The sequence below is a fragment of the Sorex araneus genome, chromosome 5 (genome assembly GCF_027595985.1).
Source record: "Sorex araneus isolate mSorAra2 chromosome 5, mSorAra2.pri, whole genome shotgun sequence".
In the NCBI taxonomy this organism is placed as follows: Eukaryota; Metazoa; Chordata; class Mammalia; order Eulipotyphla; family Soricidae; genus Sorex; species Sorex araneus.
In genome coordinates this window covers 198988471-199276828 of record NC_073306.1, presented here as the reverse complement: position 1 = coordinate 199276828, position 288358 = coordinate 198988471, and the positions used below count along the sequence as shown (strand labels likewise).

The window sequence follows — 288358 nt, the reverse complement described above, 5'->3', positions numbered from 1 at the left end:
TGTCCAATACATTAGTTATTTTGAGTTCTAATTTACATTATTTATTTTCATTTCGAATTTCAATAAAGTTAACAGTTAGCTTAGAAAACAGTAGCAGGGCTGGAGAGATAGTACAGCAGGTAAGGTGCTTGCCTTGAATGAACCCAACCTTGATTTGAATCACCAGCACCACAATGATCCCCTGAGCCTTGCCAAGAGAAAGTCCTGAGCATAATCACACGTGACCCCCAAATTCAACCCACTCCCCAAAGAAAAAAGTAGCATTCATTTTGAATTTATAGGTAATCCCATATATTATTTGGAGGGTGTGGTTGCATGAATCCTCAGAATCGGGTGGAACACAACACAATGTTCTTGATGACCTTGATGCACGCGTGAGGAATGGGAGAAAGGAATGCCATGTACTCTCTGCTTTTCTCTTCCCATTAAAGAGGCAGTGTTGAAGGAAATCCTTCAAAAACAAGGGGTCATCACACCACGTGGAAATGTGTTTTGAACTTTTGCATAGAGCCCTTCTACCTGCCGACAATAGTTCAGTCTGGGTAATAGTCACCATGGGGTTTTTTTTTTGCTTTTTTTGCGGGGAGAGGGCTACACCCAGTGTTGCTCAGGGGTTACTCCTGGCTCAACACTGAGGAATTACTCCTGAAAGTGCTCTGGGGACCATATGGAATGCTGGGAGTTGAACCCAGGTTGGCCACATGCAAGGCAAATGCACTACCCACTGTGCTATTGCTCCGGCCCTTCACCATGGTTTCTAAAGCAATTTTTGTACAATTACTTGAAAGTAGAGGTCATCAGAATCCATAAGGTACATTGAAGACAAGGTCGGCAAAACCCTCCACGATATTGAGGCTAATGGTATCTTCGAAGATGACACATCACTGACCAACCAAGTGGAAATAGAGATATAGAAGTGGGACTATATTAAACTAAGAAGCTTCTGCACCGCAAAGGATACAGTGTACAAAATACAAAGACAATATACAGAATGGGAAAGAATATTCACCCAATACCATCTGATAAGGGGTTGATATCAAGGATATACAAGGCACTGGTTGGAATCTGCAAGAAGAAAACATCCAACCCCATAAAAAAATGGGGCAATGAAATGAATAGAAACTTTCTCAAGGAAGAAATACAAATGGCAAAAAGGCACATGAAAAAATTCTCTCTTCATCACTAATCATCAGGGAGACGCAGATCCAAAAAACTATGAGATACCACCTTACACCACAGAGAATGGCACACATCCAAAAGAACAAAAGCAACTGCTGTTGTCGTGGATGTGGGGAGAAAGGGACCCTTCTACTGGTGGGACCCACTGCTGGTGGGAATGCCAACTAGTTCAGCCCTTTTGGAAACAGTAGGGATGCTTCTCAAAAAATTAGAAATTGGGCTCCCATTTGACCCAGCAATACCGCTCTGGGAATATATCCCCAAGAGGCAAAAATGTATAATCAAAATGACATCTGCACTCATATGTTTATCGTAGCACTGTTTATAATAGCCAAATCTGGTTAAAACTCCAGTGCCCAAGAACAGATGACTGGTTAAAGAAGCTTTGGTACATCTACACAATAGAATACTATGCAGCTGTTAGAAAAAATGAAGTCAGAGAGACAGACATAGAAATATTGCACTCATCTGTGGAATACAAAGTAACAGAATGGGAGACTAGCACCCAAAAATAGTAGAGATGAGTACCAGGAGGTTTTCTCCATGGCTTGGAAGCTGGCCTCACATGCCGGAGGAAAAGGCAGCTCAGATAGGGAAGGGAACAGCAGGTAAATTGTGGTTGGAAGACCCGAGTGGGATGGGAGATTCGCACTGAAAGTAGGCTATAGATCAAACATGATGGCCACTAAATACCTCCATTGCAAACCACAACACCCAAAGGAGAGAGAGAACAAAAGGAAATGCCCTGCCACAGAGGTGGGGTGGGGAGGGGGTTGATGCTGGGATCATGGGGGGTGGGGGGTGGAGAGGTATTCGAGCATTGTATGACTGAAACACAAGCATGAAAATTTGTAAGTCTGTAACTGTACCTCACAGTGATTCACTAATAATAATTTTTTTAAAAAAGAAAGTAGAAAAAAATAATAAAATAAAATAAAATAAATAAAAAAGAAAGTAGAGGTCATTGAGCAATTTAATTAGTAGAAAATGCACCACAATAGTGATTAAAGCCTCAAGAATGATAGGCAAAAATCTAATGGAATTTTATTCTTCAGGAAGATAAGAGAGAAATGGAAAATTTTAATGCTGCATTAGTGATGGAATGGAATGTTTTCATAAGTCTTATGCAAGAGAGTTAAGACTGAAAAACATCGGGGCTGGAGTGATAGCATAGCGCGTAGGGCATTTGCCTTGCATGCAGCCAACCTGAGTTCAATTCCCAGCATCTCATATGGTCCCCCGAGCACCACCAGGAGTAATTCCTGAGTACATGAGCCAGGAGTAACCCCTGTGCATCGCCTGGTGTGGCCCAAAAAGAAAAAAAAAAGAATGAAAAACATTACCTATGCAAAGTAGTCCAGACACCTGGAAGAGACAAAGGTAATATGTCCAAAATATTCAAACTGTTATCAAAGATTGTGTGTAGAAGAACAGAGAGTGCAGTGATGTTTGGACAACACCTGGGCTGGGGGCATCAACACCCTCGCCAGCACCACAATTGAAAATGCATGTACCTTTGACTTCTCCAAATTGGAAAGGTTTTTTTACCAATAATACAAACAGTCCATCAACACAAATTTTGTATTGTACATATACATATACCATGCACTCTATTCTAGTAATCAAGTAAGCTGAGTAAAGAAAATGTCACTCAGAAAATCCTTAGTGACTCACTGTAAAGTTCTTCCTCCTTGTCCTCTTCACTGGGAGTCGGCCAAGGTAGAGGAAAAGAAGAGCTTGGAAAATTTTTAAGTAGAACCTATTAAGTCAAACCCAAGCTCTTCAAGGTTTGACTGTAGTTAGAGGGAATAAATTGTTTCTCACTTTCAGAGGAAGGAACTCTCCTCTTAGTCAAGTCACCCTGAGTTTTATTACACTGGCACAACTTATCTCGTGTGTATATTTTCAGTAAGACTTCATATTTTAAAAAAAAGTACCGTGGGTCCATAACTATGTTCCAAACATACTGTGTTGTGGAAATTACATGGTATTTTTCCTCTCTTTTACCATGTTCTTTGATCTTCAAAGAAAATTGGTACTGAGAAAAGAGAAGTAACATGTTATTACCAGATCAAGAATGATGGTCTACTTAATACCTGTATTGCAAACCATAACACCCAAGAGGAGAGAGAGAGAGTAAAAGGGAATATGCCTCCCACAGAGGCTGGGTGTGGGAGGTGTGGAGTGGCTGGAGGGATAATGGGAACATCGGTAGTGGAGAATGGGCACTGGTGGAGGAATAGGTATGATGGGACCATTGTATGACTGAAATATAATCACGAAAGTGTTTTGGTCTGTTATTGTATTTCGTGGTGTTTCATTAAAAAAATTTTTAAAAACTCATAAAATGTTTTAAAAAGTGGCCAATTAGAGGCCAGTAAAAAAATTCAAAAATTCTTTGAACATGAAATCAAACATTAGGATAATCAATAACAGTATTTTATTATTGCAATACAAATTCATGTGTATTTTTGTGCTAGCATTTTACATAAAAACATAGAGTACTTCAACATAAAGCACAAAAAATTATGACTATTCAGATATCAACAACAGTGCTGAATGATGCACCTGTTTTTGCAACTGAATTTATTATATATAAATATTCATTCAACAAATATTTGTTAAACATCAAAAACCTTAAGAGATAGTAAATAGTAAGCATGCAGGTAAGTCTCCCTTTCATGCAGCCAAGCCAGATTCAATTCCGGGTACCCCACAGGTCCCCTGAGTCTGCCAGGAGTGATCCCTGAGTGCAGAGCCAGGAAAAAGCTTTGAGAATCACTGGATATTCCCTCCCCGCCAAAAAATGTCAAAATTTCTACTGAAAAAGACTGAAGTATCAGAATTCAGGGCCATTTAAGATTTTAACTCAATTTAATATTCTGCGACTTTCAGTCGTCTCGTCTTTTACAATTACCTGTGGCGTCTGCAGTTTCTGCTCACGGTCTGGTTTCTGGCAAAGCCCTGACTCTTGCATTTTATTTAGCCGCCCGCTCTTCTTCGGAACCAGAGGAACCTGGTTGCGTTTCATCACCTGGAGCACATCAGAGCTTGTTTCATTCCGATAGTCAACGTCAAACTGTTTCAGGATGAACTCTTCATCGATGCTCAAACTTCCCTAGAAGAAAATCACATTTCACATTTCACCATCATTTCGATAGTCAGGAGCAGATAGTGAAATGCTCCTCACTCTCTTCTTTAATCTACGAGAGTCACTTGGCCTTGGCTAGCGAAAAAGTAGTTTGAAGGTGAGGCGGCCATCTGCAGCCATTGGGCGGGGGGAGAAATATTTGGTTCCAGAGGATTTTGTTAGTGCACTAAGAGGCAATGTAAGAACCTGCAAAAAGCAGTGAGAACTGGAGGAAAATCAGGGGGTGAGTAAAATATATTAAACAATGATGTGTAATCATTCATTCATTCATTCATTCATTCATTCATTTCTTTCCAAACTGCTCATTTAGGGTCAGTATCAGGAGCAGTCTCTGGTGTTGCTGTCAGTTCCTCCAGGGAGTCCTACCTGATTTCCAGCCCCCTACAGCAGCACCTAATTAAGCAGACCCAACCCTCCCCTCAGGGAGACTCTCCCAATGTCACCCACACCACCAGTCCCAATGCACACCGTAGAATAGCACTAAAGTGACAGTCACACCTGTGCCAGCAGGTCTGCCTGGCTTGCTGGGACAAACACCAGTTTCCTCAGAATTGATCAAGAGGGCTGGAGAGATAGGACAGGGGGAAGGACATTTGCCTTGCATGCCACCGGCCTGGGTTCAATCCTGGCATCACATATGGTCCCCAGAGCCTGGCAGGAATGATCCCTGAGCACAGACAAGTGTGGCCCCAAAACAACAACAAAAGTCAGAAGCCACAGGAGTCCATAACCTACTCACACCTAGATAACACTGTCCTCAATGACGGACATTGTACATGGGAGGCCATGGCTCCAGGGGTCATCAAGATTTATAACATCTCTCATGAACACCCCAGAAAGGAAACTATAGGTGAATTCTATAGGATTAGCATTACAATAATTGTAGAGACAGCAGCAACCATTGCCTCAATTGCCCCTGGGATAGATTTGCCTACCACAAGGCCAGGAGGCCATCCTCCAACTCCTACTCTCTGGAACATGGCCCTTGATTAAGGGGCACTTGAGAGTTCGCTGGCAAATGCAGTTACAGATAAACTACCTCAGTCTTGATTATCTATTGGCCTCAGAAGGGGTCTGTGCAGTCACTACTAAAGCTTGTCCAGACATCAGTTATTCAGGCCTAGATAAACGAATAAGCAAATTCCGTGCAAGTGGATGATAGGTATAGGCGATGGATCTAAGTTAGGGCAATGAGTCTTAAGTTCTGAAATTTTCTCTGTTAGAAAAAGAGTTGATATTTTCCTACTTAGGTTGCCACTTGCCAGAAAGTTAAGGTTGAAATTTGAGATAATACTTTTGACAACATTTGGAATACAGCTAGAAAATGGAGAGAGAGAGAGAAGAAAGAGAGAGAGAGAGAGAGAGAGAGAGAAAGAGAGAGAGAGAGAGGGAGAGAGAGAGAGAGAGAGAACACTGAAAAGCATTTTGCGCCAAGATCCAGCTGTGTGTAAAACTCCTACTACATCTGAATGGTTCTTTTCTCCCTTAATTCAATCTGACTTACGTTCCAGTTACTTGCCAAGGAAATACTAAAGAACACACTGGCTAAAATTGACTGGTGTTTCAAAAATGAGGAAGGGCGATGACTAAAAACTGAAAAAGGTTTTACTTTGAAAAAAGCAGCAGCCATCACCTAGACATCTATCAGGAGCTCAGAGAAAGGAATGGTTAACAAAATAGGAAGGAAGGCAAGGAGCAACCTTGATAACGGAACCAAAAAGTGTTGATGTCAGAAATACTTTTCTTTAATAGTTGAGTTTTAGGCATATAATATTTCAACACCAATTCCAATACCAGTGTAAACTTCCCTTTCCCAATGTTCACATTCTCCGTTCCCCCAGCCCACCCTGCTCCCTGCTTGCCATCCTAACTGGCACATGACAAAGTTCAGTGGTTGCAACTTAGATCTCATGTTTTCAGTGTTGCTGAGTCTGTGCTTTGGATATATGACTCTACCCCTCTCCCACTATACTTTTTTCCAGTATAACTGGAAAAAAAACATTTTGTGAAGTTTATAATCAAGCATAGCTGCCCAATAAACAGAACTGAGAAAAATGAATTACAGGAGTGAGGGCTGTTACGTCACTGAAATGCAAAATAAAACCAGGAAACAGCAGGGTGAGAGCATGAGATGTTGGTGGAAGGGCACAAACTTTCCCCACTCCTAAGGTGCATCAGTGTGATCTAATCCTCAGCAGGGTGACTAGCTCACAGTATGGCGCTTGGGGCTGAAGGAATGGTCCCATGGTTGAACGTGCCCGCAAGGCAGGTATGTGAGAAGGTGGATTTGATCCCTCGTGCTGTCCCCAAATACAGTCCCAGCAGGTCTGCTGTCTGGAAGCCCAGCACTGCAACAAAGTGCGCAGTCTTAGATGCACAGCTGAGTGTGTGCGGCCACCACAATTAAAGTGTGCAAGCCCTGGAGAGCCCGGGACTGTTGAGCACCAGAGCCAAGTGTGAACCCCAATAAACACTACGAAGTTTGCAAACCCCACAACCAAGTATACAACCCCCGGTCATTGCAACAATAACAAAGGGACAGAAAGAGGAAAAAATCATGCGTTGTAGTTATAAATGGATGTTATTAAGAGTGTATCTTAATAGTCTACATACCACTAAACACACATGCACACACAGACACACACACAGTAATTATGTGAGGTGAAGGCTATGTGTCAGCTTACCCAATTATGGTCATAATTTTGTAATATGTATGAAATCATTATGCTGCACATCATAAACTTACACAATGTTATACATAATTACATCTCAATATAGCTGGACAAAATGGTCACAGAAACTGAAACAACAAGCAATGATGTGAGATATAAACCAAAAAGATTCAAATTGGCTGCATGATTGCTAACTTTTGGGATGCTTCACCTACAGGAAAATTTCTATATTAGATAGTAAGAGCTATCAAGATTCCTTTAGGACTTTGATGAATTGACTTCAATGTATATCTAAACACATTTATTTTACTTTGGTAGATAATAAAAGAAATTTTGGTTTTGACTTTTAAAAGTAGATTGTAGGCCTGGACAGAAAGTTCGGGGATTTAGGCACTTGCCTTGTCCACAGCAAACCCTGTTTAATCTCAGGCACTACATGGGATCCCCAAGCACTTCCAGGAGTGATTCCCTAAGCACAGAGCCAGGAATAAGTCCTGAGCATCTCTGGATGTGGCTCAAAAATAAAAATAATAATATAGTAATAATAGGTTATGATATTACTCTGACTTACAAAAGTCCTGGCCCAGTTGCAAAAGTCACTGACTTCTTTGCACACACTTTCCGGAAGGAGCGGCCTATCCTCATGGTGTGAATCCATTTCACTTGTCTTCTCTTTGTAAAGCCATGGGTTTGAATGTGACTCTGACGTCTCCTTGGTGCTTCAGATAATAAGATCATCAAAGAATTCCAGTATGAGGTACTACAAATCCAAGTGGGTTTCAAACAGCATTTTGAGAAAAGAAAATCAAAATACTTCAAGCTCACAGAAATTATATTTTAATGTTTCAAAGGTCACATTCTCAAGGACCATAGCAATAACACAGCAGGTAGAGAGTGCTTGCCTTGCCCATGGCCAACCTGGGTTCAATAACCAGCACCCCATATGGTCCCCTGAGCCCAATCAAGAGTGATCCTTGAGCACAGAGCCAGGAGATAGCCCTGGACATCGCTGAGTATGGCCCCCAAATGATCACATTCCTATTATAATAATCAATATAGTATATAGTGATTTGTCATAATAATTAAAATTTACATGGTGTTTTATAACTATAAGTTAAATTATAAGCAATATCATCAAATATTTACAATATTTACAAAGTGCCAGTGACCATGTTTGAAGCTTACCAAAGCCTCAAATCATCTTGACATAAAGGAAAATTCCTTGGGCTGGAGTAGTAGTATAGGGGTTAAGGTACTTTGAATTCCTAGCACTGCGTATGGTCCCCTGAGCATCAGCAGGAGTGAGCACAGAGCCAGGAGTAAAAAGCCCTGAATAGAAAGAAGAGAGAAAGAGTCATAGGAGAGGGGGAGGAAGAGAGAGAGGGAGAGGAAGAGAGAGAGAGGAAGAGAGAGAGAGTGGGGAAGAGAGGGAGAGGGAAAGAGAGGGTGAGAGAGGGAGGGAGAGGAGAGAGAGAGAGAGAGAGAGAGAGAGAGAGAGAGAGAGAGAGAAGAATCCTTCACATGTCTCACTCTCATCCCTAAAATCCAGCCCAAGAGTAAGAGTAAGTCTGGTAGATTAAATTCTATCTACTTCAATAGACTTTTGCAAAAGACTACTTGCTGATGGCTTTTTATCTTCTCTTATGGCCCCTGACCTAGAACCATTAATCTGTTCTCTACATCTCGGACAGAATAATCAATTCATAATGTAATAAGTTAGGACTTGTAAGAATGTCTTAAAATATTAAACATTATTGATAAGCATTAATAGTTATCTTAAATTTAATAATATTTGTTTACTTAATTAATATTTAATTCAGTGGGTTTCATAGCTTTACAAAGTTGTGCGATCATTAGTACTATTTAGATCTGGGGATAAGAGAGATAGTAGCGGGTAGGACACTTGCTTTGCACATGCCTGATCTGGGTTCAATCCCCAGAATCCCATATGGTGACTAAGCACTTCCAGGAGTGATCCCTGAGCTCAAAGCCAGGAGTAAGACCTGCACAGCCAGGCATAACCCAGAAACAAAAACAATTTTTAAAAAAATCTGTAACATTGGGGCTCGAGCCATAGCACAGCGGGTAGGGCGTTTGCCTTACACGCGGTCGACATGGGTTTGATTCCCAGCATCCTATATGGTCCCCTGAGCACCGCCAGGGTTAATTCCTGAGTGCAGAGCCAGGAGTAACCCCTGTGTATCGCCGGGTATGACCCAAAAAGAAAAAAAAAATCTGTAACATCTTCATCCCTTTCAAAAAAAAAAAAAGCCCCACTAATAGTCATTTCTCTTTCCTTTCCCCCACTAAAAACCACTAATCTCAGGGGCTGGAGTGATAGCACAGCGCATAGGGCATTTGCCTTGCACACAGCTGACCCGGGTTCGATTCCCAGCATCCCATATGGTCCCCTGAGCACTGCCAGGAGTAATTCCTGAGTGCACGAGCCAGTAATAACTCCTGTGCATCACCAAGTGTGACCCAAAAAGAAAAAAAAACACTAATCTACTTTCTAGCTGCACGGCTTTGCCTGTTGAGGACATTCTATCCAGGTGAAGCCACATAACACACAGTTGTTGGTGCTGGCTTCTCTCACTCAGCATCTTTCAAGATTCACATATGTTGTGGGATGTGTATCTTTAGCTTATTCCTTGTTGTGGATGACTCACACTCCTGTGTGTGGATCGGCCACATTGCATCTATCCCTCATCCGCTGACGAACATTTGGGTTGGTGATGCTTTTTGGCTATTATGAATAAGACTGCCATGAACTTTCAGGTACATATTTTTTCATTTAATAGTTTCTTATTACTCTTCCAATAGAGAGCTAAGTTTTACTTTTGTTCCAAAGCTTCTGCATGGCCTTGCCCTTGTCTGTCTCTTAGATTCTTTGGGGACCACCACCCTCTCCCACTATCTGAGTTCCAGCCATAGGACCCTCCTCACAGTTCCATAAACTTGTTGCTTCCTCTTGCCCATAGGACCTTGTACACATCAACCTAGTTGACTGCAATGTTTTCTCTCTCCCCTCACGGCCCTTATGTTTCAACATCTATGTCCCTTCTTTGGGACACGCTCCCAAAGACTGTAACCAAGCGATGATACACTGAATAGATAGTGTCTGCCTTGCACATGCTGATTGGGTTCATTACCCAGCACCCCATATTGTCCCTCAACTATCTCCAGGAGTGATACCTGAGTATAGAGCCAGGAATAAGCCCTGAGAACCACCAAGTGTAATGCCCCAAACAGACTGGGGTAGGGAAAGAAATCAGATTTCAATCTTGCAACCGTTGGAACTTATGAATTTCCTTGTAATAAAATGAAAGAGCAAAATTAAATGATTGCTGCCTAGTAGGTTGAGAGGTTGAGGTCAGATATAAATAAAAGTGATGTTTTATAAGCATATGGCTTTGTGACCTCAGACTTATACTATCATATTTAGTGTCCCCTTCCATACCCGTCACAATGACCCTGAAGACAAGGTTCCTAACCTATTTCCACTGTGGCCTCAGAAGCTAGTACTATACATGCCCCATGATAGAAGTTCAATTCGTCCAGCTGACTTTTTTTTCACAAAGAGAGCTAGCAAGTGGTTCACCAAGGGTCAGCACTTCAAAGATGCTCACAGGGTCACAATAGTCCACACTTGATTCACACAACAGTCTACAGTGTGGATTTATCAATAATCCACAATGATCTGCACAATCATCTCCATCCATAAGCAGTCATCCTCAGGGGAACCCCTACATGCACCATGCAATACTCTCCCTCCTCCTCATGCAATAATCTCCTCCTGACTTGAAAAAATAATATGAAAAGCAAAGATAATAGATAAAATATCACCTTTATGTCTGACAGCTGCCATGTTGGAGCACACAGATTCAGGTCCAAGAGAACTTGTAACTCAAACCCAGAAATTCGACTGCTCCCCAAGCTCCAGCTAGAGCAAGCTGGACTCCTCTCAAAAGGGGAGGAGCAAGGACTCCAGAGTGTCCCTTGGGTCATCTTGCTTCCCAGTGGAAGGGCAGTGATGAGTATGCAGTTTTACTCTCCCTAACTGCATAGGGGGCATACTGAGGTGCCAGCCATGGTGATATCATTTGATCCCAAAGGTCAAACGCATATCACAGCTATAATTTGCCAGATAAACTCACATCCTATTCACACTTTAAATGAAATACTAGTGAACTGAGAATACAAAAGCATGAGAGAAAAGAGAAATGTTTCTATGAAAATGAAGCTAAGTAGGGGTGGGGGGAAATAAAAGCAAATGAGGTACTTTGGAAACGTTAAGTGAAAATGCCACTACTAGTGTGGTTTATGCAGGGCTGGGTGGGTGGAGTCTGGAGTCTCCAAGCAGCAGAATTTGGAGAGCTTGAAGAAGCAGAACCCTCTCCCCTACCAAAGTAAACAGACAAGTATTTGAGCATCAGCTTTTACAATTCCTTAAGAGGATCTTATTTGTTGTCATTCAACCAATTACTTGCAGTAATCATATTAAACTAAGGCTCCAGCTAGCTTAAAGCCGTTATGGGTCAATAATTTGGGTCTTTTGTTCCTCTTTTCAAGCACCCCTTCTAGAGTTCTAGAAACACAGCGTCTTTACTCCATTGATTTACTTAACAAAAATTACTTGAACCATTTGTTACAAGGGTCAAGTAATGTTGGGTCAAGTAATTTACATACATTTATGAAATAAATAAATACTACTCTGCTACTCAGGGGCGCAGAGTGATAATATGGCAGGCAGGGCATTTGCCTTGTATGCAGCCAAACCAGGTTTGATCCCAGCATCCCATATAGTTCCCCGAGCAGCACCAGGAGTGAGACCTGAGCAAGTAGTAAGTCCTGAGCACTGTTGGGTGTGACCCAAGGACAAAACAAACAAAAATACTACTTGGCACATGTCTTTCTCTCTTGCCCAACTTAGGTACCTTTGCTTCTTCGAATCATCCTAAAGATGAGGATCTTAGAGATAGCAACTTCTAGAATGTTTCCTTAGATGACAGGAATTGAGTGAGGAGTAATGAACAAATACTTACTGTTCAGGATAGACAAGCGTAGAATCTTGTTTTAAAAGCATTGTGGGCTCCTTCCTTCTTTTGCTGATGTCTTGACAAGATGCCCACATGGACTCCAATTTCCTGTCTGGATCCAGAACTTGCAGCACCTTTAACAAGAGCTACAGACAGAGGGGAAAGAAGTGTGTAGAAAGTGAGAAGGAGGAAGTCTTAGCACAGACCTACAGTCCCCTGACTTCTCCTTGCCATCTGGCCAAGGCTGTTCATCAGTATCTGTGCAAGGACTGGACTGGGTGCTGTGAATAACCACCATCACCTGCACATCAGTGCAGGGACCCCAGCTCCACCTCTCCTGATGGGGAGGAATGTGTCTCTGGTGAGCCCCATCCCCAGTGCCCCACTTCAGCTCTGCTAGAGAGTCTGAGCTGTCTGGCTGCTACCATCCGTTCTTCCTGCTATTGCAGAACCATCTTCCTCCACCCTTGGGACTCAGTGTAAACTGCCCAATCCCTCCTTTCTCCACAAACAGGTCAGGCTGTGTCAATTAGAACCACAGTGAACTTATAACAAGAATAGGCTGTGGACCTTAGTTGGACCCTAGGAAACGGGCCAGGGAGTTTTGCTGGAAGTATGCAGAAAGAGTGAGTCTCCTTCTGAACGTGACTCCAGAGCTGCCGAAAACCATTAAGTGCCAGGAACAGAAACCCTGTGTCGTGAGCTGGGAAGTACAGTATTTCCACATATAGGCCCTGGGCCCTGTTCTCTGCAACCGAAAATTTAAAGATACTGAAAAAAAAAAAAAAAGGCCCTGCCTCAGAAAGTAGCCCACACGCTTGGTAGGCATGGAAATAAGGTCCATATTCCCACCTGTCACCTAAGGGTATAGGAAAACATGGTGGAAAATAATTGTTTAGAGATTTTCATTGTCCTTTCTATAGAGTTCTATGGTCTTCTTTGCCACTGATGATTCATTCATCCCCTCCTCACAAATGTTTGTTCTGATGTTTGGTTTGATTTCTTTGTTTTGTTTTGTTTTGTTTTGCCAGACTCTCTTCAAAAAATATACATGCACAATGAAAAAAATACATGTTCATTACAATAGCCAGGATATGAAGGCATCCAAATGTCCAGTCACAAATGAATGGAAAAAGAAGTTGTGGTATATAGACACAGTGGAGTACTATACAGCTGTAGTGCTCATGCATTTCACTGCAACACAGATGGAACTAGAGGGCATCCTGGCAAGCAAAGGAGTCAGAGGGAGAAGAACAAATATTAGATGATCTCTGTCTTCTGTGCAACAGGAGTGACCAAAAAGGCTGTACCAAGCAATGACAAACCCTTGGCCTTACACTGTAAAACTGATCACCCAGCAGAAGAGTGGCAAAGAGAGGTGCAGGGAATGAAGTTCAGCCTGGGGGTGACAGAGGGACAGTGGTGGAGAGTCCTGGGCACTTTGGTGGTAACTTTGTACATCGATGCCAAAGCTTTAACACTCTTAGGAACATGTTACCTAAATTATAATAAAACTATCAAATGGAACTTGAAATTTTTTAAATAAAATAAACCATTTGTGGGGCTGGAGCAATAGCACAGCGGGTAGGGTGTTTGCCTTGCATGCAGCCGACCCAGGTTCGATTCCCAGCATCCCATATGGTCCCCTGAGCACTGCCAAGGGTAATTCCTGAGTGCAGAGCCACGAGTCATCCCTGTGCATTGCCGGGTGTGACCCGAAAAAATAAAATAAAATAAAATAAAATAAAATAAACCATTTGTTTCGTAGGAAACAAGTGGCATGTACGTTGCCGCCAAATTTCGGAAGGGGTGGGGCAGATAAAGAAGGGCTGTGCCACACCCCCATTCACGTCCGGAGAATTCCTCCCCCCCCCCCCCCGCCCCCCGACAGATCTCTCCTGCAGGAACTCCCGAGCACTGGGGAGAGCCCTTCGGATCCCTAGCAGACCCTTCCCCACCGAGGCCAGCTCACCTGTGCAGGCAGGCCTTCTTCCTCCTCGAGGCAGCGCGCCCAGGGCTGCAGGCTCAGCAGCCCTTGCACGCTCTGGGCTGGCGCCAGCCTGGGAAACGCCGCTGCCGCCGGGGGCTGCGCCTTCTGCCTCTTCTTCCGGGCGGGCTGGGGCGCTCCGTGATGAATCTGGGGGAGGAAGCCCTGCCCCAGCCCTGGACCCGGCGGGGGGCAGCCTTGCCTGAAGCCCTCGGGTCCCTCGGTCACAAAGACCCAGCGGCGGCTGTTGAGGGGGGCCGGGCGCTTCCTGCCCCCGCGCCAGGTGGGGTCGGTGCGAGGCGCGCTCTCCCGGTACCTGGAAGACACCCGGGCTGCGGCGGGCGCCTAGGGCGTTATGGGGCTGTCTCTGTCTCTTGGGGGCCATGGAGGGGTGCAGGGGTTCAGGTGGAGGTCCCCGTTTGTGCCCGTTATCTGCAGTCTCTGATACGCTTGCTCCCGGCAAATACCCTTATAGCTCCCCATTCTTCTTGGCCCTTGCCCTGCGATGTTTTCATCAACTGTATGTTACCTTTCCTTTTTAAAAAATAATTTATATGTTTTTAAAATTTTGACCTTCAGCCTTGGGCAGTGCTCTAGGCTTATTCCTGGTTCTGTGCTCAGAGGTCCCTCCCGACAGCGTTCAGGGCTCAGCCCCAGGTGGGCTGCACGCAGGGCCAGAGCCTTCCCTGCTCTTGTCTCTCAGCCCTTCCTGCGCTGGATGTGGAACGTTAAACGCGGTGCAGTTATGGCAAGAGTGGGGACAGCGAACACCAGGCCCTCTGGAAAGACTTGAAGGTTGAGGAGGTGACAGCAGAGACAGACGGGTGTTTAACCCGGTTATCCCCATCTCTTACTGGAACAGACCAGCCACAACGGCCCCGCCTACCTTGAGACCGGAGTCCCTTAGCCCTGCCCCACACCATCAAGTTCTAACTTAATTTCCTGTTAAGGTCTGACCTTAACATACCCCAGCCTGAGTCTGATGGGCTTGGGAGGGATGAAAGACCCACCACCTCAAGCTCCTGGCACCTGGATAAAACTCTTTTTCTTCTGCCTCTTTTCCTTCCTTCCCTCCTTCCTTCCTTCCTTTCTTCCTTCCTTCCTTCCTTCCTTCCTTCCTTCCTTCCTTTTTTCCTTCCTTCCTTCCTTCCTTCCTTCCCTCCCTCCTCCCTCCCTCTTTCTTTCTTTCTTTCTTTCTTTCTTTCTTTCTTTCTTTCTTTCTTTCTTTCTTTCTTTCTTTCTTTCTTTCTTTCTTTCTTTCTTCCTTCTTTCCTTCCTTCCTTTCTCTCCCTTCCTTCCTTCCTTCCTTCCTTCCTTCCTTCCTTCCTTCCTTCCTTCCTTCCTTCCTTCCTTCCTTCCTTCCTTCCTTTTGCATCAGGCTTTGTCTTTAAGAAATTGACCTCTGAGTGGCAAGCACATTTGGGTCCAGGAATAGGTCCTTCTCCTAGTTTCTTTACTCTCTTACTCCACATCCCTCCCGCATGGCTCTCCCTTGTACAGGTAAAAGCCCCTTGAGGAGTTGGAGGCACAGCCTTGGCTTATGCACGCCCTCATGATATCCTTGGAGGCATGCTTGCCTTGCATAGTGGCATGCTTAGTGAGCGCAATATATTAAAGATGCACCATTCTCCACGTGTAAATCTAATCCATTATTACCCATGGGTGCCAATACTGCTCATCTTTCTAGCTTCTCTGACACTCTCCTATATCATGGAAAGGAACCCAGGGGGGTGTGGTGGGAAGAAGCTGCTGCAAATGACATGTCACTTCTCAGTGGCACAATCATCCAGGCTCCTAGTCTTTCCTTCCTAGGGTTAAAGGTTGCAAATGGATGACATGAACTGCCTGAGGTCTATAAATCTGGTATTTGGTCATCTTTGTGGTTTAAGAGAAAGAATCACAATAATTTATAAATCTTGAGAATGTTCTAATGGGCACTTTTCTCAGTGTTTTACATGTATTAACTTACTTAAATTGGGCTGGATCAATAGCACTGCGGGTAGGGCATTTGCTTTGAATGCGGCCAACCCAGGTTTGATTCCTCCATCCCTCTAGAGAGCCGGCAAGCTACCCACCTTGCAGAGCCTAGCAAGCTACCCGTGGCGTATTTGATATGCCCAAAACAGTAACAACAAGTCTCATAATGGAGACATTACTGGTGCCCACTCGAGCGAATCAACGAGCAATGGAATGACAGTAACAGTGATATAAAAACCCTATGAAGTGTAGATAGTGTTCTTATTCCCACCTACAGAGAGAATAGACATTGGTGGAGGGATGTGAAGACATGGTTTTGCAATAGTGTCCCAACAACACCCTGAAACTAGTATTATTAGAAGTCATGTTGCTTAAGTAAGAGTTTAAAGAATAAATAGAATAAATAGAAGAATAAATAGAAGACCCAGATTTCCATTATATGAGGGGGGGGAAAGTGGGGGAAAATTGAGGCACAAAGAATTTAGGAAAAAAAGATCCCAAGCAAAAATGTTATCGAGCTGGGATTTCCACAGTAGTGTAGCTCCAGAGAACGTGCTCCGCCGTGCTGGAGTTCTGAGAGTTTGAAAAGTTCACATAAAGAATCTGGAACAAAACCAGGAGCTCTGAGAACAGAGCACAGCACCCACATTTCCGTCCAGCTCCACCTGGTATAACAGCAGCCCTCTTTATTTACTCCCTCCCTTTTTGGGTTTGTTTTCTTAATTTTTTATTTTTTTAATTTGTTTTTTTCTCCCCCCACTTTTTTAATTTTTCTACAACATTGCGATTTAGGCAGTCCTATGTTCTCTTGGCCACAGACTCTTTCTCCCTGCCACCCTTCTGTCCTTCTTTATCTCTTGCCACACCCAGAGGTTCCTAGTGCTTATCCAGACTCTGTGCTCACGGGTCACTCTTGGTAATGTCGGGGGGGGGGGGGGGGGGGGCGGTCGGGACAATATGTGAGGCCGTGTGCAAGGTGAGTACCTTACTCCCAGTAGTATCTCTCTCTCTGGCCCCACTTATCTTTATTTTTCTAGGGTCCTCATAGAACGGCGCTGGGGCTGCTCCTGGAGGTTCGAATGGGGCAGTGCTCAAGGGCCAGCACAGGTCCAGGGCCACCAGGGCTACATCTGGCGCTTCTCAGGGGACCACGCAGTTGGAAAATGAACTCAGTGCTCTCAAACGTACTAGACATGTGATCTGTCATTGAGTTAGACTTTGTTCCCATTTCTACGAATTCTAGAAACTTCTCACTGAGTCTTTGTGTGTGACTTTTGTGAAAAGGTAAGGTGAGAGAAGGTAAGGTAGGGTAAGGTGAAACGACGATGGGTTTATCCCAAGTTGCTCTTTGCAATTAATAAACTACTTGTGTGTGTGTTGGGGGGGGGCAAGATCCCCCTGTCCCCCACCCCCCAAGAATCCTTTGCCTTGAGGAGCGTCCCGGGCTGTTTGGGGGGGGGGGGTTATTATTAGTATTACAATCAAATTGGTGCCGCGATCTTGAGAAGGAAGGGCGGGCGGGGCTGCACCCCGCAGCCACAGGCCACCCTCACCCCAGGGACAGCGTCCGCCGCTCACCTGCAGCTCATGCCGCGCGGCTCCCGGTGCTCCCGGCTCGCCCGCCGCTGCCTGGGCGCTCTGCTCCGGGACGCCAGGGTCGCTAGGACACCGCGCGCCGCCCGCTGCCCAGACCCGCCCCAAAGTGCAGGGCAGCCCCGCACGGTCCCACTTCTCCCCGGGAACCCGAGGCCCGGCGGTCCCCGGTGTCCCCCACCCCCACCCAGCTGTTCTCCGAAGGTCATGGGCGAGCACGCTGGCGGAGTAAGGGAAGGGTCGGGTCTGGCCTTCATTTGGTTCGCGGTCTGCGCGCTGGAATTTACTCTAGGCTGGGTCGTGCCCTTTTGTTACCACCCACTGCAGGGGGGAAAGAAGTTTGATGAAGCAGAGAGGCTAGAAGCAGGAGAAATAGCAAGAAGGAGCGGGAAAGAGCGGAGGGAAGCGGTGGGAAGGGTTTCTGGAGGCGTCGGAGCTCGCAGGTCACAGGGTTATTTGGGCCCTGAGCTGGGAGGCTGCCGCACCCGCCCCGCCCCGTGCAGTGTTTTGTTGCAAGGTTCTTTTTGTTGCACTTGAGTGAGGCTGATTAAAAAGTTAAACCTTCGCTCCAAAGCAAATGGCAGAGAAGTATTTTCCAGCAGAGCCTGTCCCCAGATTATTACGATTGCGAAACTGGATTTAGCATGCTTGGTGGGATAAACTTCGTAATTGAAAATTGATTCAACTCCAAACTCTCCAAGAATCAATCAGCTTCACCTTTAGGGGTCTATTAAATATCTGGATAGTCGTGAACTATCCCTGTCCGGAACTATTTCTGCACTGTCACTTGCATTGTCACATGTTCTTTCCTGCACGTGGTGAAGATCCCTGGAGTTTCTCTGCGCGCCTCGTGTCCTGCCGCTGCTGCTTCTCTCTCCAGGATGGTTGGTTCCTTACGCTCCTTTAAACTCCATTGGCTTACAACTTTGCCGAGTGGGGGTGGGGTGGAGAGATTGTAATATCTGCCTACAAGTTTTTTTTTAACTTATTTTTTATTTCATTTTTTAAAATTTTATTCTTTTATTGAATCACCATGTGGAAAGTTACAAAGCTTTCAGGTTTAAGTCTCAGTTATACAATGCTCAAACACCCATCCCTTCACCAGTGCATATATTCCACCATGCCTACAAGTTTTTTGCCTGTTCAAAAAAGACAATGGATGGACAGTCCTTAACATAGAGCTGTCAGTTAAGAATCCTGCATCAACAGGTGAGTAGTATTTCTTCGTAGCCATAAATTGGGGTGTGTAGTTTTTGCCCTGCCTGCTTTGCTGCGGTTGTTATAGGATTCCACTAAAAAGAAAGAAAAAAATGTGAAGACTATACTTTCAGGGATCATTTCTATAGTCCGTTACTAGAGGAGTTTCTCTGATCGTGTGGAGCACCCGAACCTACCAAACAGTCTCTGGAGGAGCCGAAGCACCCTCTTTGGAGTGGGAGCTGGTTCCAGGGGTTGCTTTTGCAACTGCCTTTTACCACTAGTGATGTTTCTTCTCCCCTTGGAAGAGTGTAGGAGAGGATGCAGTCTGAGTGGTTTTCTGGAGAGGAAAGAAGGTAGGGAGGGAGGAAAGAAGAAAGGAAGAAGAAAGGGAGGGTGGAAGAGATGTAAATGAGCCCCATTCATTATTTTCATCATCTTTGATATTAGTTGTTTTTATCATCTTTTTTGATTACTAAGTCAAGTTTTGATTACCTTGTCATTGTCACTGTCACTGTCACTGTCATCCCGTTGTTCATTGATTTGCTCGAGCCGCCACCAGTAATGTTTCCATTGTGAGACTTCTTGTTACTGTTTTTGGCGTATTGAATATGCCACAGGTAGCTTGCCAGGCTCTGCCCTGTGGGCGGGATGCTCTCTACCGAGAGCTTGCGGGGCTCTCCGAGAGGGATGGAGGAATCGGATCCGGGTCAGCCACATGCAAGGCAAATGCCCTACACGCTGTGTTATCGCTCCAGTCCATGATTACCTCAGGGAAACCAATTTTCCTTCATAGGATGGAGGGAAGGATGCTGTGTGGTCATCTTTCTCCTAGTACCCTGCCTGGCACACAGTAAGTACTCATTCAGCAAATATTGTCAGTTATGGCTAGGTTAAGCACTGCATATGCACTGGGAAATAAAACAGATTTGGCCCTTCTCACTTTGGTGCTTAGTTTCTAGTATTCATGCATAAATAGTATTTTCATGACTTCCAGATCTTCACAATTGATAAATGCCCCCTGTATTTTTTTTTACTGCAGAGTCAAAATCTTGTATATTGTAGGAGACAACTCTTATTCTTTTTATTTCACCACATTTATTAATCATCATGAATTATTTTGGATTCCCCCTTCCCTCTCTATCCCCCACACCCACTGCTCCTAGGGGTGTCTATCTTTCTTCCTTTTTTAAAGCCCAACTCTCTCTCAGGCACCAGAGTATGACATCAAATTCTAGCCCATGAGCCTGGCTCCTACTACAGTAAGTAATTCTGGCAGTTTTGACTTAATAGGAGCTTCCTGCTTTGCTATCTCTCTTATACCTCATGCCCCCTTGTGTGTGTGTGTGTGTGTGTGTGTGTGTGTGTGTGTGTGTGTGTTTCTTTTTGGGTCATACCCAGCAATGCTCAGGAATTCCTCCTGGCTCTGCACTCAGGAACTACTCCTGGCATTGCTCAGGGGACCCTATGGGATAATGAGGATCAAACCTGGGTTGTCTGCATGCAAGGCAAATGCTCTCCCTGCTGTCCTATCACTCTAGCTCCTCATGCCCACTTTTGGGTACTCAACTATTGTCACATCTCAACCTATTCCTGGCATTAAGCTCCCTCCATTTTACATGCTTATGGTTCCTATTGTTGTTCTGCTCAAATACTGAAAAATGTTAATTATAGACCAGCATTTCCACTGGGGGTATAGAGTCCATAGGAATCTTCACCCATAAGAGAAGATGTATGAGGATGATTGTCACATCATTAATAGTATTGGTGACATGAGGGCACAGTGCGTTGTCATTTCTGCAATTTGGGTAAACAAAATAGATGGACAGTTGGCATCAGTTAGATGCAATAATCCAGATACACAACAACATGATTAGATTAGATTTTTTTTTTTTTGAGAAATGTTGCAAGGGGCAGGGGGCGGAGGTGCACACACCTCGTCATGCTCAGGACTTACTCCTGGCTCTGCAATTGGAATCACTTCTGCTGGTCTTGGGGGACCATACTGCGTGCCACAGCTCAAACCCAGGTATGCTGTTTGCAAGAGAACCCGCCACCCGCTGTACTATCTCTCTGACCCCATGATTACATTTTTAAACGAGTGAAGAAGGAACAAAAGGAGATTTTTACCACAGGATAATTTATATACATTTAAATTATATCTTTAAAGACCTGAAATATATATTTTTATGAGAAGAAATAAGAGAGAAGGATTATTTCAAACACATCAAAATGCTTGCCTGCAGAGAGGATGGAGGAATAGGTAATGAATAGGATAGAAAAAATGCATGCATGAATGATAAGAGGGGCGTGCTGACACTTTATTGATAATGAAACTTCACAGGTTAAAGAATAAGATTAACCAATGTGCTATGTGTTAAACTGAAAAAAACAAAAGTTGCCAATTTGGCAGTGAAACATAATTTCAGGAAACACTTTGTATGGATTGTGAAATACTATTAGCAACACTTGCTCCAAAACCAAGTTAATTTACGATAATAAGAACAAAAACACAGGACAGATGGCAAAGCAAAGAGCCAGAGCTAGTGGCAAGTACTGGATAAATCAGAGACTTTATAAAAATTCTTTGCTAGTTTTATGTGAGTCTAGATTGAAGATGCCATGCCAGGGCTACAATTTGCCGTGGATGCACTCAGGTATGAGCAGAGATTATGATTTGGAGTCTCAAGGTCATATCATAATTTGGTGTTAGCAAAAAAATCCTGCTTTTTACTTCAAGTGTCAACTATGGTTTATAAGTGTGAAATGCTTTCCCAAGGTATTTTTGCTTTCTCGGATGATGGTTTATGTATACACTAAAAGTCTGGAAGTACATGCGACCATGCTGCTCCTACCTTCCTGCCCTCTGCTCTCTACCTCTCTCTCTCTCTCTCTCTCACACACACAAACACACACACACACACACATAATTCTGCCAGGTGAGTCTGCATCTGAGGCCTCACTGGAGTATGGCTCTGCAAGATTCACTCTATGGCCTCCTATTTTTAAAAAAAGTCAGGAATGGCAAAAATGACCAAAATTCTCATAGAAAAAAATGGTAGCAAATGGCTTTGCATCAGTCAGTTCTCTATAGATCAGTAGACTGAACTTTTTTATCACAAGGAAGGGATGGATGGATGGATGGATGGATGGATGGATGGATGGATGGATGGATGGATGGATGGATGGATGGAAATCAAAATCCAACCTTCAGCTGCTAGCTGGAAACATACTTCAACTCTCTTGATAAGCACAGACTCAGTGTGAAAGGATGAAAAGCAGGCAAATGGTAGAAATTTTTGAAAGTATGAAGAGTCATACTTGCATCAGACCAAATAGTAACTAGCTAAAGAAAGTAATAAGTAGTAAAAGGGGACAATCAAGAAACTGGTTAAAGACAGATCAAAAGGACTTAACTCTTTTCAACATATATGCACCAAATGAAGGGGTAGCAAAGCTTATAAAGAAACTTCTAAAGGGACCACTGTGACAGTGATAGTTGGAAATGATCACTCTGAGCAAGATTGAGTGCTGAAATTAGGTAAAAGAATAATGTGATTGTGTAATCACCAGATTACTAAGAAATCCTACGTCTCTCTCTCTCTCTCTCTCTCTCTCTCTCTCTCTCTCTCTCTCTCTCTCTCTCTCTCTCTCTCTCTCTCTCTCTCTCTCTCTCTCTCTTTCTCTTGCTGCCTGCTCAAGCCCCTCCCCAACCCTGGGCAGCCAATGCCATGGGAGGCCAAAGGAAGAAAGGAGAGCCAGGCTGGTTGGTGATCAGTTGCCCTTTATTCCATTCTCCCCACGCGCCTGTTCCAATCTCACTAAGCCCCTCATTCCTGTCTCCTCGTGTCTCCCTTTCTCGTCTCTCCGCACTCTGACTCGCTGCCTTGGTCTCTCTCTCTAGTCTCTCTCCATCTCCCTCGCATTGGGGGTGGCAACCAGATACCCAGGTCAAGTAGCACAATCAACATAGCAAAGCCCTTCCTGATCGCAGACCAGACTCAAGAGCAAAATGCCACTTAGGGGGTTTTCTCCTTTCCTTAGTTCAATAACTTAATTAACACTTTAATTAACATCTCAATTCTACTTCTTAATATTAGTTATTTTGTATGGACACAGTAAGAGATACATTAAGCTTGTAGGGTGGCTCTCCTGGGGACATCTTGCTATAGGTCTCAGACTACAGTGCTCAGGCCAGATTAATCTTTCCTAACCCTAGCAAGGTCCTAATCTAGTTGCTACTTCTTTTTGGATCATGACAGAATTTGTCAGTGACCATGCTCTTAACTTATTCTCCATGCTAGACCACACATTGGGACTCAATTTGAGAGTCCATAAAGTCACCAGAAATAGAAAGTATCTTTTCATACCACGATGCTATGGAGGTACAAAATTGCATTTGGAAATTGAGTAACATACTGTTAAACAGCTGGCTCAAAGAGGAAATCAAAGAGGAAATAGATTCTTCAAAATGAGAATGAAGAAACAAACTCTCAAAAGGTAAAGGACAAAAAAAGCAGTACCATGGAGAGAGTTTATAGCACAGCCTGTGTTCATAGCACAGCCTCAGAAACAAGGAAAAGCTGGAATAAATAACCTAACCTCACAGCTTGAGAAACTAGAAACAGAGGCAGAACTTTTCAGGGTATAGATATGAGTTGTTTTTGATAATTGATTCTTCTGGCAAAAATTATAAAAACAAAAAATAAAAAGTGGGAGTATCTCAAATTAAAAATATCTTACCTGGGACAAGGAGCAATAATACAGCAGATAGGGCATTTGCCTTGCATGTGGCAGGCCCAGGTTCAATCCCCGGCATCCCATACATTCTCCCGAGCACCACCAGGAGTGATTTCTGAGTGCAGAGCCATGAGTAACCCTTGAGCAACACAACACTGAGTGTGATCCAAAAAGCAAAAAAAAAAAAAAAAAAAGGTTTTACCTGGCAGAAGAAACTCAGGATAAAATAGACACCCTACTAAATGAGAAAAAATATTTTTGCACAATGCATCAGATAAAGGGCTAATATTCAAGATACATGAAGCACTAACAAAAGTCAACATCAATAATTAAAAAAGAACAAGCCCATCCAAAAATGGGGTGAGGAGAAATAAAGCAATTTCCCCAAAGAGGGCATAGAAATGGCCAGTAGGCATATGGAAAAAATGCTCATTTTCACTTATTATCAGAGATTCCTAACCTAAGAGCTCACATCAGTGAAAATGATATATGTGAAAAAAATAGAATAGCCTGAATTGATGGGGATGTGGTGAAAAAGGAACCCTCACTCATTATTGGGGGGATTGCAATATGGTTTAGCCTCTATGGAAAACAGTGCAGAGATTCCTCAAAGTAAGAATAATTTTCATAGGACCCATGATTCCACTTCTTGGCATTCACCCCCATACACAAAAACACTCATTCACAAAGACAAATGCGTACGTATGTTTATTGCAGCACTTTGCACAATAGTTATATGGAAATAATCCAAATGCCCACTGCCAGATGAATTAATAGAGAATTTGTAGTATATGTACCCAATAGAATACTACGCAACTGCAAGAAAAGAAATCTTGCCATCTTTGTTACTTGCATGAACTGGAGGGCAGCATGGAAGCAAAATTAGTCAGAGAGAGAAGGACAAATACTGGATGACCTCACTCATCTGTGTGATATATAGAGAAGCAAAACAAACATAGATAGTAACAAAGGATGACAAATCCTTGACCCTAGATTACAAAACTGAGATTACCTAACAGGACAAGAGAGGCGTGAGGTAAAAGGAAGAGGTTGACTGGAAGTAACTTAAGGTCTTTTAAAAAAAAAAAAAAGACATTAGAAACAAGGTGCATTTACAATGTCTTCTGGAGGACTTAAAATGTCAGCATTGTAATGAGATTAAAACATGACAGTAATCGATGGCAACAGGTTTTTAATATCTACTTCCTGTCTTGTTTGTGGGCAACACCAAGCAATGCTCAGGGGTTAGTTCTGGCTCTGCACTCAGCAATTACTCCTGGCAATGCTCAGAAGACTATCTGGATGCTGAGGAGTGAACACGGGTTGGCCTATGCACGGCAACACCCCACCCACTAGACTATCTATCACTTTGGCTCCTCACCTGAGAATGTTTTATACAAATCTAGTTTTTTTATTTACATAAAATAGAGACACAAATCAAACATTTACTGCAAATAAATCGCAGAGAAGTTTCTTTTTTATTTTTGTTTGGGGGCCAAACCCAGATGTGCTCAGGGCTTATTCCTAACTCTGTATTCAGGGTTCTCTCCTGACAGGATCAGGGGATCGTATAAGGTTCTGGGGATCAAACCCAGATCAGCCTCCTGCAAGGCAAGCACCCTATCATTGTACTATTGCTCCAGCCTCACAGAGAAATTTATTTCGAAGCCATTCTTTTTTAGTTGTGTGATTCCTTATGGGGTCACAACCCAAAGTATAAAAAGCTAGTATTTAAAGGACATTATGGATAGTACTTCGGGATTATCCTACTTCCCCACATGTAGCAACCACTCATTTGCGGGAAATGGCTGCACCCAACTCTAAATACTGGACTCTGATCAATATAAACAATTAAGATCCAATTCCACCCATGACTCTTCAGGTTTGGGCAATAAGCCGAACCAGGTCCATTGATGCACGGCATTCCTTAGGGATCCAGCTCAGACTGGTTCAGGGTTCAATATAAATTCAATAACTGAGGGGAAATAAATTCTCAATGATATTTATCATTACAATATATAATTGTTTTTGGGTGAGGGGTTCTGGTGGTCCTAGTGATACTCTGCCAACAGGATCAAAGTTCAGTATGAGGGCCAGAGAAGGCAGGTCCCCTCAAGTTGGGTCCAGGCCACGCCACAATGCTTGCAGGCCTCTAGGACTGCATCCAGCCGCGGTCAGCATACCACTTGGGGCGAGGAATGGAACTAGGGTCAGCTGCATGCAAGGCATGTGTCCTTACTGTATATCGTCTGACTGTTTCCATAATTAGTGTTTGGGTGGCAGGGGTTGGGCTACACCTGGCTGTGCTCAGGGCTCATACCTGGCTCAGGTCTCAGGGATCACTACTGGAAGTGCCTGGGAGACCAGATACAGCACCTGAGATCTAACCAGGGTCAGCCACATGCAAGGCAAGCGTGTTATTCCATGTGGTATCTCTCTGGCCCACCCATATTAATTTTTAAACTCACCAAAAAGTATTTGAGGTGGTTCCCTTTGCCACTGAATCAGAGTTATTTTATTTCTCTCAAATCATTTACCAATTTCCTCCTTACAAGGAGCTCTACATGTTGCTTTAATTTGTGTTCAGTCTCTGTGAAGTTTGGTGGACAGAAGCCAAATTCATCCATGGCACAAACTCCTGGGTTTGTCCTTAAAATAGATTTTACTTTCATTTATACTGATAATATGCAGCAGGAGATGGGGCAGGTCTGCATTGGAAGGAATTAAACTTCCTCAGTGAGACATTTCTTCCCTGTTCTTCAAACAAAGCCAGGTCAATTTTTACCTAAATAGAAGTCCTTCATGCCATGACATGTTCTGATCTGCGTCTTTTCACATGCCATCTTTGATCACTTCATTCGTTACATGACAAAGACAACAGGAAAAAGTTCTACACTAGTCAAGTCATAAGACATCTTAATTACTACAAAAACAAAGAAACCTGCTTCATGGTGCTTAACCTGGAGTGAGTCATTTAATATCTATTTTTATTGTTTTCCTTTCAAATTCTAATAATTAAGCTGTGGTGAAACCTGAACAGCCAGTATGACAGGTTTCTATTGCCTTGAGATGATGAATTAAAATGTTCTCCTGTCTCACTAAAGCATTTTATATGTGAACAAAGTTCAAACTGATCATTCGATTTTCTTCCTGTGTGAGAGCGTCTTCAATGTGCGTGAGTATGAACATTGGACTGGATCACCCAGAGTTGAGTCCTGGCCTTTGCTATTTACTAGCTGTTGAAACCTTCCGAAAGTCACCTAACCCGTCTGTGATTCAGTATCCTCATCTATAAAAACAAGACTATTTATAACACCTATCCATTAGGTTTTGTGAGGCTCAAATGAGTTATCATAGGAAAAGTGATTAGAAAAGAATGTAGTTCAATCCCCAGGTACCACATTTGGTCCCCCAAGCATCACCAGAAGTGATCCTGGAGTGCAGAGTCACGAGTAACCAGGGAGCATCACTGGGTGTGACCCCAAAACAAAACAAAAAAAAAAACCCCACTCCTTCCAGAGATTACTCAAAAGAAAGGAAAACATAGAAAGTACGGAGCACTGGCCCTAATCTACAAAAAGACTACCCTCCTACTATAAAGACATACAAAGGAAGCACCAGAAGACTCATATCACGTTGTTCAAATGAAACTCTAGGAGTGATAAGAGAATGATAATGCACATTATAGGCACTGAATGAGGCCAGAGCGATAGCACAGTGGGTAGGGCATTTGCCTTGCACGTGGTCAACCTGGGTTCGATTCCTCCGTCCCTCTCGGCGAGGCCGGCAAGCTACTGAGAGTATCCCACCCGCATGGCAGAGCCTGACAAGCTACCTGTGGCGTATTTGATATGCCAAAAACAGTAACAACAAGTGTCACAATGGAGATGTTACTGGTGCCAGCTCGAGCGAATCGATGAGCAACAGGATGACAGTGCTACAGTGCAGTGCAGGAACTGAATGAAAAGAACCTCCATCCAAGAGCTCTTTAATCCTCCAATGTTACCACTTAGATTTGAGGAAGTGATAAAATAATTTTCAGAAAAACAACGGCTAAGGAGGTTCATTGCATCTAACCAAGCTCTGCAAAAGAAACTGAATAAACTTGTACCCAAAGCAAATGACAAGACCCAAGCTCTCAGAGAAAAATGGCAGCACATTCGTCACATCAATAACTGCCCTAAATGCTAATGGACTGAACTCTTCTGGGAAAAGGCACAGAAGTGGCTGGATATATCAAGAAACAAAATCCAGTCTTCTGCCACTAACAATAGACACACCTAAACTCTCCTGATAAATGCAGTGAAATGCTTAGAAACAATTACACAGGCGAGTGGCGCCATTTCTTAGCAAGGCTTTGCCCAGCTTTTTTTTTATGGCCGTGATAGCCATTATCAAGGTTTCTGTTGTCTTCCCCTGGCCTGTTCTTTGGTGTGGCTGCTCACTTTAGTTTCAGGGCCTGCAACACTAACCCTAACCCTAACCTTTGGCACTCAGGCACGGTTCTGGACATTCCAGCAACAGATTTACCAGGATTGCATTTAGCACTGGGCGGGACTGGGATTGAACTCACAGACTCAGAGCTGCAAGGCAGGCCACACCCCACAGCCCTAGACTCCATTATATTTTCGATTTTTTTATTAAAAAAAAAGCAACAACAGAGAGAGGCTAGAGCTATAGTACAGCGGATAGGGCGTTTGCCTTGCACTCACCTGGGTTCTATTCCCAGCATCCCATATGGTCCCTCGAGCAGGAGTAATTCCTGCCAGGAGTAATTCCTGAGTGCATGAGCCAGGAATAACCCCTGTGCATCACTGGGTGTGATCCAAAAGGCCAAAAAAAAAAATCACAGAGAAATTCCTGCACTGTGGTGGTGGGTGTTTTGGTGTAGTGACTAATGCTACAGGTCTATCATTCCTAGTAGCATTGAATGTTCCTATCAATACTACCGTAAAAAATACTTCAGATTTTTTTTTAAAAAACAGCCAGCAGGTGCCAGGGAGATAATTTCACTGGTAAAGCACCTCACATGTGCAAGGCCTTTGGTTTGATCCCAAGACCTGCTAGGTGTGGTCTGGTGGTCTTGCGCAACCCCAAGCTGAGCACTGCTGATAGTGGCCCCTGGAGCACCACTGTGTGTGGCCCCTACTTAAAAACAAACAAAAGAAAGCCCCATCCCCCTTTCACACTCCTGCACCTTTTTTCGAACCCCTGTCCTATCAGGTGACTCTACGTCTAGTTTCTACTGGCTTCTTCTCATTTAGTTTTGTCCACTCATCACTTTTTTTTTTTTTATCTTTTATTGCACACAGGGATAAAACCATTAGAATATTCGTCTTTTACTCTATTTCAATTAGATTACTCCCCTTGAACTCCTTCCATTTTGCTGAAAACGATGAAATCTCTTTTTTTTTACAGCTGAACAGTATTTCAGTGTGTGTGTGTGTGTGTGTGTGTGTGTGTGTTTGCGTGTCTCACACAAAGATGTGATTCAAAGAGTCGTCACGGTTTATAGGCTTACTTAAATTAACAAGGAGTTATTTTTTTTAATCAGTAACTGTGTTTGCTTCTTCTCTTTAGTTTGCTTTGTTTGGGGGCCACCCCCGGCAGTGCTTAGGGGACTCCAAGCTCTGTGTTCAGGGGTAAGTCTTATGGTGCCTGGGGAACCGGGCAGTGCTGAAGTTCAAAGCTAGAGTTCTTGCATTGTGTCCGCTCCTTCTTAAGAGGCCATTACTGCTGAATGACCGCTGATGAACAGAGGGTACAGATTCTACGGTAATCGCCCCCTCCCCTTAGACTGCACATTCTCTCCCTCTTTCCTGCTCACTCCCCCCCCTCCGGCCTTTACCACCTGCTGTCTCCTTGCTCTTCCCGCTTTTGAGGCCCACTCTTGTCTCTAAAACTATCTTGTCAAATTAACCATTTGGAGGGCCAGAGAAATAGTATAGGGGATAAGGCCTTTGCCTTGCTTGAGGATGATTTCCTATGCCACAAATGGGCCCCTGAGAAAGTCAGGAGGGACCCCTGAGCACAGAACTAGAAGTAGCCCCTGAGTGCCACTGTGTGTGACCCAAAGAAAGTAATTTAAAAAATTCTTCCTCTGGGGGCTGGAGCGATAGCACAGCGGGTAGGGCGCCTTGCACGCGGCTGACCCGGGTTCGAATCCCAGCATCCCATATGGTCCCCTGAGCACCGCCAGGGGTGATTCCTGAGTGCATGAGCCAGGAGTGACCCCTGTGCATCGCCGGGTGTGACCCAAAAAGCAAAAAAAAAAAAATTCTTCCTCTGCCTCTGAAATGCATTTAAATCTTTTACAACATCACATAAATCGTGGACCCACAGACAAGTTTGTAACTTATGGCACCTGCCTTGCACGAATTGGATCCCTGGCACCCCCTCATGCACTGAGGTCAGGCCGGATGGCGCCATGGTCTGAGCCTGGTACCTGTGCCAGCTGATAGCCATATACTGCCAGCTTCTCCTGTCCATGTATGGGCCAGGCATGGGCAAGCCCTGCAACTTGCCCATACATGAGTCCTCGAGCAAGGAGGTGGGGCTGTCGACACGCATGGTCCCCCCACAAGCTCTATAAGTAGAGTGTGTGAGCATATCAGTGCCAGGAGCGGATCACCCAGCGGACACCGAGGTTAAGTGTGCCCACTTCATAGTATGACTCCCCCGTCTGCAACAGCGGCAAAGGGAAACAAGTGGGAGAGAACGGCTAAAGGAGTATTGCTTGTTTGTTTTTATTTGTGAAGCGTCTCTCTCAGGAGCTGGCAGTCATCTCTTTGATGTGCAATCGCCAACAAAGATCCTGTCCCTTCATCCTGATCTCTGTAAGGCAGGGGGAGCAGGTGGCTGGCTACAGATGCACAACTACCTCGTGACAGACACAGGCAAAATTTTTGTCGAGATAAACGTGATGATTAACACAGATGGCCACCAATCACCAAGAGAATTTAGGATGCAGTGTGTGTGTGACAAATGGTGCAACAAAGTCCTCTTACTGGAAGACTGGTAGTGGTTTATTCTGAGAGCACAGAAGGGAGAGGTTGTATCTGCCTGTGGAGGTTAAAAGGTGAGATTATTTCTGCCTTAGAAAGCTCTAGCAGATTGCCCATGACGCAGGCCACATTCTGCTTAAATGACTTATTCAATCATAAGACCATTAAAAGAAGGAGAGGAAGAAGGAAACCATTTTTTTTTCTTTCTCTTCTTCTGTGTCAAAATTTTCTGGGTTGACAGATTTTTTTAATATATTTTTTATTATTTAAAATAAGCCACCTGCCGGCGTCAGATAATCTCCTCACTGGCTACCATCCAGAAGCAGACGGCTACCATTGGCTGCTTCTTCCAGAAGGGAGCATAAAATGAGACCCCCATAGCCATGTCATGGGACTCCATGCCAGGCTGTTTTCACTCGGGGCACCCCAGAGGGGGGTGGGTGAGAGCCCTCCCTGCCCTAAGGGACCCAACTGCTGCCATGCTCCAGGCTGCTTCTCACACACTTGGGCCGAGCTCCACATACGAGTGAACATATTCCTGGACTGCATGGCCGCTTTCACGGCCATGGGAAACATCATAAGGGCCCGTGACACATCATAAGGGCCTGCGACACGTCATAAGACACTCCCTACTCGTTTTTCATACCTCAGGGAGAGACTGGCAAGCTATCAAGGATATCCCGCCCGCATGGATGACAGTGATACAGTGATTTTTTGTTTTTTATTAACCACGATTTGCATACTAATCATAGTTGGCAGGAGCTGTACCCATCCTGCATTTTGAGCATTGCTGCAAACTCCTGAGCTTTTGCTGAGCATGAAAAGTTAACAATTTCCTGAGACCACAGATTCTTGCTCCATGCCTTAGGCTTATGGGAAACTAAATAGGAAACTAAGGTAATAAATGGGCAAGACGTCAGAAAATGATCATATAGATAACCTCAAAAACCCGGAACTATTCAGGTAACATTATAAAATTTTCCCATTGTCTGTAGCATTCTCATCAATTGATAAGCAACACTGAGACCCAGTTTTCCTATTAAACACACACACACACACACACACACACACACACACACACACACAGAGCTCTGACTGGGGAGTTTCTTTCTTGCTTTCAATAAACTTATCTTTCTCTCCAACTCTGAATCTGAGCACTTTGCTATTCACTAGTTTTATTTTTAAAATATTGAAGACTCTGGCAACCATGAATGAATGCCGACATCCACCATCAGTGCTCCTGCATCACTGCTTCACTGGACTGTCTGCCCAGTGGATAGACCAAATATTGAGTACACTCAGCGGAGTACTGCTCAACTACAGAAAAGAACACAGCATTGATATGAACATTTGTGTACAAAGATTTGTTTGAGTACCTGTTCCAGTCCCTTGGGTATATACCTAGGAGTAGAATGTCTGCAACATATAGTAAGTCCACTTTATAACGTCTCAAGGAGTCATAATTGGTAGCTTTCTCTCCACTGGTTTAATTAGAAATTTTTTTTAAAAGCCGTGTTCAACATAGCTTCCAATGTAGTTGAAGCAATTATTGGTTATGAATATTCTGAAGCATTCATTGTTGAAGCTAAAATGGAGTATTCCTTGTTTATTAGAGAACTAGAAAAGTTTCTAAACTAATATTTGTTGAATTTACTGTATATCAGTCTTCTCTGAAGTTGGCTTTGCACAGGAGGCTTCTGGGTAGTAATTTCGCAGAGGTTCAGAAACTATGTTCAGTGTAGTGGTTAGGAGTTCTTCCTGTGGGTAGTAGGTTACATGTACATTGCAGGGTTGCTTTGTGCTTGTTTGTTTGTTTCAGTATCAATAAGTCTTTATTTACCCATTGTGTTTTCCCAGTGGAAAGAGAAGGAATGGGAAAGGGTCCAGCATGTATGCAACAAAATAATAGCAAACTGGAAAGGAAATATCCAATACAGCAAAATCAGTTATGAAATAAACATTACCATCAATGGACTCATAAAACCTGGAGGTAGGGTGAGGTGAGGAGATCAGATCTAGTTTAATTATTAGTCTTATTTTTACTGCCTTAACCACTACCATTTCCTTATTCCTGCCTATTCCTAACCAAATCCAAGCCCCAAAGATGATACTAACTTTCTTCATTTCCCATCACCCCTTCCTTTCTCGTGACCCAAGATAGACACTGAGCAAATTTAACTTTCCCATTAAAAATGACTTTTTACCCTTAAATTTTTATTTATTTTTTAATTTATTTTATTTTATTTTATTTTTGCTTTTTGGGTCACACCTGGCGATGCACAGGGGTTACTCCTGGCTCTGCACTCAGGAATTACCCCTGGCCATGCTCAGGGGACCATATGGGATGCTGGGATTTGAACCCGGGTCGGCCGCGTGCAAGGCAAATGCCCTACCCGCTGTGCTATCTCTCCAGCCCCTACCCTTAAATTTTAAAAAAAATCATCAAACAATAACTGTAAAGGCTTGTGTTGCTGATTTCACACTGAGCAGGAACCAGACAGCCCGAAATTTCACAATATATTGACTTGACCACTGAGTTGCACACTTTGCTGCAGTTTGCAACTGCCTGACACTCAAACAAAATGCATTTGTTTCTAGGAAGTTCCTCAAACAACTTCAACTGAGAATAGATTAGAATGCTTTTCATACTAGAGCATGTATTGGAAATCACAGCTGCAGCCCTGGAGGCTAAGGAGAACCTGAAGTTTATCCATGGTTGGTCATACTAGTCCAACCAGCCCAGCAGGGCAAAAGTATTCTCTCTCAGTTAACGCCAACACACCATCCCTCTGGCTACCCATGTCACTGAGAATGTTGGTACTGCCACAGTATTTTCCATCAACTGTCACTATTTCCCCTTTTCTCTCAGTCAGCAGGTGGGAAGTCCTAATCAGTTAAGTGGCTAACAGTTAAAATCCTGAAGTGTTGGGTGGACTCAAGTGTGTGTCCTAGCTTTGATTCATACTGGCCATGTAACTTCAGTCTGCTTTGTCAACCTTGTTGTGCCTCAGTTTCTTCATCTTTAAAATAAGCAACAGAGTATCTACTTCCACAGAGTAATGGCAATGCTAATGAAATCATGTAAGTCCTCTGCCCAGCACAGAGCTTGGCACATATAAGCAGCAAGCAATAGTGTTGACATACTAACCATTTTTACACAGTTTCTTATCTCTTCTCCTTTGCCGACTCCCCCCACACCTATATTCTACAGAAGATCTATGCTTCTGGTGCCAGGGGAGGGGAAAGAATAGGCAAATAGGTTATTCCTTCCCGGGGCTAGGAAGATCACTCGAGGGGCTACTGGACATACTTTGCATGCAAGAGCCTATAGTGCAGCATAGACCTAGACCCTGAGCTATACCCCTATATATAGTACTCCTAAGCACTATTCTGTGTGGCACTAAAGCAAAACAATACAAACTGCTTGCTTTATTATACACATATAGGTTTTAAATATTCATCCTTAGAGGACCAGAAGGAACAGAGCCTTTTGAGTATGGCACTCAAAAGTGCATATGGTTATTCTCTACTAGATTAAGAAAGGTTAAAGACATGTAGTAATTCATCATCACAGATTGACTTATTGGTTTATCTTCTGATAATTTTATTTGCCATTCCTTTAAGTTTTATTGAGCCAAGTAATATGAAATAAATTGTTATAAGCCTGCCAAGAGGGTAAACTGCGGTGGGAGGAGGGAGGGAACCTGGGAATATTGGTGGAGGGAAAGAGACATTGACGGTGGGACTGGTGTTGGAATATTGTTATGTCTGAAACAACTCTATTATGAACAACTTTATAAGTCACAGTGTCTCAATAAACATTCCTGAAAAGAAAAAAAAGTAGCCTGAAGAAAAGGATTTTTGTCTTAAGAACATCAAACAAAATAAAACCAATACCATGAGTTTTTAGAAACCTACAATCTCTCAACATTGAATCAAGAGAAAATGTAAAAAAAAATAAGTTAATTAACAAGCAGAGAAATTGAAATAGTAATCAAAAGCCTCCCTAACATGGGGATTGAAATATTGAAATTGAAATAGCTCAGGAGGTAAAGCACTTGTCTTGCCTCTAGCTGACACTGCTTCAATCTCGGTACTGCGTATGGAGTAACCCCTGAGCACAGAACCAGAAATAACCCCAGAGCACCCCAAATGTGACTCAAAAAAATAAAACAAACAAAATAAATTAGAATGTTTCCCAACAGGGCCAAAACAATAGTGCAGCAGGTAGGGCGCTTGGCTTGGGTTCAATCGCTGGCACCCCATATTGTCCCCTGAGCCCACTAGGAGTGATCCTCAGGCACAGAGCCAGAAGTAAGCCCTGAGCACCACCAGGTGTGGCAAAAAAAAAAATCAAGGCCCAAAACAAAACCAAAACAACACAACACAAAATAAAATGTTCCTCAATAGCAAAAGCTTAGGTATAGATGTTTTTACCAGTGAGTTCTATCAAACATTAAAGGTGACTGGTTACCTATATATTTTTTTTCTTTTTGGGTGACAACTAACAATGCATAGTGGTTACTCCTGGCTCATGCACCCAGGAATTACTCCTGTAGGTGCTTGTGGGACCATATGAGATGCTGGGAATCAAATTCAGGTCAGCTGCATGCAAGGCAAATGCCCTACGCGCTGTGCTATTGTTCCAGTCCCTATCTATACTTTTCAAGCTCTTTCAAAACACTGAAGAAGACAGCATCTTTCAGTTTCTATGAAACCAATGTTATTCTGGTACTAAAATTGGACAAAACCATCACACTCAAAATTGGTTTACAATAGCTAACATCATACTCAACCATGAAAACCTGAAAACTTTTCCCCTAAGATCAGAGGTATGTGTGTGTGAGTGTGTGTGTGTGTGCATATGTGTGTGTCTGTGAGTGTGTGTGTGTGTGTGTGTGTGTGAAGGGGTCTGGTTTGAGCCATACCAGGCAGTGCTTCAAGCTTACTCCTGGCTCTGCACGCAAGAATCACACCTGGTGGGCTTGAGGAACCATCTGGGATGCTGGGATCACACCCAGGCCAGCTGCATGCAAGGCAAGTGCCCTACCCGCTGTACTATGGCTCTGGCCCAGCTGTTGAACTTCTATATGCAAACAATAAACTAGAAATAAATGAACTGAGAAAATAATCCCATTTATAATTGCATCCAAAAAAAGATAAGCAATTAAGAATTAAGGTGAAAGATTTATATATTGAAAACTATAAATGAGGGGCCAGAGATGAGGAGCACTGGAGATAAGGCACTTGCCTTGTGTGTGGCCAAGTCTGGCTCAAATTCCTCTGCACATGGTCCCCCAAACACCAACAGGAGTGATACTTGAGCACCAGCAGGAATGAAAATTAAAAAGGAAAAAAATAAGCATGTCAGTCACTTTTAAGAGAAACAGAAGACAATACATGGAAATAGAAAGATGTCTATATTCATAAACTGAAATAATAAGCTTTTAAAATGACTATCATTTATGTATATTATATAGACTCAATATAATTCCTATCCAAATTCCAATAATGCTCTTAAAGGAAATAGAACAAACAATACTAAATATTTGTATGGAACCATAAAATTTCTTGAATAGCCAAACATTTAAAAATTTAAAAATAACAGGGAGGGAAAGTCAGCAACATCATGATGCCTAGATTTTATATTTATATAAAATATAGTATATTCACATAAAATATATAGTATATTTTATAATATAATTTATATTTTATATTATATCATATTTTATAGATTTTATATTTATATAGCAATTATTTATTTATTTTATTTTATTTTGGGGGGTCATACCTAGTGATCCACTCAGGAATTACCCCTGGCTATGCTCAGGGGACCATATGGGGTGCTGGGAATCGAACTCAGGTTAGCTGCATGCAAGGCAAACACCCTACCCGCTGTGCTATTGCTCCAGCCCCAGCAATTATTTATTGCTTTATACTTAAAATTAAGTATTATGTTTTAAGTCATTGTCATCCTGATTGCTCATTGATTTGTTCGAGTGGGCACCAGTAACGTCTCTCATTGAGAGACTTATTGTTACTGTTTTTGGCATTTTAAATATATAGCAATAAAACTACTGTGTTTTTAGAATAAAAGTAGACATTCAGACTAGTGTAATATAGCCCAGAAACATCCATCAGATTATCAGGGCAGTTAATTTATACAGGAGTCCAGTACATAGAATGGAGAAAGGAAAATCTTTTCAACAGTGCTGGGAAAACTGGGTAGTCACAGCGAAAAGTGAAATTGGACCACTAATTCATACTATACGCAGAAGTTAAATCAAATGGGTTAAGGACTTAGATGTTAAACTTGAATCCATACAATACATTGGATAACAGAAAAACAATCTAGGATATTGACTTCAGTGATATCTCTGGTGATTCAATTGGCAAGGAAAAATTTTTTTTTTAAGTAAACAATTGGGTGGGGCTGGAGCAATAGCACAGCCGGTAGGGCGTTTGCGAGGCCTACCCGGGTTCGATTCCCAGCATCCCGTATGGTCCCCTGAGCACCGTCAGGAGTAACTCCTGAGTGTAGAGTCAGGAGTAACCCCTGTGCATTGCCAGGTGTGACCCAAAAAGCAAAAAAATAAAAATAAATAAAAATAAAATAAAATAAAGTAAACAATTGGGGGCTGGAGTACAGTGCCACTTGCCTTGCACGTGGCCCACCCAGGCTTAATCTCCGGCACCAACATGTGAGGTCCCAAGAACCATCAGGAGTGAGCACAGGGTCAAGAGTAAGCCCTGAGCTGGATGTGGCCCAAAACAAATTAAAAAAAAAGTGGGGGGTTAAATAAAACTGAAAAAGGTTCTGCACAGCAATAGTAATAATAATAACAACAATAATAATAATAATAACTGATTAAAAAAGATATCCTAGTGGTTGAGAGAAAATATGAAAATATGTACAACCTCACACAGCTGACAAAGGGCTCCTATCTAAGATCTATAAATAGCTCACAAAACTAAAAATGAAATGACTCTATAAACAAATAGAGAGGAGCCAGAGTGTACAGAAGGTCAGGTGCCCGGCTTACACGCCACAGTCAAGGTCATTCCCTGGCACCACAGATGGTTACCAACCACTTTCAGGGCATGCTTCCTGAGCACAGAGCCAGGAGTAGCTCCTTAGCACCACAGGGTGTTGCTCAAAAACAAACAAAGGGGGAGAAGAATTGGATGAATACTTCTCCCCAAAGACAAAAAAACAGGCAACCAACCAAAAACAAATGTTCATCAATGATTATCAAAGAAAAGCAAATGAGAACAAAGAGACATCCACGCAGTGAGAAAGCCCATATCAACAGACCAGGAACAAGCAGGGCCAGAGTGGCTGTGGAGAAAAAAAAGCCCTCACTCGATGTTGACGGACTATTGTGTTGTTCAGTCTGTGGAAAACGGTATGGAAATCTCTCAAGAAATTAAAACTAGAGAGAACAAAAGGGAATTCCCTGGCACATGGCAGGGTGGGGTGGGGGGGAGATGGGATTGGGGGGGGTGGGTGGGAGGGATGCTGGGTTTATTGGTGGTGGAGAATGGGCACTGGTGAAGGAATGGGTTCTCCAACATTGTATGAGGGAAACATGAGCACGAAAATGTATAAATCTGTAACTGTACCCTCACGGTGATTCACTAATTAAAAAATAAATAAATTTAAAAAAAAAGAAAAAAATTAAAACTAGAACAACAGAGAGGGGCTGAAAAGGAACAGTTCTGTGACTGTACCTGTAGGATGAACACAGAGTACACAAGAAAAATGAACGGAGCGCCGAGTCCCACAAGGGGTCTTGCCAAGAAAATTCACTGGAGACCACAGCATAAGGCCAACCCTGTAATGGTCCTCTGGGAACACCACTCCACGACCACCACCACCACCATCACCAGGAGTCATCCCTGAGCACAGAGCCAGGAGTAAGTCCTGAGCACCTTGAAGTATGACCCCAAATTAAAAAAGGAAATAAATAGAAAATAAATAGCATATCAAGTCACTTGGGTGTGATGGTACATCTTACAGACCACTAATAAGACAGGCGGAGTTATCATGGTACAGGCAAGCGAACTCTGGTGGAAGGTGTCTGCTGCAATGCTTCATGCATGAAACCCTATCACGGTCAGTATTGTAAATCACGGTGCCTCAAATAAAAGTTAAAGAAGAAAGCAAGCAAGCCGAGGTTTAGAATTATGTGGAACTGGGCCTAATAACAAGTGAAGAAGGCTGAGGGCCACTTCCATTTATTTTTAGGCAACTTGAACTTAAAATAAGGGTCAAGTTTGGGGCTCAAATGATAGCACATAAGCCTTGCATGGATAAGGCACTAGTTTCACCCCCAAGCACCACAGGGGATGAGCCCATAACAACAGCCAATTGACCAGAAGGATGGTGTTTAGTTATCTTCCATGATATAAAATGATGATATAAGATGGTAGCTTAAATCATAGTTATTTGTTCACAACTCTCTTCGGGGCAGGGGGACTCAGGGACAGTGTGTCATCTCCATGGCATATGGCTATAGTTGTCTAGAGATAGGGTGGGCGCTAGTTGCTCCTTCTGATGCGTTCTAAACTGACTTGCAAGGTCTCTCCATGTGGCTTCCGTCACCCTACGGTTAAATTGAACCTTCTCTGGAATATGTGCACTGGTGAAGGGATGGGTGTTCGAGCATTGTATAACTGAGACTTAAACGTGAAAACTTTGTAAATTTCCACATGGTGATTCAATAAAATAAAAAATATATGTAAATTAAAAACAAAACAAAACAAACAAACAAAAAAAATAAATAAATTGAACCTTCTCAGGGTGGTGCTTGAATCCTAAGGAGACAACGGAAGGAGCGGCCAGGCCTTGCAGCCTAGACCAGAGCTGTGTAGAATCAGTTCTGTGCCATTCTTCAGAGGAAGCAGCAGGGCACAAGCCAGCCCAGATTTAAGGAGAGGGAATAAACCACCTGCCATGGAGAACAGCAGGACCACTACGAAGAAAGGAAGAGTTGCTGACAGTCTCCACGGGAGACTGCGGGCCACACACCCTACAAGTAAGACGTGTGGGGTTCTTTTAAACATTTACACTTAGCATCTTAACACTTTCTGCATAAACGTGCACACAGCTCTAGGAGGAAGCTCCTTTGAGTTTAACACCTATATTCTAAATTGGGGGTGCGGCTGATTGCTCATTCCTATCTTTTGAGTCTTCAAAGGAAGTTCTTTCTGTTTTCCAAGTCCTGGAGAATTGTGTAACTTGAAACAGGCACCAACAGTCATTCATTCGTAAGGGCACTTGTTCTTCTCATGAAGGAAGTTCTTTCTCTTTCTGATTCCTGGATTATTGTGCAATTTGCAAAAGGCAACAACAGTTACTCATTTAGAAGGGCACTTGCAGATAAAGCATTTTGAGTTTAGGCACAGAGAGGTACAAACCACCTGGAAAATTCTTGATCGTCTCTCTGCCAGGAGGTTCCCTTCTGATCCAACTGCAGCAGCAGAAATTTGATTCCATGCCACACGCTCATAGATACACACAGACACATGGACACATGTACACACGGACACACACACACAAACATAGATTAATAATAATGATCAGAAGAGCTGACATGTCTTATACATGAGAAGTGAAGAGGAGATCCCATGGGCCTTGGAAAACCTGTGTAAGAATTTGGGCACTCTTAGAAAAAATGCCTTATCCGCGGCTGGCGGGGGATCGAGGGCGGGGAAGTACCGGTCTCCGCCCACATCGGACACTTAGAGTGCAGCCACGTGGGCTTTCCCATTTCTCCGCGCCCGCACCCCCAGAATGACTGACGAAGAGGAGGAAGCTGCTTGGGACACCAGCAGCCCACCAGCAACCTGCAGTATGTGACTTGAGAGTTTCCGCCAGGTCCCCCGAGCGGGGGACCGGCGTTTCTCTTTTTTTTTTTCTTTAATCTCTCTCTCTTTCCCTCAACTTCTGGGCACAGCACAGCATCTACCCCACTTCTCTGAGCACAAAATGGAGAGACGCACCCAAACGCGCGGCGCGGCTGGCGGGGGATCGAGGGCGGGGAAGTACCAGTCTCTGCCCACATCGGACACTTAAAGAGAGTGCAGCCACGTGGGCTTTCCCATTTCTCCGCGCCCGCACCCCCAGAATGACTGATGAAGAGGAGGAAGCTGCTTGGGACACCAGCAGCCCACCAGCAACCTGCAGTATGTGACTTGAGAGTTTCCGCCAGGTCCCCCGTGCAGAAATCTCTCTCTCTCTCCTTCAACTTTTTCCCTGGACTTTAGACAGAAACCCAAAACCGCGCGGCCGCGCGACCTAATGTCATCTTAGTATTAGCAATATGTAATGGTTCCTTCTTAATGGGTCGGACTTTTGTGGGTGATCCTAACAAGAATAGTAAGTATTTTGTTGAAATATTGAAGGCAATCAAAATGGTAGCCATCTCTCTAGACTGAACTAAGCTATATCCCCACGCCGGCTGAGAAGAAATATCCTTCTTTCTCGGGAAGAAACGTGGTGTGGTGTCAAACATAGTGTGATGTCCATTAAGCAAACAGACCTGGTGGCGTGGGAATGGGAAATAAGGGGAAAAATTAGGTACATGGACCAGCGGGACGCTGGTGGTATCTCGAGCCGGAGCCGATATCAGCGCAAGACCTTTGGTTCCAGAAACTGCTTGCAGACACTCTACTAGACTATCAACTAAGCCAGAGCCCCACGCCGGCTGATGACGGGAAATAACCATCCTCTTCGGTTTTTTTCCCTTTGTCAGACAGCGTGGCGATTACTAAACAGGCGTGAACTCGGTGGCGCGGGGCAAGGGGGAAAAAGAAAAGTTATGTAACAAACAGCAGGACTTAATATCTCTATATTCTTAGTAATGGAGAACTATCAAATGCCTCATTGGCAATAGGACTGTCTTTTTCTTTTGGGGGGGAAACCCCAGCAACGGTAGTGAGTTGTGAGTTGAAACATGGAATGTAATCGAGATAAGCGCGAATGAAGTGAAACTTATCACGTACAAGGGTGGGGACTAGGGAGGTGGGAGGGGGCGGCAGATATACTGGGGGGGTTGGTGATGGAAGATGGGCACTGGTGAAGGGAAGGGTGTTTGAATATTGTATAACTGACATAATCCTGAGAACTTTGTAACCCTCCACTTGGTGATTCAATAAAAAAAAAAAAAGAAAAGAAAAAATGCCTTATCACTAGTTGTGAGGGGCAGGATAACATGGGAGTGAACCAAGATGGCCAGGCCACATGATAAAATGCACCCACGCTTTATAAAACACTGCAGGATCACAGACTGATATCTGGGGAGCAGGAGGTTTGTTTTTTCAGCAGTCTATATTCTGTATTTCTGAGATTTATGGAGACTAGCTTCTCTTCTTCTGTAACTAGGCCCTTTTCACAATCTCTCGGCATTTTCATTTTTGAAATGCTAGACTGGTCAGCTGTGCTAAGAGGAACCAAGAAAGAAGGTTTTGTCCAGCTTGGACCGGAGCCTTAAAGGGGAAATGACTCTCACCAAGCCTTGGACAAAGTGGAAGCCAGGGAGGTGTTGACCATTGAGAGCACCTCAAGGGAAGGTAAACTGAGGGCAATTGGATTGAAAACCCTTGTTCAGAAACTTCCCGACACCAAGATGGCTGTATCGAATCTGGAATCATCCCTCCCACCCCCAGAGTCTGTTATAGCCCTGGTGACCCAGAGGGGAGGCCAGAAGGGGGCATGATCACTGGGTCAGGGGAGAGCCTGGGATGGGTGGGCACGGTAGGAGTGGGCACAGAGCTGGAGCGTGCTGTCAAGGACAGACCCTGAAGGGAGAAGTCTGGTTGAGTCTTGCCAGGGGTACAGGTTGGATTCAAGCATGAATCTCTAGGTGCAAATCCTCAGGCTGGCAGGCTCCCAGTCAATGACGGAGCACCCGCAGACTGCGGAGGCCCGCGGGCAAGGCTAGGAAGGGGCCCGCCAAGAAAATCGGAGACACAGAGTGGAGTTAAAGCAACTAATGGGTTATAAACTAGACCCCTGGGTCCCTGTCAGGACCTGAGGCGAGGAGAAGCCGCCCCGTGTCGGGAGGACTGGGGACCACCCGGGCTCCCTGGCCATGAGACTCAAGACTTGAACCCTGCAGACCACAGGCCTGCTCTTGGAAGCCGTTGGTAGCTGTGGCGGGTACAACTGGGAGTAGGAAACCGCCGTGACTGCCAGTGTCCTGGACTCGGCTGTGCCCTCGCAATCTGCCCCAGTTATCGGAAACACGCTCCTCCGAAACTCAGCCTCTTCGACAGTAACAGTCCTTTATCTCCGGCTCAGGTAAGGCGAGTCAGGGGCTGCTCTTCGTGTATGTCTGGGCTCGTGGCTCAGCCGGCTGGGCGAGGGGAAGGGAGGCGGGTGCTGGCAGGAAACCCCTCTTCCTGCAGCCTAGGGGCTTCTCTTGGTGGGGTTCTCTCCTGCGTTCTCTCCAGCACAATGCTCTTAGCGCAGCTGAACTTGGCGAGGGGCCCTTGGGAGCCATCATTTCTAGAGACTCTGCAGAAGTTGCGAGGCGTTTTCTGATCTGACCGAAAGTTCCAGAACATGGGGATTTTTCCCTCCTGTTCAACTGGTTTCACAAACCACTTAGTCCACCCCAACTTTGGGATCAGATGCAGACCCCTCCTCGCAACAGGAGGCTCAGAGAGGTTGTTGCCATTTTGAATTCTTCACACCAGTGAAGTCTGCGCCCTGGGTCCCACTGCGGCAGCTGGGAGACAGCGATGCACAGCGATGCAGAAAGAACACGGGCCACGGAGGCCTCCAGGCTTGGATTCTGGCCCGGACAGGACCCAGCACTTAGCAACTGGTTGCGTGGTTCCATCCTTTAACAATCAGAGCCACAATCTCCACGTGTGGAAAATGGAAATCAGACACCAGTGGACAAGAAAGTGTATTTCTCAGACCTTCCAGGGTCATGCATTACCCACCACCTGCCCCTCCCAGTAGCTGAAATGAAATCCAGCCTCCAGCATCATCCCCAGCCTGACAGGGTGGTCAGCTTCCTAGGGCCGGTTTCCTAGGGCTACACCAGCCCCCCACTGAGAACGAGAGGCCTTTCCTGGGACATACAGGACTTCCAGGAGTGGTAAATTCGGCTCCTAAGGACTCCCCTCCCCTCCACCCCGCAGTCTTGCCGACATTGTTTCCAGCTGTAGTATAAGATGTTGCCTGCAGGGCTTGAGAGAACCCAGAGGCCAAGACACTTGCACTGAGCCAGGTTTGAACCCCAGCCCTGCTGGGAGTCAGCCTTGAGCTCAGAGCTAAAAGCCGTGAGCACTGACATATGAGGACCCCCCCCAAAATAAAAAGAGTTCCTTCTAACCAACCTGTCTTCCTTGTCTCTGTTCTTTACGGAGAAGGTAACTGAAGATTCCCTGAACCTCTTGTCCAGTACTCTTGTCTGGCACTATCAGGGGGAGATGGGAGGGGGCGGCAGACACACAGACGCTGACTTTACAAGGCTGCGCGGCTATGTGTAAGCGCCTGGTCAGGGCCCGGTGCACAGCTGACGGCATCCTTTAACTAGTGCGTAAGAATCCCTGTCTCACCGGACAAGATCTGAGTGCTAAAAGTAGGTAAATAACTTTTCATTATCAATATTGCAAACCACAATACCGAGACAGTGGGGAAGGGGAGGGGAGGGGAGGGGAGGGGAGGGGAGGGGAGGGGAGGGGAGGGGAGGGGAGGGGAGGAGGGGAGGGGAGGGGAGGGGAGGGGAGGGGAGGGGAGGGGAGGGGAGGGGAGGGGAGGGGAGGGGAGGGGAGGGGAGGGGAGGGGAGGGGAGAGTGGAGGGGAGGAGAAAAGCAAGAGCCTTTTGGGATAAGATGCCAAAGAGGCAGGCAGGGGGTGGGGAGTGCGGGGTGATGGGAGGGACCTGGAGACACTGACGCTGGGAAATGTACACTGGCGGAGGGATGGGAGTTGGAACACTGTCGGACTGAAACCTAATCATGAACAGCTTTGTAAGGGTCTATCTCACAGTGATTCAATAAAGTAAAAAAAAAAAAAATCCTGTCTCTTGCAGGCTTTTAGCTGGTGCCTCCAAGTCAAAGATGAACAAAGCAGATTCAAAACAAAACAGGCGAAAAAGAGCTGTTGACTGACTACCCAGCTGAGGGCAAGTGCCTCAGCAGTGTGACCCCAAAGGCAGCTGCACCCCTTCCCCCGCCACCGCCCACCCCCCCCCCCCCCGCAGACGTCAGCCAGGAGGGCGATAAATCCAAAGGGCCGTCCTCTCCGGACAGCCTGGCTCTCGCAACCCCCATCTGCACCCCCTTCCCGACCAAAGATGCAAAGATGCCTCCTCGCTCCTTTGCACCCCCCTCCCCGTCCCCCCGCCAAGGCCCAGCTGGAGAGCGCGGGGTCCCGGGTCGCTGGAGCCAGCGGAATCTGCTCGCGGTTACAGCGCCCGGCGGTGGCTTCCGCGGCGCCCTCCCACCCCCGGGCCGGGATCCCCCAGCCCCGGCAGGCCCGGGACGGCCGCGGATTCCCGGAGGTCAGCGGCGCTCGGGAGCCGCCCCGGGGACGGGCCTCGGCTCGCGGGGCCGAATCGCGGCGGGCGCCGCCGGCACATGACCGCGGGCTCGGCCCCCGCCCCGCCCGCCCGCCTCCCGGGGCTGCGGCGAGCGTGCCCGGCCCGCGCCCCCGCGCCCGCGCCCGCGCCCCGCACCCGGTCCCCGCGCCCCGCGCGATCGCCCCGCGTCCCGCAACCGGTCTCGAGCCTGCGCCCCGCGCCCCCCGATCGCCCCGCGCTCCCCGATCGCCCGCGCACAGCCGCGCGCTCCGCCGCGCCCCCTCCCCCGTTCCCCCGCGCCCGGTCCCCGCGGCCCGCGTCGCCAAGGCTCGTGAGCGGCGTGCAGGATGGGCAGGTGCTGCTACTACACCGTGGGGACGCTGGCCCTGCTGCTGCTGGTGACCAGCGTCACGCTGCTGGTGGCCCGGGTGTTCCAGAAGGCCGTGGACCAGACGATAGAGAAGGTTAGAGGGGGCGCGTGTTGTGGGAGGCGCGGGGGGCCCTGCCAGACCACCTTCACCCCCCCCACACACACACACGTCCTGCACCCGGGCACGGCCGCCGCCTTTCTCGCTTTCTCGGGCTCAGTGGGTCACTAAGTACAAACGCAGGACTGTTCCCTTTAATCGCGACCCGTCAGCCTCTGCGTTTGGAATTTCTTTTCTTCTGCACAAGAAATCTTCTTTCTTTTTCCCTTGTTTGTTTGTTTTCCTATTTGCATCCCTCCCCACCTCCTTCCACCGAATCTCTGTGGGGTTCAAACTCATTTCCCTTCCCCCTCATGAAAACTGCATGAAAGTGAAAGAATCTGCAGAGAGGGCGGCTTTCCTGGCCGCTGCCTGCAGCTTCGAAGCGGTGGGTGCAGACTTGTGGTGTGTTGCGGGCTGCGAGGGAGGGAGGGCACACAGGGAGGCACCCCAGAGTCAGCCTAGGCGCCCACCTGGCAGCTGGTGCCAGCCGTGTGAGTGGCTTGGTCGCGCCTTCCACGCCACGGCCCAAAGCTTTGGGCACAAATGCCCGTAGGTTCTTAAAAGAAGCCGAACCTGCTTCTTCTGTTAGACCCAAGATTTCCTTTCGAAGATTTCCCATTCTTGGACTAAGCCCGGCATCCTTCCTTTTCCTCTTTCATTCAATTGTGCCAGTCTGTGTGAAAAGGGGAACAAGAGATGACAGGATCACTCTTTCCTCTAAAAATTGGGGAACAAGAGAGAGTGACAGGATCCCTTTTTCCCTCTAATAATAATGATGATGATTACCAGAGCAGCCTTTCTTGTTTGCTCGCCTGAGCCGGCGTTTCCCTCCTCCCACCCATTAGCTCTCAATCTTGGGTAGATAACAAAGCCTGGACCCCATCCAGTTTGGTCGCTCTCTGTCTGTTCAGTGAATTCTTTCTCCGGGTGCAAACAGACATACTCCTTTAACAGAGGTTCCTCAAAGTCACTCAAGTTACTCCGTTAGTGTGACTTATAAAAAAGGACTGTGGCCAATGGACATAATTTAATATTTTTTGAAGTCCTTGTTACCCAGGGAAGACAAAACCCACTGCGGGCATTTCCCAAAAGGAAAAAAAAAATTACCTGAAAAAAAAAAAATTACCTGAATCTTCCCCAAGCCTGTCCTGCAAATCCTCGGTGAGAAGGATAACAAGTGCTCGCGTTGGTGCTGGGGGAAGCAAACCAGGCCAATCGGGACATGAGTTTCTTCAGGGGTGGCTTTGGAAGCGTTTACAGGAGCACCCTCTGAGCTGGCCTTCCCGAGGCCTCCCACATGTCCGGCCCGCAGATGCTCCGTGGGGTGCATCTGTGTTTGGGTCAGGGACACGGGCCGGGGACATGAAACAAGGCCATGAACACAAGCACAGTTTGGCTGGGGCTAAACTTTGCCTTGCTGCTTGTTGGCTTTTTCCTGTGAATTGCTTCATGAGGAGCAGACTCTGCTCCAGCTGATTCGTCATCACGCAGGGAAGGGCCCTTCACTGCCCGGCCCGTTAAGGAACACTGTGCTCTATTGTATGTGAAGCTAAGTGACAGAACCGGCTTCAGTGGGCAGCTGTGGGAACACAAGACACCCGTTACCGTTCTCTCCTGGATCGTGTGTAGGACACTGGCATGTGATAGTGGGCAGGAGTTAGGACTTTGCCGGTCAACTCTCCCGGCCGGGAATCCTGGCTTCTTCTCGTCCTACCGGCTGACCTTTGGCTCCTTGTGTAATCATCTTTGGAGTCTCAGTTCCCTGTTGTGGAATGGGCATAATTACACAAGGGAAACGTCTTATATGAACCATTAGGGTAAGTAAGTATAGTGCTCGGGGGATATATAGTTAGTCCTTCATAAAGTTCATTGCTTCCTTGTTATTAAAAGTCACGTAGTAAGCCAAGAAAAATGACATGATATTTGAAGTCAGCCACTCTGTCTAACTCCCAACCTTGAATTAGTTAGGAGCTTTTTGACTTGGGGTAAGTTACTTCACTTCTCTGAGCCTCGTTTTCATTATGCAGTGAAGTAAGAATGTTAGCGCTCTTGGCACAGAGATGCGGTTGTCCACAGAGCTTAACATGTGCCCCTCGCTGCTATATGTCCTTCCACAGCCGTGTGCCTACTTCTATATCCAAGATTTTTTTTTCTACGGAAGGACTGCCCCACCTTGTCTAACCTTCAGGTCCCACGATACCTGGCATAGAACCACAGGGCATCAGGCAGTGAATGGGGGGTTGCTTATAGCCATCATCATGGTTTTCATTATTGTTGTTCAGTTTATAACTAGACATTAATATCGTTGTGGCAGAATCCACTCTAATAGTTCCAGTTCTTAGTTCTTTCATTAAAAGATTGTCCATGCCCGGATCTCCATCGTCTATATCAAAAAGAAAAGACAGGAAAGATATAACATTGAAATAAGGAAATTTGACTATTTGGGAGCTGATCAATAAAACAATTCCTACCTGAAAAAAATTTACCTCTGTAAGTGAGAGTTTTCCTTGAGGCCCGAGTTGATTGAAGGGATTTATTTGGGCTGTGTGTAGAAAGAAGCAAGACCCTGTGATTCCTTTCTTGGCCTCTGATAACTGCAAGCATTGGGCAAGTACCTTAAGAATCTAAACTGGGGTGGGGGGGGGCACAGAGAGATAGTAGAGCTTAAGGCATTTGCCTTGTACATGGCTGACTCTGATTTGATCCCAGTACCACTGATGGTCCCCTGAGCACCCTCTGGTGTGGTTCACAAACAAAAGTCTAAATTGTGGGACCTGAGAGACAATACAGGGGTTAAGGCGCTTGCCTTGCCTGCTGCTGATCCCAGGAACATCCATGGCACCATCCATGGTCTTCCACATCCTCAGCTCTTTTTTTTTTTTAATTAGTGAATCACCGGGGGGGGGGGGGTGGCGACTTACTTACATACTTACAAACATTTGTGTTTGCGTTTCAGTCATACAGTGATCCATTACCCATCCCTCCACCAGTGCCCATTCTCTACCACCAAGGATCTCAGTATCCCTCCCATGCCCCCACCCTCCCCCTCACCACTCTGCCTCTGTGGCAGGGCATTCCCTTTTGTTCTCTCTCTCCTTTTGGGTATTGTGGTTTGCAATAGAGGTATTGAGTGGCCGTCGTATTCGGTCTATCATCTATTTTTGGTAGCTCCCAACCCAAGCAGGTCCTCCCAGCACCCTTTACTTGGTGTTCCTTACTTGGTGTTCCTTCTCTGAGTTGCCTTTTCCTCCAGCATGTAAGGTCAGCTTCCAAGCCGTAGGGCACACCTCCTTGTCCTTATCTCTACTATCCTTGGGTGTTAGTCTCCTATTCTATTACTTTATATTCCACAGAGGAGTGCAATCTTTCTATGTCTGTCCCTTTCTTTCTGACTCATTTCCTTTAACATGATACTTTCCATGTTGATCCACTTATATGTAAATTTCGTGACTTCATCTTTTCTAGCTGCATAGTATTCCATTATGTAGATGTACCAGAGTTTCTTTAACCAGTCATCTGTTCTTGGGCACTCAGGTTGGTTTTTTTTTCTTCAGATTTTGGCTATTGTAAATAGTGCAGCAATGAACATACCGGTGCAGATGTCATTTCATATTTTGCCTCTCTGGGGTATATTCCCAGAAGTGGTATTCTCAGCCCATTTTGGATGTTCTCTCCTCCCTGAAAAAGAAACCAAGTTGCTTTTGCCTCAGTAGTCTCATGTCCTCCCTCCCAGTCTCAGCACAACCACTTCCTCCCAAGGAGGTACTGCGTAGAGTTTTGACTCCCTGCAGACAGTTTTGCAGAGACTCAGCCACAATCTTTCCTTGCTAGAGCCTGGGAGGATGAGAGTTTTATTCTCTGTTTAATTTGGTGACCCATCAGGTGATCCCAATCCCTAACATAATCCCCGTACACAACAGGTATATAATAAATGCCCATAGCCGCACTGTTGGCCTTGAGTTGAAAGAGTAGTTTGTGAGAATCGGCTGAACTACGTTGAATTTCCTGTTTTTCAGGAAGAAAAATCACTAATACATTCTTTTAACTTAATACATATTTGAACATCGGCTCAGAACAAGCTCTAAAAACCTCTTTTTGAATATGGGGGCAATAAGAATACCTGACTGTCACAAGACTAAAATTACGGGGCTGGAGAGAGCTCAGTGGGCTGAGGAATTGCTTTGCATGAGGGACATTCAGGTTCAATTCCTGATGCCATTGGTTCCTTCAACACAACCAGGAGTAGCCCCTTCTCGCCCCAGGTACGACCCCCAGACCAATAGTGATAGAATGAAATTAGAGGGCCAGAGTTGGTTAGGCGTTTGCCTTGCATCCAGCGACCAGGGTTTGACTTACTAACACTCTGACCACCTCCCAGAACCAGGAATGTGGAGTTGGCCAAAGTCAGGGTTCGCTGGGAAGAGATGGGTTGGCGGGGAACTGGGGAGGGGGAGCAGAACCTCACAGTTTGCCTCCTGTGCACTAGAAGGCCCTTAGTATCAGCCTGGAAATGGGATGGGGTGAGAGATCCCACCCTCTGACCTTGAGTACCAAGGTAGCCTTTTTTGGTGGGTGGGGTCACAGGTGGGACAAACAGGGTATGGCCAAAGGTACTTTGGAGCTGTCCTACTGGTGTCTCAAGATTATATTATATCTAATATAATATAATAATATAAAGATTATATTATATCTAATATAATCACCATATATTTAGTCAAAAACACTGTCTGGTGAGTACGTGGTAGTTTTTCTGTTGTCTGCAGTGCGGCAATTGAACCCGGGGCCTCACATGTACTTGACACATAGACAGGATTGCTGAGCCACACCCGGCCACCGTGGGCCTGTCTGCTTCCTAAAAGTCAGCATCTTCCTGGTTGTTTATGTAAAGTCAATCTGCTCTATAACCTTAGAGACAACTTTTCGTACTCTTCTCAGAATTATGCAGATCTTGCATCTTCAAATCAGAAAAACACCGTCCGTATCAATGAATCTATGTTATTTTGCCATCAAGATAAGTGAGATGGTTGTGTTGAAAACTCATTGACATTTAAAATCAAATGTCAATAAGTGGGCTGATGCAGAGGTCGAAATAGGGTCAGTCATGCAGGCTGCATCTCTTACCTCACTTTTCCCCGTGGACAGGCCTGGTTGATTCACACTGGTCTGGGGTCATTATTTGCTCCCTTTTTCCTCCCAAGAGATTTGTGGTTTGGATCCTAAATTTAAATATGCTCCCACATACCACACTGTTCCCTGTCTCTCGGCATCACAACGGAGCTGTGCTCACTTGTGAGTGGGGGCCTGCTCCAGCCAGCTGGAGAAAGGAGTTTTCGTTCTGTGAAGATGGCAGAGGAAGGAGAGGAAGACAAGAACCTCAGCAAAGTCCAGGCTCCCGGGGACTAAAGCTGGGAGGTCAGCAGCATTTTCCCCACCAGCCAACTTCCTCAGCTTCCTGTTTATTCCCCTGCAGAGTCCCAGCCCAGCTCTTTGGGACCCTCCCGCTGCTAGGCCTTCTGGGAACTTGCTTTTCTGCCTAGTTTCTCTTTAACAGATTATTCCCGCATCCTGGGATTGGCTCTGCGGAAACAGAAACCATGGAGCAGTAAACAGAGGCAGTCTCCAGGGGAGATTCCTTCGCTCCAGAGCACAGCCACCCAACTCCCAGCAGGCTTTGATAAATGTAACCTTGTGGCGTCAACGTCATATTATGTTTCTTTCAACATCTTGCTAATTCATGTTGCGCCCCAGTGCCTTCCTTATTAGTGGTTTAGACAATGAAACAAACCAGTAGTTTGCAAAGTTGTCCCTAGACTCTGGGGACTATCAAAATCACTTATGGAGATTAACAAAAAGAAAGCAGAGACTTCGGGAGCTCTGCCGAATCAGGCAAGATCCTTAGGAACGGCCCTCGGAGTAAAGAGCTCACCCGAGAGCTCACGGCAGGGTTGCGTGGCGTGTGAACCACCCACAGCTCCACTGCTTGAGATGGCAGAGCTTGGGTTTGGGAAAGATTTGTATTTTAGTCTTCTGTTTTGTTCATTTTTCTGGTATGAGAGGAAGTGTATGCCATTATAAAAGAAAATTCGTATAGCAAATGAATAAAACAAAGATAAGTACTAACAACCTATTATTGAATACCCTACCTTTTTCTTTATGCATAGATAGATGCATTTTGCTCTGTGTTGTATGTGTGTGTGTGTGTGTGTGTGTGTGTGTGTGTGTGTGTGTGTGTTTGGGGCGGGGGAGGGTGCTTGTGACTTTCCACCGACTCTTTGCTCAGAGATCACTCCTAGCAGTGCTTGGGGAACTGGACCATGTGTAGTGCCATGAATTGAACCGGGGCCAGCCATGTGTAAGGCAGGGCTTAACCTCTGTATTTCATCTCCAGTCCAGTAATGCATTTTGAAAAGTAACACATATACTTTACAAAAAGGGGTGTGCTTCTATTTCCACTCTATCTTTCACTTTATTGAGGCATAATTGACGTGTAAAGGAGAAGCTGATTATAGTAAATGATATTACTAAAAATAACTGTTAGTCTGTGAGTTGACAGGGATGGAAAAATGGGTGTGTGGGGAGTTGAGAGGAAGTTTCTTTTTTTTCCTAAATAATACTTTATTCAAATATAGGATTCTATTCTCCTAGACTCATAGATAAATTTTTTTTCTAAATATTAAAAAGAAACTGTTGAATTCAAAATATTATCGACGGATCTACTATGCTTTAAGAGACTGGAATGTTGTAAAATGATCTGTCACCAAAACAGAGTTAGATTTATTAGGATCCATTTTTAAATGAGGGATTTAGGGATTGAGGATACATTTTCAAATGAGGTTTTAATATTTGGTTTTGTCAGGTACAGTCTGCTTTAGTTGGCTTTGATTTGAGTCTTTCTAAAAGTAAGCATTTTACTTTTATTTAAATTTTTTGTTACAAGTTATTTTTAAATTGAATCACAGTGAGATACACAGTTACAAAGTGATTCATGATTGGACTTCAGCCATATAACGTTCAAACACCTGTTCCTTCACCAATGTACATTTCCCACCACCAATGTCCCCAGTTTCACTTCACCCCATCCCCATCTCTATGGCAGGTGCTTCTCTCTCTCTCTCTCTCTCTCTCTCTCTCTCTCTCTCTCTCTCTCTCCCTCCCTCCCTTCCTCTCTCCCTCCCTCCCTACTTTTGAGCATTATTGTTTGCGATACAGGTACTAAAACATTACCATGTATATCCCTTTTAACTCCATTCAACACAGTTCTTGTCCAGAGTGATCATTTCCAGCTATTATTGTCATACTGGTCCCTTGAGAGGAAGATTCCTGATTTTTGCCTCTCTGTTGAATAAAGCACAGGACACCATTCTGTCAGACCACAGCAAGAGCTCAGTGAAGCCATCTGGCCTGCCAGACACTTGCTTGTTTCCCAGGGCAGAATCAGCAGGTGGGATCATAAGATCATTAATGAAAACAGAGGACACTGGCCAAGTGTCTAGGCGTTTAGGACGTGTCTTCAAGATACATGTTACATATGTACCATGCCTTAATAAAGGCTCCACTTTCATCAAAGCTCGTGACTAAACAAATGCACTTGCAGAAAATAAAGGCAATTTTGGGTATTTACACCCTATCTCTGAAAGCATTTTTAGGTATATGTTTTGGCAGTCATTTATTTAGCAAATATGTGCTGAAAGTTCACAATCTCTGCAGAAGTGCACTGAGAATTACGGATACAGTCATCAATATGTACCATCTCTGACAGGATTTATCATTACCTTCAAGGTTTTTTCCCCCCTAGTCACTTTTACATTCTGTGAAATTATTCAGATCTTAATTGAGAGCCCCAAAGAACTTGTTCCTTTAAGTTATATCTACTGTATCACTGTATCACTGTCATCCTGTTGATCATCGATTTGCTCGAGCGGGCGCCAGTAATGTCTCCATTTGTCCTAGCTCTGAGATTTTAGCAGCCTCTTTTTTTTACTCATTCTTCCCAGTGGTGCCGCATATATTTTCTAATTTTATAATATTAGCGGGCCATGAGCAGTTGAGGCTCAACCGTGCCTGAGCCGGGGCTGATTCTTCTTACCACGTGGTTCCAGAGTTGTAGGCATGAAGGTCTCTGAGCATCACTGGGGTGGCCGAGGTAATGCTGGCACTGCAGGGCCTGAATAGTACATCCTCAGGCCTGTGCGTGAGCAGCATCCTGGTTGGTTCACAGTTACTGGTGGGGCCTGGAGCCTATTTGAGAGGCTTAAACCCCCAAACCCAGGTTGTGAAAACAAACAAAAAACACAATATTAGTAAATAAAATAAACTTTTAGAATTGATATATTTCTTTAAGTACAAGACAACCCTAGCACATAGGCCAGGAGTTGTCCAAGCAAATGACATTGTATATCTTCTAGAAAACTCCATTCTGCACCTAAGAGAAGATGAGAGTTAAGGGACAGAAGGAAAGAAGTTTGAACTTGCGTGCTGCTTGACAGGGTCTTGGGGACCCGCAGGGATTCTCAGACCATACTTTGCTGCTTTAATTTTCATTTCATTTTCTTGAGCTTCACAATATTTTTTTTGTCTGTTTTGTTTTGGGGGCCACACCCGGAAATGCTCAGAGCTTACTCCTGGCTCTGCACTCAGGAGTCACTCCTGGCAGTGCTTGGGAGACCATCTGGGATGCTGGGGAACGAACCCAGACTAGCTGTGTGCAAGGCAAGCTTCTTACTATCATTTTACTATCCGGTACTAGCTTTTCAGCCTGGAATGTCAGAATCATTTTGAGGAATTCTTGTTATGTTTCTGCAAGGCCAACTTCAAAATCATCTTATTCATGTTTTCAGACCACTGGGATTTTATTTAGTGTGTTAAATGGTTTCGTGTCCTTTTAATTTCCCCATCAGCCTGTGTTAGAGCGTAGTTTGGCTGGCAGTGTGATGCTGACTCAGCAAATCTCTTGTCCTGTGTGCTAATCAAACTAGATTAGAACTGAGCATCTCCATATTGAATAAGTCTGTAATTTCCCTTAGATTTCGCTCTTCTAGATATTCTCAATCCCAATAAATTTCATGTAATAAGGCCTCTTACTAAGATATGTTTTATTTTGTCATGGACAGGTAATTATTCTGTCATAATTACCTTATATCACTTCTTCATATTACTAGTTATGTGTAACTAGCTATCATTACTAGTTATGTTACATACAACTAGTTAATTACTAGTTATATGTAACTAGTTATTAACTTGTACTAGTTATATGTACAAGTTACACAAAATAGATAGTCAATGTCGATTTCCTGGATGAATGGGTGGATGAGTCGATGATAATTTATAACGTCAGGTATATTTGGTTTACATATCATTGTCCCTATTATTACTATTAGGTTTTTTTTTGCATTTTTATTCTTCTTTAGGCCAGTGGTCATGGTTATCTCACCTATGCTTTATAATTTTAAAATCTGGGGACTTTTTCCCAGTAACCCACATTTCCATCTTGAAACATGTGAATGCCCACAGTGTGGGTCCCTGCATGGATATTTCTTGTGTGGCGCTGAGCACAGTCAAGCTGCTCTTCAGTCGGGGGCTCCTTCCCGGCCACCATCCTTCACACCGCATTGACTTCCTGACCCCGTGTACAAGTGAACATTGCCCTGGTTCTCCAGCTTTCTTTGTTGTTGTTCTTAGAGTTGAGAAGTATCTGTCGGTATCTCACCCTCTTTACCAAGAGGAGGCAAGTGAATGGTACCCAAGAAAGTCACGTGTCAGACAAGAATGGGAGAGGAGGGGAAGTAAATTCTGTCACCAGGGATGTGCTTCAGCAGAAGAGCTCCTGCCTTGAATTTAGAGAGCCTGGTTCGATGCCTGGCTCCCCAAACTGGCAGTGACTACTAGCGCTCTAATTTGACATGCAGACCAGCATACACACTCATGACTCACTGCTCTTGTTCACTTTACCCATCTGGCCCCTTTAACATTCGAGTTTTATACCTGTTGTAGAGAGAGTGGAATAGTGTCAGTAGTGTACTCGCACCTGCAGTTCCCACACTCGAGATGTTTACTTTTAAAACTGTGCTAAAAGTGAAGAGTAATGGGAGGAATAGGACACACAGATATAGTTGATGAAAACATCGCTTAATTTATCTGTCAGAGATAAAAGCACAACCCAAACAGGTTGTAAAACAGCAAGACTGGTTCCACCAGGTACACACAGAACTGGGCATTGTTTTCTTGGCCAATCTTATTTATTCACATCTTAAAATCTCTCATCCACTCCCTCGGCCCTGGCCCACACACACTTTCTTTCTACCCACTTTTATCCGATCCTCCTGACTCTGTTTCCATCTGGTGGTCCTACCCTTGCTTTCACATTGCCAACTGCCTGGCACTGAGGGTGGTCTGTGTTAGGAGATTTTTGTGGGGACAGCTCTTCACCATAGGGCTCTGCATATCATTCATAGCGTAACAATTCAAGCTGACACATGAACTAGCGTTTCAACCGCAACTGTCAGTTCTAATTAGCTGAAATCATTGCAAGTAAAGTAAAATGAACCTAACAGTAATGATGCTTAAAAGAAAGTGCATTTGTTCCTCGATTAGAATAAAGTCTGAAAATAAAGATATGATACTTTTGTTTGGGGACAGGGATTTGGTTTGGGTCACACCTGGCTGTGCTCACATCTTACTCCTGGTTCTGTGCTCAGAGATTGCTCTTGCCAGGTTCAGGGACTATGTGCATGGCCTGTGCCAGGCAAACATCCCAACCTCTGTACTATCTCTCCAGCCCCTAAAGGTCAATCTTAATGGTAGCTCACTACTTGTACCTCAGAAGAGAATTTATTTTCCTCCCATTTTTAATTGAGGTACCATGATTTATAATACTGCTGATAATAGTTTGATGCTTTCATTGTTCAGATATCACACCTACCACCAGAGTGATCACTTTCTTCTACCAATGTTCCAAAGACCCCTCCCGGCCACCCCTTCCCATTCTCAGGTAAACTGAGTTGTCCAGAGTATTTGTAAAAGTCTTGTAGTATTCAAATTCCTTAAATAACTGCAAGTTGAGTTGGCTTAGAGGAAGAAATGTTTTAAAACATAACCAACTGGCCAGAAATGTGGCTCAGCTGTTGATTGTATGCCTCTGTGTGAAGCCTGTGTTCAATGCTTGGCACCACACACACACACACACACACACATACACACACACACACACACACGAAAAGGCAGGCCAGTTGGTGTTTTGCTGTTGGAGAGTTTTAAATCAAGTGCTCTGACAATCACCTACAACATGTTAATTAGGTCAGGTTCTCAGTGTCAGTCTTCATTATCTCAGTGAATTTATACTGAGTAAGTGTTAACAAAGATGCTGAAGTCATTTCATTAAGCAGTGCTCTCCTGAGGCTTACCTTGAGTGTCTTACTTCCTACCAGTGTTTCTATGCAAGCCGATGCATCCCTGAGTCTATGGTGATCCTTTGGAAACGGCTTACCCTGGGAGAGCAAGTCAAGCCGTCTGGGAAGATCTGCTATACCCCCTTGGGTGTGCGGATCTACATCTGTAGCACATCACGTGCATCTCAGCAGAAGTGGCCAGTTCAGCCTGGACCCTGGAACCACTGGCGTTGCTCGTGCACACAGTGTCTGCCAGGAAATGGCGGTGGATGGCAGGCTAGGTGTGATCAAGGCAGGCTTAGCACAGCAGATCAGGAACTTGGGCTTCATCCCGTGAGCAGAGGGGAGGGTGGCTGCTCCCGCTTTTCTCTGGGATGAATTCTACCAGGTCTAACACATCACTGCTCACTGTCGGTTTTGTGTTTTTGGAAAAACTTCTTCTTGTGAACACTGTGCCTGTTGGGCATGTTGAAAGCTCTCCGATATACACGTTGGCGGATACACAGGAAAGTGCCTTAGTCCCAATTTAGTTGCTTTGGCTGTCGAAGCGCAGATTCACCGCATACCTCAGTAATCTGATGTTTTTCTTGGGGGTGGTGCCGCCATAGGATGCCTGGGAAAATTCAGTGTGTTCTGCTTGGCTGAAATCAATCAGCAGAATCCAGCAGCACTTTTGCAGGATGGGCTTTGGCGATGACTCAGGGGTCTGCAGTACACGCTTTATTTACATGGGTGCTCCCAGCTCAGTGCCCAGCACGCCATATGGCCTGCCAGCACCTCCCAACGCCAAGACAGAAACACCCCAATTATGCTGTAAAACAGACAGAGGGCCTTGTGTTGAATGTTACTTTAGTGTCATTTGAAAATTATTCAGCTGCTTACGGGGCTGGTCGCGTGGCTGACTCCACCACAGCAAAATCCTTAGTAAAGGGATCAGTCGTCGCGAGTCTGGCCATGGCTATGCTGTGCGAAGGGCTTCTTGTGCCCGGAGAAGCCAGCCCTTGCTTTAGCAGAGACCATGGCTTCCTGTGAGCAACTTCTCTTAATGCTTGGCATTGAGGTCGTCACAGTTTCTGTGTCCTTCAGGGCAAAAACAGGCTCCTGAGAGGGTAGCGGGCTGAGGGTCTGGGCAGCAAGCAGAACCGGAAGGTCAGCACTGTCCTCTCTGGACCAACGGGCGGGTGTGGTGTAGTCTTGGAGCTAAGGGGCCGAGCAGCCTCCTCGAAGTGCCAGAGCTCTGACTGCGTTTTCCTCACGTCTCCGTGTGTTGGTGGCCGCTGATGCCTCAGCAGTTCCATGGCCACCCTCCTCCATCACCCCCAGAGGAAGCCCAGCCCCCACCCCCCAAGGATGGAGGGCTGTGTGATGGCTTCTGCAGTTCCCTATCTCTCTGGGGTTGGCTACCACAGCCCTTGGATACTGAAGTTAACATCTGAACTTCGAGATGCAGTGGCTAATGCTTTGACCTGCTGTTAAACACATAGTGTTTCACTGCGAGTCCCACACACACACATTTCCAGTTTGCTTCCGGTATCAGGTGTAACACAGTTACTCTGAGCTTTCTCGAGGACAGTTTTACTTGAGTTATTTGAAGTTTATTTGTCTGGGGTCTCCGAGCTGTGCTCAGAGACCTGGGGGCTCCTTGCTGATTCCCAGGCACCTGGTCTGGGTTCAATGTGAGGCTCTGAGGGTGTGGCACTGTTTGGGCCTGCGGTGCCAAGAACTGCCCAGATCCCCATGATCCTCTGGGGAACTATGTAGTGCCAGAGGTTGAGCTGGCGTTGTCTGCATGCAAGGCGGGTACCTCAACCCTTATACTATCTCTTCAGGTTTGAATTATTTAAGCTTCAGCTGTGGACATTACACTTCTCCCCTCAGGCTTTCTGTCTGCCTCTTGTAAGAATTATCTCTTCAGCCTTGAATTAATTTAAGCTTCAGCTGTGGACATTACACTTCACCCCTCAGGCCTTCCGTCTGCCTCTCCTAAGAATTAAACCACTTGTGATGCAGTCTTTGCAATATTGGGGGCACACTCGCGTGGCCTCTGTGTGTGTGTGTGTTTTGTTTTTGCAGTGCCAGGAACCACATCCAGGGCCTCTCAATGCTGCCCGGTGTTTGTCCTTGTTGATCTGTCCAGGGGGTCCAGTTGGGTGGCAGCTGCTGGAGTGCCCGAGCCTGGGCTTTGCAAACTCAGCCGACTGACCTCGGTCAGATTTGACTTGGCTTCCTGGTCCTGTGAGCTTCTGAAAAGCCAGTGCCACCAGCGTCTTCTCTGCAAGATGCGAATCCTTCCTCGCCTTGCAGGGTGAGCGTCAGGATCAGAGATGATGTGTGTAGAGCTCCTGGCATAGCCCTTGACTCCTGGCCCCTTCACCGCAGGTAATAGCCGCTGTGGTAGTACCGAGATGGTCCTTCTCTGAGTTAAGTAATAGTACTAAGATGGTCCTTCTTTGAGTTAAGTGATAGTACTGAGATGGTCCTTCTCTGAGTTAAACACCAGGGGAAGGAGATGCAAATAAAGAAGCTATTGGTTTAGACATGTTGGCAGCTGTGTTATAAACATCCCTCTGTTCTCATTTCCCACTATTTAGTGTGTATAGTGCACACACACACACACACACACTGCTGTGGGATGGGAGAGATAAAATATATTAAAGTGATGAAGGCAGGGTTGGCATGGAATGAAAGGTGATGTGAGGCCCTGGGTGAGTGGCGGCAGGGAGGAGGTGATGGGCGGGAGGGTGGAGGCAGACCAAGGAGGAACAGACTCTGCTCGTGGCAGATCCGCTGTCTGTGTGGCTGGCCAGCCTCCAAGGGTTCTTTCATTGTTTGGGTTTTCATCCGCTGTGCTTCGTGGCAGACTCCAGCCTACTCATTGTTTACTTCGATCCTGAAACTTGGGAGAGTAAATTCCAGTCCAACTGTTAAAACCCCTTTTATCCCCCCTCCGGAAAGGATTTTGCCTTCCTGCTAGCTGGCAGCACTTTATTTGTCTTTGGAACTTGGGTGCCTCTTTGCTGGAGGCCAACCAGGGGAGAGAAATCAGGCATCTGAACATTTGTTCTGCACACTCCCTGCCCTTTGGGGGTTCTTCATTCTTGGGGTTTGTATGTCTACAGTAAGATTTTCATGACTTTCATAAGTGGGTTTGCAGTTCCTTTCTCACTGTCAAATTCTCCCCACACTATGATGCTTGTTAGAAAATGTCAGCAAGAAATACAGAGTGCTAAGTCCACTCTCTGATCATAATGGGAAAGAAAGGATGTAAAGTGTGTGTGTGTGTGTGTGTGTGTGTGTGTGTGTGTGTGTTAGAATTAGGTGAAGGGTGAAGCTGATAGGGTATCAGAAGGACAGGAAAAAAAGACTCTGAATGCACTGGTTCTCTCCAAAGCCACTTTTTGTCTTACAATCTATAGAATCCTATAGAATCTATTGATAATATTTGCGAGAAGTTGAGTTTCTGTCTTAGATGGCCACTTCAAAAAACAAATAAATAAGAGAACAATTTTATTTGCTAGTTTTCAGAATGCATTCATCCCTATTATAGAAAATTCAAATGATGGGGTTGGAGAGAGAGTCCAGAGGTCAGGCACATGTCCTGCACGCAGCCAACCCTGGTTCAATCCCTGGCAGTGCCTTATGGTTCTGTGAGAGTCACCAGGAATGGCTGCTGAGCACAGAGTCAGGAGTAAGCCCTGAGCACTGCCAGGTGTGCCCCAAGTCCACCCCTAGCCCTCCCCGAAATCCAAGTGCTGCAGAAAAACATACAATAAAGAATAGAAGATATTTCATAATCCTGTTCCACAGGCAGATTTAGGGTGGAGGTTTGGACATTTTGAGGGTAACTGAAAGCTGGAACAAAATGTCTATGGACCATATTTGGCAGGGTCCCTCTCAGTGATGCACAGCTCGGCAGTGCGGGCCTGGTGGGTTGGCGCCCAACGGTGCGGGGGGACCACCAGTGCCACACCTGGTGATGCTGGCAGGTGTTGTATGTGGTGCCCGGATCAAACTCAGAGCCTCACACATGTTAGACATATATTCTGCCACTTGGGCTGTCTGCCCCGCACCTAAAAAAATGATTATTTAAAAATTATATATGTTTTATCTCTAATATTTCGGGGGTTTCTTTTTCTTTTTTATGGTACCTAAGCAGTGCTAAGGAACCCTGGGAGAGGTCTTGGTGATCCTCAGTCAAACGAATCCGGTGGTTCAGTGGCCAGGCCTGGCAGAGTTGGGGGCACCGAGTGCCCGAAGAGCAGGTGATACACACCCCTGACCTCTAAACTATCTCTCCACACCTAAACTTTTCATTTTATCTCCTAGTCTAATCCCCACGAGCACATATTTTACAGGTTTTGCTTTTCATGTTTAACATAGATCATAAACATGCTTCTTACTTCTACATAGCTTTGATCCTTTAAATGGACGCTTTGGACTCCAACCAGTGACTCATCCTAATTCACTGTTTTTCTTCCTGTTTGGGGGTTTTACTCTTTCCTTGCTCCCACCCTGATACTGTCTGGCAGAATCTGGTGACTTGGGTACATGGAGCTGATTCTTATGCAGTTCGTGACCAATGGTCAGTAGACACAGACTACAGGCTGATGGCACTGTAGCCCTTTTTTTTTTCTTTTTATCGATTCACTGTGAGATACAGTTACAAAACTCTCATGTTTGAGATTCGGTCATTCAATGATCAATCACCCATCCCTTCACCAGTGCACATTTTCCACCATCAAAATCCTCAGTATTCTCCCTGCCCCCTGCCTTCCCCTGCCTGTATGGCAGACAATTTCCACAATACTCTCTCTTTAGTATGATTACATTCATTATTTCAACACTAGTTCCACCACCACTCAAACCTGCCGAAAAAGCAATGCTAGACAATTTGTTTTGTGTTGCTTGTTATGGATATAATGTCGTGTGGCTGTGAGAGTGGCCGTGCACTTTAGGAGTTCTAAAATTTTAATAATTAGGGTCTGGAGAGATCTTTGCAGTGAGTTGCTCAGTTCTGAGATTTGTGTGTGTGTGTGTGTGTGTGTGTGTATCATGGCCGTGTAGAAGCTTAATAAGTAGCCGGGGGCTGTTTGTGGACATCTCAGAGTCCCATCGGGGTGGGGGGAAGGAGAAGGGCCGGCTCCTCCCCTGCCCCGTGAGGCCTGGTGTTTGCCGCTTCTGCTCCTGCCTACCTGGACTTTTTGTTGGGTTCTAGAAGATGGCGGCCACCGGGATTCCTAGGGGACAGGCAGAGGGACAGCACTGCTCCCGTCTGGAGTGGCCTGGCCAACGTGACCTATTGCAAAGTCTGGAGGCATCTCTGCAGCGAGCTTCTCGGTTCTGAGATTTCTGTGTGTGTCTCTCTGTAGACAGTTTCATTCAGGATCAACAGTGACTATCAGGGGCAAGCGGAATGCAATACGTACAGGACGAGGGCAGGTGATAAGTGGGAGGTGAAAAGCTTGATTAGTGGTTACATGGGGAAGATTGATATAAGCAGAAATAAAATGGTTTATATAGATTCCATCACTATTGCCAGTCAGTTATTTGTCTAGATTCCATTATTGCCAATCAGTTGTTTGTCTAGATTCTGTAGGTGTTAACAGACCATGTTCCAAACCTGGCCACCGGTGATTGGCAATCATTGATGTATCCTGGAAATGTCAGCCCCCCCACCGCCCCCTGACCCTGGCTCCCCTTGTCATCCCCTGTCTGGATCCTGGGAACATTCTCGCAGTTCAAATGGTCCAGTTGGTTTCGGAGCTTTGCCCTCAGGAACTCCCACATGCCAAAATGGGATTCTATGTAAAGGCTGAAAGAGAAAATTATGATGAAAGACTCCCAAACACTTTTTCTTTCTCTGCTGGAAGGTTTATAATTTGCTGGATTGTCTTTATTTCAGAAGACTCACAGAAGGAAAATGATTCCCTTTTTTTCCCTGCAGCTCGAGATCCTCTCGTGCCTAAAATGAAGGTGGTTTGGCTCTACAAGTGTGAGATAATGTGTGGAGAGTAGATTCCGTGTCTGACCGTGTCTTGGGCAAGCCGGAGGTGGCTTTGAGTCCTATCTAAGTCATGTGGAGAAGGTGTCGTTTGTTTTGTTTTGTTTATAGGAAGGCATTTTCTGAACACAAAAGGGACTGTGGTTCTTGGCTGTTTTCCAGGTGAAGGGGCTCTGGTAAAATTTGCCGTTTCCCACAGCAGACGTGCAGAGTTAGTCCTGATTCTCAATGTTCTTTTGTAGTTCATCAACCTGCCATGGCTCAGTGTTGGATAGCAGATAAAAGCTCACTCCTATGGCCCCCACCTGCTCCTGTTGACTGTAAAACTTAGTCACATGACACTTTCACCATTGTATCTTTCCTTGTTTCACTTTCTACTTCCACTAATCTTTCTGAGTAGGCAGTTCCACAGCAGCCATGGGGTGAAGGGCTCCTGTCTGGATCATGTGTGCTGGTGTCGGTCCATAGTGTGAAAAGATTGAAAGTCACTAGTGTCGACCATTGCTTCCCAAAGTGAGTGATAAGTCATGTGTTATTACAGGCTGTTACAGTGATGGTTTCTAAGCTTCTACTGAAGCTTCGACTTCCCTCAGACCTCAGTGTGACTGAAATAACCAGTGAACACCTGCATCACCCCAAACTCTTCAGAAACCCCACTTGGGTTCCTCCCTAGACAGCTGTCATGTGGCTTTGCGTTTACCCCTCCGCTCTTCCTCAGTTTCAAATTGAGTTCTTCTCTCCAAACTTGACAAAGTTTATCTCCAAAATTGATTGTGTAGGTTACCTGGTTCTATTTGCAGGTAGCACAAATATTTCTCCAGGAACTGCGTTGGCTTAGACAAGGGAGCAGGAGACAGGCCCTCCTCCTTTTTGGTAGATCAGCTCTTCTGTTTTGAGAAAACAACAATGAATTTGATCTGTGAGCCCTGTCGAGTAACTAGACTTTCCTTTTCCTTTTAAGTCGCTGCTTTTCCAAGCTTCAAGGTCAACTTCAATTTTGGATGTTTTCTGTCCTGACCCCCAAGAAATTTCCCATTACAAAGTCCAAAGATAGGGGTGATCCATATGGTTGAAGGGATATGCAGGCCTTCATGGCGAGGTGATAATTATTGGCCTGCCCTTTTCTGGAAATTAAATCAACAACGCTTGGTGTTCAGGCCAGCAGTGCCTGGTGCTTCTGGGATCACGAGGTGCCACTTCCTAGCCCCCTTTACCCCTGATTTTGGCCTCTATGAGAAAATAATTTGGGGGCTGCGGATATAGTAGATAAAATGCTTGCTCAGTATGCAGCCAGCCTCAGTTCTATCCCAAAACTACAAACAGTACCCTGAGCACCACCAATCAGGAGCACAGAGCCGGGAGTAGCCTCTCAGCCCCTTTGGCCCAGAGGCCAAAACCCCAGTCCTCTCCAAAAAAAAAGGTTTTTTGGGGCTGGAGCAATAGCACAGCAGGTAGGGCATTTACCTTGCATGCAGCTGACCCAGGTTTGATTCCCAGCACCCCATATGATCCCCTGAGCACTGCCAGGGGTAATTCCTGAGTGCAGAACCAGGAGTAACCCCTGTGCATCGCTAGGTGTGACCCAAAAAGCAAAAAAAAAAAAAAAAAAGAATAAGGAAAGGTTTTTTCATTTATTTATTTATTTATAATGTAGGAGCACTGCTGTTTATTCAGCCATTGATTAAGCTGATTGAATTGCGCGTGAATTCCACAGGTTTTTCTTTTTAAAGGAATAAAAATCCTCATTTCCATTTTTTTTTGTCTTGTTTTGTGGCCATACATGTTGATTGGTGCTCAAGACTTACTCCTGGCTCTGTGCTCAGGGATCACTCCTGGTGCTGTTCTGGGGACCACACATGATGCTGCGGCTCGAACCCAGGCCAACCACACTCAAGACAAGTGCTTTACCCACCCTACTATCTCTCCAGCCTAGAAATCCTTGAACTCTTAGAAATCCTAGAAATCCTTTTATGAAATCAGACCACCTTTAATATATTTTTTGAGACTTCAAGGTCTTCTGGAAAACAAATGGTTATTTACAGATTGAGATCTGGTTAACAGATTCATCTTAGAGAAGTCAAGTTCACATCCTGAGCTGTTTCTCGGTGCTCGATGGCCACTGGCTGGCAGAGAGACCATCACAGAGCTTGTATAACCGAAGTGTATAATCTCTCTCCACCCATTTGATTAGAAGGCTGCAGGCCAGGCAGGTAAATAAGCCGCCATACTTGAAGCTGGTGGTCAGCAGCCGTGACGCTACCCCGGCCCCCAGGCCTCTGCTCACCTCCCGGCAGCCCAGCACTTCCCGGTCGGCAGGTCTCTCCCTAGAGTGGCCCATGCCTCTCGCCACAAGCCCAGATATGATGAAGGACTGGGGAGCTCTTCCAACACTGTCAGTCCAGGAGGATTGGTCCACAGTTGGCAGCTGGGTTAGGGAAGGAACCACCACGACAAAGAGAGTTGGAAATGACAAGAACTGCGTGCTCGTGCTAAAAGGTCAGGGAACAAACAGGATAACCTCTCAGTTTCTGTATTGCAAACCATAATGCCCCAAAGGGGAGACAGAGAGATAAGAGACAGGGACAGAGAGAGACAGAGACAGAGACGCAGAGAGAGAGAGAGAGAGACAGAGACAGAGATGGAGAGGAGACAGAGAGACAGAGACAGAGAGAAAGAGAGAGGGAGAGAGAGGGAGAGAGAGAGAAGTGCCTGCCATAGAGGCAGGCTGGAGGTGGGGGGTGAAGGGAGGGAAACTTGGGTGGTTGCTGGTGGGAAATGTACACAGGTAAAGGAACAGGTGTTGGAACATTATTGACTGAAATGCTAGCATGAACAGCTTTGTAACTGTATATCTCACTGTGATTCAACAACAACAACAGCAACAACAACAAATTTTTTGGGAAAAAAACAACAACACCCAAACTCTCAGAAAGCCAGGCGGGCAGAGATGAGATGAGTCCGGCCCGGGGCTGGCTCTGAAGGCTGGGGAAGGAGGCTGTGGTCGGGTCTGGAAAGTCTGCATCTCTCCAGTCTGCCCTTAGCCTGGTCCGTCCATGAGGATAAGATCAGGAGTGTGCTAGTGGGGTGTCACCAGAATAGAAATGTGGTCACTGGCTGCTCTGAGCGATGCTGAGTCCTCAGGACCCCCGAGCCGTGGCAGCGCCAGTTCCAGGTATCTGCTTTGCCATGGCCTGCGGCCTTCAGCATGGACTCCTTTCAGAGCCGCTTTCTTTCCTCCCCCCGCAGATTCTTGGAATATTTTCAGTTTGATAACAGGATAACGGAGCTTCCTCTCTAAGCCCTGGGGTACTGCTGTGGCCACGCCGGGGGCCTGGACGCCTGAGTTTGTCCAGCTGATGCGCTTGTCTAGACCCACTGGAGCCGGGATTTCCAATCTGCTCTGCAGTCGGTCCCTTTGCCCACTCAGCTTCACTGTCAGAGAGGGACAGATGATGACGGGGAATTTTCTTTAGCTTTTGAATGTGGGAATGTGTCAGATCCAGTGTTGGAATACAGCTCCAAACATTTTAGGTTTGACATTGGTGTGTCCATTCTCCCTGGCCGCAGGGACTTTAGGTTTACTGAGCAATACCCATCACAGTGCTCCTGAGACACTCCCATTCCTCAGTTTATTGGAATACAGCTCTAAACATTTTAGGTTTAACATTGGTATGTCCTTTCTCCCTTGCCGCAGGGAGCTTAGGTGTATTGGATTACACCCATCACAGTGCTCCTGAGGCACTCCCATTCCTCTGTATTTATCTGTAACCTCTTTCTTTGTGCTCTGCTTCCCCATTGGTCAATCTCCTAATCAGTTAACTTGTAAGGTCAGATCCTTCTAAGGACACTGCATTTGTATTCGTAAGTGAAATATTGCTTTTCTCTTCTCCTTATGTCCTTTCTATACTTACTTTAGAGCAATGTCCTTTTTGTATAGATATAGGAGACAGTTAATGCTATGCTTTTGTAAGTTGGCAGTTAATTGACTCTGAATAACAATTCATTCCTGGGCATCTGTGTTCTCAACTTAAGCCTCAGTTGCCCTGAGTTCTTAGCACCCCCAAAGCAGGGTCCCGACAAGGGACTGGATGGACCCAGGGCAAGCTGTGAGCTACCCTGACATCGAATTGGGCCTGGCCAAGCGCCATAATACTTAACTATAAGTTAAGAGCATATCATGGACAAATTCTGTCATGATCCAAAGAGTAACAACTGGATTAGGACCCTGTAAAATTTAGGAAAGACTAATCTGGCCTGAGTACTGTAGCCCGAGATCTATAGTGAGATGTCTCCAGGAAAGCTATCCTATAAGCTTAATGTGTCTCTTACTGTGTCCATACAAAATTACTAATATTATTAAGGAGCAGAATTAAGATGAATGTTTATATAGTTGTTGAACTAAGGAAAGGAGAAACGCACCCATAAATGGTATTCTGCCCTTATGCGGGCCATCTTGCTGGATGATAATTTGTCCTAGGAGAAGCTTCCCCTGATGGAAGGACTTTACATCTGTTGATTGTCTGACCACACCTATGTGTAATTGCTCCCCAATCCCTCATGATTTGAGATATAACTAAGGCGGGAAGAGTGGGGAGGGAGTGGGATCAGGAAGAATCAAGGAGAATCGGGGAGAGAAAGATAGAGGAGAATCAGAGGAGGATGGAAATGAGATTGGAACAAAGTGCAACTGATACCAACCAGCCTGACCCTCATTTCCTCTTTTGTCCACCCATTGCCTTGGCCATCCCGAGTGAGGGAAGTGGCCTGAGACCACCAAACACAGGTGGCAAGAGAGAGCTTCAGGTTTCGTATTCATGTTTTGAATACACACCCAGCACTGCTGGGGTAGGGGCTACTCCCTGCTCTGTGCTCAGGGCTTGCTTCCGTAGTGCTGGGGATGGAGTCCGTGGGACGGCCAGTGGCTCAGAGCAAGAGGGATAATCTTTGTGCCGTCTCTCTCATCCCAGTGGAGACATTTTCTTGCAATCTAGTTCTCATCGCTTCACTGGTGGCCCAACACTCATTATCTTGGTAGATCTCGTTGTCTTGAAAAAAAAAAATTCTCGGGGCTGGAGCAATAGGACAGTGGAGAGGGCATTTGCCTTGCACGCGACCGACCCAGGTTTGATATCTGGCATCCCATTTGGTCCCCTGAGTACTGCAGGAGTAATTCCTGAGTAACCACTGAGCACTGCCCAGTGTGACCCAAAAAGCCCAATATATATATATGTATATATATATATATATATATATATATTCATTCTCAGTGTTAAGTTTTTCTTTTTAATACACGATGAGCAGCATTGGAAAGTGCAGCGTCTCATCAAGACTCTGCATCAGGGATCCTGCATTTTCCCAGCACAGAGGTCATCGCTGTTCACTTTTTGTTTGTTCCATCTGAGCCTTGCCCTTGTTTGTGTATTACTTATAATACAGTTTCCCTCCATTAAGAAGTTGTGGACTTTGGAAGTTACTCGACCATCAGTTTCTGCTAGTGACGCAGGGTGCCCTGTCAATCAGGCCTCTGTTGCAATGCTGGGCGACAACAGCCCCTGCAGCTCAGCCACTTGAACGGGGCTGTTCATGTCACACTGGAGGTGTCCGGGCGACTGCGGAGTCAGCAAGGCTGGCTTGGTTGAACTGGCCTGTTGAACGAGCTTCATGCCTGGATCGTGTGTCACCAGTGGAGGGCCTTTGTGAAAGGGTCACCAGCTGTCGGGGTGTGATTTTTCTCTTGGCACAGTGTGGCTGGTGGAGGCAAATGCCTCTTAGGGTCTTTGCTCCAAATCGGAGCCTTGCGTTTCACCTTTAATCCGCTGATCACCCCAAGTCACTAAAGCCAGGAGGAGGGGGACATGCTGATCTTAGGGGAGCCGTGCTGGGTCGGTTTGCTGAGCTGCCACGACAGACACTCAGACTGGGGGATGTGTCATCTCAGGCTTTTGAGGAGAGAAGTCTGAGATCTGTCAGCAAGGCCAGTTTCTTTCAGGGACGCTGGTCTTTCCTCCTAGCTGGCCGGCATCTTGCTGTGCGTTTACATCAGGGTTCCTGTGTGTGTATCTGTGTCCTGATGTTATGTGACCGTCAGCTATATTGGAGCACAGCCCACTCTAATGACCTCATTTCTCTAAGCATCCTAATGATACATGCACATCTCTAATACAGACCACAAATGACACCGTCTTCAAATAAAATCACATTCTGAAAGACTAGGGTTAAGACTTAAATATATGAATGGATGCGAGGCGTAATTTGACTGGTCACACAGAGTCCAGGCAGGGAGTGAAGGGGGATCGTGGGCAGAGAGCATCACCTAACTGGAGCCTCCTCATCTTTCGAGCTGGACTAAGTACCTGCTTTGGGGGTTGTGGAGAAGATGCCCAAGAAGCACCCGTGATGCGTGTGGAGGTGGGCAGGGCTGGGACTGTCTCTCCTTCAACTGGAAGGACCCAAGTGAGCCTGTTGGGGGCCTCTCTTCCTGTCTTCTCTCCCGTGCGACTGCTGGGAGTGCAGCATTCTCAACAGCCACCAGTGGGTCAGTAGGGCCCTTTGGGTGCTTAAGCCACGGCCTTGGTTGTTCTCTGTCTCCACGCCTGACCCGCGGCTGTGGGAACATCCTGTAAGTGACCGAAGACTTTGGCATGAACAGGGCTGTGTGCTTCCTGCTGCCTAGTGCCCTGCTCTCAGCAAACTGTAAGCCAGTGCCCAGGAAAAGGACCATCAGGCTGGGCACTGGGAGTGGGGGCCATTCTGTCCTTTCCCTCCAGTGCTGAGCCTCACACAGCGACTTCTCCCCGTGCCTTTTCCCTAGGACATCGTGTTAAGGAACGGCTCCGAGGCCTTCGACTCCTGGAAGAAGCCCCCCATCCCCGTGTACTCTCAGTTCTATTTCTTCAACGTCACCAATCCAGAGGAGATCCTCCAAGGGGAGAGACCCGTCTTAGAAGAAGTGGGACCATACACTTACAGGTACATCCCAGCCGCCTCCTCCCTGCCCCGCCAGGAATGCCCAAGGACCCCTCTGCACCCGAGCATCGCCAAGTGCTCCGGAGAGGGAGGGCCCGGGCTTTGTTTACGACCGTCTGAAATGCTGCCGAGGGTTGGCACACGCACGTGATTCCCCGACAAAGGCCGGCTCTGTGCGCGTGTTTGGAAGCGCAGCTGCGTGCATGAAGCCACGGAGAGCCGCTCTCACCCCTGCTCTTTGCAGAACCACCCTGGTGCGCTGGAAAGAGCACAGTGGGGAAGGGGCGTGTCTTGCTTGTAGCTGACCCGGGTTCGATCCCAGCACCACACATGGTCGCCCAAGCACTGCCAGGGGTACTTCCTGAGCACAGAGCGAGGAGTAGCCCTGAGTACCACCAGGGATAGACCCCAAACCACGATAGTAGTAGTAGTAATACTGTATTTTAAGAAAAGACCTTGGTTTTCTTCAGTGTCTTTAGGGCCTTTCCCTGTTTTCTAACGCTTCTGCCTTGTTCTACATGAGTTTCTAGGATGCTCTGTTTCTGCTCCACCCTCCCGGGTGCCAAAGCTAACCAAATTGCAGGGAGGATTCCTATCTGGGGCCGTGATCGCCAGCTCCAAACACTCAGGGCTTACAAGAACAACTCGGGTCACCGGTTAATGCTAGAGGGAGGCTCAGCCGCACGCACCACAGACTCTTCTCTGCTCCGAAGCCACGGTTGTTCCATTTCTGTTGCAATCCACAGCACACACACATGAGTTGATGGCCAGGGCATTGCTCCCCTGCAGAACTTCCTGTCCCACTTCCACAGGAATCCCCCTTCCCTCCAGCACTCTTTCCTGTCAAGCTGCACTTTACCAAAGGAGACTTGGGGGGTGGGCCGGAAAAAGGGGATACGGGCACACACACAACAGTGCTCAGGAACTGCACCTGGCTCTGTACTCAGAGGTCACTCCCAGCAGTGACCTGGTGTGTGTGGGGGGGGGTCTCCTCTGGTGCTGGGGGTGGAGCTCAAGCCTCCTGCATCCTGCATCCAAAGTTTGTGCTCCAGTGGGTCGAGCTATTTTTTCTGGCTCCTCTCCTCGCCACACTCGAAAAACAAAATAGAGATCGTTCTTCCTAACAGCCAAATGGTCCGACTGGCTCGCTAGTCTCTTGTTGATTGCCCAAGAGATGGTTGCTGGCTGAGTCATTCTGAGTCAGCACTGAGCTGGGTCTGGAGCCCAGCAGCACCGTCTCTGGGTTCCGGGGGGCCCAGTCACATTACTGCTGAGTGAGGCACAAATGTCTTCTCCTTGGAGATGCGTTAGGAGTCACACGCGCCACAGACTCTTCTCTGCTTCAGTGCCAGTTATTTCACTTATGTTGCAATCCACAGCAAACACGCACGAGCTTGTCTGGACTTCTGCGTGAAGTTTCAACCCGCCCCCCCACAGTAATTCACTGGGAGTAGCATTTGCAGTCATAAATAATAAATACATTTACTCCCGTTCAGGGCTGGAGCCGGGCTGGAGCGATAGCACAGCGGTAGGGCGTTCACCTTTCACTCGGCCGACCCGTGTTCGATTCCTCCACCCCTCTCGGAGAGCTCCACAAGCTACTGAGAGTATCGAGCCCGCAAGGCAGAGCCTGGCAAGCTCCCCGTGGCGTATTGGATATGCCAAAAACAGTAACAATAAGTCTCACAATGAGAGCTGTTACTGGTACCCGCTCAAACAAATCGATGAGCAACGGGATCACAGTGACAGTGACAGTGACAGTGAAGGGCTGTAGCGATAGCACAGCAGGTAGGACGTTTGCCTTGCATGCGGCCGACTCGGGTTTGATTCCTCCATCCCTCTTGGACAGCCCGGCAAGCTACCGAGAGTATCCTGCCCACATAGCAGAGCCTGGCAAGCTACCCATGGCGCATTCGATATGCCAAAAACAGTAACAAGTCTCACAATGGAGACGTTACTGGTGCCCACTAGAGCAACTCAATGAATAACGGGATGACAGTGCTACAGTGCTACTCCCATTAAACAGCGTGGTATTAAATCAGAGAGCCACCATGCATTTGTGCTGTGTCCTTGAATTTCATTAGATAAAACGCCCACCACACCACCACATTCGCCCAGGCACTGCCTCATTTCTGCCTGTTATTTGCCACCTGGGTTTTTGCTTAGTGACCTCGTGGCTGTAAATGTGGGTCTCATACTTGATGTTCCATGGTTTCTACCAGCTCTTGGAAGTAGTTTTTAATTTTGTACTGTTTCTTCTTTCTCCTTAGAAACCAGTTTGTGCAACCAGTTTCACTTCACTTTCAATACAAAACAGCTAAAGATTTATTTGCTGAGTTTACAGTATTCCATTAACTGTCTCTGATTTGGGTTTCTTGGATTTGCTGTCTGGGTTTTGTAAATTTTTGTTGTTTTGTGTTTTACTTTTTTGAATGATATATCACTGCTTTGGCAGTAAGAGGACAAAATGTGAGGGATATATTTCAGATATTTTTAGATTATTCATTGACCATTATGAAATAGTTATGTAATATTGTGTATAGCGCTACCTTTATAAGATGGAAAATATGCTTGTATTACAAAATAATATACATAAGCACAAAAGATAGTTTTGACAGTGCCCTAAATTAAGATAGAGAAAACTACTATTCTCTATAACTTCATGGTCTCAAAAGTAAACAATGCTAATGTTTAAAGAAGGTCTGTCTTGGGGGAGGCCAGAACAATAATACAGCAAGCAGGGCGGTTTGCCTTGCGCGTGGCCTACCTGGGTCTAATCCCTGGCATCCCATATGGTCCCCAAGCACAGCCAGGAGTAATTCCTGAATGCAGAGCCAGGAGCAACTCCTGAATATCGGTGGGTATGACCCAAAAAGCAAAAAAAGAGAAACAAAGAATGTATTTTTTCATTTGTTTTTCCATGTCTGTACTTCACTTTTATATGGATATATTACAATATATACATATGTTATGCCTATTCATAATATGAATATTTTATTTACTAAATATTTCCTCAGGTGGGATTTCCCCGTATTATATCTTAGTCTATATACAACCCCATGCCAAGGATAATAATAGTCATATGCACTAGAAGAATGTGTCACCACGCTTCACTTACCCAGTCCATGCTTGAACAAGTCGGTCACTCCTTTTCATCCATTACCCCGGGGCTGGAACTTCTTTTCGTGTTCGTCAACCAACAGTGTTTCCACGCCCTTAGCTCTGCCCTGTTGGCCAGCCCGCCTCCTGGTCTGTCCTGCTCTGGAAACGGTGTTTGCTCCTGCTCGGACGGGTGGTGCGTGCCAGTTCATGTTCTGACTGGGTTTGGTTCCACAGCAAGCCGGGAGGGGAGGCACTTTGGCATCTCCCTTTTATAGGCCAGGGGGCTGTGGTGCCGAAGCAGGAGGGTCTTCTCCTTAGTCGCAGGCTGGTCTCTGAGGAGGCTGGGATTGAGCACTGAGCCTCCGCTGGGCTCTCAGCCGGACACGGCAGTTTCCCAGAAAACAGCCTGGGAGGAACGAAAGGGCCCCAGTGCCTGCAAGCGAAAGGTTGTGGTAGTTTGGCATGGAACGAGGTTTCCCAGCAGTTCCCAGCCATGAATGTTGCACAGATGCTAATTTTCCAGCGAACTAAACGGATTCCTCTTGGTTTCCTTTGCTCAGTTTATTGTTTGCTTTCTGAGATGGTGAGAGTTTAAATTTTCTTTTTTGTAGTGCAAAAAATCTCTCTCTCCTTTTCTCTCTTTCTCTCTCCCTCTCCCCTTTATATTTCTCTCCCTTTCTCTCTCTCCCTCTCTCCCTCTCTTCCTTTCCCCTTTCTCTTTATCCCTCTTTCTCCCTCTCTCCCTTTCCTCCCTTTCCTCTTTTTCTCACCCCCTTTCTCTCCCTCTCTCTCCCTCTCTCTCTCCCCCTTTCCCTCCTCTCTCCCTCTCTCTCCTTCTTGTTTCTTCTCTCTCCCTCACTTTCTCCTTCTCGCTTCTTCTCTCTCTCCCTCTCCCTCCTCTCTCTCTCTCCCTCTCCCTCCTCTCTCTCCTTTTCGCGCCTTCTCTCTCCCTCTCTCTCCTTCTCTCTCTCCCTCTCCCTCCTCTCTCTCTCCCTTTCTCTCCTCTTTCTCCCTCTCCCTCCTCTCTCTCTTCCTCTTTCTCTCTCTCTCTCCCCCCCCACCGTCTTCTTCCTCTCCCTCTCTCTCTCCTAGTCTCCTAACTCCTTTCTCCTCTCTCTCTCTCCCCTGGCCACTGTTGCTGCCGCACTGGCCAGCATTCACACAACCCTTTCTTGCGTGCTCACGAGCACTTGGCCGCAGTGCCCTGGGGACCCCCTGCACGCAGCTGCCAGGGATTCCAAACAACAGAGGCACCGTGAGCATTGCCGGGGGAGGCAGGCACCTCTGGCCACTGAACTTCCTTGGGCCCCAAGAACGTACCTGAAAAACAACTTTATTTAATGAAGCACCTCCTAAGCTAACCACAAATGTTCATACGTGATTATGAGTAGTAGTCACCTGGCAGGGCCGTCACTGTCATTAGCAACCTGCAGTCTGATCTCCTGATGTCCAGAAGAGTTTCTTGGCATTAACAGAGAGCCAGGCATTTACCCGAGACATTCACCCCAGGGCACTTTCACATGCAGCTTCGTAATGTAATGAGCTGTGTCATAATGCACCTTGTTAACTGAACATCTGCCTTTCATGGTGGCTTTTTTTTTTTTAACTCCCTTTCTCTGGAAGTTTCTCTGGCCTTTGGATCCCATGGTTATGATCTTTCTTGCTCTCTCTTTCTCTTCTCTCTCTCTCTCAATCTCTCTCTCTCTCTCTCTCTCTGGATTTTTGGGTCACACCCAGCAGTGATGCTCAAGGGTTACTCCTGGCAGTTCAGTGGACAACATGGGATGCCGAGGATCAAACCCCGGTTGACCGCATGCAAGGCAAACACCCTGCCTGCTGTACTTCTGCTCCTACACCTGCCCCCTGTTTAACTGGTTTTATTTTTATTTATTTATTTGGGGGAGGGAGGCCACACTGGCTGACACTTAGGGCTTACTCCTGACTGTACACTCAGAAATCACTCTCTGGCACTGCTTGGGGGACCATATGGGATGCCTCGGTTCCAACCCGGGTTGACAGCATGCAAGCCAAGAGCCACACCCACCCGCTGCGCTATCGCTCCGGCCCCTCCTCTTTGCTCTCTTGCTCTCAGCAGGACTCACCAGAAATTTCCTTGGTGTAGTTGCTCAACCCGCCCTTGTGTTGTAACCTTCCCCAGTGATGGAATGCTGGGCAGGGGTGACGTCTGGGGTCCCTCCAAGGCTACGTGTATTGAGAAGGAGGCCCTTTGCCATCCCCCCAGTTGGCACTTCAGCTTCTCAAGCAGACAGCGTTTCTCACAGCCCCGATACGGTCAGCCCTGCCTTGGTGAAGTCTCCCCGGCCCAGCCTCAGTGACTGGTGGCCAAGGACCGCCCGTTGTTTTGCTGAGTTACCTGACGTGGTCCCTGGGCTCCTTCCTGTCAGGGGAGAATTACTTTTATGGTTTGGGAAACCTTAACTTTGAGAAACCAGGCTAAGCTCCAAGGCCTGAAGTTCTTCTGTGTGCCATTTCCCTTTGAAAACACGAGGTCCTTTACAGGGGAAGTGATAAGGAAAACATTCGAAACGTCATCTCTGCGATCAGTCCTGATAAGTAAACACAGGTGCAGAGGGCTCAGGGCTGGGCATTTGCTCCAGGCCCCAGGTTCATGACCTGGGCTCCTTAGGAAACAAGAAAAGCCTTAGCAAGGATTATTGATTTTTGTCACTTGTCAGAAAACTTGCCAGAGCTGAATTCGAACTTCCAGCTCTTGACTCCCTAGCTGGTTTTCCTTGAGTGCAAATTAGTGTCCCTTTTTCCTCTTTGAGTGGTTAGCTTAGCCAGCAAGGGGTGGTGTGTGTTGGGGGGGTGTCCTGGGACCCCATTATTGGAGAAGTTATCCTCTTCATCTCACGGACAGGGCTCCCTCTCTGCAGCCCGAACCTTGGCCGAGGCGGGGATTCAGCTTTCGCATTTCCCTTCCAGTTGTTCCAAAGCTCTTGGAGTCAGTTTTTCATAGACTCAGTAAACTGTGGGTGTAAGACCGGATGATTGGGTCCCAACACTTCCTGGCTAGCCTTGGGTCATTCCATGAACTACATTTTCTCACCTGTCAGACAGCTGGGTTATGATTTTCTAAAATGAGGTATCTTTGGTTGCCAGCTAGACGAACTCTCTGGCTAACATAAGTGAAAAAGGAAATTTATGAGCCTTGCACGCAGCCGATCCTGGTTAGACCCCCGCATCGCATACGGTTCCTTCAAGTGCCACCAGAACTGATTCATGAGTGCGGAGTCAGGAGTAAACCTTGAACATAGCTGGATGTGGAAAAAAAATGGGAGAGGGGCTTATTTGAAAAGGACGAAATGGATGAATGACAGAGGTCTGCAGTGTAGGAATCTTCCCAGGAAATGCTTATGTCGGGAGGAAGCCAGTCTTCCTACTGTGTTTTTCGTCAGGAAGTTCTGTATCCACCCAGGACTCAGAAGCCGAGGAAAAGGAATTGGCAGGCTGAGGTCTGCCCAGTGCAAGAAAGGAAGGAAGTCGTGCCAGCGAGACTGCAAATGCTGGATTCCTCTAATTCGCTGTTCCCTGAGGTGCCCCGGGCCCTCTCCCAAAGCCCAGCCCTGGCACCAGACACAGCTGCCAGTTCTCCTAACATTTGGGTGCCACCAGCAACCCAGACAGTGTGTCAGAAAAGGGCAAACTCTCTGACGAACTGCACCTTGACCACTCATTCTGATCAATGCATTCTGAACTGAGTCCACGTGAGAAAGAATGACCGTGGAACGCACCTTGGGCTCTAACTGCAAGAATCGAGAAACTTGAAACTATTGGAGCGGGTGAAAGAAACTCAAGAGAGGGTTCACTGACTACTTCTCTGGTCCTGGTGACCCTCACAGTTGTATTTCCCCGGGTGTGAGGACAGAGATCAGTAGCTACAGTTTTTGAGTTGACTCTTGGGTCTCATTTTCCCCTCACTTTATAGATCTAGTGTTGTGTGTGTGTGTGTGTGTGTGTGAGTGTGAGTGTGTGCATGTGTGTGTGTTACACATGCTAGGCCAGTGCGTACTCCTGACCCACATTTCCAGCCTTAATAACCAATTTTTTGTTATTATATGGTTATTATATATGTTATATTATGGTTATTATATATATGTGGTTCCTAAAAAATTGAATATATATATTCTGAATATATATATATATATTCTTTCTATGCAATGACAATAGTGAAAGGATTTGTTGTTGTTTTTTTTTTTTTTTGCTTTTTGGGTCACACCTGGCGATGCACAGGGGTTACTCCTGGCTCTGCACTCAGGAATTACTCCTGGCGGTGCTCGGAGGACCATATGGGATGCTGGGATTTGAACCCGGGTTGGCCGCATGCAAGGCAAATGCCCTCCCCGCTGTGCTATCGCTCCAGCCCCAGGATTTGTTTTTGTTTTTTTTAAAAAAAAATGATGTTGAAAGATGGGCTGGAGCAAGTAGTACAGCAGGGTGGGCTCTTGCCTTGCATTTGTCCAACCCGGGTTTGATACCTGGCATCCCATATGGCCCCCTGAGCACCACCAAGAGTAATTCCTAAGTGCAGAGCCAGGAGTAACCCCTGAACATCACTGGGTCTGGCCCCCAAAAGATAAATTAATTAATTAAAAATTGATGTTGAATGAAAAGAAGAGAGCTTATTAAATGATGCCTATTTTCAAACAAATTCTTTTCTTTATTTAGTGAACTCAGAGACAAAGCTGATATTCAGTTTGGAGACAATGGAACAACAATATCTGCTGTGAGCAACAAAGCCTATGTTTTTGAGAGAAACCAATCTGTTGGAGACCCTCAAACTGATTTAATTAGAACATTAAATATTCCCGCTGTGGTAAGTGGACATTTTAAGTATCACTACTTGGATTTTAGGAGACTCAGTTAAGATTATTATGGCTTTATATTCAAGAGCTATGAAATTATGTCAAGGATATGCATTGAGAGTAAAAGGAATACATTTCTTTCCTTTCCCCTCTTTAAAAGTAATTTTAGGGGGCTGGAGCGATAGCACAGTGGGTAGGGCATTTGCCTTGCACGCGGCCCACCCGGGTTCAACTCCCAGCATCCCATATGGTCCCCTGAGCACTTCCAGGAGTAATTCCTGAGTGCAGAGCCAGGAGTGACCTTTGTGCATTGCTGGGTGTGACCCAAAAAGCAAAAAAAAAAAAAAAAAAAAAAAAAAGGTCATTTAAGATTTTTTTCACCTCTGAAAAAGGATTTTAAAGTATTTTCATGTGATGACAACAATGCAAATTTTAGAACTCATTTTTCCCAATTTCTTGCTTTGTGATCATGACTAGCATATATGTGAACAGTTTTAGCTACCCCTAGTAATTTGAGGGGTAGCTAATATTTTTTAAAATATGTATTTCTTTGTTTGGGTTCAGACACTGAAGGGATGGAATTTGAAAGCTTCTTTCTCATTTAGATTTCTGCCTTGGATTGAAAAGTTTTCAAAATGTCGATTGGCCTTACCCTTCTTTTTCCTGGGAGCTGAGTGGCCTGGTCATTGTAGCCTAGTGTGGTGTCAGTGGGGTCCATATATATAATGTATATAATGGGATCTGCATATGATGCAGTTCCATCTAAGAGCAACACTTCTGAAACCCTGCAGACTTCACTATTTTCTCCAGTCGGCCTTCTCTGGGGCCCCACCCTAACTCCTATATTTGTTTGATGGTTGGCCCACGATGGAGCATTAGGTCCCCAATCTGGTCCTTACAAAGCCCAGCCTTGGCCCTTTTAAGAAGAAGGTGGTGCTACCTTGTGGCCAAAGCTGTTGGTGCAGTTCCAAGGCTTCCACCCCCTCCCTCCAGTGATGCACGTATAACTCAGGGTGCTTGGGAATGCTAAGCTCTCACTTGTTGCGTGTGGTCCTGAGCAGGGACAGGACTGAGGGTCTCTTTCTTGCACGTGCAGCCAGAGCAGAGTTCCCTGGCTTATCTTTCCTCCACATCATTTTCATATTGACCTTTAAGTGCCCGATGCCCCGTGCTAAGTACAGAGTGGTAGGCGAGATAGGAGTCGCGCTGCTCCTGCCTGAGTCTGCCGTTGCTCCTCAGACAGCCATGCAATGGACCCAGAACCACGTCCTCCGCAAGATGATCGAGGCGCTGCTGAAGGCCTACCAGCAGAAGATGTTCGTGACACACACGGTCCACGAGCTGCTCTGGGGTTATAAGGATGAGATCTTGTCCCTGATCAACGTCTTCGAACCCGACATCCCTCCCTATTTTGGCCTGTTCTACGGGGTAAGTTGGTCTTTTCAGACTCTCTGGATTCATCCAACAGTGTATTCTCAAGCAGATTTCATCTTTATTTGGATTTCTCCCAGGAAAAAGGCCAAGTTGCCGAGTCCTCAGTGATTTGGACGCTACATCTGATCGGGCACAGGGAAGCCTGTGGCTCGTGATATCAAACTTGGGCTTGGTCCTCACTCCTGAGCTGTCTGCCTGAGTCCTGTGCAAAAGTTTTAGGCCAGTTCCAAGAATATTTTAATAGGGGCTGGAGCGATAGCACAGCTGGTTAGGCGTTTGCTTTGCACGCAGCCACCCCGGGTTCGATTCCCAGCATCCCATATGGTCCCCCGAGCACCGCCAGGAGTAATTCCTGAGTGTAGAGCCAGGAGTAACACCTATGCATTGCCAGGTGTGACCCAAAAAGAAAAAAAAGAATAGTTTAATTACCTAATATTGCTAATTCCAGTAATGTTTTATGATAGAAGAGGTAGGATTTATGTTGTCTTAAGTATAACTCTGAAAGAATATTCAATTGTAGAAATCTTAATTGAGAATGGGACTATATTCAAACCACTTTTTTCTAGAGTAACTATTGGGTGCTACTCTGGATAATTGGATGCTGATTTTGGAGCTTGGTTTTATTAGTTTTTAATTACAGAGATTTAGTTTAGGTTGCCATAAGAGTCACCATTATATTAGTATAATGTAAATTTTAAAGTATACATTTCAATGATTCTTACTCTTTTCATAAGGATAATCACTATTACTATCTAATCCAAATCATCTCCCTCATTCAATAAAATCCAACAAAGGGCCAGGGATGTAGCTTAGCAGTATAGCATTTGCTTTGCATTTGTAAGGCCCTGAGTTCAATCTCAGCACCATGAAAACAAACTAACCCCCCCACATACCTTTTCAGAGTCATTTCTGTTCCATTCCTACTACCAGCCCCTGATAAACACTAACTTACTCATAACTCTATGGATTTGCCTGCTCTGGTCATTTATTGGAATCATATGATTTGGAATCATAAAATGATTTGGAATCATAAAATGATTTGGAATCATAAAATGTATCTGAATTTTTTATTTTAGTGTGATGTTTACAAGTTTAATCCTTGTCATGGAGTATATTAATTTTTTCATTTCCTTTCTGTGGCAGAGTAATATTCCATTGTCTGTATACACCATTTTTTTTTTCATTCGTTAGTTTGGGGACATTGGTTACTTTTACCTTCTGGCTACTGTGAACAATGCTGCTGTGAACACTTGAAACAAGTTTTTGTCTGAACATTGGATATATACCTTGAAGTAAAATTAAAATTCTCTTGGCTATCTACATAGAAGTAGAACTTAGGGGTCATATGATAATTCTACTTTTAACTTGATGATGAGTTACCTAAATATTTTCTCCAGTGACTGCATTATTTAATATTCCCAGCAGCAGTGTATGCAGATTTTGATTTCTTTATATCCTTTCTGATCTTTTTAAAAATTTTATTTTAAGCATTGTGGCTTACAAAACTGTTATTGGTGTGGTTTCATACATACACAAAACTTCCAGCATCTCACCCTGCACATATCAGATTGTTTGCTACCCTCCACCGTTGTCCCAGTGTCCCCACACGCCCCCCCTCCTTTTTCACTCCCATCTGTATCCTGTTATCAGCTTCCTCTTGAAGACCCATTCTCAGTTTCTGTTGCCTTTGGGCATTAGGTATTCCCCTACTATATTTCTTTATGTCCCACATATGAAAAATCTTTCTGCATCTGTCCCTCTCCTAACTTCGTTCAGCATAATACTCTTCATTTCCTTTGTAATTATTATTTTATTTTTTTGAATTTTGGGTCATTCTCAGTGATGCTCAGGGGTTATTTCTGGCTCTGAATTCAGGAATGACTCTGGTGGTGCTGCGGGGACCATATGGGATGCTAGGGATCGAACCCGTGCAGCCCGGTCGACCATGTGCAAGGCAAACACCCTACCCGCTGTACTATCACTTTGGCCCTTCCTTTATAATTTTTATTGCCATCCTAATTGGTGTGAAGTTGTATGTATCTTACTGTGGTTTTAGTTTGCGTTTTCTTAATTGATTAATGCTGTTGAGTTTCTTATCTTTCCTGGCCATCTGAGTATTTTTCTAAAGTCTCTTCATATATTTGAATATCTCTTCAAAATCTTTGGCCTATTATATAATTGGGTTCGTGCTTTTTAAAATCATAAAGCAATATGGTATTTAACAAAGTAGCCACTATCCCCTCATTCTTATTCACTCTCTTTAAATCATGCAAATATCTATTAGTAATGAGTATTCACTTTGGCGGCACATAGAATGAGTGCTTTTTCATAGTTAGAAATGAGCAGTTTCATAAAAGGGAAATTTGTTAGTTATTATACCAGTTAGGGCTCTTCAGAGAGCACAGTTATTGCAATATCTCTATTTGTCAAGATACTTCTCTTAAAGAACTGGTTTTCTAGTTGTGGAGGCTGACCAGGGACAAGTGGGAAATATGTAACACAGGCTGACTTGCTGGAAACTTGGCTAATGTTTGTTACATTCTTCGAGAGAATTCCATTTTCTCCAGGAAATCTTGGATTTGGCTCCCCCCCTCCTTTATTCTGGGGCATTGGGGGTTACCCCAATGGTGCCCAGGCCTGGACCACTCCCAGAGATCCTTGGCCTGGCAGTGGGGGGCTGGCAGTTTGGGGCTATGTTAAGTGGTGGGTGCTGGTGTGCAGCCAGCAGTGCTAGGGATGGAACTCGGGACCTCGTGCGTTCCTTGTGCATCCTAGGCATGCGCTCCACACCTGGGCCATGTCTTCCTCCACTCCCCATTTCTCTTTTTAAGCTTTCAATTGATAGGATGAGCTTGCTTCATTATAGTGAGCATTCACCTGTTTGGGGTGCTAAAGGGGGCTTCACCCAGCTCTTCTGGGCCTATGCAATGCTGGGTACAGACCCTGGGCTCCCCCATGCAGCCCCTGGAGGGCGATCTCCCCGCTTAACAGTGCACCCATCATAAACGCAGTCACATGCGCAGAATATAGCCACACTGAGACTTTTGTTCTACGAAAACAGTTGGGCCCCCAGAGCCCGACGAAGGTGACATGCAAAATTAACCAGTTGCTTGAAAGGATCATATTTATCTTTTCAGAAAAATGGAACAAATGATGGAGACTACGTTTTTCTCACTGGAGAGGACAGTTATCTTAACTTTACAAAGATTGTGCAATGGAAAGGAAAAACGTAAGTCAGAAGATTTACCAGTGGAATTCTTTTTCAATTTTCATTTAAATGGAATGTCCGCTTTGGCATTATTTTCAGAAAATTTTCTTTTCTTTTCTTTTTTTTTTTTTACTTGAAGGGCCACGACTTACAGTACTGTTCACGACAGGGTTTCATACATTATAAGACATTTCGGACACTGCACCCTCCACTCCTCTCTGCCTTCCTCCACTGTCTCCAGTTCCCTTCCCAACTCCCCACTGCTTCTTACACTCTTGGTAAACTTAGTTCTGTACATCAGTTCATAGGTTTTGTGGTCTCTGACCATTCATTACTCCCTTCCTGTGTTTCTTTACGCCCCAGAGGTGGGAGAGAGATTATCTATGCTTTCTTCTCACTGACCTTACTCAGCGTAATACTTGAGTAATACTTCCGTCCACGACATAGCAGCAAATTGCACGGTTTTATTTAAAAAATGTTTTAACCCTGTCAGTTTTTGAATGAGGAATCTATACATAGACATGATTCCTTATAAATATAAGTTCTTACCCTTCTAAATTTGTGAATCAGAACTTAGTAATTAATACCTTAAAATTAAACATTTATGATGTGTGCATTTATCATGCCCAGGCATGAATGGAAATCCAGGGAAAACTTTTACTCTTCCACCTATTATTCATTGTGGCCACAACACAAATACTTTTCAAATCACTAATTGTCATTTAAAGGCAAAAAGTGATTCTCTGTTCAGATGGTTGTGGGGTTTTAGTTTTTTCTATCTTTTTCTTTTTCTTTTCTTTTTTTTGGAGGGGGCACACCCAGCAATGCTCAGGGGTTACTCCTGGCTCTGCAGTCAAGAGTCACTCCCATATGGGGGGGCCATATGGGATGCTGGGGATCAAACTCAGGTCGGCTGCATGCAAGGTAAGCACCCTACCTGCTGCTGTGAAATCTCTTCAGCCCCGTTGTGTTTTTCTTTAAAGATAAAACACATTTAGGTCCAGAATTGCAACAGTTTTAAAAATGCAGATCCAGAGAGATGGTTCATCACGCTGGAATGCAGGAAGCCCGGGTTCAATTCCTAGCACCACATACTGTCTCTTGAACATATAAAAATTTTAACGTTTATACTCTGTAAACAAACCAGTATTATCCATTTAAAAATACGTTTTATTTTAATATTTATAGTTCATAAGCAAGCTAAATCCAAAAGGGAGCTAAGGCAATAAGGCTGTATATAAAGTCACTATATGCCTGTCATCTCGTTGTTTGTTGATTCACTCGAGCGGGCAACAGTAGCGTCTCTATTCCTCCCAGTCCTGAAATTGTAGCAACCTCTCCTTACTCGTCTTTCCCAACAATTGGAGGCTCTTTTATGGTCAGGGGAATGAGACCTATCGTTACTTTTTTGGCATTCAAATATGCCATGGGTAGCTTGCCAGGCTCTGCTGTGTGGGCGGGATACTCTCAGCTTGCTGGGCTCTCTGAGAGGTATGTGTATATATGTATATGAACATATATATGTGTATATGTATATATATACATACATATGTATACATATATGTATTACTCTCTATGATTTGTTGCCTACTGTCTGAACTCCATCAAATGTGGTATGGTAATTATGGAAAATGGGTAGGAAGCATCTTATAATGTGTCCCATGTGGTCCGGAAAGTGGCCTGGAGTGTGGTGGCAGTTGGGTAGTGGAGGTCAGCTGCCGGGGTTGGGTCCCTTGGGGTGGGGAGGGTTCTTACCCATCCTCCTCTGGGGTCCCCCGAGTGAAAACAGCTGGCGTGGAGTCCATATAAAGTAGAATAGGCTTTTTGTTTTGTTTTGTTTTGTTTTCAAGCCACACCTCAGTTATTACTCCTGGCTCTGTGCTCAGGGATCACTCTTGGCAAAGCTCAGGGGATCATATGGGATGCTGGGGATTAAATTTGGGTCAGCCACGTGCAAAGCAAGCACGCTACTTGCTGTGCTATCAACTCCGGCACTAGAATGGCTTTCTTTTTTCTTAAGTCCAAAAAATTAGAAAAATTTTAGAAAAGCAGTGCTAATTCTTCAGGAAAATTGCTGAGATGAGTTCTCTTCTTTTTTTTTTTTTTTGGATTATACTTGATTTATTCAACCCAACTTAGTGTATCAATAAAATTTTCTCTCACATTAGGCAAAATTACTATAGGTGTTGGATGAGCACTGTCAAATACATTACAGACTAACTGAAAGGTCATAAAACAAAGAGTAATCACAATTGCTTGGCATTTAGATGAAAATGCTCTAAGTAGAAGAGTTTATGAAATAGATATAATCCCAAAGTGATGACTCTGACAGATATTTCCATAAACCTAAAAGCCGCCAATTGCAACTCTCTTGTTCATGGAAAGAAAAACTGAAATGTTAAAAGAATGAATTGAGGAGTTCTCTTTCACCCATGTTTGTAAAACATAACTGACAAGTTTCACAACTCATTTATGTACGTGTGTGTGTGTGTGTGTGTGTGTGTGTGTGTGTGTCCACCTTCTGGGAAGAATTAGAAAAGATTCTAACTCTTATCAAGAACTAGAGCAAGAATTCAAGAGGCTGAGCCCATGCTCTGACTGCAAGAAGCCAAAGAGTTTCATCCTCAACACTGCATATTCTCCCAGGTACCACTGGAAGTCCTCTGAACACAGACCCAGGGGCGGCCCTGAGTACTGCTGGGTGTGATGAGTTCTCTTCTTGAACATTAAATTTACTTTTAAACTTTCCAGAGATAGAGACAAATCATTAACATAGTATATGGTAGATGCTGTGTATTGTCTTCACAACTTTTCTGTTACTCTAAAACTATTATTGAATAATAATAAATTTATGTGCATGCCTTAAAGCACCTATACCCATGTATGTAAACAATCATTTGAGACTGGAGAAATAGTACAGTGGGTAGGGGCTTGCCTTGCATGCAGCCAACTTGAGTTCAGTTCCCAGCACTGCATACAGTTTCCCAAGCACCACCAGATCTGTGAGCACAGAGCTAGGAGTAAGTCCTGAGCATTGCAGTTTTCCTCCTGCCACCCCCGCAGCCTGGCTCTATGGCAGACACTTCCCCTCCCTGCCCCTCTCTCTCTCTCTCTCTCTCTCTCTCTCTCTCTCTCTCTCTCTCGCTTTGCCCCCTGCCCCCCCCCTTTTAGACATTGTGGTTTATAGTACAGGTACTGAAAGGTTATCATGTATATCCTTGTCTCCTTTCTTACTCAGAGTGATCATTTCCAACTATCACTGTCATAACGGTCTCTCTGCCCTAACTTCACTCCTTCCCCTCCCAACACACACACACACCACACACACACACACACACACACACACACACACACACTTGTGACAAGTTTACAAGCTTCCAACCATAGACCAGTCCTCCTGGTTCTTGTTTCTACTCTTCTTGGTATTGGTCTCATACTATGTTTTCATTCCGCAAATGAGTGCAATCGACCTGTGTCTGTCCCTCTCCCTCTATTTCAGTTTAGTCTATATAATACTCTCTGTGTCCATCCATGTGCAAGCAAATTTCATGACTTCATTTTTCCTGATGACTGTATAGTATTCCACTGTATAGATAGATGTACCATAGTTTCTTTATCCTGTCACCTGTTCTTGGGTACTTCAATTGTTTCCAGAGTCTGGCTATTGTGAACAGTGCTGCAATGAACGTAGGAGTGCAGATGACTTTTCTTTATTGTGTGTTGGGGCCCCTAGGGTATATTCCCAGGACTGTACTACTGGGTCATATGGAAGCTCAATTTATAGTTTTTTGTGGAATGCCCAAAATCTCCATTCTCACCAGCAATGACTGAGTCCCTTTCTCACTGTATCTGCACCAGCACTGGTTGTTCTTGTTGTTTTTCAAATGTGCCAGTCTCTGTGGCATGAGATGGTATCTCTTGGCTGTGCTCAGGGGACCATATGGAGTGCTGGGGATCAAGCACGGGCCAGCTGCATGCAAGGCAAACACCCTAACAGCTGTACTCCGGTATCACTCCAGCCCTCTTTCTTTATAAACAACAATTTCCCCTTTTTTCCTAAGCATTGTACTGTCTCATTCATCTCTTTGAAAATACTGGACATATATAAAGTATTGCACTGTTCGATTTAAATTAATAACCCAAATGAACTCGTCTCTTCATCGCCCCTTTCATCGCCTGTCTCGTAACCTGTTTCCTTTCTTTGAAAACCAGATGCTGATGTGCAGAATTGTGTCCTGTGTCTGCCCTCTCCCTGCACCTTCTGGAGCATGCTTTCGTGCTTGATTTATCTTGCCATCCCCCTTCTCCCACGCCTGGTGGTGTTCAGTTGCTCACTGTTTTTCTGCCTTGGGGTCTGTGATGTCCAGGATGGAGCTCGGGTTCCCTCATGCAAAGCTCCAGGCTTTTGAGTCGTCTCCTCCTCCTCCTGTGTCTGAGACAACAGACACACCCATGAGCCCTGTCTGGCCTTCCTTGGACAGAGAATCCCTTTCCTCCTCCGCCCCTGTTCCTAGCCTTGGTGCTCCCTTGATCTCTCTTAAGCTCTGGAGTGGGACTTCAATGGCCCTGATTCCTCCTCCACAGCCACACGGGGCCTTAGCGTTAGCCTGACCAACCATGTAGTATTTATTGTTTCATTGTATAAGAAAATATTTGTGTGGATCTCCTAAATGGTGTGGGGTGTGTGTGTGTGTGTGTGTGTGTGTGTGTGTGTAGGGGTGTTGATCAGTTGTGTGTATGGGCATGTATTTATTGAATTATTTTTTGTTTGGGGGCCACCCCAGCTGTACTCTGGGCTTTTTCCTGGCTCAGTGCTCAAACAAGCTCCCTATCCGCTTTATTATCTTTCTGCCCCCCTCCATGCAAATGTTTTATCAATTATGCATGCACATGTGTGCGTGTGCATGTGTGTATGTGTGTGTGTGTGTGTGTGTGTGTGTTTCAATTCTGCTGTGTTTTACCTGGAAGAGACCCTCAATGAATGAACTTCGAGGTCCATCTTGATCAGAAGTTAGGAGAATGACTAATTATTACCCCCATTTTTTTTTGCATTTTTGTCCCATTATTGAAAAAAAATTAATTTTTAAGAGAGTTCCTATCGACATTATGCTTATAGTGAATATTAAGTTGATGCAATATTACACCCTCTTGTAACTCAGGAGAATTCCTCTATTAATTTTGGAGCAGAGGACTGGCCTAAGGGCAGACAGAGTTCATGTTTTCTCAGGACTATTAACCAGCCAGCCGGGTCTCTCCAGAGATCCCTGTCAGCAGCTGACTGTGATCAAGGCTGTTGTTAATGCTGAGTTGGAGCCTTGTTTTAAGAAAATGGCTCTTTCTAAAGTATCTTTTCCGAAGAACATGACACTTGACTACCGCCTCTGTTAGAATTGAGTCAGGAACCAGATGCCTTTCCCCTCTTTCACCTCTGGATCAGTTCTGAACCAACAGCATCCTGTGTCTCTGTGTTTGGAAAGATTCTGGGTGCTAAAGAGCTACCTGTGTAGAGTCCTACCATTGGAAAGAAAAAGAAAGTCATATTTCATCACCTTGACTCTTGTGCTGATCCAATATAGGTCACTCGACTGGTGGACCACAGACAGATGCAACATGATCAATGGGACGGACGGGGACTCTTTCCACCCATTAGTAACCCAAAATGAAACCCTCTATGTCTTCCCATCTGACTTTTGCAGGTAAGAAATTAAAAAATATAAACGATATATATATAATTATTTTGCAGTTAAGAAATTTTAATAGATATATATGTGTATGTGTATATATATATATATGTATATGCTCATACACACACACATATAAAATCTCCCGAGGTGAGGACTCTGGATCAAGTGGAAGAGCACAGTCTCCGGCCCATCAAGTGCTAGAGCACACGCCAAGCATGTGTGTGGCCCTGAGTCCAGTCCCCTGGCGTTACACAGCTCCCTGGACCCACTGACTAGGTTGGACCTGCTGGTCCCTGAGCATTGCTGGGAGTGGTTCCCTCCGTGTCCCCAGCTCTGCCGTGTGTGACCCTATTTAAAGAAAAAATTTTAAAACTGTAATGCTGAATAATGAAGTTATAGAAAGAGATCCATGTGCGCTTGTTAGATAATATCTCCAATAGCACAGATGCAATACTATTTGATTGTTTATGAGTATGGACTAAGGAAAAGCATAAAGACCTGCCTGAGAATAAGCTCCACCTTCCGAATAGGGGTTACTTGAGGACACAGAGTAAGACTAGAATCAAGCAGGCCATACAGAGAGCTTCAGCCTTGTCCATATGATAGTTTTTTTTATCTGAATGGTATGTGTTATCACATGCATTTATTGTCATATTTTCTGCATTTCTCTGTATGTCTAAAGTTTTGCATTTGAGAATGCCCTGGGGTGGGATGTACGGTGGAAGGGAGCACCCATGTAATTCATAGCCCACAGTTGTGCAGTGGATCCCACTTCAGGTTCAGAGAGGAAAGAGCAAGACCCCAAAAGGAGGGGCTTCAAAGGCACAACTGAAGGATCAGTTCGGATAGTACAGGTGAAAGTTCTTTGTGCATTATGCAGGGGCTGTGCAGAAGTGAAGGTGGGTAACAAAGATAAGTAATAGGGGCCACTGATGTAAGGACCAGAGACAGAGTCATGTACACTCTGTTGAAGTAAATAGATGGTTCAGTGTTCCTGCTTGTTCCTTTACCTGTTTTCAGCACGCAGTTCCTATCCACAGTGATGATTTCCAACTACCTTTGTCATAGTGGTCCCTTCTCCATCCCAATTGCCTTCTCCCCAGGCACTTGAGGGGGCTTCCAATCATAGACTAATCCTCTTTGTCCTTGTTTCTACTGTCCTTGGGTATTAGTCTCATATACTATAAAATGTTTGTATCTATTCATGTAGCATCTCTGCTCCTCACTTATCCTGTCATTCAGGTTGTACCTAAGAGCTGCTGATGATGGAATCAAGGCAGGTGGCACCACCTGGAGCCAGCTCTGACCTTTGACTCTTGCTTCCCAACAGGTCCGTGTATATAACGTTCAGTAACTACCAGAGTGTGCAAGGGCTGCCTGCCTATAGATTTACGTTGCCTGCAGAAATCCTGGCCAATACCTCAGACAACGCCGGCTTCTGTATTCCTGAGGGAAACTGCCTGGGCCCAGGCGTTTTGAATGTCAGCATCTGCAAGAACGGTAAGAACTCAGAGGGCGGGCCTGGTGGCTGGCGTTCCCAAGGTAGGGTTGGTTTTCTGCGATAAACAGCCTGCTCAGCATAATAGACAGAGCGTTACGGATGCTTTATAACCTGGTTATAGAATGATTTCTCTTTTTTTTTTTCCAAGTCTGACATTTCTATAAAGCTTTTTATTGCTGGAATAAATCACCTTGTTTTTCTGGGAAATAGTTTAGAAGTCCTAATAGTAAGAAGAGCTGCCGTTTTCTCGAGTAACTGCATTATGTGCAGTTAGTACATGGAACCATGAACTGTCTTTATATTTAAAACAATACTTGGTAAGAAAGTATGTAAAAAACTAAAGCACGCCAAGGGGCATGTGCACTCGCAGGCTCTCCGGGTGGCTGTGTCTCACCACCCTCGTTCGGTGCTCTGGAACCGCTGTGTATGGGCTGGATCGGGATGGCCGTTGGTCAAAGACAGGCGTAGGAAGAACGAGGACCAAGTTGGTTGCTGATTAGTTACCGTTTATTCAATCTTCCATCTTTCTCATCTCCCGCACTTCCAGCTCCATCCTCTCTCTGGATCTACTCCAGCCTCTCTTCCTTCTCTCTCCCACCTTGCCCTCTAGCCTATACCCAGCCAGGTAGCAAAATTAACATAAGAAAGCCCTTCCTGAGGGCAGGGCATTCCAAAGCCCTTCCTGACTCTTAAGGTTTTTTGCCTTTCCTTAGTCCAAACACTTATTAACATCTTAATACTAGTTATTTTTGTATGGACATAGCAAGAGATACATTGAAGTTTGCAAGGCAGCTCTCCTGGCAACATCTTGCCACAGGCTCAGACCACAGCACTCAGGCCAGATTAATCACTCCTCACCCTAGCAGGGTCCAAATCTAGTTATCACTGTTTGGATCATGACAACATTTGTCCATGATCAAGCTCTTAACTTATAGTTAAGCATTAGGCACTTTGGCCAGGCCCATCTCGATGCCAGGGTAGCACACAACTCACCGCTTGCCCTGGGTCCCTCTCGTCCCTCGTCGGGACCCTGCTTTGGGGGGTGCTAGGAAATAAGGGCAGCTGAGGCTTAGTTCGAGAGAACAGATGCCCAGAAGGAAAATATCACGTAGAGTCAAATGACTCCCAGGTAGCATTTGCTAAGTCTTCCTGTGTCCATACAAAAAGGACATTGCTCTGAATAAACTATGCAAAGGACTCAAGGAGAAGAGAAAAACAATATTTACAAGTCAACAGAACACTAAGAAAGAAGCTACAAATAAACAAAGATGAATGGGAGCACTGTAAAGGGAGTAACTCAATAAACCTAAGCTACCTGAGGCTATGTAATCCTACAAAAGTAGAGACCTCTGTCATAGAAAGTACATAGCTGAGGCAGAAAGATAGTTCAGTGAGTAGGGAGCTTTCCTTGCACGCAGCTGACCTGGGTTCAATTCCCGATTCAACTCCTGCCACCACATATGGTCCCCAGAGTCCCGCCAGGAGTGATCCCTGAGCACAAGACGGGAGTAAACCCTGAGCACTGTTGGATGTGGCAAAAGAGAGGAAGGAAGAAAATGGAATTGGGGGGAGGGAAGAAGGGGAGGTGAGGAGAGGAGGGAAGGAAGAATGATGTATATCTAGAAAGATTCTCCATGATTTCAAAGCGGAACTCATTTAATACATTTTGTTTAGTGGAAGGGTGGGGTTTCCCAAGCAGTGCTCAAGGGGCCTGGGTCCTAGTGACACTCAGCCAGTGGGGCTGATAGTTCAGTGACCAGGCTGGGACCCAGAGGTGCCGGGGGTGCCGGGAGCCACCCAGCCCTCAGGGGCCCCAGGAAGCACACCTTCGGGGACCAGGCCATGCTGGGGTTTGAACTCAGGGCCTTGCACATGCAAGGCAAGTGCTCCCGGCCCCAGAGCTATGTCCTTGCCCTGTGTAATTCAATACACATATTTGATTTTTTTTTTTTTTTTGCTTTTTGGGTCACACCTGGCGATGCACAGGGGTTACTCCTGGCTCTGCACTCAGGAATTACCCCTGGCTGTGCTCAGGGGACCATATGGGATGCTGGGATTAGAACCCGGGTCGGCCGAGTGCAAGGCAAACGCCCCACCCGCTGTGCTATCTCTCCAGCCCCTTCAATACACATATTTGAAACATTTTCTTGTTCTGATTTGATGTTGGCCGTGAATTTATCAGCTATCACATGGCTTTTGATGGTGCCACAGACAGTCCCACTTTGTTGTGGCAGGGGTCTCCCTTAGGGCTCGGGGGACCGTACTTGGCAATGTTGGGTGTTTCCAGGGCTCAAACCCAAGTGCTTTCAGATGAGGCCGCCCTCATTTGGTTAGCGTTCTGCCTCCAGCACCCGGTAGCTGAGTATCGGGGTTAAGGCAGCTTCTTGGAACCTCAGTTTCCTCAAATGACTTCCTGGAGCTGCTGGCATCATTGTATGTGTTTGCCGGGGATGTGGCTGAGGTGGCCCAGCCCTTGTCGTACCTGTGGGAAGCCCTGGGCTCGGTCCAGGTACCCCTCACCCTCCCCTCTTTCGGCACCATAGGGTGTGGGATGGGATGGCCCCTGCAGGAGTAACAGAAACAAAGCATGAGAAATCAGGCTGCGACTTGAATATATATGGTGAATAAAATCTAATGCGGGGTCAACAAGATGCCAGAAAATGAAGTGTAAGTCCCAAACGTGCAGACGTGCAGGGGAATTTTCGCCTGCTCACTCCACTAACCCCTACCACCAGTTTACTTTTTTCTTTTTTCTTTCTTTCTTTTTTTCTTTTTTTCTTTTTTTCTTTCTTTCTTTCTTTCTTTCTTTCTTTCTTTCTTTCTTTCTTTCTTTCTTTCTTTCTTTCTTTCTTTCTTTCTTTCTTTCTTTCTTTCTTTCTTTTTTTTTTTTTTTTGCCTTTTGGGTACACTTGATGATGCTCAGGGCTTACTCCTGACTTTGCACTCAGGAATCACTCCTGGTGGTGCTCAGGGGACTGTATGGGATGGCCACATGCAAGGCAAATGCCCTACCCGCTGTACTATTGCTCCAACCCCTAGCTTTTTATTTTTACTTATTTATTTATTTTTTAAATAATGTAGGAGTACTGCTATTTATTCAGCCATTGAATAAGCTGATTGAATTGGGCATGAACTCCACATTACTTTTTTTTATTCTATTCTGATTGTTAACATTATTTTATTATTTTATTATTTCCCCCTTTATTTTGATTCACTGTGAGATACAGCTACAAACTTTAATGTTTGAGCTTCAGTCATATAATCATCAAACACCCATCCATTCACCAGTGCACACTTCCTACCACCAAGATCCCCAGTATTCCCCCACCCCCACCCCCGTTCCAACCCTTCCCCTGCTTGCATGGCAGACAATTTCCCCCACACTCTCTCTCTACTTTGGTTACATTTGATATTTCAACACCAGTCTCACCACCACTCAAACCTGCCGAAAAGGCAATGCTAGACGATTTGTTTTGTATTTGCTTGTTATGGATAGAATATAATACCCAGGAAATTCTGTGTCATTTTCTTCTGGGAGCTTTAGTTTATAGTTTCTGGGTCTTGGCCATTGATGAGATTACATGGTGCCAGGGGAAGTTTGTGGGTGTGACTGCCAAGCTTCTGGAAAAGTCGGGACCTTGGGGGAGGAGGCCCAGTCCCAATCCATGCGGGCTTGGAGATCTCAGTCATGGGTTCCCGCATATCTGGATTTTCCTGCTCTCTGTTAAGGTTCATCCTGTCTTGGGTGAGGCTCGTCTGAGCATGTGGAGAGTGGCCTTGGGCATGGTGGTGGTTGGGTTCTGGAGGTTTTTGGCTTACAGGGTTCTACTTGGGGCAGGGAGGGAAACTCATTCCACCCCCCTCTGAGGAGCTCCAGTGAAGATAGCCTGGCACAGGGTCAGGACATTCTGTGGTGCTGTCTTGTGGGAGCTTTAGTTTATAATCTCTGGGTCTTGGCCATTGATGAGATTACATGGCACCAGGGGCAATCTGTGGATGTGACTGCTAAGCTACTGGAAAACTGGGGGACCTGGGGGAGGAGGCCGAGTCCTGATCCAAGCGAGCCTGGAGCTCTCAGTCATGGGTTCCCACCTACCTCTGCACTATAGGCCTTAAATGCATTGTTTGATCTCTTTCGAGATTTATGGGTCCCTGAAATAGGCCATTAAGTGAGCTTATATAGCTGAGCCAGAGGTGGTTTGTGGGTGTGTCTCCCACATACCTAACTTTTGGCTGTTTAATTTCTTGGTAAACTTGGCCCCAAGTTGTTGGGGTCTAGCCAAAGGCATAGCAGCAATTTTGGGGTATCTGGAAGTCTGAAGGAACCATCAGGCTGCTGATGCACTTGCCCCACAGGTACAGGTTGACCTGCTGGCGGCACTATACCCCCTTGGTTTTTTTTTTTTTTAAGTTTTTTTTTTCTTTTCTTTTTGGGTCACACCCGGCGATGCACAGGGGTTACTCCTTGCTCTGCACTCAGAAATTACCCCTGGAGGTGCTCAGGGGACCATATGGGGTGCTGGGAATCGAACCTGGGTCGGCCGCGTGCAAGGCAAACGCCCTACCCGCTGTGCTATTGCTCCAGCCCCTTGGTTGTTTTTTTTTAAGCAACATAGTTTCATTGATCAAAACTTATGTAGAAAGATGAGAGTTGGGGCGAAGGGGAGGAATCTTGTCCAACAGTGGACACCAGCTTGAAAGAGCAAGTGAACAAAGAGAGACAGAGAGGGCCACACTCGCGGGCGAGCATGAGCTTGAGGAACGAGCCACTTTTCTTGTAGCCTTTACCCCCCTTCGTACTTCTTTCTCTTTCTTTCTTCCTTTTTTTCTCTTGTTTTGTAGTGCTTGGAATGAAATGCAGGGTCTCACTCATACAAGGCATACAGGCTGCATCCCCAACCCCTTGTTTAAGGAACTTTGAGTTTCTCTTGGGTTTTATTTTATTTTATTTTTGGAGGAGAAGCCACACCCAGTGGTGCTCAGGCTTGGGGGGATGATATGGGATGCCAGGAATTAAACCCAGGTCAGCCAAGTGCAAGGCAAGTGCCTACCTGCTGTACTGTCACTCCAGCCCTTTGTCTTGGACTTTAATCCTATAATATATTTCTTTTTTTCCTTAAAATCCAGGTGCACCTATCGTTATGTCTTTGCCACACTTTTATCAGGCAGATGAGAAGTTTGTTTCTGCTATAGAAGGCATGCACCCGAATAAGGATGACCATGAGACTTTTGTGGACATTAATCCAGTGAGTATACACGTCTTCCTAGTAAAAGCACTTGTGTTCTCTTCTTTTCTTTCTTAAGTGTGTTTTGGACTAGGGCAATTGCACAGTGGGTAGGGCATTTGCCTTGCATGCGGCCGACCCGGATTCAATTCCTCCGCCCCTCTCAGAGAGCCCGGCAAGCTGCCGAGAGTATCCTGCCTGCACAGCAGAGCCTGGCAAGCTACCCATGGTGTACTCGATATGCTAAAAACAGTAACAACAAGTCTCACAATGGAGACGTTACTGGTGCCCACTCGAGCAAACTGATGAACAATAGGACGACAGTGTGACAGGGTGAACATTGGTTTGAAATAATATGAATGTTTTATTCCTTAGTATGACCATACCACACCCACCACCAAAATGCCAACATTCCTCCATAACAGCCATCAGACCCTTTATTCTTTCTACACCATATTTATCAGTGTGGTCCTTGAAACTTTAAGACGTGAATTGTTTTTGTTTCATAAGCGTATGTAAGCAGGGAAAATTCGTCTCTGTGCATAATCTTAGTGCCCTGCGATTAGAAAGCTGAATTTTGTAGATATTGTATGCAGTCATATACTGTGCTGGAACCAAAAGCCACAGTGCCAGTTCCTCTGGGGTGAGTGGAATGAATCCATCACCTGGTCAGCATCCATGCATTACTCCTCCTGGACAAAGATCCACAGGCGTGGAGACATCCCTCTGCTCACTCACCACCAGGAATATTAGGGTTGAATTTTAAATGTATTTTTTAGCTTCATTCATAAATATGCAACTGCTGGTGTACTGCAGTATGACCCCAGACACTGCAGTGACAATGACGAAAGAATGGAAAAGGAAGGAAAAATTAAAATAATAGATGAATAAAATATAAGTAATTTCCTCTTAAAAAAAAATCTATTCCATGGTCTACACACTAGGGCTCCAGAGTCTGTGATTTTCATCTGTGCCCCAGATGGGAACCAGTCCTCAGGGGAAGATGCAGGCGCTTTGCCCGGGCCTCCCTGTGCTCCTGTTCTAAACACCTTTCGTCACCTCTGACCACTGTCCTCATTGTCGCTTTTGGATATCCAGGCTGCTGGTTCTCCCTCCTGCTGGGTCTCTCAGAGTGATAACTTTGCCCTTCAAAGTAATACCATCCCGGGGACTTGTTAGGAGTGCCCAGGCTCCGGCCCCTCCCCAGACCTAACGAATCAAATCTGCAGAATTGATCTGAGAACTCACAGGCATGTGAAAATCTGAGGAACCTTAGTCTGCCAGAGAAACCTGATGCCATCCACAGTTCTCCTGTCCTGGGGTCCAGTTTCCCTTGCATCACTTGGCGGATCAAGAAAGGAACCAGGGTAAGGGTATCAGTAGCTGATACCCTGCTATCAGCCGTACAGAAGTGGTGCGCTAGCCACAACACATCTGCCTTCAGCTGCAGTAACTGCTAATGCTCTTCTCCCGCCTCTTCCACTTGCAGTTGACTGGAATTATCCTCAGAGCAGCCAAGCGGTTCCAGATCAATGTTTATGTGAAAAAATTAGACGAATTTATGTAAGTGATGCTTTTTTTCTGTAGAGGGAGAGGGAGTTGGGCTCCATGTGCTTTGGGGAGGGTTGATCTTTCAGAGACACGATCCACACTCAGATGTTTTTGAACATTCAGATGTTCGGGGCTGAGGCGTGAGTGGGATTTCCATAGGCTGCCTTGGTCTTGGAATTTCCTGATGCTCTTCAGACACTGACTTGTCTATGGATGAGGCGTTGTTTGCAGAACACTATGTAAGGGCGAAACTGAAGTCAGGTAGGCCTCAGGTTAAGTTTCTGGAACAGTTTCAGTTTCCCAGAAATCAAACAATGTGTAACTTGCCAACCTGAACCCACTTGAAAAATTCCTGGGCCCAGCAAGTGGGCTCAATCAATTACAATGTGCCAGAACCCATAGAGAATGTACCCAGCAACCACAGGCCTATCAGAGTCCAACACACAGCCTAGACGCTTGCCAAACATTCTTATTTGGTCACTAGGATTTTCCCGAAACAATAAGGCATGCACTGCTCATGTAATCAAACTCTGTGTAAACTGCTTGCACTTGCAGGTCGGGGTCACCACCAAGAGACCATGATTTAGTTGACCCCAGTTAACTGGAATAAAACCTCTTTTGCCTTTGCATTGATTTGTGTGTGCCTCGGTCCGTCTCTTCACTTGAGAATCCGTATACCCAGGTATAGCAACTAAATACATTCCAATTTATTTAGACTTCACAATAACCATATATTACGTCCATTTCCGTGGATGAGAAACTGGAGGCACAGAAAGGTTAATAACTTTTTAGAACTCACACAGCTTGTCGGACTGCAGAGTCTGCTCTCAATGGTTGCACTATTTCTTCCCATGACCTGATAGATTTTCATTCCTTTTTTTCCCCACTGCTCTACAGAGCCGGCCACAGTTCTTCCTTGGACAGTTAACATGGTCTTCTGAGTCCGGGACCTTCACAAAGCACTACCTAATTAAGAGTTCATTTTCAGTGGGTTTTTTTTAGATATAAGAAAATACCTTTTAAAAAAAAAGAAAAATAAAATTGGGGCTGGAGTGGTAGTACATCAGATAGGGCACTTGTCTTGCATGTGGCCAACCCTGGTTTGATCCCCGGCATCTCATATGGCGCCTGAGCCCCACCAGGAATAATTCCTGAGAGCAGAGTCAGGGGTAACCTCTGAGAACTGCCAGGTGTGGCCCCCAAACAAGCAGACTGAAAAAGAAGACATTTCGTCACCCAGGTATGGATGGCTGAGGCAGTCTCACTCACTAGTAAAGATTTAGCACTCAGGAGGCCAAGTGGAATTCCAGTGCTGCCTCCGTCGCTTTTCCTACTGAAAAGTAGGAAACATTGCTTGGGGCCATAGTTTCCTCATCTTTGACCTGGGACGTCTGTGAGGATCAGAGCAGATAATGTCCCCATCACCAGAGCTGGGCACATGCAAATGCTCAATAAATAATAGTCAAAAATAGTGTTGGGCTTGTGTGAAGACACTGTTGGCTGGTTTTCAAGGCATTCTAAGAAATTGCAGCTTTGTACTGCAATGCTACTCTCTCGTGATTTTGGAGAGAACAGTAATCAATTTTGATGAGTTTGCTTTTTGACATCTTATATTTGGAGACGGGGTATACCCCTCCCCCCAGTGCTCAGGGACTACTCCTGACTCCGTTACTTGGGGGTCACTTCTGGTGGTGCTCTCATGGAACGCATGTGCTCCAATCTTCTTAGCTGTCTCTCTCCAGCCCCTGACGCCTTGTACTTGGAGTAAAGAAAAAAATCTTGGGAAGGACAGAAAGATCGTACATGGGATAAGGTGCTTGCCTTGCATGTATCTGACCTGTTTGATCCCTGACATACCATATGGTCCCTTACGCCTGGCCAAGAGTGATCCCTGAGGGATTGCCCCATATCTGGAAGACTGCTTCATGAGTAGAGGGGAGAAGACAGATAGAATAGAGAAGGGATCACTAAGAAAAGGATGGCTGGAGGAACCAGTTGGGATGGAAGATGCATGCCGAAAGTAGATAAGGACCAAACATGATGACCTCTCAGTGTCTGTGTTGCAAGCCAAAAGTAGAGAGAGTATGGGGAATAGTCTGCCATGGAGGCAGGGGGAGGGTGGGAAAGGGGGGGTATACCTGGGATATTGGTGGTGGGGAATGTGCATTAGTAAGGGATGGGTGTTTGATCATTGTGAGATTGCAACCCAAACATGAAAGCTTGTACCTATCTCACGGTGATTCAATAAAATTTAAAATTTTTTTTAAAAAAGATGATCCCTGAGCACAGAGCCAAGAGTTAGCTCTGAGAACTACTGGGAGTGAAGGGGGGAGGCGCAAACCCCAAATAAATAAATATCTTAAGGCTGGGGGTGTAGCTCAGTCAGGGAGAACCTGCCTTCCATGTGTGATCCCCTGAGTTCTGTCTCTGGCCCATATACATACATGAAACAAAATAACGACGACAACAACAAAACCCTCAAAAACTTAACATAGGGACTGGAGAAATAGCACGGCAGGTAGGGCGTTTGCCTTGCACACAGCCAACCCGGGTTTGATTCCCAGCATCCCATATGGTCCCTGAGCACTACCAGGAGTAATTCCTGAGTGCATGAGCCAGGAGTAACCCCTGTGCATCGCCAGGTGTGACCCAAAAAGCAAAACTAAAACAAACAAAAAAAACAACATAAATGTTCACAGTTTGGAGTTGTTAGACTGACAGTTTGGAAACTAACTGGGGATTTCAGTGTGTTTGCGTGGAGTTTTCTGTGTTTTGCCTCGCCAGACCAACGTGCCATCATAACAAAGGTGTCTCTAAGACAGTCTGTGTTTTTATTTGCAGTGAGACGGGCAATATTAGAAGCATGGTTTTCCCTGTGATGTACATCAATGAGGTGAGTGCCAGCAGCAGCAGCAGGGCTGTCTCATCCATGCTCTCCACTGAGTTGGTGCCAGTGCTAAGATGTGTGATGAAAAAAGAGGAGAGAGGAGTTTGAAAAGAGGACTGTAACTTCCTGGTTGTCCTCTGAAATGCTCAGTTTACATAAAAGCCACGTGTGTCTGGGATTTGAACATGATAGAGACTTTCTCAGGCAGGGGGACTAGCTGACAGGACTGGAGCATATGTTTTGCACACAGAAGCCCTGGGCTCAATTCCTAGCACCATACAGTCACCTGAGCACCTCCAACAGTGACCTCTGACCTCTGAGCTAAGAGTGGTTCCTGAGCATTGCCAGGTTGGCCCGAAAACCAAACCATAAGAAAAAAAGAGGGAGGGAGGGAGGGAAGGAAGGAAGAAAGGAAGGAAGGGAGGGAGGGGAGGAGGGAGGAAGGAAGGAAGGGAGGGAGGGAGGGAGGGAGGGAGGGAGGGAGGAAGGAAGGAAGGAAGGAAGGAAGGAAGGAAGGAAGGAAGGAAGGAAGGAAGGAAGGAAGGAAGGAAAGGAGGGAGGAAGGAAGGAAGGAAGGAAGGAAGGAAGGAAGGAAGGAAGGAAGGAAGGAAGGAAGGAAGGAAGGAAGGAAGGAAGGGAGGGAGGAAGGAAGGGAGGGAGGGAGGAAGGAAGGGAGGGAGGAAGGAAGGAAGGAAGGAAGGAAGGAAGGAAGGAAGGAAGGAAGGAAGGAAGGAAGGAAGGAAGGAAGGAAGGAAGGGAGGAAGGAAAGGAGGGAGGGAGGGAGGAGGGAGGGAGGGAGGGAGGAAGGAAGGAAGGAAGGAAGGAAGGAAGGAAGGAAAGAAGGAAGGAAGGAAGGAAGGAAGGAAGGAAGGAAGGAAGGAAGGAAGGAAGAAAGGAAGGAAGGAAGGAAGGAAGGAAGGAAGGAAGGAAGGAAGGAAGGAAGGAAGGAAGGAAGGAAGGAAGGAAGAAAACGTATTTCCTAGGGTTAGAGAGTACAGGGTCGGGGCACATTCCCTGCACACCCTTTGCTGGGTTCAGACTAGCACCCTCAGGCCCTCGCTCTGAAGCACAGCTGAGTGTTGGCCTCCGCCCCTCTGAGTACTGCTGGAATGTCCCGTCCAACACCCTCACTGCCCCCCCCCAATTTTTTTTTTCTCAAGGACTTATTTGGATGAAAGCCTTGGGTGAGCTGGCTTTGTAAAAAACAATAAGGTATGTAAGGCAGTGATTAAATAAAGCATAATACATGCCCGTGACTTTTAGTGACACGTAGCGGTTGTTGTCTTCGCCATACAATAGTTTCTTCTCCTTTCTGGTGGATAAACTTATCCGTGATTACAGGAAACAGATCCTATCTTATTTCAAACAGAAGGGGTTTTCCTGAAGAATATGTTTTCACAGTATACTCACAGAAATTTTATTTCTGAATTTAGACTTGAGGTCTTGTTAATAGAAGCACATTCTAAAGCCCAGAAAACACCTGAGAACCCTGTGATACATGTTTTTTCATTTATGGCTTATGCTGTTTTTGGAGTTAAGATCTCTGGACACTATATTATGACAATTTAAGATGGTGGTACCTTTGCTCTGTTAAAAGAAAATAGTATGCCAATTAAAAAAAATTAAGAATACTTCATTTCAGAATATTTTCTGAGTTATCTCTGCACTCTGGAATTCTGGTTAGTCTCAAGACTTCCTGAATACTTTTCTCTGCAGATTTCTGGTCCTGAAAGATTAATTCAGATTAGTAAAGAGCTAATTAAGAGGAACTGGAGTGATAGTGCAGTGGGTAAGGCATTTTCTTTATATGCAACTAACCTGGGTTCAGTCCCTGACAATCCATAGATCCCCTGAGCCCGAAAGGAATGATCTCTGAGCACAAAGCCAGGTGTAAGCCCTCAGCATAGCCAACTGTGGCCCAAACCCTTCGCTCCCCCAAAAGAGCTAATTAAGGTAGGAAAAAAAAAACTTTTCCATACCTCGTTGTTGGGGTGTTTTATTCATGTTTCTTTCAAGAAACCAGCATTAACTGAGCACTTACTATGTGCAGGTCTGCAATACCTAGGGTTGAAGAACCTGAGATGAGAATCTCGCCTTTAGGGACCTCACACTCATGAGCAGTCCAGAAGGTAAACAGACAGTAATGGTGCAGAGTGCTAAGATAGTCTGATGGGAGCACAGGAAAAAGATCTTTCAAGCCCTGAAGTGACCAGAACAAAGTACTGGGAGAAAAGCTGTGTTGAGTCAGATTTGAAGGATGACTTGAAATTTCCCAAACAAAGTTATTGTCTCAAAACAAAAGATACTGTCTCGATATTTCTGAACACCTTTTCTCTCCTTCCCCCCCTCACTTATTTGGAAAGTAAAATATGTCTTCAGGTCAAAAGGAAGGATGTTATTAAATAAAAGATGCCCAGTGTCCCTCTAAAGGAGTTTTTAGTACCTGATTTTGCTAACCAGATGATATACCCGAATGGGGTTTATTATTTGTACAACAACAACAATGAAACAGTCTCATACCTGAATATTTTGTAACCCAGGGATACAATTTTTCCCCCTCCCAGAGTGTTCTGATTGATGAAGAGATTGCAAGCCGCCTGAAGTCTGTGATTAACACCACTTCCATCATCACCAACATACCTTACATCGTCATGGCGCTCGGCGTCCTCTTTGGCTTGATCTTCACCTGGCTCGCGTGCAAGGGACAGGGATCCATGGATGAGGTGAAGCGTCTCTCTTCCTCAGTCACTTTGCCTGAGGCAACCAGCTGTGCTTTCTAGAAGGGTCATCAGCCCATCCTGATGGGGTGGGAGTGGGGGTTTGAGACTGATAATAGCAATTTTATGGTTTTATTACATCTGGATAGAGTGAGAATCAAGGGAATCTATTGATGAAGAAAAAGCGATAGAATAATCTGGTCTGGTCTTGAGGGTGCTCTCGGTGAGAATGGATCTGATTAAATGCTTTCTGCCTTTAAGTACAGTAACCCTAACACAGAGGAAGAATAGAACTTCAGGAGTTTAGTGTTACACTGCCTAGTTCAAATCCCTGTTTTGCTGCTTGGTAACTGTGTGAGCCTGAAAATAGTCTCCATTTCATTATCTTAAAAATAGAATAATAATAGCAACTCCTGGGAACAAAGAGATAGTACAGGCTCTTGCCTTGTATGCAGCTGACCCCGGTTTGATCCCCGGCACTCCATATGGTCCCCTAGTCACCGCCAGGAATGATTGAGATCATAGCAACTCCTTTGGGATTTTTTTTTTTGCTTTTTGGGTCACACCCAGCGATGCTCAGGGGTTACTCCTGGTTTTGCACTCAGGAATTGCTCCTGGCAGTGCTTGGGGGACCATATGGGATGCCGGGGATCGAACCCGGGTCGGCCGCGTGCAAGGCAAACGCCCTACCCGCTGTGCTATCGCTCCGGCCCTGGGATTTTTTTATAAGGCTTAAATGACTTAATAGCATAAAGCACTAACCAGTGTCACCCTTCAGTAAGCGCTCAACAAACATTAGTTCTGTGATAAAACAGTTCCAAGATTACAGTGCAAGGTAGCCAAAGACCTACACGGTCAGAATCCCTGAGAGTAGCCAAAGAGATAATATAGGGTTACGGTGCTTGCCTTGCATGCAGATGAACTCGCTTACCAACACCCTATATGGTCCCCTGAGCACAATCAGGAGTATGCCTTAGTGCAGAGCCAGGACTAGCCCTGAGCATCTCGGGATGTGGCCCACCTCTGCATCCCCCCAACCTACCTCCTCCAAGAAGCTCTGGTAGAGCAGAAGAAATCTACCATTGAAACATCAGAAAACATTACATTAAGGTGACAAGGCAGGGAAGTACCTTCTTGGAGACTGTTATTAGGATAAACATGCAGACTGACCTCCCTGAGTGACAAGCTGGCTGATCCAGGAGTCTCACTAGTCCCGATGAGCCTTTCTGCAGAAGCCTTTCAGAACTCCCAGAAGCTTCTGTTATTTTTTGTTTGTTTTTTTTTTTTTTTTTGCAACAAAGGCTTGTTTTCTTTCCTGGCTGCTTCAACATGTTGTCTCAGACAACCAGGAATCCCTCCTTTCCACCTTAACATGTCTTAACCCACGCCCATCATGTAAGCATAAATTAGCTGAAAAGTAACTCTTCAGCCGTTTTTCTTGGGGTCTTCTAATCTGACATCATAGAGCCACTGAGGTTTCTATAAGCATGGAGGAGAGCACATAGAAATGTTTCGACAGCCTCTTACAATGATTCATCTTTGTGCATTCAACGAGAAAACTGTTATTGAGCACCTGCCTGGTAGCTTTGCCGCCAGGAAGGAGGCAGATTCAGAAGCGTGTGAGAATTCCAGTGCAGGCCCACACAGAGGAAGGCACTCTTAGGGGGCCAGTGGGGGTAGGGAAGGTGATCAGAGCAGCCGTTCTCAAGGTCAGGGCTGAGTCTGTAAGGGCAAGCAGATGACCACCAAGAGGAAGGAGGCGCGTGGCGTCACAGACGGAGGCCTTCCTGTCACACTCTCCACTCCTCCACCTCTTCGTATCTGGAAGCTCTCTGACTTCCTCTGCACTCTTTTCTGATCCCCAGGGAACGGCAGACGAAAGGGCGCCCCTCATACGAGCCTAACCAGGGCCTGAGCTGCTGAAGGAACCTCACGAGCTGTCCTGCTCTGCATCGTGACGGGGAGGAGCCATCCAGTCCGACAGGCCTGCCACCTGCCGTGGAAAGGAGTGAGAAGACGGTGCTTGCTAGGACAAGAGCGTTCCGGCCAGAGGTTAAAGAACAGACTGATGCGATTGGCCAAAGGCCTCACAGAATCCCATGGCCCCTGACAAGTTGTCTCATATCTCATGTGTTGGACAAGTATTTAATAAACTCCTAGATTTTTTTTTTGTTGTTGTTGATGGGAACTGGAAACCCCAGAATTTCCTGAGCACTGTTGTGGTTCTAATGTCTCTGCATCACTTGTTCATGTAGCCTCGCACAGTACGCCTCATTCACCAAATGCTGTGCCCTCCCCACGCACACAACCACTCTATGTTGTATCTCATTCGTTTCTCCCATACACACTCCACCAGAGTTCGGAGCCCAGGGTAAAATGGCAGCCTTATTTGATATATTGTTCCCATGCTTCTAGCTTCCTTTTTGAAAAGTTCATTTGCATTTCATGCTAAACTTCAGTTCATAATTACTCTGAGGAAATAATCAGGTGATCTGACCTCTTGTCACCTGGGTAGGAATTAGCTGGGTGAAGTATGTGGTTGGGTGGAGCCCATGAACCAATAGGTTAAACCTGAGGGTGATTGTACTTTTTTGACTTGAGAATATTTAAATAATGGTCAGGACAAATGCAGATGCTAACATAGAGTGGAACTAACTGCTCTTGTGAATAGTAACTGTTGTTTTTGGGGGGGCGGGGGGAGGTGGGGATTGGAGGAATTTTTGGTCAAAGCTACATTTGGAAAGGTTTGTCTGGGATAATGTCCTCAGTAACTGATTTTTTTCTGCCTTAAAAAATATACACACGTGTATTAATTACAATGCTATGGAGTGATTATTTGTAAGAATTATTTACAAATATGAAAAGAACATCTGTCTACAGCCTGTGGTTTCTGTACGTTTCAGGAAGTCTGACTGCATTAAAGTGTTCTGGGGCAGTTGTCCCTTGGTATGTTTGTCATTGTTTTTGTAAGTTCTTCTTTCCTCACATTTAGTTCAGTGTTTGGTGGCTCAGTGTCACTCCTAAGTGTAGAAGAATGTACCCTGCTCTTCCTGTGATGATCATTGCGGCCAGAATGAAGTTTCTGAAAATATGCATAGAAAGTGCTTTAAGGAAAAGCTCTGCTTCAATCTCTTTACAAGGCCTCTGGTTTTCAGTGCGACCTAACCCATCATGTCACAGACTTCAAGCATATTTAAGGGCATTTTCTTTGTCAAAGTTCAGTTATTCAGTTTTTCACTGAGAAACCTATGCAGTTATCTGACAAAGTATTCATGGATCAACAACTATATCATTTTTAAAAATTGAATTTTGGGGGTGCCAGAGCAAGCTAAATTTCAGTGTAAGCAAGTGGAAAATAAAAAAAGGCTTTTCACTCATGTAGCTTCTAATTTCTACGAGATAACAAATGAGTTTATTTGACTCAGTTGCCCCAATTTTATCTTTCTCTACAAGAAAGCCACAAAAGCATTATGTGTTTTCCTTCCTAAAGAGGGAGTTAATTTAACTCTCAACTTATATAAAAATTAAGATAGAACTGGCCAGAATGTAACTCAGTAGTAGTGTATTTGTCTTACACGTATGAGGCCTGGGGTTTGAACCCCCACCCCCACACCCCTCCTAATAAGTTAAAACCAATAGACTGATTCCCAAATCACCAAAAGATGAAAACTAAATTTAAAATGATTTTCAAAATATTCAACAATGCCAAATATATTGACTTTTAAAAAATTACTTGAATTTATTCTTCTATGCATACTTTCATCCCTACTGATAAACTGATAAAGTTAATGCATAGTCATTGAGTTCATGCTTTTGCCATTTGTGAAAAAGAATTTGTTTAATGTTATGATAGCGTTCATTAATGAGACTCCCCCTTTAGATTGAATCTTGCATAAGCAAAGAGATCAAAAACATGCTATTTCCATGTTTGAATGATTCTCAGAAATTATTTGGCTTTAAAATCTGATGTTTCCCTTCTGAAATATCTATGACAAACTCATAAAGTATAATCAAATTCATATGCTACTATAGATTAGTTATGCCAGATAGATGTGACTATTTGGTATTAGGTTGAAAATAAAGTATTCCCCCTGTTTATTTATATATTTTTTGGAGCCAGTATACTAGATCTTTGAGATTGCGAGCATTGTCAATCATAGAATATGGGTGACCTGTGTAGTGAGTGCACACCTTAGGGGGAATGAAGTGAAAGACAAGGTACTTGCCTCAGAGAAATATGGGAGTTGAGCACAAGACAGGAAATGGGCTTTGTGCCTTTTGCCACTCAACTTCTATTTCCTTGTGTTCTAGGACAAGTGCTAATCCACTAATGGTCAAGTGGATTAAGTACTACACTAGCCCCTATTGGGGTTTCTACATAAGCCACACTAATTTTTTACCTAAATTGCTTAAGATAACACGTTCTGCAAAAGTTTGCCTAGACACTTGGCTCTCTGGGAATTATTGTGGAAATGAATGTTTGTATATTAAAGAGAATACCAACCAGAATGCTCATTATATAGTTTATGCAGTTGGTTCATTTCAAGTGATTCCCGTTACATGTATTTCTACCCTTTGCAAAAGTTTTTGGTAATAAAACAAAAAAAATGTTTATATGAATTTGTACTGGAGATCATATGTCATTAGATGTCCAGCTGTTGGTGAAGTTTCATTTGAAAGATGTCTTTTGTCCTCTGGACAGATTCAAGTATGAGTTATACCCCTTGAGCCACTTCCTGCCCCAGCCTAGCTGTTTCAGCTACGGGCAATGTGGTAAGTTAACATCTAATAGGTCTCACAGAGCTTTTCTGCCCCAGGACACGCCCTGAGCCCTGGAAGGCATGGGCATGGGTGGGGATTAATGCACCCAGATATTGATACACGAGCAAAACAGGTAGGCGTCAGCTAATGGAGGGACAGTTCTCAAGCTGTCTTACGGTTCCTAAGGCAAGAGAGTACACAATAGAAACTGCTGCCTACAATGGTTTCTTCACTCCCTGCCCTGTCTCACCCTCTCCTCACCTCTTCTTCTTTCTAATATCCTTGCTTAAAAACACACTTATTTAGGTTTTCAAAATAAAGGTAAACTGAATTGCAGGCACATCTACCCTAAGAGACAGATGAATCCGAGAGCCATTTGAGAAGCACTGGACATTAGGGCAGAGGATTGCATTTGGGCAAAAATTATTAATCTAGACATTTAGATTAAAAGCTTGCCCATCCTCATGTAATTGCACCTCTTTTGGTTTTCTCTTCGGCTAATACAGAAGAAATGATTTATTATACACAGGTTATGTTCAATAAGAGCTGAGAACATAAGTAGTAGTGTTCTGTTGTAGCATTATCCACTGACACAGCGGAAGGTGAAGATTTGGTTGCTTTCCTACCTCCCTTATACATGCGTTTTTTTCCACCCATCTTTAAACATTGTTATAGTATCATTTTGGCTGGTCAGAACATAAGTCACAGGCCCAGAGCAGAGGACCAAAAGGGACTAGAATGAGGAAAGAGAAAATGGTAAAAGATGACCCGGGTCCAATGAAACAAATTCTAGAGTTCAGCATGCAGTTCTACCAGTGCCCAGTGTCCTTTGACATTTATTTCTGTTCCTGTGACTAAGACTTTAGCCTCATCTTTGCTTCAACGTGTGAGTTCACTTTCTCCCATTGGCTCTCATTTGGAAGATGGCACTGAGCCAGGCATTATTACACCTAATTCAGTTTTCCCAAACTGTCTCCCAAAGCTCATTCTAGGGTGCGTGCCAAGGGGTGAGCTGGGAGTTGTTGATGCTCTTCTGATAGTCCTAGAATGCTCTTTGTTCCAGTGGAGTGTCTCTTTCTAGGGCATCCAGTTATGTTCTGGACCAGGAATTCTGCGTCTAAATTCCGCATCAAATTTCTAGGCGCTCAGATGGGTCTTTTGTCTCAAACATCTCACATCCAATTGTGATAGTTTTCTTCAAGGTAATATTACCATGCTCCTCTATTTCTTGGTCTGCAACATAACTTTGGGCAAACAGCTTGGCACCTATAATTAAACAATCTTCACTTGGTTCATCAGCGCCAACTCCTAGTTCTGTGCTCACCTTAGAACCAAGAGTTTGGCTGAGACCCGGAGCATAAAGAAATGGTTGGAATCCTGCCTTTTACCTAGCAAAAACGAATTGGCTAAAATCATTATCTTTCAGTTCATCCCAAACGCCACCTACTTCCTTACTGTCTAGCCCTCTACTCATCCTTGAAAGCCAGGTTCAAACATCACTTTGTTTGTTCGACTGCTCAGGATTCACTCAGTGCTCAGGACTTACTCCTGGCTCTGCTCCAGGGGGCCAAATGGGGGTGCAGAGGATCGAATCCTGGCAGGCTACACCTTCTAACCCTTCAGCCCTCAAACACCACTTAAAAACAAAACTGAGTGTCAAAAGCAGGTAGAGGATGTTCTTGATAGCCGTTCAGTATCAAGATTGCAAACCACAATGCCCCAAAGGAGAGAGACAGAGACAGAGACAGAGACGTAAAGCCCCTGCTGGCAGGGGGCTGGGGGTGATGGGAGGGAACCTGGGACACGGGTGCTGGGAAACGTACACTGGTGGAGGGATGGATATTGGAACACTGTAGGTCTGAAATCTAATCATGAACAGCTTTGTCCGGGTCTATGCCACCATGATTCAATAAAAAGTTTTAAAAAGTGAATAAAAATTAAAGCGCCCTGGCTTACAAAGTTCCTGACACTGGGTTTCAGGCATAGCGTTATCCCACAACAATGCCTCCAGCAGCGTCAACTTCCTCCACCCGAGTCCCCAGATTCCCTCCCCAGCCCGCGCCTTCCAGAGCTGCCCGGGCTGCCCGGGGCCCGCGAGACCGCACGCACTTCCGGCCACTTGTGACGCTCCCGCCACGCGCAGCCGCGACGGCCCCGGAAACGAACCGGCCGTGGGGGGGCGGTCCCTTTCCCGCGCCCCGCCCCCCGCCAAGTCCTTCCGGCGTCGGGGCGAGCGCGGTGCGGCCGGAAGGGAAGCGGAACGCTGGGAGCCGGGGGCGGTCCCCGCGCCGGAATCAAAAGCGCGCGCACAGCGGCGCTCCGCGGGACCCTCACGCCTCGGCTCCCCGCCCCCCACGCAGGGGTCCCCGCGACATGGCTTTCAACTTCGGGGCGCCGTCGGGCACGTCGGGCACCGCTGCAGCCACGGCGGCCCCCGCGGGTGAGTGTTGCGGCCCGACGCGTCTCGCGGGGACTCGGGGGGAGGCGGCCGCGGCCCATCGCGGGGGGCTTCGGGCCGTCGGGGCGGCGCCGGGCGGGGCGGGGTCGGGCCTCGCGCCGCGGGGAAAGAGGGGGCGGGACGGGGCCCGGCGGTGACCCCCCCCCCGAGTCCCTGACCCCCACCTGCTCCTCGTAGCCGAAGCCCGGGGTCCCGCCCGAGAGACCCCGCGGCTCTCCTCACCCCCCTCTCGCCGTCTCCCCCCCACCCCCGTTCTTCGCCTTCTTTTTACTCATTTTCGTTTGTTTCTTTGCCTGCACGCCTCCCAGGATTTGGTGGGCTGGAGACTGCCAACTCCACCGCCAGCGGGTTTAATTTTGGGGGCTTCGGCCTCACGGCCAACCCCGCGGTGAACTTTAACCTGGGCGGTTTCGGTGTTTCCACCACCTCGGCGACGCCGTTCAATTTTGGTAACAGTCTGGCGAGTGCAGGTAGATGACAGCGGGGCGTCGTGTGTCCGTGTCGTGCGCGCGCCGGAGTCCAAGAATGGGCCGGGGTCTCCGGGGTCGGGGGCACGGCAGGGAAAATAGAACATCCGATCCCCGAGGGTCGGCTCGGAACCGTTTGTCCCGAGTTCTGAGAGTCTTCAAAAAGAGATTGGACACTGGAGGGGGGGTCCCCGCAGCCCCCTGCTTGGCTCCTGGGAGAGAGCAGAGCCGATGCTCTCCCCCGCCCCACCACGTGGCCCCCCAAACAGAGACATAAACATAAGAAAGATGTGGCTCCTAGGGAGGGGGAAGTCTGGCCAAGGTAAAAGATGTTACCTTGTTAAATTTGCACTTAGGGAGCAGGATATCTTGTCCAAGGGATCAGAAAAACAATTTGGATTGGGTTTTTCAATTTTGGGTGGAGTATGTGGTTTTCCAAGGTATCAGCTCGGCACTCAGGCCCATGTTCCCTGGGATTCTTGGACTCCTGCAGTCATTTTCCATATGTCCAGCATCTTTCATTGGAATTTCATCCAACTGTCCTTGTGGTTCCCGAGAGGGAACAAGTCTTATACGAACAGCAGTTAACTTCGTTGTTTCAAAACATGAATAATAGTAGTGATGTTAATGATCGGTGGTTAGGATACATTTCTATAAAACACGTGATTATAGAATCCAAGAATCCTCAATTTTTGCTCCATTTTTAAGAAATGACTGGAGACTTGTCAGGTAACATTGAGTTCTATAAAAGTCTACATATGTTTCATTCAGAAAGGTAATTATAAAGATTTGGTGTCTGTATGGACTGTTTGAACGTCACATTGGAAAGTTTGCAAAACAAACTACAATGTTTCTATTCAAAAATAGGCCTCTGTACTTTAAGCACAGACTCTTAGAGTCTTGGTTTTGGCTGCTCGTATATGAATTTATTCTTCATATTCTGACATAACACCACCTATATGCCCATGCCAATTATATGCATTTGGTAAACATTTAGTTCCTAAAATTTATTTGAAAAGTCTGCTAACTTTGTGCAGTCATTTGTTATTGCAATGCAGATATCACCGTAGTGTCTGAGTTGACGGGCCAAAGAGATAGTACAGCGGGTAAGGCACTTACCTTGCTGTGGCCACCCCATATTGATTCCCGCATCCGTATGGTGGGCCCCCTGAGCACCACCAGGACTGATTCCTGATTGTAGAGCCTGGGCAAGGTGTGATTCCCTTGCCCCCTCAAAAAAAGAAAAAAAAACCCTCCAAGCATTTTTGAATAATACAAGAAAAATACAAGGATAAAACGATATCATCACTAAGGTATTTTAAGTGTGATCCCATATCATTTGCTATGTTTACTTTACCCTGTTTGCTTAAAATTGGCATTGGGTAAAACAGAAACATTTTGAAATTTGTGTTTCCTAATCAAGCCACCCAACTCATAATTCAGTAACAAATAAACCTAGTTGTATTTGCTTGATGTCATGTTTATTTGGAGTTAAGAGTTTTAAGTTTCGTGTTTTGATAACATAACTTTTAACAACTGTATAGATAATAAGCCTTCAGGAAAGTGCTGATAGAAATTCTCTTTTATTTTTTATTTTGTACTCTTGCAGATCCACTGTTAATAAACTTTTTTCTTTACGGAGATTGATGAAATATGGCAGTGTTTTTGTCATGTCTATTTAGAATATATCTTTTTCTATAAAGTGAGTAAACTAATAACTAGTATTTTAGGGGTTTTATCAAAATGTTTACAGCTTTCAGTACTCTTAGAATTTTCAGGTAAATAGAGATTTTGCTGTGTCTGCATATCAGCATGCAGTTTATTGAGTAATTTTCCAATTCAGAATTACATGATGAATATTTATGGGTTGTTTTTCTCTTCTTATATCTTTTATAATTCTGATGTATCTCTTTCTCATGTCAGAAATAAGAGATTAAAATTAAATTCCCAGAAAATCTCATAACTCAGAGAGCTCTAATGGTTCAAATACATACCGTAATGTCTTTTGGCATCACATTGGTATTCCGGTAAAGACTGGCAATGGGGAAAAACCCACAAGGGGTTAGATGGGAGAACACTTCATTTATGTATCAAGTTAGAAATAGTTAAGGTGATTCAATTGCTAGACTTAACCTAAAAATGAATTTGGTTTCTGAGTTGCCAGACTGGGGAGGTTTGTGTGCCTGTGCTTTTGCCCTTGTTACTTTCCTTTATCTTCCTTCAAGAAATACATTTCTTATTATATTTCCTTGGAAAGTGGCTTAGTCTTTTATGTGTGTTTTGTTTGGCCTCCTACGTTTCTTCTTCTTCAAGACCAAGCAACTTTCAGGGGCCAGAGGAATAGTATAGTGGGTGGGCTACTTGCCTTGCACTTGGCTAGCCAGTGTTTGATCCCAAGCACCCCATGTAATCCGCCAGTTCACCTGGTGGTCCCAGAGTGCAGAGCCAGAAGTAAGACCTTAGCAGTGCTGGGTGGGCCAAAAAAACAACAAAGAAATTTAGGGTAAAGTTGATTTGTTATTTCACTGAAGTCAGAATTGTACACTTCCTGCATAATCTACCATTTTAAAGCCTTTTGAATTAATTGGAAAAAGAGGAGTTAGGATTTTAAAATCTATTAATTTCACATAGAAAAGCTAGATTCTCTACTGGTGGGGGCGGGTGGACCACCAAAATTAGTAATAAGTTACAATTTTGAGCAGTTATGTTGGAATGTAGGATCTACTGTCATTTTTGAAAAAAATCCATGATAAACAATTCTCCATATTCATTAATATTCTGCCTAAAATTTTGTACACACGAGTTTGTGTCCTATTCTAAAAGTACAAATAGTTGTGTGGAGTTTGTAGAACAGAGCAGTAAGCGTAACATGTTTTCTCAGCTGTAACTGTTAATCACATCTTTAGTTGAAGGGGGTATAGAATTGTATTGTGATATTTTTTCTTTAAATACTTAGACTTATTTCTTGCAACGTGTTCATTTCTTAGTACAGTTTTAAAGTGATGTACAGAGAGAAAAAATAGGTTAATGTATTTTGCCTTCTAATGTAACAATTATTTATTCTGGTCTTTTTTAATTAGGTGGGTTTGGAGGATTTGGGACAACAACAACAGCAACAGGTTCTGCATTCAGTTTCACTGCTCCAACTAACACAGGGAGCACTGGTAAGAGGATATATAGACATTTGTAGGTATAAATGAGTTGAAAATCAATTTTATTTTAACCTAAGCAATTCTAATGTTTTATTCAAAGGATTGTTCGGTGGTACTCAAAACAAAGGTTTTGGATTTGGTACTGGCTTTGGCTCAACAACAGGAACTAGTACTGGTTTAGGTACTGGCTTGGGAACTGCACTGGGATTTGGAGGATTAAATACACAGCCGCAACAGCAGCAAACCAGTAAGTATGAAAGATTCTCACTTTGAAATTAAAAAACCAATAATTAGCATTACAGTTCAAAACACCTGATTATCGTTTAAAAACTATAAATTCATAAAGTTCCAAGGACTACTTCTCATTTTCTGTATAATAGCAATGGGAGGGGAATGGCATGATTAGAATTATGTTTTTGTGTTTAGTATTAAATTTTTGTTGACACTGCTATAAATAAGTTAACTGTAGATAGTGGCACAAAAGTATAGTCATCTAGTTCAATACAAGGCAGAAAACCTCTTGTAACCGCTGCCCATAGACAGAATAGGGCCCTGGCTAGTGACTTCAGAAGTCCGTTCCACTCCTAGTCACTTCCTCATGGCAGATCTCTAGTCCTCTCTCTCAGGAAGATCTCCTCCTTTTCTTGATACTATCACTCAAGTGTTTAAACAATATTGTTTTGTCTGTCTTTTAAATGTTTTTTATGACTTTTAAATTTTATACTGTTTATTAAAGAAAATTGCATCATTTGACTGTAGAGTTTTTCTGCTAGGACTTGATTGCATTCTTGGTATAGTTTAATTATTCTTTGATTCTCTATTTCCTGTGAATTGAACCATCTGTAAGGGGCCTATTTAGTCGATGACTCAGTTTTTTGTTTGCAAGTTTGTAGGTAATAGGTAATAGGGTTTGTTTATTTATTTATTTATTTATTTATTTATTTATTTATTTTTAAATCTTATTGTGTGGTTTTTGTAGCAGCCATTGGTGATTTCAGGGATTGCACAATGGTGTTATTTCAACTCCACAATTCCTTTGCTATTTATTTGCTAACTAAACCACTATAAAACTTGGGTTATTTCTCTTTAATAGTTTTCAAAATAGTTAGTTCCCTATTATTATTCTAAAGTGATATTTTTTTAAAATGTCATAACTCATTTAAAACGATTTGATATTTTTTAATCCTTTGCAGTTAATGTTCTTATGATGCTGAAATTCTCTGGCCAGTATATTTCCCAGGTCCTTTTGATACAGGCATAGAATTATAGGTTTGAGTTTTTGTCTTTTAAAAATTGGTCTTCTTTTTTTTTCTCTCTTTCTTTTTTTTTTTTGAGTGGGGAGTGGGGTGTGCCCTGCCCTGCTCTACTCAGGACTTAGTCCCAGTGGGGCGTCAGGGACCACACTGGGGATTAAGCCTGGGTTGCAGCATGCCAGGCAAGTGCCTAAACTGTTGTACTATGTCTGTGGCATTAGCATTATTCTCTTACTGGCACGTAGGGCAGTGTGCCCCAAGGTAACCTTGTATGGATCAATTCTCAAAAGAACCCTATGCAATGGTACTGTTAGACGTTTCACTTTCACTGGGGGGGCAGAAACTGAGAGGTTATGACTTGATCCATATACTTCTTAAGAACTGCCACAAAAATAACAAGTTCCTTAACTTAACCATCTAAATTTTTTTTTCAGTTTCTGTAGTCACCTGCCTCTTAATTGTGTGATTTTTTTCTTCTTTAGGTCACTTGATTGGCTAAAGTTCATCCCACCCAGTGGCTGAAAATTCATAATAAAATGAATTTAATTTTCTAATCAGTAGTGTGGAGATAATAATATCAGAACTATTCTAATGTTCCATTTTTCTTTTCTGTTATTCTGCAGAAATAGAAAGTTTGATGGAAGTCTGGTAGCTGTGGAAAAGTAAAGGGATTTTTGTTCTTGTTTTTTGAAATTGTCTTCCTAATGTCAGGTTTTGAGTTGGGTATATTTTATTAGGAAATACGAGAGTGTGAATCTGGTGCCATTCTAAATAAGACAATCTCATTCTCACATGTTGCAGCCATTTATTAACTGTCAGGTTAAGAAGGTTGCCGACCAATCTGCTCATAGTTCACAAGAAGAACAGTAAACATCCAAGTTGATGGAATAATAAGCATCAATTGTGTGTTTTCATACTTGCAGGCATTTTGTAATGTATGTGCTATACATAATATGATCTAATATGTGACTATAATAAAGTAGATCATATATGGGAGCAGTGGAATGCAGAGGAAGCTCAAAATTTTGAAGGAATTAGAATTGAAAATCAGAAAACATTTTTTGCAATAAGGGAAGAGTTTTGGTGAAGCAAATATTGATACAGTACATATGGATTGATACTGACTTGTTCTTTCTGGCTTATTTTGTATTCCTCAGTCTAGAAATAGAACAGCAATAGAAGTTGTTTAAAGAACAATTCTGCAACTTAACAAACTTCACTTTTCCACATTTTTTTTTTCCTTTGATGGTTTTTAGTGAACAAAACATTCGCTTTTTCCTGGTAATGGAGTTGTGTTAAGGTGGCGTTATTAGAAATGCAAATTTAATATTACGAGGCTTTTTATTAGTTTTCTTTTGCTGCCATAACCCAGTATCAAATACATACTGGTTTAAAACAATAAACATTTGGAAGTTCAAAAATGGTTTCTCTGAACTAAAATCAAGGTGTTGGCAGGGACTGCTACTCCTCGAGGCTCTCGAGACTGTTTCACTGCATTTTTCCAAATTTTGTCTCAGTATTTCTTGACTAGTTGACCTTCCTCTTAGCCTCAGTGCCAGTCACTTAGCATCTTCAAATCTCATCTTAAGTCTGCTTTGCTCTTTCCTATTAAGGGCCTTGAGGATTATGTGGCGATCACCCAGTCATGCCAGGCCTCTTCACTTAAATACACCCACAGAGTCCCCTTTGCAGTGTCAAAGGACATCTTTACAGGCTCTGGGAGTAGGAAGGAGACATCCTGGGCATGGGTCACTATTTCTGCCTACCATACCTAGAATCTGAATTAATTTTTTTGAATACTAATTTTGGGGTACATTTTAAGCATTAGGTGGTCTCTTCAGCCAGCCAGCACAAGCGCCTACACAGTCCAACCAGCTGATTAACACTGCAAGTGCTCTTTCTGCCCCAACGATATTGGGAGATGAGAGAGATGCTATTTTGGCAAAATGGAATCAACTACAGGCCTTTTGGGGAACAGGAAAAGGATTTTTCAACTATAGCATTCCACCGGTGGAATTCACACAAGAAAATCCCTTTTGCCGATTTAAGGTATTAATACTGCTTTTGATCTTCATTTGAAGAATGTAAGAGAAAATAGGCTATTTGGATTAAAATGATGCCAAGAAAGCAATTGCTTAGAATTTCGTTACATCTTGAGTGTGATACGTTATACTTTTGTTTCAGAAGTATAGAAATTATAAAAATGGTTTCTTACACATATATGTTGAAAGTCACCAGAATATGATTAAAGCCCAAGGTAATTTACAACTAAAGGAAGGAAAATGTTAATAGAAGGGATTTGACTGACTAAAGAAGCAATTCATGCTCAAATTGAGTGGTATTCTAACATTTGTCAGGAAAGTACTCCCTAGTCTAATAGTAGTATATACTGTTTAGCATGTGTAATTCTTTTGTTATCATGAAAGTGATTCCAAAGCATTAAAACAGTAGTTTTGTTTTTACACCTACAAAACAAACTTGTTTGAACTAGACTCCTCAGAGATTCTGTTTGCCAACTCATGGGAGTATATAGGTCAGTTTGACAGTGAAATTTTCGTGACAAATTAATGTTTAGCAGTACAATTTATAATACAGTCCCTTTTGGGTTTTGTTGGCCTCTGTCAGACTCGGAAATGTAATCAGTGTGCTCTGTTTGGAGATGCAAGGTTGGGTGAGGGTTAGATTCTACCTATATTAGCCTCTCTGTTCCATTCCTCTAATAAAAAATACAAATGTTTTGAGTATAAGTAGATGAAATGTTAAGACTTTGGTAATGAAGATTACCTTAGTAGCATAGGTTGAACAGAACAGTTTCATTTTGATGGGGAGAGAGGGGGGGCTCCCCTCCCTGTGCGGTGCTCAGGGGACCTAGGGGCCATTGCTGGCGACACTTTGCTCAGCCGTGCACTTGAGCTGATAGCCATCGTCATCGAACCATTCCCAGAGGGTTCCGTGCTGTAGACCAGCCAGTACTGGAATGCTCCTGGCCAACTCCAGTGCTGTTTGGGCCTGGCGGCGCTGGTGCCACCAGGGCCATAGACAGCAGTTCTGGGAGAGAGGGAGATGCAGTACCAGAGCTTGAAGGCGCTGTCACATGCCAGGTGCACATGCAGGCATAGGTTAAATCAAGAAAAAACTTTAAAATATTTTCAGTTATGTGTAAGTGAAAAGAGGGTAAAAATGCTCTTAAAAAAAGTTTTGTCAGAGTGATAACACAGCAGATAGGGCCTTTGCCTTGCACATGGCCGACCCAGGTTCGATTCCTAGCATCCCATATGGTCCCCCGAGCACTGCCAGGAGTAATTCCTGAGTGCAAAGCCAAGAGTAACCCCTGTGCATCACCAGGTGTGACCCAAAAAGCAAATAAAAAAAGCTTTCTCATATATAAGTAAATAAAAGCAAACCTATTAAGTAAAGTTTCATGTTACATGAAACTGTAAAATATGTAGGTATTTTTAATAGTATTTGTAATTTGGTAGAACTATTATTGTACTCCAGAAGTATTCCTAATTCATTTCTTTATCTAAAATAGTTTTAAATTTTATGTCTGTTATATAATAAAGACTTTGATTCTGTACTATTTGCAGTGATTTATAATCAGTGTTCAGAAATATATACCCAATGAGAATGGATATCAGAGTTTTTCAGATGAGAAAGTTATTTTGTTCAAGGGGAAATTCAGGTTTTGCCATTCTTGGATAAAGGTGTTATTGATAACATTGTGTCCTCCAAAGGTACACAGTGGTAGGAAGCTTCATTACCAGATATTAAGCTATTTTCTCTATTTTAACAGTCGATAAATGTTAAAAGGCTGATTTAAGATCTATACAGGGGCAAGAGAGATTGTACAGCAGGTAAGGCGAGATAGTACAATGGGTAAGGCTTTTGCCTTCCATGCAGCTAAACTGGGTTTGATGCCTGGCACCTCATATAGTCCATATAGTCCCCTGAGCACTGCCTGGGGTGATCCCTGAGTGCAGAGGCAGGAATAAACCCAGAGCACCACCAGGTATGGCTTCAGAGCAAAACAAAACAAAAGACCTATACCTATTTTTTATATTCTTTATTATTTTGTTCCACAGGCAGTAGGTTATAGTTGTATGCCCAATAATAAAGATGAAGATGGGCTTGTGGTTCTAGTTTTCAACAAAAAGGAAACAGATATTCGAAGCCAGCAACAGCATTTGGTAGAATCATTGCATAAAATATTGGGAGCAAATCAAACCCTCACTGTAAATGTAGAGGGCATTAAAACGTTGCCAGATGACCAGTAAGTATACATTATACTGTTTCGTTGCTCGAGTCCATGACGTAATCAACAGTGTTCTTGTTATTAATGTAGAAATTAGATCTCAGAGCAGAATGCTGTTTCTCAGTAATTGTTCAGTTTCTACAGAAACATTTGTTTAAATCAAAGAAAAATGATTTTTTAAAATTTTGAGCTTCTGAGATACTAATTTTAGAGTTTTTCATTTATAAATAGAAAAAATCATGGTTATGTGCAAATCAAGGACCACAAACACATTACTGGGAAGTTTCAGCTGGTTATTCTTGCTGTTCATTCATCTGTGATCAGTTTCCCTGTCCTGTAAATAATTTTTAGATATATTGGAAAGGTTTAGATTATTTTGAGTTAGAAGAGTTATTAACAAGACATAATTACCGAAGTCAGAATTCTTGGTCTTAATTGCAATGATACAGCCTATAAGCTGCAGAAGATCTTCCAGAATACTTCTCAATTCCAGAAGAATAAGTAATTACATAATTCTTTGCACCTAAGTAAACCTTTTACAAATATTTTTATGTCTTATTTTAACTTTATTTGAATTTACAAATGAATCTAAGATTTTTGAAAAATTAAGAACAAATATTTTCCATTTTAACTTCCCTTAAATGTAAGGGAGGTAGTATGTAGCTACCTCCCTTATAAAATGACCTACCTCCCTGTTGTATTTGTGAGTAGGAGTTAGTGTACTCCATATTTTGGAACTTGGTTTTTCTCCTCCCCCTAACCTCACAATCTTCCCAGGACAGAAGTTGTCATTTATGTTGTTGAGCGGTCTCCAAATGGTACATCAAGAAGAGTTCCTGCAACGACGTTATATGCGCATTTTGAACAAGCCAATATCAAAACACAATTGCAGCACCTTGGCGTAACCCTTTCTATGACTAGAACAGAACTGTCTCCTACACAGATTAAACAGCTTCTACAGAATCCTCCTGCTGGTATGTTCCTGGAATCAAACATTTGTGAAAATAATGTATTTAGAAATACTTGTCGGCCCCATTTGGGAAAGGGTTGGTTACTAATGCTAAAGCATAGCCAATTTATTGTGTTTATTTTGATGCATCGTTTTAAACATTTTTATTCACTTATACATTTAATTATGTATCTTACACTTTTTTTTTTTTTTTGCTTTTTGGGTCACACCCAGCGATGCTCAGGGGTTATTCCTAGCTCATGCACTTAGAAATTACTCCTGGCATGCTCAGGGGATTATATGGCATGCTGGGAATCGAACCCAGGTCAACCGCGCCAAGGCAAACACTCTACACACTGTGCTATCGGTTTAGCCCCCTGTATCTTTTAAATTAGAATGCTGTATCATTCTAATACTAGTTTATGTGCTACTGAAGCAAGTACTTCTGCTGTGATTTTTAACATATATAGGTATATGTGTATATATATATATATATATATATATATATATGGGCTTTTTAAAAAAGGATTGTGTGTTGCACATTTTCTGTATCTTGACTTTTCACTTAGTTTTTCATAGTTCTTCCCATTTCAGTACATTTTAGGCCACAACTGGTGGTGCTCAGGACTTCATCTCGACTCTGCTCTAAGGGATCAGCCCTGGGTTGGGTGTGTGCAAGGCAAGTACCTTGCCTGCTGTACCATCTATCCAGCCCCAAATCTTACCCTTTTAAGACATCGTGAAATACTTCTAGTTGTTTGCAGGTTTTGTTGGTAGAGGATTCTCAGCCCGCTGGGCTAGTGGTTCAATACAAGGCTCCTGTGGTGGCGGGGATTAGCTGGACCCACTCTCGAGTCGGTATTGAGAGACCCCAGGGTTACAGCTAGTGATGCTTGGGGGTGCCCAGGATGAACCAGGGTCAGCCAGATGCAAGACGTGCATCTTGACCCTGTGGTATCTCTCCAGCCATTTAGTCTTTAATTTTGCCATTCTGGTGGCAGAGAATTTTCATTTGTGTTTCCCTGATTACTATCGTGTATGTGCTTATCGACATGATTTGTTCCTGTGAAACACCCGTGTCGTGTTTGCTTACTTCCTGTTATATTTTGTCTTTTGATGTGTGTGCCACATGCAGCAGTGCTCAGGGGGCTGCTTCCCGCCCTGTGTTCAGGTGTCACTGTTTTTTAATGGTGCAGTACTTTTCCACTGAGTGTATATGCTGGGGATTACTCAGTCGTTTGTTGTTCAAAGTTTTAAATTTTAGTATTTGGGGGGGGGTTGGAGCCACATTGGTGCTCAAGGCCTACTCCTGGCTCTGTGCTCAGGGATCACGCATATTGGTGTTCAGAGAAGCAATATGGGGAGCCAAGGACCAAACCTGGGTTGGCCCCATGTAAGGAAAGCTCCCTACCCACTTCAGATTAAGACTCAACACATTTTTTAATATGTTCGCATTTGACAGTAGCTTTTGGGGTTTGTCTTTTTTTTTTAATGTATAAAACTGTATCTCACCGTGAGATACAGTTACAGACTTACAAACTTTTGTGCTTACTTTTCAGCCATAGGGGCTTTATGTCCTATTTTAGCCTTTACTCATGCAGATATTATCAAAATGGAAAATAGTTCCCTTTAGAAAAAAGGTGGCTTTTTTTTTTTTTTAATTCTAGGTGTTGATCCTATTATCTGGGAACAAGCTAAGGTGGATAACCCTGATTCTGAAAAGTAAGTGAATCTTCATCTTTCATTTAAGATCTAGTATTTTCTACTACAGAAATAAAGAAATGCACTATAGCACTGTAGCACTGTCGTCCCATTGCTCATCGATTTGCTTGAGCGGGCACCAATAACATCTCCATTGTGAGACTTATTACTGTTTTTGGCATATCGAATACGCCTCAGGTAGCTTGCCGGGCTCTCCAGCAGGACAGAGGAATCAAATCTGGGTTGGCTGCATGCAAGGCAGATGCCCTACCTGCTGTGCTATCGCTCCAGTCCAAAGAAATGGCAAGCTGATGTAATTCATATATTTGAGTTGTTTAATTTTCATTTCAACAACTATAACACAGCAGTATCAGTTATATTGTTTTGCACTTAAAAATGGAATTTTCAACTGGACTGTATTTCCTTATTTGTAAAATAGGTAATCAGGTAAGGGGTGAGAGTATGGGTGTGGGTGGTATAAAGGGGGGAGTGTTTCACCTCTGGTGATGCTCAGGGGTAAGTTAATGCCTCCTCGGCATTAAGAAAGCACTCCTGGTGCTGCTTGGGAGGACCGTCTGAGATCTGAGCATCTAACCTGGGCTGGCCACGTGCAAGGCAAGCACCCTACCCTCTGTACTATTGCACCAGCCCCGGGTCACTTTTAGTCATTGATGTGTTTCAGAACCTTAGAAATTTAATGTGAATATGAATGTTGTTGTGAAGACATTATTATGTAACACTCAAAGGTCTGAAAATTGACCTCCTGGGTTTCTTCAGGTTAATTCCTGTGCCAATGGTGGGTTTCAAAGAACTGCTCCGAAGACTGAAGGTTCAAGATCAGATGACTAAGCAGCATCAGACCAGATTGGATGTAAATATCAGATGCTTTTTCAGATTTTGCTAGCTTTGAAAGTAGGGTAATTTTGACTTCTTAGAAGCTGTTAGGAAGTGTTTATTTTGGAAGAGCTTAGGAACTATTCATCTTTGAAGGTTTTGTAGAATTGACTGGTGAGCCTATCTGAACCCTGGCTTTGTTCTTGAAGAGATTTTTAATTAGATTTCTAATTTTCATACTTATGACGGAACTCCAGATTTTTTGCTTCCTCCTATGCAGTCTTTTTTTTTTTTTTTTTTTTTGCTTTTTGGGTCACACCCAGCAATGCTCAGGGGTTACTCCTGGCTTTGCACTCAGGAATTACTCCTGGCAGTGCTTGGGGGACCATATGGGATGCCGGGGATCGAACCTGGGTCGGCCGCGTGCATGGCAAACGCCCTACCCGCTGTGCTATCGCTCCGGCCCCCCTCCTATGCAGTCTTAGAGGAGTTTATGTGATTCTAAAAATGTGTCCATGTTTTTCTTGTTTCTCCAACTTAATGGCATGTTTAAGCCTTTCATTAGCTTGGAAGGCTTTTTCCCCAGCTGTGTGCCTGTGTTTATCTTTTAAGTTGCGGCAGGTTGTTTCCTAATCCTCTGGACTTTCTGCCTTTTATAGGAGAATTAAGTCCTTTGACACATTGACATGTTGATGAATTGGGGGGTTGCTTTCTCCTGGCATTTAGGAGACCCTCTGCTTTGGTGGGGGGGGGAATATGAAATCTGTGTCTCCTTTAAACCAGACCCTGAGGCAGTGCTCTTTGGCCCTGAGCTTGTTTGCGGTGTGTTCGGAAGCACTGACTCCCGGAGGCGATGGCTCTTTTCTACAGTGGGGCGCCATGTGGGGTAGTGCTCAGTCGCTCTTAAGTGCTGTTCCTATTCTGCTAGAGCACTCAGAGAACTGTTTCTGTTCAGTTATTTTGGCCCACCCCCTTTGAGCCTGATAGAAAAAAGAGTTTTGTCTTTTTACCCGTTCAGCCATCCTATGCCTTTTAATTAGTAAATTAAGACTATTAACATTACAATTTTTAAAAAATTATTTACTTAAATATTTCCCTTTTTAAAAAAGTATTTGGGGACAGGGACCACACCCTGCAGTGCTCAAGGGTTACTCTTGGCTCTGTGCTGAGGAATCTGTCCTGACGGCGCTCAGGGAACCATATAGGATGCCGGAGATTGAACCCAGGTCAGCTGCGTGCAAGGCAAGCACCCTACCCACTGTATAATCTCTCCAGTCCCTTAAATGGTATTTTAAAAGAATATTTAGAACTATAATGTGAAGAAGCACAAATATATATTTAAAGGTAGTTTATGCTTTGAAAAATGAAGCTCAGATTCAAGTATACTTTGCAAATAAAAACAATTGATAAATGTATCTATACATGATTTACCATAATTTTTAAAAAACAGATTATATCTGAAGATATTAGTGAATTACAGAAGAATCAAACTACAACCATGGCCAAAATTGCACAATACAAGCGGAAACTCATGGATCTTTCCCATAGAACTTTACAGGTAATTTTTCCCCCCTCAACATTTGTGGCAGTATAAGTATGTGTAATAGAAGTGCTAAATAGGACTTTTTGTAATAGAAGAAAAAGGAGAGACTTCAGTAATTTGAAATTAAACGTGCCCATTTCAGTTGAACCTAGAAGTTAGAAGAGAGGTTTCACAGGATTGGGTGCAAGTAGCACTGTCTATTTGCTCGATCGGGCACCAGTAACATCTCCATTGTGAGACTTGTTGTTACTGTTTTTGGCATATCAAGTACACCACTAGTAGCTTGTCAGGCTCTGCCGTGCGGGCGGGGTACTCTTGGTAGCTTGCCACGCTCTCTGAGAGGGATGGAGGAACTGAACCCGGGTCGGCTGCGTGCAACACCCTACCCGCTGTGTTATCTCTGGCCTAAAAAGTCTTTTAAAATATAAATACAAAAAATATTTTGGCCCAAAGTAAAAACATTCAGAGTTGTCACTGAACAGCCAGAGATGTCACTCATTGTTTGAATGCTTGCCTTGGGTGTGTTGGAGACTTTGGGTTCAATTCCTGGTATGACAAAAAATGGGGTAAAAAGTTAAATTTTTCTAAAAAGATGCATATATTTATATTATATACATATATACACTTATCTAAAAGACTTATGGGATAGTATGGAAGTTAAAGGACTTGCTTTAAAAATGTAATAATAAATTCACTGCACAAAAAATAAACTAACTGATGATAAGTTTGATCGGCATTCAGCATTGTGTTGTTCTGGAGGTTTTTATGAGATAAAACATGATTTGTACCAATAAAAATATAGAGTTAATGGGTAAGATGATTTACTGTCATCCCGTTGCTCATCGATTTGTTCAAGCGGGCACCAGTACCATCTCTCACTGTGAGACTTATTGTTACTGGTTTTTGGCATATCGAATACACCACGGGTAGCTTGCCAGGCTCTGCCGTGCGGGTGCGATACTCTCAGTAGCTGCCAGGCTCTCCGAGAGGGGCGGAGGAATCGAAAATGGGAAATGGGTCGGCCAAGTGAAAGGCAAACGCCCTACTGCTGAAATCAGTGTGTTTTTATACTGTAAATTAAAATGGGAAAATGTCTTATATTGACGATGATGACAGGATTGTAAAATACTTAGGAATAAATGTGTGAGGAAAGTACAAACTAATCAGTGAGGGGATGAAAAAAGATGTGTAACGCAAATGGAACCAAAAGAGCCCTCATCACCACACTGTGTTAGACAAAACAGACTTTAAATCTAAGTATTAAAGACAGTATGCTACTGAACAATAGCAATGAAGACTTCTTAAAAATGAAAATGATAGCTTGAGAATAAAAATTGAATCATGCCAGTTAATGGAAAGTAGCTAAAAACAGAGGGAAGTTACAATGATAAATGTGTAAATATGGCTCACGGAATAAGAAAAATTTAAATTTTACACCTACAGAAACTAGAAAGAGAAGAACGATTTTATTAATATTGTTGGAATTTCATTGTTTAGGTTCTGATCAAACAAGAAATTCAGAGAAAGAGTGGATATGCCATCCAAGCTGATGAAGAACAGTTGCGAGTTCAGTTAGATACAATTCAGTGTGAACTAAATGCCCCTACTCAGTTTAAGGTAAGACTAGAAGATTCTTCATTTGTAGAAGACTATGAGGCAAGAACCAGCTATCTCTGCATAAAAATGTCACGTGGCCTTCAAAAAAGAGAATTTTGTATATTTAATAAAAATAATTACCTTTCATCAGAATTCCCTAGAAAAGGCTTTCAAGAACAGACTTTTTAATCATGTTTTCATTAATGTTTCCCTATACTGAAATTATACTATATAAGTATACATATACTTATATACACTATATATATACTTATATATATACTTATATATACTATATAAGTATAACTAGTATATTGTTTTATACTAAGGGAAAATTACTCATCCTGTTAAATGAAGATATTTCATTTTAGAAGTTATTATTAGCAGTTGTAATTTGACTCAGTCTTATTTTTAGGGCCGACTAAATGAACTGATGTCCCAAATTAGGATGCAGAATCACTTTGGAGCAGTTAAATCTGAAGAAAAATATTACATAGATTCAGATCTGTTAAGAGAAATTAAGCAGGTAAGTCTTCTTTTTTAGAAGTTGATTTTCCAAAGGCCGAGTGCACCACTTCACATTTATTTAGGATGGTTGTCCCGCCCCAACCCCACCCAAAACACAAAGAACAAGCTCTTGAGGGTGGGAAAAATTGATTAGGTAGGACTGGTAGGTAGCATGTTTTTGAGTGGGGGCCACAGGGTGGCCTGCTGCCTCTGCAGTTGCTTGTTTCCCCGTGCAGGTCTGCCTCTTGGCTCCCGAATCCCCCCTGATGTATTATAAGAGTTTGTCAGTGTTGCCATGTTGTTGGGGAGCAGCTCAGGGGTGCTCAGTTCCAGCTCTGCACTCGGGGATCACTCCTGGCGGGCTCTGGGAACTATTTGTTGTGCTGGGGACTGAATCTGGTTTGATTGTGTTGAGGCACGTGCCTTACCTGATGGACTACCTTTCCTGCGCAGGCCTTGAGTATTTTAAATAGTGATTAATCTCATTAGCAAATAACTTCTGTGCCTTAATATGGATCTATCCATTGTACACAACTAAAAACCAGTTTCAGTGTTTAGATTTTGGGGAAATATATGTACTATTTTAATTGTAAATACTTTGAATAAAATATTAAATAAAATGAATAATGGGAATAATAAAAGCAGTTTCTAAAATACTAAATTAAGGATTTTGTTTTGATAATCAATATGGTTCATCACCAAATGTATAATCCTGAGCAAGTTACTTAACCTGTGTCTGTTTATTTTCAGAGATAATAACATCCTAAAGGGTCTCAGAAGGATTTAAAATGAGTTTAAGACTGGGAATATAGTCCAAAAGATTGGAGTGCATCCTTTGCATATGGGAGCCCCTTATTTAATCCCTGGCACCACATGATCCATTCCCAGGCACTACTGGGAGCAACCTCCAAGCACCTGGCATTCCCACCCCAGTAATAGTAAAGTAAATTTTAAAGTTACTTAATTTCCTACCCAGTAACTTTGTAACTTTTTTTTCTTTTTGGGTCCCACCTAGCGATGCTCAGGGGTTGCTCAGGGGTTACTCCTGCCTACGTACTTAGGAATTACTCCTAGCAGTGCTTGGGTGACCATATGGGATGCCGGGGATTGAACTTGGATCGGCCGTGTGCAAGACAAACACCCTCCCCGCTGTACTATCACTCCGGGACCCCACCCCACCCCCATTAACTTCTTAAAGCTTCCTTAAGATTAGGGCTGGACTAAAGAATATTAGCCACTATAGTTAATGTGCTATACATTTTATATTTCGAAACATAAAAATGTCTTAGTTTTAGAAAAGCTTTAGAATTAATTTTTGTGGGGGCGGGGGCTTTTTGGGTCATACCAGTGATGCTCAGGGGTTACTCCTGGCTCTGCACTTAGGAATTATTCATGGCGGTGCTCTGGAGACCATATGGGATGCTGGGGATGAACCCAGGTTGGCCGAGCGCAAGGCAAGCGTCCTACCAACTGTACTATCACTCTGGCCCCCAGAATGGTTATTTTGCTAGTAATTAATATTTGAATACTTCCTTTGCTTTCTTGCTGGGGAGCATCTGCCCATTGGTGCCAGGGTTCACACCTGGGCTCTGGTGTGCAGAGCGTGTGCCCAGCCTGGAGATTTCTCCGAGTCTGCATGCTCGTTTAACATCGTGCTTTTTCTAAAATGAGGTTGAGGGTACTGTTCATTACATACTTGATTTCATTGCTCTCTATTGTATGTATCTTACAAATCATTAATAAGAGGGAAAGCTACCGTACGCTTAAGTATATATAAGCATTATATTCAGAGCGGCTGCCATGTGTTGTTGCTAGTAAGGTAAAACAATTTCTCCTGCAAAAGCTTGCTTTTTAATAGAACATCATTTTCTCTTGTTCTAGCATTTGAAACAACAACAGGAAGGCCTTAGCCACTTGATTAGCATCATAAAAGATGATTTGGAAGACATAAAGTTGGTTGAACATGGATTGAATGAGACTATCCACAGCAGAGGTGGTCTCTTTAGTTGACAGTTAACTGTCAAGGGTTAGTTTGTGAGATGTATCGTCATCAGGCCTTCTTGAAGAATGAAACTGAAGATGAAGAATGAAACATGGAGGAGAAAGAATCCTCCTAGTTTGGGTTTTGGAATGGTACTGACTAGTTGTTCTTCAAATCTGAAATGATGTAAGTCACTTTGCAGCTCTTCAAAAATAGCCTTTGAAAGATACCTGAAGTTCTTTTTTAAGGAGAAGTACATAATTACCAAAAATTCGTACTATTGGCATATTATTGTACATTTCCACAATAGCACTGTTAACAGTAATCAGTGCTTAATTGAGCCTGTGCTCTGTTTTCCACAAGTATTTATGTCTGCTTTGCACATAATGAAATAAACTGATTACTTGGCTATTAGAGAAATTTGTACTTCAAAATGTAAATGATACATCAGTTTGTATTATTTGTGAATTACTTTGCAGGAGTAAAGAAAATCCAAGTGTATTTAATGATTAATGTGGTTTTCTTTTCATTATACAAAGACTTGAAAATATATTTTTATATTGTTTTACTTATTTGGAATTTACAGAACATAAGCCAATTGGGCATAACAAAATCACACTTTATCATTCTCGCAACTTTTTTAAAAACCTTTTTATTTTAAGGAGATGAAAATTTATAAATAAATTCCTGATTATAAGTACTTTCATATCATTCTGTCTTGTGCTTTATTTGATTTTGGGAGACTAATCATGTCCACACAAGTTTTAAATCATGATCACAGTTAAAGAATTTCAGATCCTTTAAGTTTTCTCTCCTAAGAAATACAACAATACTGATTATGTTTTGAAGGTGTGAGAAATAAAACTGGAGATATCTTCTAGGATGGAGAATAATTCCCAGATATATAATGTAATATATTATTAGAAAATAATATAAAGTTTTTGACAAAAAATAATAGTTTTTGAGAAAACTTTCTAGTCACCATAATGTAAACCATTCGGGGTTATATACCTGGGCTGTATCATACTGGCCCTTCTTGGAATGCTTGGACTTTTTTCAATAGTGTTAATCTAAAGAGTGTTAAAAGTTAATCTTAATCACTGTTCTATTTTTCCCAAGTGAGTTAGTAAGAATTTGCTGCTGCTGCTTCTACCAAGGTTATTTCACATAAAATTGTTACACTGTACCCCATTTTCATATTTTTCTGCCTTCTTATTGCTGCAAGGGCTGGAGCGATAGCACAGCAGCAGGGCATTTGCCTTGCATGCGGCGGACCTGGGTTCAATTCCTCCGCCCCTCTCAGAGAGCCCGGCAAGCTACCAAGAGTATCTCGCCTCCACAGCAGAGCCCGGCAAGCTACCTGTGGCATATCTGATATGCCAAAAACAGTAACAATTCTCACGATGGAGACGTTACTGGTGCCTGCTCGAGCAAATTGATGAGCAACGGGGTGACAGTGATTATTGCTACAATTCTAACGGTGCTGGCAGAGGACTTTAATCCATGTTTTCCTTGGCCCAGAAGATAGGCACTTTTGCCATATCCTTCCAAGTGCAGAAGAATTTTCTATTCATCTGCACTTCATTCCCTGTCCCCTTACAGTAGAGTTGATCTGGTGAGGACCCAATGACCTGCTTTATTTGGTGTGTTTATCATTAATCATGTATATGATGCTTCTTCAGTGTTTAATATTCCATGTTCTATCATTGTAAAGTCCCTAATTCCAGGTGATAGTATCCCTAGAAGGGCTTGGAGTCTGCCTTTTTTTTCTTTTCTTCGTAGAAAGATACAACTTCTAGATTTCTGTCCTACTACTGACTGCATATTTAAATCTGATTTGAGGTCCTAGTTCATGATCCTTGTTCATGTAGCCTATTTGATATCTAGCTAGGGTCAGAACCGTGTGTTTCAAGAAAGTGATAACCAAGTTCTAGATTTGGGCAGATAAAAAACAAAATTTTGGCATCAGGACCAAAATTGTGTTCTCCAGCACAATTTCCCAGAAATTATCTTAAATTAGTGGTTCCTGAGGATAGTCCACTCAAAATTCCAAATGTGAAAAAGAGCTTGGGGGTAGAATTAAAAGGAATAAAACCCCCATTTTAGATTTATGCACATTTTCTATAATTTTGAAAGTGGTCTAAATCCTTTGTAAACAATGGCAAAGTATATGAAGTCTTGTTTACAAAACCCCGTGCCTAAATTGTTTGCTTATTGCTGACTTTTTGTTAGTACACATATTCAGGTTACCACTCCTGAGTTAAGGTAAGATTCAAATATGTATATGAATCATCTGGTGGTTTGTTAGGTTCACAGAATTGAGAAAAGATGTTGAGGGGTGACACTATTTGAACTCGGCAAAAGCCTTCAAAGATGACTAGTCTTCTAATTCAAGAATTCAAGTTAACCGATGATCTGAAATGAATCTGAAATTATATTTAATAAGCTTTAAATACATTTAATATTTATTGAATTCAATCAGAAGTATACAGTTCTTTGCAATCTTAAGATTAATACAGAAATAAGTGAAAAATCTATGACATCTGAACCAACTTTTTGAATTTTAAAAATGAATAACAAGTACACGGTTCTTTTTTTCATCAAGTGACTTTGGCCAACAAGTGAAGAACACTCCTCTGGTAATTTTCTGTGGGATCCCTGTATTGCATTTGAGGCAATAAAGAATGTCAGACTATAGAGCAACAGAAAGACTTAGAGCAGAAGCACCGGTTAAAAGGATGACCATCCCAAGTGATGGAAGGAGCGTTTCGCTAGAGGATGCTGAAGGATGGGTTTTGGGACCTGGTACAGGAACTGGAGCTGGAGCTGGAGCTGGAATGAGAACATAGACATACGGTATCTTTAGTACTTGTACCACAGATCTTGAGTAAAGAGAACTTTAACACACATGCTTCCTGATATCTAATACAGATTTTGGGGGTCATTTTCACTGGAGTTTCTTTGTAATTTTCTTTTTACACTTTTTTTGTGTATGCAAGGTCAAGTTTAATTCTATATAGCTATCAATAACCCCTGCACAGGGTAAAAAGAGAATAAAGGCATCGTCTTGACATTGCCTTTAACTCATGAAACTGATAGTTTGGGTGTTTGTTTAAATTATACTAAAAGTTGACTGGGAGTACAAAATGGGATCTCCGTTTGGATTTCATGAACCAAGCAGAATAGCCAGTAAACTTTATGTATGCCTTCAACTCATCTATATACTTTAATTATAGACATAGTTTTACTTATACAGATGAAGAAATGGACAGGAGATACATTCATGCATTAGTTTGTAATTTTAGAACTGATTTTCAAGGGGACACAGTTCCTCCCAATGAGGCTTCTCCAGAAACTACTCAGGCTGGCTTTATGTATGTGGTCACGGGTAAAGGTAGATTAAACTTAATCTTGCAGCCCATTTCCACACTAACTTCAAATGTGGCAATACTTGAGCATAATAAAATTAGCCTGCTTGTAATGCTCAACCCAGAATCTAAATTCATTTTTCTAAAAGTAATTTTAATAGTTTCAGTAACCATCAGTTTCTATCCAGTATCCACTGTATATCATCACTTAAAACCGGATAGTTCATTAAGACACTTTCTTAACTCTTAACCTCAAATCCAAATTTATCTGTATAAATGCAATCTATTATGTCTTCTAGCATAAGCATGTACACACTGGAATGTATGTCATTTTTGTGGATTCAGGTATGTCTACCTGAATTTTATTTTAGGGCAATAAAATCTTTATAAAAATAATTGCCACAAAATAAGGAATAAAGTTAATAAGACTGATCAATATATATAGTTGTAAAGCAGCCTTGCCATTATAGCCTTGGGATCCCAGAATATTCCAAGGGAAGACAAGTGAAAATCATAAAAGAGGACCACTGTATGAGTCTAGGGACCAACTAGTAGGACAGGGGCACAGGAAGTTGGAATAGGGCTAGAGTCAAAAAAAGTTGAGAAAGAATTGTAAAGAATTGTTTTGGAATCAGTCCAGCTGCCCCTACATACAAGAATTTTGTTTAATATTATAAGCTTAATACAAGTCAAAATTTCTCACTTTTTCTATAGAAGGAAGAAACTAAGATGTGACTTTGGTTGATACTCTAAAATAGAAACATTTAGAGTTCAATAGTATATCTATTGGTCAAAAAGAAAAATTGAATCAACTGGTTAAGTTTGGTGACCCCGAAGAGTCTGAGAGATAAGGTATTAGACTCCGAGGTACAGGTAGAATTGGGAGAAGAGTTTCCTTTTTACTCACCTGTGCTCTTTGATTTCCTGTGTATTTTACCATATCAAAGTTTTCATCAAAAGATTAAATTTTTTTGTTTACACGAAAGTACTTTTTCTACATATACTCGGATTCCCCAAGGCAGAACCCTCAGACCTTTCTACCGTCCCACCAGGCAGGCAGGTATGATGATCCATATCACGTAATATAACAACACTTGGAAAACACCATATTCTATTTGTTGGAGTTTATGGACCAGCTTTCTAGCATGCTTACTAGGTAATGAAAAAGGTTCTGAATTGTTCACTCCTAAAAGGGAAGTTTTCAGTAATTTGCTCCAATGAATACAATCTCCAAATTGGAATCAAGTGATAAAAAAATCAAGTACTATAAAAATAGAATTTTGAAAATATTTAAAAAATCAAATTATTTCAGAATTCATTCTTAAAATTTTTGCTATATTTCCTTCCATCCTTTTGCTTCTGTCCATATACAGAGTACTGTAGCAGCTGGCTGCTTTAATTGTTCTAGCTATCTGAACTCTCACAGTGCCAATTCAAGCCAGACTTCGCCTTCTCACTGCGTCTGTGCGATTGCCACTTGGTTCCTGTGATTCTTGATGCTGAGATGTCAGCCAAAGCTGACAGTTTTCACATGGAACTGAGGCTTCTGTTGAGTACTTGTATCTGTAAAATCTGGAAGAGGCTGAACAAGGCCCCAGCTGCCTTGCACTTCACCATTCTGCCTGCTAACTCAACCTCTCCCAACACAGTGAACACAAGGGATTGAAAGGCACTTTAACTATACTCTCTCATCGATAAATCTGGCAAGCTAGCTGTCAGGCAAATACATAAGAATAATTGGTCCTTGAAGATAATGTCAGTGCCACCTCATAGTTGGCACAGACAGTAAACAGAAAGCTGTCCTACCAGATCTTGGAGTGGGCTCATGGTTCTTCACACCTGAAACAAACCAATATTGGTCAGTCAGTGTTCAGTGCTAACGGTCCTTCTCTTATCTCACATCTCCAACCCTTAAGGGAAAAAGGAAGCTCAACAACAAAAACACCTTTCACTGGCTGAGTGAGCAAAGCCCAAATCCTAGGCCTGAGCTTCAAGAACTTCCATCATTTAGCTGTTGTTTCCTACGATCTTATCTTTTATATGGCGGTCCTGGTACATCAGTTTTTAATGGAAGTCAAATGCAGTAGTTAAGACTGCTCGGTTTAGCGTTCTAGTCACAGCTACTAGTTCTGAGTGGATGAGTGGACAGGCTACTTAAACCTTCCATTTTATTGTTTATGAAAAACTGTAAGTTTATAATAAGGCAATGCACAATAAAAGTACCAGTTACTATTGTGAGGAACGGGAGCCAGAGCATGGCATCAGTCCTCTGTGCTGGCTCCAGCTCCATGCCCTGTAACAGTCTTAGACTTGTGATGTTACTTCTCCTAACTAAGCTAAGGGAGTAAGTAAAAGACCACTTACCAGGTAAGAGAGTGGACTCCTGGCTTTCCATTTCTAAAGATGAGAATACGAATTATTTCATGAAGAAAGCAATTAACAGAAATTGTATTTACACTTATATTTGGCTACTTAGGGCAGAAAACTCTAAGAGCCTTAAGATAAGCTTAAGAGCTTCACTGACTTATTTTGAGAACCAGGCCATTCACCTGGAATCTTTCCAAGTAAGCGAAAAACCATGTTAGTTTGTAAGGGAGGGGCTTTGAGGAGGGCTTCCAAGCAGTACCCAGGGGAGAATCCTGATGACGCAGCCCACCAGATCAGTGCTGTTCAGTGCTTGCGTCTGGTAATGCAGAGCTGGGGGCCACCAGGACTACCCTTTGATGATAGTTAAGGGGAGGGGGATTGAACTGGCATTGTAAAAATTTTCTTTTCTTTTTGGTTCAATCCAATGATGCTCAGGGGTTACTTCTGGCTCTGCACTCAAGAATTACTCCAGGGGCTGGAGCGATAGCACAGCGGGTAGGGCGTTTGCCTTGCACGCGGCCGACCCAGGTTTGATCCCCGGCATCCCATATGGTCCCCCAAGCACCGCCAGGAGTAATTCCTGAGTGCAAAGCCAGGAGTAACCCCTGAGCATCGCTGGGTGTGACCCAAAAAGCAAAAAAAAAAAAAAATTGGGGGCTGGAGTGATAGCACAGTGGACAGCGGGTAGGGTGTTTGCCTTGCATGAGGCCAAACCGGGTTCGATTCCCAGCATCCCATATGGTTCCCCGAGCACCGCAAGGGGTAATTACTGAGTGCATGAGCCAGGAGTAACCCCTGTGCATCGCCGGGTGTGACCCCAAAAGCAAAAAAAAAATAAAATTAATAAAGTAAATTGTGTAAAAAAAAAAAAAAATTACTCCAGGCGGTGCTCGGGACCAAGTGGAGTGCTGGGGATCAAACAACCACCCAGCTGTACTATCATCCCAGCCCCAAGGTGGTGGGGATGTAGTTTTGGTCCTCAGATATACAAGGCATGCACCCCTGACTCCTAAGCTAGCTCCCTACTCAAATTATTTTGGTTTTTAGATTCAGTCCAAAGACTATGACCCACATATGTAATGATAGATTTTTAAAGATCAAGGTTTTTTATATATATAATAATGTGATAATATTTTAAAAATTATTTTAAAAACTTCATTTCAGAACCACTCACTCTGTACGTTTTTGGTTTATTTCACTTCTATCTCTGTTTACATACATGCATATTAATCAAGGAAACATTCTATGTTTTTAAACCAAGTTGATACATTCTATATATTGTGGGGTTTTTTATCCTGTTTTCACTTGCCATTGTATTTTAAATACTTTGTCATACCTTTAAATATTTTAATGTGGTTTTTAGAGTAAATATTAAAAAGTATCAAAAAAATATATATGTAAAGTGATTTCTAAGTTGTTATTAGATGCTTCATCATATGGACATAACCTATTTACCAATACCCAACTGGTGGACACTAAGGTTATTTATAAATTTTTGTTGCCATTTAACTTGTAAACATTTCTCTTCATGAAATCTTCATGTTTAGCATACTCCCTTAGGACAAATACCTAAAAGTACTAGAAATGAGTTCAAGATACAGACTGCTTTTGGTGGGGTCCCCTGCACCTGGCAGGAGGCGGCTTCGTATGTTCGGGAATCAAACACGGGCTTTACGCAAGCAGACACATTCTGAGATCTCGACAGGCTAATAATACCTACTATCAAGTTGCTTTCCAGGAAAACTGCTCCCATGTAGATAATACCTGGTATTATATAATTTCACAAGTAATTTATGTTTCTATCCAAATATCCTTGAGGATCTCTGAATAATATCAAAAACTTGAGGACATTTGGGTAATTTTTTTATAATAACTAAAATATTTGGGATGAGCTGTACTTTGGAATGCACAATGTACAATCAATTGGATATAGTAAATAATATGTTAGCTTGTTGGAGGCAGAAATACAAAACAAGGGCTGGAATGATAGTACAGCGGGTAGGGCGTTTGCCTTGCACGTGGCCGACCCAGGTTCGATTCCCAGCATCCCATACGGTCCCCTGAGCACCGCCAGGAGTAATTCCTGAGTACAAAGCCAGGAGTAACCCCTGTGCATCGCCAGGTGTGACCCAAAAAAGCAAAAAAACAAAACCAAAAATTCATTATATTTTTAAATGCCAGTTTTTTATATGCTTGTCCAATACTCCAGATCACAAGAGCCTAAGGAATACTCATGCCTCCCTTTATCCATGTAATAGCCAGCAAGAAGCAAAGAATAAAATCGTCTCCAGAACTGCTTTCTCAGCTGTCTCCCTGCTCTGCTGGGATGAACTAAAAGTTGCTAGGTGACAGAGAGACTGCTATGTCATCATTTGGAAGAACCCCGTCTGAAACTTACGAGGGTCTCAGACACGGACTAGAACATCAGGGCACCCTCTCATCTTCCCACTGTTCCTTACCATGCCACACTGACCTGCCACTAACTCGAGGAGAATTTTTTAGGGATGTGAGCACCCAGAACTTTTAAAATGTCTTACCAGGTTCTTCAAGGGTCTGACTTTTCTCAACTACGGTACAAAACAGGACAAACAAAATGTTAGAACAAAATAACGTGGAGTTACTACAGTTATAGCAAACTTTTACAGGTGATAGATCATTATAAGAACCACTTAACATGTTCAGTAATCCAATGAGATATTTAGTAAGTCAGAGTTTAACTACACCATGAACAGGTAGACTAGAATCTTTATCTGGTCCCCTTATTTTAAGGGAAAATGTCACATGTAGCTAGTATCCAAGGGATCCCAATGAGTTACAAAAATGTTTGCCTTGAAAAGTTAGCTGTGAAAGGGCAAATACAACATGAAATCTAACAATAGTAAAACATGTTGCTGACTGATTCCTGCATACTTAAGGCCAGGTATCTTTTTCTCTTCTATAATGAAAAACATTGCCAAATGGAACAAAACACATAATAAACATTTTTCTTTTTTGGGACCACACAGCAGTACTCAGGGGCCACTCTTGGCTTGAGGCTCTAGTGTCACTCCCAGGAGTGCTCAGGGAACGAGGTTCTGGGGATCAAACCCAGGGCTCCCACATGTAAGGCATAGGATCAGCCCACTGAACTATCAGCCCCATAATACAAAATTTAAATGAAAAAAGGTGACTGGGTCACATCACTGTAAATTGGAAACTAAGGAAGGGTAGATGCTAATCACCCAGATATTTGAGTTAAATGATACCAAATATCAGGATATTTGAGAGATGCAAATGACTAACTTTTCTACTTTCATCTGTATATTTGGTGTCATACAGGCTAATCTCACAGATCAAAATCAGAAACATTAGGGAACCCCAGCCCTGGTCAAGAGAGAATAAGTTCTCTTCAAGTCTTACTAACTTGATTCCTTGATATGTTTCCATATTGTTTAGCTCTCCAGAAAGACAATTCTTTCTGCTGGAGGGAGGGAAACAGGAAAGAGCTACTACACATCTATGTATGTATGGTTTTAAAAAATGATTTGTGCACACTTACCAGGGCTGAATATATAGATGGTTTGCAAATACTCTAAAATACAAACACGTTTTCATTACATATGATTATGTTCAGACATGCATGTCAGGATCAATCTCTCTTAAAATGTTTATTAAAATCTGTCTGATTAAGATATACATATTTGTGCATAAACATTAGAAATAAAATTATATTATTAAAACTTCATTGTGTAAGAATTCATTAGAAAACAGCCAGGACAACTAGAAATGGATCCTCTTCTGTTTTGCTTTGGGGCCACACCCAGTGGTGCTCAGGGCCTACTTCTGCTTCTGCACTCAGGGATCCCTCCTGGCATGCTCAGGGGATCATATGTGGTGCTGGAAAATACACCATGTTGGCCACGTGCACGGCAAGTGTCTTAACCCCTCGAATTATCTTTCTGGCCCCATGGATACTTTTATTTTCATTTGTTTGCTTGTTTTTGTTTTGGGGTCACACCTGGCAATACTCAGGCGTAACTTCTGCTCTGCACTCAGGAACTGCTCCTGGTGAGACTCGGATGATACGGGGTGCTGGGACCAAACCCAGGGCAGCCGCATGCACTGCCGTGCACTAGACTATGTGTGCAGCTCCTGGATTTCAGTTTTAAGCGTTGAAATAGGCAATCTTCAAGAGGATCTACTAGAGCATGTAGAAGCCCATGACATTTTTCTGCCAACCATGGTTCAAAGCCATCCCACCGGATAATCTGTTCCCGCATTTTCCTGAGTTTGTTAACCTTCCCAGATCTTTCCCGGAGTCCCCTCTAAAGGATTGTTTTTCTGTTACATTCTCGTTTTTCCCCTGGAAGTGAAGGCAGACTCCATTCTGTCTCCCCATCTGAGCCACGTTCATTGTATTTCTTCATTTGTCTGCCAAATGCTACTTCCTCTGACACCAAACAGGAATATGAGTGTGGGTCTGCGCAGATGCATTGTGCAGGAGCTGCCCTGTCAGTAAGTCTTGCACACACAAAGCAATGCAGACTTGGGGCTGGAGAGATAGCACAGCGGGTAGGGCGTTTGCCTTGCACGAGGCCGACCCGGGTTCAAATCCCAGCATCCCATATGGTCCCCTGAGCACGGCCAGGGGTGATTCCTGAGTGCAGAGCCAGGAGTAACCCCTGTGCATCGCCAGGTGTGACCCAAAAAGCAAAAAAAAAAAAAAAAGCAATGCAGACTTGGAGAGAGCAGAGGGGAGTGTGGCCAAGCAAGCCACAGAGACTTCAGGGCGCTCCCCCTGCAAATGCTGGAGCACAGCTCAATGGAGCACAGTATAGGAAAACGCTTCTGACCCACATCTAAGAAATAACACAAATAAAATGTTCATTTCAGAGACAATACTTTAAAGCACAGCTTACCTGCATTCTCAGCACAATCTGTACTTTTTAGTCCTGAAATAAAGATAAAAGTTTTATCAGACAATCTCCCCCAGTAAGGTCATGAAACTAGTCTATGACTATTGGTAATCTCAGTTTCTGGCCTCGGATCCACGGTTTAGTGCAATGCAAACTTCAGAGCATGCAGGATTTTGTAATCTTAGTACTGTCACCAAAAGCAGTAAAGCCTTTGGTAAATACTGAATCTTTCTGAATTTCAGTCTCTTTCGCTATCTTTATACTGGATAATTGCTTCATGAGCTTCCAAAGAGTCTAGTGTCTGTTTAGCTCACAAAAGGTAAAACAACAACAACAAAACAAAAAAAAAATACTATGGTTGATTAATCCTCTTCTCTAAATACTGAAAGGTCTTGGGGCTGGAGCGATAGCATAGCGGGTAGGGCGTTTGCCTTGCACGCGGCCGACCCAGGCTCAAATCCCAGCATCCCATATGGTCCCCCGAGCACCGCCAGGAGTAATTCCTGAGTGCAAAGCCAGGAGTAACCCCTGTGCATCGCCAGGTGTGACCCAAAAACCAGTAAAATAAATAAATAAATAAATAAATAAATACTGAAAGGTCTCAAAAATAAATGTATCTGCTCTGGCTACTGATTAAACTGCTTAACGGCCATGATCCCTGAGACACACGAACGAATCTCAGAAACCAGCGGCTTTTGGCAGAAATGCGTCCGGACTCGGCATGAGTTTACTGGCGCCAAGCCACCCCAGGTGGTAAAATGTGCCGTCCCTCCTCCTATTCCCCCTGGCGGCTCAGTGGCCGCCATCTCCGACAGACATGCGGGGCCTCACAGGATGGGGGTGGAACCGGCCCTTGTCCTCCCCCGCCCCAGCAAGACCCCTGTCGCCATCCACAAATGGCCCCTCTGGCTACTGATTAAGCTGCTTAATGGCCATGATCCCAGAGACACACAAATGAATCTTGGAACTCAGCAACTTTTGGGAGAAATCCCTCTAGATTTAATTATTAGTATTTTAGAATTCCAAAAACGCGTGGCTGCGACGACGTCATATGCTATTCATAATCAGCAATAGAAAACAAATTGTCTAATGTTGCCTTTTTGGCAGGTCTGAGTGTTGGGGGAAAATCCCAAATAATAATGGTGTGTCTGGTGTCGAAATACTGAATGTAATCAAAGTAGAGAGAGAGTAATGTGGAAATCATCTGCCACACAGGTAGGGGGAGGGTGTGGGATGGGGGGTAGACTGGGGTTCTGAGGTGTGGAAAATGTGCACTGGTGAAGAGACGGGTATTTCATCATTGTATGACCGAGACTTAAACCCAAAAGCTTTCTAACTTCTCACGGTGATTCAATAAATAAATTTATAAAAGAAAGAAAAATAAATGCATCCCTTTACTCTGAGAATTACTTTCCATCAAAAAAATCTCAGTAAGTTCTTCGAATTTTGTAATGAATAAAAATCTTTCACATTTTATAATATTGGTCTGTCCCCAAACAGTCATTTGCATGTAAGGAAATTCATTATTTTGGGAGACTAGGAACATGGCATCTCGCAGTACTATTTTTGGCAGGGTGTGTGTGTGTGTGTGTGTGTGTGTGTGTGTGTGTGTGTGTAGGTTTGGTTTGAGCCACACCAAGCAGAGTTTAGGGCTTACTCCTGGCTCTGTGCTCAGGGGTCACTCCTGGCAGTTCCGTGGGGACCATGTGCAGTGCTGGGGATCTCACCAGGGTCAGTACAGATAGGGCAGGCACCTTTTAATCTCGTGTAATCTCTCTGACCCTTAACCAAGTTCTTTGGGGGGCTCTCCTGAAGGGCTGGAAGCTCAGTGCAAGGCCCCAGGATGTGGTGCTGCGGGGACCCTGAGGTGTTGCAGTTCCCAGGCCACACTGGCAGTGCTCAGGGACCTCCAGGGCTGAACCCAGGGATGCTTCAGGGATCATGTGTGCCAGGGCTGGACTGGGGCTGCTGAATGTAAGACAATCGTCTTCCTCCCTGTATTCTCTCTCCAGCCTGGAACACGTCCTTTGGCTGGTGAGGTCCTAAAAAAAGTCATCAGTGTTGAAGTGATTACATGAAACTTGAAAAAGAATTTGGCAGAGCAGTAAGCGAAGTCTGAGGGAAAAGTATCTAGACTGGGTGCCAGGATGTGTCCTGGAGGCTTCCACAGTGACACCTGGGCTTCTAATGTCCTGGTGCCATCTGCACGCTGAGACTGCCCACTGGCCTAATCTGCAAACGAAGTTCCTGAGAAGGTGGGGGGTCCTGAGCGGTCCCTTCACGTGAGAGGTGTGCCTTTCTGTAATTTCACACCTCCCCGCTGTCTGAGCTTGAACCAAGAATGCAAGGCCTGAGTCTAGTTTCTCTTCCTGCAGGAAACGTTACAGATCTACTGAGAGTCCGGATGGTTGGTTCAGTTAAAATCCTGCATTTAGACTAGACTAGAAATTTTATTATTTGCTTGTCATTTTTAATTTTTTTGTTTGGTTTGGGGGGCAATGTTCAGGCATTACGCCTGGCTATGTACTCAGAGATCACTCCTGGCAAGGCTTGGGGGACCAAATGGGGTGCTGGGGATCAAACCTGTGCCAGCAGCGAGCAAGGCAAGTACCTACCCACTGTACTATCTCTCCGGCCCCAGTAACCTGCCATTTTTGATAAACTGTTCCATGAACTTTAAGCCTGCCTTGTCAGCCTATTTCTTGTATGTATAATTGTAAGGAACTATATATATTTCCAACTTGTTTTACAATTGTAATTATTTTATAAAATTGTAAACACATAAAATTTAATTCTATAAAAATTATAAAACATAATTTTATAATTATATATTTATGACTGTAAGGAATTTTATATATTAAGTTGATTCTGTTTTGGTGACTGACTTGACTGCTAGGTTTGAGTAAGTTATGGCAGTGAATAGCTGTCTCCTTTTCTGTGCACATGAAACAAGAGTCTGAACCGTCCAAACAGGGCTCAGAGATGACTGTCACTCACTTCCATGTCCGTGTCAGATCATACTGCTGACTGAGTCCAGACCAGAGCACAGAAGCCTATTTTCAGGGATGGTTACAGAGTGCCCACCTGGAACAAATGAGCTCTCAGAGCTAGGGATAGGGACTCATAAACAATTACTCTGAAAGCAAGAAGCAAGAGCTGCTCAGTACGCCTGAGTGAAGATCTCTGCGGTAAAACAACAAAACAAAGCCCTGGGCTTGAGGGCTCTTCCTTTCTAACAGCGCTTTTCTGTCAGTGAACCTAGATATTCCCCACCCTCGTGACTATACTATGGAAAGCACAACACAAAAACAGAGGCTACTCCCAGCGTGGGCCCTTGGAGCCACTCATGGTGGTGTCCAGGGGACCACGCAATGCCAGGGATCAAACGCCAGCTTCCAAGATATGAAGCACGGGCCCGTGGCTTTGAGCCAGCTCCTAGCCCTCCATGGGGTAATCTTTTATTTGGTTTCATTTCATTTGGGGGCCACACCTGGAAGTGCTCGGGGACTACTCCCAGCTCTGTGCTTGGGAGTTGCTCCTGCCAGTGCTCTGGGGTCCATGTCATGGCCAGAATCAAACCCAGGCCCCCTCCACGCAAACCATACACTCAGTCCATTGAACAATTTCTCTAACCCAGGGGTAATTTTTAAAGAAAAGGAATATATCCTGCTCATACAGCTGATATCCACCTTCATTAAGTTGTCTAGGGAAGCACTATAGAATCTTAAGCTGCGGAATTTTTTTCATAGTGTTTTGTTACTCAGTTCATCCTGCTTTCTTTAACTACTATGAATTGCATTATCTAACAAGACACACGTATTCTGTTTGCATTTTAAAGTATTTTTATAAATCTCACAGTACAATTTTATTTTTAAAGTCATAGCAAGTTTTGGGCGATAATACAGGATGGTGGTAAGTACAGTAAAAATACTCTTGTTTCTTCTCTTTTGGAACTACTATGTCTTTGAGTTCAGAGGCATAGTTACATCCTGTCAAAATGGGACAGGTTCTGACGCTATTCTACTTGCTCAAGTTTTTAAATCCCGAGAAGGATCCTTCAGTTGCCTATTTGGCCTTTCAGTCCCACTAGTGATCTCTAGATGGCAGCAGAGGACACTAGACTACAGTTTAAAATTCAATTCCGGTCCATCAAGCACAGAGGCTGTCCAGTCCAGTGAGCCTCTCTCTATGCATGCCGGCCTGCCTCCTCCCTCCTCTGCTCCCCCCTCCCTTCTTTCCTTCTGTACCCCCTACAAGCAGGGCTCTGAGGCTCCACCTGAAGCTGTTTGGCGGACCATGAGGTGTAGGGAGGAACCTGGACCTCCTTCACGCAAAGCAGGTGCTCCAGCCCTTTAAGCCATTTTCCTGGCCCTGCAGAGGGCACTGAAAACGCTTTCCCCATGAAGGCCTGAGGCTTCAGCCCCTGTCTTCTCCACAACTTCCACCAGCGAAAAAGAAAACTAAACTACAAATCTCCCTTTATTCAGTCTTTCAGTAGAATTCAAGGCGGGGAACACACTAGCACCAGGGCAGCATCAACTATTCTCTATCAATGCAAGCTCAGGGCTGTGCGTTAGTCCTCAACAGCTCAGGTACAAGGAAACAAGGTCATACGTTGACTAAGATGAGATACTGGCTCCCATTATGGGGGAGTTGTATCTTTGTATCTGCTCCAAGCTTACCTACATTTCTAAGGTGGAACATCAAACACTAAGACACTAAATCAAAACTAAATTATACTCAACCCCTCTAGGGTGAAAAGGACATAAAGGCCAGAGAGACTGTTCAAAAGGAAGGAGCAGAGCTGGGCTGGAGTCTCAGTATAGCAAGTAGGGTGCCTGCCTTGCACACAGCCAGCCTGGATTTGATCCCCGGTACCCCATTCGATTCCTTGAGCCTGACCAGTGATCCCTGAGTGCAAAGCCAGAAGTAAGCCCTGAGCACTGCTGGGTGTGCCTCCCTCCAAAAAGGCAGGAATGCATGCTTTGCATGTGGGAAGCCCAGGTTTGAACCCCGGGATCCTAAGGTCTCTTGAGTACCATAGGGAATGAGTATCTCTTGAGCACCACCAGATGTGGCCCCCAAATCAAAAAAATAACAGTTTTTGCTACACTGAGAAGGGGGAAGTATATTACTATTGAGGCACAAGGTAAAGGTTATCAGGTATTTTTGATTTACTGAACTAACGGGCTGGCGCCATAGCACAGCGGTAGGGCATTCGCCTTTCATGAGGCCGACCCGTGTTCGATTCCTCCGCCCCTCTCGGAGAGCCCGGCAAGCTACCAAGAGTATCGTGCCCGCATGGCAGAGCCTGGCAAGCTACCCATGGCGTATTGGATATGCCAAAAACAATAACAGTAAGTCTCACAATAAGAGACGGTACTGGTGCCCGCTCGAACAAATCGATGAGCAACGGGATGACAGTGACAGTGACCTAACAGCCATTTCCTTTGGTTACGGATGACCTGGTAAATGATACGCAATCAGAAAAGTGTGAGGGGATCCTGGGACAGCTTTTGCTTTCCTGATTAATCAGGCTAATACAGTTTCTATCCCTAATCTCCCCCTCCCTTTGAAAAATAGGGGTGACTCCCCAGCAGTGCTCGGGGGGCCTGGGTCCACTTTCGGTGATGACTTGTACCACGATAGGGGCCTGACGGTTCAGTGTTGGGCCCAGTTGTGCTTGGTGGTATCCCCCTTTTTTTGTCTTCAACATGGATTGATGTTTACAGCTGCAAGAGGCATAATGCAAGCTCCAATCGATAAACCAACATAAGAATGGTGGTTTCTATATCTCTATATCCCTGGTATTGCAAATGTGTGTAAGCCCTGCTTTCTGCAACCAAGTGTGCAAGCCCTAGTAGACTGCCGCCAAAAGCACGAACACCACAATCAAGTGTGTGAGCACTGCAACAAAGAGTACAACCCTTGCACACTTCAACAAGTGTGATCTCTGACATTGCAGCAGCAGCAACAAATATCTCATAAACTCACATCACCTGACCACCAGAGAATGCCAGATCACTTGATTTTTTTTTTTTTTTGCTTTTGGGTCACACCTGGCGATGCACAGGGGTTACTCCTGGCTCTGCACTCAGGAATTACTCCTGGCAGTGCTCAAGGGACCATATGGGATGCTGGGAATCGAACCCAGGTCGGCCGCATGCAAGGCAAACGCCCTACCTGCTGTGCTATCGCTCCAGCCCCAGATCACTTGATTTTTGAGAGAAAGTGATCAAATTCCATGGGGTTAGAAAAACTTGTGAGGGAAGTCAGAGTTTCAGTTCTAATTAAGGCAGTGTGGAGATACATGGAGTATAAACTTCAACCAAATAAGTGTGGGAGGGCAGGGGGCAGGACTGTGAGGGCTCTGGGACTCCAGCAATCTTCTTCAGAGCGTAGGAGAAGGCCCATAGAGCTTCCCCAAAGACACTAAATTCCAGTTGTCTTAACAGGCAGTCTGGCAGGCTGAGCCTTTTGTCACTGTTCTTGGAAAATCAAAATAATTCAACACAAGAGGTCCCAAACTAAAGCGGTTTCATTAATTTATTTCTAGGGGGCCAGAGTTACAGTACAGTGGGCAGGATGCTTGTCCTACATGAGGCCAAGCCAGGTTCGATCCCCAGACCCCCGGATGGTCCCCTGAACACTGCCAGGGGAATCCCTAAGAAAAGGGATTGTTTTTCCGCCCACTCGAAAAACAAAATGAAACTATTCATTTTTGAGGCCAGCACAGTTCAGGGGAAGAACACCTGCTTACCATGTAAGAGGTCTTGAGTTTGACCCTCAGCATGATGGGAAGGGGCAGAATATAGGTTAGAGGACTGAAGATTTTTTCAAAATTCATTCTGTTATAGACAAGAATCCCTGTCATCTGAAAATGTTCTGACACGTAGGACGGGCAGTACATGGAGCTCTTGACTGGATTTCCAGCTTATTTCCATTTTCAACTTTCTCTTTCTTTTTGCCAAGGGTTTAGTCAGTACTCATTAATTGGCATGATAGATCCTCAGACCAAGGGTTGGCGTCTATGGCATCACTGGACCAAACAACTTCTGCGTCATGAAACTTTTCAAGAAGTTCCAAAAGCATGACAGTAACGAAGCAACAATCTGCCACCCCAAATTAACCTTGGGTAAAAGGTAACTTTCACAGAAAGGTCCCCGAAGGTATAAGGTAGTTGACCTTTATAGGAACATTTTTCCCAACCAGATCAACTTGTTCTATTCCATCCTCCACCCCCATTCAGCAGGAAATGGTCAGATCCGAGTCGGCATTCCAGATCTAAAAGGAAAAACTGGTAGGATGGAGAACTGAAAGAACTAGCATGAAAGTGAAATAGCACAAAGAAAAAACCTCACTTTAATCTAGAGTCCCCAGAAACAAAAGAGATAAAAGCTGGGATATTCCAGCAGGAAACAGCCAGTTTTGACTCAATTTCCCAACTTCCATAGAAATGGAAATAAGAACTGACAGGGGGGACCAACACTAGCCACAGAACACTATTATGCACTATTATTATTGTTCTTTATATTATTATTATTATTATTATTATTATTATTGGAGTGATAGCACAGCAGGTAGGGCGTTTGCCTTGCATGCGGCCAACCCAGGTTAGATTCCTCCGTCCCTCTCAAAATCCCGGCAAGCTACTGACAGTATCCCACCCACACGGCAGAGCCTGGCAAGCTACCTGTGGCATATTTGATATGCCAAAAACAGTAACAACGAGTCGCACAATGGAGACGTTACTGGCGCCTGCTCGAGCAATTCAATGAACAACGGGATGACAGTGCTATAATGCTAGCTAATATAACACTATAATTATACTGTTCTTTACTCCAAAGCCTAAGGCAGAGTCTTCCTCATTTTGTCCTTCCCCAAAAGTCTAACACTGACTTTAGGTTTGCAGATAAGACAGAGAGTGCCTCAGAGAATCAGCCCCTGGGAATTTTATTGTTCACTACATTTGCAGACCATCCTTTCTAAAAAATTCTCTGTTCATTCTCTACAGAAACCACTTCTGTGATCAAGTAGACAAACGGCTACTTTGAGAACATGAGCCAGTTATCTTCCAATCTGCCAGCTTGTTGCCAATAAAGCAACAATGGTTCTTTCTCAATCAATTAAAAAAAAAAAGGAAATGTATGAGCAGCAGTTCTTCATCAAAGAGATGGAAGCTCTAAAAATAATTCTAAACAAAGATGCTAGATATGAAACATTAAAACTTTCATGAAAAGCTAGAAAGTAGGCTTTTCCTTAAGAGGAAAGAGTCCGTGAAATAAAAGTGAAAACTTCAGTAAAGATTCAAATAGAAGGAGACAATAACAGGATTCTGAAATAAGCGATAAAGACATGACAATCACTAGATTCCAATAGAAGAGGAAACATAAGACTAATGAATATACCAGAAAATGAAGGGAAATGTTTTCCCTTCATGATTTCACTTCATTTTCCCTTCAAAGTAAGGGAAAAGAGAAGGGAACAAAAAGCCTATTCAGAGAAAGAATAGCTGAGAACTTATCAAACTTAAGAAGAAACCAACCACAAAAATTCAGGGAAGCTGAGAGAACACCCACATTTCTAAGTGAGAAAAATAAAACACACCAAGAAGCATTATTGTTAAATTATCAAAAGAAAAGAGATGAAAGACTGCTAGAAAAAAAAAAAGACGAGGGCCAGAGCGATAGCATAGCAGATAGGGCGTTTGCCTTGCATGAAGCTAACCTGGTTCATACATATATATATATATATATGATAAATGTATATCATATATATGATAAATGTATATCATATATATGATAAATGTATATCATATACATGATACAAAGGTTATTATTAAGTCTTTTTTTAATAAACATTTTATTCAGCATTTATATTTTAGATTGAATATATTCAACTTACATAAGAATTTTAATATTCTAGAAATTTACAAGATTAATTATAACTAAGAAATTTGGTAGAAATTCCAACTGGCTTGGTGAGCACTTAATTTTCTGAACAGAAATTCATTAATTTACTAGAGAAAAGTCTTTGGATGAAAGGTACAGATGTTTGGGCTACTTAGGCAGATTCTGGGTGAGTCCCAGCCCTGGTTCCCTATATTATTAAGTCTTTTAACATGTCTAATTAACATGTTTTAATTGAAAAATTAAAAACTATCAGCAATATCATTCCAACATGATAGTTTCTCCCCTGATTAACAGAAGTTAGTTGGGGTTTAACACCACCACAAATGCACTACAAAAAATGCTGAAGTGAGTATTTGTACACTTGAAGCTTTTAAAAACTGAATCTTCTGATCAAGAAAAAAAAACTTTATCAAGGCAATAAAAAGTAAGAGAGAGAGAAACATAAAAATAAAATGATACATTAAAACAATGATAGTAAAATGGAGAAAGAAAGAAAATAACAATCAGTTTAGTAAAAGGATGACAATCAGTATCAGCACAGTAAAGATGGTGTTAGGTATAGAAAGACAAATACAATCCTTATGGTGACCACAAAACAAAACCAGAGTATCTTAGAAAAAAAATAAGAAAATAAGAGTGTCAATGACCAAGGTCAATCATCCAATTGAAAAGGCAGACAGAAATTCCAGGATCATAAAGCAACCATAAAATAAAGGATACGATGGCAATAATTCAATCCCATGTAGCAATAATCACCCTATATGCAAATGATCTGGACACATGCATCAATGACATAAAAATGCAAGATCCATCTGTAATTGTTACCAAAAATGATCAGACCTAAAGACAAGCAAGCACTGGGGCCAAAGCAATAGTATAGTGCGTGGGGCATTCGCCTTGCACATGGTCGACCCAGGCTTGATCCCCAGTGCCCTATATGGTCCCCAAGCACCACCACGAGTGACAGCACCACGAGGAGTGATCCTCAAGTACAGAGTCAGGAGTAAGCCGTGAGCACTGACAGGTGTGGCCCAAAAAAACAAAACAAAAAAAAAAGAATTATTTTTTACATAAATAAAGACAGACAAGCATAGATTCATGGTGAGAGGTTGAAGGAATTTCAAGCGCCACTATTCTCCCATCTGATAAAATACTTTCAGCCATAGAAGGTTGAGAAGACAAAGACAGATACTGTAGAGTGATCAGGGAACACGCCAACAGGCAGGGATGGCCGTGGTGCTGGAGGCCCCGACACCACTGGGGTGGCCCTGGGAAACAGCCAGAAATGAAGAGTCCACGGCACTGTCTCCCCACGCCCCGCCACTGAATTGCCAGTCAAACTGGCCAAGAATCTCTGGGAGAGCCCCCAAGCCCTTTGCAAATTAAGTCTAAAAATACTGTAAAATAATCCCACTCGGCCAAGTGGGATTCACCCCAGGGATGAAGCAAGATGGATTCAATATATGCAACTAAATTAATGTAATACATCACAAAAGGAATTATAAAAATTACATACACTGTAGCACTGTCACACTGTCATCCCGTTGCTCATCAATTTGCCCTAACGGGCACCAGTAACATCTCCATTGTGAGACTTGTTGCTACTGTTTTTGGCATATCAAATATACCACGGTAGCTAGCCAAGCTCTGCCGCGTGGGCGGGATACTCTAAGTAGCTTGCTGGGCTCTCTGAGAGGGATGAAGGAATCGAACCCCGGGTCGGCCAGGTGCAAAGCCCTACCCGCTGTGCTATCGCTCCAGTCCAAACGAAACCATTACACAATCAAAAAGGAATACTGGCAACTTAGGGAAGATATGTACACGCTATATACCACAAAAGGGTTACGATCCAAGATATATAAAAAACGTATACATATTACGAAAAACAGACAATTTTTAAATGAGCATAATATTATGGGCAGGAGTGATAGCACAGTGGGTAGGTCATTTGTCTTCCAGGTGGCAGACCTGGATTCTATCCCAACATCCCCTATGGTCCCCCATCCCTCCAGGAGTGATCCCTAAGTGCAGAGCCAGGAACAAGCCCTGAGCCCAGCTGGTGTGACACCAACCACTCAAATAAATGAACAAATAAAAAGAACACGAACATAATATCTAGGCAGACTCTTCTCCAAAGAAGGCATACACATACATGTCTGAGAGGCAAGGGCACTATTTTCAACTCCACTTATGATTAGAGATGCATATAAAAATAACAAAAAGGCAATGCCTCAGACCATGAAAACATACTGGCGAGGAAGTAGAGAAAATGCACCTTTGGTTCAGTGTTCATGGGAATGTGAATTGGTAGAGCCTCTAAATATAAACAGTTATTACTAAAAAACTAAAAATAGAAATGACTCAGCAGTACCACTCCTAACATAATCCCAAGGAATAAGGAAACACTAATTTGTAAAGATATGTGCATTTCTATATTCAGAGAGGCCTATTCACAATAAAACAACATAAAAAACATCAAAACAACCTAAATGCCCATCCATGAATAACTGAATAAAGAAGTTGTAGTTTATCTACTCAATGGATTACTATCAGCAATGGAAATAGATGAAATCATGCCTTTTGCAGTAACATGAATGTAGCCAGACATGACTTGTTAAGCAAAATAAGACAGAAAGTAAAAGATAGGTACCTGATGTTTTCTCTCACATGTGAAATAGAAAAGACCAAGGCAAACAAACTCAACAAATCTCAACAAAAATATAGTCCTGGACTTTGCGGAAAAAATGTGATTACCAGAGGGGAGAAGATGGTGGGGTGGTGGGGAAGAGGGAAGGTGGCGGAATGACGGATGAGGTCAATCTGATGATCACAATTTCATCCTACCCCAGAAATGTATGCTGTATTACAAAATAATGGTAAAGCAATAACATTTTAATTTTAAAAATTAAATGGATACCACTGAGGAGTAGAAATTAAGGGTGAAGGAATGTGAGGTACGGTAGGAAAAAATAACAGCCTATTTTTCCCTTAAGTCACTAATTAGAGTTTTGCTAGGCTCTTTTTTATTATATTCTATGTACTATTTAGCAATGAACTTGGTCTCTCTCCACTACTAGATACTAGTACAACTAGGGATGGTTTGCCAAAAATTCTTCCAAACATTGCCAAATGACAATGTAGGAGAAAATTATCGCTGGTTGAAAACCACTGCCTTATAATACTATTTTTTAAACTTGGATTAATACTGAAAATCTATTCTTTGCAGAAAATTAAATTATAAAAACATTAAATTATTTGAAGAGAGCTTGACTGGATATCACCAAGGTCATTTTCTCCTTCCAAACACCTCTACCTCTCTCTGTCCTTTTTGACCTCTCCCCCGACCCACCCCTTTCCACCCGCCCAGACTAGCACTCACAGAGGATAACACTTACCACCTAGAAATGCACACTCGTAATGGCTGCAGGTCTTGTTGGTGCTATGAAGAATAAGGTTACTGCCAGCTCCATCCTGTGACACATGAAAAACCTCATTCGGAGATATTAAGAAAACTTTTTCACCGTCTCCAAGAAATCTTTTAACATCGATGCCAAAGCAGGTGTAGATGGTTAACAAAGTGTCTTCGTCGTTGGTGACTTCTGGTTTGGTTGACTGCACCATGGTGACGTGGTTAAATCTGGCTTGGTCTGGCCCTCCAAATGCAAAGGAAATCTGGCTTATGTTGTACACCACATTTTTGTAAGTTTCCTTACAAGGTCTTCTCAGCAACTGCAGGGCTTTTGTCAAATAAAAATGGAAAGCTTTGAACTGGAAGTCATAGATATAATCTTTTCGAGATTTGCCAGCCATCTTCACAGCTTCATTAAACTGGTGATAAAAGTCACTCTGCTTTTGAGCTTCAGAAATATAAGCCATCAGGGCGATTCCGTGGTTATCTTTGAAAGTCAGAGGGAAAAACTTCTGACTCTTGCGGACTTCCCATTTGGTCTTGGCATTTTCCCACACATCCTTCAAGAGCTGCTGGTTGTTTTTTTCCTCCTCCAGCAGCTGGGGAATAAATTTGTTTTCCATCCTGTCAGCACATTTCAGGTACTGATCATCAAAAACATTCTCAGCCATGTCTAGTACTTCAGATTTTACCTTCAAGGAAAAAAAAAAAGAAAGATTTCAGCACAGAAAACAAAAGATCCACAGCAAAAAAAAAAATACTTAAAAAAGAGAACTTTAATTAAAAAATCCCCAAAACCAAACTTAAAAGGGAGCTTGTCAGGGAGACAAGGGGAACCCATGAACTCTGGTGGAGGGACGGAGACACTGGTGGTGGGATTGATGCTGACTGGAGCACAGTATGTCAAAACCCAACTATGAATAACTGCAAATCATGGGGCTTTAATAATTTTTTAAAGGTTTATAAAATAAAACATTCCAAAGAGAAAACTTTCAGTGCCTATTATTTCTCTCATATTATTTTCCCCTCTCCTCTCATGCCCTGCCATGAAGCTCTTGCTTACCGTCAACCCTGGGTATGTTTTGGTTTTTGCCCACACCTGGCTGTACTCAGTGCTTACTTTCAATAAATGCATAAAGGCAAATTACCCTTTTCTCCATATCCCTTCCTTTGTCCAGGAAATTAAGTAATTGCTGCATCTTCAGAACGAGCAATGACACAGATCTAAAAATCAGAGCGCTCCAAAAAATAGGCTGTTTCTTTCTCTAGAACCACAAGCTCAAGAATACTATTAACTTGTGATTGCCAATAATTATCCTTTTAAGTCCCACAGAGAATCCTGAATGAAAGTAAAGTCAACAAAGAGAGGTATGCAAGGTTGAGAGGTGGAGATAGAAGACAGGGTCTCCTAACATTAATTTAAGTTCCTGGGTCTAGCTGAACCTGAAGACTGAGTTTTAATCATTAGAATCAATACATTTTATTTACTTGAGCTACTGAGTTATGTTTATTCCATATATAACTAAAAAGGCCTAAAAGATTTTTAAACAATACACATAAAATGATGGTATATAATAACCCTAACTTGAAGCCACACATATCTATTTGGATTCAAATTGCATATCTAGCAACAGATATGAGATAGATAGATAGATAGATAGATAGATAGATAGATAGATAGATAGATAGACAGATAGTAACTGATTTCCCCTTTGTGGAACCCTTTATGGTACACTTTATTTTCAGCGTCATTTCAAAGAAGCTAAGGGAGAGAGAGTGTTTATCTGGTATTGGGACCTGAAATCAGGCAGTTGTTCTCCCGCATTTATTTTCTTAAAATGTTCTATTTGCAATGGTGAAGATAATTCTATGTAAGTAGCTCTTTTAAAACAGTTAAATTCAGGGCCAGAGTGATAGTACAGTGGGTAGGGCATTTGCCTCACATGTGGCCAACCCAAGTTTGATCCCCGGCATCCCATATGCTCCCCCACAGAACCAGGAGTAACCCCTAAGCATTGCTGGGTGTGACCCAAAAAGCAATACATACACATATAAATAAACAGTTAAATTCTGGGCTGGAGAGACAGTACTGCAGAGGGGGCACTTGCATTGTACACAGCCAACCTGGGTTCTATCCCTGGCATCCCATATGGCCCCCCCAACACCACCAGAAGTTACTCCTGAGCATCGCCAGGTGTGGCGTCCAACAAACAAAAACAGCTAAATTCTGTATTTCTAATAATCCTTATGAAAGTCTGGTAAAATTTTCATAAGTTTTGCAAATGAAAGAACTGTGTTAGTGTCAGGAACTTGCTTTGCTAAGCAGCCGCACATTACTCTGCCCAGGAACTCGCTGAGACCCTCCTGCTCCAGCTTTGTAGGTCAGATTCTTAAAGGAGATGGTATATATATTTGAGCATCAGCAGACTGGACCACTTCCATTTCCTCGCAAAGAAATACACTTCCCTCTGAAGCACAGAATGTACCAGAGTGCACCCTGGGCACTGATGCCTGATATATCTTCAAGACTTCACAGAGTATAAAACCTGATTCCCTAAAACTACCTCCCACATTCCTCACACCATGTAAGAGTGGATCCAATAGGTCCCTGTCTCCCCCCCTTTCTCTCTAACCAATCTTCAACATGTCTAATTTTAGTTGTAAAGTCTTTCTGGTTCCAGGCCACAGATGACTGTGTGTCTGGTACAATGAGTGCTCTGAGCAGTGACAAATCTCATAAATGCCACCACCATTCAGAAATAACTAAATGGATATTAGGAGACAGCTACAAAAAGGAGCAGACATGCTGACAAGTATTTCTCCTCTGATTTATCAATTAAAACAAAAACCTATACTGATAAAATTCAACTACCAATCAGTTATTACCAAAAAAAGTAGAAATGTTCTGAAGATTACAAAAATAAAGTTTAAATAAACTCTGACTCATTCACAGAACAAACATATTAAAACTATGTTGTGAAACACTATTAAACACACTAGTCAAAAACTATAATGAGCCATTACTGGAACATGATAAATGAGGAAAAGGGAAATAATATGTGTTAGAAAAAGCATAAAGAAATTGAACCCTATGCATCACCAGTGGGACTCTAAAACTATGCGGTCACTATGGAAAACAATTTAGAATTTCTCCAAAGTAGCAAGCAAAAGAGTTCATCTAAGATCCAGCAATTCTACTCCTAGAGAGTTAGGTACCTAAGAGAACAGAAAAATATGTTCACATAAAAACTTAGACCACTCCTCATTTATCAGAGCCAAAAAGTGGAAACCACCAGGTATCCATCAACTAATGAGCAGATAAACAAAATATGGTACAACTACACAAAATATTGCTCATCTTATTAGCTGGAGAGATAGTACAGTGGAAAAGGTACTTGCCTTGAATGAAACTGACCCCAATTTGATCCCTGGAACCAACTACTGGTCTCTGAGTACCACCAGGAATGATCCCTGAGTGCAGAGCCAGGAGTAAGCCCTCTAAACACAGCTGCATGTGACCGAAAATAATAATAGTAATAGTAATAATAATAGATAAATAGGTACTAACATAAACTCTAACATGTAAAGAAATATAAAAAGTCAAAAAGATAGATGTCAAATGATTACATATTCAGATGAAATGTTCAGAACAGATTAATCCACAGAGAGAGAAAGTAGATTAGTGGTAGCTTGGAGATGCAAAGAAGTGGAAGTTGGACTCACTGCTAATAGGTATAGTGATTCTTTTTGGGGTGATGAGAATGTTTTGTAATTAGACAGTGATGATAGTTGCATCACATAGTAAATACACGAAAAAACAATGAGCTATGTCCTTAAAATATGAATTTCCTATTAAAAATAAATCATAGCGCAAAGACAGCACAGGGTCACAGTAACAAGCTTCGCCTACATAGGACCTTTCAATCCCCAGCATTGCAAGGTCCCCAGAGCACTCTGGATGGAGCCCTGGTGGGCCCTAGCCCCATGAGAGTGGCTGTGGTACTCTGCAGTACTACAGGGCCAGAGCAGCACCACAGCTTCAGGCCTGAGCACTGAACCACGGGTCTGGTTGGCCGAGTGGCTCCCAGGCCCTGAGCACTGCTCTGGGGCCACCTTCCACCTGTCTAGCAAAGAGAAATATCACAGTAGTACAGACAACAGAATTGGAATGTGAAAATGGCCACAATTTTCAGAACTGAATATATCTTAAAGAATGAATTTCAAATTAGTGGACAGTTACTCAGTACTAGGTGATAGCTAACAAAGTGAGAGAGAAACAGGAATGAAGATATCTGGCTCAGTATTTACATTATTGAATATTAAATGTTATGAAATATTAAACTATGGTAAATGAAATTATAGAAGTTCTATCAGAATAAAAATAGTTAACATGAAGAAATGATCACTATGCTGCTTAATTTTTTAAAAAAGCTCATTATTGTTTATTATTAGGACTGGAGTGATAGCACAGCGGGTAGGGCAACTGCCTTGCATGTGGTCATCCCGGGTTCGATTCCTCCGTCCCTCTTGGAGAGCCTGGCAAGCTACTGAGAGTATCCGCCCACATGACAGAGCCTGGCAAGCTACCTGTGGTGTGTTCGATATGCCAAAAACAGTAACAAGTCTCACAGTGGAGACATTACTGGTGCCCGCTCGAGCAAATCGAGCAAATCGATGAACAACGGGATGACAGTGCTACAGTGCTATTAGGAAAATTCAAATCAAGATGATAATAAGATACATCTCACCCCAGTGACAATGACACAAAGCAACAATACTGGGAACAATCTGTGTTAATGAGGATGTGGTGCAAAGGAACTCTCGCCCACTTTTAGTGGGAATGTTGTCAGGTTCAACTCCTGTGGAAAACAGTATGGAGAGTTCTCAGTAAACTAAGAACTGAACTGCCATTGGACGCAGCAATTCCATTTCTGGTCTCTACCCCCAGGGCAAGAAAACATTCATTCAAAAGGACAGATGCACACTGTTATGCACTGCAGCACAGAGTACAACAACTATATATGGGCTCAACCGAGGTGTCCAACAAACAGATCAATGGAATCAGTGGATCATAAAGATGTGGTGAGATACATATACATATATATATATACATATATAGAGAGAATACTGCACAACTATAAAGAATGATGAAATCATGCAATTCACTGCAATTTGGATGGAACGAGAAGATACGTTAAGCCAGAAGAAGGAGGAACAAAGATGACCTCGCTTATCTGTGGTGTATAGAATTACTGGACAAGAGAACTCAATGTAGTTAAGAGGAGATGACTAAATCAACCTTGACCCTAAAGTAAAGAGGGGAGAAGAACAGAGAAGGAAAGAAATTGAAGGAAAGGAAGAGATATACGGAAAATAAAGGCAGACGGATCAAGAACTTAGATACACTGGTGGTACAGAGAAGTGGTATTGCTGTAGTTCAAACCAGAGTCAAACAACAAAAGCAGGACATCCAAAACACAGTAACCAAACTTTAAAATGCACCTGAGCAATAGTACAGAGGGTAGAGTGCCTGCCTTGCAGGTGGCTGATGTGGGTTCAATCCCTAGTCCATATGGTCCCCTGAGCCCTGCTAGAAGTGATCCCTGAGCGATGAGCCAGGAATAAACCCTGGTCATCGCTAAGTGTGATCCCAAAACAAAAAACAACGAAAATGTGCCTGTCAAAAGACAGGCTTGAGGGGGCGGCAGCGGGGCAGTGAGAGGGAATCTGGGTCACTACTGGAGGCAAGCTGACTGGCTGTGTGACTGATGCTGGAATATAGTGTGCCTAAAACTAAACCATGAATAACTTTGTAAATCACAGTGTCTTAATTAAAAAAAAAAAAAGCCATGGTGCCTACCAGGGCGAATTGTGACCTATCAGGCATTTGCTTAATGAAAACCAAAACAGTCGGGTCAGATGACGGAGTAACCGCCATGGGCCGGAAGTCAATTCAGAGCAATGATTCATTCACCACGGCACAACACAACACACTTTTGCACAGTGAAGAGCTGCGCAGTACAGAAAAATGAACAACCAGTGGTCAGTGCTCTAACAGACCAGTGGTCAGACTCTAACAGCCAGTGGTCAGTGCTCTAACAGGCCAGTGGTCAGACCTCTAAAAGACCAGTGGTCAGACCTCTAACAGACCAGTGGTCAGACCTCTAAGAGGCCAATGGTCAGACCTCTAACAGGCCAGTGGTCAGACCTCTAAGAGGCCAATGGTCAGACCTCTAATAGGCCAGTGGTCAGTGCTCTAACAGACCAGTGGTCAGACCTCTAACAGACCAGTGGTCAGTGCTCTGATTCTGGGGGCAACCTTTCCTCTTCTGGTGGCCGAAGATAGAATCCTCTCACATTCTATTAACATGGTATGGGACACTGCTTTTGAATAAAGAATAAACAGAGAGTTCTCCGTCCCCCCCACACCCACCCAACTCCCTCACACAGAGACACTTAAATCCCCTGCTTCGGGAAAGAAGCTGTTGAAGAGCATCACTAAGACAAGGTGCCCTTCTATTACAACACCTCCCAAGACACTATTTTAAAAATCATTCCACTTATTGGGGAAAAAAAAAAACATTCAAGATTTGGTGAGAATTTGGATTTTTAACTTAAAAGGTGATCTCTCAACGTCATTCCCCAAATGAAATGGCAGCAAATATTTGTTTACCACCAAAGTAAAATATCTTGGACACTCACATCTCAATAAAAAAATGTATCATGGGGCTGGAGTGATAGCATAGCGGGTAGGGCGTTTGCCTTGCATGCGGCCGACCCGGGTTCAAATCCCAGCATCCCATATGGTCCCCTGAGCACCGCCAGGAGTAATTCCTGAATGCAGAGCCAGGAGTAAGTGCATCGCCAGGTGTGACCCAAAAACCAAAAAAAAAAAAAAGTATCAAAGATTTATATTCACTTGGAAGTGTCTTGACCTATATCCAAGAGGTCTATGTGACAAACTGTATAGTTGACAGCTTTTATTGGCTTATAAATTCTTACTAAGTCATGAATCAGATATGGCTTCTGAGTCCATATTTGCAATGAACTCTCTTTAAGCCTCACTTTCCATGCCTATTGAATGGAGCTTTCGGGTGGGTAATGTTCTCATATCTGAATTTGAACTTATCACTCAGAGAACTGCCTAATAAGCCACACTCCAGCTAAGGCCAAATGAAAATTTAAAAAAAAAATTTTTTTAAACACTGCAAGTATCATTTTACTTGGATAAAACACATATTTTCAGAATATTTAATGACAAACACTTGTGGTATAGTGTTAACTTAAAAAGCAAGGGAATTATATGGACAGAATATCCATTTTTGTAAATTAGATACACATGCACAAAAACAATTGAGAGTGAACTATAGCAACTGAATAAGTCGTTCTTAAGGAATGTAAACTGTAAATATATTTCACTTATTTCAATTACTTATTACAATTTCACACAAAATTATAAATCTGTTTTACTTTCCTATTTTTTCCTTTATTTTAATTTTTCAATTTCTACAATTAGCATGTATCAAATGAAAAAAAAGTTACTTGGGGAAACCTCATTTACCTAGTATCTCTCAGCTCTTGTTTTCAACATCAACCCACATAAATGCAGTATTCTACCAAAGTTCTCATTCCAAAGACCACATACTTCCCATTCTCAACATTACCTGGAAAATGTCCACTAGAATCAGAGCTGCCAGCAGCATGATGACCATTTCAAAATGTCCTGTTTTCATTTTTCTCGTCTAAATTGAAAAGAAAGAAATTCCAATTGATTATATTTTTTAAAAGATTTTTATAGGAGCATGATGATAAAATCTGTCCGGTACTTTTTCTCCCCAGAAATTCTGTATCTCCTATCCCAGGCCCAAAGGTAGTCATACTTCACCCTCTTAATCACCCCTCAGCATACATAGAGAAAATAACAGTCAAACTAAAATACAACAATGTCAAGTTGGTCTTCAAGCTCCCCGGTCCAAGAGTTGTCCAGGATCACTGTCTAGGCACACTGTCCACTCTTCTATCCCCTTTGCCAACTGAGTCATGCCCATTTGGGGAAGATGGAGGAGAAGATAAGGTCAGCAGTGGTTACAAACCAAAAGTTTAACCAAGGTTTTTTTTTTTAAAAAAAAAAAATCACGTTCAAGAGAAGCCCAACAGTGAAACAAGTGTCTTGCATAACTTTTTGAAGGCAACAAGAGAATAAGAAGGAACTTGGTAGGCAGCAGTTCTCATAAGATTATACAACTCGACTGGCTAAATGCCCATTATTCATCCCAATGTTTACAACAATGAAAGGGGTAAACAAGAGGGTCAGAGATCCATAAGGGCTGAAGTCATTCCAGAGCCTAATTAATCAAATTAGCTAATTAATCAAATTAAATGTTGGTCAATCAAGTTCTTTCCCCTTAATAAGATAAACAAAACAAAACACAAAAACAAAGTTGACATTCCTGAATTTTAGTCATTCAGACCATATTCTGGCATCCGAAAATGAAGAAGAACAGCTTAAGAGAAAAGAGAGAGTCTTTACTTTCATACCAGAGTCCTTTCTTTATTCAGAAGTCTTTCTTCCACTGAAGATATTAAAGTAAAGCACACAAATGCCACTTTTATGTAAAACTTCCCTTTCCGGAAAAGTTTAGCACTTGACAAACTGTCACATGCAGTATATGCCGAGCAAGCTGGGAAATAGATTTTTCTGTTTATTTTTTTATTATCAAGTCTTCGCTCTCCTAGTCTTAGGTAGTATAAATGTTTACCTGGTTTGTTTTTCCTGTGGAGGCTTAAGATGCTGGGTCCCAAAGCGACTGTCCGCTCTCAGCAGCGGTAAGCCCGTGTTCAGGATGGGAGCTTGTTGACAGTGAGAGCTGAGAAGGGAATGCTTTTCTTTTTATAAACACCCCCAGCAGTAGCTTGGCAATGGCACATTACCCCATTTGTGTTCTGCTATTTATATCTGGCCCCCACACTACCCCTTGGAATCACTGTTGTTAACACATTAAATCTCCAAGAGGCTTGTAAAGCCAGAGCAATGCCCTCTCACCACACAGCGTGTTTCGTTCTGGGGCCTTAGTTCTGGGCCTCTCAGGGAGTAATCACTTCCCATTTCTCACCCTTTGACTCTGAGATGTCAAACTAAAGCGTGGACTTTACTCTTGCTGGATAGTTCACATGACTGAAGAACCTGTATTAACTGCTGGCAACAGGGATGGCTATCACCTTTCATTCAGCCAGTGTGCTGCATTTCAGGAACTATGCCAGGTACTGGGATACACAAGCAAATATAAAAAGTACTGAAAAGGCACAACCTGGTAAAAGATATGAATATGCAGGCTTAACCATGTGACATGTTAAATATATGTCAAATATATAGAGATAAGTGAAAACAAGAGGAAAGAATTTGGTAATACTTGCAACCATAGTTTTCCTTTGAGTAGGCTACGTAAGTCAAAATACATAAATAGAATGTATTAGTAGCAATAGCGCTAACAGCACAAACAAAAAGTATCCAAATATCCATCAACAGTAGAAAAGATAACTTGTGCTATGTTTACAGAAGATTTTGTATAACAGTGAAAATGAACAAGCCTTAACTATATATATTTATCTCACAACTTTTGAGCAGAAGAAACAACATGCATATACTACACAATTTAATTCATGTCGAGTATATATAAGTCAAACTGCCGTAAGTCTAAACCTGAGTTAGACATCCAACCAGTGTTAATCTAAGTGGTAGGTAATAATTTAGATGAGATACAAAAGGGAACATCTGGGATGCCAAAGTTCTGGTTTCTACTCTAGGTGTCAACTACAATAATATATTCGATTGTGAAAACTCACCAAACTCTACACTTACGTATATTTTTCTGTGTATATGCATACACACATACTACTCAGTATAAATTATCATGAATTATCACCACTCTTACTAAACCCATCTCTACTCTTAAAACTTTTCTAAAACTCTTAACTTCTTCCTACTTCATTAGTTAAGTAAACTAAATACAACAAAAAGACTCCTAGCAAAATTATCCTTTTAGTTGCTTTGTTTTTGTTTGGGAGTCACACCAGGTGGTGCTCAGGGATCACATCTAGTGGAGCTTCGGGAACCACAAAAACTGCTGGGAAGTGAACCTGGCTTGTCCATGTACAAGGGAAGCACCTTACCCATTGTCCTATCACTCTGGCCCCTGCAAATGTAATTTGTAGTTTAAAATTACAGTGTAATTTAAAAATAATGGAGTTTGTTTAAGTAAGGAAGAGAGAGATTTTAGTATTTGGGGGGCCTTGTGCCTACACAAAACCTTTAAGTCTTTCACATGGAGAATACAATGACTGTGATAGTAACTATGGTTCTCCTGCACATAGGCACCCCAACTTACTGGACTCAACTGCATGTCACACAAAGGACTGAGTCTACCCTAAGCAACAAAAACACTGTGTGAGGTTCAACGCAGATCTTCTTCATCCCCAATATTTTTTTGCTCCATTCATGTTTTTTCCTATCTCCAAGTTCTTTTTTTTTAGGCTGGGAAGATAGTTCAAAGGGCTGCAGCACATGCTTGCACATGGAGCCCTGGATTCAATCCCGGAACCAAATGACCCCCTCAACACTGCCAGGAGTGCACTTTGAGCACTGCTTGTGAGAAAGAGCACTGCTCTTTGTTTCACTGTTTAATTCAACAAGTATTTGAGTATTTCCAAAGTCCCAGGCACAGTCTTAAATACTAGGGATTCACCAGTGAACAGAAAAGTTTACAAAATAGCCCTTGAGAAGTTTACATTCTTGTATGAGGAGACAATTAAAATAATAATTAAAACAAGTAAGTTATTGATGAAGATGTGGTGTTAGAGTGGTCAGAGAGAAACCATAAAAGGTGACTGTGGCTAGATGGGAAGAGTAGTAGGAAAGGGCAGAGCCGTAGGTGATACCACCAGTGAGATAAAGAGTGATGGGAGGTGGAGAAATCCATGTAGGTCAATTTAAGAATGTTCAGTAAAGTAAGAGAAAGAAAGCAAGTCACCAGGGTAGGACAGAGGTATATATGACCAGAGGATCACCCAGGTTACTTAGTCGGTAGGTCTGTAGAGAGGAAATTTGAAGACCAGTGTACAGGCTATTACAATACAAGCAGAGATTGTGGCAGGTGCAAGCAAGATGATAGTAGCAAAGGCAGTGAGGTGTAATGTATATGTGTGTGCTAGAAACAATTGTTTGAGCTTATTAAAAATCCTACCTTGGAAAATTAAGAGCAATATTTGCAGATATAAAGAAAAGCATTTGCAGTTCTAAAAAGCTATTATATTTTCCAAAATGCAATAATGAAAAATAAATGATTACCAATATATTATGAAAGTAAATGTACTGAAAATAAAGATATATTTAATACTGATGCAATATGTATCACTGTATCAGTCATCCCGTTGTTCATCGATTTACTTGAGTGGGCACCAGTAACGTCTCTATTATACTCAGCCCTGAGATCTTAGCAGCCTCTCCTTACTCATCTTTCCCAATGATTGGAGGCTCTTTCAGGGTCAGGGGAATGAGACCTATAGTTACTGTTTTTGGCATATCACATACGCCATGGGTAGCTTGCCAGGCTCTGCTGTGCAGGTGGTATATTCTTAGTAGCTTGCCAGGCTCTCCCAGAGGTATGTATATATCTGTTACTGTATTCTAGATATGAATATGCCACGGGGAGCTTGCCAGGCTCTCCCAAGTGGGCAACAGACTCTCGGTAGCTTCTCAGGTTTCTCCAAGAGGGAGAACTAGGCTATTAGAGTATGGCACTGGGTTTAATAAGCATCGCAGCCACACGCTTCCAGGAGCTTGGTTTTATAGTCTCTGGATGTTGGCCATTGATGGGATTACACAGCGACAGGACAGTCTCTGGGTGTGACTGCCTAGCTACTGGAAAATGGGGGATCTGGGTGTAAGAGGCCCAGTCCCAATCCAAGCAACCTTGGAGATCTCAGCCCCGGGTCCCACACACCTGGGTTCCTCTGCCAGCTCCCCCATGTATGAGGCTCGTCTGAACAAGTGGAGAGTGTCCCTGAGCATGGCCATGGCTGGGTTCTGGAGGTCCTCAATTGTCGAGGCTCTGCTGGGAGGTGGGGGGGAGCAACCCATTCTTTCCGAGGGGACCCAGTGAAGACAGCCAGGTGCAATATGATGGACTGAAAATATGAATGTGGGTTTCCAGATAAAGAGAGGCATAATGCATAATACCAGGACTTTTTGTTTGAGTAACTAGAAGGATGAAGCTGCACAATGATTAAAATGGTGATATCCAGGTAACAAGTCTCCTGGAAGTCAAGTGAATAGAGCATTTCCAGGAGAAAGGAAAGATCAAAAGTGCCTAATGCTTTTGATAGTTTAATGACCACTACATTTAGAAACACAATGGATACTGACAGCCTTGATAAAAAAAAAAAATTTGGCGGAACAAGGCGTGAAGAATCCTGGTTGGAATGATCTATGAGAACGGAGAGAAAAGGAATAAAGAAAGCCAATGACTCAAGTGTTTCCAGGAATATTTCTGTAAAGAAGTAAAAAAAAACAGTCAGATTGGGAAATAAGAAGAGGGGTCAAAGGAAGATGTTTTTTTAAAAATGGAAAAAATACTTAGATAATTATATGATAGAAGGGGTAAATGTTGATAACATAAGAGAAAATCAATGGATCAATGTCTGAGTAGGGAAAAGAGTTAGATCTAGCATCTGAGTAGATAAGGAGCCCTTAGATAAGAGAGAAAACATTCACTGAATATGAACAAGAGGGAAGGTATAATACAGTGACAAATGTTATAAAGTGGTAGTTATGATAGAATCTTTTTGATTGTTTTCTTTTTTCAAAAGAATAAGCAAAAGATAATGACAGAGAACTGATGAGACATGAAATTATATAAATCAACTAGAAAACCAGCAGAATAAATGAATCATGATTGCTAGCATGATTGATCATAGTATCAAGGGCCCCCTTGAATTTAAAACATAACCACTTAAGGGCAGGAGAGATATTACAGCAGGTAAGTGCTTGCCTTGTATGGAGTCAACCTGGTCATCCTTGGCACATGTATGAACCACCAGGAGTGTTCCCTGAGCACACAACCAGAAAGAAGCCTTGGGCACAGCTAGATGTGGCCCAAAGCGAACCCTACCCCTCAACTCCATGTACCCAAATCAAAGGACTGAACCAAGCAGCAACTTTTCCAAGGAAGTACACATAAAAATCCCCACACTAGGGACAAAATATAAATGATGAAATGATGAAACAATTAGAGAAAAAATGTTCAATTATTAATTATTGGCCGTCAATGAAACCTACTACATACCTGTTGAAAAGTCTAGATTTGAAACAACAATATCAAATGCTGCAGAGCAAATAAAATACACACACTGCTAATGAGAAAGCAAAATGGTAGAACCAACATTTGAAAATAGTTTGTATTCTTAATAAAGTGCATATGTGTTTAAAATAAGATCCTGTGTTCCTATCCTTATTTATCCAAGAGTAATCAAAGCACATGCTCACACACACTCAAAATTTCACAGAAGTTTGAATCTTAATAGTTAATAGAGGGGCTGGAGCAATAGCACAGTGGGTAGGGCATTTGCCTTGCATGCGGCCAACCCAGATTCGATTCCCAGCATTCCATATGGTCTCCTAGGCACTGCCAGGGGTAATTTCTGAGTGCAGAGTCGGGAGTCACCCCTGTGTATCACCGGGTGTGACCCAGAAAGAAAAAAAATAGTTAATAGAAGAAAAAAAACCAGAATGTCCATCAACTGGCACATAGGAGAAACCAAATGGGATGCTAATAGCTAATCTGCAACAAATAGAAATTTTCTCAAAATGATAAACATAGTTATTATTTGAACCCAAAATTCCATTCCTAGGTATAAAGCCAAATTAAAACATACCCACACGAATTCCTGTGTGTAACTTCATAACAGTATGGCAGGCCTAAAACTATTATAGAGATGGTTGTGTAATTCTTAAAATCATTAGACTATAGTTTAAATTGATAAATTATATGGTATCCAAGTTACATTTTGAAATTTACTGTTGCTCCCAAAAGTGATGAGCGGGACAGGGACCAAACCAGATGATACTCGGCAACCTGACTGCAGCTCAGTGCTAACTCCTAAGGATGCAGTGCTGCTCGGGCCCCTTGGTGCTGCAGACCACCAGGGTCACCCTGGCAGCGTTCAGGACTGCAATCAGTGATGCCCAGGTGGCCCCATGTGATGTCAGAGATGGAATCGGGGCTGGGCATATGCAAGGTTTGAACCTTAACCCCTGCACCGCACCTTCCTGGCCAATTATTTGCATTTTAAGAAACTAATTTTTAAGTTTTGGTTTTTGTTTTCTGGGCATGCCAGTGGTGCTCAGAGGTTATTCCTGGCTCTGAGCTCAGGGATCATTCCTGGCAAGGCTCGGGGACCATATAAAGTGCCATGGGTTGAACCCAGGTCAGCCAAGTGCAAGGCAAGTGAAACCTTGGGTTTATGTTTTATGTTGCTGTTTTCTTTCTTTGTTTTTTAAAATAGGGACTTCCCTAGTGGAGCTCAGAGGGCACAGGGTGTTTGGCAGTGCACGCCTGAGGGTTGTATGGTTGGGCCTGGTGGAGCTGGGGGCCATTTGGGTCACCCCCAGAGGTATTTAGGGTTATGTAGTACCTGAGATCAAACGAAGGGTATCACATATATTCAGCCAACCAAGCTATCTTCCTTATGAATCTCAAAAGCAATTATACTAAGAAGTTAGTCACAAAAAATTATGTACAATATATTTTAAAATTTCCGTTTTATCACTTACAGAACCTTCTTGGGTTTTCTTTGCTTATATTTTGTTTCTGGCAGGGGCAGTGCTCAGTGGCCACTAGGGCACACCTCGGGGAGAAGGGCATGTGGAGTCGGACTCAAACTCAGGACCTTATATATGTCAAGCATGTGCTCTACTTCGTGAACTAGCCCCTAGTCCTGTGCAATAATATACATGTGACTTTGTAGAAAAGACAAAACTATAGTGACAGAAAGAAACTCCATAATTATCAGGCCTTGGGCAATGGGGGAATATAAAAGGATATAAAGAATCCAGGTATGTAAAAGGATATAAAACATTTTTGCTGGAGTGATGGAATATCTTATACCAAGACAGTTTTGGCCATGATTTACATTTGTCAAAAGAAATTAGACATTTAAAACTGATAAATTTTATTTATATAAATTATCCCTAAATATAGCTGATTTTTTAAAATAACAAATAATTATCGACATTTTCATTAACTGTCTTCATATATATGTCCCAATTTGAAAGTGACTACATTAAAGCACTTTGATGCAATGGTCTGTGAAAAATGCTATAAAAGACTTCAGAAATTGAAAGGAGCTTGAGATTGTGATGAGGTAATACAAGTACCTTGAAGACTGAGGGCCAAAGCAGAAGGTTATAGTGATCAATGCGAACCACCACTATTCTAAGTCTGATCAGACACTCAGTGAAGGCCGGTAGCCACTAGAGGTCAGTACGAGAGCATGATACCGCGCCACCAAGGGCAGGATTTAGATTTAGATTAGATTTAGAAAAGTGAGAAGGGGACAGGAGAATTTTGTATTTGCTAAACCCAAAGCAAACAAACAAAAAGCACAAACTCTTTCAACACAGAAGAAATTAAATTAAAGAAATATATGCAGTCCAACCAGAGGCATCATACTATTTTTAAGCCAACTCCCTCGCATTTGCAACAAAATGCAGCATTTTTCTTTTTTCTTTGTGTGTGTTTCTTCAAATGAAACAAAAGGCAGCATTATTCTAGGCATTAAGTTATATCAGCAAACAAAGCTTGTTGCCTCAGGAGACATATATCTAGTAAGAAAGAGAGGAAGAGAAAAACTCCACTGATAATGAAAATAACTACTAGCACTCATACAGTGAAAAGAAATGGAGTAAGGTGGAGTAAGGCTGACCTGAAGTGTAAGAGTAGATATTTAGGGGCAGATCTTAGTAGTAAATTGTTTAGTCAAGAAAGGCATAGAGAGGGTGATATCTGAGCGAACACTGGAGGGAGGTGAGAGAGTCAGATGAGCAACTATCCACAGGAAAGCGTTCCTAATGGAGAGAATAGCTAGAACTGCACTGCTCAATGGACCTCTGGGCTCAATTAAAATGTGACTAGTGACTACCAAAATGAATTTAAACATATTTTACTTTAGCTTAAATTTAATATTTAATTATTTATTTGAAAATGTATATTTTGATTAACCCAGGCATTATGAATTTATTTCAACTATAAATTATATAAAATAGAACTATAGGGGCTGGAGCAATAGCACAGCGGGTAGGGCGTTTGCCTTGCACGCGGCCAACCTGGGTTCGAACCCAGCATCCCATATGGTCCCCCGAGCACCGCCAGGAGTAATTTCTGAGTGCATGAACCAGGAGTAACCCCTGTGTTTCGCCGGGTGTGACCCAAAAAATACCAAAAAAAAAAAAGAACTATAGATTAAGTAACTGATTAAAATTTAGCATCCAAATATGTTCTGAGTATAAAATACAGATTTAAAACACACAGAGAATATAAAGTAAAACATCCGATTTTAATATATTAATACTTTCAGTTTCTTCTTGTCCTTTTTAAAATGTGACTACCAGAAAATTGTTAATTACACACATAACTTGCTTTATGTTATTGAACAGCACCGAGCTAGAACAAGGAACCTTCATGGCTAATGGTCAAAGACGAATGAAGAATCTAAGTAGAAGGTGAAATGAGAGAGGTAAAGGGTATCTGTCACATAGATCCTCATATAACATTCAAATCTTTATGTGATAACAAAAACAATAATAAAAATCATAAGATGGGAGGTAGAATTAACACATGAATCCACAATATTTCTTGTCAAAAATTTCTAGAAAGCCATTTGGTTATATATTGGTGCTCCTATTACGCCTCTATACTCTACATTCTATGAAGCATAACAGTGGTTAAGCGATTACAGTTAAAGCAAATTGAGGTTTAAATCTTTGGCAGTGCACAGGGCCAGAATAATGGCTGTATTTTTTATCTGTATCTTCACCCATGTAATACAAAATTGACTAATACAGAATCTGGAAGGAAGACAAAACCGCTTTCAAATGGGATACAAAGAAAGACTTCATTCACTTATCAACTATAAGATATTCAAAATTTCATGGGAACCTGTGGACAGAAGACATAAAACAAGGATAAGCAGGATCTGATTTATTGATTGGAAAGGTCCTAGTGAAAATTATGTCTTCTTAAGAAGGGGAAAAGGAGTAAACTTTTAGTCCTATACATTTTTTTTTTGTTCAGGTGCAGGGGTAAGGGGTATGGGTGGGGGTCCCAAACCCCGGGATCTGGAAGTTTCTCTTGGTGATACAGAGCCTGGCTAGACACAGTGGAGCTTCGGGTCTCATTGGCAGAGCCCAGGAGTTCATACGGTACCCAGGAGCAAACAAGCGGCCTTGCACAAACCACTCATGAGTTCCGGCCCACTGAGCTATCTCCTTGGCCCCCACACTTTTTTCCCTTAAAATGCATAAAACACTATGTTAAGCATATTACATAGCATGAAGAATAACCAAAAATGTGTGTGCCTTGGGTACTGGTAATGTTTCATTCGAGGGCAGCTATTCTTTTCCCAGAGCTAGAAAACCCCATGAAGTATTATTGTTGGAGCATCATTCCCTTAGAACTGAAGATGGTTTAATTCTTTTTAATAGAAGTTCACTCCCTTGTGCAACAGGAAATATTAGCTTTCTTTTTTTAAAAAAAAGGGAAGCAAACTAAAAATGTTTGTAAATGAGAAAAGTAAGTGATTACATGAACTGGTCTAAGTCAATTTCTTCTATGTACCATTATTCCTACCAATTCCTCTTTCAAAGTAGTTGGTTTTTTTGTAAGTTTCTGCCTCTTTGGAATTCAAATATCAAATAATAATGTTTTCTTAAAAGATTGAAGCATGAAAAGGTTACCATTAAACTGCCCCAGAAACAGTTATTTAATATTGCCCTCATGGTATCCAGAAAAAAAGTGAATAAAATTTCATGAAGTTTTATGGAGGCCCAACTTGTATGGATCACAATCCTTAATGTTTTGGCCTTCTTCTCATTCTCTATTTAAACCAACGCTTACCAAGTCTCTAATGTATCAGATACTATGACTGGTGTCTAAAACACAAATTTATTTTCAACTTCTCGGTCCTTAAGGAATTTACAATTTATGGGAATGTATCCCATATCAACAAAACTTACAATATGCTAGTTAAGTGCTCCATTAGAAATATAAACAGGTCCACAAAAGGAGGTTTCAGCTTGGGATGGAAGAGGGGCTGAAAGCAAGGGGAAATCTAATTGAACAATGGCAATAAAATGGGAAGCAAGAAGACAGCATTGTTGGCAGATATTAAAATATATATTAAAAAACCACTGATGATATAAAGGGTAGCGTGGATTTGTTTTTCTATTCATTTTTTTTGTTATTGAATCACCGTGAGAACAGTTACAAAGCTTTCAGGTTTAAGTCTTAGTCATACAATGATCAAACACCCATCCCTTCACCAGTGCACGTGTTCTAGGTCTGATTGTTGGGAAAATATTCCAAATAATAAAAGTGGGTTTTCTGTCGAAAATTGAATGTAATCAGGGTAGTGTGGATTTTTTTTAAAGTCCAGGATATACAGTGTAATCACACAATACTATATATTAAGGAGCAGAGAGGTTTAAGGCTGGGAAGAACAGTAGGGTTCAAGATCATTTTTTAAAAAGCCTCATAATGCTTTGAATCTGAGACTTTGCTGAAATGGCATTTTAAAAAAACATAAAATAGGGTAGAAACACAACACAAAGTTTCAGATTGTTCCTATTCCTCCATAGAACAAGATGAATTAGCAGGAAGTTTTAACTAAAGGTAAAAAGATGTGTTCATAGATTATTTGAGAAGCCCAGGTAAGAAGTGGTAGGAGCCTGCTGATATCTGAGTGACAAAACCTAGAATCAAAAAGATTTGGTAACAAAATATATGGGGTTGGGTGAAAAAGAGTGGTAGATCAGGAGAAAAGAAGGCATTTAAGCTGATTTCCAGATTTCTGACTCAGGCATTTGAAAGGAAGAAAGCAGTTACAAATCAACATAAGGAGGATCAGTTTTGGAAGTTTCCAATAAGTATAATAATACACTAAAAGTTCCTACTAATTATCATAAAGGGGCCAGAGTGATGGTACAGTGAATATGGCGTTTGCCTTGCATGTGACCAACCCAGGTTGGATCCCACATGGTCCCCTAAGCCCGCCAGCAGTAATTCCTAAGTGCAGAGTCAGAAGTAATCCTTGAGCATCGTCAGGTATGGCCCCCAAACCAAAAGATTTTTAAAATCATAAAGAAAATATACAGTAGGTAGCTGAATTTATAGTTCAGAGATTAATATGAGATTAAAAATAAATATCCAAATTTGAGATTCATTAACTTTCTACTGTTTCTGTAACAAGTTATTATACATATTTGCTTGAAATAACACCAAAGATTCCACAAACTAAAATCAAATTGTTGGTTGCATTTATGCCTGTGTATAAATAGGTAGGAAATTCCTGTTCTCACCTTTTAAATAAGCAAATTGGGGTTTTTATGCCCAGGATGACAAAAAGACAGAAATGAATGTCTCTAAACATATGAGTCACCACTGATTGATTTCTAGCATCATGTTACTGAGACAGTAACAATTAATATAGGCATTTAATCAGCTTTTTACTTCACTCAAAGATAGAATTGAGTGAAGATAGAATATTCCTCAGATCAATTTATTCCTTGCAGAACTCTCTATCCCTGGCAGTTATAGAAAGGCCAAGTTCAGAGCTTACATTATAAGGTAACTAAATGCATGGAATTTATTCAAACTTCCAAGATCCCATTGTCAATACTCCATACATGATTCTCTTTCTTCAAAGAATACAGTTGTCAATGCAAAAGCTATCAAGTTCTTTCAATAAGAGGTCTCAATACAAAAATTTAAATTCATACTAGTCAAAAAATTCATGAGAACTTCTTGACTAAATTCTAAATGAAATATTAGTCTGCCCAGTCACATTCTACAGACCACAACTGGTAGCTGCATCGAGCAGCCAAAGTATTATATTCATAAGGCATTCCCCCTGGAACAACCAGGTATTGTTCCAAATTTTCAACACATCTGCTATCTACAACAGTCAGCATGCCAGGTGGTTTTTGAAACAAAAGAGAAAAGCAACACCAAAATACCGTCTTAAATACATTTTAAATATTATGAATATTATGAACTTCATAACAACATTTTATCATAAATTATTTTAATTATAAAATTTATCAACAGGGGTTACCTCAGCAAAGGACAGGCTGATTTTGGTGTAATTAAACCACTTGTATATATAGCACAGTGAAGCCAATATGAAATAATAGACTTCTGGATCTAGAATGCCTGAACTCATATCCCAGTTCTGTCATGGATCTAGCAAAGGGACGGCATAAACCACGAGATGTGGACTTGTTCCCATCTCTATGTATTCAGTTTCCTCTTCTGGTAAGTAGGGGTAATACTACTTCCCATAAAAGGCTGTTCAGAGAAGTCAGAGAACTAATAGATGCATCATAAGGTACATACCAAACACTATATATTAGAGACAATTATTCTTTAACTCTTTCAAGTCAATTTTAGACTTTCATTTTGTTCGGGGGTTATAGTGGCAGTGCTCAAAGGTTACTCCTGGCTCCACGCTGGGGGATAACAGGTCCTGGGGGTGCTTAGGGACGCTGCCCCTCTGCAAGCAAAATTACTAAGGCTCACTGAGCTCTCTCCAGCATTCAATTTTATTTTATTTTTATTTTTTAACCACACCTAGCTATGTTCAGGGCTTATCCCTGACTCTGCACTCAGGGATCATTTCTTTCGGGCTCGGGGCCATATGAGGTGAGAGGGATCAATCAAACTGATCCCTCAAAAGTGAAAAGCAAGAGTCCTCCTATCCACTGTACTCTCTCCAGCACCTCAATTTCTGTGCTTTATTTCACTCACTTCTCTTTCCCTAATGGTGATGTGTTACCAGAGTCAATTACTAAGAACAGGACATGAACACTGGCAATTTTGTTAAATACAGACTTTATTCTCTAATATACTTTTTCTAGGATCTATGGAGGAACCATGCTGCATTATCAATTATTTCTCCTTAGTCTCCTCCAATTTCAGCTCTTCCTGGCAAATACAGACTTGTCAAAATTATATTAAATAAATATTACTAATAAATGACATCAACACTATGAACTCCTTCGAGTGACACAATGAAAAAGACAACAGTATTTTGTAACTTTTTACCAAAAAATGCACGGACACATTTTTTTTTCTTTTTGGGTCGCACCCGGCGATGCACAGGGATTACTCCTGGCTCTGCACTCGGGAACTACTCCTGTGGGTGCTCGGGGGACCATATGGGATGCTGGGAATCAAACCTGGATCATCTTCGTACAAGGCAAACGCCCTACCTGCCGTGCTATCACTCCAGCCCTGCACAGACACACTTTAATTTTGAGAAAATGTTAGTTATACCTCAATTTTTAGTATAGCTGTATAAAATAAGGGCTGAGACTCCTAAATTTGTCACAGTTTATATCCATTTAAATCTTAAGAGTAAATTATATAAAATGGGCTGGAGTGATAGCACAGCAGGTAGGGCGTTGGCCTTGCACGCAGCCGACCCGGGTTCGAATCCCAGCATCCCATATGGTCCCCTGAGCACCGCCAGGAGTAATTCCTGAGTGTAGAACCAGGAGCAACCCCTGTGCATTGCCGGGTGTGACCCAAAAAGCAAAAAAAAAAAAAAGAGTAAATTATATTTTAACGAGTACTTGCAATTCATGATAAGATCCGAACTTCAACTTCTTTTCATTCAAATTACGAGGTAGCTACTCACTTCCAGCAGAACCAAATTTAGATGTTCATTTAAGGAATCATTTTCTTCCAAAATGACTTTTTCCATGACATCCAGAGCCTCTATTTAAATTACTCTGTGAGGTAACTATTTTAGCAGAATAGCCTAGATCTCTAATTATCGTAATATATATATTGGTTTTCTGTGGGCAAATGTACTATTGTTCTCAACCAGGGATGTCAGGAATATAACCTCTCTGATTCACTCTGTACCCAGTCTGATGGGCTCTTTCTCTTTCATGATCTCACAAAATATCTCAGGTTCCCCCACTGTGCATGGTGATTCTCCGTAATTCCCAGGATTGAACACCCTTACTCTAAAACTGCTTCTCTTTCCTCTGTTCCTTTTAGATTACAAGCCATTTCTATTTCTCAAGTCTATTTCTGGAGCCTTCAGTTTTGTCAACATGTTTACATCTTTTTCTTATCTTCCGGACTCAGCTCTGGACACCACATTTTTTGGATTTGGGAAAGACTCCAAAGAAGTAAATCTCCTTCCACAAGATTTTTTTTTTTCTTTTTGGATCACACCCGGCTATGCACAGGGGTTACTCCTGGTGGTGCTCAGGGGACCATATGGGATGCTGGGATTCGAACCCGCGTCGGCCACGTGCAAGGCAAATGCCCCACCCGCTATGCTATCACTCCAGCCCCTCCTTCCACAAGTTTAACTCTTACACAACTCCATGCTGAGCTAACCCCTGGCATTATTCCAAATGTTAAACTCAAACTTCAAGAATTCTACAAGGGAAGAAGCCTGGGGTAAGATCAGAAGTAGCCACTAGAGTTTCTAGAATCCAAAAAGAGAATGTAGGCTAGAAAGAAAAGAGAAATGCACTGTAATGAAGGGGTGGGAGTCAGGGAGAAGCACTCTCACTAATTTCCTCACGCCCTCCTTACTGGCCTTGATACTTCTGCCTCCTTCCCCATCTTCTGCCACTCGGAGAAGGACCGCCCACCATCTGGTATGTATTTACAGGGACAGGATCTGACATTGGGGAGACAAGCTGTAGTGATATCAGTGACTGCCTCAAGGCAGAGTTTCTATCAAACCTCAGCAGTTCTAAATTTTCTAAGGGTTATTACCATTGGTTGAAAGAGAGAAGAGAGCACAAACATTACTAACAAAAGATAAAACTCAAGAAGTTTCACAATAATCATTTTCCAAGTTCTGTATGAAATATCAAGATCTCCTAACTGCTTTCACCAGGATTCACCTCTATTCCTGATTCTTCCATACTTAGTCACCCAACAGGCATTCATCTGCGCTTCCTATTTTCCAGAGAGGCGTGGGTCTGGGAGTTATGGTCAGACCTTGGAGGTTACCCTTTACCCTATAAATCACAACTCCAGGTACATTTTTATGGTGCCATATCTCAATTCTGAAGTGACTTAACTGTGATGAAGACGAATGACATGATCTCCAGATTACATAATCCACACATAATTAATGTTCACGATCTTCTAGATTATGTACTCTAGGAGTCTTTGAAGAAGAGTTACATAAACTCTGGAAGCCTCGGTTTGATCTTTAGAAAGAGGATAGTGAAATATAGAGAAATAGTGAAATATAGAGAAATAGAAATATAGAGAAATAGTTAGGATTAGCGAGACCTCTGTACAATCCTCACAGAAGGCAGGCACCCTCCATTAGATGGCGGGCATTATGATCCTTCACCACATACTCTGCCCCCAGCTGGCCTAGATGCAAGGTGAAAGGCAGGAAACCAGAGCTGAGGAACTAGCCTCCCACTGTTCATCCATTCATGCTTTGAAGATAACAGAAGGGCCAGAGCCATAGTACTGCGGTTCCTTGCCTTGCAAGTGGCCAACCCGGGTTTTATCCCCGAGGGCACCACCTAGCGGTTGAACCCTACCAGGAGTGATCCCTCAGAAAGCCTGGAGGAAGACCCGAGCACCACAGGGTGTAACTTCCCCCAGGAAAAAAAAAAAAAAACAGGAGAGCAAGACATATTTTTAAAAAACGAGCTGGCATGGGTATGCTTCTAAGGTGGAACCAAGAAGGAAGGTCAGAAATAGGAAAATAAGAATGATTTTATGTCAAAAAGAGAAAACATTCAGCATAACATAAAAATTAAAAATTATATATTATCTATGAGCTGGAGTGATAGCACAGCGGGTAGGGCGTTTGCCTTGCACACGGCTGGCCCATGTTTGATTCCTCCGTCCCTCTCGAAGAGCCCGGCAAGCTACCGAGGGTATCCTGCCCGCACGGCAGAGGCTGGCAAGCTATGCGTGGCGTATTTGGTATGCCAAAAACAGTAATAACAAGTCTCACAATAGAGACGTTACTGGCACCCGCTCGAGCAAATTGATGAACAATAGGACTACAGTGCTACAAGTATTGGCTTATTACTTTATTAGTAATAAAATAAGATGTATTAATAACCAAAAAGTCCTTCCAGTTTATTTTTCCACTCCTGAATCGCTTACAAAAACATGATATTTCTTTTCGTTAAATGTTTAAAATTTTGTTTTAGGCACCAGGATTTACTGTACTGCTAATGACAAGGTTTCAAGCATACAATGTCACCAAGCCCACACCCCCCAGCAGAGTGCGCCCACCTCCCCGTGCCCCATCCTGGTAAGCTCAGTTCTGCAGACAAGTTCTTAGACCCTGTTGCCTCTGACCACTTGCTATTTCCTTACTATGTTTTGTTTTGTCTTTTTCTTTCTGGATCACATCCAGCGATGCACAGGGGTTACTCCTGGCTCACGCACTCAGGAATTACTCCTGGCAGTGTTCGGGGGACCATATGGGATGCTGGGAATCAAACCCAGGTCGGCCATGTGCAAAGCAAACGCCTACCCGCTGTGCTCCAGCCCCCTTACTATGTTTTTTCATAACCCCAAATGAGAGAAAAAATCTGTGCCTTTTCCTCTTCTCTGGCTTACTTCACTCAGCATGCTACTCTCCAAATCCCTTAGTTTTAGTCGTAAATAAAAATGTTCTATTTCACAACAAACCATCAAACTAGCCAAGTTATGTGGACCAAGTTCTCCTTATAAATGGCCATTTTACTCATCCTACTAAATTACAAAGAAACCCAAGCAGCTTCCTACCTTATACACATAGCTCCTCTGCTATTCCCACGCAGGACTCCTCTCTCCTGGCAAAATCCTTCTGTGCATTACTCTTTCCAACTAATCCTGAAATAACCGAGATTTCCCTTCTCCCGCTTCTCTGAGGAGAGGAGGTAATAACCTAGCAATAAATGAAACTTCTGCACTATGTCCCTCTACTGAATCAAGCTTCCGACAATTAATTGGTTGTCAAGTGGCTCGCTGCTAACCTCTGCTGCTTCCAGCCGCTAACAATAGGCATACTGTTTCCCGTGGAAAATTAACATGAAAATCCGCAGAAAACGGCAGTTGTCCATTGCAGTCATTTTCCAGGCAGCCACGTTAAGACCATGCACAGAACTGCTTTTGTTGTGAGAAAAATTAATTCTCGGAAGTTTATGGTGATGTAGAAACTGTTTTAGACAACCCACTGCTGTTGGCTTCAATACCAGCAAATAGCAGCAAACATTCTGTGAAGTATAGAGGACACGGAAAAGAAGGTTTATTTATCAGTGAGGTAACAGAACCTGATTGTTTCTTCTGGGTTCTAAATTTTTATACAAGATTATAGATTTTTGCCTGAAAATCTAAAATAAGTTAATTTTCAAACCCAATTTCTCTTTTCACTTCTAAATTATTGGGGGGGGGGAAATCAAAATCAAGTGGCTTCTCTGACATTTTAAAATTACACTCTAATAAAGTTATGCTCTAATAAAAGCAACTCAGGAAACTCAATAGCAGAAAACCAAACAATTTAATTTTAAAATTGTTTTATGCAGAGAAGAAACAAGATGACCACAGGCACATGAGAAGATATTCACCATTACTAAACAACAGGGAAATGTAAATAAAAAACCACAATTCTGGTACCTGTCAGAATGACAATTATCAAAAAGGCAAGAGATAACTGCTCGAGAGAGGCTGCGGGAGAAAGGCAATCCCTGTGCAGTGCTGGAACTGTTAGCTGGTACAGCCACTATTGAAAGTAGTAGACTGGTTCCTCAAAAAATTTAAAAATAGAGGGGGCTGGAGCGATAGCACAGCGGATAGGGCGTTTGCCTTGCACGCGGCCGACCAGGGTTCGATTCCCAGCATCCCATATGGTCCACCAGCACTGCCAGGAGTAATTCCTGAGTGTAGAGTCAGGAGTAAGCCCTGTGCATCGCTGGCTGTGACCCGAAAAGCAAAAAAGAAAAAAAAATTTTAAAAATAGAGCTACCTACCAGATGACCCATCAATCCCTCTCCTTAGTTGTAAAGAAAATGAAAATACTAACTCCAAAAGACATGTGAGAAAGACTCACAAATAAATCTCAGAAGAGATCAACAAGCTGCAGAGATGCCTCTGGACCCTCAAGTCACAAGCCAGTTAAAAATTTAACACCAGGTTTATCACTTTATTTACGATTTTAGAATTCCTGGAATGACACCTCATACTCTATAGCACTGATGTACCACATTGACTAGGATGTAAAGTCGAAGGCAACTGTCCTTGATTAAAAAAAAAAATCAAGGTTTAGCACACCAAGATCAACCTGTAACAACATGTTAGTAATCTTTTATACAAGGACATAATAGTTCCGGGGTGAGATACAATAGTCTTCACACACTTTCTTCTAAAAAACCCTTTTTTGATATTTTTAGAGAGTTATACATAATAAGTAATACAAAATAAATTATTTAGGGCCTGCTATTGGGACAGGCTTGGGTGGTGGCTGGGAAAATTCAAAATAATGGTGGTGGATAAGGTGTAATAGTGGCTGGTCCTTTCACCAGTCCAATGTCCCCAGTTTCCCTCCTGAGCCCCCCCTTAAAAACTTTGTATGATGAAGCTACTAAAATCGTGGCTCACAATTATAGTTCCAGTGGATAAAGCTAAACAAGAAAATAAATGCTACTAATTCAAGAGAAGAACACTGCATTGAAGAACGGCTTCAGGAACATCTCAAAACTTCAAGAAAGCGAAGGACACAGGAGATGAGAGGGAAAGTCATTGCATTCGGGAGAAATCACTATGTAAAGAGAAAGAAAAGGGATCTCTCAAGCTCACCGCATAAAGGAACGATCCACGAGATCATTACTCCCTGCATGAAACAGGGCATGGATCTTGGGCACTTTGGCAGTTGTGAGGTGAGGTACATGGCACACCAGGACCATAAATGTCAACACTATTGTAAACACACTACCTTCACATAATGAAAATTTAAAAAATTACTCCCTCCTTTTTAGAAAGAATTTACCCAGAATTGGTCATAGTCTTAAAGAAACACCCAAAGATCTATAGAGCCAGCAGAAATCAGCCAGTCTGTCTTCTACCAAAAAAGTTAGAAAGCTGCAAAATTTGCAGGACACAGAAGGATCTTGGGTTTTGTCCACTTCTCTATCTTAAATACTCAAAAGTGTTTCTGGCATGTAACAGAAACCTAAAACCAATATTTGAAAAAATTAAAATAAAACCAATATTTGTTAAAGGAATGCACTTTCTAGAAAAGGGAGTGGCATTTTCCTGTAAACTTTAGGGCAGAGATATGGGAGGAAGAGACAACAAAAAAGCCAGAGTGTTAAGGAGAGATCATCTAGATTAGCACCTTCGATTTGGTTCAAGAAAATGAGCTAGAAAGTTAAACACAAAATCAGTCCCTCTCCTATCACTGCATTGTTTTGCATATATTATCTGAGGAAGTGAAAAACCACATTCAAGTTCTTCAAAACTCGAACTGCAACTGAACTCCGAGGACAGGCAGCCGCACCTGCAGACAGTGGTTAGGGAAAGGACCCTCCCAGGGCCCGGGGAAGCAGCAGCAGCGCCCACCCAGGTCCCAGGGGAGGCTGCCTCAGAGAGGAAGAAGGATTCCCCCTCCCTCTGCTTCTCCCTTACTTTCTCCTAGAATTCTTTTTAAAATACACCTTTAATCTTGGGCCACAGTGAGTGGTGTGTGTTCATGGGATCATATGTGGTTCCAGGGATTGAAGGCTGGTTGGGCACATGCAAAGCAACCACCTTATCCACGGCACTATGTCTGGTGTAGCCTTTCAGTTGTGGTGTTCACAAAGGTTGATACTCCTTTTGGGGATGCTTTTACACTCCTGGTTATGGTGTAGCTGGAAAACATTTGTGGCACCAGCAGTAGTAGGCAGGAGAGCAACCAGGGTCATGCTTGCCACACGTGGGGGCACCAAGAATTTGAACTCATGACCATACACTTGCCAGGCAAGCACTCTAAATCATGCTACTCTTTAGGCCAGAATCCATCCTATTGATGACCTTGTTTTATTATGTTATTACTTAAAGGTAGCACTGTAGCACTGTCTCACCCAGGGCAGCCAGATGATGAGTGATGCCCACCACCCACCCCAAAAGAGCCCCAGCAACTAAAAACCTCCAGAACTCAATTGCCATCATGCTCACAGCCAATCTCCACAGGCTCAGAAATCAATGAGTGAATCTACTACTTTAAAAAAAAAAAAAAGGTATGCAGGACTTGTGGCCGAAATCTCCAGCCTCGCACAGTCAGGAATGGGCGACCTCCCACTTTCTCTCTGTGCTTCTGGTGGCCTGGCAGTCATGCCCATGAACTGCCTCTGGTGCCATTTAAGCTCATTATTGGTCATGATCCAGAGACTCACAAAGAAACCTTGGAAGAGGAAGAGAGCAACACGCCACAGAGATGTCTCCAGACCCCAAAGTAACCATCCAGTTAAAAATTTAATTCTAGAAGTATTATCCCATTTAAAATCTTAGAATTCCATTCACGGCCATGCAACATCTCATACTCTATACAAGGGCTTAATGGCTCCAGGGTGATACAACAATCCTCACACACTTTTCTCTAGAGAAACTTTTTTGGATCATATTTAGTGGATAATTCATAACAAGCAATACAAAATAGATTATTGTGTTATGCTTTGGGGCAGGCTTTGGGGATCAGGGAGGAATAACTCAAAATATAGTGGTGGGAAGGTATAATGGTGGGATTGATGTCAGAATATTGAAGGTAATCAATTATTGTGAACAACTTTATAAAAATAAAATAAAACTTAAAAAAAGAAAAAGAAGTGATCTCTGAGCACAGAGCCAGGAGTAAAATCTGAGCACTTCCATGTGTGCCCCCACAAATAAAAAATACATAAGGATTTGTTATATCAAAGAAAATTTCCCTTTTTCTTTACTTGTTTCCCTTGGAAAAATAAATTGTAAATCACATTTTTAAATAAACTAATGGCATAGAAAGATATTCCAGCTACTTTGAAAATAATTAAAATAAAAACTAAGAGGCTTTAAAGATGAGAATTGCTATTAAAACTTTAAGATGTGGGGACATTCTTCAAAGAAATGGATCAAGCAATCCTAAAATTCATATGGAATAACAAACGTCCAAGGATAGCTAAAACAATTCTTGGGAAAAAGACAATGGGAGGCATCACCCTCCCCAACCTCAAACTTTACTACAAAGCAGTAACAATTAAAACAGCATGGTACTGGAACAAAGGCAGAGCTGTAGACCAATGGAACAGGGTGGAATATCCCTACACACAACACCAAATGTATGATCATCTAATCTTTGATAAGGGAGCAAGAGATGTGAAGTGGAGCAAGGAAAGCCTCTTTAACAAATGGTGCTGGCACAACTGGACAACCACATGCAAAAAAATGGGTTTAGACCTTGACCTGACACCATGCACAAAAGTCAGATCAAAATGGATCAAAGACCTCAACATTAGACCACAAACCATAAGGTACATTGAAGACAAGGTCGGCAAAACCCTCCACGATATTGAAGATAAAGGTATCTTCAAAGGTGACACGGAACTAAGCAATCTAGTAAAAATAGAGATCAACAAATGGGACTACATTAAACTAAAAAGCTTCTGCACCGCAAAAGATACAGTGACCAGAATACAAAGACTATCCACAGAATGGGAAAGGATATTTACACAATACCCATCAGATAAGGGGTTGATATCAATGGTATATAAAGCACTGGTTGAACTCTACAAGAAGAAAACATCCAACCCCATCAAAAAATGGGGCGAAGAAATGAACAGAAACTTTACCAAGGAAGAAATACGAATGGCCAAGAGGCACATGAAAAAGTGCTCTACATCACTAATCATCAGAGAGATGCAGATCAAAACAACCATGAGATACCACCTCACACCACAGAGACTAGCACACATCCAAAAGAACAAAAGCAACCGCTGTTGGAGAGGATGTGGGGAGAAAGGGACCCTTCTTCACTGCTGGTGGGAATGCCGACTGGTTCAGCCCTTCTGGAAAACAATTTGGACGATTCTCAAAAAATTAGATATTGAATTCCCATTTGACCCAGCAATACCACTGCTGGGAATATATCCCAGAGAGGCAAAAAAGTACAATCGAAACAACATCTGCACATGTATGTTCATCGCAGCACTGTTTACAATAGCCAGAATCTGGAAAAAACCCGAATGCCCCAGAACAGATGACTGGTTGAGGAAACTTTGGTACATCTATACAATGGAATACTATGCAGCTGTTAGAAAAAAGGAGGTCAAGAATTTTGTAGTTAAGTGGATGGGCATGAAAAGTTTCATGCTGAGTGAAATGAGTCAGAAAGAGAGAGACAGACATAGAAAGATTGCACTCATCTATGGTATATAGAATAACAGAGTGGGAGACTAACACCCAAGAACTGTAGAAATAAGTACCAGGAGGTTGACTCCATGGCTTCGAGGCTGGCCTCATGTTCTGGGGAAAGGGCAACTCAGAGAAGCGATCACCAACTATATTGTAGTCGAAGGCCATGTGGGGGAAGGGAGTTGCGGGCTGAATGAGGGCTAGAGACTGAGCACAGCGGCCACTCAACACCTTTATTGCGGGCCGTAGAAGCTAAATAGAGAGAGAGAACAGAAGGGAATGCCCTGCCACAGTGGCAGGGTGGGGTGGGGGGGAGATGGGATTGGGGAGGGTGGGACGGATGCTGGGTTTACGGGTGGTGGAGAATGGGCACTGGTGAAGGGATGGGTTCCCGAACTTTGTATGAGGGAAGTATAAGCACAAAAGTGTATAAATCTGTAACTGTACCCTCACGGTGATTCTCTAATTAAAAATAAATAAATTAAAAAAAAAACTTTAAGATGTGGGGCGGTCAGAGCAATAGTATAGTGGATATACTATACTATAAAACACTTGCACACAGCCAGCCTGGGTCCAATTCCCTGAGCACTGCCAGAAGTGATCCCTGAGCATATAACCAGAAGTAAGCCCTGAGCACAGCCATAAATAAAAACTTTACGATGTGGGATTTCCCTAAATAAATATATGATTTCAGAACTAAATACAGTGATAAATCTCAAGAGAAGTTTAAAAATGTAAGACAATTACCTGTAAGTAATAAACTAGCTATAATCCCAGACTATGCCAAAAGAAAAATAGGAAAAGTTATAAAGAAAGCTATGGCAATTTTATTTATAATAATTTATCATCTTATATAAAGAGAAATCAGAATATACTATATATTGCTGATGCAAATTGTTGGAAATATTTAGGTAAAAAAATTTTGAGGGAGCAGAGGAATGGTAAAGTGATTAAGGTACTTGCTTTGTGCCTGGCTGACCTAGGTTTTGTGCATGAAGCCACCCCAAATTCATCCCAGGCATTCCTAAAGTCCCCTGAGCCTTGCCAGGAGTGCTACTACATGCAAGGCCAGAGTATGCCCTCAGTACCAACAGGTGGAGTTCAAAAAGTAAAAAACAAACAAAAAAACTCTCTTGGATATGAATTTTTAAAGTTTCTACAAGTGACACATCTAAAACAAACAGATTTAGAAGGAATAAGAGAAAAAGGTAGGGCCCGAGCAATAGCATATCGAGGAGGGTGTTTGCCTTGCACAGGGCTGACCCAGGCTCGATCCCTGGCATCCCATATTGTTCCCCGAACACTGCCAGGAGTAATTCCTGAGTGCAGAGCCAGGAGTAATGCCTAAGCATTGCCAGGTATGACCACCCCTCCACCCCCTGCCAAAAAAAAAGAGAAAAGGTAAAGGAACATAAAAAGGAAACTGGTGATATCCAAGTAAAATTCAAGAAGTGAAAAATCACCAAGAAAAGAGGATTGTTTTGTTTTTTGAACCACACCTAGCTGTGCTCAGGGCTTACTCCAGGCTCTGTACTCAGGCATCACTCCTGGCAGTGCTCATGTGACTATACGTGGTGCCAGGGATTGAATCCTGGTCAAGCGAGTGCAGGGCAAACCCTCATTTATGTACTATTTCTCTAGTCTCAAAAGAATATATTTTTTAAATACACAACTCATACTTTATTGTGACACAGAATCACTGTCATCCCATTGTTCGTCGATTTACTCGAGCAGGCACCAGTAACGTCTCTATTCCTCCCAGCCCTGAGATTTTAGCAGCCTCTCCTTAAATAAAGTATGAGTATATACTATGTCTAAATGCTGATATAAATATATATATCTATTATAAGGTAAAATGGTCAAACATACAAAAGAAAATGGATGTACATTTAGGAATACATTTTTTGTTAAATGTGCAATTATAGTTGGTAGAGTATTAATAAGATTAAATAAAGATTATTTGAAGTCAATAATACAGGCTTTATAGTTGATAAGAGCTTAAACTTAAAAGCAAAAGGAAGGTGACCATAAAAAAAAACATTTAAAGAAAATCAACAATTAAATGCATTTCAAGGAAATGCTACATAGGTGTGTCATGTCCAGTCTTATATCTAGGATTTACTCTATACAAAGTGCTTTCACTTTCATATACTTTCAGCACTTTAACAAAAGGAAAGGGACAATTATAATTAGATTAGAACAGAAGAGAAACTACTGGAAGCAAGAGTATGACTCAAGGAGGGAAATTCCTACTGCCATAAATGGATTGTTGGAATATTCAATACCCTATATATATTGGATATATATATTCAAGAAGAGTGCTTTCTTTCAAGAAGACTCACAAAGCTGAAGAAGCAGCAACGGCAGCAATAGATAAAATGAATAAGGGCATGATTATAGTCTTAGCTGTGATAATCTGCACTACGTTTGTTCAAGGTATAAGATATATTTTATGTCTCAATCTCCATGTTCCTTTTCTAATGTTTCAAATGTTTTTGCTTCTAATGCATATCTTAAAAGACATTTAAAACTTTTATTTAACCTTACTCATTGGAAGTTGCTATAGCAGTGGTAGAAAATGTTGGAAATGTTTAAGAAAATAGAGATAGTTATCACAACTACAGATAATAAACTTCATGAAATTTTTATGTCACAAAATATGACAAGAGTCTTTAACAATCACTTAAATGTCTGTTACAGAAATTTAACTTGAAGTCATTTTATTAATTTTCTGGTAATTGTTCAGTATACGTGCAAGAGGAAAGTAACTACTTCAATAAGCTTCTTTGATGTTTTCTTTTATTATTTAGTGCTTTGCTAAGAAATCTGAAAAATAGTAGCATCTAACTTAAGCTCCTTTCTCAGGAAAAGCAGTGTCAAGTTTCAACTGATAGATTACTACCTTTATCCAATGAAAACTTGCCTTACATTCTTCATCAGGATTATGAACCACTATTGCAATCAGATACATTAGTAAACGATGTTACCATCTGTTCTAGGATTCCCTATGTTCAAAAGAAGACGCTGTCATTGCATAGACACTGTAAAAGCAGTGAAAGTGACAGACATTGAGAAAATCTCTATAATACAACCAAGTATCAACTGTGACAAAATAGAAATGATGTAAGTTATATTCACTATACATGACAGTGGTGGAGGCTTTCATATCTGTTTTGCTTGTGTTTTTCCATCTGAAATTTGAAACTGTTGGATCTTTTCTTAACAGTATCACTCTGAAAGCACCTAGAAGACAGCGATGTCTAAATCCCAGATCAAAGCAAGCAAAAGCTATAATCAAGGCAAGTTACCCGACTTACTTTCAATTCCTCATCTGTTTAATTCAAAATAGAGCTTTTTAAAAGGTGACAATGACAGAAAAATTCTGTTCCTGTGAAAACTGTTTTTCATAAAACATATTTTAACAGGGTCATAATTAGCTTCTCTTTCCTACTATATGTCTTTACATGTAAACTAAATCACTGGGAAACAAAAAAAGCCGAAGTCTATAGAATTCTCATTTTTCTCATTACAGAGCATTGAAAGAATGAGAAATATCAAAATGCACAAATGAAGATTTGAAAACCTACAAGTTTGACTGTTACTACGAAGATACGAATTCTGCAATTGGAGGGACTGGAGCGATAGCACAGAGGGCAGGGCGCTTGCCTTGCACGCGGCCGACCCGGGTTCGATTCCAGCATCCCATATGGTCCTCTGAGCACTGCCAGGGGTAATTCCTGAGTGCAGAGCCAGGAGTGACCCCTGTGCATCGCTGGGTGTGACCAAAAAAGAAAAAAAAATAATTCTGCAATTGGAAACTCTCTTGCTTGCAATATATGTTCATGCATATCTATCTAGTGGCGAACTTTCTAGGTGATTTGATGCTCATAACTATTCTGCTATAAAATATAAAAATAAAAATGTTTTTAAAAATCCTATCTCTTGTTATAATTACATTTGAACTATATTCCATAATACAATCTATACTTACAACAGAGAAGACAGCTTTTCATGCAAATCAACATTTCTTTTCCCCCCAAATAACATAACATATAAATATCAAAGAACTTTTTTGTTCTCATATACCATTTTGTCTTAGGCTGCAATTCATGAAAAGCACTTAAAAATTTAAAGCTAACAAACTTATCAAAGTACAAATATTTTATAACTAAAGTAGTAGCAGTCTTAATTTCAATTTTTAACAACGTGGTTAATTTTTTTCACTGACCTGAAGAAATTTGAAGAAATTAAGTCGTGTATGTATACTTAATTGCTTTTTTATTTCACCTACTCATCTAGCTGTATTATCTTAAATCATTTAAAATATAAAATATTTTGTCTACCCAAGAAAAATGTTTAAAATTTTTATAAAGTGCATCTTTGAAAATTACCTTTACTTTCTGTGATTCTTTTTCTTAGAAAGCACATAATCTAATAATTTTTTTTTTGCTTTTTGGGTCACACCCAGCGATGCACAGGGGTTACTCCTGACTCTGCACTCAGGAGTTACTCCTGACGGTGCTCAGGGGACCATATGGGATGCTGGGAATCGAACCCGGGTCGGCCACGTGCAAGGCAAACGCCCTACTTGCTGTGCTATTGCTCCATCCCCCCAATCTAAAATTTTTTTATTAGTTTATTTTTAATTAGAGAGTCATCGTGAGGGTACAGTTACAGATCCATACATCTTTGTGCTCATGCTTCCCCCATACAAAGTTCGATAACCCATCCCTTCACCAGTGCCCATTCTCCACCACCCATAAACCCAACATCCCTCCCCCCCTCCCCAGTCCCGTCTCCCCCCACCCCACCCTGACACTATGGCAGGGAATTCCCTTTTGTTCTCTCTCTCTGATTAGGTGTTTTGGTTTGCAATAAAGATGTTGAGTGGCCATTGTGTTCAGTCTCTAGTCTGTATTCCGCCCGCCTCACCCTTCCCCCACATGACCTCCAACCACATTTTACTTGGTGGTCCCTTCCCTGAGTTACCCAGAATGAGAGACCAGCCTCCAAGCCATGGAAACAATCTCCTGGTACTTATTTCTACTATTCTTGGGCGTTAGTCTTATAGTCTATTATTCTATATTCCACAGATGAGTGCAATCTTTCTATGTCTGTCTCTCTCTTTCTGACTCATTTCACTTAGCATGATACTTTCCATGTTGATCCACTTATATGCAAACGTCATGACCTCATTTTTTCTAACAGCTGCATAGTATTCCATTGTATAGATGTACCAGAGTTTCTTCAACCAGTCATCTGTTCTAGGGCACTCGGGTTTTTTCCAGATTCTGGCTCCAATCTAAAATTTTTAAAGTTATGACTAAACTACAAAATTTAAGGATACCTAAGACAGTTTTACTTTGGAAAGAATCAAAATCACTTTCTCCTGATAAACTTCCACAATCATTCTTAGTTTTAAGAAACTTAAGATATCTTTGGGCTGGAGCACAGTGGGTAGGATGTTTGCCTTGCATGCGGTCCACCCAGTTTGATTCCTTCGCCCCTCTCTGAGAGCCCGGCAAGCTACTAAGAGTATCCCGCCCGCATGGCAGAGCCTGGCAAACTACCCGTGGCGTTTTCAATATGCAAAAAAACAGTAACAAGTCTCACAATGAACACGTTACTGGTGCCCGCTCGAGCAAATCAATGAGCAACGGGATGACAGTGATACAGTGAAAGTATCTTTAATATTCTTGCCTACGATTTAAGAAACTTCCAGGTACTTGACACCTGACAAAAGTTATTTAGCAATATATTTTCATGGTACCTTTTAAGGAAGCACTCCCCTCCGTACTTTATGAGCAAACCCTATAAATGCCTGTCTTTGTGATAGGCTCACCAAAATGAGGAAGTCTTAGTAGGAAGATCTTCTCTGGCAGCCGGAACAAAGTCTAAGAAGTTGTGGTGTAGATGCACAATGGAATGATACTCAGCTTTAAGAAAGGCTGACTAGTACCCTTCCCTACAACTTGAATAGACCTAGATGATGATATGTGAGGCAAAATAAGTTCTAGAAGGACAAACGCTGGATGGTCTCTCTAATATATAGTAATATAGTATATAAGGAAAAAAGAAAGGGACTAGATAGTGTCCAATGAAAACAAATTCTTGGACTGACAACCGAATTAGTATCACCTAGAGGGATGTGGGGAGGATTAGGCAGATCAGAAGTGATGTGAGAGAGCCTGTGAGATGTTCAGACTACTGATGTCGTGGTGCTTTAGGGGAAAATCTTGGTGTCTCGCTGGGTCCGGGTGGTTTGCCTTCCTACATACCCTCCACCTGCCTTCTTCCTCCCTCTTCTGGCAGGATGAGGCGCACAAGCCTGCGTGAAGGTGTACCTCCTGGCAACTATGGAAACTACGGCTATGGTAATAGTGGGTATGGTGCCTGTGAAGAAGAAAATGACAGACTCACTGAAAGTCTGAGAAACAACGTCACTGCTATAAAAATCCCTTTCCATTGAAATAGGCCATGAAGTTAAACCTCAAAATAAATTACTAGCTGATATGGATTCACAATTTGATTCCACAACTGAAAATTTTATCCATGGTTTCTCCCCTGCAAGATATGAGCTTTTTTGTTAAACTACTAAAAACACCATTTAGACTTGTTTAAGGGCCTCTTTAATTTTGTCTCATTTTAGAACAACCTAAAAAAGGTGAATGATTAAAGTATCATAAAGCATATTTGAAGAAAACTGAGGATTACAGAGCAAGTAAGAGACAGAGTTCTATGTGATATCTCTAGATTCTTAAGTCAGTCTCATTAAAGCATCAACTGTGAAGAAAATAAACTGCTGCATAATCTACAGTGAGTCCAGACTTTAGTCTCAGACCTCCCAAGAGTGATGACTGTAAGGGTTTACTACTTACTTGGCCCTCAGCTCAGGCTGGCCATGAATGATGAGATGCATGATTAATTCTATTGTATATTACCAGTATTACAGACTCAGCAAGATAAAAGAAAATTGGCCTGGGAGTATAGAAACTGAGTCAAACCTGTGGAAGGGAAGTTCAATCCTCCTCTTCCATATGTTTCCAGGAGTATGGTACATAAATTGAGGGGATTCCCAAATTATAGAATGCTCAACTGCTCCTCACAATTTAGAAAATTTCCTCTAAGTAACTAGGTTTCCCGGAAAACATTTGTTTCTGGGTCTGCAACAAGTCTGTTAGGACAGATTGTGTCTTTTGGCTTGAAGCCATAATTACAGGCTTAAAAAGAACCCAACATTTGAAACTGAAAGTAGGATGTTTCCCTAACTCATTTTCTTTTCCTTATAAAGCTGTTCATGATTAGGTTTCAATCAGTGTTCAAAATACCCACCCCTCCACCAGTGTACATTTCCCAGAACCAGTATGCCCAGTTTCTCTCCCATCCCCCACCCCCACCCAACACCACCCCAGTCTCTCTCTCTCTCTCTTTCTCTCTCTCTCTCTCTCTCTCTCTCTCTCTCTCTCTCTCTCTCTCTCACACACACACACACACACACACACACACACTTACACACACACACACACACACACACACTTTTGGACATTGTGGTTTGCAAGAGAGATGCGGAAAGCTTATCAGGAATATCCCTTTACATACTTTTAGCACTCAGTTCTTGTCCAACATGATCATTTCCAATTACTATTGTCATACTGTTGTCCCCTTCTCTATCTACCCTCCGCCCCAAACACACTTGTGGTTGATTCTAACCATTGACGAGTCCTCCTAGCCCCTGTTTTCCCTGACCATGGATATTAATCTTTTAATATTTTATGTGCCACAAATGAATGAAGTCATTCTGTATGACCATTTCCTCTGCCTCATTTCACTCAACATGATACTCTCCATGTCCATCCATTTTTAGGCAAATTTCACGACTTCATTTTTCCTAATAGCTGCATAATATTCCATTGCGTAGATGTGCCATCATTTCTTCAGCCAGTTATCTGTTCTCAGGCACTCAGGTTGCTTCCAGACTTGGCTATTGTGAATAGTGCTGCAATGAATATAGGAGTGCACAAGGCGTTTCTGTTGTGTGCTTTGGGGACCCCAGGGTATATTCCCAGAAGTGGTGTTTCTGGGTCAAATGGGAGCTCAATTTCTAGTTTTCTGAGGAATGTTCATATTGTTCCCCCAAAGGGCTGGACCAGTCAGCATTCCCACCAGCAATGAAGGAGAGTCCCTTTCTCCCCGTATCCTGGCCAGCACTCTTGTTCTTATGGATGTGTGCTAGTCTGTGTCATGTAATGTTATATCACTGTTTTGATTTGCATACCTGATGAAAGTGATGAAGGGCATTTTTTCATGTGCCTTTTGGCCATTTGAATTTCTTCTTTGAGAAAGTTTCTGTTCATTTTATTGTTCCATTTTCTGATGGGGTTGGATTTTTTTTTTTCTTGTAGCATTCAACCAGTGCCTTGTATATCTTTGATATTAACCCCTTATCAGAAGGGTATTGGGTGAATAAACCTTCTCGTTCCATAGGCTGTCTTTGTATCTTGGTCACTATTTCTTTTGAAATGAAGAAGCTCCTTAGTTTAAAGGAGTCCCATTTGTTTATCTTTGCTTCCACTTGCTTGCTGTGGCATTTTATCTTTAAAGATATCTTTAGGTTCAATATTGTGGAGGGTTTTGCCGGCTTTTCTTCGATGTACTTATGGACTCTGGTCTGATGTTGAGGTCTTTAATCCATGCTGATCTGACTTTTGTGCATGGTATTAAATAGAGGTCTGAGCCTAATTTTTTGCATATAGCTATCCAGTTTTGCCAGCACCACTTCCAACCTCATTTTCTTTCTTTTTAAATTTAAATTTTATCTTTATAAAGTAGTTTACAATATTTTATTACATTTAATATTCAAACACCAATCCCACCACCATATTTCAAATGTTTCCATCCCGAACCCCAACCTCTGCCCCCAAAGCAGACCGAAATAATTTATTTTGTATTGTTTGTTATAAATAATCCTCTAAAAATGATCCAAATAAGGTTTCTCAGAGGAAAGTGTGTGAAGATTGTTGTGTTTCACCCAGGAGGCATTAAGCCCTTCTATAAGAGATTACTAATATGTTGTTAAAGATTGAGCCTTGTGCGCTTTTATATATATATATATATATATATATATATATATATGTATACATATCACTGTATTACTGTCATCCCATTGTTCATCAATTTGCTCGAGTGGGCACCAGTAACATCTCCATTTGTCCTAGCCCTGAGATTTCAGCAGCCTCTCTTTAATCGTCTTTCCCAACGGTGCCACATTGGAGGCTCTTTCAGGGTCAGCGGAATGAGACCATTATTGTTACTGTTTGGGGCATATCGAATACGCCACAGGGAGCTTGCCAGGCTCTGCCATGTGGGCAGGATACTCTCGGTAGTATGCCAGGTTCTCCTAAAGGGAGAACTAGACAATAAGAGGAGCATTGTTTTAGTCTCTGGATCTTGGCCGTTGGTGGGGTTACATGGCAGGGGGCAGTTTGTGGGTGTGACTCCCTCCTACTGGAAAATGGGAGATCTGGGTGTAGGAGGCCCAGTCCTGAAGCAAGCAGGCTTGGAGATCTCAGCCCCGGGTCCCGCATACCTGGGTTCCTCTGCCAGTTCCTTCATGCATGAGGCTCGCTCAAGCGTGTGGAGAGTGGCCTTAAGCATGGCTACGGCTAGGTTCCAGAGGTCTTCAGCTGCTGGGGCTCTGCACGGGGCAGAGAGGGAAACTTAACCCGCCCCCTCCGAGGGGCCCCAGTAAAGACAGCCAGGCTTGGGACAGGAGACATTTATATATATAGATAGATAGATAGATATAGATATATATAAATACATATATGTATATATATTTATATATATGTAAAAATATATTTCCCCCTAAGATTGGTTGCCTTCTACTTTAAACTCCATAAAATGTTCTGCATTACTCTTGGAATATTAGTGGTGTTAAGTATGAGATGTTCGGGAATAGATCCACTCACGGATGAAGCTCGGCCCGAGCATGTGGAGAGACCTTCGTGAATGTGAACACAGCAGGGTTGAGTTCTGGAGGCTTTTGGCTGCTGGGGTGGCTCCGTTGGGGCCTGACCCACCCCCCTTGATGCTCTAAGGCAGAGGCAAGCTTGATCGCTGACACCCAAGACCCTGTTTCCCAGGGCTCAAGCCATCAGCCGCCGGCAAATCAAGGCCAATCAACCTATGTTATTTTTAGAAATGTCAGGTTGCCCTAGCAAAAGCCTGGTTCCCATAGAAGTTGGGACCCTACAGGCCCATAGACCTCTAGTGGTCAAGGGGTCGTGCAGGGAGAAACCCAAAAGTCTACCTACAGTACTATTTCTCCAGTCTCATAATTTTTAGCATTTTTCTAGGCCAAAAACAGCTACAGGAGGGATTCTTCATGTTACTTAAGAAGAAAGCCTCTTTGCTATGTGAAATTCTACTGGATCAGTCTCTGACTCATTTCTTCTCCTTCGATCTTTTAGCTCTACACAGCTAAATCCACTAAATTTCCCTTTTCCAAAAGTTTAGCTATGTCTTGGCCTTGCAACAAACTAAACTGGGATCCAGAACTCATTTTCTGCCTGCTCCAAGTATCAATGACTCACTCATTGTTCTGATGACAGATTTCTGCTCTTAAGGTTTCAAGTCATGTATATGTCCAGTCTGTAGATACAGGCCAAGTTTTATTATGCTGAGTTTGGGCTAATAGAGCTATGCATCCATTCAAGACGCCATCTTATTTTTATTCAGGAATTGAGAATTGACTGTAATACATGAAACTTGTTCACTAACATAAACACCAGAAACCAGACATCCTAATGAGAAATATTTTTCCTGGAATTGTTTTATTGAAGGCTATTTGCTTATTCTGATCATGTTATTATGATCAAAGCATTTCTGGAATTGTTTTAAACTTGCAAGTTCCATATTTGTGACATTTTCAAGAAGATTAAATCTATTACCTTATATATACAATATTTGATCAAAGGGCAGTGCCTGGCTAAATTTTTCAAAGTTTCAAAAGTTTTCCAAAGTTTTCTACAAAAGATGAAAAATTGGGGCTGGAGCGACAGTACAGCAGGTAGGGCATTTGCCTTGCACACGGCTGACCCGGGTTTGATTCCCAGCATCCCGTATGGTCCCCCGAGCAACATCAGGAGTAATTCCTGAGTACATGAGTCAGTAATAACTCCTGTGCAGCATCGCTGGGGGGTGTGACCCCCCAAAAAAAGAGATGAAAAATTGCTATATCTAAGGATATATATTTTTTAATTATCTAGCCTCTAAAAATAAGTACAAAAGTTTCTCACTGTATCACTGTCATCCCGTTGTTCGTCGATTTACTCAAGCGGGCACCAGTAACGTCTCTATTCCTCGCAACCCTGAGATTTCAGCAGCTTCTCCTTACTTGTCTTTCCCAACGACTGAAGGCTCTTTCAGGGTCAGGGGAATGAGACCTATCATTACTGTTTTTTTGCATATTGAATACACCACGGGTAGCTTGCCCATGCGGGCGGGATACTCTTGGTAGCTTGCTGGGCTCTCCGAGAGGTATGATTGTTGCCTACTGTCTGAACTCCATCAAATATGGTGTGGTAATATGGAAATGTCTTATAATGTGTCGTGCGGCCTCTTTGCAGCTGCATGGTTTGGAAGGTGGCCTGGAGCCTGGAAAGTGGCCTGGGGCATGGCGGTAGTTGGATAGTAGAGGTTGACTGCCGGAGCTGGGTCCCTTGGGGTGGGGAGGGTTCTCACCCAACCCCTCTGGAGTGCCCCGAGTGAAAACAGCCTGGCCCGGAATCCCCCAAAAGTTTAAAGTGTTGAAAAATAGCATCTTAGTTGGAAAAATGGAGAAACAGATCTATGTAATCCAACACCATAATCTAACATTTAAGATTATTCTTCATACATGAAATGAAGCTAACAACTTTCCTATCTTCCTATAGGATTAAAATAAGAAAATAAGTGATATTTCTGAAACACAGAAAATAGATAAATGCAAGACACTCCCTATTCATGTCTTATGGCAGCAAATTTAAATGATTAAAATAATAAGGCATATTCATTTTAAAATCTGTATTAGAGCTTTTTACTTGAGAATAAGCTGTTTTTATTTTGCAGGAGGTGAGATATTATTGCCAAAGTTCCATTCTAAAAGTCTACTTCAAAATACATTACAGTTCGATTTTTCAAGAAATAGCCCAAGTTTTGGAAAGTGAAACCTAATTCATATTTATCGAATAAGGGGCAGGAGGAAGGAGGAGGGAAATTCCTTGGTTCGGAAGCCACAGTAAATACAAATACTTTCATTTTGAAATATGTGACTTCCCCAAGAACAGCGGGTTTTGTTGACTCAACTGTAATGCTACCCAATCAGAGATAGAGAAGGAACACACCTTTGCAAATAAATGCTGCATCCTAGCTCCAAGCTTTCTGAGACGCTCCTCAACTGCCTAGATATTCTGAATCTACTACGGAGGAACCTCCAGCAGCAGCACCATGAACCAAAGAACTGTTTTTATTTTATGCCTTATCTTAATGGCTCTGAATGGGCATCAAGGTAAGAAGAATTGATGGGATATTTAATTTTTTAAATAAGAAAAAGAATTGACTATTAATAAGCAAAAATTAATGTGGTCCTAAGTTTCCAGCAAAAGAAGCAATTGAAATAAGAGAGAGAAGAAAGGTGGGAGTGGAAAAGGAAGCAGAAAGAAAGACAGAAAATATGAGATAAAAAGGAGATATAGGATGAGGCAGAGATTTCCTTGATTCATTTAATTAATCACATACACTGTATTCATGGGTATGACATCAAGTTGCGTTTTTAATTGATTAGATAATCAACCTATCAATCAAGGTTATGTTATTATGGCTTTCTCAGATTAAATGGCTAATTTACAGGATACCACAAGTTCTGCTATTACACTACGCAGCTCTGCTACAGTACCCAATCTACATAAATGCCTAAAACTAACCCCCTCACCCTCGCTCTATATTTTCTTCACAGGAGTACCTCTCTCTAAAACTATACGCTGTATGTGTATCAAGACGAGTAATCAAACTGTGAACCCAAGGTCTTTAGAAAAACTTGAAGTGATTCCTGCAAGCCCGTTTTGCCCACGGGTTGAGATAATGTGAGTAAACTCTATTTGATAATCATCTCCATCCCTGCTTGTAGTCATGTAGTAAGTGATCACAAAAGACAATGTTTTACAATGATTCTATGGCTTCTGCAAAGAGAAACATCAGAGTGAATCTTAAAAATCTGACTTAAAAATTGTATAACCCATTGGTTTTATCGGCCCAACACTGTTTAAGTACCTTCACTTTTCTACTTCTGTAGTGCCGTCATGAAACAGAATGGAGAGAAAAGATGCCTGGATCCAAAATCTAAGAACATCAAGAAGTTGTTGAAAGAATTAGGGAAGAGAAGGTAGGTTTACTGTTGCTTTCAGAAGAACTTCTCTTTTTAAAATGTCAATCTTAGGAAGTGAGAAACATTTGCATCATGTTTTCTGGTGAGACCCTTCATTAAGTTATCACTATGCCCTTCCTAGATCCATTTCTTTAAGTAATCAGATGGCATCTGTGTAGTATCAATAGTCAACCTAGTTACTTATCTCAAGTGTAAATTAGTGTCTTAACTCTGAGGCTGAGCTACAACTATTTAAGCAAAGCTGAAAATTTCTCCCACGCTTTTTTGGGCCTTAGGAAAAGCAGTCCCTGTATCACAATAATCGTGTAGCAGCAGAAAAGCTATGCACATTCTTCATGGGAGGAGTTGGAGGATATCTATGAACTTAAGAGTTCCAAGGGGAACCCAGAGCATAGCCAGAGTTGAGAGTCTCACACTTTACAATACTTTTATCTTCTCACAGGTCTAAAAGAACTCATTGAATGCAGAGAGAAGCACATATCGCTGCTCCAACAAGATGAACCAGAAAGAGGCTGCCTCTAACATTATTTGCCTAGATACAATATACAGCAAATGCTAACTGTCCCTGGGTCATAGTTCTCCTAAAACATGACCAACCATAGTTACCCATTAGCTGCTACCACTGCTGCAGAGAGGCAAATGGTAATTACCTGAGCTGCTCAGTGGTAATTCACTAGTAATTTAACCAATAATGGTATATAAATAATTCCAAATGTTTCTTGTATATATATATGTGTCAGAAAATGTATATACAAATGTGTATTTTTTAATAACAGCTGTAAAAGAAATCTTAGGTGTATGTTTCTAATGTTTGTTTGTTTTGTATTTATGAACTACACATGAACAAGCAATGGAAGAAATTTTTTAATCTTTGTGTTTTGTAAGACAAATAAGCTGGGTTTCTAAAATGTGCCCCCTAAAAAATATTAAGATAGCTGTTGAGAAAACAAAATAAAGTACTTATAAAAGAATATGAAGTGTCTAGTGGATCATTTGATGAAGCAATTATTTTACATAAAAAGATTAATGAATGCAGAGCCTTGGGATGAGCAGAGGGCAAATAAGTTCCAGAATACTCCTTCCAGTTGTGATCTCCAGAAAGGAGACATAAATTCTCACAAGACTGAATCTTCATGTAACAGAGCTTTGGCCTGCGTTTCAGACTCATCGTCAACTTTCTATCTTTCTATGAAATATCTCTACCTGTATATCCCTGAGGAGATTTCAACCTTTTATTTTCTTTTTGGGTCATACCCGGCAATGCTCAGGGGTTGCCCCGGGCTCTGCACTCAGGAATTACTCCTGGTGGTGCTTGGGGGACCATATGGAATGCCGGGGATCGAACCCAGGTTGGCAGTGTGCAAGGCAAATGCCCTACCCACTGTCCTATCGCCCCCGTTTAAATTTATATATATGTATAGTTTATATGTTTATATAAACAAACTATAGCTTTGGGGCCACACCTGACAATGTTCAAGGATTACTCCTGGCTCTGAACTCAGGAATCACTCCTGGCAGTGCTCAGGGACCAGGTGGGACACAAAGGGTCAAACCCAGGTCGACCCTGTGCAAAGGCCTTACCCACTGTACTACCTCTCCAGCCCCAAACTCCAAAATACCTTAATTTAATTCCCCCTCCCTTAGATTTATTTGTTATACTCTATAGTAGGGCATTTGCCTTGCATGCAGCCAACCCGGGTTCGATTCCTTCATCCCTCTCGGAGAGCAGGCAAGCTACTGAGAGAATCCTGCCCACACGGCAGAGCCTGGCAAGCTCCCCATGGCATATTCGATATGCCAAAAACAGTAACAACAAGTCTCACAATGGAGACGTTACTGGTGCCTGCTCAAGCAAATGGATGAACAACAGGATGACAACGCTACAGTGCTATTCTATTCTATGTTCTAGGTTCACTAATCACTGTCATCCTGGTGCTCATCGATTTGCTCGAGCGGGCACCAATAATGTCTCCATTGTGAGACTTGTTACTGTTTTTGGCATATCGAATACGCCTCGGGTAGCTTGCCGGGCTCTCCAAGAGGGGCGGAGGAATTGAACCCGGTTCAGCCGCGCGCAAGGCCAACGCCCTATCCGCTGCGCTATCACACTAGCCAATGTTCTAGGTTAACAGAAACACTGTTCACTTCTTCCCAAACCAGAAATCTGGCAGTAATTCTATTTTCCTTCTTCCTCACCTCCCATATTCAAATAGACACGAAGATATTTGCAGTGCATTTAGTTAACAAATTATTAGTTTCTAGACTAAGGTATCTAAAAAAGTAAAGGATACTACCTGTGTAACAACCCAGAGAGGCAACAGTAGCCTTGGATGCAATTGCAGCCTACTTTATTTGCTTAAAGAGGTGCATTTCCTGGGGCAGGGGTGGGGAAAGCAGAAAGGAAGACTAACTGAATTTGTGAAGTTTTTTTCTGAAAACAGATGGGAGGCCAAAAAAGTCTGGAAACCTCTGATCTAGAATAATATACATATGTGTGTATGTATATATATGTATACATATATATGCATTTATATGTGAATATACATATGTATTCCATGAATAAAAAAGAAAAATGTAGACATGTAGCATAGAGAAGTAATTGAAAACTAGGAAGCAGGAGCCATGAAGAAAGCTCAGAGTTCCACAGCACATGCTCTGCACCTCAAGGTCTAGATTCGATCTCTGGTACTAAATGGTTGCCTGAGCACCAACAAGAGTGAACCCAAAGTACCAAGCCAGGAGGAGCCCTCGGGGACTCCTACATGTATCCCCACCAATGGGAAACAGAAGTCAATAGGAATTTCAAAGAACTAAGTACAGTTCTTTAACATAAAAGATAACTTCAACCTTAGTAGCACTGCAGCACTGAAGCACTGTTGTCCCGTTGTTTATCAATTTGCTTGAGCGGGCACCAGTAAAGTCTCCATTGTGAGACTTTTTGTTACTGTTTTTGGCATACCAAATACGCCATGGGGAGCTTGCCAGGCTCTGCCGTGTGGGCGAGATACTCTTGGTAGCTTGCCAGTTCTCCGAGAGGGATAGAGGAATCGAACCCAGGTCAGCTGCGTGCAAGGCAAACACCCTACCCGCTGTGCTACCACTCCAGTCCAACCTCATTAGTAATCAAAGAAATTTACATTTACATCATTCTAAGATATCAGTTCATATACCAGACTGGTAAACTTCTTAAAGTTGGTTAACGCCAGGTGAGCAGTGAGGAATATCCTCCACTTGAGTGAAAACGAAAAGCTGTATGGACTTTGGAAACCATTTTGCATTTGTTAATGATGGCTTCACATTTACATAATTTCAACACCACACCCATCACCGGTACATTCACCTACCTCTCCCAATGCCCCCCTCCTTTTCAGGTGCCCCCTCCCCCCACAAACTCAGTTGTTCGAATTAATTCTGTTATGCTCCCTTTGGCCTTTTTTTTGCTACCTTTCTGTGTATCTTTTTAATTACACATTAGATCTCTCCCTCATATGAGAGAGATCATTCTATATCTGACCCTTTCCTTCTCACTGACTTCATTCAACATGATATGCCTTAGTTTCCCCATGATGTGGCAAATTATGATTTTGTTCCTTCTTAGAGCTGCATAGTATTCCATTGTGTATATAAATACCTCAACTCTTGATCCATTTATACATAGCTGAACATTTGGGGTGCTTCCATATCTTGGCTATTGTACTAAATACAGAATAAAGCAGCAACAGCAAACTTCCAGAAAATGCTGCTAATATAAAATTATTAGCAGGACTTAATTAATCAGTGGTTATGGGAGTTTGGGAAAGGAAGGATTAGAGAAGGATGATCTAAAAGTACAGAAATAAGGTAAGTATTAGGAACACAATGTCAAACATGAAGACTGAAGCTACAATGCTGTATGATATGCAGAAATATTGCCTAAAGAATGAATCTTAACAATTTTCATTATAAGGTGATTTTTTTTCCTTTTTCCTTTCCTCCTTTATTTTATTTTTGTTGTATCTATTTGGATAGATAGTAGCTATTGTGTAATCATTTAACAACAAAACTATATCAAACCATCATTGTGTCTTGAAGTTACACAGTAATATATGTCAATTATTTCTCAGTAAAAGTGAACTAAAAAAAGTCAAAACAAAAAAGTTGATTGAAATACTATATATAGATAATAATTGTTAATTCTTTATTACCCAAGTTTTCTACTAACATTTTTAATAAAAAATTAAGCAGGTGGGAACTAATTTCTAAAGACATTAGGGGCTGGAGCAATAGCACAGTGGGTAGGACATTTGCCTTGCACACGGCCGACCCCGGTTCGATTCCCAGCATCCCATATGGTCCCCTGAGCACCGCCAGGAGTAATTCCTGAGTGCAGAGCCAGGAGTAACCCCTGTGCATCGCCAGGTGTGACCCAAAAAGCAAAAATAAATAAATAAATAAATAAAAGACATTAGTGATAAGGATTAATTTCAAAATGCTAGGATTTATGTTCTTAATAATCTACATAAATAAATCAAAAACAAGATAGAACGATAGAGTCATATACATAACTAAATTTCTTTCTCCACGTGAGGTTAAAACTTAATGACTCATGTTGAAAATAATTATATTATTAGTGGATATATTTCAGGTCACCAGCTAATAAACATTGCACTACATTAGTTTTCCTGCTAACCCTCTTGCTTGCACCATTTATTTTCCACACAACAGTCAAATTGACACTTTTAAAACATAAATGAGACTGTGATTCTTCCCTCTCTTATCTTTGCAATGATATCTCCTCACACTTTAAATGAAGTCCAAAACCTTCATTTATCTGGCAGAATTTAGATAACTCTCCCACCTCATTCTTACCATTCTTCTCCTTTGCATTTATACTCTTACCACACTAACAGCTTTCTGCTTTCTCAAGCAAGTAAACATTCCTATTACTGCATTCAGAACCTTTTTAGAGAAGAATTTATCTAATTTTCTACTTAAAACTGCACCATCTCTATCCTTATCTCTTCACCCTCTTATAACTTTGATTACAGACTACATCACTAGCTGTAAATCTATTTGCTTATTCTCTATACCAACAAAGTCTGATTATCACAGGAACTTTACCTGTCCTTTTTACCATAGTATCCTTGGTACCTAAATGTAGTAATAATAAATTTTTATATTATAAATAATGACTTGTTCACTGAATGAATGAGCTACTGACTTTACCACAACTAGAATATTTTGTAAAACGGTGTTCCATCCAAGTACAGAATAACTTACCAAAGACCTTAGTTCTTAAATATTACAAAATACACCTGGTAATAAAGAGGACTTTACTATTTTTGTTGGGTCACCAGAAAAGCACAGAAAGTTGGGGCTGGAGCAATAGCACAGCGGGTATGGCGTTTGCCTTGCACACGGCCAACCCGGGTTCGATTCCCAGCATCCCATATGGTCCCCTGAGCACCGCTAGGGGTGATTCCTGAGCAGAACTAGGAGTGACCCCTGTGCATTGCCAGGTGTGACCCAAAACGAAAAAAAAAAAAAAGAAAAAGAAAGAAAGCATGAGGACCTTCTCTAATTCAATATTTACATTGCCAGGGTGTTATAAGACTATAATATTCCCTAAATGGTTAGAAAACAAAAGTTTTACTAGTAATTATATGACTTAAAAAAAATTTTTTTTTTTTTTGCTTTTTGGGTCACACCCGACGATGCGCAGGGGTTGCTCCTGACTCTGCACTCAGGAATTACACCTGGCGGTGCTCAGGGAACCATATGGGATGCTGGGAATTGAACCTGGGTTGGCCAACTGCAAGGCAAATGCCCAACCCCCTGTGCTATTGCTCCAGCCCCTTGCTTTTTTTTCTTTTAAAAAATAAAATTTCTTTTAAATATAAATGTAATGCTCTAATAGCAATAGCAATTAGAAGAAGAAATTTTTATTTCCAGGATTTCATTCTTAGAGATAACTCTTTTAAAAAAAATAATAATGGGATTTCTTTTTATTTGTGAATGATAAATATGTTGTTTCCAAGTTACTGCAACATTTTCCCAGATATTAGGATCTATTTAGATCCAGAATAGCATAGCAATTTCACTTCCAAGGCAAGGGAAGAAGAAAAGTTCCCTCAGTTAACTTTAGAATAGGAGCAGGAGAGAAAAGAAAAAGTAATTTTAAAAATTTAACATCAATTTGAGTCCAAAGATAGCTGAGAAGCTTTTCCATTGCCAAGTTTTCCAAAGTAGATTTTTATCTCGAGGTTTGTAGTTTTTGTGGCTCAATGACTTCTCTAAAATGATAAGCAAAATATACCTATTTACAAATATACCTGTATCCATAACTTTCATCATATTTTCAGTTTGACAGCTTTCACATAATTAAAATATATGAATCTCCTCTAATTCATCAGGCTCTGAAGAGACCATATCAGTTTGCAGAGCGCACACTTCAAGCCACAGAACACAATCCTTGTCTGATATTCTTACACACAGTACCAGAAATACACAGCAACATAGGGAAACTATTTAAGAAACCTTGAAGCTTTAAAGGAGATATTATTAGTTCTACTCCAATTTCAAGGCTTATATTTCAATGCTTGCTCCTGGCTCTGTTCTCAGAGATCACCCCTGGAAGTGCAATCAGTTGTGGGATGGATCTAACTGAGCTTGGCACGTGCAAAGCAAGTGCTTTATCTCTGTATCTCTTTAACTCGCCAGACCCATGGCTGGAATGCCATTTTAATAGGGCATAAGCAATCACACAACAGAAACAGCTAAGAGGAGGGGATGTGTACAGTGGATAAACATGGGTCACTCGTTACTGCAAAGGAGTTGCCAGGGTTGTCATCCTGAAAGTGGAAGTTGCTACTGGACTCTTGAAAACTATAAATAAAAGAGCTGTAACACTGAAGACAGTGGTGTGGTCCGCGTGCTATTTTTATTCCCCATCCCCATCTCTACCCGACCCAAGGCACCATCCCCAGAAGTCATCTGCATTGTAATGTATTTGGCAACTTCAAAGAACTTGGACTGGCATATGCAAGGCAAGTAGGTGCAAAGCAAGTGTATCATCGACTGAGCAGACTGCAGCAAACATCAGAACAACTGCCTAAGTTGAACAGAAAAAAAAGTTCCTCTCCGGAGGCCGAACTGGTTTTCGTTTATCTGGTGACCATCAAATTTCCAGGGCCAGGTCCCTAATCCCATGTCATACCTGGACATGAGAAAAACCAAGACCTTCCTAAAGTTCAGCATATCTTCTGGAAAGAGCTACAGGATTGATGATTTCCTTGTTTTTACACCCTTACTTTATATCTGTCTCTTGATCCACATCTAGTAATTCAATATCTTAAAGGACCCAAGCATACACTCTTGAGGATGTCATTTATGCCATTCAGGGGACAAAACCTACATATTAGTCCAAGACAGTTCAGGTATTAACCACAAGGTTATAACACTCCCTTCAGTCTATGAATCTAGGCTGAAGGGTTGTATTCACAGGGAGGCTGCTCTTTGCAGACAAAGTGGCACTCACTAAATAGAAAACAGAACATGAATTTTAAACTCAGTAACTGTCATTAAGGTCGATTCTGTTTCCCCATCAGCTTCCATTAGTCCATCCCAAAAAGTGTATCCTCTGTTAGAAATACCAACAAAGGAACTAGAGAGATAGGACGGCAGGTAAGGCGCTTGCCTCACACATAGCAACTGAGGTTCCGACTTCAGCACCACCTATCCAGTCTCCCAAGCATTTCCAAGAGTGATACTTGGGCAGGAGGAAGCTCTGAGGACCTCCAAGTGTGGCCCCCAAACAAAAAATTCCATATTTTTACATATCTCTAGTATTTGACACTAAATGGGTCATATTATATTACTACCAATAATAAAGGGTTTTAAGGACATGAGTTTTTCCCTTTGTCAAGTCCCATAATCAATTTTTACGTATTTTTTTCTATTTTAAACATTAAAATATCTCCCCTTTTCATAATCAAATTTCTTCAACTTAGCAGCTTTCTCAAGATTACAAGTCATCGGACTATAAGCTGACTTGCCAAGCCGAAGAGAAACAGTCACGGAGCAAAAATGTGGTGTTACTGCCAGCACGCGGCCACAGCTGTCCTTGAGAGGATGTCCCGACCTTCCCTCTGAGGACAGCGGAGTCAGAGAGCTCATCTTCCCATTTTACAGGCGAAATACAAAGCCGGTGGCAAGACTTTAAGGAGGACCGTCTTGCATCACCTTGTCCCCCGCGATGCAGACAAGCTATGACACCTCTCCTCTCACATCTGCTCCCAGACCGGTCCCCAAACTGTGGTGGCTTTGAAAGAAGGAAAAAAGGAGAGACACGGGGACAAGAAAACTCAGAACGCTGCGCGGGGAATTCTCGGGCTTTCGAGAAAGGCGCCGTTTTCAAGGCAACGTCCTATACCAATGGGCGGGGGAGGGAAAGTGCTGAAGAGGAGACAAAGTCCGCCCCGGGGGAACTGAAAGCAGCCCCCGGGTGTCCTGAGCTTCCTCCCTCGCGGGGGCGGGAGCGTCTGAGCCTCGCGAAGGCGGCGGCCAGATGTGTGAACCTTGAACCCTGGTCTGCCCGCGGGGCGTTACATCACCCTCGGCGGCTCCCCGGAGACACGGGCCGGGAATTTTTCCAGGCCACCGGCCCCGGGCACGCCGTGCGGATTGCGACAGGCCCTCCCTTGGCGCGGCTCCCCGGGGCCGCAGGTCGCCTCAGCGCCTTTCTCTTTCTCCTAAACGCCCCGTCTGGCCAGAAACGCCCGGCCGGCCGGGGAGGCGTCTCTGCTCTGGCCTTTGGCCCATCCGGGGCACGTTTCCTCTGGGCGTTTGCTGCCAAGTTCCAACGGGAGGCGCGGGGGCGGGGGCGGGGGAGGGGAGGTGAGGGGGGGGGACACGGGGCTTCCCCCTCGTCAGCCCCGACGGGCGGGCGCCGGGCCGCGGCCTACGCGGCCCAACGTGCTCCTCCGAGGCGCTTCAGGTGGTGCTTCAGGTGGCGCCGTCGACGGGGCGTCCCGGGCGACACCGGAAACGGGCCACAAGAGAGGGGCCCTCAGCGACCGTGGGTCCAACGGCCACTGTCCCCGCCGTCGCCCCGCCCCGCCCCCCACCCCGACCCCGTACCCAGTCGAAGGACCGTCCCAAGCGTCGCCGTGCGGCCTCCACCCCGGCCACCCGCCCCTGACGCCCGAGTTCTCCCAGGAGTCACCGTTGTGGGGACAACTAAGAAAGAGGGAAATAAAAAACGGCTTAGGCGCTCCGAGTCCCCCAGGCAGCGCGGTCCCCCGGGTCCCCGGCTGCCCAGAGAGAGTCCCCGGACGGGGCGGCCCCGCTACCTTTCCCCTCGACGCGGCTCCGGCGGGACGGGCGCAGACGGCAGGTTCACGCAGCAGCTCCGCGAGCAGCAGTGGCAGCAGCCTCCCCCCGCCGCTGAAGGTTCTGGAAGGCGCTGGCCAGACATGCGCAGTGCACGCCGGCTGCAGCGGGCCCCCTGGGAGCTCCCTGGTGTGCGTCCCGCGAAGCCCAGGCCGGGAGCTGGCCCGGAACCATCGGAGTGGCTGGGACCGTGCCCGACCCCCCAACCCGGGCCAGGGCCTCCACCGGCCTCCACCTGCTGCAGGGGGGAAGCAAATATTAATAGACCATGGTCGCGCGTGTCCGCTGGCTGAAGACAGGTGTGCAGTACCGTGAAACCTCATGCTAGGGGGACACCCGGCCGAGTTTGAGCATCAGGGAAGGTAGATGACCAGGCAGCCGGGACAGGCGGTGGTGGCACGGCGTTCCTTGCAGGCTGGGAGAGAGAGAGCATGAGTGCCAAGGGGCGGAGTGCTGTCCCTTTGAGAAGCTGAAGGACGGTGATGGGGCACAGTTGGCAAGAAGAGCATGGAAAGAGGGCAAAGGCAGAGTGTCTGGCCTTGGCGGCTGCTGCTGCTGCTGCTCCTCCTCCTCCCGCCTGCTCCTCCTTTTCCTTTCTCCTTTTTTAATTTTCAGGTGGAGGGTGCTGGAATGGCAGTAGTAGGGGCCACGTCCTGCAGTGCTCAGGGCTTACTCCTGGCTCTGCTCTCAGGGATCACTCCTGGTAGGTCTCTAGGGACCATAGGTGATGCCTGGGATCAAACCGGTGTCAGCTGGGTGCAAGGCAAGAGCCTCACCCGATGCACTCTCTCTCTGTCCTGGGTCTTGGTTTTTATCCCAAGAACTTGTCGTCCTCCTCTCTGTGCTGTAATAGTTACAAACCTGGTGTCGCTCTGCAAATGACAATGCATTGGGTCATTAATTTTAAGGAAATTTGGTGAGGTCAGTAACAGTTTTCTCAGATGCAGAATCTCGGGTTTACAGAACTTAAGTATTTTCCCTCACAATCAGTAGGAGAGTCAGAACCTAAAACAGCGCCAACCTATTTGTGGCCATAGTCCTTACAAAACCCAATGGGCTGGGGGTATGATGCCGCCAACAGGTCAACCTGTGCCTACAGGGTGAGTGCATCAGCAGTGTGATGGTGACTTCAGGCTTCCTGACACCTGAAAATTGCCACTGTGCTTTGGCCGGACCCCAACAACTTGGGACCAAGTTTACCAAGAAATTAAACAGCCAAAAGTTAGGTATGTGGGAGCCATGACCACAAACCACCTCCAGCTCAGCTATACACGCTCATTTATTGGCCTTATTTCAGAGACCCATAGATAAATCTCGAAAGAGATCAAAAGCTGCAGTTAAGCAGTTAAGCTCAGACCCGAACATGGCTGAGCAGACTGGGATAAATTGGAGGGGTCAGGTTGGCCTGTGCCTGCCCAAGCAGAGCCCCCCACAGTTGCTTGCTTCCACAGTCCAAAATCGCAGTCATATCCCCTGACTCCACCGTCTCAGGATAGACCTCACCAAGATATAATCTGCTGAAAATTCGGGTATGCGGGTTTTGTGACGAAAATCTCTAGGCTTTCACAGAGTTGGGGTGGGCTACCTCCCCCCACTTCTCAATACACATGGAAGCACTGGCAATCACCCCCATGAACCAACTCCAGCGCCACTCTGTAAACTCTATTACTGGCCTTGCTTCAGAGACCCATAAATAAATCTCGAGAGAGATCAAAAGCCATAGACACACCAGCGAGTCCCAGAAGACACCACAGTGCCAGAGATCTCTCCGGGCCCCATACCAAGCCAATTTCACCAGGGCACCCCAGATGGAGCAGGTGCAATCTCCCCACCTACTCCAGATGGAATCCTGGCGAACAAGAGCTTCCACAAGCAAAGTCCAGATATGCGGGGTCCAGGACAAAATCTCCATGCCACATGGTGACAGAAGTGCTGGACTGTCCCTCCCTGGCTCCCTACCCACTCGTCAGCCTGGCTGTCATGCCCACAATGTGCCTCCGGGCGCCATCTTAGCGCACCATCAGCCCTGGTCCAGAGATGCTCAATTGAATCCCAAAATGGATTAGTGCCCTAGAGAAGTGTCTCTGGAACCCAACCATCTACAATCTAGGATTCCAGAAGCACACGGCTGCGGCACCCATGATATTCAAAATGAGCAAGGGACAATAAATGATCTAGCATTTGCCCCTGACAGGCAGGCTTGAATGGTGGTGGGAAAATTCAAGCAAAACATAATGCCCAAAAGTAGAGAGAGATTATTGGGGAAATTGTCTGCCATGGATGCAGGGTGAGGACTGGGATGGGGAGGGGGGAACACAGATAAACTGGGGACACTGGTGGTGGTAAGTGTGAACTGGTGGAGGGATGGGTGTTCGATCATGGTATGGCTGAATCTGAACATGAAAGCTTTGTAACTGTATCTTGCGGTGATTCATTAAAAAAAAAATGGGTAAGCTGTGTCAAATATCACAAGTTCTCCCCTTTCCCGCCAGCATGCATTCTCAAGCATTGAGGATGTGAGGGACAGACAGGTCTCAAAAGGGCAAAGATGCTTCTTCAGAGGCTAAAAAGATCTGAATTATTATATTCATTAGTGACCCACCAGATCAATCCCAATCCCTATACCCCGCTTCGGTTCAAGAGATGAACCTAGGGACTTACACAGGTAAGGCATGTGTGAGCCTCATTCCTAGTTTCTTTTCATGGAAACTTAAATTTAGATCTAATTTAATTTAAATTTAATTCAAGTTATATCAGGAAAGACTTAAAAAATAGCTTTTTTAAAAAATTGAGAAATATTATCGTACAGTAATTGAAATGTTGGCATTTTACTGATCAACTAGAAGAAAAAAAGATTGTATTTTTAATTTCCTCTACTGTAAAAAACTTCTGGCAGGGGGCGACCAGGGGAGAGCCTGGCAGCTCTCCCAGTCGACCACCCCCGGGTTCGAGGGGGATCGGTCCCGGGACGGCGGAGGAAACGAGGGCCAAGCCGGTTGGTTGATCAGTTGCCATTTATTCCATTCTCTCCACGCGCCTGTTCCAATGTCTCTGAGCGCCCCATTTCTTCTCTCTCCTTTCTCCCCCAGCAATCTTCCTTCCTAGCTCCTCACTCCTCCATCCCGCTCTGCATTCTCCTCCTCTTCACTAGTCTCTCCCCGTACTTGTCTCTCTCCACCTTGCCCTCTGGGCTACACACAGTCTGGTAGCACAATCAACATAAGAAAGCCCTTCCTGAGGGCCCACCAGGTTCAAAGGAGACACCACCACTGAAGGTATTTTTCTCCTTGCCAAAATGAGTCCAAAAACTCATTAACATCTTAATACTAGTTATTTTTTTATGGACACAGTAAGAGATACATTGAGGCTGGCAGGGCAGCTCTCCTGGGAACATCTTGCAGACTCAGACTATATCGCTCAGGCCAGATTAATCATTCCTAATCCTAGCAGGGTCCAAATCTAGTTATTACTATTTGGATCATGACAGCATTTGTCCATGATCAAGCTCTTAACTTATAGTTAAGCATTAGGCACTTTGGCCAGGCCCATCTCAAAGCCAGGGTAGCACATAACTCACCGCTTGCTTTGGGTCCGTCCCGCCCTCATCGGGACCCTGCTTTTGGGGGTGCTAGGAAGTAAGGGCAGCTGAGGCTTAGGTCGAGAAAGAACAGATGCCCAGGAAAAAAAGAATATGTAGAGTCAAAGGACTGCCAGGTTACAAAGCATAGCATTTGCTACATCTTCCTGTGCCCATACAAAAGGACATGGCTCTGAATAAACTATGCAAAGGACTCAAGGGGAAGAGAAAAACAATCAAGTCAACAAAACACTAAGAAGGATGTTACAAATAAAGAAGAAAGTTCCCAATAAACCTAAACTACTGAGGCTATGTTATCCTACACTCTACAACTAGATGTCACCCGGTGGATAAATTTTGGTCATGGAAAATAATGAATACAACTTAAAAGTTGCACCTAAAAATAAAAGATATGACCCCTTTTGTCTTCCAGTTATCCAGTTCTTGGGAAATAAACATGGGAGCAATCCCACTTGGTCACATGTATAAGAGCAGCAACCTAGACTTGGTGGTAGAACTTCAATAATCTAATTACATGTAATTGATTCCTAAATCTTTTAAAAGTTACTATTGTAGTAAAAAAAAAAAGCACCCAAATAGCATCAAATTTCCCATATTAGTTATTTCTGAAAATGCAATTTAATAGTGTTAAGTATATTTTACATTGCAGTACAACAGATCTCTCAAAATTTTTCATCTTGCAACACTAAAACTATACTCATTAAAGATAAATTTCAGGGACTGGACAGATGTTATAGAAGTTAAGGTGCTTATCTTGCACACAGTCAATCCCAGTTGATCTCTAGCTAATTGATCTCTAGCACCACATATGGTTCCTTTGATCACAACAAGGAGTGACCCCTGAGTTCAGATCCAAGAGCTAGCCCGATCTGGGTGTGCTAAAACCTAAACCTTAAAAAAAAAACTGAAAACCTAAAACTTGTCTCCCCCCCGAAAAAAGTAATCACCTTCACTTCCCCACTTTCTTTCAGACCATATCAACCAACTTTCTCTCTTTATAACATTTAATTTCAAATAATTCAGATAAATATTTGTTCTTTTGTGAATGACTTAGCTTAGTCTAATATCCTTAAGAGTAATTCATCTTGTAGCACATGACAGGGCCACCTTTAAAAAAATTTATATACCACATTTACATGTTATATTTATATATCATAGTTTTGTTATTTGTTCATATGTCAATGAATATTTGAAAAGCTTCACCTGAATATGCTATATGTATTAAGGACATTAGAAAAGTCTGCTATATATCCAAATTTTAATAATTTCCATTTACAAATCACATCTCCAGGGGCCAGAGTGATAGTACAGTGGGTAGGGCATTTGCCTAGCCTGTGACTGACCCAGGTTCAATCCCCGGCATCCCATTTTGTTCCCAGTGCAATACCAGGAGTGATTCCTGAGTTCAGAGCTAGGAATAACCCCTAAGTATTGCTGGGTGTGACCCAAAAACAAACAAAAGATAAAAAATAAAAGTCACATCTCCAATTCTTGTTTTATGATTCATTATAAAGTCTATTATTTATCAAGGTGAGCAGTTGTTATTGTGTTCAAAGCTGCCTGTGTGATAGTTTCACAACCCTTACTATAATCCACCCACTTATGTGAAAAAGAAATAAAGTATACAAAAATTCCCTTGGATCTGAGAGTAGGGATTCCCCTAGCACAATTAAATTTGTAGTGTGTTTAGCTAGGTCAGCCAATTATAGTTGAGGAAGGAAATGGATTTCCTAAATAAATATGAGTCCCAAAAGCATGTTCTTTAAAGAAATTCTCAGGCTTGAAGATTAAGAGAGAAACAACTCAAGAAAACCCCATTCTGTCACCATGAAGAGAAGTGGTTCACTCCTTTTGGGTATTATCATCCTGACTGTGGTTAGTGTTCGAGGTAAGTGATTCTATATTATGTGAGGTAAGTAAGTAAATTCAGAAATATTAGCTATATATCTCTATAAAAATCTCCTATTTTTCCAATACAGATTATTTCTTTGCATGTCTCCGAAAGTAAAAGATTTTTATTGATGTAGTCAGTTATCCAAAATTTATAGCTTTTGACTTGCCAATGACCTGCCAAGTCAAACACAGTCTTTACCATCTAAGTGAGTGCATACCTGGCATGTAGTAAGTGTTCAATAAATGTCTGTTGTACTGGTTAACAATGAGATGAAAGACTTTGTCTCCCAAATTATTTTTGTCACGTTTTTATTTCTTGTTAGGTATGTGAGTAGCCAATTGAGGTTTCAATACTTAGATTTTACTTAACTTGTCTACTACTTGCTTTTATTATCTTAAACAAGTTAGCATACTTTTCTAAACTTTCCTCTTCTGTAAGATGGAAGTATTATAACTACATTTTTTCACAATGCGTAACATACAGTAAGCACTGAAAAAGATATGCTGAACTAATGAAAGAATTAAGGAATGAAGAGAATACATTTTAAGGAGTCTTAAGAAGTGTGAAGCAGTTTTAAGCTCAAATGAGGATGGTGTTAATAATTGGTGATATGAAGAACTCTGTTGTTATAGGTAGAGTTTTCTATACAAACTAACACCTGCTCTATTCCACTAAGATCAGAAAATTAATGTCTTTGAAATCTGTCTAAGAAATTGTGGTCTGCATAGAACATATGTAGTGGGTTTCTGTGTGTCTCATCTGCAATAAGCACTTATTAAATACTGTGAAAACATCTTTTCGTAAGCTTATCAGATATCGTTACTAAGAGTATTTTAGACTCATGGAAGCCTGAGCTAGAAGCTTGCCCTCTACTTACTGAATGATTTGTTCTTTCTTAAGAACTTCTCTGAACTTTAACTATTTTATCTAGAAAAGGAAGATAAGACCCACCTCAAAGGTGTGTGGTTATGATTAGATACAATAAATAATCATGGGGTGAGAGAATGCACAGTTAAGGTGCTTGCCTTGTTTCCCACAGATCCCCAGTTCAATCCCTAGTGCCACATATAGTCCCCACGTACTCCCAGGGGTCATTCCTGAGTCAGGAATAGCCCCTGAGTACTTCCTTGTGTGACCCCCAAAAATCTAATAAAAAATATATACAAAAATAATAAAAAATAGTAATAATCATGATTATGTCAAATGCATCATTTGGATGGAGCACCTAACTGAAACATTGCCATAAACTAATGTGCTCTACCTCTTCTCTTTCCCGTAGGAACCCCTTTGATGAGGTCTGAACGCTGTTCCTGCATCAACACCAGTTCAAAAACTATGAAAATCAGCTCCATAAAGAGCCTTGAAACATTCGACCCATCTTCTTTTTGTGATAAAACAGAAATCATGTAAGTAAAACGTCATTTACCATGCATGTGCCATATGGGAAGGAACATTATCATTTGTAGGAAATTGCCTTACAAGAACTTGCCCTTACAGATATTTCAAGATGCAGCTTGTTAGATCCTTCATAAATCCACGCTGTTTCTTTCTTTTCATAAATCAAACAAACAACAAACTTCTAAAATGGGATTAGGAAGCAGACATGACATATTTCCACAAGTAATACTTATTCATTGTAAAAAGTCCTTAATGCAAATAACTCAAAGGAGCATAAATATAACCTATAATGCTACCATCCAGAGATTAAATATTGTTTTTAGGAGGAGTCTTTGCCAGTAATACTCTGGGTCCAGCAGGACCATATCTAGCAGCAGTGGGAATCATAGTGTTTTGGAAAGTGAATTTGGAGCCTCATGCATCCATGACGCCTTTATCTCCACTACCAGTGAAGAATATTGTTAAACTTTTGGTGTGTGGTCCCCCACAAACCGAAAGTTGTGTGAACTCCCTCATTTGCTTAGTGTATACCTTAAACACATAAAATATATGCATGTGTATTTATGTAATTTATATACATAAAAATAAAATTATATAATATACATATTTTATAATCAAAATTTTCATTAGTACCACATAAGACAGAATTTTCCTATGATAAAATAATTCCTTATAAAGTCATTTTAATGGCCAAATTGATCATTAAAATATATGTAAAAAAATAAATAATAAAAGAAAATATATGTGAGAATATATGTATATATATATATTCACCATAACCTGTATATGTGAGAATACTTAAATGTAGATTATTTCCTCTTTTCTTTGCTTTGAAATAAAATTATTGTATGGCAATATTGTCTATAATAATTTCCTATTAATCATATATTTATAAAGATCAGAACAGATTTTTAAAAAATGTTTTAGTTTTTGACCTCACAATAAGGAGTGCTATACATAAGATGGTTGCTTTTCTTATGAGATAATATCAGAGCATTTTGGCTTTCTATTTAAGTCATTCTTAGGAAACTGTAATCGTAAAACTTCAACCAACCTGTTAATCTTGCTTAATAAAAGCTTTTTATTATGTTTTAAGCCATTTCACTTGAAAACTTAACAAAATTTATGCCAATTTTCATTGTTTCTGCATTAAAAATGAGATCTATATGCTGTTTCTTCATTTAAATAGTCATTTTCATATAGTTATTAAGTGAAAACAACAAATTTAAGAATAAATTTAAGGCTCTCCAGTTACATATAACTCATGGATTTAAAATTTTTAGGATTGGGGCTGGAGCAATAGTACTGCAGATAGGATATTCGCCTTGCATGCTTTTGACCAGGATCCTAATTCCAGTATCCCATAGAGTCCCTGAGCACTGCCAGGAGTGATTCCTGAATGCAGAGCCAGGAGTAAATCCTGAGTACCATCAGGTATGGCGTGAAAAAACAAAACAAAATAAAAAATCACCCAAATCATAGAGTTATGAGCTATTGTCAAAATTTATTCAAGTTCCTTTACTCACTTAGAAAATGTGCACTTAGAAAATGTGTACGCAGAAAGAGTGAAGATGTCAGATACTCACAGCCATGGTACATATCCATTAAAACTGGGTAGGTGAATTCTGGAGCAATATGAAGCATTTAAATGATAAATGATAAAAAGAAAAAAATTACTATTTTCTTGGCAGTGTGGTAATGAAGAATGGAAGTGAAACATGCCTGAACCCAGATTCAGCGAAAGTGAAGAAATTGATTAAACAGTGGGAGAAAAAGGTTGGTGAAGGAAAAAGTAATTTTGTCTTATTTTAGAAATTCACTCTAAAAGACAAAAAAAATCTATATTAGCTAAGAATATCTTTTGTATATTATTGTGTTCTTATTTTGTTTCTCAAGCAATGTCAGCACCTTGAGGTACAATTGTATCCTTACATGTAGGATCACTTCTGGGTGTCCTACACTAGAATGTGCTCTGTAAAGGTAGGGAGCCTTTCTTGCTCAGTGCAATAAGCATGCATTTAAAGTAGACAGAATGACAGACAGTGAGGTTAGAAAGGTAACAAGATTGTCCCTTCCTTCTAAAGCAAATATGTCATCAAGTAATAAGGGCACAATGTCAGAAATATAAAATGAAGATAGGCACAAGAATCCTGAAGATTACAGAAGGAGGGATTAAATTCTCTGTCAAGAAGCATAGCTGAGGTAATTTATCATTTAATTTGGATCTTAAAAAGTACGTAGTTCACCAGGAAGATAAAAACCGTATGAAGAAAAATTAGAATCTAGAGAGTTTGCTGTTCTTTGGGAAACTTCAAGTGAAGTGATTGGAGTTTGTGAGGGAATTCAGGTAGAAAATAGACAAGGACAGAGGCTGGAGTGATGGCACAGTGGATCGGGCGTTTGCCTTGCACTCTGCCAACCCGGGTTTGATTCCCAGCATCCCATATGGTTCCCGGAGCACCGCCAGAAGTAATTCCTAAATGCACGAGCCAGGAGTAACACCTGTGCAACGTTGGGTGTGCCCCAAAAAGCAAAAATAAATTAATTAAATAGACAAGGACAAAGTGTTAAGAATTCTAAATGACATGCTAAGGGATAAAAGTTGAAAGAGGGCCACAGAATATGTGTCTGGGAGCGTGGCTTATGGAGTTCAAAAGACTGGTAGTTCTGCCACAGACCATACCAGAAGGGCAGCTCAGCTTCTCCGAGTGTGGGTTTGCTGGTTGTAAAATGTAGGCACCGTTAGCGTCAGAAAGCTGTAGTTGGGACAGGGGGCATGTATGCAAGGCTGAGTGAGGGTAGAAAACATCCAATAAGAGACAAAAGAAGACCAATTCGAAAACCATTGCTTCCTTTCCAAAGTGAGCCAAGCAGAGGGAATCTGAAGGAGCCCATCTGAGAGTGAAGATTCATTAGCTACATTAGCTTTGAAGATAAAGACAAAACACAATCAGGAGAGTCCAAACACTATATAGGGAAATAAATATGTAAGATAAACATTGCTTTTCATTTTTCCCTCTCTTTACAGAGCAATCAAAAGAAGAGGCAAATGAAAGGGAAAAAATCTTCAAAAACCAGAAAAGTTCAAAAGCGTAGAAAATCTCAACAGCGTCATCAGAAGAAGTCTACATAAGAACTATTTTGGGTTCTTTTTAGTTCTTTTCAGTTACACTAAAAAAATTTACAGAAGGGATCACATCTTAATTTATATGTTTATTGGTGTGCCTAGACAATCAATGTCAAGCAATAATTTGAAATTGTGAATGAAGTCAGAAAGTTGGTTTTTTTTTAATTCCAATATTAAGAATTATTAATCCGTAACAAATTTGTCTTTGTTCTTCCACTTCTAATCAACTAAATTTCATCATACTTAAAACCCACGATCTGGACAACTGTCCACACAACACAGCCAACACACAACAGCTGGCTGGGAGAGCAGGCCAGGGATTTCCAGGCTACAAACTGCAGCTTCCACACAGTACATTCTCAGGCACATGTCAGTAAACTCCAACATGCTGGTAAACAAGCAGTTTGGAATTGAGCTGGACCTCGCCAATCTGCCATGGCTATCAGCATCTGCAGCTGAATCGAAACACAGAAAACACATATGGTGCGTGTGAGAGCCGTTGTCAACTGCTTGAGGGGACCACCATTGGAGAACACTAGCATTTTGTTCTCAAAACATTCTCTAGCTCTTAAGGCCTTGTGACTCTTTTGAAAGTTGATGGTGAGATAGAAGCCAGGGTCTCCTACACGCTGAGCACACGCACTGTTGCTGACCCGCATTCCCAGACTTATTTTTTCATACTGCTCCTCGTCTTCAGTCAAGCCACTTCCTCACCATCCTACCAAATTCAATACCTGCCTCATTTGTGTAACACAGACCGTGGTTTACTCGTCTTTCACTTTTCTCATTCCTGCTGGAGCACCTTCTTCCTATATATCCTCAATCAAGTCTTACATCTTAAAGAAAACTTTTATGTCAGATTACCTTAAAATTCCTTTTTTTGGTGTTTTGCCATGGGTCATCACTTCTTTCTTATCTAAGTGGGATTTTTTAGTGCATCTCTCTGCAAGAAGATGGTCCTCTCTGTGAGGGCAGCAACTAAGGTTAATACTGTGGAAGTAGGTTTTGAATAACTTCTTCACTGCAGTCCTTATAGAGAAGGAGCTGGCTGTTTACTTGCTACTTTACAGTGTCAATCTTTTATTATCATTTTTACCCTTATGCTTATTATCTTCAGGGATAATCATTACACTGAGGAAGTTGTGGTGTTGCAACATCCTTTTCTTATTAGGGCAGGATGTTAACTTGTCCACTCCAACAAATTAAAAGGAAATGTTTAAAACACCCGGGAATAGTTTGAGCTGATTTGATGAAATATGCAGGAATCTAGAACCAAAGACTCTACCAAGGGAAGGGATGCTGGAGGACAGCTTTGTCCTTCCCTACCCGACAACCCTTTGATGTCATTCCTAGAAGCTTTCTACTATCTGATGAAAAAGTCACCAAGAATCCTTATGAAAACTAATCTTAAGTAAATAACACTTCGTTGTTATATAGTTGGCTCCAGAGTGAGTATTGTAATGGTTTGTACTGGCTTTCATGAAGAAAGGGTTAGCAAGGTACCAAGAGCGGGAGGGAGCCACAGGTGCTGTCAGCGATGGCATGGTGGATGCCCATTAGAAAACCCTCCCAAGAGGGAAGTTGAGTCAGCTGTATGGGGAAGAATGTCTTTGGCCAGAATTTTTAAAAACACACATACTTTCCAAAATTTTGTCACTCTTTACAAATAATTTTTAGTGCTGCCCAGTGGTAAGTCAATCCACCTTCTTATCTAAATATGAGACTCTTAACCCCTGAAGATTCTACATGTTCCATAAGTGTGAGGGTCTGTGTTCCAATTAGCATGCATCTACCAGGCAAAGTAGACTGTATATAACAAAGGCCATATACTTTTACTAAGGAACAACATATATACACACAGTAATAACTCATCATATACAGTATATACATATATTCTAAGCAAATTTTTATTAACTTTGAAGCAGTATTGACATATGTACCCTGTACTTTAAGATATTTTCTTTGTTGATAATGAGGGTACCGACAAATGAATCACTGATTAAAAATCAATTATTATTTTTAAAAATGTCTTAAATGTGTACTTCAACTATTGCATGTTTAAGAATAATTCTTCACATGTTCTTTTTTTTCTTTGCTTTGATTTCAGATAAGGTTTAATTGAGAGAAATATATGAAAGCCCTTTATTATGGGCTCTTTGAGAACAGAAAATAAAGTTTATGGGAAACATTAAAAACACTGCCAATCAATATTGACTTTCTTTTTGTTTGGTTTTAATTTGGGATCACACCTAGCAGTGCTCAGGACTTATTTCTGTCTCTATGCTCAGGGATAATTCCTTGTGGGGCTCAGGGGACCATACAGGTGCCAGGGATCAAAAACAGGTGAGCCACATGCAAGACAAGCATCCGGCCCTCTGTCCTATTTCTCTAACACTTATATATAATATATATATATATATATCCCTAACACTTTTGATTTCTAAGTTATGTTGAATACACTTTCCCTCTAATCCTCAAAGATAATGCTATTACAGTAAAGTATACACAAAAATGTCTTAACTTGGGGCTAGAGCGATAGCACAGCTGGTAAAAAACACATTTTCCTTGCACGAAGCTGACCCAGGTTAGATTCCCAGCATCCCATATGGTCCCCTGAGCACTGCCAGGAGTAATTCTTGAGTACAGAGCCAGGAGTAACCCCTGTGCATTGCCAGGTGTGACCCAAAAAGCCAAAAAAAAAGTCTTAACTCTTTTCCCATATTCTATGATATGGGAAACATACACAGTATGAAATTTATGGCAAAGATATATAGTTTAAAATGTTATCAAGTCTCAAGCAGTTATGGTGAAAACATAAAAACGGGATAGGTTATGTAAGAGTACAAGGAATGGGCTGGTAGCCCTCCAGAATGCACTATCTCTGAGGTTGTCTGGACAGAGAACATCAGTCTAATGTCTCTGACACACGCTGGAAAGTTCAGATAGGCATGATATTTAGGCACACACATACCAACTCCCTTGCACCAGGCTAACCCGATATTCATTCTCTCAGGACCACATACAGCTCCTTGAGTCCCTCAGGAGTCATCCCTGAGCTCAGAGCCAGAAGTAAGACCTGAGCACTGCTGGGTGCAGCCCAAATACAAAAGAACAAAAAGTTTGTCAACTGTACTTTTGGATTTAAACGCTAGTGCTCTCAGAGCTAGAGCGAGAGTAGAGTGGGACCGGCTTTTGCCTTGCACATGCCAACCCAGGTTCCAGCCCATACGTTCCCCTGGGCACTGCTAGGAGTAATTCTGAGTGCAGATCCAGGAGTAAATTCTGAGTAGCACCGTGGCCCAAAAACCAAAAATAAATGAATAAAATGAAACAGAATTTTAAAAAACTCCATGGTTCACAATAGGCACTTAAAAAAGGTAGGCATTCAGAGCCAATTGGACAGAGAGGTAGGAGCTTGTAGTGAGGGGACACATGGGGAATCTCACGGGGGGAGGGGAGCAGAACTGGCCCTGCTTCCTGCTCAAATGAGACCCCTAGCGGCTCCCCAGCTCCTGAACAGCCATGATCCCAGAGCCTCACAAATCAATCTCAGAATGCAGCGGCTGCTGGCAGAAATACCTCTGGACTTAATACCAGAATCCCAAAACTGGGCGGCCACTTTCATGACCGTGCAACATCATACGCTCTTTGTTATCAACAATAGAAAACATACAATCTAATGATGCCATTCCGACAGGTCTGACTGTTGGGGGAAAAACTCCAAATAATGATAGTGAGTTTTCTGTCAAAAATTGAGTGTAATCAAAGTAAAGAGAGGGTAGAGTGAAAAACCATCTGCCACACAGGCAGGAGGGGAGTGAGAGGGGGGCATGCTGGGGTTCTTGGTGGTGGAACATGTGCACTGGTGAAGGGATGGGTGTTTGATCATTGTATGACTGAGACTTGATCCTGAAAGCCCTGTAACTGTTCTCATGGTGACTCAATTAAAAAGAATTTTAATAATAAACTAAAATAATAAAATAAAATAAAACAAAACCTCCAGAAAATAAAAAGGTAGGCTCTAGAGCACTGTCCCTTTCCCTTTGGGCATATACAGAGGAGAAGAAATTAAGTGAGAAGGAAAGAGAGTGACCTTGCATACTTACAAGGAGTTCAGGATCTCTACCACCAGCCCTGCTGCACGTGACTCGGGGCCATCATCTGAAGACACGATGACCAAATGCATTTCCAGATGGGATGTGAGAACAACTATATCCAAGGCTGTCAGTTTAAAATTTCCAGAAATGTTTTTGACCCCAGAGCACCACAAAAACAGCTCCTGGCACCACCGGGGAGGCTCAAAAGTGAGACAAAGCCAAAGAAGTCAAAGCTGTCAGAAAATCAGGGCAATCGACTGAGAGCTAAAGAAAAGCTCCTCAAGTGACACAGAGCTATTTGCTTTCTGTAAAAGTTCGCTCTAGGAGCCAACACAGTACAGGGGCCAAGGCATTTACTCGCCTAGTCGACTCCAATTTTATCCCTAGCACCAGATATGCCTCCTCACACCCTCCCCCTACCGCCCCAGCACGCCTAGGAGTGATCCTGGAGTGCAAAGCCAGGAGTAAGCACTGAGCAGCCCAGGACGTGGCCCAATCCCTCACCATAAGTTCATTCTACAACTGAAGACCTTGTACTTTAAATTCATTACTTCAAGATTGTTTTTTCAAATTGCTGTCTCAAAAAATTTGTTTTTTGCTTTTTATTCCTTTTTAAGAAAAAGAGTTGTTTGTATCTCCATTTCCGGGAAACGAAACTTAGGCCTCTGCCTTTCTTTTTCTTTTTTTTTGCTTTTTGGATCACACCCAGCGATGCTCAGGGGTTACTCCTGGCTTTGCACTCAGGAATTACTCCTGGCGGTGCTTGGGAGACCATATGGAATGCCGGGGATCGAACCCGGGTAGGCCACATGCAAGGCAAACGCCCTACCCGCTGTGCTATCACTCCAGCCCCTGGGCCTCTGCCTTTCTGTATGGAGTGTAAGACCACCTCGGCTGGGCCACCCACCACCAGCTTTCCTCAGCCAGAGTGGACATTTTGAACTGCTTCTGAAAGGAGAAACCAATAGATTTTTTTTGTGTGTGTGTGAGAAGATATGTTAAAATTATAAATGATATGGTTTTATTTTTTGTGTGTTTGAAAGTTTTGTTGCTTAAAAAAAAAAGAAACACCCACTATCATTTCCACAATATTTAAAAGTGATAGATTTTACCTCAGAGCAGATGTTTCTGGTTAGGAGCCTTTATTCAAGTCAGACAAGCACAGGCGACCCACTGCCTCCCCCTCATCCTTGTGTAGGAGTTGTTTTGGAGAAGAAGTTAAGGTCAAAGTCAACTAAATTTCTCTATATAAGGAAAGAAGAATTTTTTTGGCACGAAGAAAGCGTACTGGAGGTCCGAGAACATTAAAAAGTGGGAGTGGTGAGGAGGGGAGGAGTGTGAAAATGAGGACAGACTGGACTAACAGGAAGTCAGAGCAGAGGCAGCACAGGCCTCGCGTGTAAGGCCCAGTTCTGCCTTGGCCCCGGGTGGCCTCCCAGCTGCTGCTCCACCACCACAGCAAAAGACTAGGAGAAATTCCATGGGGAGATTAGTTTTTGTTTTTTTTTTTAATCAGTGAGAATTATATTTTATTAACACAAAGAGTTACAAAGTTTATAGTGTATGGCCATATTTGTCCTCAGTAATTTCTCTGCATGGATCATGGTTCAGATATCTTGGTTCTGACTTTCAGAGTTTAAGTAGAACCTGAAGGAAAAACTGGATGTGCATAGACAGAGGGTAGAGGAGAGTATGTGGATATGGAGCAAATATTAGAGCAGGTTCATCAATGACTAAAATAATTAGGCAGGATAGAATAGTCACTGAGCATAGGAATTAGAACATGGTAACAAAGTTGTGACACTAGACTGTATGGGTCTTAATCAAAGCTTTGCCATTGATTAGTACCCTCAACTTGGGAAAATGATCTAATTCCCATTTTTAATTTTCTTTACCTATAAGAGGAGTGTGTTCTTAATTTCCTCTTCATGGAGAATTAAACAATTTACTATCTGTTAAAACATTTAAAATAATATTTGTTACATAACCTCACTGTCACTGTCACTGTCATCCCGTTGCCCATCGATTTGTTCGAGCGGGCACCAGTAATGTCATTCATTGGGAGACTTATTGTTACTGTTTTTGGCATATCCAATAGGCACGGGTAGCTTGCCAGGCTCTCCCTCTCGGGCTTGATACTCTTGGTAGCTTGCCGGGCTCTCCAAGAGGGACGAGAAATCGAACTCGGGTCAGTCATGTGAAAGGCGAACGCCCAACTGCTGTGCTATAGCTCCAGCCCTACATAACCTCACTACATAATAAATTTTTTAAAAATATTTCAAAGATTTAAAAAAGACATAAGGCATTATGCATTTTTTAATTATAAAAACGTAATTTCTCACACCCACCAACTTAAAAAGAGGAGCATATAAGTGTCTTTGTGAACCAGCTATGTATTGCATCAAAGGTGACTGCTTAACTTAACTATTTAATGTCACAGACAAAAAATGCAAACCTCTTCATTCCAGGATTGGGACAGATTTCCATTACAGGGACATATGGTACAGCTTCTCTGTCTAGGAGGAATTAACATTCCACTGTACATACAAACATTCAGAATCATAAAATTGTATGGTAACTTATGTACACACAGGACATATGTGTATATATACATCTTGATTTTTCTTTTTTTTTTCTTTTTTTTTTTACATTCTCTTTTTGGTTTTTATTTTATTTATTTATTTTTTATTTATTTTTTTATTAGTTTATTTTTAATTAGAGAGTCATCGTGAGGGTACAGTTACAGATCCATACATCTTTGTGCTCATGTTTCCCCCATACAAAGTTCGATAACCCATCCCTTCACCAGTGCCCATTCTCCACCACCAGTAAACCCAACATCCCTCCCCCCCCCCCAGTCCCGTCTCCCCCCACCCCACCCTGCCACTATGGCAGGGAATTCCCTTTTGTTCTCTCTCTCTGATTAGGTGTTGTGGTTTGCAATAAAGGTGTTGAGTGGCCATTGTGTTCAGTCTCTAGTCTGTATTGGGCCCGCATCACCCTTCCCCCCCATGACCGGGGAGATTAGTTTTAAAGTACTTCCTGTAGGGCCGGAGAGGGAACTCGGCGGCTAAGGCACTCGCCTTGCACACGGCTGATCTGGGTTCGACGCCCGCCACTGCCTCTGGTCTCCAAGCACTGCCAGGAATGAACCCTGAGTGCAGACTCAGGAGTCAAAGCCTAAGCGCTGTTGAATGTGGCCCCTCAAAATAAAATACGATCATGTAATAACCTTCATTATTAGTCTGTTACTTTTTTCACCAGCGCCACATACAGTCAGGGGCCAAGGCCGCTCCCCTACATGCTCGGCCCTAGAGTGCATCCTATAGGGCTGTACCCTGCAGGAGTCCTTAGACCTGACTGTTCAGTGCTCAGGGCTAGGGTCCGCCAGAATGACACCAGGCCATGGCTCTGTGGCCGTGGGGTGCCAGATCTGCCACTGCAGTCTGAGGCAGTCTCTGCCTGTTGGATTATAGTTCTAAACATTTCGGCTTAACATTGGTTTGCCATTTCTCCTCTGGCCTTTCTCCTCCACAAGGAGCTTAGATTTCCTGAGTAAGACCCATCCCAATGCTCCTGAAGCACTCCCGTTTCCTCGGTATTCATCTTTAACTTCTTTGTTCTGCTTCCCCTTCCTCTGTTAATTACCCATTTGCCCTAAGCAGCACCTGTGACTTGTAAAGTCATATTCCTCAAAAATCTGTGATTTTTTTGTAAGTAAAATATTGCCTTTCTCCTTCCCTTATGTTCTTTGTATAGTTTACTTCAGAGCAATATTCTTTTTGTGTAGACACAGGAAGACAGTTAATGCTATGCTTTTGAAATTTGGGAGTTAATTGTCTCTGAATAATATTCACTCCTGGGCATCTGTTTCTCTTAAGCCTCGGTTGCCCTTAGTTCCTAGCATCACAAAAGCAGGATCCCATCAAGGGACTGGATGGATCCAGGGCAAGCTGTGAGCTACCTGGCATTAAAATGGGCCTGGCCAAGTGCCATAATACATAACTATTAATTAAGGGCACAGTCATGGACAAATTCTGTCATGCTCCAAAAACAACTGGACAAAGGACCCTGCTTAGGGTTAGGAAGGGCTCATCTGGCCTGAGCACTGTAGTCTAAGATGTCCCCAGGTGAGCCACCCTATAACCTTAATGTATCTCTTACTGTGTCCATACAAAATGACTAATATTATTAAGAAGTAGAATTAAAATGAATGTTTAAGTGGTTGTTGGACTAAGGAAGGGAGAAACACACCCCTACATGGTATTTCGTCCTTGAGCAAATCTCCTAACTGCAGACCTTTGTCTTATATGTTGATTGTGCTACCTGACCTAGATGTAGTTGCTACCGCCAAGTTTTGGAGGTTGGCCATGAGACCAAGGCAGCGAGATGGAGCACAGAGAGACTAGCCTGGGGGATGGAGGAGACGGGAGTGAGGGGCAGGGTGAGACTGGAATGGGGCACTTCTCGGGACTGGAACAGGCGTGTAGGGGGGATAGAATAAACGGCAACTGATCACTATCCAGCCTAGTGGCCCTGTTCTCTCCTTCGTGCATTTATTGGCAGTGGATGCGGACTGAGGTGGGGAAGTGGCACATGGCCACAGAATTCATGTGGCAGGTGAGAGAGACCACCACCGCTGCCATTCACTTTTTTCATTTCATTTTGCGGTTCATTTTGCGGTTACACATCTGCCCAATTCTGTTTCCTCCCACTTTAATTTCTGTGAGTTAATCCCATCTTAAAAATACAAACTTTCATATGAATCATCAATTTGTGTGGACACAGAGCTGCATTAAGCTTGTAGGGTTACTGTCCTCGGGACATCTTGCTATAGATCCCAGACTACAGTGCTCAGGCCAGTTTAGTCTTTCCTAACCCTAGCAGGATCCTAATCCAGTTGTTACTTTTGGATGATACCTGAATTTGTCCACAAACATGCTCTTAACTTAGAGTTAAGTATTATGGCACTTGGCCTATCCCGTTTCCATGCCAGGGTGGCTCACAGCTTGCCCTGGGTCCATCGAGTCCCTCATCAGGACTCTGCTTTTGAGGTGCTAGGAACTAAGGACAACTGAGACTTAAGTGCCTCGAGAAAACAGATGCCCAGGAGCAAATATTCTTCGGAGTCAATTGACTCCCAAGTTCTAAAAGCATAGACTTAACTGTCTTCCTGTGTCTCTACAGAAAGGTTATTGCTCTGAAGTAAACTATGCAAAGAGGAGAAGAGAAGGAGAAAAGCAATATTTCACTTAGCAAATACAAATACGAGATTCCTGAGGAATCTGACTTTACAAGTCACAGGTACTGCTTAGAGGAAAATGGTGATTAACTGGTTGGAGAAGAGAGAACAAAAAAAGGTTAAAGATAAACACAGAGGAATGGGAGTGCCTTGGGAGCACTGGGAAAGGTATAAGCCAATAAATCTAGGCTGCCTGTGGCCAGGGATAAGTGACAAACCAGTGTTATCCTACAGTGAGTTTCTGAGGACCGTCCCTGCCTCGGGCCCTGGGCAGTATGTGAATGCCCTGTGCAGTGGCTTGGACAGAACATGGGGCCTTACAAAAAAAAAAGGCATATACGCTATCATTTCTGGCCCCTGTTAGGGTCTAGATTTATTCATTATTATTTATTTATTTATGGTTTGGAGGCCACACCTGGTGGTGCTCAGGGCTTATTCCTAGCAAACTCAGGGGACCATGTAGAGTGCCAGGGATTGAATCCGGGTCAGCTGTATGCAAGGCAAGCACCCTACCTGTAATATCTCTCTGACCCCATTTCTATTTGGGATGGTTTGAACCACATTGTGTAATGCTCAGAGTTTACTCCTGGCTCTGTACTCAGAAATCACTTTTGGGGTGCTTGGAGAACTACATATGGTGCCAGGGATGGAACCCAGGTTGGCCGTATGTAAGGCAAGTACCTTAACCCCTTTACTATCTCTCCAGCCTGTTATATTTATTCATTTTTAGAGAGACCACAAACAGCAGGGCTGGGGCCATTCCTGGAGATTGTTGGTCCAGTCTTGCAGACCTATACTTGGCCCAGCAGTGCTTGGGGTCAGTTGGTAGTGCTAAGGGGTGGTGGTGTCTGTTTTTAAAAGAGCCAACTATCCTCTCTCTCCTTAAAAAATCACTAAAGATCTCTCTCAACCAACCAGAATGCTCAATGTTTGAAGTATAACGACATTTGAAAAATGAAGACCGTTATATAATTCTTGAGAAGCATTCGACTTTAAGATCTTGACTGTGGTTAAGAGGTAAAAAGCCAAAGAACAGGGGTAGAAATAGTTGCTGCTATGCCAGGGATGACAGAACAGACTGGTCTGGTCTTCACTGTTCACGTGGAGAAATAGATTCTTAGACTTCTGGGCAAAATTTGCAGTATAGTAGAAAAGAGCTAATTAAGAGCAGCACTGGGGGCTGGAGCGGTAGCACAGCAGGTAGGGCGTTTGCCTTGCAAGCGGCCGGCTGGGGTTCGATCCCATATGGTCCCCTGAGCACCGCCAGGGGTGATCCCTGAGTGCAGAGCTAGGTGTGACCCAAAAAGAAAAAAAAAAAAAGCAGCAATGGTGTAAACATCTGGCAATTGCCTAGAGCACCTTCTTTGCCTGAGATGCAGCCTTCCACCCACGTGACCATCCATGTGACAAGCACAATCCAGGTACCGCCACTTGTCATCCTAGTGCCATAACAAAGTGTGCTATAACTGGCGCTTTGCAACCAGTTCTGTGGGAGCACCTAACTAAAGTTTTGAAGCGACTGTGCACCCCAACCAAGAGCGTCCCATTCTCATAACAATGACAACAGAAGTATAAAAAGAAAGGAAAGAAGAACTAATGAAAATTTAAACAAAGATTTCTTCTGCTACCAGTCTCCTCTGGTTTTTACGTGATCCTTTTGTCAAATGGTGTCAACTGTTGTCAGAAAAATGAAGCATGAGCTCCCTCCAGTGGCGTGTTAAAGTTTCTAAGTTTCTTTTATCTTTTTTTTTTTTTTTTTGGTGAGAAAAGACAGGAGAAAGAAGAAACAGAAACTGAATTCTGCTGGTTAACTGGATAATGAAGACGAAGACTTACAAACTCCTGGCTGGCCTTCCCCAAATGTCAGGCTCTCTCCTCAAGCAGTCAAAATGGACAGCAAGGGAAAGGAGAGCAAATGGCCGAATTCAGTGAAAGACTTTGTTTTGGGAGACATAAGAGAAGGGAGAGTAAATCAGGGAAGCTCCCAGATTATGGGAGAGGTCGCATAAAACAGAATGCTGCCCATTCTAAGTTTTAAAAACAATATATTTTAGCCCCGGGTTCAAACAGAGTTGGGAATGGGCGACCTCTCCCCATTTTCCTACTCTTCTGGGAGTCTGGCAGTCACACCCATGAACTGCCTCTGGTGCCATTTAAACTCATTAATGACTGTGATCCAGAGACTCGCAAGTAAATCTCAGAAAAGAACAACAAGCTGCAGAGATGCCTCTGGACCCCAAAGTCATCATCCAGTCAAAAAATTAACTACAGGTGTATCACCTTATTTAAAATGTTAGAATTTCTGGAGTACATGGCCATGCAACATCTCATACTCAAAGAGTAGCACACCACATTTGATGTGTTGTAAAGTAATGGCAACTGATCTCGATTGAAAAAAATATATATACACACTATAACATGTTAGTAATCTCTTATACAAGGGCTTAATGGCTCCAGGCTGAGATAGAACAATCCTCACACACTTTCCTCTAAGGAAACTTGTGGGAATCATTTTTAGCAGATTACTCATAACAAGCAATACAAAATAAATTATTTAGGTCCTGCTTTGGGGCAGGCTTTGGATGTGGGTGGAAAAATTTGAAGTATGATGGTGGGAAGATATAATGGTGATGAGATTGGTGTTGGAATACTGAATGTAATAAATTATTGTGAACTTCACAAAAATAAAATTAAAAATATATATATTAATTAGGATAGGACTGCCTTGGGTTCAGTTTTTTTTCTGAACAGTCGATATCATTGGAATCTAAGGGAAGAGACAATAAGCAGAATTCACATATTAATCATACAGATTTTTAGATAAAATTTGTCTGTGGGTGTCTTAGATGATTTTCAGTTCTTTGATAAACCACATACAACTGAAGGCTAGGAAGAGGCTAGATCTTATCTCTCGTTCAGCTAAAGTTAACTATCACCTCCTAAGTGCCATGTGTTGTTGCTCCAGGGTTAACAGATCAGTAGAATTAAAAACAACAAGTCCTCACAGAACTCATTTTAGAGCAGAAATATAGACAATAAATAATTAATTAAGCTAGTGAATACATATTGTGCAGGGGGCTGGTGAGTGAAATGAAGGAAACTAAAGGAAGAGAAGGGAGTGTGGGGTGAGAGCGAAGTTGGGAGGTCAGGGAAGATGTCTCTAATGAGGAAACTGAGAGAACTTTTCCCAGAGTGCAAAAGGGAAGATGAGGGGAGAGAAGCCCAAAGAGGTTAACATGGGGCCAACTTCTCTATGGCCTTCTTTGTCACTGCAGGACTTTGATTTTAAATCTGCATGAGAAAGGAAGCTGGCAAAATAATCTGATCTGTTCAAGGGTCCTCCCTGATGCCACTACAGAAAAGAAGATAATGGATATATTTGTTATTTTGATTGTGATGGTGATTTCATGGTGGTGTACATAGATAAAAACTCAGCAGCTTATTTCTTATAGCCAGTTTCTTATAATTATATATTAATAAACAAACCTGTGCTGGCAGCATTGTGAGGAAAGCTGAACCCTCATTCACTGTTAAGAAAATATAGTCTGGTTCAGCTCTATGGAACAAATATGGAAACTATTCAAAAAAATTTAAAAGGTGCTCTTCCTCTGCCTCAAGTCGGGGAGAAGGCAGTTGGGATAGAGAAGGAACCACTGTGACAAAAATAGTTGGAAATGATCACTCTGAATAAGAACTGCATACTGAAAGCAGGTAAAGGAACAAGCATGATAATCTCTCAGTATCAGTATCTGTATTGAGAACCATAACGCCCAAAAGTGGAAAGACAGAGACAGAGACAGAGAGACAGAAAGAGACAGAGACAGACAGAGAGACAGAGAGAGACAGAATGAAAGTACCTGCCCTAGAGACAGGCTGGGGGTAGGGGAGTGTGGCGGAGGGAAAGTGGAGACATTGGTGGTGGGAAATGTACAGTGATGGAGCGATACGTGTTAGTACACTGTATGACTGAAATCTGATCATGAACAGCTTCATAACTGTGTGTCTCACTGATTCAGTTTAAAAAAATTTCCTGCCGCATTAAAAAGAAAAATTGAGCTTCTACATGACCCGATGATTCCACTTCTTGGCATCTTCACCAAGAACCAGGAAAAAAACAAAAGACTTTTTAAAACACTTGCACTATTCATGATACCCAAGATTGAGAAGCAATCAAAGTGCTCCAGAATAGAGGACTACATAGAGAAACTGAGCTACAAGTACACTAAGGAATACTGCTCAGGTATAAGAAAAGGGACTGTTCTGTGGATGGAACTAGAAAATATCATGCTGAGTGAAACCAGGGCGCCCCCACCCAGTACAAATACAGAGTGATATCTATTCATGTATGGAATATGAAGAAATAACAAATAATAATGGGGAGGAGCAGGGGGGATATGGAAAGCAACCTGGAAACATTGGTGAGGGGAGGCTGGCATTGGTGGTGGAATTAGCGCTGCAATATTTCTTGTCTTAAACTCAATTATGGGGTGGTGAGAAGGATACTGGGATCACTGGTGGAGGAGAACGGGCACTTGTGGAGGGATGGGTAAACGATCACTGTATGAGTGAAATGCAAACACAAAAGTTCATAAGTTTGTAACTGTACATCACAGTGATTCTCTAATAAAAAATTTTAAATAAAATAAAATGCACCATTCTTTGGTAACCATTAGATATGGTTACCAAAGTCTGACTCTATGGCTCCTCTGTTCTTTCAGTACCTTTAAGCTACCACACGAATCTGTAAATTACAGATATTTGATATCAATGCAAAATAATTTACTGACTGTATATGAACATAAACTCTGTCATGTAGAAGTTCAACTGACCTCATTTTTGCACTGCAAAAGAAACCAGTCTCATGTCCATTTCCAAATTCATTAGTAATACTTATGTACAGAATAACTGATTTCTAATTAAGTTCACAACTAAAACCTCACTTTTATCCTAAACTACATTTCATCCAAATTTTTATAATGTGGTAGATATGCATGCTGCTGTTCATTTTCAATGATACATACTTAAAACTTACCAGGGTACATTTATTCAGAATTAATAAATAAATAATTAGACTGTAAAAAAACCTCCATTATGAATAACTCTTAAAATCATGGTGCTTTTTAAAATAATTGTAAACTTCACAAAAGTAAATTAAAAAAAGAAACAAATTATAATTTGGGGAGAAAATAAGTGCGGAGACTTAAAAGAACAAAATACAACAAATGAGTTCCCCCAGGCAGTGAATTGGAAGGTCTAAGAGACTCAGACACTGGTGGAAGGATGTTGACACTGCGATTGTTGGTGTGGTATTGGGAGGATATGTGTTAAAACACTACTACTAACAGAACTATCAATCAAGGTGCTCAAAAAATTAAAAAAAAAAAATTTTCCTCCCTCTCTCCTTTGCGTGCTCAGGATTCACTCACGGTTCTCTGATCAGGGAATCACTCCTAGCAGTACTAGGGAACCTTAGTTGGTTTAGGTTTAGCAAAACCCTGATGTAGCGAGTGCAGGGCAAGTATCTTACTCCATGCAAGTATGTCTGGCTCCTACAATTTTCCTCTAATAAATGTTTCATTGCAGTCTCGGGGTGATGAAATCAACTAATCAACTACTGTATGTAAAATCTTTGCACTTTCAGATTGTTTAGATACAACTGTAGAATGTTTTGGTGAAAACAACACAAAACAAAAAAACCACAAAACCACTCTCCCAAACCCCCAAAAGAAAAACCAACGCATCAGCAAGCAGCATACCAAAATCCCTCAACCAGTTCCAGAGCGGTCGTCCGTGTAAGTTTGACACTCGGAGGCTTCCATAGTCAAGAGTTTATGTAAATAGTCAAGATGGCGCCGCCCAGTGTCCCATGTGCTGCATCCGGCCTTACTAGGAAGTACGATTTCTAGTCGCAGCTCAAGAGGTGGGCAGTTGCCGCTGGGGTGGGTTTTCTTAAGACTCTTCGCCCGGGATCCCTTCGACAGCCAACATGCCGAATAGAAACAACAACAAGCTGCCCAGCAACCTGCCGCAGTTACAAAACCTGATTAAGCGGGACCCGCCGGCTTACCTGGAAGAGGTAGGGTTGCGATGCTCCCGGGCCTTAACAGTTGCAGTCCTGGCGGGGGGCCGGGGACACGGGCCGGGGACACGGGCCGGGGACACGGGACGGGATGGGGAGTGGCGCTGGGATTCTGCTCTTCGTGTCATGGTTCCCCCGGAGGAGAACAAGGGCGTAGGGCGAGTTCGTTCCCCAGCCCTTGTATACCTGCCTGCATTGTCTTTCGATTTTTTGCGTGGTCCTGAGACCCTGTTGTAGCAGAAACAGCCCTAAAACCCTTATTTTGTTTTCTCCCGATCTCGCCTAGGTGGCCCGCCCCTGACTTCCGTGCAGGTTTCTCGCCCATATCTTCTTAGAACCCCCTAATTCCTGTAAATGGCAACTTGGTCAATCACATGTTTTTGAATGCTTTGACTGACTTCTGCCTCGAGAGCCCACTTTGTGCCCTGGGCTGTGTCGGGAAGGAGGGGCATCGCTAGTCCGAGGGTCAGATGAGATAATCAAGGTTGGCCCCATTGAAAGCAGAGAACTGTCAAAATTAACTCCAGGAAAGGCCAGGTTGACTATTAGATTCAGCCCAGATTCCGGTCCCCCCCCCTTTTTTTTGGATCACTGTGAGATACATGATTACGTTTCAGTCTACAATGCTCAGCACCCATCCCTCTACCAGTACACGTTTTCCACCACTGTTCCCAGTGTCCTTCCTGCCACCCCCACCCCATCCCACTCCCTGCCTCTGTGGCAGGTACAATCCTTACTCGCTCTCTCATTTTGGTCAGCCCAGATTTTGAGGGGTTTTGCATACAGATTCACAAATTGTGAATAAAAGGCTGTTTGAGCTGATAACTTGTAAAACCTAAGTGTTGATGGTTCTGATCAATTAATCTGGCAGTTACTTTGTTAGGATTGGGATGCAATTACTTATGTTTCTCTCTTATTAGATTTTGATGTCTCATCGCTAAGACAGATTTTCATCTTTTGATTATCCTCCTCGTTTTCCTCTTTTCCAAGTCTTCACATAGAAATATTTACAATGAGTGCCTTCGAGCAAAAAGTGGTGTCAGTGATTTTAATCTCCATTAGCTTATCTAAAAAATTGAGGCAGTAGAGGAGATGACAAGTAAGGAATAAATACAAAAAGAAAATTAAGTTATAGATGAGAGTTTTTTGCCATCAGTCATTCACAGAATAGTAGTCGAGGTTCTGTAAAGTGCTGCATTTAAGAGCGTGGGGATAGTTGAGAGGGAAAGTGCCCTGGGCATTTGCTAAGTGGACACGGTGATGAGAAGGAGAAATGACTTGAAGTGGCTGTCATGGAATTGAAACTTTGAGACTGTGAGGTTAAGGTACAGTGTAAAGGTAAGTGGCTCAAGAGACTGGATTCTGGTTAAGATAGGAGGATTGTTGAGGTTGAGTTACTATTGGAAAAAAGAAAGTAGGAGATGCTAATTGTAGAGGGTCTTTACATGACCTATGATGTGCTTTGATTTTTCAGGACTCATTTTGAAGAATGCAGGGAAAAAATTGTAATTAAATCAATCGATTTTTTTTAAAGAACACCATAAAGGAAACCATATTTCTATGTAGTTTTGCCATATCCTTTTCTCTATGCTACTATAAAAGACTTTGAAGTGATTTATTTATTTATTTATTTATTTATTTATTTATTTATTTATTTGCTTTTTGGGTCACACCTGGCGATGCACAGGGGTTACTCCTGGTTCTGCACTCAGGAATTACTCCTGGCGGTGCTCAGGGGACCATATGGGATGCTGGGATTTGAACCTGGGTCGGCCGCGTGCAAGGCAAACGCCCTACCCGATGTGCTATCGTTCCGGCCCCTGATTTTTCACTTTGTACTCAGAAAGTCAGATAATAGAAGGTAACCACCTTGAATTCCATTTTTCTACAGTTTCTGCAACAGTACAACCACTACAAATCCAATGTGGAAATTTTCAAGTTGCAACCAAATAAACCTAGCAAAGAACTGGCAGAGCTGGTGATGTTTATGGCACAGGTAAGGTGACTGATGAATCACAAAAAGGACCAGTGGTTAAGCTCTTTGCAACATGCTTTTCCCAGTAATACTCAAAATCGTTTCATTTGGGAATGGAAGCTTAATTGATATATATGCACACATGTATATATATATATATATATACATATATATGCGTTTATTTATTTAAACTTCTCCTTTCTGGAAAATATACTTTTTCCACTAATGTTGAGTAAGACTAGCAGTACCCAAACTATTTTGCCTGCTGTCCTCTTTTCAGAAATAGCAAAAGTACTCATGCACACCACACACGCATGTGCGCGCGCACTACCTACCCACCCAACCCCCTACCCTCTGCCCCGCAAGAGTTGACCTTTAAATGAACAAAGACAAAGCATACCCAGTTGCACCAGAGGCTCCTACCACCCCTTCTCCTCCCTGGCTTGTGTTTCCAATGCCCTGAAGGGGGTGGGATCTCCCACTCCTGGAAACACCAAGTTAAAGGATTTTATCAGTGCCTTCCAGAAAACCAGGGCAGGGCAAAGCTTTCAAGCTATTTGTTTTCTTCAAACCCGTCATTAAAGCAGGTTCTAAATCATGTCACACATGTTCCACAAGGACTAGAGTAGATGTGGATTAGCCTGTGGGACGGAAGGAGGGGACCGGGAAGCATCAGCTCCTGCGCTCTGTGTTGGACTCTCCTTTGGCGAACACCCTACATATGTGTCTGTGCTTTAAAGGAGAGAAAAAATCATCAGAGGAGCTTGTGCTTTCTTGCAGATTGGTCACTGCTACCCAGAACACTTAAGCAGCTTTCCTCAGGAGCTGAAAGATCTTCTCTCCTGCAATCACACCGTCCTGGATCCAGATCTTCGAATGGTAGGCCCAGAATTTGTATTAATAAATTGTGCTATGTTCGTGTGTGTGTTATGTGTTTAAATGAAAAAAGCCTCTCAACCAAATCTATTTTAATAATATAAATCAATATGTTTTACCTCAGCCTTATTCCTGTCCTGGGGCCGGAAAGATGGTGCAAAGAGCAGGGCACTTGTCATGCAAGCGGCTGATCCAGGTTTTATTCTTGGTACAATATTTGGTTGCCCTAAGTTGGCCGAGAGTGATCCCTGAGCACTGAGCCAGGAATAAGCCCTCAGCAGAACCAGGGGTGGCCCAAACCCCCATACATGTGCTGCCAAAAAGAAAGAAGAAAATCTAAGAAACTTGCTCACGTCCCCATCGTCCCAGCGCCACTGGGCATAGCCCTGGTGGCCCCAAGCCCTCAGGCCCAAGCTGCTCGCTGCCAGGCCTGCACCGCTGCCTGGAGCATCACAGGAAGGGCCCTGCCCCGCGCCCACCAGGCACCGCTGGAAACGGCCCCTGGGAAAAGTCATTATCCCTGTGTTTGGACACAAGTAATTCAAACTCGTTTTGTTTTTCCTGCCCCAAGACTTGGAGGCGATTTTCTCTGAGGATTGTATCTAATGGAGAATTGTATTAGCACCTAATGGAGAATTGTATTAGCAATTTTTTTCTGGTTTTTTTTTTGGGGGTGGTGGTGGTTGGGAGATCACATCCTATGGTTCTGGAGTCTTCCAGGTCATGCTTGGGCACAGAGGCTGTGGGGCTCAAATCCAGGCCTTCTAAATGCAAAGCATGCAGTCAGCACCTCAGCCACCTCTCCAGGCCCGGTATGAGCAAAATTTGAATGACAAGAATACCCCTAAAAATTGGTATAAGGGTACTGCAACAGCTAGTGGGCTGTTGTTCGTATTCACGGGATTTTATTTTATTATTATTTTTTTAATTTTTATTTTATTGAATCACTGTGAAAAAAATACAAAGCTTTCAGGTTTAAGTTTCAGTCATTCATATAATGATTAAACCCCCATCCCTTCACCAGTGCACATCTTCCACCACCAAGAACCCCAATATGCCCCCCTCCCACCCCCCACCTAAGTAGCTAATGATCTTCACTTTATTCTCTCTATACTTTGAATACATTCAATATTTCAATAGAGAACTCACTATTATTGTTTGGAATTTTCCTCCAACAATCAGGCCTGCTGAAAAGGCATCATTTAATAATTTCTTTTCATTGCTGAGATGAAGACTATGAGCTCGCGCGGCTGCAAGAGTGGCCACGCGGTTTTGGATTTCTGATATTTTCACTCAGTTCACAGTCTAGATGCATTTCTGTAAGAAGCCACTCTGGGTGCCAAAATTGGTTAGAAGACCTCTCGGATCATAGTCTTTAGGAGCAGAGGGTCTGTTTCACGCTCGGCAGCTCCGGATCTCTTGGCAGGATTTTAAAAGAATGTCTTATCCATCACAAGTACAAATGATTCTACCAATTTAATGTGTTATGTTATTATTATTTGTGTAGATTCTCTTATAGTATGTTTTTACTTCTCTCCTAAGACATTTTGCAAAGCTTTGATCTTACTGAGAAATAAGAATCTCATCAGTCCATCAAGTTTGTTAGAACTCTTCTTCGAACTTCTGCGTTGCCATGACAAGCTGCTTCGAAAGGTAAAGAGCAAGGTTCCCTCCCGCCAGCCTCTCGCCCTCCCTGCGGGGATAAGATCTGTGCGGTTCCAAGGCCCTTGGATTCTTCATGCCATCTGTCACTGGATGTGGTTAAGAACAATTTAGACAGGAGGGCTTCGATCTTTTTGTGCGTGCATTGTGATGATTGCTAGCATTTGACATTTGCCAGACACATTCTCAGATTTTTTTTTTTAATATGTTGTTTATTCTTTTTTTTTTTTTTTGCTTTTTGGGTCACACCCAGTGATGCTCAGGGGTTACTCCTGGCTTTGCACTCAGGAATTACTCCTGGCGATGCTTGGGGGACCATATGGGATGCCGGGGATCGAACCCGGGTCGGCCGCCTGCAAGGCAAACGCCCTACCCGCTGTGCTATCGCTCCGGCCCCAGTATGTTGTTTATTCTTAAACCCTGAAGTCAGGATAATGATGATGGTGGTGGTGGTGGTGGTGGCTGGTGAAGATATTTTGCAGATGCAAAGACTAAAGAACAGAGAGAGTAGTGAGACGAGGGGTCACAACTTCGAAGTGGCTGAGAGTGGAGCATCAACTGAGAAAGTTGGGTTCCGCAGCGTAAACCCGACCCACTGCAGGGTGACAACCCGAGCTCGACACTCATAGCCATAACCACTTCCATACTTCCTCCACCCCCTACCAAAAGACAACCAAGTTCTACTAAATATTTATTATGATTTCCCTGTAGTTTGGTCTGATGTCTCTGTAGTTTGGTCTCCCTTATATGACTAAGATCAGAAGCCAAGGGTTTCTGAAGCATTACAAAGCAAACCTTCAGGGCCTGGAGATAGCTCAGCGCAGGGGCAGAGGCCTTGCATCCCCAAGTCCTGATTCCCGGCACTCATGGGCCCTCAGAGCGCCACTGGGTGTAGCCTGGGGATCCGCAGCATGGCTGGCCCACAGCCCTGGCATTGAGCACTCCCACTGGCTGAGATGGCTGAGTGACACTGGGGGTGATCCCAGGCCTCCTGAGTTTGCTTGGGGGATCCCCTACCTCCCCTCAAAAGGGTAAGACATTAAAACTTATTTTTACTGACTTAACATATTTTTTTCAAAGCATTGAGAGACTGCCACCACTTGGTGTAGTAGAAGCTTCCAGAGAAACAGATTTTGAGTGCCAGTGATACCTGTATTTTCAATATTGTGTTGCGTACAGTTCAGTGTTTCTAAATGAAGCCATCTCCCTTTCTTCAAATCCCAGCATCCCATATGGTCCCCTGAGCACCACCAGGAGTAATTCCTGAGTGCAGAGCCAGGAGTAACCCCTGTGCATGGCCGGGTGTGATCCAAAAAGAAAAAAAAAAAGCATACAGTTTGATTCGCAGAGCCTTGCTTCTGAGGTGACCAAGGAAAGGAGTATACAAGTTGGTCCAGAGTGATAATCCGACGGGTAGGGTGCTTCCTTTTCCCTGCACTGCATTTGAGCATCACCAGGAGTGAGCACAGAGCACAGAGCCAGGAGGAGTTAGCCCTGAGTACCACCAGCTGTTGATCAAAAACAAATGAAGAACTAATTAAGTTGTTCAGGCCAAATTGTCCATTCAAGGAGTTTGCACCCATTACATAATCAGTTTTAAAACATATGATCAGTCACTCTTCATCCCTGCATCTGCACCAGCCCTGGCAGCTACCAGTTGCTCTTGGGCTCTGTAAATTTGTCTTTCCCACAAGGCTCATCCATGTTGTAGCACACACTTTTCCCAAAGTGGTGATGCCATCCTGGAGAGATGCTGGAAGAATCTAGAGGAGCAGTAGTGCTTCAGGTAGAATTCAGGGGTGCGTTCTGTTTGTTTGCTTAAAGATAACTTTGCAGGAGAGCACTACACAATTCTTTTTTCCTAAAAAGAAGCAGTAGTTCAAATAAGTTTGTTGACCTCTGTTATAGCATCTAATGGTAATTCATGTTTCTGTTGCTAAGTAATTCTGTTTCTGATCATACAATTGGTTTATCCATTCATCAGTTAATAGATACTTGGGTCATTTCCATTTTTGCCCATTAGAGTTATGCCGCTGTGGATATACATGAACATTGGGGTAGAAACATGTTTTTGTTTCTCTTAAGTATGTAATTAGTGTGGAATTGTTTGGTTACGTGATAACTCCATATTTAATCTTTTAAGAACAACCTTATTTTTGCTTTTTGATTTGCTTTTGATTTGTCTTTGGTTTATTTGTCATAGAACTAAAAGTAGGTTAAAAAATACCTATATCCCACTACAACAACTTTCTCCAAATTAATTAAGATTTGAAATGTTGCTTCATGTGTTTATGCTTTTATTTTTCCCAGACTTTGTACACACATATTGTGACTGACATCAAGAATATAAATGCGAAGCACAAGAACAATAAAGTGAATGTGGTGAGTGTCCTTTTGATTCCCGTGTCCACGGCACTGTGCTGGCATGGTAGTCACATGCTTTCTTCTTTATTTTCCTAGATGCTACAAAACTTCATGTACACCATGTTAAGAGACAGCAATGCTACTGCAGCTAAGATATCACTGGATGTGATGATTGAACTCTACAGAAGGAACATCTGGTAATAACATGTTTGTCTCTTGGGAAGTATATAATCCATTACTCCTCACTTCTGAAGAACATGCAAAAATAATTTTTTTCTGATTTTGAGCTTTTTAACATGTCTCTGACATACAGTAAATTGGCAGTAAGAATTCAGAGGCAGTCCAGATGACGGAGGACAGCATTGGCCACCACATTTTGTTTTGTTTTGTTTGGACCATGCCTGGCAGTGCTCAGGGGTACTCCCATCTTGGTGCTCGGGTTGCTCCTGACAGTGCTCAGATAATTAGGTGGTGCTGAGGATCAGATCTCTGTCTGACCTTGAAGTCTACTTTCTCCCCATTCTACCACTCTGAAGACTTTTAAGTCAGCGTATTCTATAACCTGGACTTCCGCATGCAAAGCTTGTGTTCCAGCCCTTTGAGCTATTTCCCTGCCCCTTCTTTTAAATTGTTTATGTTGTTTTCATTAGTTTACTACATAATTTCAGGGGGGGTGTCCACAGCTCTGTATGTGTATAATACCACACCCGGTTACTGCCCATCACCAGACGGTCCCCCCCACCTCCCCTCCAGTAAACACCATTTATATAGAGTAGAGGAATTACCTTTATTATTATTTGTTGGGCTGTTTGCATTATTTATTCATATTCCATATATGAATGATAATTATTTTTCTGATAAGGTGTCCATCTGATGATTGAACGTTCATGATGTTCTGTGTTTGGGCCGTTGTGTATAATGCTGCTATGGGTGTAGGTATGCAAATATCCTTTCGGTTAGTGTTGGTTTTCATATTCTTCAGATTATTTCCAGGAGTGGTATTCTCGAATCGTATGGAATTTCCTTAGGGAACCATCAGACCATTTTCCATAAAGGCTGCACCCATTTGTATTCCCACTACTCATCTGCCAGACTTCCCTTTTCTCCACATCCTCATCAACACCAGTTTTCAGTTTTTTATTTCCTTCTATAAGGTTTTGATTTACATTTTTAATTTATATTGCTCTAGTAGTAAGTATGACTGAACATTTTCTCATGTGTCTGTGAGTCATCTGTGTTGAAAAGTGGGTTTTTCGCCCATTTTTGACTGGATTGCTTATCTTTTTTTCTTGTTGAATTGTGTGAGTTAATTACATATTCTGTATATTACTCCTTTGCTAGACATAGGTCAGACTTCTGTCAGTTGCTAGGTTGCCTTTTCGATTTTGTGGTAAACTTTTTTTTTCCAGTTTTTTTTTTCTTTTTGGTTCACACCCAGCGATGCCCAGGGGTTACTCGTGGCCCTGCACTCAGGAATTATGGGACCATATGAGATGCTGGGAATCAAACCCGGTTGGCCGTGTTCAAGGCAAACGCCCTACCCACTGTGCTATTGCTCCAGCCCCTGTGGGAAACTTTTTAAACTTCATGTAGCCCCATTTTATTATCCTTTTACCCCACCGCGTGGCACTGAAGTTGACTCTGACTGCATCTCTGAGGATACAATTCTAGAGTTTGTTGTCTGCGTTTTATTTATTTTATGGTATTGGCTCCCTTTCATAGATTTGCTTCTCTTAGTTAAGATTCTCTAACTTTGTTGTGTTTTCATTGATACTTCTCAAATTTTTGTCACCTCCCTGAACCTGTGTCTGTTGCTCTCTGCTTTTGTCATTTCCTTTGAGGAATCCTTTATTTTTTGAATGGTTGCCTACAGAATTTTTCTACTTACACATCTGGGTTAGCTATTGTTTTCTGTGGCTTTGGTGTTGAAATTCTCCTTTGTTTCTTCTTCTTTTTAAAAAAATTCCATAATTAACAAGTAGTTAAGCATCTCTTGTAACAGCCATTTTTGGCACTGTACCCAGGAGTGACCCCAGCAGTGCTGGGTAAGTCCTTATGGTAAGCATCTCTTTACTGGTCTTTTCCTAAACTTTAGGTAGCCTTAACAATATAGAAACAACAGTATATAATAAAAGGCAATAAAAATATTTGAGGGTCTACTGTAGAAAATAGTTTATACATTTCACTAATCTTCACAGTATTGTTTGAGAATGACTAACAATGAATGGATGTGACCCCCATACCAAAAAATTTTAAAAGTCTTCAATAAGCTTTTCTCAATGGCAGTGTAATTTTCTGACATTAAATATTTATCCACAGTTGACTTTTATGATCCATGATTTTTTTTTATCTTCTAAGAGATAAAATATTTATTATATTATGTGTTTTGTGCCATTTTCCCTGTTATGAGATGTCTGAGAATAAAACTTGACTCCGAGACACTGTTTTCCCCCCAGGAATGATGCCAAAACCGTCAATGTCATCACGACTGCTTGTTTCTCAAAGGTCACCAAGGTGAGCCTTGAGGGGCCAGTGGATGCGCTGTCTGGCTCCTGCGGGTGGGGCCAGGAGGCAGGAGCACGGACACGCGGGGACGGGTGTCAGGCTCGCTCTGGGTGTCAGCTGCTGCCCAGCCCGCCTCCACAGCAGCCGGACCAAAACCAGGAGTAAGAGCTGCGGGGCTTTTCTTTCCCCCAGCAAATAAAACCAAAGAAATTATTGGTGGAAGAGAGCATTGGGTGATTGATTTTAATTTTTATTGAAGTAGCAGTGGTTTATAACATTTTTCAGGTTTCAGATTAGATTATAAATCAGCATCTATATGCACTGCATCATGTTCACTGCCGAAAGGCGAGTTTCATTTTGCTATCTGCCAAATGCTGGCTGCTGTTTAGTTTATGTTTTCCCCCGCAACTGGCTGTTGTTCTGGTGGATTTGGGCATAGCTGGGAAATTTGAAAACTATCTTTGGCTTTCTATTGTGACTACTGTGACGTGTGTGTTATTGGGGGGGGGGGTTGTTTAATATAGATATTTTAATGATCTTGAAAGATAGTAACTTTGTAGAGCCTGTTTTTGTTTTTTTTGTTGTTGTTTTTTTTTTTTTTTTTTGCTTTTTAGGTCACACCCAGCAACGTTCAGGGGTTATTCCTGGCTCATGCACTCAGGAATCACCCCTGGCGGTGTTCAGGGGACCATATATATGGGATGCTGGGATTTGAACCCAGGTGGCCGCGTGCAGGGCAAATGCCCTACCTACCCGCTGTGCTATCACTCCAGCCCTTGTAGAGTCTGTTTTTATGTACTTACATACTTCTAGGATAAGTAACAGAAAGCTTGTTTGTTTGTTTTTGTAAGAAACATGATCCCAAATCCCTTCACTGATTTTTTTTTTCTGCATCTCCTAGTTTGTGTGTGTAAACTATAGGCAAAAGCATTCTTCGTAAGCTGGGTTAAGTGACTGATTGTGTTCTGATTGGTAGATACTAGTGGCTGCTTTGACATTCTTCCTGGGGAAAGATGAAGAGGAGAAACATGGCAGTGACTCAGAATCCGAGGTCAGTTTAATTGTCCTCTGAATTTTTGTTTGTCATATTGCACTCTTACTTTCAGTAAAAATTGTTAAATACAAGTTAGAAAGTACCTCTGTTTTGCCTTTATTACTGAGTTGCCATATACATATATATAGCCACATATATATATATATGTTATGTAGAAGTATTGCTATTTATTTAACCCTGATTAAGCTGAAGAAGGCATGAATGGAGTTGTCATGTTGATTTTTTTTTTACTATTTATATTTATTCAGCCTTGTTTTTCATCCTAAAGCGATATCTATATCTCACTATATAATTTACAATAAAAATTGCTGCTAACATCTTTTGAGCTAGACTGTTGATTGACGTTATTGGAGTTTAGAGCAGAGGGAGAGGAAAACTATCACCTTTTTAAAAGGAAAAATGAAGGCGCCAAAGTGATACAGCGGGCGAGGACACCTGCCTTGCCTGTGGCCATCCTGGCCTTAATTTCCCCTCCAGCACCCTCTGTGGTCCCCCAGCCTCACCAGGAGTGATCTCTGGGTGCGGGGCCAGGAGTAAGCCCAGAACAACACTGGGTGTGAGCGAAACAGAAAGGGAAAGGAAAAATTAATAGTTGTCATTTATAACTTTATTAAAAGTCTTTTTAATTAAAATTTTAAAAGAAATAGTATTGTAACATCTTGGTAACAAGAATACCTGTGTAACAAAATATTTTAATGAAAAATACTTTTACTCGGTAATATATAAATGATGCATTATTGTGTGTGTGTGTGTGTGTGTGTGTGTGTGTGTGTATTTGTGTGTGGGAATCAAACCTAAGGCCTCACACGTGCAAGGCATGCTACATCCCCAGCTGAGCAATAAATGCATTATTAATGTAAAAAATTCCAAATGCTGTATCGATAGGACAGGTTTATCTTTTCTGTCTTAATTTTCTCCCCACTTCTTCACAGACCATTTCACTTACTGTGCCTTAATATATGGATATATGTACAGTGTTGTATATAGTGAGTTTTTTTAAATATACAAATATTATATATGTTCTGTGTATTAGAGAGAAAGAAAACAATTTTTTGCTTTGTATCGAATGCATAGATGCACTGTTGATTTAGATCTTATATTAACTATATATTGATCTACTTCATTCCTTGAATCTTTACATAATTTCAGATTCAATGTATTATAGTTTAAGTACCTCCCTGTTAATGAACATTTCCAGTTACTCTATTCAAATATGGAAGCCAAGTTATTTTCTGTTTGTGTACTATAGCTAAATAACAAAAGAAAAAGAAAAAAATCGGTGCTGTAGTAAAATGCTTTATATGCTCATGCATATGGATAAATTTCGGGGTTGGGCATTGAATACTGAAAGACATTTAAAGTTGTGATTTTTTTTTTTCTTTTTGGGTCACACCTAGCAATGCACAGGGGTTACTCCTGGCTCTGCGCTCAGGAATCACCCCCGGCGGTGCTCAGGGGACCATATGGGATGCTGGGAATCGAACCCAGGTCGTCCGAGTACAGGGCAAATGCCCTACCCGCCGTGCTATTGCTCCAGTCCCTTTTGTGTTTATTTTTAATAGCTGGGTGCAAAGAATCTTAAGTACAAGAAGTGGTTTGAACAGATTATTCTTTGCTTCTCTGCAAACTGTCTGCAACCTCTTGCCCAGGATGAAGGACCCACGGCTCGAGACCTCCTTGTGCAGTATGCCACCGGAAAGAAGAGCTCCAAAAACAAGAAGAAGCTGGAAAAAGCCATGAAAGTGCTCAAGGTGTGGACTTGCCTCTGGGAAATCAGGTGGAATCTTTGTGATGCAGTTATACATGGTTTTTAGAAAACGCTGATAAGAATTTGAAGAAATAATTTTGACTTAGAGAAATGTGTGATAGGTTTTTACCATAATGTTATGTGAAAAATTGTTTTTTTGCTCCCTGAGGTTTAGTCTTTTTTATCTTTCTTTTTTTTTCTTTTTTTTAATAATGTGGGAGTACTGCTATTTGTTGAGGTTCAGTCTTTAAAGGTAAAAACCAACATTAGTTCTTCTAGGTTTTTTTAAACAAAGATTTTCTAGGTTTTTTTAAACAAAGATTAGTTTCCTTTTCAGTAGTGGAGTGGTGTGCGTTTCATCCCGGAGGGCCTCCTTACTGTAAATCAGATGTGAATAGTTCTTTTCCCCCTCCTTTTCAGAAACAAAAGAAGAAGAAAAAGCCGGAGGTGTTTAATTTTTCAGCGATTCACTTGATTCATGACCCCCAAGGTATTATTACAATTTCCCAGTGTCCTTGGCCTCTTTTGTTTCTATCTTCAGTACTCCCCAGAAGTCCCTTATCCCTGGCACTTAATACACGATAAATAGCGCTTAGCTTCTGTGAAGCAGCTGTAATCTACAGAGCCGAGGCAGTGCTGTACTGTTACATGGCGTGATTCCCAGAAAATGAAGAAAAAGTGCCCTCTGCAACTCCTGTCTTTAGCAGGAGCGGCCACTTGTCCAGACGGGAACTTGACAGTCTCTCGTTGCTCCTGCCTACCGCCCCCTCTCCCCACCACCAGCTTTTTTTTCTCTTTCTTTTTTGGGTCACACCCAGCAATGCACAGGGGTTACTCCTGGCTCTGCACTCAGGAGTTACTCACTCCTGGTGGTGCTCAGGGACCATATGAGACGCTGGAGATCAACCCCAGGTTGTCAGCCACCTGCAAGGCAAATGCCCTCCCCGCTGTACTATTATCGCTCCGGCCCCCTGTCCACTTTTTAAAAGACTGATACTGTCCTGTGAAAACCAAAAGTGTGGCTTTCCTATTTTGAACACTCGCTCTGAGACAGGACGACGAGACTAAGGACTTCCCAGGATTGTACTGGTGCCTGGATTGTCTTTTTCCCAGACCTGCGTCTAGTTCATGCAGGGCAGCCCTGGGCCCAGCTCGGATCCAAATCTCCTTAGTGTGGGTCTTGACCCCATGTGGGCTTGCATAACCAAATGTGGGAGTCACCAAACAAAAAAAAATTGGCAATAGTAAAAGGTTTTGATCATGCTGCTGCCAAAAATGAATTCAGAATCGACCAGATAATGAATGCGGAGCATTGTTTATGGAAGCGCCTGCTCAAGTTACAGTTTTTTCCTGCTAGGAGAGTCTCAAGTGGAAAAAGTTGAAGCTGTCCCTACATTGAAGAACTGGTAAGGGGCTGGAGCAGTAGTACAGCCGTAGGGCCCTTGCCTGGCATGCTGCCATCCATGTATCCCCCCCAAACCATCAGAAATGATCCCTGAGCACAGAACTAGGAGTAAGCTCTGAGCACAGATGGGTGTGGCCCAAAAACCAACAACAAAAGAACTAGAAAGTGGTGCAGCTCTCAAAGGATTCCCTGGGTTACTGTTTCCTTGAGTGGGTGGTGCCGCTCACTGGCGGGTAGTTTTGTGAGGGGAAGGGGAGGTAGCCCCAGGTACCATGCCGTGCACAGTGTATTCTGATTCTCTTTCCAGATTTTTCGGAGAAGCTACTGAAGCAGCTGGAGAGCTGTAAGGAGAGGTTCGAAGTGAAGATGATGCTCATGAACCTCATCTCCAGACTGGTGGGAATCCACGAGGTTGGGATCACATTATGTTTCTCTGGGTGAAGCTTAGAGTTATGCGGAGGGGCCGGAGCAATAGGACAGCGGGGAGGGCGTTTGCCTTGCACACGGCCAACCTGGGTTCAATCCCCGGCATCCCATATGGTCCCTCAAGCACCACCAGGAGTAATTCCTGAGTGCAGAGGCAGGAGTAACTCCTGAGCATTGCTGGGTGTGACCCAAAAAAAACAAAAAAAAAGGGAGGGAAATTATGCTGAGTGAGAAAAAAATAAATCCACCAAGGAGAGCTGGGACTTAATTCTATCCCCCAAGCCATTGAAACCCGTGACATTTGCCAAGAGTAAGATCTTACACTCTGAAAATAGCAGTTTCTCCCACTTGGTTCTCAGGGTCTGAGCACATGTTAAATCATACGTATTTTTAGAATGACAGACCTTTGTGTCATGTTTTCTACTTTGATTTTACTTTTTTGTTTGTCCTCTGATTTTCTGAGTCTGCATAGTCCTTATATCAAAAGACATTTTCTGCATCTTCCTTCCCCCTTCATTGATTTTTGTGACTTTGAAACCACTCTAGAAAAAAAGGTGTAGTTGTTGGGGCTGGAGTGATAGCACAGTGGTTAAGGCGGTTGTCTTGCACGCGGCCAACCTGGGTTCGATTCCCAGCATCCCATAGGGTCCCCTGAGCACCGCCAGGAGTAATTCCTGAGTGCAGAGCCAGGAGTAACCCCTGTGCATCGCCAGGTGTGACCCAAAAAGCAAAAAAAAGAAAAAGAAAGCTGTAGTTGTTTATGCTACATTAGACTGCATATATCTATCAGGAATTCATCATCTGGACACTTCACAGCCACTCTTAGACTACCGGCCGCTACGGGAAAGGAGAAATGCCCGAAAATTAGATCATAAAAAAATAAATATTGAAGTTAATTCCTATCAGTGCTTTTGTAACTGGAACTGTTTTGGAAAACACTGAATAATGTTGCTCTCATGAAGCAAATATTTTAAATTAAGTAAAAAGGGAAAGTGAGTTGTTTTAAAAGTCAAACGAGCGCACACATAGATCACATCCAAAATGAAAGCACAGGCTGGAGAGAGAGCTCCAGGGCTAGCCTGCACGCCTGGCGGTCAGTGATGAACTGAACCACTGTTTGAATGATCCCCGAACTGTGTCATCTGGGGATCTAGTGTGTGCACTCCGGGAGGGGTCCAGCTTCCCTCTCCCACACTTAATCCCTTAATCCCTTTGTGTAGTCATTTGTTTTCCCCTCCCCATCCCCCATCCCTGCCCTGCAGTGCCAGGGATCAAACCCAGGGCAGGGGGTCTGTACCTTGAGCCACACCCCTGCGTCTAGCCCCTGTTTTCAGAACAACTTGACACTTGAGTGGAAGCTCTGCCTCTCCTGGCCCGGGGAAGCCTGCCCCATCAGGCTTGTTGCATTTGTGTAGCCGTTTCGTATCAGGTCCGGATTTGGACAGCCGTGGGTTAAGATTTCAGGAGGGTCCGTTGGAAATGATACTGGAGTTTCACAGATGACAGAAGTGTGCGTCTGTCTTTTATACTGGAGTTCAACTTTTCCCTGTTAGTTTCTGTGGCTTGGTTTTGCTCTGACTAAAAGGAAAAACAATTCTCACGTGATGAACTCTAGAAACATCAGTCTGTCGCCAGCACTTCTGGAAAGTAAAGCTTGGCTCTAATGACGGGTCTCCTGTCTCACCTGGGCAGACGCCAGAATGTTAGTGTGTTGTGTCTAGAGTAAGGGTCTTGTAGGAATTGTTCTACTCTGTTTAAACGTGTACCTAGTCACGAAACCAGACTGTGGGCGTTTCCATGATCAAATGATGTTAAATGCTTTTCAGATACTATTTTGTCCCTTAGCTTGAAGCCTTAATATCAGTACTGTTGTGGGCTGGGGACCAGCTTAAAAGGAGATCACTGGTGAGGCAGTGGGTTTGATCCCCAGCGTTACAAGGAAGAAATCGATGAATGTTTGTGTGATTGCCTTTGTAACCCCTGGTTTATTCTGCGCATGCTCTCTTCCTCCTTGAGCAATGTTGTTAGCGGCACAGCCTAGAACGTGTGCGGATTCATCCTGCGGCGTGCATGCTGTGTGACAAAAATGCTAAAGTCATTGCATTCCTCTCTCCACAGCTTTTCCTCTTCAACTTCTACCCCTTTCTCCAAAGGTTCCTGCAGCCTCACCAGAGAGGTAAGCCTCCTCCTTGCTGTGTTCTCTTTGGTGGCCCTGGGGCTAGAATAAACATCCGAAGTCTTTTGTTCTGGAATTATTAAAGACTGATTTAGGAATAAAATGTGTTGAATGTTGGATGTCAGGGGAAGAGAGGAGAAACCGTTTTGCTTTCTTTCGGGACTTGCATTACTAGTTCAGCTTAAGTAATTAGGTGGGGGTGGGGGTGGAGAACGCTTTTCTTCCAGCCTTTTTCTTTTTTTTTGATACTATTTTTAAAAAATTGACCTTTACTTTATAATAGCTACCATGATGTTATATTACTGCTCCATTGCAATAATTTTTAAATACACTGCTCACAATGTATATTTTCAGCTTAAACAGTATAAAAACAAAATAGGTGGTTGTTTTTCCCCTTTAAACTTGAACCGAGATGGAAGGAAATGACCCAGTGACTGTTAGGATTGAGACCACCCCTCAGTATTCAGAGAGACAAAGAGTCCAGCGGGACTGCAAAGCACACGCCGAGACTTGATTACTCCAGCTAGCTGGGGCCGAGCTGTCCTGCCGAAGCAGGAGGCCAGAGCTCGACCCCGAGGGCTTACAGCTGAGGGTTTATGTAGTCAGCCTGGGCACACAGGCCTCAGGAGTAGGCCCAAAGATGAACAATTCCAAAGGCAGAAATAACTTCAAACATTTCATAAATGAACACAAGCATACAGGAACAATATATCAAGAAAACATTCCCAATTAGGGAGACATTCCCAATTCCCATACATCAGGAAAGCATCTTAGCAGTTAGGCACAGGATACAAGACACGGGTGTACCGGCTCCTGACTCTCCAGCTCCGTGTCTGTTTGAACACCAGGTAGTTCTGTTAGTCCATTAACTCAGTCATACACTGTCACGGCCAGGGCTGCTGCCCACCCAGAGGTGCTGTCAGCCAGTTGGCTCAGTTAAGTGATATGTCCTCCCTGGCCAGAGCTGCCCCCTACAATCTTCACGACCAGGGTGAGAGGAGATGAGCTAACTGCTTCTCACATTCCCCCTTTTCTATGATCATACTGAGGAACCTTCTGCTTCTCACGTGACCTGTGAGTCAAGCACTTTGCTAAGTGGTTTACGTACACTCAGTGCTCAGGGCGCCGTCTGGGGCCGCATAGGAAGCAGGTGTCGCTGCCGTGCATCGTCTCCACTCGGGCCGAGAGTTGGAGGAAGGAAAAAAGATTAAGGTTACTCAGCAAGTAAATGGCAAATTAGAATTCATCTCACTCTTTGGGGACGTAGAATGAGGGTTGGGGCTAACCCAGCAGTGCTCGGGGCTTAGTCCTGGCTCTGTGCTCAGGGTCATGCCTGGCAGTTCTGAGGGGATCATGTTCTGTGCTCGGGATGAGGTTAGGCCAGTTGCGTGCAAAGGAAGTGCCTTACTGGGGCTCTCTTCTCTTTTCCCTTTACCTTTTATTTATTTATTTATCTATCTATCTATCTATTTATTTATTTATTTATTTATTTATTGGCCAAGGCCTGTTCTTTCCGTGTACTGCTTCTTTGAAGGAAGACTGTGTACACCTACATGCACCTATTTATACACATATGTATATAGATAGGTACTTTTGCGCTAGCTGCTTTAGTGATTTCTGTGCTAGGCTCCTCGCTGGACAGGAATTCCTTAAGCACCAAGCCCTTCCCTCCCGGCGCTAGACTGAGTGGGAGGCACAGCTCAGCCTGTGCCAGACTCTGTGTCATTTGTCTAGGTAGAAATCTTTTGAGGCGTGCCAGAGAGATAGTCCAGCGGGCAGTGTGTTCACCCTGCAGGCCGCCAACCTGGGTTCCGTCCCCAGCACCACGTACGGTGCCCCGAGCCCGCCAGAGTGATCGCTGAGTGTAGCGCCAGGACTGAGCCACGAGCACTGCCAGCTGTGGCCCGAAGACCGAGACAAAGCAAAACTTTTTTTTTTTTTTAGGAAAAAGGAAGCTGGGCTCTGGTCAGGAAAGACAGAGTGATGAGGTGGCGGGGGAAGGGAGGGAATGAGTCCGGGGGCCCCCACGTGAGGCTGGGTCGTGTGCGCAGAGGCAGCCCTGGACCCACTGACTTTCCTGGTCTCCCATTTTCAGACGTGACGAGGATCCTTCTGTTTGCTGCACAAGCGTCTCATCAGCTGGTGCCCCCAGAGGTGAGCACTCTTCGCCCGACTCCGGCTGGTGCGGGGGAAAGGGAGGAAGAGAGGAGGGGGAAGGGGGAAATCGGGGTGGCACCGGCCCTTCCCACCCACCCCTTCCCCTTAAGCAGCGAGTAGAGGAGACACCCACAGTGCAGACTCCAAAGCAAGTTTGCTGTTGAAAGTGAACTTTGTTTGGGGCAAACTCTTGATAAAATTCTGATTCTGTTTCATATTTTATTAAAGATTTTATGTTGGGAAGGTAAAGTCTATCAGGAAATCTTTGTGTTTTGTTTTGGAGATCCACCCGACAATGCTCAGGGCTTCTCCTGGCTCTTTGCTTCCTGGCAGTGCTCAGGGGACCATATGGGATGCCAGGGATTGAATCCTGTTTGGCCACTTGCCAAGCAAGCGCCCGACCCACTGTACTATCGCTCTAGCCCCTTTATCAGTAGCACTGTAGCACTGTCGTCCCGTTGTTCATCGGTTTGCTCGAGTGGGCACCAGTAATGTCTCCATTGTGAGACTTGTTGGTACTGTTTTTGGCATATTGAATATGCAACGGGTAGCTTGTCAGGCTCTACCATGCGGGCGAGATACTCTCAGTAGCTTGCAGGGCTCTTCGAGAGGGGTGGAGGAATCGAACCTGGGTTGGCCGCATGGAAGGCAAACTCCCTACCTGCTGTGCTGTCGTAAATTGTTTAATCAAATTAATTAAATTAATCAAATTAATTTGATTTTATTGAATCACCATGAGGTAGTTACAAGCTTTCATATTTGGGTTACAGTCACACAATGATCAAACTTATCAGTAAATTTAAAGTGACTATTTCAAAGTTGGTTGTGACTAATAGTTTTAATTGATATTTTTATGAAACAGCATTGGATTTTCTTGGGTGATAACAACATTTTTATTTGTTTGTGGTTTTTTGTTTGTTTTGGGGTCATACCCAACAGTGCTCAGGGATTACTCTTGGCTCTGCACTTAAGGATCACTCCTGACAGTGCTCCAGGGGACCATTTGGGATGCTAGGAATCAAACCCAGGTCTACCTCATGCAAGGCAAACTCCCTACCCACTGTACTACCACTCCAGCCCTTGAAAACAAGATTTTCTTGGGAGTGGGAATTTTTTCAAAATCCATATTGAAAAGTAAGATTAAAGAACAGCAGCATCGGGGCTGGAGCGATAGCACAGTGGGTGGGGTGTTTGCCTTGCACGTGGCTGACCCGGGTTAGATTCCCAGTATCCCATATGGTCCCCTGAGCACCACCAGTAGTAGTTCCTGAGTGCAGACCCAGGAGTAACCCCTGTACATCATCAGGTGTGACCCAAAAAGTGAGAGAATAAAAAAGAATGGCAGCATCTTAATTGAGGATAGCCCAGAAGAGGGCAAACCCCATAGTGGCATAATTTTATCCCTTTGGCAGCCCAGGGGCTGCTCCTGGCAACCCTTGATTGCCCGGGCTGCTGGTTGAATGCCAGGAGCCTGCGGTGCTTGGGTGCGGGTAGGGGTGCGTGGGAGGGGGCCTCTCGGGCACATCCAGAGTCCAGGCGGGGCCAGGAAGAAGCCGGGCAGGACGCCTGTGAGCAGGTGTCCAGCCTCTGCGCTGTCCTGACCCCGCCTGACCTAGTCTGCGGGGCCCCGGGAGCCATGGCCCTTCGCCTCTGGGGTTTGAGTGGGTTCCGGCGGGTTCCTGGCACTCACCGTCTCCTGTCCTTGCCCACTAGATCATTCAGTCCTTGCTTATGACCGTGGCCAACAATTTCGTCACTGACAAGAACTCTGGGGAAGTCATGACCGTCGGGTACGTGTGTGGGGTGTGGTTGTTGTTGATGTGCTCGGCGCGCTCGGCATCAGCTTCACTGTAGCCGCCAGAGAAGCAGCTCGGACGCTCCAGCCTCCTCGGAAGTCCTGATGCTTTTAGTTCGGGTGGGCTGTGGGCACCGTCCCCAGCCCCACTGCTGGTGGTACTGAGCGCCATGCAGTGCCAGGGCTTGAACTCAGGGCCTCACTCACATGAAACATTGGGTTCTGCCACTTGAGACACATCCTTGGCCCCAACTTGTATGTTATTGCCAGAATTTTGAGGAAGTAGGATATTTATGTAGGATATTTATGGGATATTTATAAAGAAAAGATGTTTTTTTCTTCTCATCAACATTTGGAGTATTTTTTGTTTTAGACTAGATTAACTCAAATAAATAGTTGTTTGGGGAGCTCATTGCCTTTCTCCTGTCTCTTACCGTAAATTTATACCTCTGCCATAGGACAAATGAATTATCAAATCACTCTTGAATCTCAGGGCAACTCAGCAGCCCTTTGGCAGATTGAAAACTACCAAATATACATACTGGTTCGTGTACATTGTCTGATGTGTTCAAAGAACTAAGCTGTATTAAGTTCTAAAGCTCTTTAACTTTTTTTAAAGGGACCTCATCCCCTCTCCACTTCAGAATTGGATAAATTGGGACCGTTGCAATTGTACAGGGGATAGGGTGTTTGCCTTGCACACGGCCAACCCGGATTCAATCCCTGGCATTTTACATGGTCCTCTGAGCACTGCCAGGAGTGATTCCTGAGTGCAGAGCGAGGAGCAAGCCCTGAGCATCACCAGGTGTGACCCCAAAACAAAATGAAACAACAGCAAACTGGGCGGATAATGCTGCATGGTTCCTTAGTGTAGAAGTGAAGGGAATGACCCTCAAGTGTCTGGAATAAAAATGCTTGAGAACTGTCACCCTCACATTCTTTACCATTCTGCAGGTTGAGAAGTCTGCCTTAAAAATTAAATTTACATTCCTTTGACCCAGTCCTTTTAGGAGATCTTGTTAGTTTGAACCACATCAAAGTACTGTTTGGGATTTGTGGGGGCTGGGGGTTGGTATTGTTTGGGGACTGACGGGAGGCACACCTAAAAGTTTTCAGGGCTGCTCCTGGTTCTGTGCTCAGGATCATTCCTGGCAGTGCCCCGGAGATCGTATGTGGGGCCAGGGATGGAAGCAGGGCTGAATGTTTGTGAGACAGGAACTTGAACTCCTGTCCTGTCTCCTTTTGGTTTTTTGTTTTGTTTTGTTTTGGCTCCACGCCTGTCAGGACTCAGGCTCCCTCTGGCTCTGGGCTTAGGTGCCAAGGGTCCAACCCCAGTCTCCTGTGATGGAGCGTGTGCTCGAGCCCATGCAGTTACCTCTTTGGCCCCCTTTGGGATTTTTACACTGATTTTTCTTCTAGGATCAATGCTATTAAAGAGATAACTGCTCGATGTCCTCTAGCCATGACTGAAGATCTTCTCCAAGACTTGGCTCAGTATAAAACACACAAAGATAAGAGTAAGTTCTGTGTTCTTTGTTCTCTTTAGACTAAGAAACGTGCTGCTGCCTTTTATCTCATGAGTAGACCCTGCTTCGGAGTTTCTGATTTAAGGTGTTGTTTTACAGATGTGATGATGTCTGCTCGGACTTTGATTCAGCTCTTCCGAACACTGAACCCCAAGATGTTACAGAAGAAATTCCGGGTAGGGGAAGCTTTCATAAAAGATCGTCTAAAGCATCAGTGGGTTTTCAGCCACTGGTCTGCTGTGTATTAAGGTTGAAAAACACTGATCTGAAGGTTGTAGTATCTGAAAGTGAAGGGTAATTCCTATAGTTTGAGTTTTGGTATTTGTAATTTAAAGTGCAGAAAACCATTGCCTTAAATTACTTGTCATTGATAACCAAGTCTTAGAGTTAACAGCCAAATGTATAGCACTACAGCCAGGTTTGACTGTGACCTCTGGACATCCCAACAGGAAGGGAATGGGGGGGAAGTTTGCAGCAATTTCCTCTATATAACTGCCTATTTCTTCATTTGGATCAGAAGAGAAACTAATAGGCAGCATTCTGGCTGAGGATCTTATTTTGGGCATAAAGGGACACTTTTTTGGTCATTGATAATTTCTATTTTTTGTAATCCTTCCTTAATTTTGGAGTAACCTCGTTATGTGAACAGGTATACTTTGCTTAGTTATAAATCCTTCTCAAAGTCCTGCTAGGCTCTAGAATCCTTTCCGCAAGTAATGTTGTGTATGCTGAGTACCTAATTAAAACAGCTTCCTTCTTTTTAGGGTAAACCAACAGAGGCCTCCCTTGAAGCACGAGTGCAAGAATATGGAGAATTAGATGCGAAAGATTACATTCCAGGAGCAGAAATTCTGGAAGTTGAAAAAGAAGAGAGTTCGGAAAGCAATGAAGGTGTCTTTTATTTCACCATTTTCCAGGATGAACTTGCTCCTTGAAATCTTAGATTGTTTAATTGAGCAGATACTAGGCAACGACTGCATGCCGAGCACTGCTGCAGACACTGGGGTTTAGGCTCGCTCGTCAAGCCCATGTTCCCTCTCGGACACTGTCTCACTGGCTTGTCCCTGTTTCTCTGTTGCCTGTGTTCTCTCTTGAACATATTCTCCTTCTTTCTCTCCTCTTACACACACACACACACACACACATACACACACAGAATCAAATAGACACAGTCCCAAACCTCCCAGTCCCGGTTGGTTGCCAGGCTCCTCTGGTTTGTAGGTGTGAAAAGGTTGCAGACCCCTGGTGTGGACGATGACTCCCATGGCCTTCAGGGTGACAGGGTGACAGTCCCCTTACCACAGCGTGCTAGGCACGAGGGAAAGTGTTGCTTAGAAAAGATGGTGAAGATTGATCCTTAATCTTCAAAACTCTAACGAGAACGCTTCTTGGGGTTGTAGAAGGTTACTCGAGGAACTCCGTCCTCATTTCCAGGATTGACCTCAGTAGCATTCATTGCACGGGCCCCGTCTTCTCCCAGGCCTTCATGATTTCAGCCCAGCTTTCATAGGCAGTAAAGGTGAGCCCGCCACTGCGAGCGCAGTGATGGGTAAAGCTGCCCTGCCGCTGAGGACCTTTTACCAGCAGCCCAGCAAGGAAGCGCTAACGTGACTCACTGTGGCCGTGGAGCCTGCCTACCGCAAGGAGGAAACCTGAACCGGCCACCTTTGAAAGAGGCCTCCAGGAGATGTTTCTGAGTTAGATCTTTAATGAGTGAGGGATGGTTTCATAGCGGAGACCTGACAGGCCAACGGAGCCAAATCTGAAAGATTTAGGGAAGTATTACAATATAGGACATAGGGTGGAGAACAGCAAGCTGCCAGCCTGGCGTTGGCACCCAGCTGTTGAGTGCTGGTGTATATTTCTGTACCGAAGAATGGGCACGCTGTCTTGTGAGATCCAGTGACCACTGAAAGATTTCAAGTGTCTGCGACTGTGCGAGCTTCCTGTGGCGGCTCCTTTAAGAACTTCACTGCCTCTTTACTAAGATGTCTCCAAAGCTCTGTCCTATCCAGAACCTATTACCTGACTTTTCTGACTGTTCCTAACTAGTTCTAAAAACATATGTAAATGAGCGGAGATATTTTCTCTGTCGTCAAGAAGATCATACATACTGGAAGTCTGACAGACACATTTGGTTTGGTAGAAACAGACAGGAGCTCTGCAGGTAGACCCAGTTCTCACTCTTCCTCCAGAGGCTGTCTGACCTGGTGGCGTGACCTGGGCAGGGAAATTAAGCCCGGGGTCGATTCTCTTGCTTTTCTGTTGAGTTGCGAGGGTCAGCAATCATGATCATCAGGTTTGGGCTCACAGCAGATTCTGATTGCTCACTGAATCGATGTGACTTATTTAACAGTAGACATCGCTCACGTCTGGGTCAGCAGAATGTCAGGCCAAGGTTTCCACTCTGTACTTTCCTTTGCCAGTGTAAAGCGTTAGAACTGACTGTGCCCGGGGCTGGATCGATAGCACAGCGGGTAGGGCGTTTGCCTTGCATGCGGCTGACCCAGATTCGATTCCCAGCATCCCATATGGTCCCCTGAGCACCGCCAGGGGTAATTCCTGAGTGCAGAGCCAGGAGTAACCCCTGTGCATCGCCTGGTGTGACCCAAAAAATATAAAAATAAAAAAAATAAATAAAAAATAAAAATAAAGAACTGACTGTGCCCGTCTCCCACAGATGGCTGGGAAAGCGCCAGCCTCAGTGAGGAGGACGACAGCGACGGGGAGTGGATCGACGTGCACCACTCCTCCGACGAGGACCAGCAGGAAATTGTAAGTCCTAACTCGGTTCTTGTCCCAGCGCACCGTGGCGATGTCTGTCGTAATTTCAGTTCCTTGCGTCAAGTCGCGTAACGAGCATCACGCGAGGCTCTGTCGAGCCCTCACTTGAGGTAGCAGCTGTTGAGCCTTTCCGGCTTGCTCCAAAGGCCAAGAAGCTGGACAGCATGCCCACCGAGGAGCGGAAGGCCAGGGCTGCCGTGGTCAGCACCAGCCGGGTTCTGACGCAAGAGGACTTCCAGAAGATCCGCATAGCCCAGATGAGGAAGGAACTGGACGCGGCCCCTGGGAAGGCCCCAAAGAGGAAGTACATCGAAATCGACAGTGATGAGGAGTCCAGGTACAGGGGAGCCCCAGGTCCTCAGGGTGCCCCCGGGGTGCGGGAAGCGCCAGGGGAGGAATTGCACCTCCGTCCACCCTGATTCTCCTTCTCCCGTTAGGGGCGAGTTGCTCTCTCTCCGGGACATTGAAAGACTTCATAAAAAGCCCAAGTCTGACAAGGAGACAAGACTAGCAACTGCGATGGTGAGTGAGACCTAAGTTAATGGTAATTTAAACCACCTCATCAGAGTCATTAGGCAGCACGTCAAGTATGAACCCGTAACTTGTGTATTATCCTGTTATGTTACCCTATAGCTTGTCTGTTTTATATATAAGTTGCTTAGATAATTCCCGAAGTGTGTGGTTGTTTAAGAGGGAACATCAATCTTTTTGTGCTGATAGGCTGGCAAGACGGACCGAAAAGAATTTGTGAGGAAGAAAACCAAAATGAATCCATTTTCTAGTTCTACAAATAAAGAAAAGAAAAAACAGAAGAACTTCATGATGATGAGGTACAGCCAGAATGTCCGGTCCAAAAATAAACGTTCCTTCCGAGAAAAGCAGGTGAGTTCACTTTGAAGTTTGGCCTGCCAGGACCGTATTGTCCTTCTTAAGATCTTGTGTATGTCTGAATTAAAATTCAGCTTTGTGGGCACAGGAAGATGGCCCAGGGGTATGAGCTCTTGCTCTGCACGAGGCCCGGGGCTCCATCTTCTTCCTTCCCCCTCTAAGGACCCCTAGGAGCGATCTCCTGCACAACCCAAAAGAAGTAAATAAATAATCAACTGTGTGACCCTTGGGGAGACCATTTTTCTGCTCTGCAAGGGAAGAAGCGCAGTCTCCCTGATCTCACCAAGTCAGAGGGGCAGTAACCCTACGGACTGATCCTGAGTTCCTAGGTTTCCGGGCCAGGCCAAGCAGCCTGTTCATTGAGGGGGATCGTACAGCTTTATGGTTTTGTAGGTTCACACTGAACATTAGTCTTGCTGTCTTCTTCTGCTCCAGATTTGAAATACAGCCAGGGCTCAGTCGGGCCTTGCCTTCAGCGGCCTGATTCAGCCCCCTGCACCACCAGGAGAGGTCCCAGAGCTCCGGCGGGTGTGACCCCAGAACAATAATGAGCAAAAACAAATGAGCAACCCAACCCAGATTCTGTAGTTAAAAAAGCTCAGAAGTAATTATATCCCATACTTTTCTATACATCCAGTGCAAGATAATGAAATAAGTTACAAATGATTCCACAGTAACTGCAATATATATATTTTGGTCCTAAACTATGACTTCAGACTGGAGCAATAGCACAGCAGGTAGGGCATTTGCCTTGCATGTGGCCGACCCGGGTTTGATTCCACTGTCCCTCTCAGAGAGCCCAGCAAGCTACCAAGAGTACCCTGCCCGCTTGGCAGAGCCTGGCAAGCTACCTGTGGCGTATTCGAAGTGTCAAAACAGTAGCAAGTCTCACAATGGAGACATTACTGGTGCCCGCTTGAACAATGGGACAACAGTCGGGGTTTTGATTTGAATTTGAGCCGTTATGAAAGATTTACTTCTCATTAGCATTTGTTTGTGGTAAAATGTTCTTAGTTCAGTTACTCCTTTAAACAAAGCCATTTGAAAATCTACAAAGAAGGGAACATTCAAAATTGATAATTCTAGTTATTGTAAATCTTCACCGATGCTCAAATGCCATTTCAGGAATTATAAGAGTTGGGGAGACGGCTCACGGGTAGGGGGGGCACGCCTGCCCCGCGCTGGGCGGGCTTGATCCCTGGCCCCACTTGGCTGCCTGAACACTGCTGTTGAGGCTATTATATTTGACCCCAGTGGTCTTCAGCCCCATGTATCTGGGCCACATATTGCCAGGAGTGACCCTCACACCCCCTGATCACTGCCTGGGGCACCAAAGCAATATATTTCAATGGTTTGTATGTGCCTTATTTGGTGGACTGTCTTAGAAAAGGTGACTGTGAAGAAAAACAAAGCACTACTTGTTGGCTTTAATTTAGTTGATACATCTTACACAATGCTAAAATACTAAGAACCGTGTAACTCAGAGAAGAATTATGTATTAATTACCATTGCAAAAACAATGCCGTTCCCGTATATGTGCTGCAGCAGCTCCTGGTGTGAAGTTTTGTTTATAAGGTGGGAACAGTTGGTCAAAAACCTTGCCTGGTTGGGGGCTGGAGCGATAGCACAGCGGGTAGGGCATTTGCCTTGCACGCGGCCGACCCGGGTTCGATCCCCGGCATCCCATATGGTCCCCCAAGCACTGCCAGGAGTAATTCCTGAGTGCAAAGCCAGGAGTAATCCCTGAGCATCGCTGGGTGTGACCCAAAAAGCAAAAAAAAAAAAAAAAAAAAAAAGCCCTTGCCTGGTTCCTGTCACCTGGAGGCCGGATGCGGAGACAGATTCAGTCTGTTACTGAGAGTGTTTCACTGTCTGTTCTTCTCTGAGATTTGCTGGCTTAGAGAGTCCAGTTGGCGTCACTTCCAGCAAACTACCCAATACGTAGTATGGGTAGAGTTCCCCAAAGTTACCAAGTTTTAATTTCTTTTTTTTTTTCTTATCTTTCAGCTGGCACTACGTGATGCACTTTTGAAAAAGAGAAAAAGAATGAAGTGATTTCCAATGAACTTTTCCATTCCAAGGGGAAGGCTGCATATGTGCCATTACTCTGAAAATTAACAAATCAAGAATGTTTGTTTCCATTAAAAAACCCCCAAAGCACTGCACTGTGAAAACCCCAGAAAGCTTGGAAGCATTTTGATGCTTTTATTTTGAACCTGAGTAATGGTGGGAGTATTTGAAATGGGAAAGTAGTGGTGATATAAAATCATTTTCCTTTAACCTTCATGGAGGAAAAAATGAAGTGACTTCACATCATCACTGAAGAGAGAAAAATGAGCTGAAACCCCTTACTCGTGTGTGTGTGTGTGTGTGTGTGTGTGTGTGTGTGTGTGTTTGTGCTGTGTGTCTGTGTGTCTCTGTGTGTCTGTTTTACATAGTTCTTTCTTGGTGACAGGTCCATGCTCCTACAGGAATGTGGAGCTCACGGCGGGTTCACGGCAGGGCCGGGAGTTATATATTCTCTTAAAACCAAACAGAATAAAGTACAGGAGTAAGATTCTTGTAAATAAGCTTACCTGCTAAAAACAAGGTTCCTGCTGTATAGATTTGGGTAGACATTTGAGCTTGCTAGTCTGCCCTGAAGATTTTAATCTTTTTCAAATGCCTCGTACAGGTTCTGCAGTAAAGGCCTCAGTTTTTGAATTGCCTTAAGTGTAAATAGCAATTGCCGAGTGTCTTCAGTTCATCGTTGGCGACCCTTTCTTCCCTGGAGGAGAAAACCCTGGGCTTGATTTCCTTGACCTCTCTTCACCATGAGTAGTTCCAGCTCACTTGTGAGGCTTTTGAGGGAAGGGTGTCCTCGCCAGGGTGTTGACCCAGTTGGCAGTTCGCAGGGGACACTCCCAGCTCAGTGCTTGAGAACACTCCTTTCAGGGCTGGGGGACCAGGCGGTTTCCACTGCGGGCGTGGGCCTCCCACATGCAAGGCATCCACTCAGCGCACGGCGTCTCTCTGGCCTGGAAAAGGTCACTCGTGTCACCAAGCGCTCTTTCAGGGCCGGGAGATAGTGCAGGCAAGGCTTTTGCCTGGCTTGCAGTGGGCCCAGGTTCAATTGCTGTCACTACATATAGTCCCCCGAGCACTGCCGGGAGTGAGCCCCACGGCACAGAGCCAGGGTAACCCCTGAAGTAGCACAGCCAGGTAGACTCCAAATCCCCAAAGTAAATTTATTTAGAGCACTCTTTCTTGTGAGTGTTGAGGGGTGTATGTAGGGGAAAAGATTTACCAAGACTGGGCCATTTTCTCTTTCGGCAAGTTTGTGCATTTGAAAATAGTTTGATGCCTCTTGTTTTCAATTTCTAAGATATTTTATGATAGATGGCAGAAATCACGAGTAAAAGGCAGTTTTCACCTATTCTGTATTGGGAAGCAATTTGTAAACCCATATAAGTGAAAACATAAAGGTTTTTTTGTTTGTTTGTTTTTGGGTCACAGCCGGCGATGCTCAGGGGTTACTCCTGGCTCTGCACTCAGGAATTACTCCTGGCAGTGCTCAGGGGACCATATGGGATGCTGGGATTATGAACCCGGTCGGCCGAGTGCAAGGCAAACGCCCTACCCGCTATGCTATCACTCCAGCCCCCAAAACATAAAGGTTTTATTCCTATTAACTTCATGAGTTCAACTTCAGTTTTACTGTAATAAAACTTTGTCTTTCTCCAAGATGCCCCGTATTGTGTGTGTTTGTGTTGGTGGGGGGGGGAAGTTTGTACTAGAGAAGGCACACCAGGTAATGCTCAGGGGTTACTCCTGGCTCTGCACTCAGGAATTCCTCCTGGCAGTGCTCGGGGAACATTATGGAATGCCTGCAAGGTGAGCACCCTGCCCACTGTACTCTCTCTCTGACCCTCCAAGATGCCGTTAATTCTGTCGGTTGTTAAGAACTGGAGGTTGCAGGCTAGACACGTGACAGCAGGCTGTATCATCGCCAGAGGCCAATCTGAACATTTCAAACCCCAAACTCCTCCCTTCCCATTTTTTAACTGGGTGTCTCCTGTCTGTGGGTCTAGAGAGGTGAAATTCAATTCAGAATGTAACAATGATAGGTCCAAAACTTTGTTTCTTGAATTATAATAGTGTCTGGAAGTCTCTTCCCCTTGACCTTCCGGTTCCACTCAGGGCTGCACTCAGCCGGAAGGTTCTATTCTACTGGTTCTGCGCTTCCTCTGCTCTGAACTTCTGTGACCGTAATAAAGTTACCATCCTGATGAACTTCTTTTCTTTTATTTGATTCTGTCTTATCATTTCTTTTTCTTTCTTTCTTTTTTTTTTTTTTTTTTTTGCTTTTGGGTCACACCAAAAAGTAACCCCTGGATTACTCCTGGTTCTGCACTCAGGAATCACTCCTGTCAGTGCTCAGGGGACCATATGGGATGCTGGGGATCGAACCCCGGTCAGCCGCGTGCAAGGCAAACTCCCTACCCGCTGTGCTATCGCTCCAGCCCCTCAGTAGTTTTTTTAATCCTGCATTTGCCTTTAATTTGTGTCTTGATTAAAAGTTTCTTTTCAAAATTTTTTGTTAATGCAAGCACCTCTTTGAGATCTAGTTGTTTCGTTCCCTTTTTGACTCTCAGTACACCAGTGGTTTTAGTAGGCTATTACTCAAGCTTTGCGAAGGAGCAGATTGGATTTTAGGAAAAGACCGGCAGAAGTGAGGACTGCGGTTTGAAGCTTTAATCCAGTGACCCGAGAGGCTATTAAAAAACAACTGGAATGAAGACAGCAAGATGGTCCAAAGTTCTAGAACACTTGTACCAGCCTTATGTCAAGTAACTTTCCTCAAAGATTTTCTTAGTGGGAAGGCAAAAAGGGGTTAAGGTTGAAGATTGAGCTTATGATTCTAAAGCTGGATTCTATTGGCGGAGCTGGGGGGAGCGTTTTAGAGGCTCCCCAGGGAGGCTGGCAGCGGGCAAACCGTTACAGTAGCCGGCAGAGAGGAGTCAGCAGAACCGAACTTTGGTCTTGCTGAGTTAAGCGGCCAAAAATGCTTGGCACGTGTTATTAATTTTTTTAACCGAGAAGAGGTAGGAGTGTCGGACAGAAGAGCTCCCCAAAGCCCTGCAGTTAAGGGTGTTGCTTTTGAGGGATTTACATGACTCAGCGAGGCGCAGGGGGAGGAAAAATGCCTTTCTGCCCCTGCAGGACCCGGGCGCTTGCACCGGGTCACTGAAATGTTTCCGTTCCTTTTTGGCCGCAATTGACACTCTGCGCCCGGCGGGGTGGACGGGGACCCGCCCGCGGCGGGAGAAGCTGGGGCCGCCCTGGCGCTGCCCACCGGGGCCCGGAGGCGGGTCCCCGCGCCGCGGTCCCGGGCGACCCGGGTGGGGTTGGCCCCGCACACGCCCCGCCCCGGCTCCGCCTCCCGCGCCTCCTCGGCGTCGCGGTGCCACCAGCGGGCCGCCGCGCGCACAGGGCGATGGCGAAGCTGCTGCTGCTGCCGCTGCTGCTGCTGGTCGGGACGCGGGGGGCGGGCGCGGTGCCCGCAGCCCCGCCGCTCTTCAACGTGAGCCTGGACGACCCCCCAGCGCAGCGCTGGCTGCCCGTGCTGCGGCGCTACGACCTGGACTTCCTGCGCTCGGCGATGGCGCACGTCGTGGGGTGAGCGCAGGAGAGGAGAGGGGACCTCCCCCACCTCCCCAACCAGGGGCCGGGGACCGAGCGCGGGACCCAGCTCCGGCGCGCACAGTCCTGCGTGCTGGACCCGCGCCGAAGCTCCGTCCCCGCCCCCCGGCGCGACCTTGCCCTGCACCGCAGCCCTGAGCAGCCTCTGGAGCGTGCCGGGGAGCTGGTGGGGACCAGAACTGGCTGAGCCCGCGCGCCTCGGTCCACCTGCCAGTTTGCAGCCTGCAGCGGGCACGGCGGTCCTAAGGAACCGCGCCGTCACCCCGCAGACGCCACGCCCGCACCCCTCCCAGGCCCATCTGACACTGTCGTTTGGGTTCTTTTTTTCCTTCCATTCCTAGGGAGACCGTGCCCAAGTGGGTCCACACGGTGATCCAGAAGGGGGTCGGGGAGCTGGAGCGCTTCCTGCCCCCGCAGTTCATCGACGAGACCCGCGGCATGTGCGACTTCCTGAACTTCAGCCTGGCTGACTGCCTGCTGGTGAACCTGGCCTACGAGTCCTCGGCGTGAGTGCCCGGCCCTGGCCTTCTCGGCGGAGGGAGGCGCGGGTTCGGTTCCCGGCGCCTAAGGACCGGGTGATGGGCCGGCAGCCCACAAGCCGCGTTGCCTCTCTGGGTCAACCTGAGCAGCGCACGGCGGGCTGCAGATAGGACCGCGACCCCCTTCCCGGAGCGCAGCACTGACGCTGGCCCCCCCAAGCCGCAGCATCTGCCTCCTCCCCAGCTGTTTCCGAACTCTGCTGGGCAGTTTCTGCTCCGGCTTTATTTTATTTCAGACACCGTGATTGACAGGACTGTTCATGGCAGGGGTCCGTGTTTGGTTCGGGTTTGGGGGTGGAGGCACACCCTGCCGTGCTCAGGGATCACTCCTGGCTCTGTGCAGAGGGGACCATACGTGATGCCAGGGATGGAACTCTGGGTGCAAGAAGGCAAAAAAAAAAGCTTACCCACTGTGCTGTCTCCCTGGCACCGCTGGGGAGTTAAAAAAAAAAAAAAAAGCATTCCTGGGGCTGGAGCAATAGCACAGCGGGTAGAGCGTTTGCCTTGCACGCGGCCGACCCGGGCTCGATTCCCAGCATCCCATATGGTCCCCTGAGCACTGCCAGGGGTGATTCCTGAGTGTGGAGCCAGGAGTCACCCCGAGCATCACTGGGTGTGACCCAAAAAGAAAAATAAAATCATTCCTCTCTTTTCTGGATCCTCCAGCCTTAGAGGGGCCCCTGCATTAATGCTCTGTGTTTGGTCGTTGCTAGGGGGTCTGAATCTGTTCCCTACAAGACCATGGGCCCAAGGAGTCTGTTCTGGCTAATAGGACCCATCTAGTACTTGGTACTGCAAGAGGGCATGATAAAATGTGAGTACACAAGTGTATGAAGCTGAGCCCAGGCCAAGCGCTGGGAGAGCTTCAAGTGTGTGTGCTGGCGCACTACCCGGTGCTGGAATTAAGGCTTCTGATTTGGCTCCTGCCCTTAGGGTTTTATACCAGATCAGCATTGACTAGTAACATCTTGTACATGCGTGAAGCTTCTGGCTGCCAAGGATGATTAAAAAAAAAATTCTTGATAGAAACTTGGCTTTTCCCTGGCATCTTACTACGAACACCTGGGAAAGGTACCTGCCTCCTTCCTTAGGAAAAGGTTTTGTTTTGTTTTTAACTTTCGTTTGTGTGTTGTCGGGGTTCAAACCCAGGCACGCATGAACTTGTCACACTGAAGTGTATTTCCAAGTGGTCTAGTTTAATTTGGGCTCTTTTGTTCTTGTTTTTATTTTGGGGGCCACACTGGCAGTGCTCAGGGCCTGCTCCTGGCTCTGTTCTCAGGAATGACTCCTGGTGGGCTCAGGGGGACCCTATGGGGTGCTGCGGATCAAACCCAGATTGGCTACATGCTAGATAAGCTCCCTGCGTACTGTACTATCTCTCTGGACCCAGTTTTGGTGTTTCACAGTGGCTCCCCCGACCTTTTTCCTATGTCAGCAGCCGCTTTCTCAAGGGGGAAGGCAGTTCTCATGTCCACTCTTTGCCTTGTTTTGTTAATGTCACTATATTGAAGCAGATTAGAACAAACATTGTTGGGAAAACGTTCCTTTGGTTTTAATATCAAGGTATATTTTTTAATTGCCTGACAACAGAAAGCATCATGAGACTCTATTAGCATTGAGAGAGAGGAGAGAGAGAGAGAGAGAGGAGAGAGAGAGAGAGAGAGAGAGAGAGAGAGAGAGAGAGAGAGAGAGAGAGAGAGAGAGAGAGAAATGTTTCGTTCTCATTGTTGATGTAAGACTTTTGGAATCAGACTAGAACTAGCTGCCCTTTATGAGCTTACTGGTGTCCTGGCTGCAGAGAGGGTGTAACCTACAGTGATATAGACACGAAGCCTCCGTGCGCCTGATGGGGAACTTGTGGTCAGCGCTGCTGCTAAAAGCCTGAGTCTGGGCTCGGGCTTCAGCGTCTTTCCCAGGGCAGAGCCTGCCTGCGTCCCTCTTCCTCTGCTTCTACACTTCTTTGGGGTTTCTTAAACTTCCTTCACTCATGACTGCTTTTCCCGAGAAATGCAGCAAGGAAAATGCAATCCACACGCATTTGAATTTGATTTCATCTTTCAGCATTGCATATTCACAAACCATGTTCAGAAACATTTACTGTTGCCAAACTTTTACCAATTCCCCACGTTTGTTTCTGCACCTCAGAGACTGCCGAGGCCTCCAACTCCGGGGTGCGACATGGAAGAATCATTGTCTTGCCAAATCTATATGTCCTTGAGAGAGATTCTGCAAATTTTGCTGTACTGAGTTCTAATATTTTGTCAGTCTTTTCCTTGGCAGCAACTCTTTTGAAGGTCAGAGACCTTGGGGAAAAAATTAAAACTTGAACAAGCTTCCTGCTGAAAGAAAAAAATTAAGTCAATTTGTTTCCCTCCTAATTATAAAAGTAAAATACTAAGAAAAGTGCTAAGAAAATCAGTAAGGGTTCACTCTTAGTAGTGCTCAGGGGACCGTGTGCAGTGGGAGGGATTGAACCAAGACTTGCATGCAAAGCAAGCACCCTACCCACTGTACTACCTCTCCAGTCCTATAGAAATGACCATTTTTTAGGGGTTTAGACCTCTCAGTCCTGTTTGTGTGGCTGTACATATCTTCTTGCGTCTTCCCTAGAAATGAACAAGATGGGGGCTGGAGCAATAGCATAGCAGGTAGGGCATTTGCCTTGCACACGGCAGACCCGGGTTCAATTCCCAGAATCCCATATGGTCCCCCAGCACAGCCAGGAGTAATTCCTGAGTGCAAAGCCAGGAGTAACACTGTGCATCGCCGGGTGTGACCCAAAAAATAAATAAATAAATAAATGAACGTGATGTTTGTATATTGTTATCCTACGGCTCGGGACCGAACCCCCAAAGCTGGGGATCGGGGTGGCCGACGGGAAGAGCTGCCGGGGCTCTTCTCCTGCTCGCCCCCTGGCTGATGTTTTTTTACAGTATATAGCTTTTTATGCAGCATCACCTACTTTTAGGGCATACAGACATATCTTTTAAAAATCTCCCTGTAGTCCAGCATGGTACAAGTTTCAAATGTGCAGTTTCTTGCCCAGCAACTGCATGGGAGTTCATGAGGGATTCTTTTATTTGTTCTGTGCTGGAAGCTCCAAAGGGAAGGTACCTGCTGTGAAAGAGTTAGCCACTTGAGGGTCAGAGAGATAGTGCAGCAGGTAAGGCACTTCCCTTGCATGCAGTTGACCTAGGTTTCAATCCCGTTTTCTCAAGGGTAACACCTGAAAACCGTTTCCCAAGGAGACAAACGGAATATTTATGACTCGGAATGGTTTAATACTTACTTGTATTAAAGAAATTCCTAGAAGAGGGAGGTGAGCTTGACCTAACTTTTAATGAGGGTTTAAATCAGCTGTACGCTGCCAAGAGATGAATAAGCCAAGACCAGAGGTTTGGTTGAGCCGAGACTGGCACCATTTCAGAATGATGCTCACGCTCCATCTTGTTCGGTGTGTTTATGACGCTGTGTGTGCTGAGGACAGGCGTTAGTAGCACTGAGCAAACACAGCAGCACTGCGTCTAGTTGTATTTGCATTTTGAATTGTGCATCTGTATTCTTACTTAAGTGTTATCTAGCTGGGGGCCGGAGTGATAGTACAGTGGGTAGGGCATTTGCCCTGCCTGCGGTCAGGTTCGATCCCCAGCATCTCTGGTTCTCCAAGCCTGCCAGGAGTAATTCCTCAGTGCAGATCCAGGAGTAACCCCTGAGTATAGCCAGGTATGACCCAAAAAGAAAAAATGAAAAAATTAGATCATATAGCTAGCTGATGTGTCTATTATCAGAAGGAGGAACTATTTTTTTTAAAAATATGTAGTGAAGGTGAAGTTGAATTAAAGACTTCATTAAAAATAAAAACTCATTTTTCTTTCTTTCTTTTTTTTGGCTTTTGGGGTCACACCTGGTGATGCTCAGGGCTGACTCCTGGCTCTGCACTCAGGAATCACTCCTGGCAGTGCTCGGGGGACCATATGGGATACTGGGAATTGAACCCGGATCGGCCTCGGACAAGGCAAATGCCCTACCTACTGTACTATCGCTCCAGCCCCAAAATTCATTTTTCTTAAAAAAAAAATTTTTTTTGTTTATTCATGCTGTCCCTCTCGGAGAGCCCAGCAAGCTACCGAGAGTATCTCACCCGCATGGCAGAGCCTGGCAAGCTCCCTGTGGCATATTCGATATGCCAAAAACAGTAACAACAAGTCTCACAATGGAGACGTTACTGGTGCCTGCTTGAACAAATCGATGAGCAACAGGATGACAGTGATACAGTGATTCATGCTGTACTTTTCCCTTTTTCAGATTCTGCACCAGTATAGTGGCTCAAGACTCCAGAGGCCACATTTACCATGGCCGAAATTTGGATTATCCTTTTGGAGACTTCTTGCGCAACATGACCTTGGATGTGCAATTTATAAAGAATGGGAAGGTATAGTCCATACAGTCTAAGATTTGTAAGATTCAGAAATCAAAGAAAGTTTCTAACCCAAGTTAGCCAGGATTGGCATTGCCTGCACTTATAATACAACAACAAAAATTCAACTTCTGTAAGAACAAAATCAGAAATGTGCATCAATCATGTATAGAAAGAAGCACCATCAAACAGTATTCCATAGGGAAATTTCCACAAGTGTGTGATCAGTTATTCACTTACTCATGAGTCAGATTTTTCCTCTGCTTTCCCATGTTCTGGAGTGGGGTATGTAGTGGGTAAAAATGCCAACTTTGGGCCTAACCATCCTGGGTTAAGCCTTAACTTCTGTCACTTTATCTGAGAACTTGGAAAGTAATTGAAATCTGTCTTGCAAACCACAGCTCAGAGAGGTTAATAATTGCTTTGTGGATCTAGTTTTATAGAGATAGTTGTAAAGGTGAGATGATTAGATATGGAGATAGTTCTAAAGGTTAAATAATTCAAGTAAGGTATGTGACAGATGCCCAGTGGTGCCCAAATATTCAGTTTGCTCGACAGATGTGATTGGCCCACACCTCCTATGTCCGACCTTCAAAAAATTATAGTAGGGTTGGAGAGATAGTGCAATGGGCTAAGTGTATCCTTCGCATGTGGGAGACCAGGGTTCAATCTCTGGTATCACATAGACTCTCTTGAGCACTGTCTGGAGCAATGCCTGAGTACAGAGCCAGGAGTAGCCCCTGAATACCACATGGTATGGCCCAATCCCCTTAAAAGTGTATGTGCTATTGTCACATTTCTATGTAAATGTTTAGAAAAATTACTTACGTTAGTCAGTGTTCACTAAGTACATGAGTATTATTGCCTAACAGAGAATGCAAACGATGTTGATTTGGGGGTACCTTGTGTAAGGACATACTCTGTCCTTTGCATCGATACGGAGTCACAAACTAATGAAAAGTTTTTACTACCTTTAGTAAAAACTTACTTTCTTTTGTCACCTGATTTTTAATTTTTTTTTTTCAAATAAGCACCACACTTAGCTACTGATGATCAAAGCCAGGGCCTCGCCATATGTTACGCATGTCTGATATTGTTCAGCCATATCTCTTATTGTCATCTGATTTTACTAGGTTTTGGCAAAAAAAAATGTGTCAAACCAGGCTCAGTCACATGCAAAGCAAGCAGATTAACCCCTGCACCATCTCTCTGGGGTCTATTATATTTTTTCTTAGCACGTTAAATTGTGAAGTTTAGTAGTGGTCTAATTATCATGATTTCACAGTGTTAAGTCCATATCCTGTTTCAAGATATATGCAACCACCATTCTATACATAAAAATTTCTATACTACCTACTGGTGACATACTCATAGGCTCTTATGATTATATATTTGAGTTTATGCATTCAGTACAGAAGAAATGAAATTATAGTTAACAAGAAGTGAAAATAAGGATGTTCCTTTTTTCCCCATCCAGAATCACAGATGTGCCATGTTCTGTCTCTGGTGTCCCAGATTAAGCTGTCTATGTCACAAAAAAAAAAAAATCATGAAATCTCATTAACCACCAATTTCTCGGGCGGGCTCAGTAACATCTCATTTCGTCCTTTCCCTGATATCTTAGAAGTCTCTCTTGACTCGGCCCTCCTAAGGATGTTGCACTGGGGGCTCTTCAGGGTCAGGGGAATGAGATCCAGCTTGTTACTGGATTTAGCATATGAATACACCATGGGAAGCTTGCAAGGCTGTCCCATGTGGGCAGGAAACTCTCAGAAGATTGCCAGTTTCTCCCAGAGGGAGAAGTAGGCTACAAGATATCGTTTCTGAGAGCTTGCTTTTAAGTCTCTCTCTGGATATTGGCCGTTGATGGGATTACACACACCTGGGTTCCTCTGCCGGTACCTTCATGCATGACGCCTGTCCGAACGTGTGGAGAGGGGCCTCCAGTATGGCTGTAGCTAGGTTCCGGTGGTCTTCCGCCACCAGGAGCTCTACTCGGGCTGGGGAGGGAAGCTGGAGCCCATCCGCTCCGAGGGGCCCCGGGGAAGACAGCAAGGCGTGCGGGCAAGAGAGTCTATATAAGGCAGCTATATTGAGTTTTATTCTATTATATTAGAACTTCTAAGAGTACACATACATATCATTAACTCTGCAAAGAACAAATGGGCAGAAAAGCAAAATGTTGTAATGTGTATCTCTTGATAGTTGGATGAATTGCTTTTTGCAAAAATAAAAATTATTTGTGTCCTTCACAATTTTTACAATTAGTTTATGTTGCTTTTATAATTACAAAAAGCTTTTATAAGATAACGAATTATACAATGAAATAGAAAAGAAAAATTATATGCCCCCTGCAATTCATGAAATTATAAGACAGGAAAAAACAGGCAGTTTCAATGTTCATTTGGATGTTTTGCATGTTAGAGCCCCATATTTGATCTTTGTCCCCTCGTGATTGTCTAAGGACTGCTAGGAACCCCCCACCCCTCAAGCCCTGAGCCAAGCGTTGCCCTGAGAACTTTTCTGGATTTGACCTAGATACAAAAGTCACAAACAAAAAATTTAATGTGATTTTGGTTGGAACGGTAAAATGGTGCCTTATCTCTTGATTTCAGGTTGCATTCACGGGAACCACTTTTATTGGCTACGTGGGGTTATGGACGGGTCAGAGTCCGCACAAGTTTACAGTTTCTGGCGACGAACGAGGTAATCACAATGAACTCCCACGCATGTTTGACCGTATCTGCTCTTGTTCAGGTTTCGCCAAGTAATTGGAGAAAGAATTTGGAAGTGTCCCTGATACCCTCGTGATCGGTGCTTCCGTTGCGGTACAGGCAGGCAGGGACATGCTGGCAAAGAAGATGCTTCCGGATAGTGGTCATCCTCAGAGATGTCCTGCAGGAACGTGCACTAGAGAAGGGAAGAGGAGGGAGGGGACGGTGGGGAGGGCAGCTACAGAGGCTGGGGAGACTGTTGCAAAATGAAAGCTGGCAATGCAGTGACACCGTGGGGAAGAAGGTGGTGACATTGAAGGTGGAGAGGAAGGCTGAGGCCATGGCGAGAGGCATGATGAAGAGTGTGAATCGAAGCATAAAGGAAGTGTCAGGAAAATTTTAGGCCAAACATGTCATCTGTGTGTGTATCTGTGAGGGGGCTGGGGGCCACACCCGGTGCTGCTCAGGGGCCATTCCTGGCTCTGCGCTCAAGTGTGGCCCCCTGACTGTTCAAGGAATCATACGTGGATCCAGGGATGGAGCCAGAGTCCCTGCCACCACAGCGGCCAGCAAGGCAAGGGCCTCACCTCCCGAACTACCTCTCTGGCCCCTGATTTATATTTTCAACTAAATATTTATATTTTCAGCTGAGTTTCGGGGTAAGAGGTAACGAAAGTGTCGGGAAGATAGTGCCATAATGGCTCTAGAATGGCATTGTAGAGGCAGGGGCTGCAGGTGTTTTTGAGTTCCTTACACACTTCCTTCTGAGTTTTCTCACTAGATCCTTGCCATCCTGTCGGGTAAGTCAGGCCAGGGTTATTACTCCTGTTCATTCCGCAGGGGAGGAAACGGGCTCACAGACAAAGTGCTTGCTGGGAAGCGGGAGAGGCAGGTCTCAAATTGCTCTTCTGAGTCCTGGCTCGGTTTGCCCTGTTGTGCCAGTCCCCAGGTGTCAGGGGACATCATTCAGTTCCACAGTTTGTGGCAAATCCTGAGACCTCTGACCTCAGGAACTTAACCTCTGAGTTAAGGAGGGAGACAAGGAGTAGCTTGAAGTTGAGTGTTGGTCTCTCATGAACTGCTGCTGGCTTCGTGTTGCTTTTGCTTTCTTTGGCTCATTCTTATGGTTTTACATAAGACTTTCCCAGGAAGTGGCTGGTTGTGTGTGTATCAGTTTCCATGGTGGGAGGTTGTTTATCCTAAGGTATTTCTTCAACAGCTCCTCGAATTGCAGCCATGAGTGAGTTTGGCTCTCTAATCAATGTACCCTAACGATGGCATGGCAGTTACTGAGGTTTAACACAGAATACAACATGTGTGTATTCCAAGCTGGGCACTTCCCCTCATTGTTTTCCATCTCAAATTGCTTTGCACTCTGATCAGCAGAGCCTAAGGAATGAGCGGTTTGAAAAGAATTCGAGTTATTTTGTAATAACATTTAATTGCACTTCATTTGATTTTGCCTCTTTTTCCCTTTTTTCTGTGCCACACTAGAAGTCCCAGACCCAGGACTTCATACATGGGAGGTGTGTGTGTGTGTGTGTGTGTGTGTGTGTGTGTGTGTGTGTGTGTGTGACTACTGAACCACCAACACCACTCACGAACGGCTTTTCAATCTTCAGATGTCTGTGTTACATTTCATAGGGACCATTCCTGGAGATGCTCCGCCTGAGGGCTCAGTGCCCACCGGAGCCACCCCCCGCAGCGGGGGGAGCAGGGGTGCCGGCTCCCTGGCCCTGCGAACGGCCTTTTAAAAACATCTAAATCTGAGTATCATGAAAACGAGCTACGTTTAGTTATACTTGTCTCTGCTAAGATTAAGTCACAACAAATGAAGCTGAGTTAAAGTGTCCGAACAGGGCGACTTCTCTGGGGCCACAGGGATAATGCTGGACGTTTTGGAGTGGAACAACCAGATTGAGAAGCAGGAAGCAGCCGAGGGTGTGCAAAGTGCTCGGACCCAGTAGTTCCGGGTTTATGCCCCGGTCCTGTCACTCCCTAGCAGGGTGACTGTGGCGTGCCACCTCTTTGCTTCAGTTTTCTCTCAAGGGAAGCCGAGATGATGGGATCTGCTGTGAGCATGAGAGGATCCGGGTCCAGAAGTCACTGCAGGCATATCTGTGGTCACTGTCCCCTCTCCAGGGCAGCCTCCTCTGCTGCCCACACTGGACCCGGCCCCCAGCCTCTCCTCTTGGACATCTGCTACGCTTCTCAAGTTTGTTGAAAAATCTCTTGGTTTTCTTTTTCCCTTTCATGCCCTTGGTCCGCCTCCACCTAAAACCCTGTTCTTCTCCTGGTTTTCCATGTCTCAAAAAGTGTCATTTCTACCCTCAACCAGTTGCTACCAAGAGAATTCTTTATTCCTCCCCCACGCCGTAAGCTGTCTCGGCTCTACCGCCCCACCGGGCTTCCCCTGCCCGTTCCCCTCTGGTCTCCCGACTGCTCTTGTCTTCCTCTCCCTCCCGCCAGCAAAGACAGATTGTTCCTCTCACACCTGCACTGACTTTCCATTTCACTCATCACAAATCCGACTGACATCAAAACTCATTGTGATCACCGCCTCTACTTCCTGTCTGTCTCCTGCTCACTCTCTGCAACTGTGGCATTCTTTCTCCTCCTGTCACCCGTCATGCTTTTTCCTGTCCGGGCTTGCTGACATCTGTGCTTTCATTCTGGAATGCTGTGTTCATGTTAACTCAACTGTCTGTCTGTACCTCAGGCTGTTTTTCTGCCTCTCACAACAGGAGTCCTCCCTCATCATTCATGAGTATATTGTTGTATTATTTTCCTGATTATGACACCAGAATCTTTTCCTTTATGTCCAATTCTAAGAGTCTGTACCAAAGGAGATGCTCAATGCATATTTCTTCTCTGAAAATGTTTCTCTGGAGATAGATCTTTTACTGAGAATTTTTAAGATACTAAAAGTAATTTGGGAGAATGTAAATGTGTGTTTTTAAAATGAATCGAGGGGGCTGGAGTGATAACACAGCGGGTAGGGCATTTGCCTTGCACGTGGCCGACCTGGGTTCGATTCCCAGCATCCCATATGGTCCCCTGAGCACTGCCAGGAGTAATTCCTGAGTGCAGAGCCAGGACTAACCCATGTGCATTGCCAGATGTGACCCAAAAAGCAAAAACAAAAACAAAAACAAAAAATGCTAATTCTAATCCTACTGAATATATTATCTAAACTATAATAATAAAAATATTTTTTAAAAATAAAAATAAAAAATAAAATGAACCAAAATGAAACTTAAGTTGTGATAAACATTCTTTATGGCATTCATAATTTTTTTAGCATTTATAATATTTATGATTAACTTCTCTTGGACTCTGTCACTGTATCACTGTCATCCCGTTGCTCATTGATTTGCTCAAGCGGGCACCAGTAACATCTCCATTGTGAGACTTGTTGTTACTGCTTTTGACAAATTGATATATGCCACGGGGAACTTGTCCGACTCTGCCGTGCGGGCGAGATACTCTCGGTAGCTTGCTGGGCTCTCTGAGAGGGATGGAGGAATTGAACCCTCTTGGACACATAATTTAATTTTGCCTATGTCAATAGAATGATTTCATTTAATATAAATATCATTGTTTCTAAGTACAAATGATTCTGTTTTAAAAACTTGAGTGACAGTCTTTATGTTTATTTTTAAGCTGGAAGATCACATGCTTATTGATTATGTGTGTGAACACACAATATTTATCATGCTTTTATGATTATTGTGAAATGTTAAGGCTTAATCTTTGAAAGAAATCTACCTTTCTTGCCTATCAACTTGTACTGTAGAGGAGTAACAAGGACTAAGGAGATTTTTAAAGCTTGTATTTGGGGGTTCAGAGAGTTAGTCCAAGGGGTAGAATACTTGTCTTGTGCATAGCCAACCTGGGTTTGACCCTGGTACTACATACGGTCCCCTGAGCACAGGTGTGATTCCCTGAACATAGGGCCAGGAGTAAACCAGGTGTGGCCACCACAAATCAATGATAAATAAATGAAACTTGCACTGGGCAGTAATCGTGAATATAACTTCCCTTCCTGGACTTGGCAGACAAAGGCTGGTGGTGGGAGAACATGATCGCTGCCCTATTCCAGAGACACAGCCCGGTCAGCTGGCTTATCCGCACGGTGAGTATCCGGAACGCGTGTCCCACCCTAACACCGCCTTCTAAATTATATGCTCATATAGGGATTTTCTGTATCATTTAAAGATGATGTTTTTTAATACAAAGAACCACTTGAAAAGAGTAGACATTTGAAGGCTGCGAAATGACTCTCAAGCTCTGTGGGAAGTGGGAGGCAGGAGAAACTGGACACTCGTTAATGTGGCAGGCCAGCTGTGGTCAGTAGGATGATACTGTAAGGGGAAGGCCCCCAGTGTGAACTGTGTACCCCGGTCAGTCTGGACAGAGTGACCGTGAATTCATCAAGGCTCGGCTCCTGCCCCTCCGCAGGTGGGAGCGACTTTCAGGTACTGGCTACAACAGACACTTCTTTTTTGTTTTGTTTTGTTTGGGGTCTACACCTGGCAGTGATCAGGACTTACTCCTGGCTCTGCTGTCAGGGATCACTCTTGGCTGTGTTTCGGGAACTATATACGGTCCTGGGGATCAAACCCAGGTCAGCTGCATGCAAGGCAAGTGCCTCACTGAGCTGTCCTATTTATCTGGTCCCCAGATAATTTTTTTTTTTTTACTGATTGAGTTTTTGTGATTCACATGTTGTTAATAATGGTTTCCTGTGTACATAGTTCTAACACCACACCAAACCCCAGTGTCCAGTGTACCCACCCCCAGACCCTCTGTACCCCACCCTTACCCCACAAACTCAATTATTTTCATCAGTTCTCCCATCGTTGTTGCCTCTACCCCTTTGTTGCTCCCTTGCTGTGTATCTTTTAAGTCCCATGTGTGAAAGAGATCATTCTGTATCTGTCCCTTCCCTTCTGACTGATTACACGCAGCATAATATCCTCTAGTTCCATCTATGTCACTGCAAATTGCATGATTTTGTCCTTTTTTAGAGCTGCAGAGTATTCCATTATGTATATATACCACAACTTCTTGATCCAGTCACTTGTAGTTGGACACTTGGGTCATTTTCATGTCATGGCTATTATACTAAGTGCTGTGGTAAACACAGGTCTACATAGAGCCTTTCACATTAATATTTTTGTGTTTGGGGGTTAATGTCAAGGAATGGTATTTCCTGGTCGTATGAGAGTTTTTTGAGAGGTCTCCATATTTCCTCAGTGGATGAGGGGCCCCCCGCCATTACTTGCTATTTCCATGCTCTTTGATATGAACCATTTTCTCTGGCATGAGATGGTCTCATTGTTGTTTTGATTTGCATTTCTCTAATCACGAGTGATGATGAGCACTTTTTCATACGCCTATTGGTCATCCATTTGTTCTCTTTGAGAAAGTATCTGATCACTCCTTTCCCCATTTTTGAATGGGGTCATTGGATTTTTTTGTTATTAAGTTTTCTGAGCTAGACTATAACTCAGCTTACTCACTGATGTACCTAAAGCAGCACACATGTATTTGGTTTTAACATACTTGCTTGTATTCTCTTATATACATCCTCTGAGAGATGTGTGGAGAGCCTGGCAAACTACTGAGAGTATCCTGCCTATAAGGCAGAGCTTGGCATGCTCCCTGTGACATATTCGATATACCAAATACAGTAACAATGATGGGTCTCATTCCCCTGACCCTGAAAGAGCCTCCAATATGGAACCATTTGGAAGAATGAGTAAGGAGAGGCTGCTAAAATCTCAGGGCTGGGACGAATGGAGACATTACTGGCGCCTGCTCAAGCAAATCGATGAACAATGGGATGACAGTGATACAGTGAAATTTTCTGAGTGCTTATATAGATGTTGCATATTAGCTTCGTAACCTCAGTTTTGGAATGCAAGGCAAAATATGAGTTTTTAATGCTTCCTGCACATAGATGTGCCTTCCTTTCAGATTTTCCATTTGCAAATATTAAACAAGCAAATCAAATGTTTGAAAAAGTAGCTCTATGCATAAAAATAGAACATCTGCTTCACACAACCAATTAAACAGCAGAGGATAGCCCAAGTATAGACTATAATTTGATTACAGAAAGCACATCCCAAGGACACATGCCTGGTGCATAAATCTGGTCTTGATCTATGGTTTATGGCCTTTAGTTTTTAACTACATATGGCAGTGCTCAGGACTCATGCCTGGTTCCAGGAATCACTGCTGGTGATGTTCATTGGAGAGGTTTGAACCCAGGTTGGCCATGTGCAAGATAAGAGCCCTACTCACTGGACTGTCTGTCTAGCCCCGGCATCATTCAACCTTTCTGTGACCCTTTCTCACCTGACTCTGAATGATCTAGTCGCTCTCAACTTGCAAATCCTCTAAACTTTCTATTCGGTGCTCCTTAAAAAGTATACTTCTGCAGTCTTTTTTTTATTTGTTTATTTGGGGGATACATCCAATGTCCCCATCTGGTGCTTCAGGGCTTACCCTGGGCTTTGTGCTTGGGGATCTCGCCTGCTAGTGCTCGGGGGACCCTGTGCGGTGGGTGCTGGGGATCAAACCATTGTTGGCGCTCTGCAAGGCAAAGGCCTTAATCTCTGTCCTCTCTCTCGACCCCTTCCCTTTTACTTTCATTCTACCTTCTGTTTGTCTGTGGCTTCGGCTCACATGTCAGTCCCCGGGTCGCCTCTGCTGGTGTCCTGGCTAAGGTTGGGTCCCTTTATCCAGGCCATCCGATGCTCTGTGCTTCCACAGTGTCTCTTCCTGGATTGGCACACATGGCGCAATGTCATGGGTGCTGGCTGCCGACTCTCCTCTCTACCTTTGGAGTCTGGGAGAACAAGGGTCCACCCCAGTCCATTACTCTGTCCCTCATCAACACAGTGCCCAGCACATAGGAGATCTTCAGAGAATACCCATTAAACAAACACATGCACAGAGATGTGGGTTTCTTTGTGAGGCTGACCTACTGAGAAATTTTGAGAGTGGGACCTTGAACTTGTCCACAGCTTTCCTTTTGGGAGAGAAATCTGTTGCTGCCGCCCCCACTGAGGTTTCCTCCTTCTCTGGAGCCCTGATGGTGAGAACAGAGGTCAGGGCAGTTGAAGATTATAGCAGGTGCCTCATCTCTCGGGAGACGAGGCCTTGAGTTCGCTGTCCATCCTCTGTCCTTCGGGATGGAAAGCTCTGCAGACTGGGATGGTTACACGCGCTGTCTTTCTCTTCAGACCCTGAGTGAATCGGAAGACTTTGAAGCCGCTGTTTACAGGCTGGCTAAGACTCCCCTCATCGCCGATGTTTACTACATTGTGGGGGGCACAAACCCCCGCGAGGGAGTGGTCATCACACGGGACAGACGGGGCCCAGCAGACATTTGGCCTCTGGATCCTCTAAATGGCGCGTGAGTACACTTATAGGGGGAATCATCTTATAACAGTGCTTTTTTTTTTTTTTTTTTTTTGCCTTTTTGGGTCACACCCGGCGATGCATAGTGGTTACTCCTGGCTCATGCACTCAGAAATTACTCCTGGCGGTGCTCAAGGGACCATATGGGATGCTGGGAATCGAACCCAGGTCAGCCGCGTGCAAGGCAAACGCCCTACCCGCTGTGCTATTGCTCCAGCCCCAACAGTGCTCTCTTTTGAGTTGGTGAAGCTGAAGATGTTTCTCATCTTTCTACATTTCTTCCTCGGTCCCCAGTGACCTAGAAAAAGGTGAAGTGATGGGCTTGGTCTCTTGTAGGTGGTTCCGAGTGGAGACGAACTATGATCACTGGAATCCCGTGCCAGAGAAAGATGACCGCAGGTCAGTCTCTCGACACTCAGCTCTGCAGCGTTTTCTTGGGGTCGGGAGACAGTGTCCCTCCCCTGACTCAGAGGACTGCAAGGGCCTCTTCCCCCACCACGATCCTGCACCCCTCGCTGGTGCCCTGGACGGGATGGGAAAGTGTGGTATGTGGGATATGGCAGTGGGAAGGGAGCCGCCTAGCATGGCTTGGGTGTTAGGAAGATGGGGTCGGCCGAGGTCTTGGGTTGGGCACCCTAAATCCCACCACCTGCTTTGCTGATGACACAGGTAGGCCTCGTGGGCCTCCTGCACCCATGTGTGACAGGAAAGGGGAGGGGAAGGCCACGATGTTCTGCATCAGATGTTTCAGAAATGAAAACACTGCTCTTCTTAAATAAGCAACTTCCGTGGGGGCTTTCACTGTCATTCTCACTTGGAAAATTTTCTAGAGGAAGTCAGTGTGTCCACAGCTAGCAGGTTCTCGTGTAGAGACCATCCTTATCTGCAGTTTCCTTTCATGGTTTTCTTTTAACTCACAAGTGATCCAGAAATAGGATCTATATTAAACAGAGACCACAGCTACTTAACTTTTATTGCAGTGCATTGTTTTATTATTGTTGGTTTTTATCTCTTTGTAATTCAAAATCATACCTTATTATAGGTATATATGATACATAATATATACCTATAATATATAATATTATAAATATTATAATATATTATAATATGTAATATTATAGGTATATATAGAGGTATATTATAGGTATATATATATAGGTATATATAAGGAAAAAATAAGTATAAGGGAAAAAAAACAATATATTTTGTAAGTTGCTCCTTGAATGATGTAGATTTAACACATTGATTCTTCCGCCCCTCTCGGAGAGCCTGGCAAGCTACTGAGAGTATCTCACCTGCACAGTAGAGCCTGGCAAGCTACTCATGTCATATTCGATATGCCAAAAACAGTAACAACAAGTCTCTCAATGGAGACGTTACTGGTGCCTGTTCGAGCAAATCGGTGAGCACGAGATGACAGTGATACAGTGATGATACAGTGAACACATTGATGTTGGTGCTACCAGCAGAGGCTCCCACTAGAATGTGGCTTAGTGAACACAAATTGCAGTGCTAGCATCAATGTGTAAAACTACGTGAATCCACTCAAGTGTGGATCTTGTCCTCCCCATGGTTCTGCATTCAGACGGAACCAACTTCGGATGCCAGTTGTTCAGTCTACAGCTTATCACTGGTGTATTTTCAGAGGGCCAACTCTAAGTTAGACTCTGAGTTTGTGCTCCTGAGGATTGGCACCTGACTCCTGAGTTTCTCAAGAGTCAACTGCACAGGGTTTGTACTGTCCCAGGTTTTAGGCACCCGTGGGTCTTAGAAGCAAGCCCCAAGGCTGCTGTGTTTTCCCTTGGCTTTACTGTCCCCCATGTTTGGTAGCAACTGTACAGCTCTACAACGGTCCACACTCAGCATCCCGGATTCCTGAGCAGATGGGGTCCGTGGCCTGACCTGGTCAGTTGGGATGGCTATAGACTAGGCAGGGAACACGCTTGGGAGCCAAAATTGGTTTTGGGGAAGAGGGATTACTGGACTTACGCCTCCCAAAGTGAGATCTCGTGAGACTTGGGGGGTTTCCTGAAGAGCCAAGTGACCTTTGCGTGTTGTTCTTGCAGAACGCCTGCCAACAAAGCCCTTAATGCCACAGGCCAAGCGAACCTCAGCCTCGAGGCCCTTTACCAGGTAATTCATATGGAAATGTGCAGTTTTCACTCAGGATGTTTATGATTATTAGCAATTGGGAATCAAAACTCGTCTCTCAAATCAAAAACACATGTGGCGATCAAAGTGTTAGAGTAAAATGTGTACGTGGGTGAAAACTTACTTTGGGTGGGTGCATTATTGGGTCGGAGCTTACTCCTGTGCTCAGGGATCACTCCTGGCGGGACTCAGAGTCATCTTGGCACCATACGGGGTACCAGAGATCAAACCTGGGCCAGTCTGCAAACTTTATTTTCCCAGAAAGTTGGTCATGATTGGGTTCCAGTCATACAATGTTCCCATGCCTTCGCCAGTATACATTATCTGTCACCAGTGTCCTCAATTTCCTTCCTGTCCACCCCCCAACCCCCGCCCCCAGCCTGCCTTTAGAGCAGATACTCTAAGTAGTGCTTAGGAGGCCTGAGCCTGGCAATACTCAGGGCCTCCAAGTCTGCATTTGGGAGTGCTGGAGTCAGGGAACCAGGAATGCCAGGGATTGAGGGTGTGCCAGGTTCGGTGTCTTGCAAGATAAGTGCCTTTACCCCTACACTATCTCCTTGGCCCCATAGTAAACCTTTTTTTATATATAATCTTATGGCATTTTCCAAACTTATTTCTATATATTTTATCACCATCTAATTGTAGTTGCCTATTTAAAAAAAGAGATATCATTGTAATGTATTTCCTTTTTTTTTTTTTTTTTTTTTGCTTTTTGGGTCACACCCAGCGATGCTCGGGGGTCACTCCTGGCTCTACACTCAGGAATTACCCCTGGCTGTGCTCAGGGAACCATATGGGATGCTGGGAATCAAACCCGGGTGGGCCGCGTGCAAAGCAAACGCCCTACCTGCTGTGCTATCACTCCAGCCCCTGTATTTCCTTTTTTAAAAAGGAAAGAAGCAGAAAAGTTTCAAACATCTGTAAGGATCTTCCTAAGATGCACTAAAAATACACTATGGTGTCAAGTTCATCTTTCCTGTGAATTCTTCATTTATTTCTTCTACTCTTTAATCATCTCTGTAATACAATTTTTCCCTTGGCAGGTTTTGTCTGTGGTTCCAGTTTGTAACAAGTAAGTGACCTATGAAACACCAGTTTCTCCATCACCCCAGAACAGTGAACTCCCACATGCTCTGGCCAGGCTGGGATCTGGGGACTTTGTAGCAGTAAACAAAACAAAGTTCTGCTCTCTTGGGACCTTGGTTGCAATGGGGTGAGTGGAGAGGAAGCAGGAGGAACCAGTAAACAAAGAGATCCTAAAGCAGGTAAGGCACGCATGACAAAGACACCACCATGGAGAGGCTAGGGCTGGAGAGATAGTCCAACAGGTAAGGCACTTGCCACTGAAACCCTGGTACCACATAGGGCCCCTGAGCAGTGCCAGGAGTGATACCTGAGCATAGCGCCAGGAGCAAGTCCTGAGCACCATTGGCGTGGCCCAAAAAACCCAAAAATAAAATGAAAGGTTGGTAAGGGGGCCAGGAAGACAGCCCAGTGTATGCTTTGCATGCCAGGGCCCCGGGTTTGATACCCAGCGCAACATGGTACACTGGGCACTGCCAGGGAATGATCCCCGAGCGCTGCTGGGTGTGCCCCATACACAGATAAAAATAGGAGGTAGAACAGTCTGTACCGGTTGGCTAAATGTCATTGGAAATAGCCCCCAGGCCTCCTGAGAAATCCTTGGGAAGCCTTCTTTCAAAATAAGAATAAGTGAAAACAGGGCCAAAAGGGAACACAGAGATAGTTGAGAGGGACAGAGTGTGTCCTTGTGTTCACAGGACCCTGCGTTCTGTCAGTTGCACCTTGTGGCCACACTGCTGAGGAGGCTCCTATTACAGATGCACTTGTAGGGGGGGGAGTGAGAGGGGGAGAGGGGGTGTTAAAGACCTATTTCTATTCTTACAGGGCTTAGATTAGATCACTGTCATTGTCACTCTCATCCACTGTTCTTCAATTTACTCGAGCGGGCACCAGTAATGTCTTTATTACACTCAGCCCTGAGATTTTAGCAGCCTCTCCTTACTCGTCTTTCCCAACAATTGGAGGCTCTTTCATGGTCAGGGGAATGAGACCTATTGTTACTGTTTTTGGCATATCAAATACGCCATGGGTAGCTTGCTAAGCTCTGCTCTTGTGGGCAGGATACTCTCGGTAGCTTGCCGGGGTCTCTGAGAGGTATATAGATTAGATGGCGAGGTTAAAGACCTATTCCTGTCCTTCCAGGGCTTACATGGCGGGCATAAAGACCTATTCCTGTTCTTATAGGGCTTAGATGCGGGGTTAAAGATCTATTCTTATTCTTACAGGTCCAGTATGTCGGGGTTAAAGGACCTATTCCTATTCTAATAGGTCATATATATCAGGTTAAAGGATTATTCCTATTTCTTATAGGTTTTATATGTCAGGATTAAAGGACCTGTTCCTGTTTCTTTGGTTGGTTTTAGTTTTTGCCCACACCCATCTGTGCTCAGGACTTACTTCTGGTTCTGCACTCAGGGATCCTGACTGCTGGTACTCAGGCAATCATATGGGGTGATGTGGATTAACCCAGATCAATGCATGCAAGACAAGCCCCCTATCAACTCTACTTTCCCTCTAGCCCCTGTTTCTCACCATTTTTAAATTAACTATATTAATGGTGAACATAAATGGTTATTTATTTTAATAATTGTCCCATGCAGTGGATAGCCCTTATAATTCTAAATACCTACATTGTGATTAGTTGACTAAAGTGTGATTGAGTCACACACTCTCCAGGTATTAGCTTTTCCTCTGCTGATAGTCTGAACTAGTGCCGGAGAGGCAGCTCAAGGGGCTGGAGCACATGCTTTGCATGAAGGAGGCCAGAGTTCATTTCCTGGCACCTCATGTCCCCCCACCAAGCACTGTTGTGAGTGACCCCTAAGCACTGCCAGATATGGACCAAAGATTTAAAATCACACCCATACACAAGTGCTCTGAAGTAAAGGGACCAGGAAGACGAATCAGAGGACTGGCATGCAAGCTATGGGGAAGCCCTGTATTCTGCCTCTGGCATTGTATGTTCCTTAGACAGGGAACATAAGACCTTCCCAACACCGTGACATAGGTGTCTGTGTACTCCCCTTCCCGCCTCCGCTGCTTTCGGTGGTTTCCTTTAAGTTCCCATAAAGAGAATCAGTGAGTGAAAGGTTATGAATGCTTCCAACTTTTAGATAGTAGCCAAGTTTGTGTGTCTAGCTTGTTTCATGTGTGATAGGAGATAAAGTTGGTACCTGGTGTCATCAGTTAACATTCACCTTTATGGGTGTGTAACCACCACCAGCTGCAGACTGTGAATTATGCAGTTAAACAGAATCGCATACATATTGTATCTTGGTATACCTGAAACTTCCAATTATGATGGAAATAGTATAAGACAGTGCAAACGGGATGGGTAGAAGACAGGATTTGTGAAATAGGATCTGAAGGCTTCACAGTAAGCTAGTCTCATTGACAGGTGCTGTTTCAGTGTAGGCTAAGTACTTTCTTGTGAGGGAGCAGAGTCAAGATGAAGATGAGACAGGAAACCACATGTGACTCAAACTTGGTTTAAGCAAAGAGCTTCCTCTTTCTTCTCTTGTGCAAGTAAGTGCACATCAAAGACATGAATAGACCTTTCCCTTACATTTAGTATTTTCAGTTTTTTAGTAATGTAATTTTCTTCATTATTAAATATTTTCTTGCCTTGCTCACTCCCAAACTGTCTGAGACCTACATATTCCCTCATTTATTTATTTAGCAGTACCAGGTGGGGATGGAACCCAGGACGTTCTTGTGCAAAGCCAGTGCTCTGTTAATGAGCTTGATTTCTGGCTTCTGCTTGTTCCTCTTTTCAAGTTTTGTATTAAAAGTGGCACAGACAATTCAATCAGCTTAATCAATGGCTGAATAAATAGCAGTGCTCCTTCATTAGAAAAAAAAGGTGGCACAGAGTAACTGAGAAACTCAACTGCTAAGGTGTTTTTGCCCAGATAGTATATCTTAAGATTGAGTCAGGATTCAAATTCAGGCAGTCTTGTCCCATAGTTAGTCCTTTGCTTCTTCCTTCCATCCTTGTCTGCCTCACACATTCATTCTCCAACACTTAGCCTAAATTTTATTGTTTCCTTAAATTCTTCCGTGGCCCACCTGCTCCAAGTCATCGTTCTCCATGGCTATATAAAGAATATTCTTTAAATATTCCTCGGATATCACAGCAGTATCACTGTAGGCCATACCTTATAATTAAATCATTTGCATGATTTATCTGAACTCGAATCAGGCTTCAAACCTTGTGTCTTTTTAACTCAGTCCAGAGCAATGTATTTCTCTTGATGAATTAATGATAAAGAGTTTAGTTTTTTTTTTAAGTGACTGAGCACACAAAGCTTGTTTTTTTTTTTTTTTTTTTTTTTTTTTTTTTTTTTTTGCTTTTTGGGTCACACCCAGCAATGCACAGGGGTCACTCCTGGCTCATGCACTCAGGAATCACCCCTGGCGGTGCTCAGGGGACCATATAGGATGCTGGAATTCAAACCTGGGTCGGCCGTATGCAAGGCAAATGCCCTACCCGCTGTGCTATCACTCCAGCCCCCCAAAGCTTGTTTTCATTTGAGATTGTGAATTTCATGACAATGAATTTAAGTGAAGGCTGTTACATGTTATCAGTGCCTGGTTTGGAATAAAGTTTAAATCCATCCAAAATACTGTTTGAATAACATCTGGAATGTTTTTCACAGATAGAACTATTGGGAATTAGAATTTACCATATAGCATGTTTCTCTGGTGCATGAGAAATTGCATTTAATTTATATGTCACCACTGAGTCAGAATTCACACAGATCTTGGGGCCTCTGGCCCTTTGCACCTGATGGCTGCTTCAAATGAAGGGACTGACAAAACTAAGCTCAGATCTACACTACAAATAGTGAGTTCAGAGCTACAGATCAGTTCTGACATACAACTGAATCTGAAGCAGTATATTTTATGCTACCTCCTTGTGCTATGAAAAAATATTAAAATAATAGCAGTAGAGAGCAGAATTATGGGGGGGGGTTTTTTGTTTTTTTTCTTTTTGGGTCACGCCTGGCGATGCACCGGGGTTACTCCTGGCTTTGCACTCAGGAATTTCCCCTGGCGGTGCTCAGGGGACCATATGGGATGCTGGGATTCGAACCCGGGTCGGCCGCATGCAAGGCAAACGCCCTACCCACTGTGCTATTATTGCTCCAGCCCCGCAGAAGTATGTTTAAAGCAGATAATTAGTTGACATCCATTCTGGGAAACTTTCTGATCTTTGGGAAAACTCTGCATGTGTTCATGTGCTCGCAACGGCTGGTAGGTGATTCTGCCAGGGGCAGTGCCACTGGCATTCAGAAGTGTGTGTGTGTGTGTGTGTGTGTGTGTGTTTGGACTCAAAGTTCTTCAGGTCTTTTACTCTGCAGAAAGCTGAGCAAATGATTTTGTACTTTTCCCTGGTGATTACGGGGCTGTCGAGGCTGCTCAGGACCGTCTCTGACGCTGCCTGTGTGTCAAGACTTCACTGGGCCGGCGACATGGGCCCTCCTGTTGTCTGGAACTCACAGGCTAAGCAGCACCAAGCCAGCTTGCAGGGCCCGTGCAACCCACGTGCCGGTGGGAGCACGGAGCTCAGCCTGGCTCCGATGGCTGCCTCGGGGTTGCTGGTGGCTGGGTGTGGGGCCTGGATGCGAAGTCTGCGGAGGGCAGAGCCGGGATTGAGGGCTGAGGTCGGCTTCCTGTCCCTGTCACTGCAAACACACACATGTGTATTCCTTTTGGTTTGGGTTCTTGAGCGCCACCCCTGACCATGTTTTGGAGCTGCTCCAGCTCTCCGCTCAGTGGGTCCTTGAGGTGCTGGGGGTTGGCCCAGGAGCTCCCACATGCAGAGCAGAAGCCCCAGCTCGTTGACCAACTCCCCAGCCCCGCCTTTTTGTTCCTTTGGCGCGGGTGGGGTTACACTAGCTGTTGCTCAGCACTCTCTCCTGACTCTGCCCAGGGAGCACTTTGGGTACTCAGGGTGGCATGTGAGGTGCAGGGGCAAGAACCAGGGTTGACTGTGCAGAGCCAGCACCTGCACCCCGCCACGTGTTTATACAAAGTCGCTTGAACCAGGGGATGTGGATATAAAGGGATATGCCTGTAAAAACGCCTCTCATTCTTTTCAGACTCACAGTTTATACGACAGTCATGAGCGCTGCCAACCCAGAGAAGTACATGACTAGGATCAGAAATTTGGGTTAAACACGAACAAGCAGGAGAGTAAATTCACCTGTATTTTGAAAGGTTTGCTGAACTTTGACCTTTTTCTTTGGGGGGTGGGGGGTGGAGGGAAAGGAAGTGCTATTTCTAGTAGAAGATGGTTTCAAATTATTAACATTTATAATACGTAATGTTTTTCTGGCAGGCATTTGCCAAGGACTGTCATTTGTGTCGGATTAATATCCTGGCTAGGGATCTATTCGAATTCTTTGCATGGAAGTGAATTTTCTAGGGCCAGGGCCTCTTGTCCCAGTCAAGACCTGCTCTGGGGCACGGTGTCATCGGTGTCATCTCTTCACTCTCTGGTGGGGATTTGGCAGGTCACACTTGTGTCCTGAGGGTAATAGTGAGACAGGCCCAGGATCTCTGAAGGATAAGACAGAGTCCGAAGGCAAAGGATGTCTCAGGATTTATTTTAGGCATCCTGGAGCCCAGAGGTGAAGGGAATGACAGAAGGAAAAAACAGGAAATCTTTCTCACTGTCTGTGAAGTTGACCCACCTTTCGGAGTTTGTAAATCTAGCCTGATGATTTGTTGTTTGCTTTTCATGAGAATGTAAAAAAAAAAAATCAGTGTTTGAATTAAATTCAATTAATTAAATTTAATTAAATAAAAAGTTTTTTCTATTACAGTTGCTGTTTTTAGAAAGTGACGTTTTTGAGGAGAAACTCGAAGCAAAGTGAAAGAACTGAGTGACTTTCTGAACTGACTTAGCTCCTTCCTCACTAAACTTTGCAACCGTGAAGCATCCCTTGAAGGAAGAGCAGAGTGCTTTTGGTGAAGTGAGTAACTGACATCTGCCATTCAAGTCCAGATTTGCCTGAACCCTCTCTTAACTTCTGTCCTGACTTGAATCACTCCAGACCACTGGACCCAGGGCAGAGCAAGCCTTGGGCCTTAACCCACAACTTCTTATATAACAGGAAGAACTCTGTGACCGTACCCCAGCTTCCAAAGAAATGCGTTGGTGAGAACAGTTTATTGTCAAGTGCTTCCGGAAGAAGTCACAGACAGAAAACGATTCTCCTGAGAGAAATGGATGACTCTGATTTGAACGGAGTCTGTTTGAATATTAATTCGACCTTTGACCATGTATGGGCTTCCCACTTTGTGCAGTGTCTCTATGTTGAAAACAACAGCAAACCCCCCGCCCCCCCCCCAAAAAAAAAAGACTGGAGAGATAGTACAAAGGTTAAGGTGAATTTGCCTTTCACATGTCTAACCTGAATTTGATCCCGTGCACCCCAGAGGGTCTCAGAGCATTGCCAGGAGTGGTCCCTGAGCACTGACCAGGAGCAAGGCCTGAGCATAGCTGGCTGGACCCACCCACCAACAAAATTAATTAACTTTTCAAAAACCTGGGAGAATGATTTCAAAAACGGATTTGTCTGCTTCTTTGTTGCCACACCCTGTGGTGCTCAGGGCTCACTTCTTCCTTGCTGGCAATGCTTAGGGGACCATATATGGTGCCAGATATCAGCTGCAGCAAGGCAAGCACCTAAGCCTCTGACCTGTCTCTCTCGGGCCTTCTTGCACTGCTGCTCAAGAGCAATACAGGACCAGTTATTTGTAGCGGTCACTAACCATTACTTAACAAAATATTAGAGATGTTGGCAAGGAGAACTTTTTTCCATGCCAGGATGGCCGGCGATGTAGCAGGAGGCACATGCCTTGCCAGTGTGATGCTGTGGATTCAGACCTGGGCATTGACAAAAAAAATTTTTTTCTGAGCTACTTGGTGTTGTGTTCTACCTGCATTCTTACCCTTGGAATTCTGTGGCTCTCAGAAGAATAAATATGCCAGGACTTGGGGCTGGAGTGATAGCACAGCGGGTAGGGCATTTGCCTTGCATGCGGCCGACTCGGGTTCAAATCCCAGCATCCCATATGGTCCCCTGAGCACTGCCAGGGGTGATTCCTGAGTGCATGAGCTAGGAGTGACCCCTGTGCATTGCTGGGTGTGACCCAAAAAGCAAAAAAAAAAAAAAAAAGCCAGGACTTACCTAAGTTGATGAGGTTCAGAACAGATCACTGCAAAAACGAGCATCTTGCACGAGGGAATATGAGGTGGTGGGAGCAGGAAGAGCACTCCGGCCTCTCTCCTCCTTACTTCCTCCCTGAAACAGATGGCGAAGCCCTCTCGTGAGAAGTGCCTCTCCTTTCCCCCGCAGAAAGGAGAATCCTCATCCCGGAGACAAAAGGATACGCAGAAAAACCTCCAGACCAACCTCACAGGATCCCCCGTGGTCAGCACTTACCTCATACTTCACAGTCATCATTTTCTCTCCCACTTTCTACCCATCCAACTTAGCAGCATATTCTCAGGTCTCACTGTCTTTTGAACTGCATTTTCTTAGGGAGTCTCCTGTATCAGCCGGAACTTAGTTTGAATAAATTTATATGCTTTTCTTCTGTTAATCTGTCTTTGAATTTTTTTTTTATCTTCAGACCCAGTCGGGAACACCGCAGTAGCCAAGGAAATTTTGACTCCCCAAAACTATCTGAAATAAACTCAATGCGGCCAGGGGCTAGGGCCAAGGGAACTGGGAAGTTGCTACTCAACAGACAGAAACTTTCCCAAGTGCTTGGTAGTGTTAGCGCAAAAACCTATTTTCCTGCGTTGGTGGGTTCTTGAGAATTGTATGAAAGATTTGCATGCAAAACTTGGAAGATTAAAGGTGAAAGTTCATTGTACAGATAAGTTGATGGGTCCGGGACCCTCCCCAGATGTCCAGGCCTCTGTTTCACCCATGAATGATGACCAGGTCCTGTTCCTGATGCTGCCCAGTCCCTTGAATGAGTTCCCGTGAGCAGGTCCTGCCCCTGCTCTTCTCTGTCCCGCCTGGTGTTCCTAGTCTCTGACCACAGCCACGGGCATGTTGGAGAGACACCCACCCCCCACTCCTCACCCCATGCCTGTATTCTGCAACAGAGAATGCAAAGGAGTCTGGGGGCTTCCTTTTCTCTGCTGCCAAATCCCACCCACAGCCATCCTACTCTCCATTCTGATTGGCTACCTGTTCCGGGGCTGGAGAGCTGATACTTCACAGCTCAGCTCCTGTGGTATCAGTAGAAGAGAAACAACACTCTGTGCTTTCCCACAACTCCCTATCACACACACTTTTACGAAGGATATCATTCAAAACGTAGGCTTAAAAAAGTTTCATTTATTCAAGACGGGGCTATGTAGTGGTCCCTAGTGTTAAAGATACTCAAAGGCGTGGTCTTTGGTTATTGACCCTGGATTGATCAGAGTTGGCCTGTGAAATTCACAAGCCAGCCCTGGGACACATCCCCTCTGATCAGTGTGGTCCAAAGCTGCCAAAATTTCAATACAAAAATTAGAAAATATCGTTCATGCAAAATCATTATGTTTCAAAACAGGTTAAGTATTCCAGAAGATTGCCTTTTTCACATAAAAAATAGAAGTATGATAGACTACCTTTCTTATAAACTCGAGTGGTGTCCAACGTTTATGAGCACAGTAAGTAATGAAAATTTTTATATACATCTGGGGATGAATATGGTGTTTTTTGTTTGTTTGTTTGTTTGTTTTTGTTTTTTTGGGTCACACCTGGTGATACTCAGAGGTTACTCCTGGCTCTGCACTCAGGAATTACTCCTGGCGGTGCTTGGGGGACCATATGGGAGGCCGGGGACCCAAATGACTGGCCTTGTGCCAAGCAACTGTCCTACCCGCTGTACTATTGCTCTGGCCCCACTTTTTTTCTCTTTTTTTTTTTTAAGAGAAAAAAGTGCCCATAGTGGGAGTACACAGGAAAGGGCAGAGGCGTCATTCAAGTTTTACAAACAAAAGGTTGCCCAGGGGAAGAGTGACTTGGCCCTAGGTGTCTGCAGTAAGGTCACTTCCTTTTCGTCAGCACTTGGTTATTTCTGGGTCAGGAGCTCAGGCTTTGCACTAGTGACTGGAGAAACAGACGCCTCCAGGAAAAGGCAGAGGGGTCAGAAGGAAGGTGTGAGCCAGAGTAAGTGCCAGGAAACTGCCTCCAGGAACGGGCTCTGGGGGGTCTGGGAGTAATCAGCCTTTTGCAAAGACATCAGGACCAAGCATGTGTGTTAGAGGGATTCAATCTTCTTGTGTCATAGCAAAAAATACCAAAGAAGGTAAGAGATTTCTTTCAACCCAAAAGGATAAAAATGCATAAGGAAAGGTAACAAACATATTTCATCAAGGAAATAGAGATGGGTTTAATTTGAGGACAAAGGCAAGAGAAAGCTTTATTGGGATTTACAGTCAGTCTTGGCTAAGTGTCTTAACATGCTGAGTGATAAATCTTCCTTCAATTTCTTGGGTTCATTTGGTGTGCCGATAAAAACTTATTTATGTTAGAAAAATGATAATGTTGGGCTGGAGCAATAGCACAGCGGGTAGGGCGTTTGCCTTGCATGCGGCCGACCCGGGTTCGATTCCCAGCATCCCATATGGTCCCATGA

General features: G+C 43.5%; 9 protein-coding genes and 1 non-coding gene across 18 annotated transcripts in view; 8 read left to right on the top strand and 2 right to left on the bottom strand.

The window, feature by feature from the left end:
• The window catches only part of FAM47E (family with sequence similarity 47 member E), a 21670-nt gene extending 4009 nt beyond the window's left edge, over nt 1-17661 (bottom strand). The window contains exons 1-5 of the mRNA XM_055140022.1: nt 17584-17661; nt 14014-14344; nt 12048-12187; nt 7574-7721; nt 4097-4297 (exon numbers count right to left, since the gene is read on the bottom strand). Coding sequence (XP_054995997.1) covers nt 4097-4297; nt 7574-7721; nt 12048-12187; nt 14014-14344; nt 17584-17594 — 831 coding nt within the window. The 5' untranslated portion in view covers nt 17595-17661. The remainder of the gene's footprint in view (nt 1-4096; nt 4298-7573; nt 7722-12047; nt 12188-14013; nt 14345-17583) is intronic.
• A 1252-nt stretch (nt 17662-18913) lies between these two features.
• Nucleotides 18914-19132, top strand: LOC129405182 (small nucleolar RNA U3). Its single transcript, XR_008630373.1, has one exon. It is a non-coding gene; the product is annotated as a small nucleolar RNA U3 (small nucleolar RNA).
• A 26092-nt stretch (nt 19133-45224) lies between these two features.
• SCARB2 (scavenger receptor class B member 2) lies at nt 45225-104988 on the top strand. Its single transcript, XM_055140142.1, has 12 exons — nt 45225-45543; nt 69746-69903; nt 77692-77839; nt 79068-79256; nt 82400-82491; nt 88047-88166; nt 89485-89654; nt 94783-94901; nt 96370-96443; nt 99273-99324; nt 101883-102041; nt 103901-104988. Exons 1-12 carry the CDS (start codon nt 45427-45429, stop codon nt 103937-103939), a joined length of 1437 nt encoding a protein of 478 aa, XP_054996117.1. The 5' UTR covers nt 45225-45426; the 3' UTR covers nt 103940-104988.
• Nucleotides 104989-109033: 4045 nt separating this feature from the next.
• Nucleotides 109034-128192, top strand: NUP54 (nucleoporin 54). Of its 2 annotated transcripts, XM_055140648.1 has the most exons (13): nt 109034-109236; nt 109563-109724; nt 112802-112885; nt 112974-113120; nt 115949-116175; nt 118209-118396; nt 119156-119352; nt 120995-121049; nt 121806-121899; nt 123313-123420; nt 124903-125022; nt 125414-125524; nt 127387-128192. In XM_055140648.1, exons 1-13 carry the CDS (start codon nt 109170-109172, stop codon nt 127513-127515), a joined length of 1689 nt encoding a protein of 562 aa, XP_054996623.1. In that variant the 5' UTR covers nt 109034-109169; the 3' UTR covers nt 127516-128192. The 2 variants fall into 2 exon arrangements, with proteins under 2 accessions (XP_054996623.1, XP_004617919.1); XM_004617862.2 differs by lacking the exon at nt 109563-109724.
• Nucleotides 128193-129911: 1719 nt separating this feature from the next.
• ART3 (ADP-ribosyltransferase 3 (inactive)) lies at nt 129912-203974 on the bottom strand. 8 transcript variants are annotated; one of them, XM_055139116.1, is made up of 9 exons: nt 203873-203974; nt 158102-158179; nt 150424-151129; nt 138120-138152; nt 136760-136792; nt 135759-135788; nt 133219-133251; nt 132661-132693; nt 129912-130318 (listed from the first exon to the last, which is right to left on the bottom strand). In XM_055139116.1, exons 2-9 carry the CDS (start codon nt 158168-158170, stop codon nt 130179-130181), a joined length of 1077 nt encoding a protein of 358 aa, XP_054995091.1. In that variant the 5' UTR covers nt 158171-158179; nt 203873-203974; the 3' UTR covers nt 129912-130178. The 8 variants fall into 8 exon arrangements, with proteins under 8 accessions (XP_054995091.1, XP_054995092.1, XP_054995090.1 ...); XM_055139117.1 differs by lacking the exon at nt 203873-203974 and adding an exon at nt 175505-175655; XM_055139115.1 differs by lacking the exon at nt 203873-203974 and adding an exon at nt 159197-159326.
• On the top strand, nt 183499-187796 carry CXCL11 (C-X-C motif chemokine ligand 11). The gene is made up of 4 exons (XM_012934827.1): nt 183499-183556; nt 184120-184243; nt 184347-184419; nt 187770-187796. Exons 1-4 carry the CDS (start codon nt 183499-183501, stop codon nt 187794-187796), a joined length of 282 nt encoding a protein of 93 aa, XP_012790281.1.
• CXCL10 (C-X-C motif chemokine ligand 10) lies at nt 193575-195322 on the top strand. The gene is made up of 4 exons (XM_055139123.1): nt 193575-193667; nt 194115-194241; nt 194451-194540; nt 194986-195322. The coding sequence occupies exons 1-4, from the start codon at nt 193607-193609 to the stop codon at nt 195002-195004; spliced, it is 297 nt and encodes a 98-aa protein (XP_054995098.1). The 5' UTR covers nt 193575-193606; the 3' UTR covers nt 195005-195322.
• Nucleotides 203975-209337: 5363 nt separating the features above from the next.
• Nucleotides 209338-213935, top strand: CXCL9 (C-X-C motif chemokine ligand 9). The gene is made up of 4 exons (XM_004617864.2): nt 209338-209398; nt 210684-210810; nt 212494-212578; nt 213831-213935. The coding sequence occupies exons 1-4, from the start codon at nt 209338-209340 to the stop codon at nt 213933-213935; spliced, it is 378 nt and encodes a 125-aa protein (XP_004617921.2).
• A 15189-nt stretch (nt 213936-229124) lies between these two features.
• SDAD1 (SDA1 domain containing 1) lies at nt 229125-258155 on the top strand. The gene is made up of 22 exons (XM_055138595.1): nt 229125-229344; nt 231239-231343; nt 232103-232201; nt 233741-233851; nt 236171-236242; nt 236321-236421; nt 238681-238738; nt 239706-239780; nt 241433-241534; nt 241951-242020; nt 243243-243346; nt 245480-245537; nt 247633-247691; nt 249408-249484; nt 250909-251006; nt 251115-251191; nt 251780-251906; nt 253696-253790; nt 253946-254136; nt 254237-254321; nt 254520-254681; nt 256695-258155. The coding sequence occupies exons 1-22, from the start codon at nt 229255-229257 to the stop codon at nt 256740-256742; spliced, it is 2064 nt and encodes a 687-aa protein (XP_054994570.1). The 5' UTR covers nt 229125-229254; the 3' UTR covers nt 256743-258155.
• Nucleotides 258156-260076: 1921 nt separating this feature from the next.
• On the top strand, nt 260077-286317 carry NAAA (N-acylethanolamine acid amidase). Its single transcript, XM_004617893.2, has 11 exons — nt 260077-260345; nt 260711-260875; nt 265214-265340; nt 267941-268031; nt 272098-272174; nt 275293-275465; nt 275807-275869; nt 277537-277603; nt 278665-278693; nt 283810-283927; nt 284536-286317. The coding sequence occupies exons 1-10, from the start codon at nt 260164-260166 to the stop codon at nt 283883-283885; spliced, it is 1050 nt and encodes a 349-aa protein (XP_004617950.2). The 5' UTR covers nt 260077-260163; the 3' UTR covers nt 283886-283927; nt 284536-286317.
• Nucleotides 286318-288358: the final 2041 nt, after the last annotated feature.

Excerpts from the sequence above, each read along its gene's own strand:
- SCARB2 (XM_055140142.1), top strand. The coding sequence starts at position 45,427 with ATGGGCAGGTGCTGCTACTACACCGTGGGGACGCTGGCCCTGCTGCTG. Across the intron at positions 69,904-77,691 it reads GTGGGACCATACACTTACAG|TGAACTCAGAGACAAAGCTG; the intron begins GTACATCCCAGC and ends TTCTTTATTTAG. Across the intron at positions 99,325-101,882 it reads CTGTGATGTACATCAATGAG|AGTGTTCTGATTGATGAAGA; the intron begins GTGAGTGCCAGC and ends TCCCCCTCCCAG.
- NUP54 (XM_055140648.1), top strand. The coding sequence starts at position 109,170 with ATGGCTTTCAACTTCGGGGCGCCGTCGGGCACGTCGGGCACCGCTGCA. Across the intron at positions 109,725-112,801 it reads TAACAGTCTGGCGAGTGCAG|GTGGGTTTGGAGGATTTGGG; the intron begins GTAGATGACAGC and ends TTTTTTAATTAG. Across the intron at positions 121,900-123,312 it reads AGCATCAGACCAGATTGGAT|ATTATATCTGAAGATATTAG; the intron begins GTAAATATCAGA and ends TTTAAAAAACAG.
- ART3 (XM_055139116.1), bottom strand. The coding sequence starts at position 158,170 with ATGAAAACAGGACATTTTGAAATGGTCATCATGCTGCTGGCAGCTCTG. Across the intron at positions 135,789-136,759 it reads CATCTATATATTCAGCCCTG|TTGAGAAAAGTCAGACCCTT; the intron begins GTAAGTGTGCAC and ends TTTGTACCGTAG. Across the intron at positions 132,694-133,218 it reads GGAGTCCACTCTCTTACCTG|GTGTGAAGAACCATGAGCCC; the intron begins GTAAGTGGTCTT and ends GGTTTGTTTCAG.
- CXCL11 (XM_012934827.1), top strand. The coding sequence starts at position 183,499 with ATGAATAAGGGCATGATTATAGTCTTAGCTGTGATAATCTGCACTACG. Across the intron at positions 183,557-184,119 it reads CTGCACTACGTTTGTTCAAG|GATTCCCTATGTTCAAAAGA; the intron begins GTATAAGATATA and ends CATCTGTTCTAG. Across the intron at positions 184,420-187,769 it reads AAGCAAAAGCTATAATCAAG|AACAACCTAAAAAAGGTGAA; the intron begins GCAAGTTACCCG and ends GTCTCATTTTAG.
- CXCL10 (XM_055139123.1), top strand. The coding sequence starts at position 193,607 with ATGAACCAAAGAACTGTTTTTATTTTATGCCTTATCTTAATGGCTCTG. Across the intron at positions 193,668-194,114 it reads GGCTCTGAATGGGCATCAAG|GAGTACCTCTCTCTAAAACT; the intron begins GTAAGAAGAATT and ends TTTTCTTCACAG. Across the intron at positions 194,242-194,450 it reads TGCCCACGGGTTGAGATAAT|TGCCGTCATGAAACAGAATG; the intron begins GTGAGTAAACTC and ends CTACTTCTGTAG.
- CXCL9 (XM_004617864.2), top strand. The coding sequence starts at position 209,338 with ATGAAGAGAAGTGGTTCACTCCTTTTGGGTATTATCATCCTGACTGTG. Across the intron at positions 209,399-210,683 it reads GACTGTGGTTAGTGTTCGAG|GAACCCCTTTGATGAGGTCT; the intron begins GTAAGTGATTCT and ends TCTTTCCCGTAG. Across the intron at positions 212,579-213,830 it reads TTAAACAGTGGGAGAAAAAG|AGCAATCAAAAGAAGAGGCA; the intron begins GTTGGTGAAGGA and ends CTCTCTTTACAG.
- SDAD1 (XM_055138595.1), top strand. The coding sequence starts at position 229,255 with ATGCCGAATAGAAACAACAACAAGCTGCCCAGCAACCTGCCGCAGTTA. Across the intron at positions 238,739-239,705 it reads GTTTCTCAAAGGTCACCAAG|ATACTAGTGGCTGCTTTGAC; the intron begins GTGAGCCTTGAG and ends TCTGATTGGTAG. Across the intron at positions 251,007-251,114 it reads TAAAACACACAAAGATAAGA|ATGTGATGATGTCTGCTCGG; the intron begins GTAAGTTCTGTG and ends GTTGTTTTACAG.
- NAAA (XM_004617893.2), top strand. The coding sequence starts at position 260,164 with ATGGCGAAGCTGCTGCTGCTGCCGCTGCTGCTGCTGGTCGGGACGCGG. Across the intron at positions 265,341-267,940 it reads AATTTATAAAGAATGGGAAG|GTTGCATTCACGGGAACCAC; the intron begins GTATAGTCCATA and ends TCTTGATTTCAG. Across the intron at positions 272,175-275,292 it reads TCAGCTGGCTTATCCGCACG|ACCCTGAGTGAATCGGAAGA; the intron begins GTGAGTATCCGG and ends CTTTCTCTTCAG.